Source organism: Apium graveolens, chromosome 10 (genome assembly GCF_009905375.1).
Source record: "Apium graveolens cultivar Ventura chromosome 10, ASM990537v1, whole genome shotgun sequence".
NCBI classification, from domain to species: Eukaryota; Viridiplantae; Streptophyta; class Magnoliopsida; order Apiales; family Apiaceae; genus Apium; species Apium graveolens.
Genome location: NC_133656.1, coordinates 17,282,276 through 17,570,633, shown reverse-complemented (window position 1 = coordinate 17,570,633; position 288,358 = coordinate 17,282,276). Strand labels below are relative to the sequence as shown.

Sequence of the window (288,358 nt, the reverse complement as noted above, 5' to 3'; positions counted from 1 at the left end):
ACATATAGATCATCCATATTTATAATTTAACATAATTTAAATTTCAATTATAAACACACAATTATAGGGTTTAGAAATACCGTTTGTAACATGGAGGGACCTTAGGTAAGTGAGATAAGCACCACTGTCTCTACTATTCCAACCTCCCAAATTTCTTTGCCTTTGAGTATGGCTATGGCATCTGTGTCAATGACCCAACAGATGTCAACCCAAGCCACCAAAACAAAAATTTCAAAATCCAAATCAAAAAAAACCCCTCAGGTTTCTCTCAAAAGAAACCAGTTGTAAAATCAACCAAAACTAAAGAGGGGAGTGTGAATGGTGGTAAGGTAGGTGAGGGACAGGATGAACACCAAAGAAACCCCAAGGATAAGGATGGAGAGGTAAGTGTACCCAAGCCTAGTAACACCACAGTTTCCCAACAAACTGTGGTGATTAATAAGGAAATCAACTCACTTCTAGTTTCATCCTCCCAAAAGGATGTTACTATTGAAACAAACTCTCAACCAGGAGCACATGCCAAGAGGGTAAGGGACACAAGCTCACCCCAAACTTATTCCAGAAAGAAGAGATCCAAACCCATTGGGGATGCACAGGGAACACACACAGTGCAAACTGAAGCTAAAGACTCAGTCACTGCACCAACTCAAATTCAGATTGATGTAGCTCCAATAAATGTGGAGTCACAACCAAAATCTTTAATCATAGAAGCACCACAAACAACAAACTCTCCCATAAATTCTCTGGATGTGGATATGATCAACACATCAATTCCTGATTCCCCTTCTTTAACTCTGTTGGATATGATCAACACATCAATTCCTAGTGCAAGTAAGCATAATCTTTTGGATGATTTGTTGGCTCACTTTCCAATTCTTTTAGGAACTATTGAGACATCTGTTCCCAAATTATCATCAATCTGCACAGAGTCTACAATAGTCTCTACTCTAAACTCATTTATTTCTTCTATTCCGGTGGATATTGTTCATCCGTCGGTTAGTGATTGTATCCCGACGGATATGCCTTACATAGTCATCCTTCGGCTATCTTAACTACTACCCCGATGGATGTTCTTCATCTATCGGTACTCACTACACACACTGAAATTTTAACAATTGTTACAAGTGTAGATGAGTTAGAAGTTGTACAATCACTCTTATGACTGAGGGAAGGGAGTGAATTGAGTGAGAGGCTGAGTTTCTCTCAGGCAAAAGGAGAGGAAAGGAGTGAACAAATGCAGGCTATTTCTTCCAGCCTGGGAAAAGAGAGTGAGAGGAGCTCCACCTTAGTAGGTGAAGGTGAGGGTATGAGGGTGGTGAGCCAAGGGGAGCCCTTGATGCAAGAAAAGAGAGAAAATGAGAGAAAAGCAGGTACAACTGAATGGGAAGAGCCCATTGTAAGTGAGTTTATGGATGTCAATGAGGCTGAAAAGAGAAAGCTAATTCAGCAAGAATATCAAGCTGTTTTGGACTCTGTTTCTTTTGGAGATGAGGCATTTACTCACCATTTGGCAGCTTATCAAGTTCTAGATGAACATGACAATGTGGCTGCAGAAAAGATGCTTAACTTGGTGCATACAACTGCTTCAGTACAAAGAGCAAAGGATGTCATCACAGCCATACCACCTAAAGCTGGTGATGATGTTGACTATGGAACTGGTGAGTATAAAGAGTTCTTTGGAGATGAAGATGATGATGAAAAAGAGTTCATGGACATAGGGGAGAAGCATGTCCTAGCTCTAGATCAAACATTCCACCTTGGGTGTTTTCTAAAGAGTGTGATGAGCAACATTTCAAGACAACTTTCACATTATTCAACAGACACACACTGCTCTTTAAGTCACTACTAATGCTAGCACCAAGAAGCTTCTACAAGCACACCTCAACTCTCTACAACTACATCAAATACAAGCTCTTCAACACAATCAAGATGTCACTTTAATCAAAACAGAGATTGACCAAGTCAAGAAGGATGTCTCCGAAAGATTGGATACCAAATTTCCAAATACAACAGTGCTTGACATCAACAGACAGTTGAGGAAGAATTATATTCTTTATACTAAAGTGGATTCCTTGGACACAAGACTGAAAGCAATAGAAGCCTCTCTCAAAACTATTCATCTACAGCAAGCATAGCAAACTCAGTTGCTTCAAAAGCTGGTGGCTGCACAAACTTCCACCTCCACTCTACTTGATGATAACAAAAAGGGGGGGAAAGATTCAAACATCCCAGTTAGTCAAGGAGGACAAACCAGTGAGGGGGAGAATGTGATAAATGTTCAAATAAGTCAAGTAATAGTTCCAGAAATTACTTTTCCAAAGCCACCAGTATTGGACAACATTGATCTGATCCAAATAGCAGCTGCTAAACTGAATTCAAACTCAGATCTCAAGATGCTTGATGTTGCAGCTGCTGAGTAGGAATTGGATGACAAGTGGAGAAAGATAGATGAATAAATTCAGAAGAAATTTGGTCAGATACAGAAACCAGACAAGAGTTTTCATCACCACTCTCAAGTCAAGAAAATCTCAGTGAATGAAATGAGTCTAGGTAGCTTGGAAAAAGGCCAAACTTCATGCATCAAATCTCCAAAAGCCAATCTGATTTTGAATCCTAAAAAGAACTATCCAAAGTCATCAGACAAGAATCCCTTGTAAATCATGTTTGAAACTCCAAAACCAGATGAAAAGAAGCTGTTGGCAAGGTCCATAGCATTTTACAAGGATCCATCTGATTCAGTACAAAAGAAGAGAATTGCCAAAATTTACAAGAATGGAAAAGAGATCTGTGTGGTAGCTAGACACCCTCAGTTTACAGTAGCAAAAAGGGAAGAAAAGGAAAGAATTAAGCTGGAAAAGAGGCAAGCTGCTCTAGATGCTTAGAAGATCAAACAGAAGAAAGAGCAAGCTGCTAGAGTAGCCAAGCTTTAAGATGTGAAAGCTGCAACTGAAATCTCTGAAAAACCGCCTGTGATTACTGAAGCTCAAGATCAGCAAATTCAAAATAAACCTCAACAGAAAAGAAAATTCAGATACAAGCTCCATTCCAAAAGAAAATTGGACTTCAGTGATGAGGAGATAGAAGACTACATTCCCAAATAGTCTACAACTTCAACTCAAACATCCAAGCCCTCAGTGGTACATGAGGAATTCAAGGTGGATCCAACAAAGAATTTTCATAGTGAGCCTATAATTCCCAAGGATGAGCCAATAGACTGGGAAAATTTTCCAATTCCTGAACTCAATTTACTTGTCTTCAATAAGCCAAAGAAAACAAAGGCAAAAGCAACCAAGAAGGTCAAGCCTGTGACTCTCAGAACCAAGACCCTAACCAAAACTCAACCAACTGTCAACAAGGGAGATCTACTCTACAACTGTGACATCAAGGAATTTTCTAATATAAATCTTTACTTGAATAAATTGGAAGAGGTAAGAGGAATTGATGCTCATAGACATGTTCCTGAAAGACTAGTGTTTAAGTACAAGGGAGGGTAAGAGATCACATGGCCTCTTCACAGGATTCTTCAAGAAAGCCAATCTGTACTGATAAAGGTCTTCTCATCCGTCAAGAAAAACTTTGGTTTTAATGTAACTGCAAGGAAATTGGTCCTAAAGAAGATATAAGATCTAAGGAGTAATAAAGCCAAGAATGCACTTCCAAAAACTCTAACAATTCCCTTCACAGGAAGTAGAGTGCATTTGAGGCCTTATTGGCTGATGGAATTCATGTATGACAAGGGTGTTAGAATATTCTTCAGACTGGATGATCAATTGAGTATCTCTAGTAATGAGACTCTATTGGAAATGCACGAAAAGCTGGATCTATCTGAAGATGGTGAACTTGAATTCCACAGACAACTCCTGAATCAAATAGAAGAAAATAACAGGAAGCTTGGGAAGAAATCCAGACAATCAAGGAAATAGAATCATCTAAATCAGTCTAGAGGAGCACCTTGATAATAATTGTAAGAACTCTTTGAAAAACTTGTTTTGTTCAATTTCTAATAAATATTGAAGCACATATCAGTTTTATCTACTATATTTTAATCTGTATATTTAGGGTGTTTTGTTATCATCAAGTCTCTCTTAATTTATGGCTTCAATTCCAGTAGACATAAATTGGGGGAAATTATTATGAATATGTTGTGAACTTGATGATAAGTAGACATAAATTGGGGGAAATTATAGTCCCGATGGATGAACTTTATAGTCCCGACGGATGATAATTTGACATCCATCGAGAGTTTAGCTTATGTTACAAATAAGTACTGTAGCACATTTCTACAAACAACATGTTTTAGTCTATTAGATTCTGTAGGATTCTCTAAGTCATGTTGACTACTAGATTGATATGCAAAATAGGTTGGCTAATTGTAAATATGAGATGTCTTGTAATTCTGTATAAGTGAAATAGAGTCAAGTGACAGATAGACTCCCGACAGATGATCTTCAAGGCTCCCGACGGATGTTCAACATATTCTCGACTGATGTTCAATATAATCCCGACGAATGATCATATTCAAAATGGTTGTTGATAGTGATAACACAGTCACATGCGTCGGGTGTTTGCAAAAGGAATGTCGCCGCCTGTTAAGCAGGATTTTGAGAACAAATAAGCATTACCATTTCCATGCAAATGTGAAGTTATTTTCAAAGATGTTGGATAGAGTTATGTTACAGCGTGATATTAGACTAGAGTTTATTTTGTTTTATTATCTTGTCTTACTGTCATGTAACTTGGTGATATATAAACCAAGTGTAGTAACTGAGAACAATTAACTAAGCAAACTTATTTTCAGAGAAACATATCAAGCTGTATTTTGTAAGAATTTCTCTGTACTTTTGTTTGTTCAACTTGTAAAGCAGCTGTGAGCTATTCAAAGCTTCACAGAGTTCTCAATCTGATATATATATATATATATGGTGGATACTTTCAAATCCACCAGAAAGTTTTAAAGCTTGTGTTTTATTACTTAGTGTTTTGATTTCTATTAATCTTTCATTCCGCACTATTGTAAATCAAACATTGTTATATATATTAAGTTAGAACAATTTTAAAATCTAAAAAAGTAGCCAGAATTACATTCAACCCCCCTTCTGTATTTCTTGTTGTATTGTTTAGGGAGTAACAATTGGTATCAGAGCAAGCTTTTAATGTACAAAGAGTGTAAAGATCACAACAATCAACAAGATGAACAAAAAGGATGTTGGAGTTAAAATTCCATTTCTGGATAAAGAGAACTAGAAGGTGAAGATGCACCTACATCTTCTTTCTCAAGATGAAGCTTATGTGGATTGCATTGAAAGAGGTCCTCATGTCCCTATGAGAGCTGCTACAGGGAATGAACCATCAATTCCAAAACCTAGGCATGAATGATCAGATCCAGACATTGAACAAGTTAGGAATGATAAGAAGGCCATGAACATACTGTTTAATGGTGTTGATGGTGATATGTTTGATAACATCATTAATTGTAAAACAGTCAAAGAGTTTTGGGACACAATACAGATTATTTGTGATGGTACTGAGCAAGTAAGGGAGAATAAGATGCAACTCTTGATTATACAATATGAGCATTTTCACTGTGAAGAAAGTGAGTCACTTACTGATATTTTTAGTAGGTTTCAGAAACTACTGAATGATCTAAAATGGCATGGAATAGTCTATCAGACAAAAGACTCTAACCTCAAGTTCCTTAGATCTCTCCCGAAGGAGTGGAAGCCATTGACAGTCTCATTGAGAAATTTACAAGATTACAAGGAGTTCACCTTGGAGAGACTGTATGGCATCTTTAAAACCTATGAGTTTGAAAGAGAGCAGGATGAAAAGATGGAGAAAGGAAGGAAGAAGGGAGGATTCATTACAGTTATTACTGAGTTAGAATATGAGAAAGAGATGAAGGTGGAAGCTGTTGAGTCTACATCAAAGGTCTGTGAAAGAAAGGGTAAAGTGCTGGTAACTGAAAATGAAGAAGAGTTGAGCCAAGATGACATGGATGATATTGATAAGAATCTAGCATTCTTATCCAGGAGATTTGCCAAGCTCAAATTCAAAAAGAATTTTGGAGCAGCCAAGCCAAACAGAAACATGGTTGATAAGTCAAAATTCAAGTGTTTCAAATGTGGCTTGGCAGGCCATTTTGCTAGTGAGTGTAGAAAGTCTGATTCCAGCAAAAAAAAGTTTGAGCCTGTTGATTATAAGCAGAAATACTTTGAGTTGCTCAAGCAAAAGGAAAGGGCTTTCATAACTCATGAGAATGACTGGGCTGCAGATGGATTGGATGAAGATGAAGAAATCAACTATGTCAATCTAGCCCTAATGGCCAAGTTAGATGAAACAAAAACAAGTTCATCAAGCAATCAGGTAGTCACAACCAATCTAGCTCATTTGTCTAAAGCTGAGTGTAATGATGCAATAAATGACATGTCCGCTGAATTATATCACCTGCGTGTTACACTTAAGTCCCTCACCAAGGAAAATGCTAAATTTAAAGAAAACAACTGGTTTTTAAGTGAGAGGAATAATGTGCTAGAGTCTCAATTTATTGAGTTTGAAAAATTGAAACTAGAATGCAAGGTTGCTAAGGATGAACTTACTGAATCCTTAAAGAAAGAGGAGATTTTAAGAAAGCAACTTGAACGAGAACAGGAAGTAATTAAAGCATGAAAATCATCTATAGATGTTCATGCTCAAATTACTAAAGTTCAAGGTATAGAATCCTTTTGTGATGTAGCCTGGAAAAAGAGCAAAGAGAAGCTTGATTCCAATCTGGTTGAAGGACTCTTTACAGATATGGACTCGACGGATGATTTCATCCGTCAGAAAATCAAAAAGATTATCCGTCGAGAGACAAGGAGCCACATCTGTCGGTTGTGAGTAAACCAGTTAGCAAAGCTAAGTTAGTTAAATTGAATGAGAAATATGGATAAGTTTCTAAAACTTTGTTCCAGGAGAATAAAGTCAAGTTAGAAAAGAGAAGAAAGCTGATGTTGGTCATATGTCTATCAAGCAATTGAATGACAGAATGGAAAAGATTGAGGTTAAAACAGAAGCTAAAAGGAAAAACAATAGAAATGGGAAGGTAGGGATTAACAAACATAACAACTACACACCTGATAAATATGCACCAAGAAAAATATGTTTTAAGTGTGATAGTGTTAATCATTTGTCTGTTAATAGCAAGATTTCTATGCCTACTCCCATGTTTGCACCTTCTTCTTTTTCCAACATGACTGCCATGTCTACAATGCCTATGAATGCAATGCCTACTCAGAATATGAATGCACAATTTGATAATATGCCATTTGCACCTAAACCCTATTATGCTGTATTTAGTATGCATCAAATGTCATTTAGCTTACCTTACTACAATAACATGTTTGCAAATAGCATGCCTTTTCATGTAAACCAAAATATGCATGATAATTTTGTTTCAATGACTGGTTTCAAAGGTCCAACTCAGATGACTAAGGATGAATCTGAGATACCTAAATCAAATGAGGTCAAACCTGAGAAACCAAAGAAAAAGGCTAACAAGGCATGACCCAAGGAAACTTGGGTACCAAAATCAACTTGATTTGGTTTTGATGTGTGCGGGGAAACAGAAAGAATCTTTGGTATCTAGACAGTGGTTGCTCAAAGCACATGACTGGAGATTCTACCCTGCTCACTGAGTTTAAGGAAAGAGCTGGCCCAAGTATCACTTTTGGAGATGACAATAAGGTTTATACTATGGTATATGGCTTGATTTTGAAGGATAATGTCATCATTGAAGAGGTTTCCCTAGTAGATGGACTCAAACATAGTTTGTTGAGTATCAGCCAGCTTTGTGATACGGGCAACTCAGTTATTTTCAATTTAGAATCCTGTGTTGTGACCAATAAAAAGAGCAACAAAGTGGTTCTCACTGTAGTGAGAAAAGGAAATGTGTACTTAGATGATTTCAACTCATCAAATACAGACTCTGTAACTTGTCTTCTCAATAAAGCAAGTCAAGATGAAAGTTAGTTATGGCATAAGAAGCTGTCCCATCTAAACTTCAAGACCATGAATGAGCTAGTCAAGAAAGAGTTGGTCAGAGGTATTCCTAAAGTGGAGTTTACTAAGGATGGATTATGTGATTCCTGTCAGAAAGAAAAGAAGATTAAAGCATCATTCAGAAAGAAGCTTGATTCAACAATTGAAGAACCTTTGCAACTGTTGCACATGGATTTGTTTGGACCAGTCAATGTGTTCTCCATCTTAAGGAAAAGATATTGCCTAGTAATTGTAGATGATTTCTCAAAGTTCTCTTGGACATATTTTCTAAAGTCCAAAGATGAAGCTAGTGAAATTATCATCAATCACATAAGGCAAGTCAACAATCATCATGACTTCAAAGTATGAAGAATCATGAGTGACAATGGAACTGAGTTCAAGAATTCTGTGATGAGATCATTTTGTGAAGAGAATGGGATTATGCGAGTTCTCTGCAGCTAGAACTCCACAACAAAATGGAGTGGTGGAAAGGAAAAATAGATCTCTTATTGAAGCTGCAAGAACAATGCTAGAAGAATCAAAGTTACCAACATATTTTTGGGCTGAAACTGTGAATACTGCATGCTACACTCAGAATATTTCTTTGGTTAATCAAGCAAAATGCATGACACCCTACCAATTATTCAAGAATAGGAAGCCAACTCTAAATTTCTTACATGTCTTTGGCTGAAAATGCTATATCTTAAGGAGTCAAACTGATCAACATGGAAAGTTCGATGCCAAAGCAGATGAAGGAATTTTTGTTAGATATGTTGTGGGAAAAGTATATAGTGTCTACAATCTAAGAACCAACATTGTTATGGAATCTGTATATGTTGTGTTTGATGATAAGAAGATTGAAGGACTGCAAGATGGAGATTTCCATGAGAGCCTCAAATTCGATAATGTTGAGATGGTTAGTGATGACAGTGATGATGAAAGTGATCAAGAAATAGTGGCTAAGGACAATGCAGAAAAATCTACACCAAATGAAGCACATAACTCAACATCCGTCGAGTTATATAATGCTTCATCTGTCGGTAGATAATCAGCTACATCCATCGAGATACGTCGAAACAATAAGAGAAGCTGAGAGTCAAAACAGATCACCTATTGAAAGAATCCCATCTTTAAGTCAAAGATCCACAAACTCAGGGGAAGTTTCTTATAATCAAAACTCAGTCACACATCAAGACAATAATGAGGCCTCTTCATCTAGAGCTAGTCTACCACAACAGAGAAAATGGACTAGAGATCAACCTTTTGAGCTCATTATTGGTGATGCATCGTCTAAAGTTCAAATAAGGAAAACAACTTAAGAAGAATGTCTGTATAGCAGCTTTCTTTCTAAGGAAGAACAAAAGAAGGTAGAAGAAGCTCTGTTGGATCCTGATTGGGTTTTAGCTATGCAGGAAAAGCTAAACCAATTTGAAAGGTATAAGGTATGGAAGCTGGTGCACAAGCCAAAAGAAAAAAATCCAATTGACACCAAGTGGGTATTTCAGAAACAAGATGGATGAAAATGGCATAGTTGTCAGGAACAAAGCTAGATTGGTTGCTAAGGGCTACTTTCAACAAGAAGGAATAGATTTTAATGAAACTTTTGCTCTTGTTACAAGACTTGAAGCCATCAGAATTTTCTTAGCCTATGTAGCCCATGCCAATTTTAAAGTCTATCAAATGGATGTTAAAAGTACCTTTATGAATGGAGATTTGGAGGAGGAAGTCTATGTTAGTCAGCCTCCTGGTTTTGAAGATCTAAATTTTCCAGAATATGTCTACTATCTTTTGAAAGCACTTTATGGATTGAAACAAGCACCTAGAGCCTGGTATGATACTTTGTCAAAGTTTCTCTTAGAAAATCACTTCACAAGAGATGAAAAACTTTGCAAAATGTTTCACAAATTGATGCAAAGTAAGTATGAAATGAGCATGACGGGAGAACTAACTTACTTTCTTAGCTTACAAGTTAAGCAAGTTAGTGATGGAATATTCATTAGTCAAACTAAATATATTTATGATCTCTTAAAGAAGTTTGATTTAATGGATTGTACATCTGCAAAAACTCTCATGACCACTACAACTAAGCTTGAATTAAACACTACTGAAAAGTCTGTGGATATTTCAAGCTATAGAGGCATGGTTGGTTCACTACTGTACTTAACAGCTAGTAGGCCATATATAATGTTTGCTACTTGTCTTTGTGCTAGATTTCAAGCTGATCCTAGAGAATCTCACTTAGTAGCTATTAAGAGAATATTCAGATATCTCAAGCGAACACCAAAACTTGGCATTTGGTACCCTAGAAATTCTGGTTTTGATCTAACTGGTTATTCGGATACAGATTATGCAGGTTGTAAAATAGATAGAAAAAGTACAACAGGAACCTGTCAATTTTTAGGAAACAAGCTTGTATCCTGGTTCAGTAAAAAGCAAAATTCAGTTTCTACTTCTATAGGTGAAGCTGAATATATTGATGCTGGTAGTTACTGTGCACAGATTTTATGGATGAAAAACCAATTGTTGGACTATGGTCTAAAAGTGGACAGAATTCCTATTTTCTGTGATAACACAAGTGCAATTGCCATCACTGAAAATCCAGTACAACATTCAAGAACAAAGCACATAGACATCAAGTACCACTTCATTAGGGAACATGTGATGAATGGTACTGTGGAACTTCATTTTGTTCCAAGTGAGAAGCAGCTTGCATATATTTTTACCAAGCCACTTGATGAATCCACCTTTTCTAGGTTGGTAAGTGAGTTAGGTATGCTTAATTATTCTTAAATTATTTCTGATAATTTTGCAAGTTAGGATGCAGCCAGAAACTTAATTAATTTTTCTGTTTTAGATGAAATTTTGGCTGTCAAAATTTACATCTCGACGGATGCTCAATATCCATCGAGTTTGATCATCCATCAAATAGAATTTCTTAATAAAAATTAATTACTTTTCTGGATTATTTTAAACCCGATGGATAACTGCTTTATCCACCTCCATCGAATTGTCTACATTCTAGCCATTAAAAGTAATGAACATTATCCATCGGATATACTTATAGTCTGTAAGTACATCACGACGGATAACTGACAGAATTTTGACAATTTATTTTATTTTAAACGGCTATTTTAGGCTATTTTGATTAGTTACTTTATTTTACTTTATTACTTTTTACAGTTTATTTCTGAGATGGTATATAAGCTAAATTCATTTTCATTCTTTTCTTTTATCATTCTCAAAGCAATTTCTCTAACTCTCTTCTTTTCCAAAGAAAATACTCTCTCCCTCTCTCTGTAAATTTCCTCACTATAACAATGGTACCAGTAGTGAAAATCATGTCTCAGTCTGGATTCATCTATGAGAAAAACAATTTCTTAGCTCTTGTGAACAAGGAGATTCCGGCTTCTGAAGATTTTCACAAAATGATGGATTTTGTGAAGGGATGCAAACTTAGTTATGCTATGTTGGAATCACCCACAATCTACTGTGAAGTTGTGGAGGAGATATGGACAACTGATGTGTACCAGTCTACTGATAAAACCATAACTTTTACTCTCAAAGGTAAACAATACTGCATTAATAGTGATGTAATTCAAGCATCCTTTAGGATTCCTTAGAACACTACTACTGAACCACACACAGATGCTAATTTAGTTACCATACTTAATTCTATTGGCTATGCTCTTCCTACCACTAAGTTAAGTGATATTAGAAGGCTAGGTCTTAGGAAAGAGTGGAGTTATTTGTGTGATGTAGTTACCAAAGGGTTTTCTGGTAAGATATGTAACTTTGATTTTGTCAACACTGTCATGCTTAACATGCTTTATATGCTAGTTACTGATAAGTACCATAATTTCAGTGACATGATAATGTTTGAGTTAGGTTACAAGTTAGGGGAAATTAAACAGAGAACTAAAAATATCTATTATGCTGGATTCTTTATGATTCTTGCTAACCATTGTGTTGAGGATATTGTTGTTGAGAACCCAACCAACAAACTGGATTGTTGGGTTCAAGAAAGGAGAGTGCTTGTAGATCTTAACATAGCAAGTCATCACAATGAGGTGCCCATTTTATATTTTCTAATCATGGAGGGCCCTCAGGTAAGTGAGGTAAGCACCACTGTCTCTACTATTCCAACCTCCCAAATTTCTTTGCCTTTGAGTATGGTTATGGCATATGTGTCAATGACCCAACAAATGTCTACCCAAGCCACCAAAATAAAAATTTCAAAATCCAAATAAAAAAACCCTATGGTTTCTCTCAAAAGAAACCGGTTGCAAAATCAACCAAAACTAAATAGGGGAGTGTGAAGGGTGGTAAGGTAGGTGAGGGACAGGGTGAACACCAAAAAAACCCCAAGGATACGGATGGAGAGGTAAGTGTACCCAAGCCTAGAAACACCACAGTTTCCCAACAAACTGTGGTGATTAATAAGGAAATCGGCTCACTTCTAGTTTCATCCTCCCAAAAGGATGTTACTATTGAAACAAGCTCCCAGCCAGGAGCACAGGCCAAGAGGGTAAGGGACACAAGCTCACCCCAAACTTATGCCAGAAAGAAGAGATCCAAACACATTGGGGATGCACAGGGAACACACACAGTGCAAACTAAAGCTAAAGACTCAGTCAATGTACCATCTCAAATTCAGATTGATGTAGCTCCAATAAATGTGTAGTCACAGCCAAAAATTTTAATCATAGAAGCACCACAAACACCAAACTCTCACACAAATTCTCTGAATGTGGATATGATCAACAAATCAATTCCTGATTCCCCTTCTTTAACTCTGTCGGGGAAGCAAAAATCTAGTGCAAGTGAACATCATCTTTTGGATGATTTGTTGGCTCACTTTCCAATTCATTCAGGAACTATTGAGACATCTGTGCCCAAATTATCATCAATCTGCACAGAGTCTACGATAGTCTCTACTCCAAACTCATTCATTTCTTCTATTTCAGTGGATATTATTCATTTGTCGGTTAGTGCTTGTATCCCGACTGATGTGCCTAACAGCAGTCATCCGTCGGCTATCCTAACTACTACCCCGATGGATGTTCCTCATCCGCCGGTACTCACTACACACACTGAAATTTCAACAATTGTTACAAGTGTAGATGAGTTAGTAGTTATACAATCACTCTTAGGACTGAGGGAAGGGAGTGAATTGAGTGAGAGGCTGAGTTGCTCTCAGGAAAAAGGAGAGGAAAGGAGTGAACAAATGCAGGCTATTTCTTCCAGCCTGGCAAAAGAGAGTGAGACGAGTTCCACCTTAGTAGGTGAAGGTGAGGTGTGAGGGTAGTGAGCCAAGGGGAGCCCTTGATGTAAGAAAAGAGAGAAAATGAGAGAAAAGAAGGTACAACTGAATGGGAAGAGACCATTGTATGTGAGTTAATGGATGTCAATGAGGCTGACAAGAGACAGCTAATTCAGCAAGAATATCAAGCTGTTTTGGACAATATTTCTTTTGAAACTGCGGCATTTACTCACCCTGTGGTAGCTTATCAAGTTCAAGCTGAATAGGAAAATATGGCTGTAGAAAAGATTCTTAACTTGGTTCATACAACTGCTTTAATGCAAAGAGTAAAGAATGTCATCACAGCAATGCCACCTAAAGCTGGTGATGATGTTGACTATGGAACTGGTGAGTCTAAAGAGTTTTTTGGAGATGAAGACGATGATGATGAAGAGTTCATGGACATAGGGGGAGAAGCAGGCCCTAGCTCTAGATTGAATATTTCACCTTGGGTGTTTTCTAAGGAGTGTGATGAGCAACATTTCAAGATAACTCTTTTTCACATCATTCAACAGACACACACTGCTCTTCAAGCCACTACTAATGCTAGCACCAAAACTCTTCTACAAGCACACCTCAACTCTCTACAACTACATCAAATACAAGCTCTTCAACACAATCAAGATGTCACTTCAATCAAAACAGAGATTGACCAAGTCAAGAAGGATGCCTCTGAAAGATTGGATGCCAAATTTCCAGATACAACAGTGCTTAACATCAACAGACAGTTGAGGAAAAATTCTAATCTTGCTGCTAAAGTGGATTCCTTGGACACAAGACTGAAACCAGTAGAAGTCTCTCTCATAGCTATCCATTTACATCAAGCACAGCAAACTCAGTTGCTTCAAAAGCTGGTGGTTGCACAAACTTCCACCTCCACTCTACTTGATAATAAAAAAAAAAGAGGGAGAAAGATTCAATCATCCCAGTTAGTCAAGGAGGATAAACTAGTGAGGGGGAGCATGTGATAAATGTTCAAATAAGTCAAGTAATAGTTCCAGAAATTACTTTTCCAAAGCCACCAGTATTGGACAACATTGATCTAATCCAAATAGCAGCTGATAAACTGAATTCAAACTCAAATCTCAAGATGCTTGATGTTGCAACTGTTGAGAATGAATTGGATGAAAAATGGAGGAAGATAGATGAAGAAATTCAGAAGAAATTTCGTCAGATATAGAAACCAGACAAGACTTTTCATCACCACTCTCAAGTCAAGCAAATCTCAGTGAATGAAATGAGTCTAGGTAGCTTGGAAAAAGGCCAAACTTCATGCATCAAATCTCCAAAAGCCAATCTGATTTTGAAGCCTAAAAAGAACTATCCAAAGTCATCATACAAGAATCGCTTGGATCTCATGTTTGAAACTCCAAAACCAGATGAAAAGAAGCTGTTGGCAAGGTCCATAGCATTTTACAAAGATCCATCTGATTCGGTACAAAAAAAGAGAATTGCCAAAATTTACAATGATGGAAAAGAGATATGTGTGGTGGTTGGACACCCTCAGTTTGCAGCAGCAAAAAGGGAAGAAAAAGAAAGAATTAAAAAAGAAAAGAGGCAAGCTGCTCTAGATGCTAAGAAGCTCAAACAGAAGAAAGAGCAAGATGATATAGTAGCCAAGCTTCAAGCTGTGAAAGCTGCGACTGAAATCTCTAAAAACCACCTATGATTACTGGAACTCAAGATCAACAAATATAAAATGAACCTCAACAGAAAAGGAAATTCAGATACAAGCTCTATTCCAAAAGAAAATTGGACTTCAGTGATGAGGAGATGGAAGACTACGTTCCCAAATAGTCAACAAATTTAACTCAAACATCCAAGCCCTCAGTGGTACATGAGTAATTCAAGGTGGAAATAAGAAAGAATTTTCATGGTGAGCCTATAATTCCCAAGGATGAGCCAATAGACTGGGAAAGTTTGCCAATTCTGAACTAAATTTACCTATCTTCAATAAGTCAAAGAAAACAAAGACAAGAGCAACCAAGAAGGTCAAGCCTGTGACTCTTAGAACCAAGACTCTAACCAAAACTCAACCAACTGTCAACAAGGGAGATCTACTCTACATATGTGACATTAATGAATTTTCTGATATAAATCTCTACTTGGATGAATTGGAAGAGGTAAGAGGAATTGATGCTCACAGACATCTTCCTAAAAGACTAGTGTTTAAGTACAAGGGAGGGAAAGAGATCACATGGCCTCTTCACCAAATTCTTCAAGAAAGCCAATCTGTATTGATAAAGGTCTTCTCATCCTTCAAGAAAAACTTTGGTTTTAATGTAACTGCAAGGAAATTGGTCCTAAAGAAGATAGAAGATCTAAGGAGTAATAAAGTCAAGAATGCACTTCCAAGAACTCTAACAATTCCCTTCACAGGAAGTAGAGTGCATTTGAGGCCACTATTGGATGATGGAATTCATGGATGATAAGGGTGTTAAAAGATTTTTCAGACTATATGATCAATTGAGTATCTCTAGAATTGAGACTCTATTGGAAATGCAATAAAAGTTGGATCTATCTGAAGCTGATGAAATTGAATTTCATAGACAACTCCAGAATCAAATAGAAGAAAATAACATGAAGCTTGGGAAGAAATCCAGACAATCAAGGAAATAGAATCATATGCTCAGTCTAGAGGAGCACCTTAATAATAATAATGAGAACTCTTTGAAAAACCTTGCTTTGTTCAATTTTCAATAAATATTGTAGCACTTATCAGTTTTATCTACTATATTTTAATCTGTACATTTAGGGTATTTGGTTATCATCAAGTCTCTCTTAATTTATGGCTACAATTCCAGTAGACATAAATTTGGGGAGATTGTTAGGAATATATTGTGGACTTGATGGTAAGTTAAACAAAATACCTTAGTAAATTTAACTTAGTGAATATTATAGCTTCCGACGGATGTTCTTATATAGTTCAAACGGATGAACTTTATAGTTTCGACGGATGACAATTTGACATCCATCGAGAGTGTAGCTTATGTAACAAATAAGTACTGTAGCACATTTCTACAAACAACTTATTTTAGTCTAGTAGATTCTGTAGGATTCTCTAAGTCATGTTGACTACTAGATTGATATGCAGAATAGGTTGGCTAATTGTAAATATGAGATGTCTGGTAATTCTATATAAGTGAAATAGATTCAACTGACAGATAGACTCTCAACGGATTATCTTCAAGGCTCCCGACAGATGTTCAACATATTCGCGACGGATGTTCAACATAATCCCGACGGATGATCATATTCAAAATAGCTGTTGATAGTGACAACACAGTCACATGCGTCGGGTGTTTATAAAAGGAATGTGGTAGCCTGTTAAGCAGGATTTTGAGAACAAAGAAGCATTACCATTTCCATGCAAATGTGAAGATATTCAAAGATGCTGGACAGAGTAATGTTGCAGCATGATATTAGACTAGAGTTTATTTTGTTTTATTATCTTGTCTTATTATCATGTAACTTGGTGATATATAGACCAAGTATAGCAAGTGAGAACAATTAACTAAGCAAGCTTATTTTCAGAGAAACGTATCAAACTTTATTTTGTAAGATATCTCTGTTGTTTTGTTTGTTCAACTTGTAAAGCAGCTGTGAGATATTCAAAACTTCACAGAGTTCTCAATTTGATATATATATATATATGGTGGATACTTTCAAATCCACCAGAAAGTTTTAAAGCTTGTGTTTTATTACTTACTGTTTTGATTTCTATTAATCTTCCATTCTGTACTATTGCAAATCAAACACTGTTATATATATTAAGTGTTATATATATTAAGTTAGAACAATTTTAAAATCTCAAAAAGTAGCCAGAATTTCATTTAACCGCCCCTTCTGTAATTCTTGTTGTATTGTTTAGGGAGTAACAGATTGAAAATATTTTTAGGTACGAAAACCCGGAGATTAGAAGACTTGAAGATACAGAGGACTACATCCCGATGATTTATTTTAATTTATGGCTGATTTTTTATTAAATGAATCAATGGAAATCCATTTATTTATTTATTTATTTTAACATCAACATTTGATTTTAGAAAAATAATTAATGTTTGATTTTTAATTAAATAAATAAATGAAATTTGATTTATTTATTTAATAACAAATGGTTTTTTTATCCTGAGATTGCGAGATTGCCAGCCAGAAATTTAGTCATTCAGTTGTGTAATTAGTAAAAGAAAACAGATGCATGTACCTGTTTTTGTCCGAAATTAAAACAAAGAAAAAGAAAGAGACAAATGAACACAGGCTGTTAATAAGTCAATATGGCAGCATGTTTAATTTTGTTTTTTGGTTACTTGCAAGCTCGGGGGACCCAGGTGGAAATCAAAGCAAAAGAAGACACAAACAAGTTTGCAAAAAAAGTAAACAAATGGCATGTTTTTGTTTCCGTTTCATCCAACAGCGCATACAGACAGGCACGTGGAGTCCAAAAACCACGGTTCTGAGTTCTATTTTTCGGCGTGTGTTTGCATCAACTTTCCTGGTCTGCTTGTTTGTTTGTTCGATGTTGAATAAAAAAGAAACACAAAATAAAAAGGACTGTAATTCAGAAAATGGCTGGGCTATTTGTTTTTTTATTTGATAAACAAAAGAACCACAAGGAACCTGTTCACTCTACTACTAATTCAAGTCACAGGTTGTGACTTAAATAAATTGCATGGCTTTGTTCTACTACTACCGTATGGATGTATTCGGAGGTTGGCAAACAAAAGAAAGAAAATCCAAGTCTTTGTACATCTCCAGGGTCGCAGGTTATAATCAAAGAAAAAATTGCTAAGTCCTTTGTACTCCCCCACCTCCAGTCGCAGGTTGGAGTTGTACTTAATCAAATTTGCAAGCCTACTACTACTAAAAACAAGGTCGCAACTTAGATGTCAAGAGAAGTAGTAAGGTCGCAGGATAGCAAAAAAAATGATAAGGCAATTGCTTATGTCTCCTATAGTGGTAGGTAACAAGTCCCACAGATGCAAGTGGTGTGTTTTGTAAGCTGTATCAATTTGAATATATGGATATGAATCAGCCACGTGTCTTTCTTTTCCCAACAGCCTATCAATTTTTATAATCAACAACAACATATTGAATCTATATCTCTCCATTTTTACAAATTGCAAAACTCTTGAAATTTTATCTCAACACTCTTTAAAAGCTTGATTTGACAAGTAGAGATCATGTCCAATTTGTTCCACACCATTTAAATCCTGACAAACTTGTAACACTCATTATTTAAAACTCCCTTGATTGTATTTAATACCTTTTGATATGAGTTTTTAATTTTTAGAGTGATAAGAAAAACCCTAGATTTATAGCTTATTGCGTTGGTTCTTTTTATATTTGTTGCTTCGGGTCTTTGTATTTGAAGTCGTAAGCAACTTCCGGGTATTTATAATTTCGATTAAAAAGAATATTTACCCAGAATCTCTTTGTGTGTTTATTTCATTTTATTTTTGATATTCTGCTACAATTAATTTAGAAAATGAAGAACATACATTCACCCCCCCTTTATATGTACCTTTTGGACCTAACTTGATATGTTATACAGAGCATGCTAGTTGTTGATATGCAGTTTATACATGTTTTACTTGTTTTTGTAAACTAGTTATGATTTCTGCTCCTATAACAGTTTATCATAAACTGTTCTACTTGTTATTCATATAATGGTACTGCTGAGCAATTGATTACTCGCCATTGCAGCTTGTTTTGTATATATATAAATATATATATATATATATATATATATATATATATATATATATATATTGAAGATGCCTAGGAGACCCATCTGCCACAGTCAGGGCATAGTTCCAGTCCCTTCTGTATCTGGCTCTTCAGAGGTAGTTGTGTCAGACCCGATGTGGTCTGATGAGTTGTTGTAATAAGTTAGTGTGACAGACTTGTTGAATAAGTTGGTTGTATAGTTTTGTAACCTAAGTCATACTTAAACTTTGCAAAGGTTTTGGGAATAAGGGGGTAATGTTTATGTATTTATATTGATTCAGTTTGTATTATGTTTGATATTATTGTTGTTCGTGACGTCAACTCTTGACCCTGGGGTTGAGGCCGTCACAACCTCTCTCCAGTTCCTCAAGCTCATTTCACTTATTGGAATTTGTCTCATTTTTGTGAAGTGTTTCACAGATTTGTCTTGATTTTCAACTGGACCAAAAACCTTTTCAATTCGCTCATCAATTTTCTTCAAGTTCTTTTATCTTGAGTTCAGCTGCTATAATATTGATTAAGTCAATATTGTCCAGCACTGGTGGCTTTGAGAAAGTAATGGCTGGAACAATTACTTTGCTAACTTGAATGTGCACATCCTTCTCCCCTTACTAACTTGGACTTTGCATTTTTCTCCCCCTTTTTGTTATCATCAAGTTGAACAGGGTTGGAAGTTTGAGCAGCCACTAGTTGCTGTAGCAAGTAAGTTTGAGTTTCTTGATTAGAAAGAATTTGAGCAATTGAATTCTCCACTTTTGTCAGCCTTGAACCCAAGTCCTCAACTTTCCAATTCAAGTCATAATCTTTCCTGAGATTATGATTTAAGTAGGTCATGGTAGAATAAGGCAGTTTTGCATCCAACCTCTTATTGATATCATCCCTGACTTGTGCAATATCATGTTTCAGTACATCTACAGTTTGATTATGTTGGAGAGCTTGAATTTTGTGCAGCTGTTGTAACACCCCCAAATCCGGGGTCGAGATTTGGTGTTACTAAACAATCTTTACATAATATAGAAATGACCCCATTCAATCCAGATCGCTTACAGGTTATTGTATGAAACAAGAATCTAACCTTCTACAATTTACAACAACTAAAATACAAGTTTAAATACCTTTGTACTAATTCCCTGGTTTTATTTTTTAACGTCTTCGTCTTCTTGCAGCGGAGATCTTTCTAGTTCCTGCTGTCTATCAATAGCTACTTACTTTTATCCTCATCTGTTTCTGAAAGAAATAAGAATTTACAAAGCAAGAGTGAGCCAAAAATGTCCAGCAAATATATAGTTTGAATTTCAAGCATTAATATCAAAAAAAGTTTCCGGACAAAAGCTTTAAACAATTTTAAAGGATTCTATTTATTTGAGAGAGTTGAGCGAATAAACGTTGGTTGTTACCAGCCTTTAATCATAAATCCAAAGGTGATAAGCGATTCCCAGATTCATTTCCAGAATCAAGGTTTTGTCCGGTCTTGAAATCATAAACCTTTTCGAGAGAGAATGTCGTTAATGGCGATCAACAATAAATTAGACTGGATACTAGAAACCAACATATGCACTATACCCTGCTGATCAGTCAAGATACAGTGCGGATCTATACCCAACTGCATAGACCCACAAACATATAGGTACCCAGGCACTATGGCCCAAGGGTCCGGTCCATCCCCGACCCATAGGATCCAGCTCATCACTAGTCCTTATAATAACCGTCCAGCCCGTAGAGTATTTTGATGTCAAATCATTTTGATCTCAAAACTTCCCAAATCAGGGTTCGCAAATAACCCGAAAGAATGGGTATTTGCTCAAGAGAGCAATCGATAACATAAGAACAGTAATGAAAGGAACTGGCATAATTAAGAGTAATTGCAGCGAAATATAAAACAGTTAACTATTCTGAACTTAGAATAGGAATGAAGAAATAATTGCAGTATTTTAGGAGAAAGGTTAGGAATACTTGCCTCAATTGATAACCCTCTGATCTTTAACTATCTGCCATATCATTTAGTCCTGACGTATCTGTATTTCCATTGACAGGCCACTTGTTATCAATCACCATTTCAGGTTTATCTCTATTATGAATCCACTCGTTTCATTGCTACACGTAATCAGGCTTTACTTTTATAATCTTTATCTGGCCTTGAATGCCTCGAACTATGTGTATATATCATAAATGATACCATTCAATGAACTGATAATATATAATTGTCTAGTCTATATGTTTATCCTTATCGTCTACCCGCCCGATAATAACATATAAGGATTATCTTTAATCTGATAACGTTTTAAAAGATAAGTTGACTGATTATACACATAGCATGTATACATATGGCATGTAATCATATTATTCATATAACACATAATAACATAATTCATGTAGCACATAAGTTGAATAGTCAAAAGATAGGTCTCGATATGTTTAGGATTGAAACCGGGTCAAAAAGAGATCAGTAGTTGACTCAGAATGATTTGCAAAACAAACGTCCTTTTTTAAACAAAAGAATTCAGGTTTCGAAAGTATTTTTATTGGAAGCGGAATATTTGTCTGAGTCTAGAGGCGTTCGTTTCTTATTAAACAGACGAACGGTCTATTTATTACGAATAAAATAAGAATAATTCAATTGATAATAATATTAATTAAATTTTTAAATACCTTTATAAAATTTTAAAATATCAAAATGATTTTTAAATCATTATTTAATTTAATTACCAATAATTACATTTTATTTAATCATTTACAGATAAAATTAATTAATTAATTATTTCATTTACAGATAAAATCTCGATTTTGACCTGATTTTTTGAAAAAACGCCTAAATCACCGCCTAGGTCTGAGTCGAGGCGTTTTACCACCGCATAGCGCCTAGATGCCGCCTAGGTGCCACCTAGGCGGCCTCCTAGACCGATTTTTAGAACACCGATCCCAACACAAGTCTAACCCTAGACTCACCTCTATATAAAGGGTTCTACCCCTCAACCTAGAACTACATTTTTGGCTTGATTCTCTACTACACAGAGATACGTAGGCATCTTGTAAAGACCGATAGTTCCGAAAGCAAGAGCAGCCATTATAGCTTGAAGCTTACAAACCCTAGCATTAAATACTGACGTACTCTAGTTTTTATTCCACAACATTTGGCGCCATATCTGGGAAGACTACAACAAACATGGTGAACACATGGAGCAGAAACAATAGTGGGACAGACACTCCTATTCCATCACGAATAAACGCATCAGTGGTGGAAGTACCACCACACTCAACTTATGCCTCCACCCAAGTAGGAACCCTGGCAGGGGAAACTGAGTCTCAGCCACAAGGGATGAATCCCCCGGCTCCTCAAGGGACGAATCCCCAATTTCAGCAGCTACATGCACTTGTAAACTCTCAACCTATTGGTTTTGAGTACTCAATAATCGTGACCACTAACCCCCCTTACGGGATGCCTCTATACCCCAAAACTGGAGGAAGTGGACACTCTAATAGGAGTGAAGCACAAGGGCGGACGCCCAATACATACGTGGCTTGGCTCCTATTTGAGAGGATCATGAATTCTTTGGACCTTATACTGATAGAGACTCTGAATCATCGGATGATGATGTTACTCCGAGAAGGAGGCGTGCTGGAAAAAGAGCCGATGTCTAGTACTGACCAGCGCCCCAGGAGCACTCAAGGGACAAATCTCCAAGATGTTCAGGAGAGGATCAGGGCTCATGAATCTGAGATCCAAAGGATGAAGCACGATCTAGAGACACATCTGACTCCAAGAACCCCACTTGTTCCAAGGCGGAGAGATCCTCTACCCATCATAGACCTGTATGGTCCAATACTAAGAAGGGTTGTTGCCCCAAGGGCTGATCCAAGTGATCTTATGCCCCTAGGAGATCCTAATGATCCAAACCCACCACTCACTGACGGGATAATGAATGCCCACATCTCAAGAAAGTTTAAGATGCCCACCATCAAAGCATACGATGGTACTGGAGACCCTTCTAATCATGTTAGGACGTTCTCTAATGCCCTGTTGCTACATCCCATGAACGACGCTATTAAGTGTCGAGCCTTTCCTCAAACCCTATCGGGTATGGCTCAAATGTGGTATAGCCGTCTACCCCCAAACTATATTGGATCCTTTAAGGACTTGACCCAAGCTTTTATCAAGCAGTTCATAAGTGGCAGAGTACAAGAGAAGAGTTCAACCTCTCTTATGGGAACAGTCCAAGGAGCAGAGGAGTTCCCGAGAGAGTATCTGAATCAATTTACGAAGGAGGCTTTGAAGGTCCATGATCTTAATGATAAGGTAGCTATGATAGCCCTACAACAAGGGACTAGAGACAAGTTCTTTAAGATGTCCCTGGCTAAGAGCCCTCCCGAAAATATGTTGCTGCTCCAGTTTAGAGCCGAAAAATATATCAAGGTGGAAGAGAGTATGAAGAAGACGGCTGTGAATAATGAACCTACTGGAAACAAGAAGCAAAAGACAGATCAGGAGTACGATGCCAAGTACGAGTATCCAGAAATTGGCAAAAACTCTAACTCCTCCTATTCTAAGAAGAATCAGCAACCAAGGTTCACTGGATATGTAAGGTTGAATGCTTCAAGGAGCCAAATCCTTATGGAAATTGAGAAGGACAAAGAGTTCAAATGGCCGAAGCCACTAAGGAAAGACCCCGAGAAAAGAGACAAGAATCGATATTGCAGATTTCACAAAGATGTTGGTCATGATACTGACGATTGTAGGAAACTCAAGTATGAGATTATGTATTTGACCTGAAGGGAAAAATTTAGACATTTCACCAAGGGTGAAGAGGCTGGGGCCAAAAAAGAGACAATGTTTGAAGATATAACGATCCAGATCGCAACCTACAGCCCCGAGGGCCAGTAATCAATATAATCTCAAGAGGTCCTACAACAGCTGGTACTACAAGGAACTCCCAAAAAGCTTATGCGAGAGAAGTAATGAACATAGTTGGAGAGCCATCTAAGCGTTCTAAATAAGAGATGACACTTGAATTTGGTGACCCAGACCTTGAAGGTTTGAAATTTCCTCAGGATAATCCTCCGGTTATCACTTCGATAATTGGAAATTGTCCTATTATGAGGGTCCTATTGGAAAATGGAGCTTCCGTGGACATTTTTTTCCATGATATATTCATAAGGATGGGCTACAATGATTCTCAACTAACTTCATCCGATGCACCCATCTACGGGTTTAACTATGTGGAATGTAAGGTCGAAGGAGCAATACAACTTCCCATAACTATTGGGGAAGAGCCCGGGGAGGCCACGCAAATGTTAAACTTTCAGGTTGTCAAGGCAGCCTCTACTTACAATGCTATCATGGGTAGAACATGGATCCATGCTTTTAAGGCTGTGCCCTCAACCTACCACATCGTACTGAAGTTTTGAACTAGGAATGGTGTTGGAGAAGCGAAAGGAGATCAGAATATGGCCCATAGTTGCTATGTTGCAGCAATTAGGCCCGATGAAACTAGGGGCAGGTCATCCCCATAGAAGACATGGATGTCCGAGAGAATGACGAACTACGAGGGAAGCCAGCCGAGGACTTGGTCCCAATTCCCTTAGACCCCTTAGACCCGGAGAAGGTCACGCATATTGGGGCATCTCTGGACAAGCCCTTGAAGGGCCAAATGATAACTTTCCTACAATGGAGTAGTGATATATTTGCTTGGACAGCAGCTGATATGCCTGGGCTTGACCCGAACCTTATAACTCATAGGTTGAATGTGACCCGACCCGAAAGGTTGTGAAGCAGAAGAAGAGAACTTATGCCCTTGATAGGCTGGAAGCCATTAAGCAGGAGGCCGAGAAGCTTTTAGAATTTGGCTTCATTGAAGAAGTGCAATTCCCTAAATGGTTAGCCAACCCCGTAATGGTTAAGAAGGCCAATGGGAAGTGGATGATGTGCATTGACTTTACTAAATTGAATGATGCTTGTCCTAAGGACTGCTACCCCCTAGAGAGGATTGATACCCTGATCGATGCCACTACTGGACACGAGATGCTAAGCTTTATCGATGGCTTCAGTGGTTATAATCAGATTAGAATTAATAAGGATGACACCCCTAAGGTATCTTTTATAACTAACTTTGATGTATTTTGTTATCTTGTTATGGCTTTTGGACTTAAGAATGCATGAGCTACTTACCAAAGATTGATAAATAACATATTTGCCCATCTAATTGGGAAGACCATGGAGGTTTATGTTTATTACATGTTAGTCAAAAGCCTAAGCAAGGCCGATCATATTAGTCACCTCAAAGAGGCATTTGACGTGCTGAGGCACCACAAGATGATGTTAAAACCATCCAAGTTTGCTTTTGGCGTTCGGTCTGAAAATTTTTTGGGTCACATGGTCTGTAAGAGGGGAATAGAGGACAACCCCGACAAGATCAAATCCATCCTCGACATGGAGCCACCACACTCCATCAAGGATGTTCAGAAGCTGACAGGATGAATCGAGAAGCTGACAGGATGAATCGCAGCTCTAGGGAGGTTCATTTCCAAGTTTGGAGATAAATGTCTGCCCTTTTTCAAAACCCTTAAGAAGGTGAAGAATTTTGAATAGACAGCTAAGAGCCAAGAGGCCTTTGAACAGCTAAATAAGTACATGACTAAAGCCCCTTTGTTGGCCAAACTAAGTCCGGAGGACACCCTTTATTTGTACCTCGCGGTATCTGAACAAGCCGTGAGTGTAGTCCTCGTGAAGGAAGAACAGAAGCTCCAGAAGCCTGTATACTATGTAAGCAAGGTGCTCCATGGAGCATAGTTGAATTACTCCACCACGGAGAAGTTCGTGCTTGCTCTCATCACAGCCACGAGGAAGTTGAGACCATACTTCCAGGATTATAAGATCGAAGTCCTGACAGACCAACCCTTGATGAACATTCTTCATAGCCCGAAGGCCAGTGGAAGGCTCATTAAGTGGGAAATTGAGTTAGGAGAATTTGATATCAAGTAAAACCTCGAACGGCCATCAAGGCTCAGGCCTTAGCAGACTTCGTGGTTGAATGCACCACTAACGACCAAGAAGTTGGGGGCAAGAGATAATAACCCCAGAAGGAGGAGAGACGGAGAAGGATAAAGAAAGAACCCTGAAAGAGTATTGGGTTCTCCATTTTGACGGAGTGTCCAAAATAAAATCTAGTGGTGCAGGCCTAGTCTTACAAAGCTTTGATGGGTTTATGATTGAGTATGCTTTGAAGTTGGAATTCCCAAATAGGAACAACAAAGCAGAATATGAAGCATTGATAGTAGGCTTAGGCATGGCTAGAGCCGTGAGGGCGAAAAACCCGAATGTCTGTGAACACTCGAGATTTGTAGTTGCTCAAGTTAATGGAGAGTTTAAGGCCAAAAATGATACTATGGCCATGTACCTGAGAGTTGTAAAGGGAATATTGACTCAGTTCAATGAATGGTACACAGAACATGTTCCGAGAGAGGAGAACACTACGGCAGGTGCTTTGTCTCAGCTCGCCTCTTCTGAAATCGAGAACTATCTGAGAAGTATCTACTTCCAGGTCTTGAATAACACCGGTTGGTATGATAAGCTGTTGGATACACTACAAGAATCTGGTCAATAGACATTGGTTTCTGGCCGATGTCTATGTTATTTCTTAACTGATGTTGATGTCGGTGATGTCTATTCTAGACATCGGTCATACACCGATGTCTTTTATCCCATTAAACATCGATTTCATTATGAAAAACTGATGTCTATTTGGCCAATTAAACATCACTTTGGCCTAATGTCTACATAGGTCGTAAACATCAGTGTACACTTATAAAACTGATTTGTATTTTATTGATAGACATCACTTTTTACACAATAAAAGTGATGTATATTTAATTATTACACTACTTACACAATAAAAAAATTACCTTTGGACCAAAATAACAACCAAAAATGAATTCAATATTAACAAAAAATATTCCAATATTATCATTCTCACATTAAAGAGTAAAAAAAATATTACTTGCATATTCCTATTCTATTAAAATTAAACTTTTAATACATTAATCTGTAAAAATGTTTCCAGCTTGAATTATAGTTTTTAGTTGAACATGCTCCAGGAGGGAGAGGTGCCTGAGATCCACTCGTTTCATTGTATACATCTTTGACTATATATTCCTGATAGAGCAAACAGCATAGCTTAGGAACAAATATTATGAAACAGTATATAATCCTATGGTATTAAAATAACAGATGAAATAGACATGCAAAAAAATTGGTAGTTGCATATAGGAGGGATGGTTCAATTAAGTATGAAAGATTTCGCACCCACACTGCAAATCAAAGATATCTACCTATCTATTTATATAGAGTGATCTACAGAATACATTTAAGTAGTTAAAGTAATTTTTAAGTTTCATACATTGCTGATAGGTGAAGCGAGATAAAAAAATTTTGGCATTCAAAAATTTAATGACAAGTAAGAATATATAAGAGTCAGAGAGATAAGTAATAATATTACAAATAAACTTCAAACACAAGCAATAACCTTCGGTAATTTTATTCCCATTCATCACCAAACAAACAAAAAAAACTCATGTATAATCAATCTAAAGAATAAATGACAAAATATTGCAGGTTAAGATATTCTGATCAAAACCAATTAATACACGCTATTTAAGCCTTATTTGCCTAAAAAAGTTATAGCTTAAAATTAAAGTCTTGTACATCCTTTGGCTCAGAGAGAAGTTACTTTTGACTTCTACAATTAAAAATAAAGAAGGTATGAAATCAAATTAAAATTTTAAAATTATTTCCTCTATGGTTGTCAATCCTTGTAAGAAGTGTATTGGTTTAGCATTTTGCATCTATCTAGCTTCCAAAAGATAGATACAGTTTCATTTATTTAACTATATAGAATGTTTAGTATCATATGGTACCTTCTAAAATCACTAAAGGATGCAAGCATAGTAAACGTTTATATTAAGTCTTTGGGACATGACCTTCCTCGGCTTTCTAAATTGACATGACATATTTTAAAACACTGCATTCCTAGGAGTTTTTTTTCTATGCTCAAAGTATTCTTTACTTGATATGTTACAATTGACTTTTACTGTTAACTGATAATATATAATCCTGGTCATCCCTTCCACAAACACCCTTTCATAGTGGAGAAAGTTTGCTTACCAGTGTTGGGTTCAATAACAAAACAACAGCAAGAGTCGTCCTTCTCCGGTTCATCTGGTTCACGTCTTCGTGTAAGATATCTACAGAAACTGCAGTTAAATGACTCACATTATTTGCCAGTGCACCAGTACAAGACATCTCCTTATACAATAGAGACTTCACAGGTTCAGGATTATAAAGACAACCACAAGTCATAGAAACATTTTGCATACATGTTAATAAGAGCAATATGCACGATGAGAGGTGAACAAAAATGGATGTTTAAATCTGCTCTAATGATCACTGAAATTTGCTTCAAAACTTGGCTGAAAAACCAGAAAATAAACAACATGAATTGTTAGCTAAAAACTGAAGAAAGACATATAACAGAGGTATAGTTATATGCGTATCTTTTTGGCACAGTCTTGTTAGCTATATATGCATACTAGGAAGAATAACTAAACATCATTACATTTCAATTCCAGAAATCGAGCTCACTTTTTGCGCTCTTCTTCAGCCTGCATCTCCATAGCTCTCTTCATACCAGGTGGAGTAATATCCCCTCGAGAAAAAAGGGGCGGATAATGAGCTTTGTGACAAGTCGCATTGTTCCTTGTCAAGAAGTATAAATGTAATAGTCCACAAATCAACAACTAAAATACTTATTTATCTCATATCCAAGGCATTTCAGGCCCCAATGTCGATAAATTTTTGGTACCTCATTAATAAATTAAAAGCACTATTTGACTTGTCACTTCATATAGAATCCACATCTGAAGCAAAAACTAGTTCTCCTTTATGTTCTTTAAGAATTGTAACTTAAATAGTTTCACCTAAATCATTGAAGTAAGAATTATACCTTAACATAAAGAACTCCATTAATAAAGATGCTAGCATTATCCTTGGTGACAACATTCTGATTTAAATAGAAATTAAAAAAAAGTACCTAAAATAACAGCCACAACCACAACCAACTGACAAGGATCCTGTAAATTAAATTCAAAATAATTAGGGTATAACAAATAAATCCAAGTAAATTAAAATAACAAATTTAAGAAATTAGGGTTTCTTTTTAAAAAAACCCCAATTTAAGAAATTAGGGTTTTGATTTTTAAAAAACTCCCAAATTAAAGCTTACCAATTTCATCAAAGAATACTTTAGAAATATCATAGGGACCCTATTCATACTTAAAACTTACCAGTTTGGACACGAGCAAAGGAGATACGAGAGAAGTGGTAATGGTGAGTCCGGCAGCGCGGAGGTGAGTAGAGAATAGATGGGTGATTTGTGGTGGAGGGAGAGAGAGAGATAATTGAGATGAAAGTTTTGATAGTAATTGGTAGGAAAGGGAGGGGAAATTTTGACAATATTTCACAAGGGGGAAATAAATTAAAGTGGCCCGCACTGATTTTTTTAGGCAATTTTAGACATCAGTTTCTAAATAATCGATGTATTCAACTATCAAAGACATCATAAAAACACGGGATGATGTTATTATCTCTTTTAACATCAGTGACATTAGCAACTGATGTCTAATGTGTGATGTATATTCAACTTTTTCTTGCAGTGATATACCCGATCAAGACCCACTTAGAGACTGGGTGGCTCCCCGACGATGCCCAGGAGGCACGCAAGTTGCCGGTCAGGGCGTTGATATATTCATTTATTGAAGGACTTCTCTATAAAAGGTCTTTTTTTATTCCGTACCTGAAGTGCTTGAGACCTCTTGAAGTAGAGGAGGCACTTAAAGAAGCCCATTAAAAGATTTGTGGACAACACTTGGGGGCAGGGCCCTCGCTCACAAGATAACTCGGTTGGGATTTTACTAGCCAACTATGCTAGCCGATGCAAAGGCTTATGTGAAGAAATGTGACAAATGCCAGGGGCATGCTCCAATAGTACGACAACCCCCGGAGAGGCTTACATCTATTAGCACACCCATCTCTTTTGTAATGTGGGGCATGAACATACTTGGACCATTACTTGTAGCATCGGGATATATGAAGTTCATTGTGGTAGCCATAAATTACTTTACAAAGTGGATTGAGGCTAAAGCACTTGACAAGATAACCACCAAGCAAATTTCCAAATTATTCTAGGAGAATACGATATGACGATTTGGAATCCCACGCATCCTTGTCACGGATAATGGGAAAAAAATTAATAATACAGAGTTTAGAGAGTACTGCGATGACAACAGCATAGAGCTTCCCTTCACCTCGGTTTGTCACCCACAAGCAAACGGGCAGGCGGAAGTTGCCAACAAAATAATCCTCGATGAACTTAAGAAAAGGGTTGAACTCTCAAGAAACACTTGGGTGGATGAGTTTCTGCCTATACTATGGGCATATCATACCACCTGTAAAGTGACAATTGAAGCTTCCACATTCATGCTGGCTTACGGAGCCGAGGTCGTGGTGCCCCTTGAGATCACCCATGGATTCCCTAGGATCGAAGCTTATGAACCAGAAACTAATGAAAAAGGCATGAGGCTCACTCTCGATCTTATTGATGAGGTCAGAGTTTAGGCCAACGCCCGTAATGCTGAGCATCAGCGAAGAGCCTCCCTCTATTAGAGTAGAAGGCATAAAGAAAGGTTCTTTCTGCAAGGAGACTTGGTTCTAAGGAAGATTGAGGCATCAGGAGTCAGGGAGAAGGGAAAGCTAGCCCCTAAATGGGAAGGACCTTATAAGATCAGGAAGACATTGGGACGAGGATCCTATAAGTTAGAACCCCTGAATGGTGATGAAGTGCCCCGTACTTGGCATGCTTCAAACCTGAAGGTTTATTATGTTTAGGACATTTACTACATGTTCCTAGTACTTAGAATTAAGTTTATAAATAGGGTCGATGAAACCATCTATTGTAAGGGTTGAACCCATTTCTCAGAGATATTATCTATTTATGCAAGTTTATTTCTATCATCTTGTCTACCAATTTATTTAAGTACGAGCATCTGAACAACGCAAGTCTCCAAGGACCAAATGCCAAAAATAAAAGACAAGTATGAAATAAAACTAAACGAATTGCATAGATAGGGATCCCGAAGGATAATGAGTTGAAGTCCCGAAGGACCAATAGTTTACAATCATTAAGGTTCGAGTATATAAGTTCTGAAAACATAGCCACAAGAGGAAACTAAAGCCATGCAAGGCCAAACATATCACTCATCAGAAGAACCTTCCCCCATATCTGACCCTGAGCTGCTGCTTCCTGAAATTGGCTCCTTAATCTTCCCGCAAAGGGCTGCTCTAGAGTTAGGGCTACCCGAGGGGGCCTTACCCTTAGAACCGGAACTGGAACACCCGTGACTAGAACTCGATTGAGACCTCACACGACGAGTCGAGGGAACAGATCTGAAAGCTTGTCTGGATGGATCCATAATGGGTAGATTCCAGGGGCAAGATAGAAGACCCGAGTCACGATATCCAACCACACACCTTGAGCATCGTTAACTCCCCTCTTCCAACCCAGAGCAAGGTTGACAGGGCGCATCTGATCATCATGCTCGTCCATCATCTTAGTGAATGACGATGATCTGTGTGTTAGGTCCAAAAGGTACATACAGAGGGAGGGGTAAATGTATGTTTTTCGTTTTCTTAAACCATCACAACTTGTTAAGAGAAAGATTGTACTTTCTGAATCAGAATCAGATGATGAGGATAATGTTACCTTATCTTCAAAATTCAAGAAGTTAAATCCTGGTTCTACTCAGAGTCCAGTTGTACTATCAACTAATGAAGGCAGTGATGTTATTCAATCTGATTCAAGCTAGAGACTAAGGACCAAGAAGAAGAAATTGGTCAAAACCTACATTGTTTAAAGTCTAATGCAAATCAAGAAAGAAATTGCTTAGGAGATACAAGATACAACTACTGGTACTGATCAGTGGACTAGCCAAGTTACCGATGCACCTTTGATCATTTCTGATTCTTCAGCAAAGAAGAAAAGAGTGAGGAAGATGACTCATGAGCTAGTTGAGACATTAGTTAAGAGGCTACAATAATAGAAATTATTTCCTGGATCAAGCACACAAGAACCTGTATTTCAAAGAAATACATTAGCTACTTCAAATCCTGATCCTGTTACATGAGAACTTGTATTTTAAAGTCATACAACGGACTTTATACAAGTAGAGCCTCTTGCTAAAAAGTCTTTTCAAGAATGGCATGATGCAGCAACTGTAAATGTAACAGTTGAAGCTGTCAGAGTTAAAGACATAATAGCAGCTCAGGAGTTCGAAACTGAGGAGACGAGTACAAAAGACTGAATGTCAAAATCATCCAACAACTTCTAAATCTCCACCCCCACAAGAACCACTACATCAAAGTGGTAGTGACTTAACTCTTGACCAAGTTGTCTTAGCAGTTGATCCTGAAGGAAGGGTACATCTAACACCAACATCGACTGAGCTTCTCTAAGTTCAACCCTTGGATGTATACACATAAGCTAATCCTTCATAATCACAAGGTATAAATACCGATTCATCTTTATCAGCGTTTACTTTAAATACTAATTCTGAATTATCAGCATGTACAATAAATCATGATGACATGATGTGATTAGACCTTTACAAAGGAATACCTCTAGTTATATGATCACATACAACTCTTCTCAGCCACCTCTTATTTCTGTAGGAAAAACTTATCTGAGTCTTTCATGTGAGAATGAGAGAAAAGATTTAGAGAAAAATAGAATTACAGAGAGGCGGGATCGTTACCTGGGAAAAGGAGAGGTAGTTGAGTGTCAAGATTTAGTTAATCCTTGTGAGGAAACTCTGACTATTAAAAGTCATTAGATGAGTGGTGTGAAAAGTAGTGAGATTACTTTAAAATAATATAGAGATTTAAGTGTTTTTATTGAAAATTTTGCAGGTGCACGGAGTATTAAAGATACAGTTGTTGAATAACAGTCCGTAGACCCTCGAATAAACTCCGATGTGCCTAATGCTGATACTTTCCCTGCAGGTCTAAGTACCGATACTTTCCTGTAGCCCACTCACATATCTATGTCATCTACTATAATAATCCTTGTTCTTGTTGAAGAATAGTCCATTCAATCTACTATTCCACCATCTGTTGTTATCTCTGTTCTCTCTGAAGGACAGTCCACTCATTCTATAGTTCCATCATCTCTTATTTTCCCTGTCACTGCTGTTGATGTAAATGCAAGACAGTCCGTCATGGTAGAATCTCCACAACATTCCACCAGTAATGAGATTCTGGAGATAAATACTGAAGCTCCGCCTTATGGACACTATACTTGAAGATATTGAGTTCAATGCTGAGTCTCATAATGGAGAGAATGTTAATGTAGCTTTAGATCCTGATAAGGATCTTGATGAACTTTTATTTCCTAAAGACATTCCTAAATATGAAAAGCAAAGGAGATTAGCTGAGCTTGATGCAAAGAACAATAGGAAGTTTTCTGATGCTGAACAGAATTCACCAGAAGGATGCTTCTTATCCTATCTCTATTGCTAATACTTCTCAACATCTGGAGAAAGCAGAGCAGAGTATAGCAAATTCTGATGTTCTGACACATCTCAAGGCTTCTACATTACTGGTTAAATCAGTTCTGCACACTCAATCTAAGGCTAATGCTTAAATTGATAAAGTTAGAGAAATCTTTCTTGAAACAAAGCTGACCACAACCAAGGAAATCCAGAAGCAATTAACACCCATTCTTGCTAGACAAGACAAACTGGATGCCAACCAAGTTAAGTTGGAAGCTACTCAAGCGAAGATGTCTAGTCAATTAGATGACGTACAACATCATATGGAGCTTATTGTTTCCCTCCTACTTGGGGATGATGCCAAAATAGGGGGAACTGTTGAAATCTAAATGCATGCAGCTCCAGGTGAAAGATGCTGATGGCAAGGATGGTTCTGATGGTCCTGGTGGTGATAATAAAAAGAAGGAGCTGGTTTTGAAGAAACAAGGTAGAGATATAATTGGTTCTAATGGAACATCTAAGACCACTAATCAATCTAGACAAGGTGGATAAATGAGGAGATCTGGAAGGCAAGTCACAAAGACTGTGCAAAGTCAAGAACTGACAGTGGCTAAATATCAAACTTTGAAAGTCACAATTGCTAATGAAGACCAAGGCATTATGGAGATAGAAGCTGGTGCTGAAGTAAGTCAGTATCTACCACCTCTAAAAGTAAAAGGAAAGAGAACAACTCTATTCTACAAGGACCCAAAAATTTAAGCATTTGATTCTGAGGTAAGTAGAAGAATTTTTAAAAGAGAAAATCCTGAAGTTGACATAGAACAACTTAGGTTTTTGGAAGAAGAATACAAATCTTTGAAGTCAGCAAATACTGATGTTGTCTTACCTTATGAATATATTCCTGGTAGCAGACCTAAAAAGGGTGTGGTAATCAAGGAAGTCTGTCAAACTGATGTTGAAGAGCCTTTAAGGTCTCAAGCAATTTTAAAAGTCAAAGTCAAATCCTAATTCTAAGTCCAAGAAGAAATCAGCATCAAAGAGTTTAAAATCACAAACACTAAAAAATCCAATATATTCAATAGTTGCAGCTTATGATGATGCTGATGATCAGAAGATACAAAAAGAAGAAGCTAATCAGTCTTACAAAAAAAGAAAGAAAATACCTGGAGTTGATTGGGCTGAAAAATTGAAGTTAACAACAACCTATGACAATGCTCAAGTTGAAGAAGAAAAAAATTCTGAAGCTCAACCAGTCACAACCTCGGATATTACTCAAGTTGTTGAAACTTCAAGTAAGGTACAAGCTGAAGTCATAAATCCTGATTCAGAGGAATTAAACTCTGATATGCCAGAATTAACTTTAGAAGAAAAGAAGAAGTTATTATAGGGAGGCAAGACACCTGCACCAGTAAGGGATTCTTCTGAGACTATAAAAAAGATCTACAGTGGAAATTCTTAGTCTAGAAGAACTGGTAGAACAAGTGGCTTGGGATATTTAATTGATGATTCTTTTATTTCTGAAGCTTTGATTCTAAGGAAGCATGAAAATCTGACAGAGATTTGTGATAACACAAAGCTTGAGGATTTTAAGAAAATTAAATCAGTTCAGATTATAGATGATCTAATTGGTGAAAAGATGATCTATTTTCTTGAATCTGGAAGAAGGTTGAGGCTCACTCAAGAGCATTTTAAAAATAAACCATGGCAGGAGTTGGAATTCATCACTACTTTACTTAAGGTAACCAACTCTACTACTGCTAGATGGTCTGAATTTGTGAAGAACTTAGTACAAATGAAGCAGAGGGCAATGGCATACAAGTCCAATTATATTCCAAAATATATTCATGAATATGGATATATTGTTGATATGCATACTGGAGGAGCCAAAGTGGTTAAGCCTCTCGGAAGAGAAGTTCTTACTTTTAATCCTGATCGGAAGAAGATTGGATTTCTGGAACTGGATAATTTGGCATTTGGAGAATCAAATCTACATAACCTCAGAACAGGTGTTTATCATATGGATGAATCTACAAAAGAGCTCAAGGATATCAAACAGCAAATGTAAATTTATGTAAATGTTCTTGAAGGCCAACTACTCAAGAAATTCCTTGATGAATCTACAGACTGTACTGTAGTTCAAGACTGAAGATAAAGTTTAGAAGCACTAACTGTAAGAAAGATTATCTATTGGAATTTCTGCATTTAGATAGTTTTTGACATCATCAATTTAAAACTTGTTTATATTTCATACTGCACAAGTTGGGGGAGATTGTTAGAAGAAATTGATGATATGAGGATATAAGGATTATTATCAGCATTTGATATCAGACTTTAGCAACAAGTGACGTCATCAACATTTGTTATCAGCATTTGCTGATCAGGAACTGATATAAGTGTTTGGTCACTACAGCTAAAGATCAGGAGATATTGAAGATGGAAACAGTTTGCAGAATTCAAGTTGGTGAAGGACTTTACTTCTAGTAGCAATCAAATTAAGGATATGTTTTATGATTCCTTATTGTAATAGAATAGGATTCCGTATTTGATTGTGTAGCTGTGTAGTATATAAGCACATATTAGGTTAACACTTTATGTGTCATGTATTGATATATCTTTTATGTAACCTAGCAGATTTCAAGGATATATGTTCATCCTTTGAGAGATTAATTTGTAATCAGATTTTATTAATCATAGAAAACTGTTTATACTGTTGAGTGCTTAATTTGATTTATCTGTATAAACTTTATTCACCCCCTTCTATAGTTTTATTAAGGACCTAACATAAATCTCCAACCCCTTAGTGTTAAATGGATTAGTTTGTTTTGTTATGATATTTAGATGATGGGTCTAGTATAGTAGCGGTATAAACATGTTTAGATCTTGGATTGTTAAGTGATTTGTTGATTTTTGGAGTTAGGAGTAACATTAGTTGTTCTTGATCATTTTTGGTATAATTTGGGCTTAGTTAATGGTTTAATGTTGTATGGAGAGTGATACTGTCATATGGTTGTATTGGGATTGATTGGTCGTGGTTTGGTGTTGAATTGATTTGGTAAATTTTGTAAATCATGTAAACATAGTCATCATAATAACAGTTTACATATAGACTGTTTGTGCTTAGCATTCAGAGCAGAAAACTCACTATTATAACTGTACCTTTTCCATTTTTATCTAGATCTTGTCATAATCTTCAATTTGGTATGTGGTTTGCTTAGATCCGATTTACAGTTTCGGAGAAATGATCGTTTAAAATTACGGCATTTCGCGAACGAACACTTACCCCTCGCATAACTTTGAGACCTTGTTTATGGCCCCTAAAAGAATAATTGGAATACGAAACATTTGTGTAAGGTTTATTAGTCAGTTGATAGAGTACTCGCGAAAGAGTCGCCTTAAAACGTTTAACGGTTGATTTTATAAAAATTGTGGAGCCGAGGGTACTCGAGCGACTAATGTAAATCATTAAGCGTAAAAGGGAACGTTAGGGTCTAAATGGATAAAGTCTAGTTTCTTAAGCATCCGTGGATTAGTTCCGGCTTATATGTTGTTTATAGGTTACCAGACTGACACCAGACCTATTACCACCCCCCATCGCTCAGGCAAGTTTTCTACTCGTATATTGTTATTGTGATGATTATATATATATATGCATTATCTTGAGATAAGTGCATGATTGTTATTTTATTTTTATTTTTTATTGTAGGTAACCCGCAGCCGCTCCCCTACGGGTGCGCACTGGGTAAACCCTACGGCCTCACGTAATAGCCTGCAAACCACGTGAACCACGGTAAACCGCATTTAAGCGACAGGCTCTGACTCGGGAGGCATAATCATAAATTCTCCTCCAGTGGGATTCGAACCTGTGACCAAGAGGATAGTTATCCCATCTTTAACCAACTGAGCCAACCCTTAGGGGCTGCATGATTATTATTAGCAAATCATGCAATATATTGAAGAGTGTTGATATGATATATATATATATATATATATATATATATATATATATGCATGCCTTCTTTAAAATCTTGATATTTCGTTGTCAATTAAATTGTTTATAACTGCATAATACCTATGCTAGAGATAACTATACTTTGCGTATACCCTAAGTCTAGGGCTTACGAGTTGAACATTTTATTTTCAAACCGGGAGACGATGTTCCCAAGTATATTATATAGTTTTCAAAATTATAAATCGAATGATAATTATTCGATAGTTTCAAAATAATAAATGAATATTATTTTGAATATTTAAGATCTCATTTTTGATCAAATATTATTAATAAATATTACTTTGATTATTCAATTAAAGTTCTGACTTACAAATATTTTATTATTTATTAAATGAATATTATTTTTGATTATTCATTTAAGGATTTATTTTAATTATTTTATTTAATTATATCCTTTAATCAATGATTATTTGAGGAATATTATTTAAATATTCTTTCTATATTTTTAAATGAGTTTGATAAATGATTTAACTTATTTAAATCATTCCCTTCCTAAAACTGTTTTCGAAAAATGTTTTCAAACTGTACCAAATGATTTCAAAAGTATAGAGCGGATCTCAAACCCGTTTTCAAATTTAAATCTTTCCTTTCGAGGTGGATTTAAATATTCGCTCAAAATATAAGAGATTCGGCTCAGTGTTGTATTTTATTTTCGCAACAAGGTTGCTGAATTGATAAAGAAAGTTTTGATACTTGCCCACATTCAGGAAGTAGTTGATTATATAATAGTGTACCTATTAACGAGCTATTATACGCTCGGGGAATGTTGATTAATTTCGGATTCCAATTATAAGGATATGATTCTTCAAGCAACTGGAATGGTCTGGCACCTTGTGTGCCAGAGTGATTGTAAGAGGTTGCAAGGCAGTCCATCAAAGCGTAGGAGGCTGTGGAATATGTCCAGCATATCGCCCTCATGTGTCCAGGGTGATGACTTAACGGAATTCGTCCTTCTACTTGTAGAGAATTATAGAGGGTGGTACATTGCCTGATCAACAAAGGTATCACGTTATTCAAGTGGTTTCCTTCTTCTAAATGTATTGAACAAAACCTTGTGTCTACTTTCACAAAGGGGTTCGAAAGAGTTTCTTTTCGAACAAATGAGTTTTATACAAGTCTTTCCTTGTATCTTCATCGATATATGATGAAATGTTTAACTGATATTCTTGAGCAACTGTGGTTTTCAAGTGAGTTTTATGAGATAAAAATATATAAGTATTTTGGAGTATCTTGTAATTTCATCTTTTAAACTTATGTATAATATATGATCATCTTGTGCATGATAGATCTTCAAAAACTTATCTATTCAGATACTTTGCTTTATCAAATACTATATATTATCTTGCGAGCTGTAATGCTCAATCTTGCTTTATTTCTTCATCACACAACAACAGTTAGGAAGGATGGTCAGACTCAAGCAGACCTGGCGCAAGAGCGTAGGAAGCGTCCCACATCTACCCGCTGATATCTTAGCCATCATTGCTGCAGAGGTAGATCTATCTGTAGTTTAGGCCTTCCGTTTTTGAGTAATTATTTTATAGCTTATTATTATGTATAATTATAACTTGTGTTGGATAATGGCAAAGAACTGTAAACTTATTAAGTAATTATTTTGGGTTTGTAATAATATTTAACTTATGGATTTTAACGACTTGTACTTATTTCAATTTCATCTCTGAGATGATAACGTATTGTGATGTGTATGTTATTGTGTTGTCACATCATACAGTTATTTATTTTAATTTAAGTTAAGTGATACTAATGGAAAGAAAGATCCTGATGACCGGGATCCCCGACCCCGGATCTGGGGGTGTTAGAATCTGCATCTTCTTCCATACAACACTTTATAAGGTGGCATACCAATGCTTGCGTGATAACTGTTATTGTACGAGAAATCTGTTAGGAATATATTGTAGGCTTGATGATATTTTTACCAAAACACCTTACTAGATTTAATTAAACGTACTTGTAGTTTTTAACGGATAATCTCACTCTATCATCCGTTGAAAGAGTAGCTTATGTTAAAATAAGTTTTTGTAGCGCATTCCCGTGTACTGTAATGTCTTATAGAATTAGAAGTTGTAAGATATTCTAAGTCATGTTGACTACAAGAATGATATTCAAAATAGGTCAGCTAATTGTATATATTCGATGCTTTGTAATTTTTCATATATGAAATTGAGTCAACTGCTATGGAAATACTTTCAACGGATGTTTCTACAAGGCTTCAACGGATGACCCAAGTCTCATTCGATGGATGATCCAATAGAGTCTCGATGGATGATCCAATAGAGTTTCGACGGATGATCCAACAGAGACTCAATGAATGACAAATTCAAATAGGAGTTGATAGTGACTTGACAGTCACATGTGTTGATTGTATACAAACGGAATGTGGCAGCCTATTAGCAGGATTTTGAGACAAAAAAGCATTTCCATTTCCATGCTAACTTGAAGAAATACAAAGATACTGGATGGAGAAATAAAGAAGCATGTGATTAGACTTAGATAGTTTTGTTTTATTAGTATGTCTTTTTCACATGTAACTTGGTGATATATAAACCAAAAGTAGCAAGTAGAAAAAGATCGATTGAAAAGAACCAAGAAATAGATAAGGCATAATCTCTTAAGAATTTTCTTAGTTCTCTCCTTGTAAATTTACTTGTAAGCAGCTGTGTGCATTCTTGCATCACAAAGTTCTCAAACAATATATATCTCTGGTGGAAATTTCAATCCACCAGAAAGTTTTAAATCTTTGTGTTTAGTAACTTTGTATTTTGAATACATTCATATTTCATTCTACACTCTTGTTTATTCCAATACTGATATATTTTGATAAAGTAGTTTCTTAAATTTGGAAAAGAAACCTAGAATTACATTCTACCTCCTTTCTGTAATTCTCAAGATTACAAGGAATTTACTTTAGAGAGACTATATGACATTCTAAAAACTTATTAGCTTGAGTTGGAACAAGATGAGCCGATAGAGAAAGGAAGGAAGAATGGAGGATCTATAGCTTTGGTGGCTGAATAAGAGAGAGTGAAAGAGATGAAAAATTGAAGATGTGGAATATGCACCAAACTCATGGGTTTGTGAAGGCAAAGGAAAAGGGCTAGTGGCTGAGCATGAAGATTATAACGACCCGTATATATTATTTATTATTTAAATGTATAATTATGGAATAAATAATTAAATAAAATGATTGTGTGGGTTCAGTCAGTGGGTTATTACTCTGTCACTATGTGTATGTGATTACTAGTGTATGGAATTGAATTGTGTGGTTAATTAATGAATTGTATGATTTTGTATCATTGTTAAAAATGGTGTTATTGCAGTTTTATTTCCATAAATACTTGGATTGTCTCTAAAATTGTTTTTATGACTTTATAATTTCAATAATTATTTTTAGGAATTTATAAAATTGAGAAATCAATATTTCATTAATTATTTATTTATAAATGATTTTCTGAGTGTGTTTAATGGTAAAATCCATATTTAATTATAGAAATCTTCAAAAATTATGAAACTTATATTTTATTAAGTTCGTGTTATTCTGAGAATTTTAAAATTATTTTAGGAATTTTCCGAGTTAGTTTCACCCGCGCGTCGATTCGTTTAATTGATAAAAGCGGGTATAAATTGTATTTCAGAAATTATTTTAAAATTTTAAAATTTATGTTTTTATAAACTTTTGGATATTTGTAACATTTTAAGACTATTCTCGTGATTTTCTGAATTTGTTTTGAGTGCAGCTCAATTCCTTAATTGTAAATTGCGGATACGAGTTACATTTCAAATATATTTTGAAAAAAAATTGAAAAACTTATTTTTAATAACTTTGAACTATTCGTGACATTTTAAAAACTTATTTAGAAATTTTCGGGATTATTTTATTCGCACGATGGTTCGTTAAATTGCAAAAATCAGGATAAAATGAGGTTATCTAATAAAGGAGAACACGTATCAGGATATTAGCTAATTGGTGGAAACGTGGCAGCGGGTTATTGTTGGTTTTGTGTAGCTGAAAAAAGAGAAAACAGAAAACATCGCCTCTCTTCTCCCTTTACATCGATCTCTCCTCCATATCTATCATCTCCCTCCTCCTCTCGATCTCGATATCCCCTCCCCCACTCTTAGTCTCTCTCTCACGATTGCCCATATCTCTCTCATCTCTCTTTCATTATCCTCTCTTTTCTTTCTCCTCTCCGCTCTTCCCTGCTTCTTCATGTGTTCTCACCGCCGCCTGTAATTCCGGTGATTAACCACCGCCTGTTCCTTATTTTTCGGTTTGTATGTATATGCGCGTGTATATATACGCGCGTGTATATGCAGTCGGGTGTGTTTGTAATGTTTAATGATGTTGTTGTGGTTGCCCTTGTATTTCTTCTGATTCTGCTTTGTTTCTTTTCCGGCTACCTGAGTCTATGCGGTTTCTGGTTATGCGATTATTAATCAAACTTTTTTTTTATTTTCTGCTGAGAATTTATTTGAGTAATTTCGTTATATAAATAAATTTCGTGCAGGGATTTTTAATTATCGGTGAAATTCGTGTCGGAAACCCGAATTAATCAGGCACCCGTGAATTTTACCGCCGTCGATGATGAGCCTCGGCGAGTCGACGGTGGATGGTGATGATGTTTATCTGAGTCCTAATATTTTAAAATAAATAATTTAGTTCGTATATTAATATTCGAATTGAAACATATTTAATTATCTTGGAAATTTTATTAGCGTTCGAGTTATGAATTTGGTTCGGATTGTAAGTTGTATTTGTAGATTGTGAAACTGTAATGATTGGATTGTTGGTTTATTGATTGTTGAGACGTCGAGTTGTTCGACGGGTAGGGCGATAAACAGAGGAGGTGCTGCCCAAATTTTTGGAAATTAAATTCGAAAATGCGGGACGTACCCTGTAATTATCTGAACGTCGAACAAGTATAAATAAGTATATACATATATCTTGTGCGAAACCTGATTGTATGTTGTGGTGAATATTTTGTCAAAATCCAGTAACCCTATGGTAATGAATTTCTGCGATTAGATGGTCCTCATTATGGAAAGTAAGTAAGAGCGACTGTTGAGAAGAACGAGAGTCTTATATCAGGATATCATTTAAGAATAATGGTAACCGTGAGAGTTCAGGACCTAATGATGGAATTATAGCTTTAGGAAAAGTAAATCAATGGTTGATGGGCTACTTTCGGGTGACAAGAAATCATCCTTAGAAGAAGGATTGGTTGAAACATAGACGATGACGCTTAGTAAAGTCAGTGTCCCTTAAGCTTGACTCGATTTATTGTCTTGTTCTACATAGTGTGTGATTAATATATTCAGCCGACTTTTGTGGTATGTTGGAGAAATTTAGATGTTGTACTTGAGTAGTGATGGGAAGTTGGTTAGTTGCTGTTATATTGAGGAACCGTGCTACGGTATTTAGTTTCTTTGTATTTTAGCTTTCTTGAACTGTTGTTGATTCTGTTACTGCTATTGTTGCTAATGCTGCTAATCTAAATTTCTTTTGTAAATGGACCCCGATTTTAAAGACATGGGTACTGTGATTGGGCATCATTTTCCTGATACAGGTGCACCTTTTAAACAGTGATACCTTTTGTCAAATATTTTTGTTATTAAATAAACTCATTTATATATTTCAGGAAGATGCCACCCAAGAGAGCTACCCAGTCTAAAGGAAACGGTAATAGTTTTACGGAGGGTCCAGCTATAAATGAAATTCTACACTTATTGCGCCAGCAACAGCAACAACAGTTACAGTTAATCCAACAGGTTCAGTAGCAGCAACTACTGTTGTAGCAGCAATAGCAAGGAGTGAACCAAAGTGCTAGTTTCAAATCCTTTCAGAATGTTAACCCTCCTGAGTTTAAAGGTGAACCTAATCCAATAGCTGTTGGAGCATGGTTAAAAGAGATGGAGAAAGCTTTTAATCTTGTTCAAGTAAGTGAAAATCATAAGACTGATTATGCGAGCTATTTCTTGAAAAATGAAGCAAATTACTGGTGGGAGTCAACCAAAGCGTTAGAAGGAGAAAGCCCTGTTCTATGGTCTAGGTTTACTGAGTTATTTTTGGAAAAGTATTTTCCTGACTGTGTGAGGAACCAAATAGAAATTGAGTTTCTAGAACTGAAGCAAGGTGACAGAAGTGTAGCTGAGTATGAGGCTAATTTCACAGAGTTGGCTAGATTTGTACCAGATTATGTGTGCTCTGAAGCTCAGAAGGCAAGGAGGTTTCAACAAGGATTGAAGCCTGAAATTAGTAGTGGAGTGGTGGCATTGCAACTCAAGACGTATCCTTCCATAGTTCAGGCCGCCTTAGTAATTGAATTTGATCAGAAGCAAGCCGCTAGAGAACGAGAAGATAAGAAGCGAAAGATTGATGATATGGAAGAAGCATCAGGTCAAGAAGGATCCAGTCAGAAGTCTCATAAAAAGGTCGGAAAGAGTAAGAAAAAAGAATTTAAGGAGAAGGGTATTTCTTTAAATAGAATTAGTAACACCTCAGCCAGCCCTAATCAGGCCAATTCGGTTAAATCGTCTATATCGGAGTGTAAGCAATGTGGTAAGAGACATGGTGGAAGGTGTAAAGCAAATACTGAATGTTTTAGGTGTAGTCAGAAGGGACATTATGTGTCAGAATGTAAGGTGGAAAATCCAGGAGTCATCTGTTATAACTGTGGCAAGGTAGGACATGTTGCCAAGAATTGTAGAAGTACTTCCCGAGATAGCATGGGAGATAGTGCATCAAAAGGTTTGACGTCCAGTACAGCCAAGGCTAAGACTTGTAATGTGATTAAAAGTTTAGCTGCTCAAGACCCTGATAAGGAACCAGGGCAATAATTGATTACCGGAAGAAACAAACGATAATATCTACGGAAGCTAATATTGGAATAAGTATTCAAGGACATAAGCAAGAAGATAGGGCGTAACTAGTGCATATAAGGGATATTAAGAAGGAAGACCTAAGATCAGACTACTGTCAGCTAAAGGTAAGCCTGAGGACATACTAAAGATTGCAATTAGAATGAGTTATGAATGTTGTATGTTTTGGTGATAATAGGCGGGGTAACGAGTGTATCAGTTGTCTATAAGGAATTAAGGAATATGGTGTATCAGGAGTACTTGCATGTTATAATCGTATTTATTGATAACATCCTCGCCCATCTAAGGGCTAAGGAAGGCCAAGGTGAAAACCTAAATAAATGCCGCGAAGGGTTGAACGATAGCTATTGTATATCAAATCTTAAGAGTATGAAGTCCTGGTCAGGAGCCCGACTGTTTGAGTAACTACCAACCAAGCAAGGTCCATTTAGGGACCGATGTCTTGAATAGAAGAGAAGAAATGAACATGAATATATAGAATGATGATCGTGGTATAGGCAAAAGTTTTATCATGGAAGAGATTGGTTAAGTTTGAATGGAAGGGGCAAGTAAAGTCTTAATTATATTGAACCATTCGAGGTATAAAGAATATAGGTAAAGTTGTCTATAAGTTAGTATCACCGCCGCAGTCACAGTATATATAAATAATATGTTATGTGTGTCAATGATAAGGCGATATGTACCTAATTTGAACTGAGTCGCTGATTGAGAGTCAAGGGGCTCACATCTGAATTTATTTTGCGTGGAACAAACGATTCAAATTTTAGTTCGTTAAAAAGGGAATCCCTATGAATGAATTTATGTCTTTGGTGAGTATGCCTTGAATAAATCCTTGAGTCGAAGAGTATACCTCGAAGTTAAAGTCGAAATTGCTTGACAAATATCCTCACTTATTTGGTTAAGTCAGATTCTGAGGACATAATCTTTTTAAGGGGGGAAGGATATAACGACCCGTATATTTTATTTATTATTTAAATGTATAATTATGGAATAAATAATTAAATAAAATGATTGTGTGGGTTCAGTTAGTGGGTTATTACTCTGTCACTATGTGTATGTGATTACTAGTGTATGGAATTGAATTGTGTGGTTAATTAATGAATTGTATGATTTTGTATCATTGTTAAAAATAGTGTTATTGCAGTTTTATTTCCATAAATACTTGGATTGTCTCTAAAATTGTTTTTATGACTTTATAATTTTAATAATTATTTTTAGGACTTTATAAAATTGAGAAATCAATATTTCATTAATTATTTATTTATAAATGATTTTTTGAGTGTGTTTAATGGTAAAATCCATATTTAATTATGGAAATCTTCAAAAATTATGAAACTTATATTTTATTAAGTTCGTATTATTCTGAGAATTTTAAAATTATTTTGGGAATTTTCGGTGTTAGTTTCACCCGCGCGTCGATTCGTTTAATTGATAAAAGCGGGTATAAATTGCATTTCAGAAATTATTTTAAAATTTTAAAATTTATGTTTTTATAAACTTCGGGATATTTGTAACATTTTAAGACTATTCTCGTGATTTTCTGAATTTGTTTTGAGTGCAGCTCGGTTCCTTAATTGTAAAATACATATACGAGTTACGTTTCAAATATATTTTGAAAAAAAATTGAAAAACTTATTTTTAATAACTTTGAATTATTCGTGACATTTTAAAAACTTATTTAGAATTTTTCGGGATTATTTTATTCGCACGATGGTTTGTTAAATTGCAAAAATTAGGATAAAATGAGGCTATCTAATAAAGGAGAACACGTGTCAGGATATTAGCTAATTAGCGGAAACGTGGCAGCGGGTTATTGTTGGTTTTGTGCAGTTGAAAAAAAAAGAGAAAACAGAAAACATCGCCTATCTTCTCCCTCTACATCGATCTCTCCTCCCTCTCTATCATCTCCCTCTTCCTCTCGATCTCGATATTCCCTCCCCCACTCTTAGTCTCTCTCTCACGATTGCCCATATCTCTCATCTCTCTTTTATTATCCTCTCTTTTCTTTCTCCTCTCCGCTCTTCCCTGCTTCTTCATGTGTTCTCACCGCCGCCTGTAATTGCGGTGATTAACCGCCGCCTGTTCCTTGTTTTTCCGGTTTGTGTGTATATACGCGTTTATATACACGCGCGTGTATGTGCAGTCGGGTGTGTTTGTAATGTTTAATGATATCGTTGTGGTTGCCCTTGTATTTCTTCTGATTCTGCTTTGTTTCTTTTCCGGCTACCTGATTTTATGCGGTTTCTGGTTATGCGATTATTAATCAAACTTTTTTTTTATTTTCTGCTGAGAATTTATTTGAGTAATTTCATTATATAAATAAATTTCATGCAGGGATTTTTAATTATCGGTGAAATTCGTGTTGGAAACTCGAATTAATCAGGCACTCGTGAAATTTACCGCTATCGATGATGAGCCTCGGCGAGTCGATGGTGGACGGTGATGATGTTTATATGAGTCCTAATATTTTAAAATAAATAATTTAGTTCATATATTAATATTCGAATTAAAACATATTTAATTATCTTGGAAATTTTATTAGCGTTCGAGTTATGAATTGGGTTCGGATTGTGAGTTGTATTTGTAGATTGTGAAACTGTAATGACTGGATTGTTGGTTTATTGATTGTTGAGATGTCGAGTTGTTCGACGGGTAGGCCGATAAACAGAGGAGGTGCTGCCCAAATTTTTTGAAATTAAATTCGAAAATGCGGGACGTACCCTGTAATTATCGGAACGTCGAACAAGTATAAATAAGTATATACATATATCTTGTGCAAAACCTGATTGTATGTTGTGGTGAATGTTTTGTCAAAATCCAGTAACCCTAATTTCGTAAAATGACGAGTATACGTATTTTCTAAAAATGAAGACCAAACCGATTTCTCGAGAACGTGAACCCTGACTGTTGGATGTGTTATTGTATTATAATAATGTATATAATTACGAGTCGGGTTTGATTATCGTTGGGTAGAATTGGTGTCGAGGATATGTCAAGCATACCTAGACGTCAAACGTAGGGTATTTCGGCTCTGTAGGTTCTAGTTGAAGGACTCAAGAATTGAAGTCGAACTAAAGATAACCTAGTGATCAGTCGATAAGCGCAGCGAGGTTCCTAAGCGAAGGACCTGAGCGTTGAGGTCGGATTCAGGATAGTCAAATAGTAAAGAGATAAAGCTTGAGCGTCTGAGTCGGCTCAGAGTCAATTAGTATCAGTTGTAAAGCTCTGCAAGGCAAGTACCCCTGACCATTCTTTTATGGTTCAGTACGTATGAATAGCTAAATGTTTTATTCTCGTAATGGAATAGAAATGTTTTAAGTTACGTATCCCCTGTATTTGAAAATGTTGTTTAAAATTATGTTTTGGGGAAAAGTAACTTCTGAAAACACCTATCTCTAAATTTGACTAAAATAAAAGGAAGTTTTGAATAGTGTGTTGTGACAAAATGGTTTTAAAAAGAGATAGGTGACAGTGATTTTGGAAACTGGATAAAGAGACTGTTTTAATCCACCTATGTCGTGGAAGATTTTGATCCACCTATGTCTTAGAATTTTGGAAAAAGGTAAAAAGGGAATTCAGTTGATCTATTGGAGTTGCGTATGAGGCCTGTTATTCGGTAACGGCCCAACATGTGGTTGCGTAAGTGGCTAATTGGATTGGGCATTCTGTTTAACCGATTAGTCCAGCGTGGGGGAAAGACCTAGCTAGTCTTTTCCCAAGTTCCGGAACACATTCTATATCTTGATGGCCGGTAGTCGCTGTCCGGTGAGGGTAGACTGATCAGCTATCTTCACCCGTTAAACGTCCAATAGATTTGATTGATACAGTTTTGAAATTGTTTAACAAATCAACGTGTTTGAGATAGATAATGTTGTTGTTCTAGTAATGGAACACGTGATTTTGAGGTTCCAGGAGATGAACAAGTTTTATAGGTCCTGTGATGGGACAAGTTTTATGGTTCCCGTAACGGAACAAATGATTTGGGTCCCCGTAACGGGACAGATGGTTTTATGGTTCCTGTAATAGAACGGAAGGTTTGAAAATGGAAATAGCATGCTAAAATTGAACTATGGTTTTTATGCACAGCACACGACTGTTGATCTTGTTTTACAGAGCATGCTAGTTTTAATATCCAGTTTATATCTATTTTACATGTTTCTGGCAAGTTATGAATTCTGTTTCTATAACTGTTTTACTTTAAACTATTTTACTTGTTATTCATATAGTGGTGCTGCTGAGCAAGCAATTGCTCACCCTTGCAGAATATTTCATATGTATTGCAGATGCCTAGGAGATTCTTGCGCGGTAGTCAGGGCAAAGTTCCAGCTCCTTTCGTGTAAGGCTCCTCTGAGGTAGTTGTGTTCAGACCAGATGAGGTATGTTGAGTTGCTGCATTGAATTAGTGGTCAGGATTGTGTAAGGTAATTTGGGTTGTGTTAGTTGAGTAACCTGAGTCATACTTAAACCTGTAAAATCTTGGCAAAGGGGTCGTAGTTATATCATGTTATTGAATTGTTTATCTTATGGTTGTGGTTGATGACGTCAACTCCTGACCCCGGGGTTGAGGCCGTCACAAAGATTATCTCAGTCACGATGAAATGGAGGACATAGATGAACATCTACCTTTTCTATCAAGAAGGTTTACCAAGCTCAAATTCAAAAAGAACTTTGAAGAAGCCAAGCCAAATAGAAACATGGTGGATAAATCCAAATTCAAATGTTTCAAATATGGCTTGAGTGGTCATTTTGCAAGTGAATGCAGGTAGCCTGATTCTGAAAGAAAGAAGTTTGAGCCCGTGGATTATAAAAAGAAGTACTTTGAATTGCTCAAACAAAAGGAAAGGGCTTTCTTGACTCAAGAAAATGACTGGGCAGCTGATGTGGTAGATGAATATGAAGAAACAAGCTATGTCAATCTAGCTCTAATGGCCAAATCAGATGAAATAAAAGTTAGTTCTACAAGCAATCAGGTAATCACTACTAATCTAGCACACCTTTCTAAAGATGAGGGTAATGATGCTATAAATGACATGTCAACAGAATTATATCACTTGTGTGTTACACGTAAATCTCTCACTAAAGAAAACACAAAAATTATGGAAAATAATTTGTTTTTAAGTGAAAGAAATGTTGTGTTAAAAACTCAATATTTTTAGTTTGAGAAACTGAAAATAGAGTGTATAATTTCTAAGGAGGAACTGACTGCATCTTTGAAGAAAGACGAGATTTGGAGAAAGCAGCTTGAACGAGAGTAAGAGGTAATCAAGGCCTGGAAGTCATCAAGAGATGTCCATGCCCAAATTGCTAAAGTTCAAGGTGTAGAATCATTTTGTGAAGAAGCCTGGAAAAAGAGCAAGGAGAAACTGGATCGTACTTTGGCAGAAGAATTTTCAACAGATAATGAAGATTATCCGTCGAGAGATAAAAAGGAACCACATCCGTCGAGTGAAAGAAAACCAATTAGCAAAGCCAAGCTTTCTAAACTCAATGAGTAATATGGATCAGTTTCCAAGAACTTTGTTATAGGAGAATCAAGTCAAGTAAGGAGAACAAAAGAGTTAATGGGGGTCATTTGTCAATGAAGCAACTGAATGACATATTGGAAAAAATTGAGGTTAAGGCAGAATCCAAAAAGAAAAATAACAGGAATGGAAAAGTAGGAATTAACAAACATAATAACTACACACCAGATAAATATGCACCTAGAAAAATCTGTGTTAAATGTGGTAGTGTTAATCACTTTACTGTTAATTACAAATCTACTATGCCTGCACATATGTCTATACCTCCCTCATTTCCCAACATGCCCACAATACCTATGAATGTTATGCCTACACAAAATTTTAATGCACAATTTTCTAATATGCCATTTGCACAAAATTCTTACTATGCTGCATTTAGTATGCCTCAAATTCCATTTAGCATGCCATACTGGAATAACATGTTTGCACCTAATATGCCATTTCATGTTAACCAACATGTACATGATAATTCTGCAATAATGATTGGTTTTCAAAGCCCTACTCTATTGACCAAGGTTGAATCTCAATCACCTAAGTCAAATGAGGACAAGCATAAGAAACCTAAAAAGAAGGCTAACAAGGCAAGACCCAAGGAAAGTTGGGTACCAAAATCAACTTGATTTAATTTTGATGTGTACAGGGAAACAGAAAGAATCTGTGATATCTGGATAGTGGATGCTTAAGGAACGTGACTGGAGATTCTACCCTGATCATTGAGTTTAAGGAAAGAGCTAGCCCAAGTATTACTTTTGGAGATGACAGCAAAGGGCATATAGTGGGATATGGCTTGATTTCTAAAGATATGGTCATCATTGAAGAAGTTGCTCTAGTGGATGGACTCAAACACAATCTTTTGATTGTCAGCCAGCTATGTGACAAGGGCAACTCAGTAACAATAAATTTTGAAACCTGTGTTGTTATAGACAAAAAGAACAACAAAGTGGTTCACACTGGAGTGAGAAAAGGAAATGTGTATCTAGCTAACTTCAACTCATCAAGTGCAAATTCTATTACTTGTCTTTTTTATCAAAGCAAGTCAAGATGAAAGTTGGTTATGGCACAAAAAACTTTCCCATCTGAACTTCAAGACTATGAATGAACTAGTCAGGAAAGATCTTATAAGAGGCATTCCTCAAGTTGAGTTCTGAAAGAATGGACGACGTGATGCCTATGAGGCCCTCCAAACTCGGGTCAGAAGTTTGGGGTTCACAACACACACACACCCAATATATAAACCTCTCTATGAAAGTAATATATGCAATGACCCTACTTACCATAACCACGGATCACAACAAGTTAAAGTATTAAAACAAGCCACCATTTTAACTTTTATTACATCGTACCAAATACCAACTAAATCAACTTACAACTGATAGTGAAAGCATTCTTACAAGTTTACCTAATGCAGAACTAAACATAAAGCTCTTGCTAGCTCAATCCAACTCACCCTGGAATCCTAGCTCGCACACTGGATTGGAAACTTTGTTACCAACCATTTCCTTTTTAACTTTAGAATAACATAAAAGATTCGCAAGAGTGATCTAACTAGCTTAGCAAGTCATTATAGCAATAACTGAGGTTAAAAAAATCAATTGAAATGATTCAGAAGAATCAAGTTTCTTGATAAACAATGATTAGAATTGGATATTTCACTTTTCATTTTAAAAACCAAGGTTAGGCTGCTGATCAGTCACACAATAACCCCGAGCAAGGCATACAACTCTGCTCTCTATACCGGATCCAAGGCATACATTGGCCTAATGTGACCACGAATCTGGTCTGACCACGAATCTGGTCCACATTTATAAAACCATATAATTATAAAATGAGTCAATATGATAAACATTGTAATTCAATAAAATAGAATCATAATTAATATTGATAAATCATTTATCTCTGAGCATAAGACATTTCATAAGTATCACCAGGGTATATCAAAGTATATATATGAGGAACGGCTTCAGGCCTGCTAAAGAATCAGGTATATGATGAACAAGGGTTCAATGATAATACGGGTATAGATATTTGATATTGTAGGGTATTATAGGGTATATAAGTTTCTGTATGCTCAAGTAATTCCATTTCAGTATTTGGTATATGGTGTATATATATTTGTGAAGTAGTATTGTATTTGTATGGTTTAATATCTGAAAAATCACTAGTCGGTGGTTTACAAAGAATGAGGCTCATAGACCAAGTTCAATGATGTCATCAGGGTTCAAGGTTGAATAATTTACAACACTTATAATGTATAACAGGTTTATTTTGAATACTAGCAACATGTTATGAAAAGTTCATAAATATTTGCAATATATCTCAAATTAGTAGGGATTAATCTTCTTGCTTCCAGAAACATATCTTGTAATAACCCCAAAATTTTTGAACTTTTTGTAACCCTTATGAATAGTGTTTTTGCTGATTATGCTGAATAAGAAAACTTTTCATGCCACACTATGTAGGGGTTCTTTTATTGATATTCTGAGATCTTAATAGTACTCTATGTGGTATATGAGTGTATGTGAAGATCGTCAGAATCCAAATTCGAACACTTCGATTTTTCCTGAAAATCCACTAGATACCGAAAGAATTGAGTATAAGGTAACAGGAGTAAAAGGATTTAAATTCAAGGATTATAAGAGAGGATCATAAAAGGAATATAAAATATTGAGAAAGGTTTAGGGGAACCCAAGTAATAAGATCCCGGGTCTGATCCCTCAAACGATAAACGAGAACGGAAGTTAAGCGAACCGTATAACAGATCAGCGGTCATTAACCAAGTAATTAGGAGTTAATCAAAGAGATTAGTGATGATGATGTCATCACACTACAAGGAGAAGACATATGGCAATTGGATGACATAAGAATGATGACCTAAGCATAACAAAAAGGAAGTGTGTTGTTGGTTGATTCTTGGCCATGCAAAAGTTACCATGGTAAATCCAAAACAATTAGCCAAGCCATAAATAAAGAAACAAAACAAAAATCATCACACAAATACCTAGGCAACCAAGCAAGAAGCATTTCTTCTCCCCATTTTCATCTTTGCTCTCGGCTTTCAAGGAAAAAGCAAGGAAGAAAAATCCAAAGTCCAAGCTCCACTCAAGCATAAATTCCATGGTTTGTTTTAATGGATTCTACATTTCATAACTTAGCTTGGGTATGATTTTAAGCTCTTGAGTCAAATAGATTCATATCTAATTAATTCACCAAAGATTAGGGTGAATAGTGTTTTCAAATTATAACTTTGTGTTTCTTGATTTCATTTGCAAGATCAAGGTTATATAAGGATAGATCAAGGTTCTTTGAGGCTCCCTAGTAACTTTCCACCCTCCAAGAAAGGTATAAATCTTCACACCCTTTAGTAATAAGTTTGAATGTTGAAGTTTGGAGATGGTTTGGATGGATGAGTAGTAATTTGAATGATAAGCATGATTCGAGCTTAATTGTTAAGTAGTTTAGTTGAATTTGGAGATGTTATAATATTTGATTGGATTGAGATCCTTGAGCTTATTATGACTGAAATCAGTAGCATTAATGTGTATCTTGAGTTGTTGTTGATTGGTAGTTGGATTGATATGATTTGGAATGGTAAAATTTGGGAAATCGCGTAAACATAGCCGTCGTAATGTCCGATTTACCTTAGACTGCTTTTGTTCTTAACATCAGGACCCGTGAACTCACTGCTTGGTTTTGACCATTGCCATGTTTAGATAGTTCATGTTACGAGCTTCGTTTTGATATGTGGTTCGCTTGAATCCGATGTACGGTTTAGGAGAAACGACCGTTTTAAGTAACGGCATTTCGCAAACGAACCTTTACCCCTCGCCTTACTTTGAAACCTTGGTTAAGGACCTTAAATGACTAATTGGGGTATTAAACAATTATTTAAAGTGGATTAGGCAGTTGGTAGGGTACTCGCGAAAGAATCGCCTTAAAACTCTTAATGGTTAATTTATTAAAAATGGTGGAGCTGAGGGTACTCGAGCGACTTAAATGAATCGTTAAGCGCAAAAGCGAGCGTTAGAGTCCAGTTGGTTAAAGTATAGATTCTTAAGCGACTTTGTTTAATTCCAACTTATATGTTGCTTATAGGTTACCAGGCTCGTCCCAGGCCTTTTACCACCCCCAATCGCTCAGGCAAGTTTTCTACCCGTTATACTGTTGTTGTGATGTATATATGTATATGCATTATCTTGTGATAGATGCATGCATGCGATGTCTTTGCATGCGATGAGAAAGGTAGGTGCATTACATATCGCTTATTAGCCGATGTCTATACACAGTTTAGACATCGTTTTTCTTAACAATGTGATGTATTTTTCTTCAATGTATACCTTCACTATGGTTTCAGTTATTCATTCATATGTCATGTATATCATTTTGAACTTATCACATATAAAGCAATATGATACATTAACATCGAAAAACTTGTTAAACTGATGTGTAACTTAACATATTATATCAGTCTTTTATCAGAAGCGATGTCGTACCTTTCTTTTTTTAATGGAACCGATGTCTTTGTGTGTGTTTAACATCAGTTCTTTCAAAATGTGATATCTATTATATTGTTTTACATCAGTCATTTCTTGTGAGCTGATATATGTGCCTGCTTATGACATCAGTTTATTGAATGAAATGTCTTATTTGACTACATTTTACATCTGTTATTTTGTTCATGAAGTGATGTTTGTTTATTTTTTTTATTCATGAATCCTCTGTTTCAATCAAATGCCCAACACCCAAACAAGAGTCATCCAAAAACATACCAACTGCCATTTTACCATTCCAGAACTAACCAAACCAAAACAAACGTAAAAACAAACATAGATTCATTGATTTACCATAGATTATACCAATTACGTATATATATCCACCACCAACCAAACTTCATAATCCAAACAAACTACATAACTGCAATAGCAAGTACTAGACATCCACCATCGATCATATACATAGTTCATCCCAAACAGAAATTTACCAACTAAAGTTCCCCCATTATATTTATCAACAAAAACCACTAGTAGCTCTTACAAATTCTTGCAAATTCAGTCTACATAAAGGAGCTGCAGATTAGGCCTTTTTATAAGAAGGACTCGATATGGCTAAGAGTCTCACATCGAACCTCGTCCAGCTCAGCCTTGGCAACAGTCACCTTTCGATTCTTTTTCGACCACTGAAAAGTGTAACACACAGGAATTAGTAACAATGAATTCTACCACAAATTATATGTACACCAGTTATATCAAGAATGAATTAAGCATAAAAATATACCTTTTTGAAAAATGTCATTTCATTATCCATGGCAATTTCTTTCATATACCACATAACAACATAGCCGCATTCAGTTCCACCGGGCTGTTTGGGGCATCCCTATTTAATCCAAAAAACTCAGACCAATTAATAAGTTAATTAATGCCCCTATCTAACCGAAAAAACTCTTACTAATAAGTAAATTAATGCCCCTGGTTCTTACGGTAACATATCTGATAGTCGGTGCTTTATTTCCCCTTCCGTCCTGAATATTGAACGCAATCACAGCCCTGTCATCTTAGCAGTATCAATAACACAAATTGATTGATATCTCAATAATGAAAATAATCACTCGAAATTAAATGCAAATACCATGATATTGCTTTTTCCAACTCGGGATAGGTAGTTGAACGAGGCAGAGGATTGAGTATGAAAACCTCGCCCGCCCAAATCACAACCAATATCCAATGGCAGCTATTTTTTATAAATATTTATAATAAATAGAATTAATATCAGAATCATATCATTTTGAATTTCATGCTTATAAATAAATAAAGCGATTTATAATAAATCTGGAGACATTTTTTATGTACTTACTTGCTATTATGTGGCATAAAAAAGAGACGATCAGGATTACCCTCTTTAAATCGACTAACCAAATTATCTTCAAAATTGTTGTTCAAGGTAAACGAGACTCCAGGATCACAAAAAGCAAATTGCTCCAAATTTTCATTTTCATAAACCATGCAATGCAAGTATCTGCATTGCAAATAAAATGAAATTATAAAAAAAACAAGAATATAAATGCAGAAATTATCAACAAGAAGACAAGACAATAATTAAAAAATTTATACTACTCACGCCATGTATGCAGAAATTGCTGCTTGGCCAATCATTTTAAACTCAAGCAAAGCAATTATGTTTTCATGCAAAATGAAAATTCTTTTCTCAACACCAAACACCTCTGCATCGCACGGGATTTGAATGGAGTTTCCAGTGGACTTCATGAATGTCGTTGCATGTTTATACAACAACCGAAAGCGCTTCGGAACATTTTTATTGATTTCCATATTCTCAAATAAGGACTGAACCTTATGCAAATCAGTTAAAGGATCCTTCCCTTTCCTTTTACTTTTCTGAAAATATTATCAAATTTATTAAAACAAATATAGAGTTAATATAATAGTGCGAGATCCAATAAAACATAGATGTAAAAATATATACTGCGGTAGCAGGGGCATCTGGGAATATGATTAAGTCGCGGGGCCATGAGACGTAGGAGCCAACAGCCTGCTCTACTGTTTCAATCTCACCGACTACCGGAACATGAATCTTGTCTTGTCCTTGGATTGGCCCATCCACTGAGACACGAGCACAACCAGGCTGCATTGGCAATCCTTAAATAGATTTGTTCATGTCATCATCGTCAAACAACAAGCCAAATGCCACCTTATTTTCTATTATGCCCACAGCCAACTCACATTTTTGTGGACCAGCCTACACACATATATATATTTAACGAGTAACTATGACGAATGCTTGAATAATGTCGAGCTAAATTAAATAAATGTGCTTGTTATTTTACCTTGTTCTCTGGTGGAAAAGGATCCGTTTGATCATCAACTATTTGAGCATCACAACTTGCTTTTTCCGAAACCAGAGGAGATGAAATATTTGCTTTACTGAGTAAGCCCTTCAGTTCAGCCAACTCCTGCCTTGTCTTCTCCATTTCCTTCACCATCTCTTGCTTGGCCTTCTCCAACTCTGCATCCCTCTCACAATCCCGGGCCAACAGCTCAGCTTTGGTTATTCTACTTCTTTTTCCATTTGGTAAATTAAAGAAAATTGATGGGCTAACAAAGCCTCAAACTCCTCGAACCCTCCCCGAATGTTCGGGAGTTTGCAAGGCCGTAGTTAACACATCTTGACTCCCAGAAGGAATGAATTCCCCCTTACTTTGCAGCTCCAGTAAATTCTCCTGTCATGAGAATGTTAACATATAAATCAGAACTGAATGAACCTCCTCATAAAAATATTAAAATTAGAACTGAATTGAATTGCATTAAAAAAATTAATGTTGCTTGTTAAATACTCACAATTCTTTTCCCTATTTCAGCTAGCTCTGGATCAACCTCCTCATCATCAAGTTTTCCCTTACGAGCCTTGTGCCACATAAGAGCCCGATCAGGTTCTTCATCGAGAGCCAAGGTTCCTTTCTTTTGCTGATTAAAATCAAAAAATATTAAAACAACAATATATGTAGAATGCAACTATTTAAGTTCAATGCTTAAACAGATGTTACCTCTTCTTCCAACAATCCAACATAACCCTTTCTAGATGTGCGGTGAAGATATTTTCGATTGCTCACCCGCTCCATTTGTTTTTCACTAAGTGACTACAACAAACATTTTAAATAATATTAACATGCTATTTTTCCTAAAATATTTGTAATACATAAAAATATCAGTTCACAACATAAATAAAACACATATATAAACACACGATCGATCTCTTTCGCGTATACCTTCCATGTCGAGGTAGTCCTTTCAGCAACAAAATTTTTCCAAGCATACTTCACTGGAGGCTTTTGTAGTTTCTTCTTCTGTCCAAGATACGGCTTAACATAATCCCTTGTTAAATTTGCTTTAAAATTTCTCCACTTTGCTCCTGCAGACCTGATCAGCCCCTTCTAAAGTTGCTTGGGGACTTTAAATGTCTCCTGAAACTAATGTTATGCTTTACATGAGTACAAGAAAATGCAAAATTTACAAAGTGCATAAGAAATTGCTTATTTATATACCTTCACATCGATCCATATTTTCTCCTTTAGTTTATCGGGTACCTTTGACCAGTTAGGATAATCAATCGGAATCATCATCCTAGCCAACATTCCGGTGTAGGACTGTAGACTGTGCCTTGCATTCCCGACTGGAACTCCATGTGCATTGCACGATACCTTTGATTTCTTGCCCTGCGCCTTCCTCACCACCACTTTGTGCATAGCGGAAACCCCTCGGGCAGATCCATACCTTTTCTTTGTAGTTTCGGAAGTAGTGACTGTTGCCTTCGTGTCTTCCATAAAATCCACATTTTTATCTTGAGGTTTTGTTTCCGGCTCCAAGCTTTTATCCACCTCCTCATCTGACTTGTCTTTTACTTTAGATATTTGTTTTTTATTTGCCATTTATCATTTTCAATCTGAAAATGAAACATATATTTCATTAGTCACAAGCATATATAAATAGTTATAAACAGTCATAACTAAACTAGTGAAGTATGCATACATAAACAGTTATAAACAGCCAGACACGATGACTATATGCATTCATAAACAGTCATAAACATACGAAAATTCAAATAATATCATTAGGCATAAACAATGCTAAACAGTTACAAAAAAGGAGATACATGACTGCAAATAATATTGTCACTTCTTAACCCAAGTGCCCTTAATATTTTCTCTAATATTTTTTTCAACATCTTCACCGACATCATATATAGGAATTTGGCAGCAGAATGGGGGATTTTCCATGGTTGTGTCTCCTAAATCATCGTTGTTATACACATCTTGGTAGTCTCGAGTTGTAGAGGTTAATACAACGGACCACTTGGCATCCACCGGATCTTCAATATAATAAACTTGCTTTACTTGATCCATAGACACATATTTATCTCTCTTGTGGCCTTGTCGACTTAGATCGACAAGTGTGAACCCAAGATTATCCACCTTAATTCCCTTGTCATTATCTGCCCAATTACATAAAAATAACGGGGCTTTGAATGCATGATAATCTAGCTCCCATATTTCTAAGATAACACCGTAAAATGACAAGTCACTTTCTATAGGGTTCAAATCTTTAGCGCTAGACACTTGCACAGTTTTAGCAACTAAAGACACTCCACTGTTTTGAACAACCCTCACACCGTCTCGCTCTTTTGTAAAGTATCGGACCCCGTCTACTAGATAAGCTTCGTAAGTTAAAACTGAAAATGATGGTTTTCCGGCTATCCATGTTATTGTCTCTGAAACTCCTCCAGGATTCTCCTCCATTTCACTACTAACCTACACATTTTCAGAAACAAAATACTTCTAAATTCCATATTACTACAGAGCAAATAAATTAGGCACAAATGAAACTATAAAAATACTAACTTTTTCTAGAAACCAATCGGCAAAAAGGCGATTGTGCTCTCTCAAGAGACAATGAACACTTTTCTTTTTTCCTTGATGGATTCCCTCTAGATACTCCTTATGCATTCTAACAGAAATTATATAATCATTAAATAGCCAGTAAATATATAATTTATATATTAATTGAACAGCCACAAAATTAATAAATTCTTACAAAATATATGGCTGTACTTCAATGTTGTTTAGAAGAACATGTAAATGAGCTTCATCCCGCTCTTTTTCATCGATTGATTTCATTGTCACAACAGATAATGGACCACTTAACTTGCCTTCATCTTTACGAAGACCAGCAGTGGTGCAAGCTTGCTTGACAAACTCTTGGCAGAATTCTACTGATTCTTCTCCCAGATAGCATTCAGCTATACAGCCTTCGGGGTAATAACGGTTGCGTACGTAACTCTTCAACACCTTATTAAACCTCTCAAATGCATACATCCATCTATAAAATACCGGCCCACATAACCGTAATTCCCGAACCAAGTGCACTATGAGATGTATCATTATATCAAAAAATGATGCAGGAATTTTTTTTTCCAACTCACACAAAGTTACTATTACATCTGATTGCAATTTATCTAGTTTCGATACGTCTACAATTTTACTGCACAAAGCATTAAAAAAGAAACACAACCTAATTATGGTGACCCTGACTTTTTTTGGAAGTACCGCACGAATTGTAATAGGAAGCAGTTGTTGGAGTAAGATGTTGCAGTCGTGGGACTTCATCCCAAACATCTTTAATTCTTCCATGGAAACACAGTTTTTAATGTTCGACGCGTGTCCATAAGGAAGTTTCATGTGCATTAACGATGACAACATTTTCTTTTTTTCTGCCTTGGACAAATTAAAAATCGAAGGGGGTAAGTAGGTTTTTTTTCTCCTTTTTGTGGAGCTAGATCAGCCCTAACCCCCATGTCAATCATGTAAAGACGAGAAGCTTCACTATCTTTAGACTTAGATTTCATATTTAGTAGTGTGCCGATCAAGCTATCACACATGTTCTTCTCGACGTGCATGACATCTAAACAATGACGGACATGGTGAAACTTCCAATATTCTAATTCGAAAAAAACCGACTTTTTCTTCCATGGACAATCAACCATCTTTGACTTCCTTACTTCCTTCCCAAATTGAAATTTAATTTTATCTTGCTACAATAAAACCTCTTCTCCAGAAAGAGGTTGAAGTGCCTGCCCTAATTCTTGTTGTCCATTAAAAGCGGCCTTTTGCTTCCTATATGAATGATTCCTAGCCATGTAACGCCGATGGCCTTGGTAACACATCTTCCTGCTATGGCTTAAATACTTGGCAACTGTATCATCAGCGCATACTGGACAACACATATAACCTTTATTAATGCATCCGGATAGATTTCCATATGCAGGAAAGTCATTTATTGTCCACAATAAAATTGCTTTTAAAGTGAAATATGACTTGGTGTATGCATCATAAACATTTGGTTCACCTTCTTCCCACAACTTCTTTAAATCATCGATTAAAGGCTGTAAATATACGTCAATGTCATTGCCAGGCTCATGTGGACCGAAAACTAAAATTGTTAGCATCATAAATTTCCTCTTCATACATAACCTCGGAGGAAGATTATAAGTCACTAATACTATTGGCCAACAAGAGTATCTATTGGTTAGACCATTAGTATGTGGGTTTATACCATCTGCAGACAACGCCAAACGAATATTTCGTGCATCACTACCGAAGGCAGGCCACCTATAGTCGATATTTCTCCAAGAAGGAGAGTCGGCTGGATGCCGCATCTTTCCGTCTACTATTCTCTGCTTTGAGTGCCAGGTCATTAGTTCAGATGTAGAAGGAGATTTAAACATCCGTTTGAATCTCGGTATAATTGGAAAATACCACATTACTTTAGCAGGAACATTAATCCTTATTTTACCATCCTTTCCTAACTTCCAGCGAGATAAACGACACTTAGGACACTCGGAAGCATCAACATTTACCCCCGATACAGTATGCAATTGTTTGGACAAGAGTGATATTTTATGTATTCTAGGCCCAAGTCGGATAAGGTTTTCTTGGCTTCATATGCATTAGGTGGCATCACATTGTCCTTAGGAATGAGAGAGCAAACGGTAGACAACAAATCGTTAAAGGCACTATCACTAATTCCGAACCTAGCTTTCCAATTGTGCAATTTTAGCATCGACTCCAACTTGGTACATTCACTACCCTCATACAAAGGCTGTTCAGCATCAGCCACAAATCTCCTAAACTGATACGACTCATTATTGTACTCACTCGAATTATATGCAGCATCACAAACATTGACTGTTTCTGATGCAAGCCCAGGGGAAGGTATCGGTGTGCGGGCAGATGTAGGTGCAGGGGCAGGCGTAGATGCAGGGGTCGGAGCATTTCTATTAACAGATGACCTACTTGCAGACCCTTGTGTATGCCAAATCCAATCAAGGTACCCCAGACTAAAACCATTTTCATATAAATGTCCCCTGATAATCTTAACTGCAAATTTTTTGAAGTTAGCACATCTTTTACAGGGGCAGGGGATTCTTTTAGGATCACTAGCATTTTCCTCGGCAAATATCAAAAACTGTTCAACCCCGATTTCATAGTCAAGTGTCCCTATCTTTGAAAATCCAAGATTTGTCCATGCTATTTTCAAACTACCTGATTGTCAAATAACATATTAATTTACTATATACTATAGTACATTTACTACCTAGTATAATCAATATAAAATTCCTATATTCACTCATAAACCATGCTATTTACAACGACAAGCCCCAAACACAAATATATTTACAAACAACACAAACACAAATATATACAAGCACTTGTTATTACATGTAAATCCGTATTTTAACTACACATACAACTACACATGCAACAACTACACATTTCAATTTCACATGCATACATACAACTACACAAATATATACATGCAGCCCAAACATATATAAATAGATATGTAAAGAAGAATTTACCTAACAAAGCAAGCTCCAAAATCCCAAAAAATACAGCAACAAACTCCAAGACCAAAATCCAACTTAATTAGCTCCGAGATTTAAGCTTTAATAAACCCTTAGCTACAAGATTTAGCTCCAAGAAACTCTACTCCTCACCTTAAACTTCAATGAACACACTTAACTCCTTAATCTTCGAATCTGTCACAAAAATTGAAACAAATGAGTTCTAGGTTTAGAAAGTTGAAGAAATTGAGAGGTTTAATTGGAGATTCAAGGTCTAATCGGAAAGGGGGAAAGACAGTAAGCATACATTTGAAAGTTCTAGGTTTAGCAGTTGAGAGAGAAAGGGGGGATGAGTGAATGAGTTTTTGTTTTTGTGGAGATTGTAATTTTTTGTTTTTGTTTTGATTTTGATTTATTTTTAATTTTATGTTATAATGTTATTAAAGTGAATGAGTGAATAGGCGGGATGGGGAAATATACTGGGGGGGGGAAATTTGGCTAAGGGCGGGGAGCAAAAGGGAGAAGCAGCGGGCTCTAATTTTTTAAAATTGAGCTTAGATATCGGTTATTATGTCAACCGATGTTAAAAAGAAATTGGACATCGGTTTATATGTTAACTGATGTGACGTAGTTTTTAAAAGAACAACTTAGACATCACTTTACTCAAAAGCTGATGTAAACATACCAAAAAGACATCACTTTTTTTTATGTGATGTAAAAAAGGCTTTTAACATCAGTGACTTTTCTGAATGATGTCTAATGTGCGATGTCTAATGCTGATTTTCTAGTAGTGGCATGATGGTTAATTAGCAAATCTTACGATATATTGGAGCATGCTGAAATGGGATATATGCATGTCTGTTTCGTAATCTTGATATCTATCTGTTGATTCAAATGCTTATAGTTGCATAATACCTATGCTACAGATAAGCAGTAGTTGCGTATACCCTTAGTATATGGGACCTAAAGGTGGATAATTTCTAAAACTGGGAGTCGATTTTCCCGAGTATATTATATATATTTATATATATATATATAGTTTTCAAAACTATTAATCGAATAAGGTTTATTCGATAACTTTATTTTATTTAATGAATATTACTTTGAATATTCATTCGAGGACTTATGACTCCGTTTATTTTATTTAATGAATATTACTTTGAATATTCATTCGAGGACTTATGACTCCGTTTATTTTATTTAAATGAATATTATTTTGAATATTCATTCGAGGACTTACGACTCTGTTTATTCTATTTAATGAATATTATTTTGAATATTCATTCGAGGACTTATGACTCCGCTTATTTACTCAATAATATTCTTTATTTTATTAAAGAATAATGTTTCGATAATCAAACTTATTTTCGATTATTCAAATAAAGATAGTACTTTCGTATAAGTATATCTTTGGTTATTTAATATTCATTTCAAGTATGAGTTTTAAAACTTCTACTTCAAATTATTTATATAGAGATTATCCTTATGGGAATATTATTTAAATAATAATATTCAGATATTTTCTAATATATTGGAACTGATTTATTTTATTAAATCAGCATTACTCCAAACATTCTTAAAAATGTTTTTGAGTCTTCAAAATGATTTTTAAAAGTTAGGGCGGATCCCAAAACTCATTTTTATATTTAAGATCCTCCTTTCAAAGGGGATTTTAATACTCGCTCAAAACCTGAGGGATCCGGCTCTGTGGTGTATTTTATATTCACAACGAGGTTGTTGTTTTGACAAATGAATTGATTACTTACCCAACGTTCGGGAAGTAAGCCCGTCTAATTGAGTCGGCATAAGCGACAGGCCGGGGTACGGTCTATCAAAGTGTAAGTGGCTGGGTGGCAGTCCATCAACGCGTAAGAGGCCGGGTGGCGGTCCAGCACAAGGTCCTAATGAGGCCAGGGTGATGACCGGTGGGGGATTCATCCATCTACTAGTAGAAAATGTTACTTATTGGTATCTTTGCCTGATCAGCAAGATATCGGGTTTATGCCAAAAATTCTTTTCTTTCCAAATTCATTGGATATTGCAACTCTGTTCATACTTTACATGACAGAGGTTTTCAGGAAATGTATGAGAGATATATATGAATATATATATATATATATATATATATATATATATCGGGACTTAATGAAGTATCTCGTAACTTCATTTCATTCAATGATATTTCAAAGATTGAATCTATTCAAGTCTTATCTTGTAGTCTCATCAGTGTGATGAACTTTTGAAACTAATTATAACTTGAATGGTGGTAGTTCAAGTAGTATTCAGAAAAGATATAAGTATATTGGAGTATCTTGTAACTTCATCTTTTAAACTTATATCTAGTAAATGATTATCTTATGCATGTCAAAGATTTTCAAAAAAATGTTGAGACAAGGGTAGATATATGAGATCACCTTGCAATGATATTTTTATACAGTTATAAAATGGAACTATGTGTGTATTATGCATGGCAGAGTATTTCAAAGATTTTGAAAAGTATATATGTATATACTGAATATTTTGCGACTTGGTCGCGTTAAGATAACAAACTTGGTTCATTCCTTCTTGACAAAGACTTTCATGAGTACTATGAGAATGCTCATATATTGTTAATTATTATATATATTATTTCAGTGGGCTTGTTGTTCACCCTTGCTTTCTTCTTTCATCACACAACAACAGATAGAAAAGATGAACAGGACCAAGCTCCCAATTCGCAAGCGGTTAAGAAATGTTCCGCAGTTTTTCGGAGGCGTTGATGCCGCAGTAGCTGAGGTAGGAATTACCAATATGCTAGGCTTTCAACTTTTGGTGTTCCAGACTTATGTATATTTATGAATTGTAATAATGGCAAAGAAAATGTAAATTTATTCAGAAACCCTTTTGAGGTGTAATGGCTTATAATTTTTGAATAAAATGACTTGTGTTATTTTTGGATGTTCATCTCTGAGACTATAACTTGTGGTGTGTGTGTTTATTGTGGGGTCACAGTACGCAATAGTTGGTTGTTTATTAAGATTGGGTGTTATTAAGGGAAATGGAACTTGTAACAACCCGGATCCCCGACCCCGGATTTGGGGGTATTACGGAAATGGTATCAGAGCCAAACATTATAAACCTCAGAGATGATGTGACGTTAAAATAATAAGTTTACTAAGATAATAAGGACTCTTGCCAAGTTCATAGTCGGACTACCTAACGTAGTACTGACAGTTAAAACCCTTATGGGAACCCTTATAAATATCGTGTTAGAAGCGTAGTTCGTTATCGTATATGGTAGTGGGACTCCGAACCCTGAGGTTGAGGAGCAACAGCGTGATGATGTTTTATTACTAATTGGAGATCGGATTGTGGATCCGATAGAGCGTCCTAACGCAGGACCGGATGATGTTCATATTGAGGATGTAGAGGTTGAGGATGTTGTCCTAGAAGGGATTATTGCTGAGGAGGATCCCATGGAGGATCATGACAAGAATGAATAAAGGACCACTGAGGAATTGATGACCATGGTTAGGGAAACTACCAGAGGTAGGATTGGCCGGTCAGTACCGGAGGTTCGTTCAAGTTTGTAAAGATAGTAGCCCCTTTAACGCGGCTTACTCGTAAGACTGAGAAGTTTGAATGGACAGAGAAATGCGAGAAAAGATTATATTGTGCCAAGAAAAAGTGATAAATGAAGGCAGAGAGTCAATGACTGGAGAAGAGATTAATACCAAGAAAGATGATAAGGGAATAATGAGGTATTCCTACAGAATTTGGGTTCCAAACATTTAAGAGCTTAAGGACTGGATCTTAGATGAAATCCATAGTTCGAGGAATAAGATTTAGGGCAAACCCCGAATGTGATAGTCAGGGAGGTTGCCATTAAGAAAGAAGGAGCCCATAATATAATGAAGTGGAAAATAAGGATTTTAACGTATAAGATAACCCTGATTGTGGGAGAATGATGAAACATTTCATACTAAGAAAACAGAAGTCGAGCAAGATAGGGAGAACTAAGATGGTACTCCTGTGGGGCAATTCATGGACCTGCCTAAACAACAATTATACTTTTATTCCCAACCACCACCCTGAGGAAACAATGCGGTGGGAAATTCTTTCAGGAACTTTAAGTCGCTAAGCTCTCAAAGTTCCAAGGAACAACCTGACCTAGCCGAGAAAAGAGCCTGGCTAAAGGAAATAGAGGAATGATTTTATATTCTAAATGATTTATGAAGCGCAAAAGACTGTTTTTGTCACTTACCTTCCTAAGAGAGAGGCCACCCGCTGGTGAAAGGCGAAGAAAGACATGGGGCCAGAGGTTATAATAAAATGATTAAAGTTTAGTCAATTGTTTTTGGGAAAGTACTTCCCAAGGTTATAGAGATAGTGTAAAAGCTTTAGAGCCAGAATAAAAGCGGACGAGTATGATGAATTATGAATCTAAGTTTTAAAAGTTGTCAAGATTCGTTCCGAGGACACGAATCTAGAATGATGGGATGTTTAAAATTAATGCTTATGTTGTGTTGGTTCATGTAATGGTTGTAATGGAAACGAAAATAAAAAACTGAAAAGGGAAGGAGTATAAAGGGATATAAAGGAAATAGAGTTGAGAAGTGATAAGGGAGTTAGGTATGGGAAACCCTAAGAAACCCTTGCAATAAATATAGAGAAGTGTGTCATCATCAGCGCGATGGTGACTGATCATGAGATAAATTCAAGGTTTGAAGGCGTAAGCGATACGTAAAGTTAATTCCCTTGAAGTTGACAGTATTCGATGAAAATTTGAGATAGATCGATTGATTAATAAGGAAACACGGATGGACTGAGGAGGTAAGAAAGTATGAAATTTGGAAAATTGGATGAAGGAAGTGACCTTCAAGAATGTGAAGTGTAAGACCGGGGGCATGATACCCAGAAAGGGAGACGCCAGGTATGAAAGATATCCCAACATTAAGATGACTGTTGAGATAAATAAAAGAGGTAAATGAGTAGTTAGATCTAAAGGTTCACGTTAAACACGACCAACATCTTCTAGAACATCCCTGTTATCATTACTGAATCAGGCAAGAAAAGTAGATAACCGCTGTTATCTTTTGGAGGCCATATTGATTGACCACATTTTGAATACAGATGTTATTGTGAAATTGGTATAGACTATCGAGGTGGGAATGATTGAATAAGATAATCTATCAAGGATATATAACTTGATTTATCCATGGAAGGATGCAAGTACCTTTTTAAAGGTGGAATTAAGGATATAACTTCGATAACTTGAGATGAACCCTAGGGGAATGCATAAAGGTTGGCATTTCGCCCTTAATAGGGACAATATGAGTTTTGAAAGTATGAATTGGAAAGGATTAAGGTAACAACAACCTTTAAGGATCAGTGGAGAAATTTTTCAGAAGTATATAGACAATGATTCTGGTATTAGTAAATGGTATCTTGATATGCCCTGTGCCTAGGGTGTACCTGATGAAGGATTTAAGGATAACCTTAGAGGTTTTACAAGGAGAAAGGTAATATTCAAAGTTCTCAAGAATAGAAATTTTGATGAAGGAAATATGACGTAATTATAATAATGCCAGGTGGAGCACGTGTTGAACCATAAGAAAGTATAGATCGATCCAATGAGGGTCGAGATTGGTGAAAACAAGAAGGACCCAAGATAAGAGACGTCCTAAGTATGATCGAGAGTCAGTCGTGACAATGTTCACATCTAAAGACTAAGGCAATGACTTATGGAAAAATGGTGATTTTTTTCACCAGGACTTAAGAGAAGCATTTTCACATAAGCAGTGATTGAAATGAGGTAGAAAATTTAGTTGAAGATCATTTAAAAGACATTGATTGTAAGGAAATTTTACTATCAGGAAAGGCGAAAGAGGTGACCGACACTTTAAAGGTAAGAGGATAATTATAGGCGCTCGTGCCAGAGGAATACAGTGATGATGGTTAAAGCTGTGAAGGTTGTATTATGGTTTGAAAGATTGACATTCCTTCTGATGACTGTGCAATACTCAACCGTAATAGTAGTTGGGTAAAGGTTTAATTCATGTAATCGCCATGAGCGGGCTATCTATCTCAGAAGGTACTATCTTGAGATAAGCCAGGACCATGTTTCAAAAAGGACTAAACGAACCTTTGAGTTAAGTCTTCTATTTAAGGCATATGATTAAGAATGGTATTAACCTGCTATCGTTGATTTGATTGAAACTCTTCTGCAATTTTATCTGCTTCATGTCATGAATGTACGTCAGGATCTGGAGTGTTCTTCATGAATCATAAATGGTGATTATGTTAACTCCTTAGAAGAATTTGATACGACAGGTATGGACTCCGTATGGTTAGATATTAAGATTCCAAGGAAAACGAATGACGACAGTAGGTCAGTGGTGGACCATAGTAATGCAGCAACGATTCTTTGAATAATGAGCCGATTACAACCGTGAGAGTTGTAGTGTAATGGATGTTGAGATTGGGTACCACTAATCGGGTTGTGGTGATGTATAAGTTATCATTGATAGACTAATTAAGTAGATTATCTACCTATTGAATACTTATTCCTTCTTATCAATAGAGAGTCGTATTATTATACGAGGAAGGTTGCGGTGCAAGCATAGAATTCTAGTAACGATGATGTCTAGAATGAAATCCCAGATTTGATTTTCGTTGTCGAGGAAGTTTCCACGGTGATTGTTTATAAGCTCGTGCAAGAGCATGGGTCCATAGAATGATGGACGGAATAGAAAAAATATTTAGGCATGTGAAATGCGATGCTATAATACTTGATGTTGATATATATACATATATGTTTTATTCTCCTATGACAAACCTCTATAGTTCAGAGGTAGATTCCAAGCCAGATATTTTGTGGCAGTATATTTTATATATATACAATTCTCTTCAATTCATTCTTTTCTCTCCTTTTCATTTTGTATAAGCTGAGAAGAACAACCCTTTCAGAAGGGGAGGTATTGCCGAATGACTATCTATCTGTGTGATAGAAGCCTAGTAGGATACCACATATTGTTTAATTGCTTGTCAAGTACTAAAGGCTGGCCACCTTCTGTACTAACTATCCAATAGAACAAGTGTTCATGATCATAGTGATCTCTCAACAAATTCCTTTACTTCTATATGATTGATCAAACTTTGGAAAATAGAAACAACTGAAAAAGGAATAGTAAAGTTATGATGGTATTCGGAATGGAAACACGTTCGTGATACTAAGGTTGACGTGGTTATTAAAAGGTTATAGAACGCTAACGAACAAAAGTGTAACCAGTATAGTATTATGTACGAAAGATAGTAACGACTACGAACTGGAAAAGAATGGGTATTGAGAAGCAAAAGCTATAATGCTAGAAGCTATGATGAGAGTCTGTGCAATAGACTTGAAAGAATTTGGAATGATCACTTAGCACGTATCGAGTTTTCTTACAACGATAGATGGTATGTCAATATCGAGATGTCGCCTTAAGAGATCCTTGAGGGAAGACAATGTCGATCTTCCTTATATTAGGATGAAGATTGTACAGCGCAAGATGCTCAGACCCGTAGTAGTCCAAAGGACCAAGGATATAATAGATCTAATCAGAGGACGGCTGGTAGTAGCCCAAGATGGACATAAGAAGTATGATGATTTGACATGAAAGGACAAAGAATAGGAAGTAGGGGACCTATTGTTGTTATAGGTATTCCCTGGGAAAGGATGGATGAGGTTCCAAAAGAAAGGAAAGCTAAGCCTACAAATTGTTGGACCCTTTGAAGTATTTGGAAGTTAGCATATGAGCTATCCCTACCCCCGAACATGTAGCAAGTTCATAACGTGTTCCACGTATCAATGTTAAGGTAGTATAATTCGGATGCCTGACAAATAGGGGCATATGAGCTGTTGAATTTTTAATCGCAGCGGGACATGGCAAAACACTTTTACACATATAAAATCCAAATAAAAGCATATAAATCGTGGTAAAAACATAGGGATCGAATCTAACCTTTAAAATAATTTGGAGACAACGATCAGAGATCCTTAGCAGTTGCTCCTCAAGTGTGAAGCACTCCACCGGTATCCACCAAGAAAATGATGTTAAGGAGGAGGAAGGAGGTGGAGAGAATTGGGTTTTCCAAACTTTTTGGGTTTTGGGGTTCGAATAAAATTAGGGTCTATAATAGTATATTTATAGGCAAAATTTTCAGCTAAAATTTTCCCATAAATATTATTATTATTATCCCATTTATTATTCTCATTAATAATTAAAACACCTTTTAATTATTAATCCTTTTTCTAAACACTTTAGAAATAATTCTCTCTCTTGATTTAATTTCCAAAAATTAAATCCTTAATTAATAATATTAAGAATTTTTCTTAATTAATTTATAATCAATTTAATCTCATTTAATCAATTATTAAATTTGCCAATTAATTATTTATTTCACAAATAAATAATTATTAGCCATTATTAATTAATTCCTCCACCAATAAATCATTCTCTTTTTATGGTGTGACCCTGTAGGTTCAATATTAAGCCGGTAGTAGAAATAAATAATAATAAAACTATTTTATCATCATTTATATAAATTCTCTAATTTATTAAATATGATTAATTAATTAATCAAATTTATTCTACATCGTGAGGGATACTTCTCAGCATATCGCGACTATCCGGATAATATAAATTCACTGCTTAGAATACCAAGAACCTATTCAGTGAATAGTTACCGTACAATAAACTCCTTCTACCCTTCAATGTCCCGATTAAATACAAGGCATGGATCTCGTGTCAAGCCTATCTAATTCAATCACTTGCTTACCATTTACTATGCGTAGTTCTATGCAAATTAGAAACTCCTTTCTAATTTCATTCACTCTGGCCAGAGATTCCTGAACTAGCATAAGTGGATCAGTCTTGAATATTCGCTTCCTTCACTGGAAGGGGTAGATCCTTTATTGATCATACACTATCTTCGTGTACAAATTCCTATACCCAGTAGAGCCCTAATAATTGTCCCTGGAGACTAAGAACTAAACTAAAGCATAGTTCAGTGTACACAAGATGACTATGATGACCTCAAGTCTAAGGATACTTGTACAACTATCACTATGTGAACAACTGCTGACACGTGAGTGAACTCCATCAGTTGTTCAGCTGGGCGAGTCATGTTCAGTGAACTTATTCTATAATAAGCACCTACATACTAGCTATAGTGTCACCATACAAATGTCTATGAGAACAGACATCCTTCATAATGAAGCAAGCATAGTATGTACCGATCTTTGCGGATTATTAATTACCAGTTAGTAATCCTACGACCAGGAACTATTTAAGTTTAGAGTTATCATCTTTTAGGTCTCACTATTATGATCTCATCATAATCCATAAAAAGCTTTACTCTAAACTATGGTATATCTTATTTAAACACTTAAATAGATAGAGCCCGTAATAAAACAAAACAAGTCTTTTATTAATATCAATGAAATCAAAACAGATTACATAGGAAGTTATTCCTAAATCCTAATTCATGATTGGACTTAGGACATATTCCTTTCAATCTCCCACTTGTACTAAAGCCAATCACTCTGGTATCTAATACCCATCTTGTCTTTACGACAATCAAAGTGACTTTCATAAAGTAGCTTTGTGACTGGGTCTGCTATGTTGTTATTTGTGTCAACTCTAATTCAATACAATATAAGAAATGTTACCGCGCTCCCACTAACCCTTTTGTAAATGCATGGTTCATCTATATTTTTGATAAAATCAAACTCTTTGATTGTCTCATCAAAACGGATATTCCATTTACGAGAAGCTTGCTTTAAACCACATATGGTTCGCAGTAGCTTACACACTAGGTTTTCATTTCCCTCGGAAAGAAAACCATCTGGCTATATGCCAGATCTCATAGTCGTAGTAAGAAGCAATCGCAAGCAAAATCCGAACTGATTTTAACAGGGCTACAGGTAAAAGGTTTCATCAAAGTCAATCCATTGCCTTTATTTGAATCCTTTTGCCACAAGCCTGGCCTTATAGGTCTCCACCTGGCCATATGCTCCAATCATTCTTTCGTATACCGTATACATAGATTCCTTTTCGGATTTCATGGCACTTTGCCATATCTCTGAGTCAACACTACTCATAGCCTCATTATAGGTTACAGGGTCGTCATCATCAATGATCGACAACTCATTGTTATTCTCAATGACAAGGCCATATTACCTCTCAGGTTGGCGAGACACTCTCCCTGATCTATGAATGGGCTGTTCCACAAAAGGTTGTTCAGTTAGAACAGGTGTTTCCACTCGATCTGTAGTAGTTTGTGCTTCTTGAACTTCATCAAGTTCAATTTTGCTCCCACTGTTTCCTGCAAGGATAAACTCCTTTTCCAAGAAGGTAGCATGTCTGGAGACAAACACTCGATGATCGGTGTAAAAGTAATACCCTAAAGTCTATTTAGGATATCCCACAAAACTATATTTTACGGATCGATATTCCAGCTTATCTGGGTCAACTTACTTGACATAAGCTGGACATCCCCAAATCTTAACGTGTTTAAGACTCAGTTTCCTTTCTTTCCATATCTCATACGAAGTTTGAGGAACAGATTTTGGAAGGCACCATATTCAGTAAATATGCTGAGGTTTCCAATGCATAACCCCATAGGAATACTGGAAGATTTGCATAGCTCATCATGGACCGAACTATGTCTAACAAAGTTCAATTTCTCCTTTCAGATACCAATCTGGAGGAGTCCACTGGGAGACTATACCATTTACTTTGAGATAATCCAGAAACTCTCCATTCAAGTATTCACCACCTCGATCTAATCGAAGAATTATAATACTATGTTTGGTTTGTTTCTCCACTTCATACTTATACTCTTTGAACTTTTCAAAGGCTTCAGACTTGTGTTTCATCAAACACATATCCGAATCTAGATCTATCATCTATGAAAGTAATGAAATATGAAAATCCACCCATGGCTTGCTTAGACATTGATCCACATACATCTGTGTGTACCATTCCAAGCAAATTTGCAGTCCTCTCTCCATGTCTACTAAATGGAGACTGCAGTGCCACAATAAAGTGAGATTTTCATCATCCCTTTTCTTTTATTAGTTTGTTCAATCTGAAGTAAATCATGTCACATTTATACAGACCATTATTTAAAGTACCACGTCCATAAAGAATATTATCTCTAAGAATAGAACATTCATTATTCTCAATAATAAATGAAAATCCAGCCAAGTCTAACATGGGAATAATATTCCTCACATTCGAGGGAACAAAATAACAATTATTTAAAACAATAGTCTTGCCCGTAGGCATATGTAAATGAAATGATTCTACAACTTTAGCAGCAACTCTTGCTCCATTTCCCATCAGTAGAATCACCTCCTCTTCCTCAAGAGTCCTACTTCTCCTTGGTCCCTGCAATAAATTGCAGATATGAGAACCACAGGCGGTATCTAATACCCAAGTAGAAATTTGATTTAATGACATATTCACTTCTATCATGAACATACCTGAATCAGAAGCAGTAGTCTCACTACCCTTCTTCTTCTTCAATTCTGCAAGGTAAACCTTGCAGTTCCTCTTCCAGTGCCCCACCTTGTTGCAGTGAAAGCAAACAACTTTGCTCTTGGGGTCTTCAGCTTTTGGTGGAATCGGCTTTTCTTCACCTACTTTCTTCTTCTTGGAAGAGTTCCTCTTCCTTTTCTTAGGATTGGAACCTTCACCAATTAGAAGAACAGAACTCTTCTTAGGGGAAAAATTCGATTCCGCAGTCTTCAATATGTTGTGGAGTTCAGGCAGGCTGACATCCAACTTATTCATGTGAAAGTTCACAACAAACTGCGAGAACGAACTCGGAAGTGATTGCAAGACCAAGTCTTGGCTTAGCTCCCCATCCATGGCAAAACCAAGTTGTCCAAGACGTTCAATCAAATTGATCATCTTAAGTACATGGTCATTCACAGATGATCCCTCAGACATCCTACAACCGAATAGCTCCTTCGATATCTCATATCGAGCTGTCCTCCCTGCCACATCATACAACTTTTATAGATGCATTAGGATAATGTGAGCATCCATATGCTCATGTTGCTTCTGTAGCTCAATGTTCATGGAAGCTAGCATGATGCATTGAGCAACATTTGCATCATCTATCCACTTATGATACACAACATGTTCATCATTATGTGCATCACTAGCAGGTTCAGTAGGCTTAGGTGAGTCAATCACGTATTTCAGCTTCTCAATCCTGAGAAAAATTCTCAAGTTTTGAAGCCAGTCAGCATAATTAGGACCAGTCAATTTGTGAGCATCCAGTATGCTTATGAGTGATAGTGCAGAAGACATAACATACAAAGTAAATCTGTAAATGATAAACACATAACAACACTTAGCAAATAATCAATTTCATTTTAAAACACTATATGAATCGGGTCTTTATTCATAAGTGGCTCCCACTAGTTTATCTAATTTATTCAACCCCTTACGTGAAAAATTAAGCATTCATAATGCTAGTGGGAATAGGGATCCTATATTCTAATACACAACCCCGGCTGTAGCACGGACCGTCATGTAATGTTCAATAGGCAGACAACTCTTGTCAATTACATCTAATGTTATTCCCTAATTAAACTTTAGCCTCTTGAATAATTGAGTCTCGGCTGTGGCACGACAAACTCAATATTCTAAGTCAAGTCTAACCCAACATTCTGTACAGTTGAATCAGTCCCCAAAGGCCCATGGCTGTAGCACGTACCGACCTTTAGATTCTTATTCAATGTACACATCTCTATGTAATAGACAAGTATTTCTTATTTCGAAATCAAAGCCCTCGGCTGTAGCACGAACCGACAATGATTCAAAAATAAGAACTACTTTCTATCATGTTGGAAGGCTATGACCGACACAAGCCCGTTGTATCATTGGCCAATTACTACTTGATATTATTTAATTTTAGAGGGATTATATTACGTTACAATCATAATCATATTATAAAGATATTCTTCCTTTTAAATTAAATATTTCAAATCAATAATCAATAATCAGATGATTCCCAGATCGGGTGGAGCATTGTCAAGAGGCGTCACTTAATAACCCTTTCTTACAGATAGAAATCTGTTGTTGACAGAATCATCCTTTCTCTCATATCAAAAATTCATATTCAATTACGTGTTTCACAAACACAAGAATCTCATGATTGTATTCATAATATTATTCTTAAGGTTATGAAACAATTTCACTATACTAGGTTGTCTAACAAACACCTTATGTTCATTTAAGTTCACCTAAATCTATCATCGCATGATAAACTAAGCATATATCACATATATCAACATGAATAAACATCAAGGTAGGCATGTTATATCATCTAGCACAATTAGTCAAAGCATTATACATCTCTATGTATCACATGAAGCATTTAAAAGAAGTTAAAACAGTTAAAAACAGCTTTAAAACACTTCATGGAAATATAAATAGTTCAAAACTTTTATATAAACTAAAATTGATCACTCCATTAGATCCGTCTTGAAAAAACGAATCCAACGGTATATTGCACGCCCAAAACGGAGTTACGAAACTCCCAGAAAATCAATTTTAATGTAAACAGTCGGGATGTAACACATTACAGGAACGCGTTACAAGCCCTGTAACGCATTCCGGTGATGCGTTACAACCCTTTTAACCAATTAAAAGGTGTAACGCATTCCGTGAATGCGCCACAGGGTGTAACGCATTCCCGGAATGCGCGACACCCTTTTTTTTCTTTTTCAGCAGCCGCCAGACAGATTCTCTCGAACGCCGTGCATGTCAGTCCTGTACCTTGCTTTGCTTTTTCTCCGTGCAGCAGCAGATAAATAGCAGCAGACGCAGATGTACATATATATATACATACTTACAATACATATATATATACTTATTTAATTACGAATTTAATTACAAGAATTTCAAAAATTCATAATAAAAAATCTATACATCCTAAAATTATGAAAAAAAATACCCAGACGATCTACAACACTTGTAGAACCCAGATCAACATTCAAAATTATTATGAGAAACGATTTCTCATCAGACAAAATTAATCCATAATATAACTTGTAAAAATCATAATTAATTCATACAAGCATATAAAATTCTGAAATTTTTACCACAGATCTATATGCATACAACCTATGCTCTGATACCATTGTTGGATTTTTAATCGCAGCGGGGCATGGCAGAACATTTTTACACATATAAAATCCAAATAAAAGCATATAAATTGTGGTAAAAACATAGGGATCGAATCTAATAATTGGAAGGGGTAGATCCTTTATTGATCATACACTATCTTCGTGTACAAATTCCTATACCTAGTAGAGCCCTAATAATTGTCCCTGGAGACTAAGAACTAAACCAAAGCATAGTTCAGTGTACACAAGATGACTATGATGACCTCAAGTCTAAGGATACTTGTACAACTATCACTATGTGAACAACTGCTGACACGTGAGTGAACTCCATCAGTTGTTCAGCTGGGCGAGTCATGTTCAGTGAACTTATTCTATAATAAGCACCTACATACTAGCTATAGTGTCACCACACAAATGTCTATGAGAACAGACATCCTTCATAATGAAGCAAGCATAGCATGTACCGATCTTTGCGGATTATTAATTACCAGTTAGTAATTCTACGACCAGAAACTATTTAAGTTTAGAGTTATCATCTTTTAGGTCTCACTATTATGATCTCATCATAATCCATAAAAAGCTTTACTCTAAACTATGGTATATCTTATTTAAACACTTAAATAGATAGAGCCCGTAAAAAAACAAAACAAGTCTTTTATTAATATCAATGAAATCAAAACAGATTACACAGGAAGTTATTCCTAAATCCTAATTCATGATTGGACTTAGGACATATTCCTTTCATGAGCGCATAGGCATGCAACCAGACGTAACCTATATGGAGCAACCAGAAAGGGTTATAGATCGAAAAGGAACAAGTGCTTAGGAGAAAGGTTATCGTGCTAGTCAGGGTTTTGTGGCAGAATCACAATGTGGGAAAATTGACTTGAGAGTTAGAAGGCACAATGCTAGAAAAGTACCCCCATTTGTTTTCTATCTGATTCCGGGACGGAATCCTTTTAAGGAGGGAAGACTGTAATAACCCCAAAAATTTTGAACTTTTTGTAACCCTTATGAATAGTGTTTTTGCTGATTATGCTGAATAAGAAAACTTTTCATGCCACACTATGTAGGGGTTCTTTTATTGATATTCTGAGATCTTATTAGTACTCTATGTGGTATATAAGTGTATATAAAGATCGTCAGAATCCAAATTCGAACACTTTGATTTTTCCTGAAAATCCACCAGATACCGAAGGAATTGAGTATAAGGTAACAGGATTAAAAGGATTTAAATTCAAGGATTATAAGAGAGGATCATAAAATGAATATAAAATATTGAGAAAGGTTTAGGGGAGCCCAAGTAATAAGATCCCGGGTCTGATCCCTCAAATGATAAACGAGAACGAAAGTTAAGCGAACCGTATAATAGATCAGCGGTCATTAGCCAAGTAATTAGGAGTTAATCAAAGAGGTTAGTGATGATGATGTCATCACACTACAAGGAGAAAACATGTGGAAATTGGATGACATAAGAATGATGACCTAAGCATGACAAAAAGGAAGTGTGTTGTTGGTTGATTCTTGGCCATGCAAAGGTTACCATGGTAAATCCAAAATAATTAGCCAAGCCATAAACAAAGAAACAAAACAAAAATCATCACACAAATACCTAGGCAACCAAGCAAGAAGCATTTCTTCTCCCTATTTTCATCTTTGCTCTCGGCTTTTAAGGAAAAAGCAAGGAAGAAAAATCCAAAGTCCAAGCTCCACTCAAGCATAAATTCCATGGTTTGTTTTCATGGATTCTAAATTTCATAACTTAGCTTGGGTATGATTATAAGCTCTTGATTCAAATGGATTCATAGCTAATTAATTCTCCAGAGATTAGGGTTAATAGTGTTTTCAAATTATAACTTTGTGTTTCTTGATTTCATTTGCAAGATCAAGGTTATATAAGGATAGATCAAGGTTCTTTGAGTCTCCCTAGTAACTTTCCACCCTCCAAGAAAGGTATAAATCTTCACACCTGTAAAATCCGTAATTTTATATTTAATTTATTTATTAGATATTATGATATTAATTCGTTTAGATAAATATTTTAAATTAGAATATCCCGAAAACTTTTTGTGTAAGTTATTGAGTTGGGAAAAGATTTGTTATTTGTGGAAATTAGTGTAAGAATAATTTAGAAAATCAAAATCTATTTAGTTTATGTAATTGTGTGTGTCAAATATTTTATTTTAGGAATTTATTTGGAGAGATTATATTATATCCTAATTAGAATTAGGGTTTTGTGTATTTATATAAAGACCCCTTTAGACAATAATATGACTCGTACAGGGGCTCGTCGCGTTGCAGGGAGGTACGATTTAGTCCGCTGTTTGATAGCTTTTTTGTGCATGCTTTTTCATGTTAGTTTTAATATGTATGTGCCATGCCCATGAATATGAGTAATATTGTTTATATCCATATGCGTGCACATCCAATTTGTTTTGTTTAGATTGTGTGCCTGCCAACCAATCTGATTATGCATGTATAAATAAATGATTATTAACCTCTTTAGCTAGCCTTGCATGTGAAATCTTAAAAGGGGGATTGTGATTAATTGTGGGTTATAAGAATGAACTTGTTCCTGTCATGATCTTTGTTGCAAGGAATAATGTGTGCGTCCTGGTAAGTCATATTTATATTAATAAATTAGTAAAATCAAGTTATTATTTTTTTTGTGTTACATTTGTTAATTATTTATAAAAAAAGAACTTTTTTTAGAAACAAGATCGTGGTATAATAGATTATGTTTTGGTCGGAGGTTAAATTTAGTTGATTTTTTTTGTTTAAGTTATATAAATGCGTACATGCTTCATATTAGTTGATTAATTATTTATTAGAAATCGATAGATAAAGTAAATATATGACATGTTAGTATTTTGTATAATTGATTTAATTAATATGCATGCTGTAATTGAAAGCAGAGGTAATCACATGGAGAGTGTACTTGAATTCAGACCAGTTTGCATGAGATGGGCTTTTAAGGCCCATTTATCTTTGTTTTTAATATTTATTTGTGCAGAGTCGTGACTGGTTAATTAAATTTAATATTATTAAATTATCTTTGTTGGATATATGATGCATGTAATTTGATTTTAATTTTGAGATATGTTTAGTCTTTCTGTGATCAGCATGGATGGTTACTTGGGTTGTATAGAGTTTATTTTATATAGAATAAACAATTAATTATTTTCTGCTTATTAAATTTTAGGATTTATTCGTGTTATTACTTTCAGACTTTAGGTGTCGACTTCGAGGTAAGTGACTTTTCGTTGCTCACTTAAATTATTAAATTGTTCTATTTTTGAAATATTTTGATTATATGATTTCTGAACATCGTGATATCGAAAATAGAATTTAGAAAAGATTATTTTTATAGAATTCCCCCAGTTTTAGATTGCGCATCGAATTATAGAACCTGGTCACTGGTTAGTGTGATACATAGAATATAGAACTAGTTTTGCCCACATTCCGGAACACATAGATGCCTTGTTGAGTTTGTCTTAACGAGGGCGTAAACTAGCCTCCATCGAATTATAGAGCCGTGTCGCTGGCATAGTGTGACCGTAATTTAGAACTGTGGGAATAAAATATTTTTGTTCTGTAAAAGATTATTTGATTGATTTAGAAATTCAGAATTTTTGAACTTATTGAAAAAGATATTTTGGAGCCGTTAAACGATGGTTACTTGCTGGGCTTTGCAGCTCATTGTTTTAATATATTTCAGGTTTGGGCTTTGGAAGCTAAAGTTGTGAACTACGTGGATTTTGATGCTATTTGATTTAGATGCAATTTATTGGAAAAGACTTCTCGTATTTATCGAATAAATTTGAGTTATCTGTTAGACAATTATTTATCAGATTTGTGGAGCTGCGTCTCCGATTTTATGATTTTGATTTAATAAGTTTGACCGCTGCTTGACTTTAGTGGATATTTTATCAAATACAATTGTATTTTATTAAGTTTTTAATTAGAATTAATAGTCCGAGAAGGCGGGCTGTTACAACACCCTTTAGTAATAAGTTTGAATGTTGAAGTTTGGAGATGGTTTGGATGGATGAGTAGTAATTTGAATGATAAGCATGATTCGAGCTTAATTGTTAAGTAGTTTAGTTGAATTTGGAGATGTTATAATATTTGATTGGATTGAGATCCTTAAGCTTATTATGACTGAAATCAGTATCATTGATGTGTATCTTGAGTTGTTGTTGATTGGTAGTTGGATTTATATGATTTGGAATGGTAAAATTTGGGAAATCGCGTAAACATAGCCGTCGTAATGTCCGATTTACCTTAGACTGCTTTTGTTCTTAATATCAGGACCCGTGAACTCACTGCTAGGTTTTGACCATTGCCATGTTTAGATAGTTCATGTTACGAGCTTCGTTTTGATATGTGGTTCGCTTGAATCCGATGTACGGTTTAGGAGAAACGACCGTTTTAAGTAGCGGCGTTTCGCAAACGAACCTTTACCCCTCGCCTTACTTTGAAACCTTTGTTAAGGACCTTAAATGACTAATTGGGGTACTAAACAATTATGTAAAGTGGATTAGACAGTTGGTAGGGTACTCACGAAAGAATCACTTTAAAACTCTTAGTGGTTAATTTATTAAAAATGGTGGAGCCGAGGGTACTCGAGCGACTTAAGTGAATCGTTAAGCGCAAAAGCGAGCATTAAAGTCTAGTTGGTTAAAGTATAGATTCTTAAGCGACTTTGGTTTAATTCCAACTTATATGTTGTTTATAGGTTACCAGGCTCATCCCAGGCCTTTTACCACCCCCAGTCGCTTAGGCAAGTTTTCTACCTGTTATACTGTTGTTGTGATGTATATATGTATATGCATTATCTTGTGATAGATGCATGATGGTTAATTAGCAAATCTTACGATATACTGGAGCATGCTGATATGGGATATATGCATGTCTGTTTCGTAATCTTGATATCTATATGTTGATTCCAATGCTTATAGTTGCATAATACCTATGTTAGAGATAAGCAGTAGTTGCGTATACCCTTAGTATAGGGGACCCAAAGGTGGATATTTTCTAAACACGGGAGTCGATGTTCCCGAGTATATTATATATATTTATATATATATAGATATAGTTTTCAAAACTATTAATCGAATAAGGTTTATTCGATAACTTTATTTTATTTAATGAATATTACTTTGAATATTCATTGGAGGACTTATGACTCCATTTATTTTATTTAATGAATATTACTTTGAATATTCATTCGAGGACTTATGACTCCGTTTATTTTATTTAAATGAATATTATTTTGAATATTCATTCGAGGACTTACGACTCTGTTTATTCTATTTAATGAATATTATTTTGAATATTCATTCGAGGACTTATGACTCCGCTTATTTACTAAATAATATTTGTTACAACCGGCATTTTCGTGTAATATTAATTGTAAATTTGGTGTAATTATAAAGCTGAATGCCAATATATGCAACTATTGTATGCTTGTGTGAATGAGAATTCTGCGTCTTAAATTTTCGTTATGTGGTATATGAATTTTCAAAGCAAAAATCTATTTATTTCTTTCATTTTTTGATTTATAAGGAATATTTGTAAACCTTGAATAAATATCTTTTTAAAAGTTATTTGTTCACAAAATTCAAAAGTAGTTTTATAAAATTTCTAAAAATCCAAGTTATTTTATGGTATAAATTTTATAAATTTTGAACTTGTATTTTATTTTATAAAAATAAATCTTTATAAATGTTAATTGTCATAATTAGCAAATTACATAGTTGTCCTTGTATGCAAATCCTTTCTATTCAATCCAAAAGGGCTAAAGAGACAATTACCACCCCACTAACTATTATATTTCTAGCCAAATTGCTTCTTTACCCTTGCATGCAAAATGATCCAAGTATAAGTGGAAGGATAGTCATGTCAATTCCTATTCCCACTCACATTTGTCAAAATAAAAACCATAAAAAAAAGCAAATGCCATGATCATTTCACACTCCACTCACCACCACACTTTTTCTTCCCTCCCTCCTCTCTCTCACTCTCGGCCTCCTCCCCCCCTCACTCTCGGGTTTTGCCGAGATCAACCCCCCTCCACATTTTCTTTCTTTCTCAATCAAGTTTCCACCTTTTACACAAGTAAATGTTACTTCCCATACCATGATCACTTATATTTCAAAGAGTTTTGAGTAGAAAGTTTAAGTTTTATGGTTGCATGTTAAGGTTTTAGTTGAAACTCAAAGTACAACCTTGATTCTTGTGAGTTTAAGGTTGTTTTTTTAGAGGACTACAAGGAATGGTGAAGTGCCAAGTCTTGTGAAGGAAACTCTTGATGTTAAATGGCCATTCCCTTCCATTTCATTCGGCCATGACCATAGGAGAGCCGAATGAATGGTCCTTGAGACCATTCTTGTTGCTTTGTTCAATTTTTGCATGTTTATGTGATATTGGCTTGAATTTTGTAGTAAAAATTTGATGAAACTCCTTGCATGCTAGGTGATCATCTAGATATAGCTCATGCTAGGCTTGCATGTAAATTTCTTGGTAAAACATATTTAGAAAACATGTTGTTTAGCTTGCAAAACTTGAAGACATGCATGTATGTGGATTTCTCTTCAAATGTTATAAGATTTTGATCATTTGGAAAGATTTTTATTAGTAAGATTTAATTTCAGTAGGAATAATGTATTAATATTGATTAATGCTTCTTGATTCTTGGTAATAATTTGTGTATATCTTTTATAAAAATGCATAACTTGTTACTTCAAAAACTTGATGATTTGTGATTTGTGAAATGTGGTTTCTTTTGTTTTGCCATAATTGCACCTTAGGTAAGGATGATATTAACCAAAATTATTTTGAGTATAAGGGAGTTAGTTCAGTAGATCACCATGTTTAAGTCTTGGTTTGGGTATTGGGTTGTTGGTGGTTGAGTTTGTCAAGTCAAAACCTTGGAGAAAGGAGAGTTATAATTTCTGCAGATAATCAGTTTATTACCCTGAGGTTTAGAGTGAGTTTTGACCATGTCATTGATGTGCACTTTGAGGCCCAAGCCACCAGAAGTTAGTATTGGGAGTATATAAAAGGTTTTAGGTGTTGGTTGGATATTTGCATGTCATTTGGTTAGGTGCACAAGTAGAATAACAAAATTTATCCAGCAGGGAACAATTTTGTTGCAACTTAGAAATAGGGAGATTTGACCATGTCATGGGTAGGCCATCATTAGGCCCCGTTGGGCCTTAGTTAGAGGGAGTGTCATAGAAGGTTTTCAATCGTAATTCATAGGATATGAGTTAGAACCATGTATCACAAGTTAATTCAAGTCAGGGCGTTTTCTGCCCAGAAAAACAGGGGAACCATGGACTTTTAGCTTAGGCCCAAGAAGGCCCAAGCCAGGCCCTTGAGCCACATCAAGTTTGGGAGATGCCCTTAGGTCAGGAGAGTCTTGTGTAAAAGTTTTGAAGGAAAAATTGTAGTTTAAGAGTGTCTAATGCACTCAAGAAACCATAGTTGTCATTCTGAAATTTGCACCAGTGAGCACTTTCACTTATCACATAGTTTTAGAACACTTAGGAGTGAGATTTAGGTTGACCACCTTAGTTTTAAGATAGTATAAGGTAAGTATAGCAAAAGGCACAAGTGAGGGTCAATAGGTTTTGGATAGTTTAGTAAAGGCACATCGAGTTAGGAAGCCAAAATTAGAAGACTTTGTCTAATTTAGCGACCAAGTGACTTAAGTTGTGAGTCGAGATCATTCAAGCCTAGTGTTGCATTATGGTGTATATGGTGTTATTTGGTATTAATATATGATATGTGATTATGTGGCTATGTGTGTGCAATTATAAATTAAAGATGAATATAAATTAAGTACATATAGGCCTAAGTGTCATCCGTGTTTAAATTCGGGTTATAAATAGGTTAAGTTGGTGAGAATATATTATAATGAGGATTATTATTATTTATGTAGGATCTCGAGACGAGGGAAAACTTGCCATAAAGGTTGAGTGAAGCTCCAGTTGCTCCTACCAGTCAGACCAGACCAGCCTTTCTCAAGGCAAGTGATTCAACTTGTCCTTCATATCTACTGCTAATAGTTCATACATTCCTGCAACTATCCTGTATCATTGATATATTAAATCAAACGTATATAATGTTTATCTTTGAACTATATAGTGATGCCATGATAAAAGAACGGGTAGTTATAACTCTTGGTTGATTCTCTTGATTCACATGCTGATGATTCCTAAGTATTGATATCTCATCCTGATACTTGAACTCCTATAGAACCTTACCTTGAACCCTGATAGTCAGATACTTATCAAAGTGATTCCTCATTGATTGATACCCCTCTTTCTTATCCTGAAGCTTGAAATTCTGATATATCCTGAGTTAAAGATCATTTCTGCATACCTTAACACCCTTAGTATTCATGAAGCTTATCTTCTTGATGATCCAGCACCTGAACCTTGATGAGAAACCATTGCTTAAAGCCCAATTTGGAATTACCCTTTTATAATATCCAATAGCCTCACTAAATCCCCTTGTTTAATCTTTGATATATGAAAACCATTCAGTTACTTTAATAGAGTATAGTTTTGTGAATCATGGCCCTGAGATTTAGTACCATATAATCCCTTGATAAAAAAAAATGTTTACTGTAAAAGAGATTTTGTTATAAATCGGCATCAGTTTTTGAAATAAATAAAATGTGGGTTTTCAGTCCCAAAGGGGGGTAAATGTTTTCTTTGAATAGTGGATCTGGACTGAGACGCGAGTCCTTTCCACACTTATATTAGGCTTAAAAGTTGCCTAGGGATTCCCATTAATGTTTTAGAACCCAGCGAGGTTCGGGATTACTTCACGGCTGATCACCGGCTGTAATCCGTAGCGTCATAAAATGATTTTGATTAAGATATGATTTTGAAATTATTTTGATACAAACGGAATGATGCCATCACCCAAAGTTTTATCTCTCGTTATCACTGGTTATGTCTTCCCATTGACATTCTTTAATATATATCTCGATTTATGTTTTGTATCGTATTGTTTAGCACTTGTTGAGCATTTGGCTCACTCCTTGCTTTACCCTGATATTACAGCTAGCAGCTATGGTTAGATTCAAGCAGACTGCCCGTAAGACCTGTGATGCTGATGCTTATGTTCTAGCTCAGGTAGAATAAGTGATAGTAGTTTGTGTGAGGACTCGGTATTTAAAATCAGTTGTGATAGATGGTAGTGTTGGGCTGTTCCAAACCCTAAACTGTAAGATCTTGGTTTTGGGTATGTTTATTTAATTATTAAATGTTGTAATAGCTATATTTAATCTGCTGTTTAAGTTGGGGTGTGACAGGTTTTGGTATCAGAGCTACGGTTTAGAGTCCCTGGACAGCCCAAATAAGTTAAAGGGTATATGTGTAGGTTATAGATAATATGCGAGAGAGTAGGTTAAGTAAGTTTATTATTAATACTCCTCTTATTGGTTGTCAGCAAAGGGTGCATTCCTCATCATCCTCTGGGTCGGACGACACTATTGCTTTCACGGTGTATGCTGAGTTGAGGCGCGAGTTCGACATGCTTCAGGATAAGTACGATCGACGGATAGACCGACTGAAGAACGTGTACCCGGACAGCCGAAACTACGAAGGGAAGCCCAAGGAGCAGATGATTGCGAGACTTGAGACCTTGGTTCAGTACATCAACACTAAGCTTGAGGAGATGCCAGCGCACCAGGACCGTACCAGCCAGTATGTCATTCATATGGTGGCGGATGAGCTCCAGAGCATTGTGAAGACGCTTCGAGAGGAAAAGACTACCAAGCCCCGTTCAGATGGAGTGGAGCCTTAGTTCTTCCCATTTACCTTTCATGTTGTTGTACTATCAGACTCCGTAGAATTTCCCAGTTGTTTCTGTTATTTCCTTTAAATAAGCCTGTTGTTCCTAGAATCAGACTTTGTTCTAATCCTATGTATGGTGACCTTTAAATTTTAATAATCATGCCCTATTGTTCCATTTGCTCTAAATTGTTATTATACGTTTTTATATGCATCATCATATCTGCTTAATTTGAAACCTGACCTCACATGTAAATAAGAATGCCATGCGATACCCTCGAATTGTTTTATTATTCATATCTGTTTTGACATAACTCTTATTTCAGGATCATGCCTCCCAAAAAAAGAACCCAACCACCACATTCACCACAGACCCAAATGTTCTTCGACTACTGGAAACTTTGCAACAACAAACCAATGTTATAGCCCAACAACAACTAACTCTTCAACACCGAATTGAAAACCAAGATAACCTTGAACCACACAAACCACCTGAACCACCAGTACCACCTAGACAAATTGTCACTTTCAAGGCTTTTCAGAATGTGAATCCACCTGTATTTCATGATACCACTGATCCAGTAATAGCTAACACATGGATCAAGGAAATGGAAAGGGCTTTTGAGTTGGTACAGTTAGGAGACGATCAGAACACGTCGTATGCTACTTACTTCTTGAAGGGCGAAGTCATCTATTGGTGGGAATCAGTAAAAGCTATGGAAGTCACTCAACAGGTTTCTTGGGAGAGATTTAAGAAGTTATTTTTGGACAAGTATTACCCTAAGTACATGCAGAATCAGATGGAGCTTAAATTTTTGGAGCTGAAGCAAGGGAACATGACTGTATTGGAGTATGAGAAGAAGTTCACTGAGTTGTCAGGGTTTTTGACAAAGTATACCAACACCGAGGAGGAAAAAGCAAAGAAATTTCAGCAAGGATTGGAGCCTTGGATCAGAGATAGAGTGGCTATGTTTGAGCTTGAAACTTATGCGGGAGTAGTTCAGAAAGCTGCTCTGATTGAGAATAATAGGATGCAGTCAAGGAATGAGAGGGATAATAAGAAGAGGAAGGTTCCATTTTATGGAAAAAAGTCTAAAGCGGGAAGTTCACAAGATCGGAATGTAAAGAGGATCGGATTCCAGAAGGGCGAAAATTTTCAAAAGAAGGAAAATTTGGGTAAAAGGCAAGAATCAAAGGGGAGCAGCCAGGCAAGCCAAGGACAAGTTGGAGAAAACAGATTCCAGAGACCCGAATACAAGCACTGTGGAAGAAGGCACCCCAGAGTGTGTAATAAGTTGAGCATGACATGCTATAGATGCAATCAGAAGGGACATTTGGCGAATGAGTGCAAGATGCCGAAGCCAGGAGTTACGTGCTACAAGTGTGGGAAAACTGGACACATAGCAAGGGAGTGCAAGGAAACCGGACCAGTCAAAGCTCTGATGAATGTGGCAAGTACCAGTGCGAGCGTGCCAGTTGAGGTATTGGCATTACCTCCACCACCTACACCAACCCCGCAAGCAAAAGCAAGGACATTTGATCTAAAGATGAAGGATGCTGTTCAGAATTCAGAGGTGATAGCAGGTACACTTTTACTCAATAATGTCAAAGCTAAAGTATTGATTGATTCAGGAGCAACCAAAACTTTCATATCAGAATCTTTTGTTGATAAGCTTCAATGTGATAAAATAATTATGAGCGAGGTAGTAAATGTGGTAATTACGAACCAAGAGAAGATTCCTGTGAATCAATTCTGTCCGAAGTGTGAGATTGATATTTCGGGGTATAAGTTCTCAGCCGACTTGATACTCTTCAAGTTGGGAGAGTTTGATATAATTTTAGGCATGGATTGGTTAGGAGAAAATAACGCTCAGATTAATTGTAGGACCAAGAAAGTGTATTTAAATGCGAAGAGTGGAGAGAAGGTAGTATTTAAGGGGCAGAGGCAAGAGCAACTATTTCTTACAATTGTTCAGGCTAAGAAGCTACTTAGAAAAAGTTGTGAGTCGTTCCTAGCTTATGTAGTGGATTCAGAAAAGGGCAACCCCAACATAGAAGATATCCCTGTAGTTAACGAGTTTCCAGATGTGTTTCCCGACGAACTACCAGGCTTACCACCAGATCGACAAATCGAGTTCGAGATCAACCTTGCTCCAGGCACGGACCCAGTTTCAAAGGCCCCATATAGGATGGCACCAGCAGAAATGAAAGAGTTGGCGAGCCAGCTACAAGAATTGTTAGATAAAAGAGTGATACGGCCAAGTACGTCGCCATGGGGAGCACCGGTTCTGTTTATCAAGAAGAAAGATGGGAGTATGCGACTATGCATAGATTATCGGGAGTTAAATAAGGTAACGATCAAGAACCGCTACCCGCTACCAAGAATAGATGACCTTTTTGATCAGCTGAAAGGAGCAAAGTGCTTTTCAAAGATTGACTTGAGATCGGGATACCATTAATTAAAGATCAAAGAAGAAGATATTCCCAAGACAACATTTAGGACCAGATATGGGCATTATAAATTCCTAGTAATGTCGTTTGGATTGACCAATGCCCCGGCCGTATTTATGGATTTGATGAATTGAGTATTTAAGAAGTATTTGGACAAGTTTGTCGTGGTGTTCATTGATGACATCCTTATTTATTCTAAGTCGGAAGAAGAACATAAACAACACCTCTGGATAGCATTGGAAATACTTCATCAAGAGAAGTTGTATGCCAAGTTTACCAAATGTGAGTTTTGGTTAAAGGAAGTTCAATTTTTGGGGCATGTCATTGGAAATGAAGGAGTTAAAGTGGATCCGGAAAAGATTGAGGCAGTTATGAGTTGGGAGAGGCCAAAGACTCCTACGGAAGTGCGAAGTTTTCTAGGGTTGGCAGGATACTATAGAAGGTTCGTCAAGGATTTTTCGAAAATCGCCACGCCATTGACCAAGTTAACCAGAAAGAATCAAAAGTTTGAATGGAGTGCAGAATGTGAGGATAACTTTCAAGAGTTGAAACAGAGATTGCTAACAGCTCCGGTGTTAGTACTTTCAGATGATCAAGGAAACTTTGTAATATTCAGCGATGCTTCACATAAGGGTTTGGGCTGTGTATTAATGCAACACAGTAAGGTGATCGCATATGCGTCAAGACAGTTGAAACCGCATGAGTTGAAGTACCCGACGCATGACTTGGAACTAGCCGCCATAGTGTTCGCACTTAAGATCTGGAGACATTACCTTTACGGAGAAAAATGTGAAATTTACACGGATCACAAGAGTTTAAAGTACATTTTCACTCAAAAGGAGCTCAATATGAGGCAGAGGAGATGGGTGGAATTGATCAAGGACTATGACTGTTCGATAAATTACCATCCTGGAAAGGCGAATGTTGTGGCCGATGCTCTAAGTAGGAAGGAGAGACTGAATATGATGACAACCTCAAAGGAATTATATGAAGAAATCAAGAGATTTGAACTGGAACTTTGTGATTGTGGAAAAGTTGAAGAAGTTTGTCGCGTAATGACTTTTCAGCCAACACTAGTGGAAAAGATAAAGAAATGTCAAGAAGAAGTAATGGAGAAAGAGAAGAATCAGTTATCTGGAGAGGAGATTAATACTCAAAGTGATGAGCAAGGGATACTAAGGTTTTCTTCTAGAATATGGATTCTTCATGTACCTGAAATAAAGAATGAGATCCTACACGAAGCCCACAATTCGAAATTTTCAATCCACCCGAGAAGTACCAAGATGTATCGGGACTTAAAGAAAAACTTTTGGTGGCCAGATATGAAGCGAGACGTAGCGGAATGGGTTGCGAAGTGTTACACTTGTCAGAAAGTGAAGGCAGAACATCAACAACCAAGCGGATTAATTCAGCCCCTAAAGATTCCAGAATGGAAATGGGAAAATATCGCTATGGACTTTATAGTAGGACTACCGCGAACGAAATCCGGGCATGACGCTATATGGGTTATAATTGACCGTCTTACAAAGTCAGCGCATTTCCTTCCAATTAACGAGAAGTCGTCATTAGACAAATTGGTTCATCTGTATGTGCGCGAAATCGTACTAAGGCATGGAGTACCTGTATCAATAGTTTCAGACAGAGATCCCCGATTTAACTCAATATTTTGGAAGCAATTTCAGGAATGTCTTGGCACGAAGTTGAATATGAGCACGGCGTACCACCCGCAGACTGATGGACAAAGCGAAAGGACAATTCAAATAATCGAAGACATGTTGCGCAGTTATGGAATCGATTTTGCAGGAAGTTGGGACGACCACTTGCCGTTGATTGAATTCTCTTACAATAATAGCTATCATTCCAGTATCGGCATGCCACCATATGAAGCTTTGTACGGGCAAAAATGTAGATCACCAACAAGTTGGGATGAAGTAGGAGAAGGAAGGATTCTCGGCTCAGAATTGGTACAACAATTGCATGACTCAGTCAAGTTAATTCAGAAAAGGCTACTTGCTGCTCAAGATAGACAGAGGAAGTTTGCGGATCCGGCACGTAAGGATGTTCAATTCCAAATTGGCGAAGCTGTTTTGTTGAAGGTGTCACCTAGAAAAGGGTTGTCTAGATTTGGCAAGAAAGGGAAGTTAGCACCTAGATACATAGGTCCTTTTGAAATTTTGAGTCAAGTAGGGAAGATGGCCTACGAGTTGGCCTTACCACCTCAGTATCAGCACGCGCATAATGTGTTCCATGTGTCATTGCTTAAGAAGTATAATCCTGACGCTATCCATGTAATGGAATATGAACCAGTAGAAATTCAGGCAGACTTGTCATTTGTGGAGCAACCGGTCAAAATACTCGACTGGCAAGAGAAGAGTCTTAGAAATAAGTCAGTAAAGTTAGTAAAAGTACTTTGGAGGAACCCTAAGGTCGAAGAATTGACTTGGGAGTTAGAGTCTGATATGCGTTCCCGGTATCCTCATTTGTTCTCTTAGATTCTGGGGACAGAATCCCTTAAGAGGGAGAGGATGTTACAACCGGCATTTTCGTGTAATATTAATTTTAAATTTGGTGTAATTATAAAGCCGAATGCCAATATATGCAACTATTGTATGCTTGTGTGAATGAGAATTCTGCGTCTTAAATTTTCGTTATGTGGTATATGAATTTTCAAAGCAAAAGTTTATTTATTTCTTTCATTTTTTGATTTATAAGGAATATTTTTAAACCTTGAATAAATATCTTTTTAAAAAGTTATTTGTTCACAAAATTCAAAAGTAGTTTTATAAAATTTCTAAAAATCCAAGTTATTTTATGGTATAAATTTTATAAATTTTGAACTTGTATTTTATTTTATAAAAATAAATCTTTATAAATGTTAATTGTCATAATTAGCAAATTACATAGTTATCCTTGCATGCAAATCCTTTCTATTCAATCCAAAAGGGCTAAAGAGACAATTACCACCCCACTAACTCTTATATTTCTAGCCAAATTCCTTCTTTACCCTTGTATGCAAAATGATCCAAGTATAAGTGGAAGGATAGTCATGTCAATTCCTATTTCCACTCACATTCGTCAAAACAAAAACCATAAAAACAAGCAAAAGCCATGACCATTTCACACTCCACTCACCACCACACTCTTTCTTCCCTCCCTCCTTTCTCTCACTCTCGGCCTCCTCCCCCCCTCACTCTCGGATTTTGCCGAGATCAACCCCCCTCCCCATTTTCTTTCTTTCTCAATCAAGTTTCCACCTTTTACACAAGTAAATTCCCATACCATGATCACTTATATTTCAAAGAGTTTTGAGTAGAAAGTTTAAGTTTTATGGTTGCATGTTAAGGTTTTAGTTGAAACTCAAAGTACAACCTTGATTCTTGTGAGTTTAAGGTTGTTTTTTTGAGAGGACTACAAGGAATGGTGAAGTGCCAAGTCTTGAGAAGGAAACTCTTGATGTTAAATGGCCATTCCCTTCCATTTCATTCGGCCATGACCATAGGGGAGCCGAATGAATGGTCCTTGAGACCATTCTTGTTGCTTTGTTCAATTTTTGCATGTTTATGTGATAATGACTTGAATTTTGTAGTAAAAATTTGATGAAACTCCTTGCATGCTAGGTGATCATCTAGATATAGCTCATGCTAGGCTTGCATGTAAATTTCTTGGTAAAACATATTTAGAAAACATGTTGTTTGGCTTGCAAAACTCGAAGACATGCATGCATGTGGATTTCTCTTAGAATGTTATAAGATTTTGATCATTTGGAAAGATTTTTATTAGTAAGATTTAATTTCAGTAGGAATAATGTGTTAATATGTATTAATGCTTCTTGATGCATGGTAATAATTTGTGTATATCTTTTATAAAAATGCATAATTTGTTGTTTCAAAAACTTGATGATTTGTGAGTTGTGAAATGTGGTTTCTTTTGTTTTGCCATAATTGCACCTTAGGTAAGGATGATCTCCACCAAAATTATTTTGAGTATAAGGGAGTTATTTCAGTAGATCACCATGTTTAAGTCTTGGTTTGGGTATTGGGTTGTTGGTGGTTGAGTTTGTCAAGTCAAAACCTTGGAGAAAGGAGAGTTATAATTTTTGTAGAAAATCAATTTAGTACCCTGAGGTTTAGAGTGAGTTTTGACCATGTCATTGATGTGAACTTTGAGGCCCAAGCCACCAGAAGTTAGTATTGGGAGTATATAAAAGGTTTTAGGTGTTGGTTGGAGGTTTGCATGTCATTTGGTTAGGTGCACAAGTAGAATAACAAAATCTGTCCAGCAGGGGACAGTTTTGTTGCAACTTAGAAATAGGGAGATTTGACCATGTCATGGGTAGGCCCTCATTAGTCCCTATTGGGCCTTAGTTAGAGGGAGTGTCAGAGAAGTTTTTCCAACCATAGTTCATAGGATATGAGTTAGAACCATGTGTCACAAGTTAATTCAAATCAGGGCGTTTTCTGCCCAGAAAAACAGGGAAACCTTGGACTTTTAGCTTAGGCCCAAGAAGGCCCAAGCCAGGCCCTTGAGCCACATCAAGTTTGGGAGATTCCCTTACGTCAGGAGAGTCTTGTGTAAAAGTTTTGAAGGAAAACTTGTAGTTTAAGAGTGTCTAATGCACTCAAGAAACCATAGTTGTCATTCTGAAATTTGTACCGGTGAGCACTTTCACTTATCACATAGTTTTAGAACACTTAGGAGTGAGATTTAGGTTGACTACCATAGTTGTAAGATAGTATAAGGTCAGTAGAGCAAAAGTCACAAGTGAGGGTCAATAGGTTTTGGATAGTTTAGTAAAGGCACATCGAGTTAGGAAGCCAAAATTAGAAGACTTTGTCTAGTTTAGCGACCAAGTGACTTAAGTTGTGAGTCGAGATCATCCAAGCCTAGTGTTGCATTATGGTGTATATGGTGTTATTTGGTATTAATATATGATATGTGATTATGTGGCTATGTGTGTGCAATTATAAATTAAAGGTGAATATAAATTAAGTGCATATAGGCCTAAGTGCCATCCGTGTTTAAATTCGGGTTGTAAATAGGTTAAGTTGGTGAGAATATATTATAATTAGGATTATTATTATTTATGTAGGATCTCGAGACGAGGGAAAACTTTCCATAAAGGTCGAGTGAAGCTCCAGTTACTCCTACCAGTCAGACCAGACCAGCCTTTCTCAAGGCAAGTGATTCAACTAGTCCTTCATATTTACTGCTAATAGTTCATACATTGCTGCAACTATCCTATATCATTGATATATTAAATCAAGCGTATATAATGTTTATCTTTGAATTATATAGGGATGCCATGATAAAAAAAGGGTAGTTATAACTCTTGGTTGATTCTCTTGATTAACATGCTGATGATTCCTAAGTATTGATATCTCATCCTGATACTTGAACCCCTATAGAACCTTACCTTGAACCCTGATAGTCAGATACTTATCAAAGTGATTCCTCATTGATTGATACCCCTCTTTCTTATCCTGAAGCTTGACAATTCTGATATATCCTGAGTTAAAGTTCATTTCTGCATACCTTAACACCCTTAGTATTCATGAAGCTTATCTTCTTGATGATCCAGCACCTGAAACTTGATGAGAAAGCATTGCTTAAAGCCCAATTTGGCATTACCCTTTTATAATATCCAATAGCCTCACTAAATTCCCTTATCTAATCTTTGATATATGAAAACCATTCAGTTACTTTAATAGAGTATAGTTTTGTGAATCATGGCCCTGAGATTTAGTACCATATAATCCCTTGATAAAAAAAAATGTTTACTGTAAAAGAGATTTTGTTATAAATCGGCATCAGTTTTTGAAATAAATAAAATGTGGGTTTTCAGTCCCAAAGGGGGATAAATGTTTTCTTTGAATAGTGGATCTGGACTGAGACGCGAGTCATTTCCACACTTATATTAGGCTTAAAAGTTGCCTAGGGATTCCCATTAATGTTTTAGAACCCAGCGAGGTTCAGGATTACTTCGCGGCTGATCACCGGCTGTAATCCGTAGCGTCATAAAATGATTTTGATTAAGATATGATTTTGAAATTATTTTGATACAAACGGAATGATGCCATCACCCAAAGTTTTATCTCTCGTTATCACTGGTTATGTCTTCCCATTGACATTCTTTAATATATATCTCGATTTATGTTTTGTATCATATTATTTAGCACTTGTTGAGCATTTGGCTCACTCCTTGCTTTACCCTGATATTACAGCTAGCAGCTATGGTTAGATTCAAGCAGACTGCCCGTAAGACCTGTGATGCTGATACTTATATTCGAGCTCAGGTAGAATAAGTGATAGTAGTTTGTGTGAGGACTCGGTATTTAAAATCAGTTGTGATAGATGGTAGTGTTGGGCTGTTCCAAACCCTAAACTGTAAGATCTTGGTTTTGGGTATGTTTATTTAATTATTAAATGTTGTAATAGCTATATTTAATCTGCTGTTTAAGTTGGGGTGTGACAATATTCTTTATTTTATTAAAGAATAATGTCTCGATAATCAAACTTATTTTCGATTATTCAAATAAAGATAGTACTTTCGTATAAGTATATCTTTGGTTATTTAATATTCATTTCAAGTATGAGTTTTAAAACTTCTACTTCAAATTATTTATATAGAGATTATCCTTATGGGAATATTATTTAAATAATAATATTCAAATATTTTCTAATATATTGGGACTGATTTATTTTATTAAATCAGCATTACTCCAAACATTCTTAAAAATGTTTTTGAGTCTTCAAAATGATTTTTAAAAGTTAGGGCGGATCCTAAAACTCATTTTTATATTTAAGATCCTCCTTTCAAGGGGATTTAAATGCTCGCTCAAAATCTGAGGGATCCGGCTCTGTGGTGTATTTTATATTCACAACGAGGTTGTTGTTTTGACAAATGAATTGATTACTTACCCAACGTTCAGGAAGTAAGCCCATCTAATTGAGTCGGCATAAGCGACAGGCCGGGGTACGACCTATCGAAGTGTAAGTGGCTGGGTGGCAGTCCATCAATGCGTAAGAGGCCAGGTGGCGGTCCAGCACAAGGTCCTACTGAGGCCAGGGTGATGACCGATGGGGGATTCATCCATCTACTAGTAGAAAATGTTACTTATTGGTATCTTTGCCTGATCAGCAAGATATCGAGTTTATGCCAAAATTCTTTTCTTTCCAAATTCATTGGATATTGCAACTCTGTTCATACTTTACATGACAGAGGTTTTCAGGAAATGTATGGGAGATATATATATGAATATATATATATATATCGGGACTTAATGAAGTATCTCGTAACTTCATTTCATTCAATGATATTTCAAAGATTGAATCTATTCAAGTCTTATCTTGTAGTCTCATCAGTGTGATGAACTTTTGAAACTAATTATAACTTGAACGGTGGTAGTTCAAGTAGTATTCGGAAAAGATATAAGTATATTGGAGTATCTTGTAACTTCATCTTTTAAACTTATATCTAGTAAATGATTATCTTATGCATGTCAAAGATTTTCAGAAAAACGTTGAGACAAGGGTAGATATATGAGATCACATTGCAATGATATTTTTATACATTTATAAACTGGAACTATGTGTGTATTATGCATGGCAGAGTATTTCAAAGATTTTGAAAAGTATATATGTATATACTAAATATTTTGCGACTTGGTCGCGTTAAGATAACAAACTTGATTCATTCCTTCTTGACCAAGACTTTCATGAGTACTATGAGAATGCTCATATATTGTTAATTATTATACATATTATTTCGGTGGGCTTGTTGCTCACCCTTGATTTCTTCTTTCATCACACAAAAACAGATAGAAAAGATGAACATGACCAAGCCCCCAATTCGCAAGCGGTTAGGAAACGTTCCGCAGTTTCCAGGAGGCGTTGATGTCGCAGTAGCTGAGGTATGAATTACCTATAGGCTAGGCTTTCAACTTTTGGTGTTCCAGACTTATGTATATTTATGAATTGTAATAATGGAAAAGAAAATATAAATTTATTCAGAAACCCTTTTGAGGTGTAATGGCTTATAATTTTGGAATGAAATGACTTGTGTTATTTTTGGATGTTCATCTCTGAGACTATAACTTGTGGTGTGTGTGTTTATTGTGGGGTCACCGTATGTAGTAGTTGGTTGTTTATTAAGATTGGGTGTTATTAAGGGAAATGAAACTCGTGACAACTCGGATCCCTGACCCGGATTTGGGGGTATTACATATCTGCAAAATCAAATCACCCAAATAACCGACGAAACGACGGGAAAATTCATCTGAAAATTTTGTCGTCGCTGGGTTCGTGTTTCCGGCAAGGTCCTTTCCGTTATTGTTTGTTCATCACATATACACCATTCGATTTGTTTTTCAACGATCTACACACTGGTGTAATTAATTTCAACTAAAAACCCTTGAATCAAAAACGCCTAAATTTCAATTAGAACATTCAAAGCTATAAACCCTTATTTTACTATTTCGAGAATTAAACCGAATTTTCTACATGTTATTGAACTCCAAATTCATCATATAATATGCCAAAATGATCAGGAAAAAATTATCTACAAGATTCAATCATCAAATCATACAAATAACATCAAAATCAAAATTTCAAATTTCATTCATTAATTAATTCGAATTAAAATAAATAAATAGGAACATGACCTTGATTTCTGCACTGAAATTGGTGATTGATTCTGAAAGATCTTTTCGAGAGCTTTGATTTGGTATATAGCACGCTTGATTTCGAGTTCGGTAAAGCCTTCGTTTTCGGGTTTGATTTTAAAGATTGCGACGAATTTTCGGGTTTTTCTCTGTAATTTATCTGTTTTAATTGTTTGTTTATGATTATACGAATAAATTAAAATAAAAAAGGCTATTTATACTTATAGAATATTAATACCCGTTGGATCGTATTGGATCCGAAAATAGATTACTTAGCCACTAAGTAACTACCAAAACGATCCAATTTGATATCAGTTTCGGATAATTATCAAAATCGGGCTTCTTATAAAACACTATATACGAAGATAATGAAATAATATACCGTCTCTCAAGAATTTGGGTTTTATTGATCTACCAAAATGACTATCGTATCGAAAATTTTGTGTCGGGACTCGTACGGGTCAAACCGTACTTCGGATTGAAAAAGTCCGAACTCGGAAAATGTTCAGAATAATCATATTAGGTTATGAAGGAGTTTTCCGAAGAATTTCGGGTTGTAAAAACGCAAAAACGGTTGAAGTGGGATGATTCTCGATTATATAAAATAGTTTTATAATTATACTGAAAATAATTATTAAATCCATAAATCATTAAAAAATCATATAACAACCTAAAAATTACCAGAAAAATACCAAAATTATCTATACTTTATTCTGGACATAGTAAAAGTAACAACTCCCATTTTCTCACATATAAACATCTAAATATCAATATCAATCATCAGATAATTCACCAAAATTTACATAATAATCATATAATAATTATTTATTGATAAAAATAATTATACGGTATATCCCGGATATTACATCCTTCCCCCTTAAAAGGATTCTGTCCTTAGAATCTCCTAAGTAAACAAATGAGGGTACTTTTCTCGCAAATCACTTTCTAGCTCCCAGGTTGACTCTTCAACCTTTGGGTTTCTCCACAGTACTCTTACTAAGTTTACAACTTTATTCCTTAATACCTTATCTTTCCTTTCTAGAATCTCTAATGGATTTTCTACATAAGATAAATCTGCCTGGAGTTCTACTGGCTCATACTCGATTACATGCCTAGTGTCTAGATTGTACTTCTTAAACATTTCCACATATAAAACATTATGAATATGTTTCATATGCGGTGGTAATGCCAATTCGTATGCTACCTTACCAACATGTTTCAAAATTTCAAAAGGTCCAACGTATATAGGACTCAGCTTTCCTTTCTCTCCGATCCTGGATGATCCCTTTCACGGTGACACTTTTAACAAGTCTAAATCTCCTTCTTCAAACTCAATGTTCTTTCTAGCCTGATCTGCATATTCCTTTTTACAATCATGTGCTACACTTAACCTTTTCTAACTAATCTCGATAACTTCCTTCATCTATTATACTAACTTTAGTCCAAGTATCTCACGTTTTCCAACTTCATCTCAATTTCTTCAAAAACCATTAGCACAAATACATAACCTATCTTCAATTGTCTGGATCGTTCTTTCGCTTTGGCCGTCAGTCTGTGGATGATAAGATGTACTTATATTCAACTTAGCTCCTCAAACATTCTTTAAAACTTTTCTAAAACCTTGAATTAAATCTTAAATCTTGGTCAAATACAATATGCACGAGAACTCCATGACGAACTACTATCTCCTTCAATTACATATGAACCAACTTGTCCAATGAAATTCTTTCATTAATAGGTAGAAGATGAGCTGACTTAATTAGTTTGTCCACTCTAACTCAAATGGCATCGTGATTCGCTTTCGTCCTTTGTAATCCGACTATAAAATCCAAAGCAATATGTTCCCATTTTCATTCTGCATTTCTAGCGGTTGGAATAATCCACAATGTTTCTAATACTTCACTTTAATTCTTTGATACGCCTAACACCTATTAAAACATTCTAAAATTTTCCTTTTCATATATGGCCACCAATATTCTTTTTTAAATTTCTGTATATCTTGACACTTTATGGATAGATTGAATACTTAGAATTATGAGTTTCCTGTAGGATCTCATCCTTTAATTCCATTACTTGTAGCATTCAAATTTTGGAAGAAGATCTGAGAATACCGTGATCATTCTTCTGAGTACATAACTTTCTTCCTACTAAACTATTAACATCTTGATCCATTATCTCCTCTTGACATCTCTTTATTTTCACTAACAACTCTGGCTGAAAGGTCATACTACACATTCTTGCTTCTTTTGGATTTTTAATTCTGACTTTCAAACCCCAACTTTTGAAATTTTATAGGTAACTCTTCTGGTGCAGTCAACACATTCACTTTCTCTCTTATTGCTTATCGCGTTGCCACTACATTTGCTTTTCCCCATGAATACATACTTCAAATCTTATGGTCTGTATAAATCTCACACCTTTCTCCATACAGATAATGTTTCCAAATCTTCAGGGTGAATACTATTGCTGCTAATTCCATGTCATGAGTATGATACTTCTGCTCATGAGGTATCGGTTATCTAAATGCATATGCAATAACTTTATTGTGCTGCATCAAGAAACAACCTAAACCCTTATGAGAAGCATCAATATAGATTACAAACTCTCTCCTTGATCATTTGGAAGTAATAAGATAGGTTCTGTGATCAACCTCTTTTTCCATTCCTCAAAACTTTCTTCGCACTTCTCAATTCCATATAAACTTCTCACTTTTGTTGATGCTTTTGGTCCTTCCCTATTCATAGTAGCTTTAATCCTTGCTGGATCCACTTGGGTTCCTTCATCACTGACTATTTATCTTAAGAATTATACTTCATGCAACAAAAACTCAAACTTTGAAAACTTTGCATACAACTTCTTCCTTCTCAAAATTCTCAAAACTATCCTTGAATACTTCACATGGTCTTTCGTTGATTTTGAGTAAATCAAGATACTATCAATATGATGCGGTCCCATGAAGATCTCTACATACTTGTCCCAAAAAATACCTGGAAACAATGAAAAAAAAGATATCTCGGTAACGAAAACTATAGGGGGCTGTATTGGCGAGATCCAACGGTGAACAGCTGCCCAAGAGATTCTCAGGAGCCGTCGTGGCTTGGTAGTCTTATGGACTTAAAAACTTATCCAGATACTCTTTAAATATTCTATCCATCAAGTCCATAAATATTGTTGGTGTATTGGTCAATCTAAAATATATTACTAGAATTTCATAATAACCGTACTTAGTTCTCAAAGCTGTCTTCGATACATCCTCAGGTTCGATCCTCAATTGATGATACCCAAATCTTAAATCAATCTTAGAAAATACTTTACTTCTTTCAACTGATCAAACAAATCATTAATTCGAGATAACAAATATTTATTCTTTATAGTAAACTTATTGAACTTCCGCTAGTCGATACATAATCACATGCTTCCACCTTTTTTCTTGACAAATAATATCGGTGCACCCCATGGGGATATATTGGGTCTAATCACTCCTTTTTCTATCAACTCTTGCAATTGCTTTATGAGTTCCTTCATTTCAACTGGCGTCATTCGGTACGGGGCCTTGGACACTAGTTCTATTCCAGGTGCTAACTCAATCGTATACTCAATTTTTTCTATTTAGAGGAAATCCTGACAACTCGTCTGGAAACACGTCTACAAATTCATTGATTGTTAGAATATATTCAAATTTTTACCAAATTCTGGCTTTTATTTGTCACATAAGCAATATAATACTCCCATCTTTGCCACAATTACCTTTTATCTTAAATTATCTTTAAAACTTCTTTACTCGCCTTCGATTTCTAAACGTCATCACCTTTTCGTCCGACATCTATAGACTTACCTTCTATTACAATAGTCTATCTGAACATTACATTTAAATAGTCAAACCATTCCTCGAATAACGTCAAATTTTCCTCTTTTAAATGGTATTGAATCAGCACAACTTATTTTCATAAATCTCCATCTCACAATTGATACACACTTGCTTAACATATACACATTCCTAATTGACTAGGTATATAATTATGATCTCATTCGATAATATAATTGGGAAATTTAACTTATTAGCAAAACTTGGAGAAATAATGATCGAGTTACTCCCGAATCTATTAATCCTTTAGCACATAAAGAATTCACAGTAAGCATACCCGCCATCACATTTGTATTATGAATAGCTTCTTTCACGAACATATCATAAACTCCCAATCTTAGAGGGTTATTCATTATTGAAGTAGATCCTACGATTCTTAGCGTATCGCTGACTAGGGTTGGTGATTTATAATCCTTGCCATATGCCCTGGTTCCCATGCTTAAAACATATAAATCCAATAGCTGGAACTTTACCCGCTTGGTTCTTGGTAGATTGATTTTGTTTGGAAGACTTTCGCAAAGAACAACAATACAACAAAATAATTAAAAGGATTTATGATTCAATAAACTTATAGTTGAAAAGAAAGGAGTAATTATTTGAATATTAATGAGACAACCACATTGGTACTTAAGATGGCCAGTCTTTTATACCATATGGCATATAGCACATGATTAGGTGGCGTCCCACCAGAGTCTTCGTTATTCTGACAAAGAGTCACACCATAACACTGTTTGTCTCAATCAGAAAACAAGACTTGAGGGGAAAAATGATTTTGAAAGGAATACAACAATTTTCTTATCACCTCATAGAGCTTATCATGAAAGAAGTTCATACTTTATTTAAGATTCATAAGAATATATAGTATTGTAGAAAAGAATGATATCATTGGTCTCCATCCACATTTCACCTATTTACAGCTTCAACGCTTGTTCGATCAATAGATCCCATTCCGAGTCATATGTTAACTTCAGAAAGTTCTCTGAAATGCCTTCATAAATTGATCATTATAATAGATTCATATTTATTAAGTCTTGTATCTTTAGCATTGTGCCTTCACGTTCAATATTTTAATAATTCAACCATAGGTACGTCCTAACGGGATTTATATTCATAACTTCAAATTTCTTCTATGCGACTTAAAATAACCACTGATCATTCAACATATCGACTCTTTTGTTAATTAGGTACTTCCTTTAGAAAAGTCTGGGAATTTGCTCAACCTCTTTCGATCATGCTCAGGCTTCTTTTAAATCAACGTATTCTTTAAACTCTAATAGTCTCAGAGATTGGATGAATAGTTTCTCAACACGTTGGTTCTGTCGTTAAACTTATCAAACAAGATTTTCACTCTTCTGTTAGGAACAATCAAATCTTCTCCATAATAGCGGGTCTATTTGGCATTCTAAATGAACCATACTAACTTCTAGAACAGTATTCTTCAAGGTAACCTGAATCTTATAACAATCGAGAAACTCAAGTAGTAATTTGACAACCAATTTTTAAAACTTATGCTTTTAAAGGACTTTTAGAAAAAAAAATTGTTAAGAAAATCTCTTTTGAAAACTAGTTTAAAATTTTGAAAATCATACACCTGGTCATCATTACTATATAAGTTAGTTGTTGTCCTTCTCAACCACTACAAGGTATCAAATTAGGGAAACAATAAGATAAGAGCCCATTCATTTCCAAATATCCTCTACCCCTTATTGGGTCCATTTTGCCTTCATTAGTTGATGAAAACTTCAGTTACTGTTTCATATTATCTCATTCGTAACTTCACTTCAAGGCTTCTATCCTGGTAATACTCCCATCATATTTTTTTTCTATTGCTAAGTACACCAGGCCTATCAAATACTCAACAAATCTATTCTATAAAACAAAGTCTGCTGATATCACATCGCATCGCTACTATACATGTCACGTTTGTTATAACATCATCATCTAATTCTAAGAAAACTCCGGGTCTCCAATCTTCTCAAACTCCTTTAAAACCCATCTATCTCACTCCACAAGATAATTATGGGTGGCCTACTTACCAGTGGCTCCATATAACCTAATAGCAGTTATCCTCCGAAATAAATGAATCCTCTCTCTAGGTTTCTTCTCACCCTTCTTAATATCTCGTGTGCTTAGCATATGTTGTAGCTCTCGAATCCATCCTCATAGGTGCTTTTGCTCCATAAGACATGCCTCAAATGGATGGTATGGGATAAGGTGTAGGATAAATTGAAAAGATGCACTTATGGGTGAATGTCACGTAAAACCAGAATCAGCAGGTGGGGATCCTCGAATAGGTGGTCTCACATCATGGGATGGAATAATAGCTTGAAAAGGTGAAACCGTCGTAACATGAGGTAATATGGCTAAAACTGGTGGAAGATCAGGGCGTGAATCAGATGATGGTCCTCCGACTGAAGGCTCCAAATGATCAGATGATATCGGGATAAAAGAATCTGCCATCGCTGCTATCTGAAAATAACGTTGCTAGTTAAGAATCTCGAATCTTATCACGAATCATACCAAAACCTATTATACAGTCGCACTCAACCTCTCGATGCCCTATCTTCCTATTTCTTAATCCTAATCCTAAACCTCTATCTATTCCCAACAATCTAGGCTTGTTTCGGTGACTTATAACCTGTAGCTCTAATACTAAACCTGTGACGCCCTCCAAACCCGGGTAAGAAGTTTGGGGTTCACAACACACTCACCCAATATATAAACCTGTTTATGAAAGTAATATATGCAATGACCCTACTTACCATAACCACGGATCACAACAGGTTAAAGTATGAAAACACACCACCATCTTAACTTTTATTACATCGTACCAAATCCCAACTAGTTCAACTTACAACTGATAGTGAAAGCATTCTTACAAGCTTACCTAATTCAGAACTGAACATAAAGCTCTTACTAGCTCAATCCAACTCATCCTGGAATCTTAGCTCGCACACTGGATTGGAAACTTTGATACCAACTATTTCCTTTTTAACTGTAGAATAACATAAAAGATTCGCAACAGTGAGCTAACTAGCTCAGTAAGTCATAATAGCAATACCTGAGGTTAAACAATGATCAATTAAAATGATTCTGAAAGAATAAAGTTTCTTGATAAGCAATGAATAGAATTGGATATTCACTTTTCATTTTAAAAACCGAGGTTAGGTTGTTGATCACTCACGCACTAACCCCGAACAAGGCACACAGCTCTGCTCTCTACACTGGATCCAAGGCACACATTTGCCTAATATGACCATGAATCTGGTCTGACCACGAATCTGGTCCATATTAATAAAACCATCCAATTCTAAAATGATTCAATAAGATAATCATTATAATTCAATAAAAGAGAATCATAATTAATATTGATAAAGCATTTATCTCCGAGGATAAGACATTTCATAAGTATCACCAAGGTATATCAGGGTATATATATTAGGAACGGCTTCAGGCTTGTTGAAGAATCAGGTATCTGATGAACAAGGGTTCAATGATAATATAGTATATAGATCTTTGATATCGTAGGGTATTATAGGGTATTCAAGTTTCTGTATGCTCAAGTAATTCTGTTTCAGTATTTTTAATATGGTGTATATGTATTTGTGAAGTAGTATTGTATTTGTATGGATTAATATCTGAAAAATCAATAGTCGGTGGTTTACAAAGAATGAGGCTTACAACCCAAGTTCAGTGAAGTGATCAGGGTTCAAGGTAGAATAATTTACATCACTTACAATGTATAACAGGGCTATTTTGAATACTAGAAACATGAGAAAGTTCATAAATATTTGCAATCTATCTCGAGGTAGGTTTAGAAGTACTTGCCTTATCACAACAGATTTCTAACTTCACTTGTACTCGTTTAATGGTTCTACTCAACAATCACTTGCTTCTTTTTCTATGCCTTGCTTCTATTCACAGATCACTTACTTTTTTTTCTACGCTTCAGTTCTATTTACTGATCATTGGCTTTCTTTTTCTATGCCTCGTTTACTCTTCTAGGCATCACGGGTATCTATCAATATTCAATCTCAAATTATCTAATCGTCACAAACACGTCATAGACTTTTATCTACCCTTCGCTTTACCCAAATCCGATATACGGATTGAAAGTTATGACCAAAAAAGTTAAACAATAACCACATAGGCATATAACACATCAATCAGATAGCACGTAGCATATAGCATGCAAGATATTCGATCAAACTAATTTTTCAAAGAAGATTCAGGGTTAAAATGATCTTCTAGGTATTTAATACGAAATTTTTGAACATTTTTTGGAATTAAAACGGCTCGTCGAATTATTTTATAATTAAATAATAAGGTCTGAACACCCGAATCTAATTTTAAAATCATTTAATAATAATTATCGAGCCTTGAAAAAAATTTAAAATAATATTTTAAAGCTCGAAACTATTTTTCAAAATTTTTAAATCAAAAGAAATAATTAAATCTAATTAAATAATCAATTAAAATTAACTAATAACTAATTAAATTAATTAATTATTTAATATATGAACTAATTGACTAATTAAATAATTAATTATCAATTAAAATTAATTAATTAAATAATTTAGTTTTATTTTAGAATTAAAAATAATTTTTAGAATAATACATAATGAATTTTGGAATTTAAAATAATTAAAAAAAATTCTTAAAATAAAATAAACAGAAAATGCAATTTTTGAAAATTTTTAAAACAGAAATCCCATTTCTGAAATTTCTGAAAGTTCTGGGGACTGAATTGTAACGTTTTGCAAACTCAGGGGGCTAAACAGCAAATTGTCGTCTTCCCCGATTTACTTCGTCGGCGGTCGTCATTAACGGCGACCCCGAGCTTTTCTGGCCAACTGATAGACTGCCCAGAATTGTCTCAAATTAGCAGTGATTAATCTTCTTGCTTCCGGAAACATATCTGCAAAATCAAATCATCCAAACAACCGACGAAACGATCGGAAAATTCGTCTGAAAATTCCGCCGCTAGGTCCTTCTCGCTATTGTTTGTTCATCACATATACACCATTCGATTCGTTTTTCAACGATCTTGACATTGGTGTAATCAATTTCAACTAATAACCATTGAATCAAAAACGCCTAAATTTCAATTAAGAACATTCAAAGCTATAAACTCTAATTTTATTATTTCGAGAATTAAACCCAATTTTCTACATGTTATTAAACTCCAAATTCATCATATGATATGTCAAAATGATCAGGATAAAATTATCTACAAGATTCAATCATCAAATCATACAAATAACATCAAAATCAAAATTTCATATTTTATTCATTAATTAATTCGAATTAAAATAAATAAATAGGAACATGACCTTGATTTCTGCACTGAAATTGATGATCGATTCTAATAGATCTTTTCGAGAGCTTCGATTCGGTATATGTCATACTTGATTTCGAGTTCGATAACGCCTTCATTTTTGGGTTCGATTATCAAGAACGTGACAAATTTTTGGGTTTTTCTCTGTAATTTATCAGTTTTAACTGTTTATTTATGATTATGCGAATAAATTAAAATAAGAAAAAGGCTATTTATACTTATGGAATACTAATACCCGTTGGATCGTATTGGATCCATAAATAGGTTACTTAGCCGCTAAGTAACAGCAAAAATGATCCAATTTAATATCAGTTTTGGATAATTATCAAAATCGGGCTTCTATAAAACACTTTATACGAAGATAATGTAATAATATACTGTCTCTCGAGAATTCAGGTTTTATTGATCTACCGAAACGACTATCGTATCGAAAATTTTACGTCGGGACTCGTACGGGGCAAACCGTACTCCGGATTGAAAAAGTCAAAACATGGAAAATGATCAGAATAATCAGATTAAGTTAGGAAGGAATTTTCCGAAGAGTTTCGGGTTGTAAAAACACAAAAACGGTTGACGTTGGACGATTCCCGGTTTTATAAAATAGTTTTATAATTATACAAAAAATAATTATTAAATTCATAAATCAGTATAAAATCATATAACAACCTAAAAATTACCAGAAAAATACCAAAATTATCTATATTTTATTCTAGACATAGTAAAATTAACATACTCCCATTTTCCCACAATAAACATCTAAATATCAATATCAATGATCAGATTATTCACCAAAATTCACATAATAATCACGTAATAATTATTTATTGTTAAAATAATTATACGCTATATCCCGAATATTACAATGCATGTCAGAAAAGGAAAACAAATCAAGGCATCATTCAAAAAAAAGCTTGAATCTACAATTGAAGAACCACTACAACTATTACACATGGACTTATTTGGACCAGTCAATGTGTTGTCAATCGCAAAGAAAAGATATTGCCTAGTGATTGTGGATGATTTCTCAAAGTTCACTTGGACATATTTCCTAAAATCTAAAAATGAAGTTAGTTAAATCATTATCAATTATATAAGGCGAGTCAACAATCATCCTGATCTCAAAGTTAGAAGAATCAGGAGTGATAATGGAACTGAATTCAAGAATTTTGTAATGAGGTTGTTTTGTGAAGAAAATGGGATCATGCATGAGTTTTCTACAATAAGGACTCCACAAGAAAATGGAGTGGTACAAAGAAAGAACAGGTCTCTTATTGAAGCTGCAAGGAAAATGCTAGAAGAATCAAAGTTACCAACTTACTTTTGGGCAGAAGCTGTAAATACTACATGCTACACTCAGAATATTTCTTTGGTCAATCAAGAAAAATGCATGACTCCCTATCAATTATTGAAGAACAGGAAGCCAACACTAAACATTCTACATGTCTTTGGCTACAAATTCTATATTCTAAGGAATCAAAATAAGCAGAATAGAAAGTTTGATGCCAAAGCAGATGAAGGTATTTTTGTTAGTATGCAGTTGGAAAAGTATACAGAGTCTTAAATCTCAGAACCAACATTATTATGGAATCCGTACATGTTGTGTTTGATGATAAGAAGATTGAAGGACTGCAAGATGAAGGTTTTCATGAAAGTCTCAAATTTGACAATGTTAAGATGAACTGTGATAATAGTGATGATGAAAGTGATCAAGAAATAATCTCTAAGGATAACGCAGAAAAGTCAGCAACAAATGAAGCACACAATTTCACATCCGTCGAGAGACAACTTACATCATCCGTTGAGAGACAATCTGCATCATCCGTCGAAAGGCAAAGATCAACATCAGTTGAGCCATCAATAGGAGTTGAAGTCAATACATATCACATACAGAAAGGACCCCAACTTCAAGTCAAAGATCCAGAAACTCAGGGGGATTTTCTTCTAATCAATACTAAGTCACTCATCAAGACAACTTTGAGGCCTCTTCATCTACAGTTAATCTACCACAACAAAGGAAATGGACTAGAGATCACCCATTTAAATTAATTATTGGTGATTCATCTTCAAGAGTACAAACAAGAAAAGCAACTCAAGTAGAATGTCTATATAGCAGCTTCCTGTCACAGGAAGAGCCAAAGAAGGTAGAAGAAGTTTTGTTGGATCCTGATTTGATATTAGCTATACTGGAAGAGCTAAACCAATTTGAAAGAAACAAGGTATAGAAGCTGGTACCCAAACCTAAAGGCAAGAATCATATAGACACCAAATGGGTATTCAGAAACAAGATGGATGAAAATGACATAGTAGTCAGGAAAAAAGCTAGATTGGTTGCTAAGGGCTATTTTCAACAAGAAGGAATAGATTTTGATGAGACATTTGCTCCTGTTGCAAGACTTAAAGCCACCAGAATCTTTCTAGCCTATGCAGCCAATGCCAATTTCAAGGTCTATCAAATGGAATTTAAAAGTGCATTTTTGAATGGAGACTTAGAGGAAGAAGTCTATGTTAGTTAGCCTCCTAGTTTTGAAGACCCCAACTTTTCTGATTATGTATACTATCTTTTGAAAGCACTGTATGGTTTGAAGCAAACACCTAGAGCCTGGTATGACACCTTGTCAAAGTTTCTTTTAGAAAATCATTTCACAAAAGGTATTGTTGATAAAACTCTTTTCTTTAGAAATGTTAATGGCTCTAGCACACTTGTTCAGATTTATGTAGATGATATTATATTTCGCTCTACAGATGAGAAACTTTGTAAAAAGTTTGCCAAATTGATGCAAAGTAAATATGAAAGGAGCATGATGGAAGAACTAACTTACTTTCTTGGTTTACAAGTTAAGCAAGTTAGTGATGGAATATTTATTAGTCAAACCAAATATATCAATGATCTTTTAAAGAAGTTTAACTTAATGGATTGAACATCTGCAAAAACTCTTATGGCCACTGCCACTAAGCTAGAATTGAACACTACTGAAAAGTCTATGGACATTTTAAGTTATAGAGGCATAAGTGGCTCTCTTTTATATTTAACAGCTAGTAGGCCAGATATAATGTTTTCTACTTGTCTTTGTGTTAGATTTCAAGCCGATCCTAGAGAATCTCATTTAGTAGCCATTAAGAGATTTTTCAGATATCTCAAAGGAACACCAAAACTTGGCATGTGGTATCCTAGAGATTCTGGTTTAGATCTAATTGGTTATTCAGATGCAGATTATGCATGTTGTAAAATTTATAGAAAAAGTACAACAGGAACCTGTCAATTTCTAGAAAATGAGATAGTATCCTTGTTTAGTAAGAAATAAAATTTAGTCTCTATTTCTACAGATAAGGCTGATTTAATTTAGTCAAAATTTACATTTGGACTGATGTTCATTATCTGTTAAAATGAATATCCGTTGAATTTTATTATCTGTTGAAAATCAAATATTTTCCTAGGTACTTTTTATCTCGATGGATACTTGTTTAATCTCTAATATTTCTACAGTTTATTTCCTTTTTCAACGGCTATTTTGGGCAATTTTCATTAGGTACTTTATTGTACCTTTCAATTTTTACTTGTTTATTTCTAGGAAAGTATAAAAGCCCTCTTTTATTTTTCATTTTACTTCTATCTTTCTCAAAGCAATTTTACTCTCTTCATCTCCAAAACAAAACCCCTTTTCTCTGTAACCGCTCTCAATCACAAATGGCACATGTAGTCAAAATCATGTCCCAGTCTGGATTTGTTTATGAAAAGAACAACTTCGTAGCACTGGTGAACAAAGATAATGCTGCTTCTGAGGACTATTACAAGATGATGGACTTCATTCGAAGTTACAAACTAAGCTATGCGATGCTTGGATCTCCAGTTATTTACTGTGAAGTTGTGGAGGAGATTTGGACTACTGCAGTTTACAATTCTAAAGATAAGACTATTACCTTTTCTCTCAAAGGTAATTACTATTGTATTAACTGTAATGAAGTTAAAGCATGCTTTCATTTACCTGAAAATAATACACTTGTTCCACACACAAACACAGATGTGAGTACCATGCTTGTGTCTATGGATTATTCTCTCAATCATGCCAAATTAGGTGAGGTTAGGAGAATGGGCCTTAAAAAAGAATGGAGCTTTCTCTGTGACTCTTTTATTAAAGCATTTTCAGGAAAGATTAGCAATTTTGATGCAGTTAGTTACTCTATGGTTAACATGCTTTATACGCTTTTAAGTGATAAGTACTTAAATTTTAGTAATTCCGTCATGTATGAACTAAGGTCTAAGTTATGAGACATTAAAAAGATGTCTAAGAACATATATGCTAGGTTTATTATGATTTTAGAATATCATGTGTCTAAGGACCTCTTGATTGAGAACCTAATAAATAAGCTTGATTGTTGGGTCCAAGAAAAGAGGGTTCTTGCTGATCTTAATGGGAACAATCTCCATAATGAAGTGCCTCTCAACTACTTGACAATCATGGAGGCACCTCGGTAAGTGAGGTAAATATTCTTATCTCTACTAGTTCCCAACCTCAAGTTTCTTTGCAAACCTCTGTGGCTATGGCATCTGTGAAAGTGACCAAACAGATGTCTACCCAAGCCACGAAATCCAAAATTTCAAAATCAAAGTCAAAGAAACCCCACTCCAGTTCCTCTCAAAAGAAACTAGTTTTAAACCTACCAAAGCACAAGAGGGCAGTGTGAAGGGTGGTAAGGAAGGTGAGGGACAGGGTGAAAATCAAAGAAACTCTAAGGATAAGGAGAGTGAGGTTTGTGTGACTCAAACCAGTCATATTGTAGCCTCCCAACAGACTATGGTGCTCAATAAGGAAATAAGCTCATTACTAGTTGCATCCTCCAAAAAGTATGTGACTATTGAAACAAGCTCTCAACCAAGAGCACAGGCCAAAAGGGGAAGAGACATAGACCAACCTCAAACTTACATAAAAAAGAAGAAATCTAAACTTATGGGGGAGTCACAGGGTGCACACACAGTGCCAACTGCAGTCCAAGACTCAATTATTGCACCATCACAAAGTCAGGTTGATGCGGCTCCAATAAATATGGATTCACAGCCAAAATCACTCATAATCGCGACACCTCACACACACACTTCTCCCACAAGCTCACTGGATCTGGACATGATAAACACATCAATTCCTGATTCTCCGTCTTTGAAACTTATGGAGGAGCCAAAATCCAAAGCAAGTGAGCATCATCTTATAGATGATTTGTTGGCTCACTTGCCATTTCTTTCTAATACTACTGAGAACTCTGTGCATAATCTCAAATCAATCGCTATAGATTCTACAGTAGCTTCAACTCCTAACTCTATCATTTCTACTCTCTCAACGGATATTCCTCATCCGTCGAGAAGTGATTGTCTCTCGACGGATTAGCTTCACGGCAATTATCCGTCGACATTCACAACTACTATTTCGACGGATGTTTCTCATCCATTGGAAGTCTCTACACAACTTGAAATTTTCAAACATGTTATTAGTGTAGATGACTTAATGGTTGTTCAATCACTACTAGGATTGTGGGAAGGGAGTGACTTGAGTAAGAGGCTGAGTTGCTCTCAGGAAAAAAGGAGAGGAAAAGAGTGAACAAATGCATGCTAATTCTTCGAGCATAGAAAAAGTGAGTGAGAGGAGTCCCACCTTAGATGGTGAAGGTGAGGGTATGATGGTTGGAAGCCAAGGGGAGCCCTTGATGCAAGAAAAGCGAGATAATGAGAGAAAAGCAGGTATAGAAGAATGGGAAGAGCCCTCTACTAGTGAGTTAAAGGATGTCAGTGATGCAGAAAAGAAGCAGCTATTTCAGCAAGAATATCAAGCTGTTTTAGATTATGTTTTTTTGATGCTGAGACATTTACTCATCCTGTTCCAGCAAATCAAATTCCCACTGGATAGGGAAATGAGGCTGCTGAGAGGACTTTAAACTTGGTGTACACTACAGCTTCTATGCTAAAAGCCAAGGATGCAATCAACTCTCTTCCACCTACAGCTGGTGATGATCTTAGGTTAGATTCCAGTGGCTCTCTTGGAGATGCTTCTAATGAGGAAGATGATGGCATGAACATAGGGGGAGATGCAGGACCTAGATCAACCACAAGCGCTCCAGCCTGGATGTTTAACAAGGACTACACTGATCATCATTTTAAATCTACTCTATTCAAGCTTATGCAATAAACTGAATCAGCTCTTCAAGACACCACAGATGCAAATACCAAATGTCTTCTTTAAGCCCATCTTGAATTTCTACAACTATACAAGATTCAATCTCTCAAATAGAGTCAAGATATGGATGACATCAAGACCAACATTGAGCAAGTAAAAAAGGATATCAATGACCGAATGAAGTATAAACTTCCTGAATCAACAATGAAAGACATTCATCAGAAAATCCGGAAGAACTAATACTTGAGTAGCAAAATTGATTCTTTGGACTCAAGGCTGACAGAAGTGGAGAATTCTATTACTAAGGTTCTTGTCAACCAAGTCCATCAGACACTTCTTCTTCAAAAGTTGGTGGCTGCTCAAACTCCAACCCCAGCATTACTTGATGATAAAAAAAGGGGAGAATGATGCAATTGTCCAAGTTAGTGAGGGGAGAAGGATGTGCACATTCAAGTCAGTAAAGTAATTGTTTCGGCCATTACTTTCTCAAAGCCACCAGTATTAGACAGTATTGACTTGATCAACATTGCAACAGCTGAACTCAAGCTGAAAGAAAAAATGAAGAAAATTGATGAGAAAATTGTACAGGTATTTGGTCCAATTGAAATCAAGAAAAATATGTGAAGCACTTCACACAATTGAGACAGATTCCAATAAGTAAAATGAGCTTGGGGAATGTAAAAAGAGGTCAAACCTCAGCTAGAAGACATCAAAAGCTCGTTGTGATCTTGAAGCCCAAGAATCATTCATCAAAACATTCTAGCAAGAATCATTTGGACCTAGTCTATGCAACTCTTCAACCTGATGAAAAGAAGCTGCTTGGTCACTCAATTGCCAATCATAAAGATCCAAGAGACTCAGTCTTGAAGAAAAGAATAGCTAAAACTTACAAGCATGGAAAACTAATTTGTGTGATGGCTGGACATCCTCAATTTGGAGAAGCCAAGAAAGAAGGAAAATTGAGGCTCAAGCATCAGAAAAGGTAGGCTGCTTTAGAAGCTAAGAAACAAGCTGAAAAGTTTTCCACCAAGTCAGAAGTTGAAATTCCCACCACCACAACTGAAACTGAGAAGCTGTAGGAACCAAAGAAAATTCCAGATAGGGGTATAGGAAGGAAAGAGCAAAAAAGAAGATGGTATTTGAAGAAGAAGAAGAAGAAGAGGAAGAACCAAAGCCAACTCAATCGACTACTAATCAACCAACCTTGCCTATAATGGAGCAAGCTGAAATCAAGGTAAATCCTGATGTGAATTTTTATAGTGAACCAATCATTCTTAAGGAAACCTTATCCAGATCTGAACTTTCCAATCCCAACCACTTCAAAGAGAATATAGAATAAACCAAGAAAGTTAGTCAAATCTGTCCCATCTTAATCCAAAACCTTATCTAAACCCAAGCCAACAGTCAACAAAGAAGATCAGCTCTTTATTTGTAATATAAAGGAGTTTTCAGGCATAAATCTTTACTTGGATGAGATGGATGAAGTGAGAGCTATTGATGCTCACAACAGACTCCCAGAAAGATTAGTGTTCAGATACAAGGGTGGAAAGGAGTTCACTTGGCCTCTTCACAGAATTCTCAATGAAGGCTACTCTATCTTAGTAAAAGTATTCTTTGCTATCAAGAAAAACTTTGGATTCACCATGGTGGCTAAAAAGGAGATACTCAGCAAAATTGAACAAACAAGACAAAGCTGGAGAGACCCAAGTGCACTACCAAGAGTCTTAATCATTCCTTATACTGGGAATAGAGCGCACTTGAGGCCATATTGGTTAATGAAGTTCAAGGATAAAAAGAGCACCAAAAGATTTTACAGATTAGAAGACCAGCTAAAGACTTCAAGAAATGAAACTCTCAAGGAAATGTAGGAGATGTTGGATCAATCTAATGAAGATGAATCTGAGTTCTACTAGAAACTCCAACACCAGATAGAAGAGAATAATGAAAAACTAGGAAAGAAGACTAGAAACTCAAGGAGAAAAGATTAATTTGCTCAGACTATAGGAGCACCTTAAACAAAGCTTGTAACACTTGTGTGAAATTTCTTTTATCATCTTTCAATAAATTTGCAGCACTTGTCATTTTATCTGCTATTGAATGATCTTTTTTATAGGGTGCTTTGTTATCATAAAGTCCTACTAAATTTATGCCTATAATTCTAGTAGACATAAATTGGGGGAGATCGTTAGGAATATGTTGTAGGCTTGATGATATTTTACCAAAATATCTTAGTAGATTTAATAAAGTGTATTTGTAGCTTTCAACGGATAATCTCACTTTTCATCTATTGAAAGAGTAGCTTATGTTTAAATAAGTTTTTATAGCACATTCCTGTGTACTGTAATGTCTTAGAGAATTAGAAGTTCTAGGATATTCTAAGTCATGTTGACTACAAGAATGAATGCAAAATAAGTTGGCTAATTTTATATATTAGATGCTTTATAATTTTGCATAAGTGAAATTGAGTCAACTGCAATGGAAATACTTTTAACGGATGTTTCTACAAGGCTTCGATGGATGACCAAAGTCTCATTCGACGGATGATCCAATAGAGTCTCGAAGGATGATCCAATAGAGTTTTGACGGATGATCCAATAGAGTCTCGGTGGATGAAAAATTCAAATAAGAGTTGATAGTGACTTGACAGTCACATGGGTTGATTGTATACAGAAGGAATGTGGCATCCTATTAGCAGGATTTTCAGAACAAAGAAGAATTTCCATTTTCATGCTAACTTGAAGAAATACAAAGATTCTGGATGGAGATGTTGGGACTTGAAGTATTGTAGAAGGGGGGATTGAATACGATACTCACTAAATTAAAAATTCTTTCAAAATTTTTACGGATATAAAATTTAGTGTTCGGTTAGTGGTTTCGTGTTCTTGAAGTAAATAATATTTGGAATAGTAAAACAAGGAACACAAGATATTCGGGGAAGTATATATGCATATATAAATCCTCGAGGGGTGTTGCTACACTCCGGTAGATAAATTAACCGGCTACAATCCAAGAACAACAATGTTCTTGCTTTTACAAAGATATACAAATTAAATCCTATACAATGATCTAGCTTTTGTTTGTCTAAGTATTTAATTACCGAATACCAAATAATGCCCCTAAGAATATACAAGAGTTAAACCGGGCATTATAATGTTTCTCTAGTGAGAAGTTAAATGGATATTCAAGGTGATTGAGCTTCTCTGTAAATCTTTGCTTCTTGTTTTATCAGCTCTCTTTGTTGGAGAAGAAGATAAACCAGAACAACTGAAATTTTCTGAGCTAATCTGGTGCTTGAGTGTTGTAATATCCGGGATATCGCGTGTAATTATTTTATCAATAAGAGATTACTTTATGATTATTTGTGTCTGTTGATTGATATTGATATTTAGATGTTTATATGCGATTAAAAGGTGAATAAGTTAATTTTAATATGTCCAAAATAAAATGTAGATAATTGTGATATTTTTCTGGTCATTTTTGGATCGTTATATGATTTTATAATGATTTATAGATTTATTAATTATTTTATGAATAATTACAAAACTATTTTATAAAACCAAGAATCGTCCAACCTCAATCGTTTTTACGTTTTTATAACCCGAAACTCTTCGGAAAACTCCTTCCTAACCCAATCTGATAATTCCGGACATTTTCCGTGTTTTGACTTTTTCAATCCACATTACGGTTTGACCCGTACGCGTCCCGGCGTACAATTTTTGATACGATATTCATTTCGATAAAGCAACAAAACCCGTATTCTCGCCAAACGGGATATTATTACATTATTTTTGTATAAAGTGTTTTATAAGAAGCCCGGTTTGGATAATTATCCAATACGGGTATCGAATCAGATCATTTTTGCAGTTACTTAGCGGCTCAGTAACTAATTTATCGATCCAACACGATCCAATAATCTATAAATATAAATAGCCCTTTTCATATGTCATTTTTTCTTATAATCATAAACAACCGGTTAAAACTATTAATTTATAGAGAAAAACCCTAAAAATGTTGCGTTCTTCATAATCAAACCCACGAACGAAGGCGTTATCGAACTCCGATTCGGGCGTGCCATATATCAAATCGAAGCTCTCAAAAAGACCTTCCTGAATAAATCAACACTTTTGGTGCAGAAATCAAGGTTATTTTCTTATTTAATTATTTTATTTCGAATTATTGATTAAATTATGAAATTTTTTCTTGATGTTGTTTGTGTGATTTGATGGCATAATCATGTAGATAATTTTCTCTCGATTAATTTGGTTATTATATGTCAATAAATGAGGTCAATAACATGATGAAAATGGGGTTTGATTCTGTGAAATTTCGAATTAGGGTTTATGTTCTTGAATATTGTTAATTGATTTTGGGGGTTTAAATTATGTTAAAACTGGGATGAAATTGAAACCATCATCTTGTAGATTGTTCCCTGTACAGTCGATTCATGTAATTAGTTCGTATGTTAGCCTTCGATTTTGAGTCACCGGAAACTGGTATTGGCGGTGTTGTTCTTCGTTTCCGATCAATATTTCGGCTGACACGTTGTTTGTTTGCAAAGTTTGATTACACAGAATGATTCGTGGCATGGTCAGGAACGGATCTGCAGCTTTGGGTGTGATTCTGGGCTATTTGCAGTCACCGCCGGCGAGCTCGATAGCGGCAGCCATGGCTGCCGGTGGCGGAGGGTGAATGTGGTGGTGAAATTTTAGTTTCATCACCCACCTTTCACCTAAATTGCATTTCAGTCCCCTCTTTTTAAAAATATTTCAAAAATAATATTCTGTTATTTTAAAAATCAGAATATTTTTTATTTAATTACTTTAAATTCAGAAAATTCTTTTTAATTATTTATTTACTTTATTTTATTAATTAATTTTAATTAGTTTTTAATTATTTTAATTAATCGATTAATTTAATATTTAATGATTAATTAATTTAATTAATTATTGTTTAATTTTAATTGATTTAATAATTAGATTTAATTATTTATTTTTGATTTAAAAATCCTGAAAAATAGTTTCGAGCTTTCAAATATTATTTAAACTTATTTTCAAAACTCGATAATTTGTATTAAATCATTTTAAAGTCAGATTCGGGTGTTCGAACCCTATTTATTAATGATAAAATGATTCGGAGACCCGTTTTAATTCTGAAAAATGTTCAAAATTCGTACTAAATACCTGGAAAATCATTTTAACTCAGAATCTTCTTCAAATAATTATTTTAATTGAATATCTTACATGCTACGTGTTATATGTGATCTTATTGATATATAATATGAATGTACGTGCATGGTTTGGCCGTTTAATTCATAACTTTCAGTCTGTATGTCGGATTTGGGTGAAACGAAGGGTAGTTAGAAGCTTGTAATGAATAGAACAAGATGAGATTAAGTATTGATAAATACATGTGATGTTTATCAGTGAAAGCGGGATGTAAAAAGGGAAAGCAAATAGTCAGTGAGTGGGAACCAGTTGACGAGTAAAGTAAAAGCGAATTGATAAGGCAAGTAATTATGATCTCTCTTGTTATATATCAAGTGTTTCTATTCTTTCTCGTAATATATTACAAATATCTTCGAACTCTTTTCGTATATGCTACAAGTACTTCAGCTCATCCATGTTATATTGCAAGTACTTTGAAGTATTTAACCCTAAACCCTGATTCTTATTGATCTTGAGCCATAAGCCTTATTCTTTGAAAACCACTGATTGTTGAATTCTCATATACGAACTACACATATACGATACTACTCCACAAATACATATCTACCACATACTGATTCTTAATATGGAATTGTTAAACATACGAACATTTGTGCTTTGTATAATAGAAGACCAATCCTTGTAACCCTTGAACCTTTGGTCTTCTACTTTCTGATTCTTTCCTCGATTGAAAGTCAATCTTTTTGAATTCCTTATTATCCCTTCATGGAATAATGAATTACCCTATGCTTCGAGATAAATGTTGTTTATGATTCATCTAATCGATTTACATTGTTTATCATATTGTTAATCTAGAATTGGATTGTTTTTAAATATGGACCAGATTCGTGGTCATAATAGGCCAATGTGTGCCTTTGATCCAGTAAATAGAGCAAAGATGGGAGCCTTGCTCAGGGTTAGTGCGTGACTGATCAGTAGTCTAACCTTGTTTTTTTAAAAAAATGAAAGTGAATATCCAATTCTAATCATTGATTATCAGGAAACTTGATTCCTTATATTATTTCAATTGATCATTGTTTAATCTCAGTGTTGTCATTGTGACTTGCTGAGCTAGTTAGCTCACTCTTGCGAATCTGTTTATATTCTTTTCGAGTGAAAAAGGAAACCGGTGGTAGCAAGGATCCCCAGACAAGTGTGCGAGCAAGGTTTCTAGGTTGAGATGGAATGAGCTAGCAGATGATGTTTAGCTTAGTGTGTGTTGATAGTTTGTAATAAAGTTTACTTTCGTTGTAAGATAAATAAACTCGGATTTGGAATGATTTGAATATAAATAAGGTTGTGTCTTGTAGGTATACTTTAAACTGCTTCGATTCGTGGATAATGGTAGGTAGGGTCATTGCATATATATTATTATATTCATAAACAGGTTTAAATATGGTGTGTGTGTGTGTTGTGGATCCCAAACTTCTGACCCGGGTTTGGAGGGCGCCACAAGTGTAAACTTATATCAATTCAAAATATGTGGCTAAAAATGAACCAAAAAATGAATTGATTGTAAAATTAAATTGTGGTTGAGGAGTTAGTTACGACCAGGGAACTTTTTCCTTTACTTGCGACTACAGGGAGGCTTCTAAACTTAGCTATTATTTCAACAAAACTTACTTGCGACTAGGAGGTAGGGGAAACTTTTTGCCTTAGTTTATTTTGACCCAATAAGTTACTTGCAACCAGGAGGGGGAGATTTTTACTTGCGACCATCCTTTACAAGTACAAGTACTTGTACTTAGTCATTCAGCAAGTTAACTACTTATTTGCGAATGTATTACTCCTGCTTTCCTTTTTATTTTCTTTTCCTTTTCTTTTTGTTTTTGTTTTTCTTGTTTTCTTTTTCTTTTTATTTTCTTTTTATGTTTTTGTTTTGTTTTGTTTTACTTTTCTTTTCCTTTTCTTTTTATTTAAGTTTAAATTGTAAACTAATTATTTTATAAAATAAACTTAAATATAACTTGTATAAATAAACTAATTTAGATTTATAAAATAAAATTATTTAAAGTTTATAAAATAAATCATTTTAAGTTTATTCAAATAAATTATATTAAATTCAATTAAATAAATTTATTTAAGTTAACAGTTAAACTTTGAACTTGGCCAATTCCTCGAGCTGTTTAGCTGTATACCCTGCGCACCTCTTCTCGTACTTTAACAGACAAACATTCAATCCAAGTATGTTCCTCAACTTAACAATTCTTTTATAAATAATACCCAGATTCTTTTCACGAGTTGTTGATGCCTAGTACAACTGGTCTGGTTTACAGACGACTAACTTCGATTCAGGTCTTCATATTATAGTTTTGATTACATTGTTAAGCTTGCAACAACTTTATCTCTTCGAACACTGATTGTCAATAAACAAGTGTACTTTCACCGGAATCCTTTCTGGTACTTTAGACAATGTCTTCATTGCTACTATAATCTTAAGTACTTCATTCACTGTTCTTCACTGATGTTTGAACATATAAGTGAACTCCTGTTAGAGAGTATAACTTCAAGACTACAGCTGTCTTTTTTAAACTCTGTCTTTTACCATGTCTTTAATTATTTAGGTTCTTATGCTTCGAACACTGTTTATATTCAATTAATGCTAATACACTAAAATCTTCCGGTGGCACTTGTACATATAATCTTCAACATGTCTGAAACCCTGAAAGTCTTTGACCTTTATTCTTCACTGAGGCATGAACATATTAATGAACTTCTTTCAGTGACTTGTAAACAGAGCTCAAACTTTCTTCTAATCTTTTGATTCTTTGTATTTTCCTTATCTTCATTTCTTCTTGATTTCTTTTATAGGCGTAGTATTATTTACCTGTCTGATTCTAATGTTATTCTCGTGTTGAGTTATCACGTAATTATTCATACAGCTACGCAGTCTCGCCAACAATCTCCCCCTATTTGATTGTTAAACCTAAAAAACAAATTAAATAGAGAGGATAACTCAACTAACAACTAGAAAAAGTAAAGTACCATGACTTGCAAATAATGCTACTGGTTTTCTGGATCAAATTCTGCATTTCCAAATTTCTTGAGTAACTGAAATGAAAGATGTTTCTTCCTTTAGTACTGAACTGATATTCAAGTAGTTTCATCCTCATTTCTTTGGTTCTTCAAATCTCTGCCAGATAATACTTCTCAGTCTTGAAGTAATCATCAGCAGCTTCTTTTATACAACCACATTTCCTGTTGAGAAGCACATATCTCTCTTGCTTCTCACCCTATGAGAGTCAACTGATTAAAGGAGATCACCTTCATTTACCACCTCTCCCGTACAATAGGATCCGCAAATAAAAACTCATGGTACTCTCTTTTTGGAAAATAGCTACTCCCCCTTCGAAGAAAAGTAATGAACCAATCCACTTCTTCTGATAGCTAGGAAATCAGCTTGTGGTGTATATATGATTTACCTTTTTCCTCCTGCTTGTTATTTCTCCCCTTAGTTGAGGAATCCTCCAAATTATTATGTAAGCTTTTATCTCCCCCTTTAAGAAGAAATGTATGTTATTAATTTGAAGGAGTTATCAGATTTTACTTGGTTGGAAAAGAAATAACAAGGCATAGTCTGATCAACCATATCCCTTTAAATGCCGCAAGAATGACTTCATCGTTGATCATCCTATTAACCAGTCTTCCCAACTCCTTATACTCCCAACTGTAAGATCATAATTATTAGGACCCAACTATTTGATTCCAATCTGTAAACTTTAGATCCCTAAGAGTTAGGTTCTAATCATAAACAGATTCGAGGCTCAAAGTATCAAGAACCATGTTTAGGAATAGGGAATGGGTTATGGTGTTTCTCTTTCTTCCTCAATGTAAGTGTGTGATTCTGTTCTGTGTACCTCACAAGTGTTTCACTCTTCTCTCCACTCGTGTTTACACTCATTCTCACAAGTATATCACTCCTCTCATAGCTCCAAAATCTAGTTGTACCTGTAAAGAAATCACCCTAGCCATCCTTAAGGAGGTCACATATGGTGTAATAGGAGTTTTCAAATCCCCATCCTCGTTAGACTCGTCAGATGAATCTGAGTCATAATCTACAAGTTGCTATTTTCCCTTTTAAGGTTCCAGATTTGAACTCTGGGAAGGTAAACAATGATCCAAAGAATTTAGCATAAAAATCAAAATTTCCTTCTAATGTCTTTAAAGACATTTCCTTGCGACTCATCAGGTAAATCTGAATCATTTTCAACAAGTTGCCAATCTGTACCTATGTCAGATCCACTATCCGCAGATGCATCCCGGGGATTTAAGCCTGGGGAGGTAGACACTGACCACTGACATATGGCTATTGGATCAGTATCCTCTGTTAACACATGTAAAGCAATTGGTCCAGTAAAGAACCTTGAACAATCGAATCTGACCGTAAAATGGTCAAAACTCTTGTTTCCGTCAACTCTTCCTTTGGGTGTGTAACCTATCCTTGTGCATCAAGAATTATTTATGTTTGAGGTAGTGATACAATATCGGATGCCCTGGATGACATGAGAATTTCAATAGACGCACCCTGTTGAGAGGATGAATCTAGTAACTATTTTTGTGCCTTTTCAGCCATTACATCTTTTTGAGAAGATGTATGGGGGCTAGCAATTTCCTCAGTTTGAAATCTACTACTCAACTTTGTAGGAGACAGAGCTGTTGGGTTGACTTCAAAATCTTCCTTATGTGGTGCACTAAGGCACTTTCTCCCTCACGCTCATTTATACTTCATTTTAGTGGTAAGAGAGTGTTGGTTGGTTCTTTTTTATGTGTTTGTCTTTACAGTCTGGGATAGAAGTTGTGGGTTTTTAACCTCATGACTATCAATGAAAGAAGGTCATTGGAGGTTGAACCTGCATCACAAAACATATGGAAATATAGAGATAAAATGCACTTAAGATCTATAACGAATGAAAATTATGCATTTAATCTTTTGAGAGAAATTATGTACAATAGTGATTTCAAAAAGATTTTAATGAAATAAGCAATCACCACTATAAAAAGAAGTTTGATTTTTCTCTTAAAACTGTTTGAGTGCACAAGTCTGTTTTTATGCATAAAAAGATAAATAATCATGTCTTTTAATATGAAAAAGACAAAAACTCATGACCTAGCAGTATTAAGAAGAGAAAGAAAGATTTTGTCTTTCAATATTAATGAGTTTTGGTAAAAGCGTTGATCACTTAGGATAAAGTCTAAGCAATTCTCATTCATGTCAAAAGCTCCATAATCTATCTTTATAAAATTTTAATCAACAACATGGGTTATAGATAAATAATCTTAATAAGAATGACTATGCTGCTGATTTCAAATTATAGTGAATTTGTTAGATATAGCAAAGCATATAAATTCACTAGAACTTAAAATCTCACAATTATCTGCAACAAAATATTAATAATATATCATTGACTAATACTTGTCAATTACTTTAGATACCAATAATTATGTCGCATCCTATTTTAAATATTAAAATAAGATATCGATGAATTAAATACCAATTATCTATCAAATAGACATTAGCATTCAATTTCATATATCATACAATTGTTAACTCCAAACAACTGTAACATCTCAACCAATATTGGTTTAATAAATAAAGCAACATTAACCAACATTGTCTTATTTGTAATCTTAGAAAGATATTCTAAGTTCCATATACTTTGATCCATTGAGTATAGCATCTATATCAAAGTATTTAGGAATTTGCAAGTAAGTATGAAAATAATTCTAAGTGGACAACATATGGTTACTTTTAATAAAGTATTATCCACATTGACCATGATTGTACTTAAAAACGATTTTTACACTTTTTGTATTAGTATAAGTGACTGAGGATAAGCATTGATTACTTAGAGGAGTTCTAAGTAATGCCACAAAACTAATACTTCACAATTAGTTCGTACTTAAAATCTTAACTAAATATCATTAGCTGATATAAGTCAAAAATTAGTACACAACTAATCATGCTACAATCATAATTTCAGTGAATTCCGAAGATATATAACCGCTGTTAAATTCACTAAAAACTTAGTTTCATAATTAACCTATAACCATTTAGTTATAATCAATATACTAGATATCAATCGTTAACAGATTTAGTTATGATCAATCATGCTGCTTATTTATGTTAAGTTAGTTTGAATTATGGAGCAAATAAAATTATTGAATTGCTTCAATTTCCATAATCCAAACTACCCAAAATAAATACTAAATAATCAAATACTTGATATGGGCCTAAAACTAGCCTAGAAATATAATTAATGTTGAATTGATTAGACTAGATATTGTCCAATAACGAAGCCCAATTAATGAGGCCCAAAGCCCTGATTTTTTATTAATTTCGTAATTAATAAATAGGGAGGATTACTAGCTCATCAAATGAGTCATATCATTGATATAATTCTATAAAAGATAGACTCAAGGGCACCTACACCAACAAGGAGTCTTATTCCTTTATTCTAGGACTTCAAAGTCTATCCAAAGTCTGAGAACTTGTTCAACAAGTCTCCAAACCCTAGTCCAACTCAAGGACATCTAATATCTATATAAAGGGTCTTACCCCATCAATTAGAACTACATTTTTTTGGCTTGATTCTCTAATTCACAGAGATACGTAGGCATCTCATAAAGGCAGAGTTAACCTACGAAACACGAGAGCAGCCATTAAAGGCCTTGAGCTCCCGGACCTTAGTAATAAATACAGTAGTTAATATACCCTAAGTTTTTATTAATAATATTTGGCGCTATCTGTAAGAAAGCATAACAATAACCATGGCGAGAACATGAAGTGGAAACAGTGCCCCTGAAGGAATACTAGCTGGGACAACTCAAACAATTTTGTCAACGGTGAAGATACCCCCACACTCGTCCAATGCCTCTACCCAAGGAGGAACCTCGATAGGGAAACCGTGCCTCAACTACAAAGGACGAATCCCCCAGCTCTACAAGGGACGAATCCCCCGGCTTCTCAAGGGGCGAATTCCCAATTTCAGCAGCTACATGCTCCTGTGAATCCTCGACCCGTTTGGTATGAATATTCCACTGTTGTGACCACTAACCGCCCTTATGGGATTCCCCTATACTCCGAGGTTGGAGGAAGTGGACATGCAAATTGGAGCGAAGCACAAGGGTGGACGCCCCCATATATACGTTGTTTGGCTCCTATTCTGGAAGATCAAGAATTCTCTAGACTTTATACTGAGAGAGACTATGAATCTTCGGTTGATGATGTGGCTCCAAGGAGTAGGCATGCTGGTAAAGAGCCAATGCCTGATGGTAATTGATACATGACCAATTTATAGATATTTTATGCCATGTTATACTTCTTTTAACCTTGTTTTGTGATGCTTTAGTCCTAAATAATAAGTACTGGTTGTTATTTAACTTGGATGAATGCTAAGTCTTAATTTTCTATGTTTATAGGAAATTATGGAAGAACAAGGTGCAAAAGAGAAGAGTATATGATAAAAGATGAATTTAGAGGAGTTTAGGACATGAGCTGGGAGGCTCAGGGCCTGAAGGAATCACTGGAGAAAATGCATTTACCTCAAGGCTTGAGCTTGTGAGTTCGGGGCCTGAGAGAAGCAGATTTGAAGAATAAGGAGTTTAGGGCCTGGGCTCTTCTGAAGAGGCCCTGAGGACATCATTCAGGACCTGAGGTTAAGGTTTAGGGCCTGAACCTGACGAAAATTATAATCAAATAGCTTTCCCAACTTGTTTTGAATTCTCTTTTATTTACCTTATATAACTTTTAAAAGCCCATCAAAGTATATATAAACGTATGTATTAGGGTTTTAATAAGTGTAGAAGATAGATTACCATTCTGGTGAGAAGGGAGAGAAACATCTTGAGAGGGAGATTGGAAGAAGGAGTGAAGGAATTCATCCAGATTCCAAAGGAACTTTAAAGTTGTATTCTTTGTGCATCAATTCTTAAACTCATGGTTTGCGTTCTTAATATATTTTTTATTTATCTTATCATGAGTAGCTAATTCCTTTATCCAAGAGTTGGGTAGTATTCAATTGGCTTAATATGTTTGTTTGATTATATTGTGATTTTCTTATTATTGTTAATCTGTCATTGAGCACTTTATACAGTTAGAGGAGTAGCTAACTTCTAATTGAATTTTTAGGAGTTATAACGAATCGGGAAAGGATTTGTAATTCTAATACATGATATGATAGACACAATTTAAGTATTAGATCGGAAGATTAATATGCGAATTGTGAGACTAAAAATCATTGGTTCTTAACAGTTTATAATTGTACTTTATATGACCATGAGAGTGGCGTTCAATGGACACTTGTAGGCACTATAATCTACCTTGAGAGAGGATTTTATAAACATTAGAAGGATTGCTTTTAACAAAACAAGAACACAAATTAGACATTCATGATAGCCATTGAAGAACCCTGATTCTTGGATTGTTTTCTCTCATAGTTATTATATAGTATTATCTATTTATTAGATTAATTAGTTGACAATTACACACACCCACAAATTATTCTCCACACTTCTGCATTGTGAGAAATAGGAGACTTGAGATTGGTATTGATATTAGTCCTTCCATGCGAACGATACTCTAAAAATACCCACCAACAAATTGGTGCCGCTACCGGGAAAGGCAGCAATATTAATTTTGAGTTAATTATTTCTTGTAGTTTGGATTTTATATCTGTATATAGTTTTTTTCCTTCTTTTTGTTTTTCTTTTATGTGTCTATAGGTTTCTTTGAGGTAGACAACGTAAATATTTGAGTTGAGGAGACGGCATGGTTAACAATTTTGGCTGGGATAACGCTCAAAATTTCATCAGCAATCAAGAACGATATCAAAATTCTAATTCTTTTCGGGATTTTAATGTGTATCAGGTGAACTTGTTCGATTGTTACAACTCATATTATGCTCCATATCCTCATAGCACATATTTTTCATATTCTTTTGATAATCAATATCATGATGATTCATATGTATGCAATGGTGTTGATGAGAGTTTGAGTCATTATAATCCTTCTTTACTTTCTTTGGGACTTCTTAAACACTTTGATGACTCAAATTTTGAGATTATTAATTGTTAGGTCACACAACACTATATAAGGGGGTTGATTATAGTGTTTATACAATCAAATCGATTTAGAACATAAAGTATGTAACAGTAATCAAGTTTATTCAATATAATAAGCTCTGTTACAAAGTACGTTAAACTACTCTCTCAGTGATGAACAATATCACTAAGAGCTGCTAGGGTTACAAAGAATAATCTTCTCGTGAATGATAACACTTATAGTGTAAACCCTAAGCTGAGTTTATATAGTACACAGTTACAAGATATCTTCTAATTGATATGAAATATATCTCTTCCTAAAATATATCAATCAGATATTATCTTCTACAAGTCTTCTAGTCGTCCAACTCCTACAGCATATCTTCTTTTGTTTTAGTCCAGATCCTCTCCTAGAAATCAGCCGCACTTTACTCCTGAAGCATATTCTTCCTTAAGTTCTAATATCACAAGTTCTTATGTTCTGATATCTTCATATCTTCAGTAAATCCTGATTTCCAGTAAGTCCTGTTAAGTCCTGATATTAAATTCTGAAACTAAATAAATCATATTAGACATGACATCAAAAATATATCTAACAATCTCCCCCAATTTGTAAATTATGAAAAATATACAAGTTAATAGATTTGATGATGTCAAAAACATTTAAGTACGAATGCAATGAGAGTTTATTTAGACAACTAACTACAACTTACAGTCCTTGCAGCTTTTACCAATCTTACTGAATCAATCTGAATCCAAAGTGATTCTTGACAACTTTTGATATCAGCTTATCTTCTGCATTTCTCATGACTTGAGCTAATGTAGTCTTGACTTGCTTCATTTCTTCATCTTGACTTCCAATCTAGTAGATGGCAGTCCTAAGTGCTGAAATGTGATTTCTTTCTGTTAGGTCACACAACACAATAGAAGGGGGTTGAATACAGTGTTATTACAATCAAATCGATCTTGAACACAAGTAACAGTAAACAGATATATTCAATATAATAAACTCTGTTACAATGGAACTGTTCTCTCTCAGTGATGAACAAATATCAATAAGAGCTTCTAGGTTATAATGTATAATCTTCTCGATAATGATAACACATATAGTGTAAACCCGAAGTCTGTGTTTATATAGTACACAATTACAAGATAACTTCTAATTGATATAGAATATAATTCTGTCTCCTAAAATATATCAATCAGATATCTTCTATAAGTCTTCCAGTCTTCTAACTCTTTCCATGCATATCTTTTTTTGTTTTAGTATCGATCTTCTACTGTAAATCAGCTTCCTTCCTTAACTGTAAGTCCTCCCGCACTTAAGTTCTGATATGACCTTAGGTTCTGATATGAAGTTCTGACTTCCAGTAAATCATGATTCCAGTAAATCCTAATTTGTCCTGTTGTTGAGTTCTGAAAACTAAACACAAATCATATTATACATGACATCTCAAATATATCTAACAATCTCCCCCAACTTGTAAATTATGCAAAATATACAAGTTAATAGATTTGATGATGTCAAAAACATTTAAGTACAAATGCAATAAGAGTTTAACTAGATAACTATCTATAACATACATTCCTTGTAGCTTTTACCAATCTCACTGAGTCAATCTGAATCCATAATGATTCTTGACAAAGTGTGATATCAGCTTTTGTTCTTTAATCCTCAGGACTTGAGAGAGTGTAGTCTTGACTTGCTTCATCTCTTCATTCTGACTTTCAATCTGGTAGATTGCAGTCCTTAAAGCAGAGATATGGTTTCTTTCTAAACCATCATTCAGTCTTATTACCCTAGGATGAGAAGAATCTTCTTTGTAGAACAACCATTTCTCTTTCAGTATCTCTTCAAGCTTAGCAGAATTCTTCTTCATTGGAATTTCACTTCCATCATCTTTAACAATATTAGGAACGAATTCTGTAACTCTTGAACTAGAAATTCTTACTTTATCTCTGATGGTCTTCAATATGAACTTTGACCATCTCCTGGTAATATCAGACTTTACCTCTAAAAGGTAATGAAAGAATTGAAGTTCTTTCAGTGATTTGTTTAACACATCTGATTATGTCCTTTGATATGTCCTTCCATCTTCAAGAAATAGAATCAGATTTTCCTTAACATTGTGCTTGTTATGAACATCCACTACCACTTGAACAGATATAACTTTATCAAGATGTTTATGTGTAACATCTTCAAGAGGTCTGTCAGTCAATAGAAATGGATCTCTAGTAGCAACTTCAATTCTTGTTTTAATCTTTGCTTCATCAGAACCTAGTCCAGCCCTGTCTCTTGGTTCTCTAGCATTTAACCCGATAGTCATGAAAGTAGACAGCAGTTGGCTTTGCTTTGGATCTAATGGCTTAACATTTTTTCACAGAAGTTTCTTTTTATCAGCAACTTCCATTTTGTCTAAATCAACTTGAGCACTGTTAGAGGTTGACTTGATGACTTTATCAGAACTTGTTGTTTCAGTTATAGCTTGTTGTTCTTAACTCTGAACAACTTGAGCCTTGTCAGAGGTTGTCTTTGATTCTTCAGAAATCTTCTTTCTTTTCAGAGTTTGAACATCTTCATCTTCAGCAAGATTATCATCAGTTACTTGAACAATTTTGCACACTAGCTTTATCAGAATATGAGGAATTTTCATCTCTAGTGGCTTGCTTGGTTCATCAACTTTTCCTTTGCCTTTGTCTTTGGGATCAATCTCAGATTGTGATCTAGTCTTGGCTTTAGATGCCTTAGTTTGTGACTTCTCCTTGATCACAATGCCTTTTTCCTTAGGCCTTGAAGGTTTCTTTGCAACAGAAGCTTTTGGCTTTAGATTTGTCTTTTCAGCTTTGAATCTAGCTTCTTCCTCCTTGAGACTTTCTAAATCCAATCCTGGATTATGCTTTAGAAATAATCTTCTAGCAATTTCCTCATCAAGTGTCTGAATCTTGGGATCCTTGTAGTAGACAATAGTCTGCTTTCCCTTGAGCTTCAGAGTTTGCATGAACTTTTGAGAATCTTGACTTCCACCTTGTATTAGAACATCAGGTGTTGTCAGACTTTGCTCATCAGAAATTGATATCAGATTTTGAGTTTCAGTACTTGCTATTAGATTTTGAATTTGAGCAGCTTCAGAACTTGTCTTCTTTTGAGTCGAAGATTTTCTTGCATCAGTACTTAGTTTCCTTGAAGAAACCTTACTGCTCTGCCCTTTGCTTTGAACTTGACCTCCACCCTTGCTAGGGTTTCCCTGGTCATCAGCTTCATCATCTTTCTTCTTCAGAAATTGATCATTTGAGCATTTGGACGTAACTATCTTCTCCCCCTTTTTGGCATCATCTGATAGTAGGAGTGAGAGAAGAAGTTCTACTGAAGATTGAATATCATTCAATTGAGCCTGTTGAGAAGCTTGATTTGCCAGAACCTCGGAAATTTGGGCCTATTGCTTCTCTTGAGTTTTCTCAATTGCTTCTACCTTTTCATAAATAGGTGTGATAAACCTCTTTTTGTCAAGCTTGGTCTCCATTTCTAGCTTATCAGCTTTTTTAGAAACTTATCAACCTTTTCTTGAGTTTCACAGTGTAGACCTTGAAGATTCTTAGTAGATAGAGCAGTGATCTTGAGTTGTGTCTTGACATCAGAATTTATCACAAGCTCATCAGCTTTAGCAATGTGCTATGTCAGAACTTTAGAGCTTGGAATGAAATCAGGTTCATTCCACTTCTTGGTCCACTCTACACCTTTGTGAGTATCCTCCCAAGGAACAGGTGTATCTTGCTCAACAAACTTCTTAACCAATGCTTCCTTCCCCAGGATGGGAGCTGGAGTATCAACAGAAATACTGTCTTCAGAACTTGAAGAAGATTCAATATGTTCTGACAGCACTACAGTATGTGAAGCAACTGGAGATTCAGCAACAACTTCATCTAAATTCTGAGCATCAGAATTTATCTCCAGATTTGTTGTAGATGATGTAGATGGTATCTCAGCATCAGCATTTAAGATAGGAGAATGAGTTGGAGATTGCTGAGTTTCTATTGGTGGAGCTTCCAGATAAAGAACATTGGGTATATTCATATTGTGAATATCTATTTCAGAATTTGTAGCTTGTTCTTCAGCATCATCTGTAGCTTCAATTGGAGAGACAGGAGGTGTTACCACTGTATCAGGAACGGTGTCTTGGTCTTTAGCTGTAGGTGGCAGAGATTCAATGATAATTGGCTCTTTTGAGATCAGAGATTCCTGATCTCCTTCCTCAGTTTCAGTTGTATCCTCAGATGTAGGATTAGCATTATACCTCATTGCCCTCATTTTCTTTAATCTCCTTGCCAATAAAGGAGTTGTTTTAGCAGCAGAATTTACTGATCTATTTCTCTTCAAAGTATCAGAACTTTGAGCTGCAGTTTCTTTCTGAGAAGTAACATTCTCAGCTTCAATAGTCACAGGTTTTGATGCATGAACCTGTGCTTCCTCTACAAATATAACTTAGGATATGTCGATTCAAATTCAACATTTGTTTGTCAAATCAGCACAAATTATTAGTAACCACAATTTTAATCAAAACATTCATCAAGAAATACAGTTCAAGTGGATGAAGTAAAGATTAATAGGTTTCAATGAGAACATTCACATTCACATAATACGAGATAAACAAAGACTAAATCTTGCAATCAAAAGAAATTTCATTAAAATAGCCAAATAGTACATTTCATGAAATTTATAGATTTCATGCAAAAGATTACAAGATAATCCTAGTCTAAGATAGTGAACATTAATAGCCTAGGTCTCAGAAGGAAAGCTATCAATTAGTTCATCCTGCTGCTGACAAAAAGCACTGCAAGATGGATGATCCGTTCTTGCTGAAGAAGAGCCTCTCTCCGTTCTTCTTCCAAGCGATTAAGATGGAGTTGATAGTCCATCTGAAAGAACAAGAGATTTATCTGAACCTCTTATGGAACCATGTTCCATATCTCAGCAGTAATGGCAGTGATGTGCCATTCCTGTTCCCAATCACCACAAGTGAACACGACGTTATAGGTTTCATAGTTCATAAACATGTTTACAAGAACCATTTTTATGAAGGAAGAAAATGGTGAGAATTTAAAAGAGAGAGAATGATTTTGTGTGAGAATAGAAGATGATTTGTCTGAGATGAAATATTGGTTAAATAACCAATGGAATATCAAGGGACTAGAGGATTGATTAATGACTAAGTGTAGAGTTAACTTAATGAGCGTCTTCCTAGACCGATGTGTAATAATTTATGCAATATGTAAAAAGTCAATAGTTAAAGAAGGAGTTAATGGGCACGGGTAATAAGTAATAATTACTGTGCGTATGCAATTTTTCAAGACAAACACATTTACCACTAACCCAAATGATTATGACTGTTTTTAACTTACCTAATTATATTCTGATTAAATATGACCGTTTCAGTATTTACCACAAATAAGTCAAGTAAAGAATAATGCCACGTAAGCATCAGAGTTTCCATCAGGATTTAATATTAGAACTTGACTATTATCAAATTTTAACAGTCATTAGAACATGGCTTCTCAACTCAAAAAGTGAATATCATTTTCTGTGATTCTTCATACAAATACTGACTTGATTCTTCAGAGTTTAATCATCAAAACTTCTATCAGAACTTGTCCTCAGAATTTATGCATATAACACTTAACTTTTTGTCAAAAACAACTTAATCACCAAAGTAATTTTCATCATTCATATGGAGTGATAGTGTGTGCATTTAGCAAAATATCAGATAAAGATTAAAGTATGATATACTTCAGTACATCTTAGAAATAAGGCATAACTAAGAAAAGTGCATAAAATCTGTTATTAATAATGAAGTCTATTATAGGATAAATTTGTACATGAGTCCACCTCAATTGTTTGTGCTCATTTTATGCATCTTTTGAAATTCCTTTTTACAGTGGCTTCTCAGTGTAAGTGAGTCACAATTACTTATCAGAATTTATGCTATTATCAGAGTATTTCTCCAATAATCAGAGAATGTGAAAAGTCACCAAGAAAAATTTATTTGCTTTTCTAATGCATATTACTTAATACCAGCAATGCACTTGGGTCTTCCCTTCCATATAGTTACTCTAGATCTCAAAGGAGTGCCTGACTTTATTTTTCTTTTTTTTTCTTCAGATAAGTGAGGCTTAACAGCATTTAGTTTATCTTTAGATTTACTGACATCAGAATTTGACAGATAAGAAGCAAGAATCTAGTTTGTGACTTAGTAATAAGATACACAAAGACTAAGCTCAAAATTAGAATTTGCTTGTGTTAATGAATTTCCACATAAACAACTAATTTAGACATGGGATTTCTAGTATGTTAAAGACTACTAGGTCAGCATCTAGCACAGTATCCTGATTGGATTGAATAGTCACAGAACATTTAAATCACTATCAGAGTATAAAGATCCATATCAGATAACAATCAGTATTTAATATATTTCAATTTAAGTATAGATTACATGAAGAAAAGACGATCTGTAAACATTGATCATAAAGTCTGATGCATGAAAACAAAAACTAAGCAGATTTAGAGAAAAACCTGAAACCATTCCAAGTTCATTTACCAGTCTTGTAAAAGTAGCTTCACATAGTGGTTTTGTGAAGATATCTGCTAGTTGTTGATCTGTTGGAACAAAATGCAATTCCATTGTACCTTCCATCACATGTTCCCTTATGAAATGGTACCTAATGTTGATGTGCTGTGTCATTGAGTGTTGAACTGGATTACCTGTCATACCAATAGCACTTTGATTATCACAGTAAATAGGTATTTTAGAAAAATTCTAACCCATAATCCAGTAAGTGATTCTTCATCCAAAGAACCTGTGCACAACAGCTTCCTGCAGCAATATATTCTGCTTCTACAGTTGATGTGGAAATTGATTTATGTTTCTTGCTAAACCAGGAAACTAATCTGCCTCCACGAAATTGGTAGCTTCCACTAGTGCTTTTCCTGTCTATTTTGCATCCTCCAAAATCTGCATCTGAGTAACCTATTAGCTTAAAATCTGATTCTCTAGGATACCACAATCCTAGATCAGCTGTACCCTTGAGGTACTTGAAAATTCTTTTCACGGCTATTAGATGAGGTTCCCTTGGATCAGCCTGAAATCTTGCACAAAGACAGGTAGCATACATGATATCAGGTCTACTTGCTGTTAAATAGAGTAAAGATCCAATTATACCTCTGTAGTTAGTAATATCTACTGATGAATCAGAATCTTTATCTAACTTGGTTGCAGTGGCCATGGGAGTGGATGCAGTTGAACAGTATTGCATTTTAAATTTCTAGAGTAAATTTCTGGGGTACTTGGATTGACAGATAAAAGTACCTTCTTCATTTTGTTTGACTTGAAGTCTCAGAAAATAACTAAGTTCTCCTATTATACTCATTTTATATCTTGAGTGCATTAGCTTTGCAAACCATTCACAGAATTTGGCATTTGTAGAACCAAATATGATATCATCAACATATATCTGTACCAAAAGTAAGTCCTTTCCATGGTTGAGGTAGAACACTGTGTTGGGTCCCAATGTGTTTGTAGAAGGGGGGGTTGAATACAAACAGTACCGAATAATCGAATTAAATGCGGAATAAAAAATGTGAAACAAAATTCAAGTTAAATAAAAATATTATTAAACTTGAAAGGTGTTACAACAACTGTATCGATTACAAGGAATTAATCTCAAATTAATTATCACAAATTTAGAATAAATTCGACATGAACTTTTTCTATTTTTGCAATAATTAGAATCAAATGCTAAACGCGATTTGAGATTAAGTTCTAGGGATTTTGATCCGCTAGATTGTTACACAAGAACAAGATAAAGATTTCTAGTTGATTGGATTTAACTTTACAATCTAGAAATTGATCTTGAAGTTTGCAGAGAAGAATGTAATATTTGCTCTGCTTCTTTTTCTTTTGTTCTCGGGTTCTGTATATTGGATGGATAAAAAATGAACTGCTGCTTGTCTGCTTCTTTTTAATCAATAGAATAGAATTGAACTGGCAAGACAATCCTGAGCTCAGCAAGACAATCGGTAGGACAATGGATTGAACTAGCAAGACAATCTGAATGAACTAGCATGACAATCAGAATGAACTAGCATGACAATCAGAATGAACTAGCAAGACAATCCTCCTCCTAGTGTAACTTTCGGTGAGACTATTGAAAATGGCCTAGCATGACAATCGGTATGACAATCCTGATTGTCATGCTAGTTCATTTTCAATTGTCTTGCTGATTTAATGCAGATTTTAATCCAATTTAAATTCTGAAAATTCCTAAAATTAATTCAGAATTAATTAATCAATTAATTCAATTAATAAATAAATTATTCTTCGCAGATATAATTTATTTTCTTAATTAAATTAGATGACTTAATTAATTAATAGAGAATTAATTCTAGTCTTTAACAGCACCCATCATTCTGCAAATCTTCTGAAAATCACTGAAAATTATGAATCAATTCCACCACTTCAATGTTGACACTCGATGTACTGTCTGGTTCATGAGTGACTAACTTCCGTGACATTTCTTCATGTCTTGACTTTGACACTTCGATTTTCTTCAGATTAAATCCTTGTAATTAATGATACTCTGACGAGATCTCTGTCACTTGATTAAATCCACGATCTTGATTTATATCACTGAGGCATGATCAACTTCTTGAACTTCTTCCAGTGAATTAACTCCTCAAGTCTGTAGATGAACCTTGTTTCTGAATCCTTTGACAGATATTACTTTGCGAGATCTCTCTGACGGTCGATCCACTATTTACTTATTACATTCTTATTTGAGTTGAGTTGAATCCTCGAATATACAAATAGGCTATGACATATGACTTACAATCTCCCCCTATTTGTTTGTTAGACAATAACACACAAATACCTAGAGGATAACTCAACTAACAAATAAGAAAAAGATATAAACATACATGCAAAGTAAATAGTAGAAAAGTTCTGGACTAGATTTAACATTTTCCAGATTCCAAGTAGATGTTCCTCTAGACTGAACATATCTTCAAGTAGTTCCATCTTCATTTGTACAACCACATTTCCTGTTGAGAAGCCCATATCTCTCTTGCTTCTCCCCCTATAAGAATCAACTTATTAAAGAAGATCACCTTCGTTTACCACCTCTCCCGTACAATAGGATCCGCAGATAAAACCAATGGTACTCCCTTAACAGCTTCTTCCCTTATCAGAAAATCACATTGTGTTTACCACCTCTCCCGTACAATAGGATCCGCAGTTACAAACAACAATGGTGTGGTATAGTGTACATTTTTAGGATCTTTTTCTTCCTCCCTGCTATTTCTCCCCCTTAGTTGAGGAATTCTCCAAACTATTACTTAAGCTTTTATCTCCCCCTTAAAGAAGGAATGTATGCCGTCGTCTGAAGGAGTTCTCATATTTCACTTGGTTGGAAAAGAAATAACAAGTAGTTTCTCTTTCTTCCTCACTGTGAGTGTGTGATTGTGTTTAGTGTACCTCACATGAGTTTCACTTTTCTCTCCACTCGTGTTTACACTCATTCTCACAAGTGTATCACTCTTCTCTCATAGCTCCATAATCCAGCTGTACCTGCAAGGAAAATCACCTTAGCCATCCTTAAGGAGGTCACAGGTGGTGCAATGGGAGTTCGCAAATCCCCATCCTTGTTAAACTCGTCAGATGAATCTGAGTCATAATCTACAAGTTGCTAGTTTCCCTTTTAGGGTTCCAGATTTGAATTCTGGGAAGGTAAACAATTATCCAAAGAATTTAGCATAAAGATCAAAGTTCCCTTCTAATGTCTGTGAAGACATTTCCTTGTGTCTTATCAGGTAATATCTGAATCATTGTCAACAAGTTGCCGATCTGCACCTATGTCAGATCCACTATCCGCAGATGCATCCAGGGGATTTAAGCCTGGGGAGGTAGACACTGACCACTGACATATGGCTTTTGGATCAGTATCCTCTCCTAACACCTGTAAAGGCAATTGGTCCACTAACGAACCTTGAACAATCGAATCTGACCTTAAAATGGTCGAAACTCTTGTTTCCGTCAACTCATCCTTTGTGTGTGTAAGCTCTCCTTGTGCATCAAGAATTGTTTATGTTTGAAGTGGTGACACTACATCGGATACCTTGGCCGACAGGCAAAATTCAATAGACTCACCCTGTTGAGAGAATGAATCTAGTAACTGTTTTTGTGCCTTTTCAGCCATTACATCTTTTTGAGAAGATGTATGGGGGCTAGCAGTTGTCTCGGTTTAAATACTACTCATCTATGTAGGAGACAGAGCTACTGGGTTGACTACAGAACCTTCCTTATGTGGTGCACTAGGCACTATCTCCCTCACGCTCATTCATACTACTTTTAGTGGTAAAAGAGTGTTGGTTGGTTCTGTTTTTGTGTTTGTCTTTACAGTCTGGGATAGACGTTGTGGGTTTTCAACCTCATGACTGTCAATGAAAGAAAGTCATTGGAGACTGAACCTGTAACACATAATATATGGTAATAGAGAGAAAATGATTTACAATAGTGATTTCAAAAGATTTTACATGAAATAAGAAATCACTAATGTAGAAAGAAGTTTAATTTTTATTTTTCACTATGAATGAGTTTTTGATAAAACATTGATCACTTAGGGTAAAGTCTAAGTAATTCTCATTCATGTCAAAAGCTTACAAATATCTGCAACATAATGTTAACAACATATCATTGACCGATACTTGTCAAGTACTTTAGATACTAATTGTTATGTTGCATAAACAATATACCACTGCACATATAAAACAATATGATTGTGCTTAGTGATAAGATAGTTATTAATATGACGACTCTACTTATTCATATAAAATTATAACTTCTGTTAGAGTGCCATACCATGTCCTTGACGATTGCTTGAGCAGTATACTAGTTCATACCAACCTGAAGTGAGATTGTGAAGAAGAAATTGCATAGTCCAATAGATCTGCAGCTGCAAAGTCCATGAACTGTGGTGCATTGACTTCCTCTTTTGACTTACCAACCAGGAGTACACTTGTACACATCTTACTAGAGTACAATTCCAAGTGTAATGTGCAGCAGGTGTCTGATATGTCGTAATATTCTCAAGTCTCGTCACTGGTGCTATATGTTAGATACTGCTTTCTGATAATAACCTAGCACAATATACAAAATTACAATGATAACATTCCCAGCTTGCAAACAGCCATATCCCTCAGATAAACCTTTGCTGTTATCTCCAAAGGTAACCAGGGGGCCAGCTTTCACAATCCACATTTGATAGCAGGGCTCTATCTCCGGTCATATGTCTTGATGATCCACTGTCAAGAATCCACACTACCGGTTACACCTGTTTAATGCCCTGCACTACAAATGGATTAGACCTTCTTCGGAACCCAAACTTGGTTGGGCCCGGCATACTTGTAGAATTGTCCTTTGTCAGGCAAAACAACATTTTTAATTTTAACGATCTCAACATCCTCAATGACTGAACATTTGACCTTGTAAACAGCCTTAACAAATTTCTGTTTAAGCTTAGGCACAAATGTCTCCTTTCTAGCCTTAGAAGGACTAGCAGTCTTAGACCTATCATGCTTCTTGTTATTCACATGCTGACGAGTAGTACTCTTATCATTAGACACATACTTACCATTAAAATAAGCATACATCATATTAAAAGCACAAGACATACAATTAGCAACACTACATGCTTTATGAGAGTGATTAACAACAGGTAATTTATGCATGGTAGACATGGAATTATTGTTATCCAACTCATGTGTGTCTGAGTTAGTCTCAGTTGCTTTCACAACTTTGACTGGAACTTTCGACTCACTTGACTTGGAAACAATCTTCTCATTAGCATGATCTTCAGCACGTATTTCTTCATGAATAACAGAAGAGGTCGCATCAAATGGTTCAGCAATTGATGCTTTATAGAGGGGTTCATCAACACCCTTAAGCACATGTGGTACTTCCCTCCCTTTAGCACAGACATGAGGAGGGGAGTTTATGCCTAATTCTCCAATAGCAGCATTGTAATCATAACCTATTCCAGATGTTTGATTAACAGCTTGCTTACTGTAGAACTCTTTAGCCTTCGAACAAGAATTGAAGTAGGCTCTAACCTTAGTCTCAAGACCGGTGATCTTGTCTTTGAGAATAGTTTCGAGTTTTCTATAACAGTCAACTCTATTCTCTAAAAAAGATACCTGTTCTTTTAATTTGTCTTGATTAATGTGCACAAGTCTTAATTCATTGACCTCTTTCTCAAGGTCTGTGATCTGTAAACTTAACAGTTCATTATCACGACGTGCACAATCTAAGTTACCTCTTAGATGATAAACCATTTCAGCATCAGAAAGTTTTACCTCTATTCTTGACGATGAAGCTTTTCCATCAATAGCCATAAGAGCAAGATTTCCTTCATCTTCATCTTCACTGTCAGTATCATCCCAGCTTCTTCCCTTTGCCAGATAAGCCCTTTCAGAGTTCTTTCTTACTTGCTTTGGCTTCCTACATTCTGTGGCAAAGTGTCCCAACTCATTGCAGTTATAGCATCTAATGGTGCTTCGATCAACCATCCCTGTTTTGTACCCACCACTGCTGGTGTTAGAGGATGAAGATCCACCTTTCTGGAATTTGTTGTAGTTGGACTTGTACTTAAGCTTGGGATTCCTCCTGAATCTGACATGGGAGAATCTCTTGACAATTTGGGCCATTGATTCATCTTCCAATTGCTCCAGCTCTTCCAAGGAATAAAAATCATCACTTGATTGATTTGAAGTAGGAGGATCATATTCTACTACTAACTCATTTTCCTCACCCTTGGAAAACTGTACCATTCTTTCTAACTGTTGAGATTGTTGTTGTTGTTGTTGTTGACCTTCAGCTACAAGTGCAGTAGATGTGCTGACCATTCTATCCTTCCCGTAGACTTCCTTCTGTTGAATCTGCTCCAACTCATAGGTTTTTAACACTCCATAGAGCCTTTCCAAAGAAATCTCACTCAGATCTCTAGCTTCTCTAATGGCAGTGATTCTATGTTCAAGATGAGCTGGCAGTGTTAAAAGGAACTTTTTGTTGACCTCCCTGATTGAATAATACTTTCCATTAATGTTCAGGTTGTTGATCAACGCATTGTACCTCTCAAACACTTCAGTAATTCCTTCTCCTGGATTTGATTTGAAATGTTCATATTCAGAGGTTAGGATTTCCAACTTGTTCTCCCTAACTTCCTCTGTGCCTTCATTAATCACCTCAATAGTTTCCCACATGTGTTTGGAATTTTTACAGTTCATCACATGTCTGTTCATCAAGGGATCAAGGGAATCAATTAATATTAATTGAAGGCTGGCATCCAAGGAGGCTTCTTCCTTCTCAGCAGGAGTAAAATCTTCAGGCTCTTTTGGATAGGTTCTAGCTTCAATAGTCACCACACCATCTATTATTACCTCCGGTTCAATAACCATCGGAGTTTTTATACCCTTCTTTAACAAGTTTGAATATTTGGGATTCGCAACTTGTAAAAATAATAGCATCTTCTTCTTCCACATGATATAATTCTCTTTATCAAATTGTGGAATTTTAACGGTTCCAACTTTATGTGAAGTCATTATGAATTTTTGAATAAATAAAAATTCAAGGAGTTGAAAAATCACAAAAGTCTAGGATCTTGATTTGTTCGTTAATCAGAAGGCTCTGATACCAATTGTTGGGTCCCAATGTGTTTGTAGAAGGGGGGTTGAATACAAACAGTACCGAATAATCGAATTAAATGCGGAATAAAAAATGTGAAACAAAATTCAAGTTAAATAAAAATATTATTAAACTTGAAAGGTGTTACAACAACTGTATCGATTACAAGGAATTAATCTCAAATTAATTATCACAAATTTAGAATAAATTCGACATGAACTTTTTCTATTTTTGCAATAATTAGAATCAAATGCTAAACGCGATTTGAGATTAAGTTCTAGGGATTTTGATCCGCTAGATTGTTACACAAGAACAAGATAAAGATTTCTAGTTGATTGGATTTAACTTTACAATCTAGAAATTGATCTTGAAGTTTGCAGAGAAGAATGTAATATTTGCTCTGCTTCTTTTTCTTTTGTTCTCGGGTTCTGTATATTGGATGGATAAAAAATGAACTGCTGCTTGTCTGCTTCTTTTTAATCAACAGAATAGAATTGAACTGGCAAGACAATCCTGAGCTCAGTAAGACAATCGGTAGGACAATGGATTGAACTAGCAAGACAATCTGAATGAACTAGCATGACAATCAGAATGAACTAGCATGACAATCAGAATGAACTAGCAAGACAATCCTCCTCCTAGTGTAACTTTCGGTGAGACTATTGAAAATGGCCTAGCATGACAATCGGTATGACAATCCTGATTGTCATGCTAGTTCATTTTCAATTGTCTTGCTGATTTAATGCAGATTTTAATCCAATTTAAATTCTGAAAATTCCTAAAATTAATTCAGAATTAATTAATCAATTAATTCAATTAATAAATAAATTATTCTTCGCAGATATAATTTATTTTCTTAATTAAATTAGATGACTTAATTAATTAATAGAGAATTAATTTTAGTCTTTAACAGCACCCATCATTCTGCAAATCTTCTGAAAATCACTGAAAATTATGAATCAATTCCACCACTTCAATGTTGACACTCGATGTACTGTCTGGTTCATGAGTGACTAACTTCCGTGACGTTTCTTCATGTCTTGACTTTGACACTTCGATTTTCTTCAGATTAAATCCTTGTAATTAATGATACTCTAACGAGATCTCTGTCACTTGATTAAATCCACGATCTTGATTTATATCACTGAGGCATGATCAACTTCTTGAACTTCTTCCAGTGAATTAACTCCTCAAGTCTGTAGATGAACCTTGTTTCTGAATCCTTTGACAGATATTACTTTGCGAGATCTCTCTGACGGTCGATCCACTATTTACTTATTACATTCTTATTTGAGTTGAGTTGAATCCTCGAATATACAAATAGGCTATGACATATGACTTACACACTGTTTTATCAATTGTGCCTCTGTGAAATCCACTTTCCAGAAGGAATTGAGCTAAAGTCTCATACCATGATCTTGGAGCTTGCTTAAGGCCATAAAGTGCTTTGTCAAGCCTGTAGACATGATTTGGAAGATTTGAATCTACAAAGCCTGGAGGTTGTTCAACATAAACCTCTTCTTCCAATTCTCCATTGAGAAAAGCACTTTTTACATCCATTTGAAAAACTTTAAACTTTTTGTGAGCAGCATAAGCCAAAAAGATTCTTATGGCTTCCAATCTAGCAACTGGTGCAAATGTTTCATCATAATCAATACCCTCCTGTTGAGAGTAACCCTTAGCAACCAGCCTTGCTTTGTTCCTTGTAATAATGCCATCACTGTCAGTTTTGTTTCTGAACACCCATTTTGTGCCAACAATTGATCTGTTCTTTGGTCTTGGCACTAGGGTCCAGACTTTATTTCTTTCAAATTCATTTAACTCTTCCTGTATTGCTTGCACCCAGTCAGCATCTTGAAGAGCTTCTTCCACTTTCTTTGGTTCAGTCTGAGATAGAAAAGAATGATATAGACATTTATTTGATGTTGTAGTTCTAGTTCTGACAACTGTTTCAGGATCTCCAATAATTAAGTTAGGTGTATGTGATTTGGTCCACTTCCTTGCAGATGGAAGTTGATTTCTAGAACTGGATCCTCCCCCATGATCCATGCTATCTCTATCAGCATTTTCTGATGCTCCCCTATAGTTATGCACTCTGAAATTTCAGAATTTGAGTTGATTCCTTCAGGATTTGAAGAATCAGAGTTTCCAGAATTATCAGAATTTGGCTCATCAGAGCTTGATGAATTAAAACTTGAAGAGCCAGTGATAGGTTCTGATGCTTCTTGAGATTCTTGTATTGTGGTAGGATCTTCAGCTTGCTCCCCCTGGACAGGCGCATTTTCCTTTGGAGTTGTTACCACAGTATCAATGACATCAGCACTTAACCCGTCAGATCTTACAGGATCAGGATTTAAGTCATCAGAATTTACATAATCAGAATTTAAATCTTCATTTTCAAATCTCAACTGATCATGATCATTGAAATCTTCAAGTCCGGTAATCTTCTTATCTTCAAAAAATACATTGATAGATTCCATGACAATCCTTGTTCTTAAATTATAGACTCTGAAGGCTTTTATGGAAAGTGGATATCCAACAAAAATTCCTTCATCAACTTTTAGATCAAATTTTGACAGCTGTTCAGGATGAGTCTTAAGAACAAAACACTTACATCCAAATACATGAAAGTATTTCAGATTTTTCTTCTTTTTCTTCACCATCTCATATGGTGTTTTTCCATGCTTGTTTATGAGTGTAGCATTCTGTGTAAAACAAGCAGTCTGCACAGCTTCAGCCCAAAAATAGGTTGGTAGCTTTGCTTCATCAAGCATATTTCGCAGCTTCAATGGGAGTCATGTTCTTTTTTTCAACAACTCCATTTTGCTGTGGAGTTCCAGGTGCAGAAAATTCCTGTTTGATTCCTTGCTCTTTGTAGAACTCTTCCATAGTTGAATTCTTGAACTCAGTGCCATTATCACTTCTTATAATTTTAACAGAATCTTTGACCAACTTATCCAGCTGTCTGATATGATCAGTTATAGTAGATGCAGTTTCATTCTTTTTGTGCAAGAAATACACCCAAGTGTACCTTGTGAACTCATCCACTATAACCATAGCATATTTCTTCTTTGCAATAGACATGACATTGACTGGACCAAATAGATCAACATGCAGTAGGTGATAAGGCTCAAGAATTGAGGATTCAGTTTTGCTCTTGAAAGAAGATTTTCTTTGTTTTGCCTTTTGACATGAATCACAAAGGCCATCAGGAGCAAATACTGATTTTGGAAATCCTCTCACAAGATCTTTCTTTACAAGCTTATTTATGTTATTGAAATTTAAATGAAAGAGTCTTTTATGCCAATTCCAGCTTTCTTCAATTGATGCTCTACTCAGCAGACAAATTGCAGAACCATCAATACTTGTTGAAAGTCTGGCTTCATAAATATTACCATGCCTGTAACCTTTCAGAACCACTTTGCCTGTTGAACTGCTTACTACTTCACAGTATTCTTCAAAGAAATCCATTTGATAACCTCTGTCACAAATTTGACTCACACTTAGCAGATTGTGTTTAAGTCCTGAGACAAGAGCTATTGTTTCAATGATGACATTCCCAAGATTGATATTGCCATATCCCAGAGTTTTTCCCATGTTGCCATCTCCATAAGAAACTCCTGGGCCAGCTTTCTCAACAAAGTCTGATAGCAGGGCTTTATTTCCAGTCATATGTCCAGAACATCCACTGTCTAGCACTAGGATATTTTTCCTGTTGCCCTGCAATCACAAAGACCACTAATGGTTAGTTTTAAGGACCCAGACTTGCTTGGATCATTTGTCCTTTTTAAGTTTGTTAGCATTTGCAGAGGATTCAGTTTCAGAGTTTATGCTAACATGTTGTTTATCAGAACTTATATCAGATTTTGCATCAGACTTTACACTAGAAGGAATTAAAGTAACTTTCTTTAAAGAAGGTTCTATTTGAAAATAATAATAGTACAAACTATGATATACCTTACAAGTATAAATGGAATGCCATAAACTACCATAATGAAAACAAGGATTTTGTGTCTTAAGCCTAACAGACTGACTCTTAACTCCTGAACTAGGAGGTAAAGAGTTTATACTTTTATTTTTCCTGCAAAAAGAAGCAAGATGGTTAGAGTTTCCACAGTTATAACATTTCTTTCTAGGAGCATTAGAAACAGGCATATAATTATTTCTTTTGTTCACACCTTCCTTTACATTCCTATTTTTCCTAGCTTCCTTTACCTTGTTGACATTCCTAATCTCTTTCAGCTTATGTTTAAGTTGCTTTTTTGTCATTAAGCCTATGTTGGCTTCAGCTGGTTTATCATGTTTTAATTTGTCAGAAGTTGACTTATCCTTAACTTCTGTCACAGACTCTTTCATATTTTCAGAATTAGACTTTACAGTTTTAGCTACAAACTTAACAGGATTTACCTTTGACTTACCAGTCTGTTTAACAACAATTGGCTCAATTTGTTTAGTTCCTTTTTCACTTTTATCATCTTCATAACCTAAGCCCTCTTTCCAGTTTCCACTACTGAACAAAATCTGAGTTGTTCTTCCAGAGTTAGTCCAAGTTCTGATAATCTCTCTTTCCTTTTCTAACTCAGTTTTTAGAGATTTATTCAATTTTAGCAATTCATCTCTAACAAAAAAAGCATCATCTCTTTCTTTCTGAGTTTGATGGGACATAATTAACTCTTTTTCTAAATAATCATTCCTTTTCTTAAAAGTAAGATTTTTAGAAGTTAATCTTTCACATGTTAAAGTTTAATCTCTATAACTAATAAACATGGTTTTAAGATATAATCTCAACTCAGTAATATCATCAGTATGAAAGGCATAAGTTGTTTGAGGTACCTTCAATTCAGCAGTTTCAGGACTGCCATCAGAATTTGCCATCAGGGCATAGTTCACCTCATGTTCAGAATCTGAAGTGTCTGTCCATCTTTTCTTCTTTGTGACCAGTGTCTTGCCTTTCTCACTTTTTCCTTTCTTGCAGTTAGGAGATATGTGGCCTCTTTCACCACAGTTGTAGCATTTGACATTTGAGTTGTCTCCTCTGCCAGACTTTCCTCCCTTGCCTTCAGACTTTCTGAACCCTTTATTATCAGAACTTCCACTTTTCCTGGAGAACTTCTTGCCTTTTCTGAATTTCCTGTAGGCTATCTTTGTGATACCCTTCACCATAAGAGCACACAATTTCATCATCTCTTCATCAGCATCCATTTCAGGTAAACTTTCAGTTTCTGAATCATCATCATCAGAATATGATGACTCTGAATCAGACTTTATGATGAGAGCCTTTCCTTTGCCCCTTTTTGAGGCAACCATATTAGGAGATTCCTCCTCAGCCTTAAGAGCATCTGTCTTTGACTTTCTTCCATACCTCTTGCTCCTTTGATCCATCTCAAGTTCATAAGTCTTGAGCATACCATAAATTTCATCAAGAGTAGTTTTAGTAAGATCATAGTTGTCTCTTATGGTAGTAGACTTCAAATCCCAATTTTCAGGAAGAGCTAAAAGGAATTTTAAATTTGAATCTTCAAGATCATATTCCTTGTCCACCAGTGACAGATCATTCAAGAGTTTGACAAACCTGTCATAAAAGTCAGCTAAAGACTCATCAGCATTTGAGTCAAAGTGCTCATACTCTTGAGTGAGTATAGTCCTCCTGTTCTTCTTGATTGCATCAGTTCCTTGGCATCTTGTCTTCAAAGCATCCCACATCCCCTATACAGTTTTGCAATTAATTACCCTGTTTGACATGACATTATCAATGGCACTATGCAGCAAATGCATTACCCTTACATCCTTGGCAATAGATGAGATGTCTTCAGCTGTGTAATCACCTTTCTCCTTTGGTATGGTCATTGTTGGTTGATCAGCAACTACAACAGAGAGATTGGTAGGCTTATGTTGTCCTTCATTAATTCTGTCAAGGTATTATGGATCTATAGCTTCCAGAAACATAGCCATCTTCACTTTCCATATGGGATACTCAGAAGGTCTCACTATGGGAACCCTAATAGTCTCATATCGACTGTCAGTTTTGAAGGAATTTACGGATGAGCGGAAGCGTGAAATAACAATTATTCCGTAAAAACCATATACCGCACATATAGAAATACGTATAAAAGGGAAAAACTGAGGAATCAAAACCATACCTCGTGAATTGAAGCTTTATAAAAATAGAGTGCTAGCAGTTGCTCCTCAATATGTGAAGCACTCTACCGGTATCCACCAGGAACAATCCTCTTCGATGAACCTTTTGTAAAACCGAGCTTTTATAAAATGGAGTTTTGAGAGAGAGAGAGAAGAAGAAGATGGAGGCTAGGGTTTTCACAAAACCAAAGTTGTGTATCTTGTCGAAATGAGTCATCCATCTCATTCTATTTATAGGACTCTCCTAGGGTTTTATAATATATCTTTATATATTTTAACCCCCACATTTTATCTTCATAAAATGCTTTAATAATAATTAAAACTATTTTAATCATTATTTCTTTTTCTTAACTATTTAGAAAAATAATTCTCTCTCTCATTATTTCATCAAAGAAAATATTCTTTTATGGTGTGACCCTGTAGGTTCAATATTATGCCGGTAGTAGAAATAAATAATAATAAACTTTTATTAATTATTTATATGAATATTAAAATTCACTAAATATAATTAAATGATTAATTATATTTATTCTACATCGTGAGTGATGCTTCTCAACATATCGTGACTATCCGGATAATATGAATTCACTGCTTAGAATATCAAGAACCTGTCAGTGACTAGTTACCGTACAATGAATTCCTTCTACCCTTATAATATCCTGATTAAATACAAGGCATGGATCTTGTGTCAAGCCTATCAAATTTAATCATATGATTTCTTATTCATAATGCAAAGTTCATATTCATGCAAATTAGAAACTCCTTTATAATTTCATACACTCTGGCCAGAGATTCCAGAACTCGCATACTAAGAATAACATAAGATATTCTCTTCCTATACTGGAAGGGGTAGATCCCCTATTGACGTTAACTATCTCTATACACAAATCCCTATGCCCAGAATAGACCTAATGGATGTCCTTGAGACTAAGGACTAAACTAAAGCACAGTTCATTATATATAAGATACCTTTAACGATCTCAAGTCTAAGGATACTTGTACAACTATCACTTAGTGAATAACTATTGACACGTGAGTAATCTCCATTATTTGTTCAACTTATCAAGTCATGTTCAATGAACTTATTCCCTAATAAGCACCTACATACCAGCTATAGTGTCACCATACAAATGCCTATGAGAATAGACATCTTCCTGAATTGAGCAAGCATAGTACGTACCAATCTTTGCGGATCCACTAACATCCGATTAGTTATCCTATGATCAGGAACTGTTTAAGTCCAGAGTTGTCATCTTCTAGATCCCATTATTATAATCTCATTATAATTCTAGAAGCTTTACTCTAAACTATGGAACATCTTATTTAATACACTTTAAATAGATAAAGCCCATAAAAATATAACAAGTCTTTTATTAATTCAAAATAAAATCAAATAGGAATACAAAAAAGTTCTTCCTAACTCATCATACATGATTGTATTTAGGACAAACACTTTCAATCTCCCACTTGAACTAAAGCCAATCACCCTAGTATCTAATACCCATCTTTTCTTTATGACGATCAAAATGAATCTGAGACAATGACTTTGTGAGTGGGTCTGCTACGTTGTTATGTGTGTCAACTCTCTCAATCTTGACATCTCCTCTTTCAATGATTTCCCTAATCAAATGAAAGCGTCGCAAAACATGTTTGGAATTTTTATGAGACCTAGGTTCCTTGGCTTGTGCTATTGCTGCGTTGTTATCACAATACAACACAATAGGCTCCTCAATGCTAGGAACAACTCCCAACTCAGAAACAAATTTCCTCATCCAAACGGCTTCTTTTGCAGCCTCACTTGCAGCTATATATTCTGCTTCTGCTGTGGAGTCAGCCGTTGTAGACTGTTTGGAACTCTTCCAACTAATCGCACCACCGTTCAGAGTAAACACGTACCCTGACATGGATTTGTTATCATCACTTTCTGATTGAAAACTAGAGTCAGTATAACCCTCTATTTTCAACTCAGATCCGTCACCAAAAACAAGAAAAATATCCTTAGTCCTTCGCAAGTACTTAAGGATGTTCTTCACTGCTTTTCAGTGGTCTTCACCTGGATTGGACTGATATCTGCTCGTCACACTGATTGAATATGCTACATCAGGCCTAGTACATAATATCGCGTACATGATAGATCCTATTGCTGAAGCATAAGGAATCTTACTCATACGCTCTCTTTCCTCAGGTGTCTTAGGAGACATCTTTTCGGAAAGGGACACTCCATGGCTCATCGGTATGAGACCTCTTTTGGAGTTTTCCATGCTAAACCTTTTAAGCACTTTCTGGATGTATGTACCCTGGGTAAGACCTATCATTCTTCTAGATCTATCTCTATAGATCTTCATACCGAGAATGTAGGATGCTTCTCCCAAGTCCTTCATAGTGAAGTTCTTCGATAGCCACACTTTGACTGATTGCAGCATCGGTATATCATTTCCTATAAGAAGTATGTCATCCACATACAATACAAGAAATGTTATCGCGCTCCCACTAACCTTCTTGTAGACACATGGTTCATCTATGTTTTTGATAAAACCAAAGTCTTTGATTGTCTCATCAAAACGGATGTTCCATCTACGAGAAGCTTGCTTTAAACCATATATGGTTCGCAGCAGCTTACACACTAGGTGTTCATTTCCCTTAGAAAGAAAACCCTCTGGCTGTGTCATATACACTTCCTCTTCAAGTTTCCCATTGAGGAAGGCCGTTTTCACGTCCATTTACCAGATCTCATAGTCGTAGTAAGCAGCAATCGCAAGCAAAATCCGAATTGATTTTAACAGGGCTACAGGTGAAAAAGTTTCATCAAAGTCAATCCCTTGTCTTTGTTTGAATCCTTTTGCCACGAGGCTGGCCTTATAGGTCTCTACCTGGCCATCTGCTCCAATCTTTCTTTTGTATACCCATTTACACTCAATAGGCTTCACACCCTCAGGTGCTTCAACCAAAGTCCATACTTGGTTGGTATACATAGATTCCATTTCGAATTTCATGGCACTTTGCCATTTCTCTGAGTCAACACTACTCATAGCCTCATTATAGGTCATAGGGTCATCATCATCAATGATTGACAACTCATTGTCATTCTCAATGACAAGGGCATAATAGCTCTCAGGTTGGTGAGACACTCTCCCTGACCTATGAATGGGCTGTTCCACAGAAGGTTGTTCAGTCTGAACAGGTGTTTCCACTTGATTCGTAGTAGTTTGTGCTTCTTGAACTTCATCAAGTTCAATTTTGCTCCCACTGTTTCCTTCAAGGATAAACTGCTTTTCCAAGAAGGTAGTATGTCTGGAGACAAACACCTTATGATCGGTGTAAAAGTAATACCCTAAAGTCTCTTTAGGATATCCTACAAAACTATATTTTATGGATCGAGATTCCAGCTTATCTGGGTCAACTTTCTTGACATAAGCTGGACATCCCCAAATCTTAACATGTTTAAGACTCAGTTTTCTTTCTTTCCATATCTCATATGGAGTTTTAGGGACAGATTTGGAAGGCACCTTATTCAGTAAATATGCTGAGGTTTCCAATGCATAACCCCACAAGAATACTGGAAGAATCGCATAGCTCATCATGGACCGAACCATGTCTAACAAAGTTCGATTTCTCCTTTCAGATACCCCATTCAACTGTGGAGTATATGGAGGAGTCCACTGGGAGACTATACCATTTTCTTTGAGATAATCTAGAAACTCTCCATTCAAGTATTCATCACCTCGATCTGATCGAAGAGTTATAATACTATGTTTGGTTTGTTTCTCCACTTCATGCTTATATTCTTTGAACTTTTCAAAGGCTTCAGACTTGTGTTTCATCAAATACACATATCTGAATCTAGATCGATCATCTATGAAAGTAATGAAGTATGAAAATCCACCCATGGCTTGCGTAGACATTGGTCCACATACATCTGTGTGTACCAATCCTAGCAAATCTGCAGCCCTCTCTCCATGTCCACTAAATGGAGATTTGGTCATTTTACCCAATAGACAAAACTCGTATGTAGGATATGATTCAAAATCAAAAGGGTCAAGTAACCCTTCCTTATGCAATGTCCGTAGTCTATTTTCACTAATATGACCAAGTCTACAGTGCCACAAAAAAGTGATATTTTCATCATCCCTTTTTCTTTTATTAGTATGTTCAATTTGTAGTAAATCATGCTCTACATCACATACATACAAACCATTATTTAAAATACCACTTCCATAAAGAACATTATCTCTAAGAATTGAACATTTATTACTCTGAATAACAAACGAAAATCCATCCAAGTCTAACATGGGAATAGAAATAATATTCCTCAAAATCGAAGGAACAAAATAACAATTATTTAAAACAATAGTCTTGCCCGTAGGCATATGTAAATGAAATGATCCTACAGCTTCAGCAGCAACTCTTGCTCCATTTCCCATCCATAGAATCACCTCATCTTCCTCAAGAGTCCTACTTCTCCTTAGTCCCTACAACGAATTGCAATTATAAGAACCACAGGCGGTATCTAATACCCAAGTAGAAATTTGATTTAATGACATATTCACTTCAATCATGAACATACCTGAAGCAGAAGTGGTAGTCTCACTACCCTTCTTCTTCTTCAATTCTGCAAGGTAAACCTTGCAGTTCCTCTTCCAGTGCCCCACCTTGTTACAGTGGAAGCAAACAGCTTTGCTCTTGGGGTCTTCAGCTTTTGGTGGAACAGGCTTTTTCTCACCTACTTTCTTCTTCTTGGAAGGGTTCTTCTTCCTTTTCTTAGGATTGGAACCTTCACCAATTAGAAGAACAGAGCTCTTCTTAGGGGGGAAATTCGATTCCGCAGTCTTCAACATGTTGTGGAGTTCAGCCAGGCTGACATCCAACTTATTCATGTGAAAGTTCACAACAAACTGCGATAACAAACTCGGAAGTGATTACAAGACCAAGTCTTGGCTCAGCTCCCCATCCATGGAAAAACCAAGTTGTCCAAGACGTTCAATCAAATTGATCATCTTAAGTACATGGTCATTCACGGATGATCCCTCAGACATCCTACAACCAAACAGCTCCTTCGATATCTCATATCGAGCTGTCCTTCCTGCCACATCATACAACTCTTGTAGATGCATAAGGATAGTGTGAGCATCCATATGCTCATGCTGCTTCTATAGCTCAATGTTCATGGAAGCTAGCATGATGCATTGAGCAACATTTGCATCATCTATCCACTTACGATACACAACATGTTCATCATTATGTGCATCGTTAGCAGGTTCAGTAGGCTTAGGTGAGTCAAGCACATATTCCAGCTTCTCCACCCTGAGAACAATTCTCAAGTTTTGAAGCCAGTCAGCAAAATTAGGACCAGTCAACTTGTGAGTATCTAGTATACTCCGGAGTGATAGTGCAGAAGACATAACGAATATAGTAAATCTGTAAATGATAAACACATAACAACACTTAGAAAATATTCAATTTTATTTCAAAAATACTATATGAATTGGGTCTTTATTTATAAGTGGCTCCCACTAGTTTATCTAATTTATACACCCCCTAAGTGAAAATTAGGCATTCATAATGCTAGTGGGAATAGGGATCCTATATTCCATTACACAACCTCGGCTGTAGCACGAAACGTCATGTGATGTTCAATAGGCAGACAACTCTTGTCAATTACATCTTATGTTATTCCCTAATATAATTTTAGCCTCTTGAATAATTGAGTCACGGCTGTGGCACGACAAACTCAATATTCTAAGTCAAGTCTAACCCAACATTCCGTACAATTGAATCAGTCTCCAACGGCCCACGACTGTGGCACGTAACGACCTTTAGATTCTAATTCAATGTACACATCTCTATGTAATAGACAAGTATTTCTTATTTCGAAATCAAAGCCCTCGGCTGTAGCACGAAATGACAATGATTTAAAAATAAGAACCACTTTCTATCATGTTGGAAGGCTATGACCGACACAAGCCCGTTGTGTCATTGGCCAATTACTACTTGATATTATTTAATTTTAGAGGGATTATATTACGTTACAATCATAATCATATTATAAAAAGATTCTTCCTTTTAAATTAAATATTTCTAATCAATAATCGATAATCAGATGATTCCCAGATCGGGTGGAGCATTGTCAAGAGGCGTCACTTAATAACCCTTTCTTATAGATAGAAATCTGTTGTTGACAGAATCATCCTTTCTCTCAAAATTGAAAATTCATATTTAATTACGTGTTTCATAAACACAATAATCTCATGATTGTATTCATAATATTATTGTCAAGGCAAGAAACGATTCCTATTCTAGATTTTCTAGAGCACGCCTTATATTGATTTAAGTTCACCTAAATCTATCATCGCATGGTAAACACAAGCATATATCTCATATATAAAAATAAATAAACAAGTAAGCATGCAATTAATATCATGTCACACATTGATATAATGATGTATAGATTTATTATAGCATTTAAAAGCAATTAAAACAATTAAAACATGCTTTAAAACACTTTCGGGAATATGAAAAGTTCAAAACTTTTATATAAAAAATATTTGACCACTCCATTAGATCCGTCTCGGAAAAAACGAATCCAACGATATATTACACGCCCAAAACGGAGTTACGAAACTCCCAAAAATTTAAATTTAATGAGGACATACGGGCTGTAACGCATGTACGTAATGCGTTACAACACTGTTGAGCCATTTACGCGTGTAACGCTTTTCGTAAATGTGCAACAGTGTGTAACGCATTCACGGAATGCGCAACACGCCCCTTCCCCTCATGTAGCGCACGCACCTGCACAGCCGTAGCAGGTTTTTGCCTTTATTTTTACTACCTGTCGTGCCTGTTTGCTTGCCTGCTGTTACAAAAAAAAAATTGAAGTAACTCCCCTTTTCCTTTACTCCCTTATTAATAACTCTTTATTAATATGTTATTATTTTAATTTTATTATTAATAAATTAATTAACATTTAATTAATATATTAATAAAAATCAAAATAATATGATTTCTTAAATCAGGGAGTAGCAGAAAAATACCAAATCAGCCATGGGTCCTTGTGCAAATTTTAATCATAATTATTCACATGCATAATTATTTTATGAATTTTAATTAAAACACTTTTTAAAAATTCATAACAAATAATCTACACATCATAAAATTATGAAAAAAATACCTAGATGATCTACAACACTTGTAGAACCCAGATCAGTAGTCAAAATCTCATGCAAAAATTATTTCGAATTAATTCATAATTAAATCCAAATAAACTTGCAAAAATCATAATAAATCCATACATGCATTAAAAAATCTGAAATTTTTTATATAAATCTCTATATGCATAACCAAGCTCTGATGCCAATGAAGGAATTTACGGATGAGCGGAAGCGTGAAATAATAATTATTCCGTAAAAACCATATACCGCACATATAGAAATACGTATAAAATGGAAAAACCGAGGAATCAAAACCATACCTCGTGAATCGAAGCTTTATAAAAATAGAGTGCTAGCAGTTGCTCCTCAATGTGTGAAGCACTCTACCGGAATCCACCAAGAACAATCATCTTCGATGAACCTTTTGTAAAACCGAGCTTTTATAAAATGGAGTTTTGAGAGAGAGAGAGAAGAAGAAGATGGAGGCTAGGGTTTTCACAAAACCAAAGTTGTGTATCTTGTCGAAATGAGTCATCCATCTCATTCTATTTATAGGACTCTCCTAGGGTTTTATAATATATCTTTATATATTTTAACCCCCACATTTTATCTTCATAAAATGCTTTAATAATAATTAAAACTATTTTAATCATTATTTCTTTTTCTTAACTATTTAGAAAAATAATTTTCTCTCTCATTATTTCATCAAAGAAAATATTCTTTATGGTGTGACCCTATAGGTTCAATATTATGCCGGTAGTAGAAATAAATAATAATAAACTTTTATTAATTATTTATATGAATATTAAAATTCACTAAATATAATTAACTGATTAATTATATTTATTCTACATCATGAGTGATGCTTCTTAACATATCGTGACTATCCGGATAATATGAATTCACTGCTTAGAATATCAAGAACCTGTCAGTGACTAGTTACCGTACAATGAATTCCTTCTACCCTTATAATATCACGATTAAATACAAGGCATGGATCTTGTGTCAAGCCTATCAAATTTAATCATATGATTTCTTATTCATAATGCAAAGTTCATATTCATGCAAATTAGAAACTCCTTTCTAATTTCAAACACTTGGGCCAAAGATTCCAGAACTCGCATACTAAGAATAACATAGGATATTCTCTTCCTATACTGGAAGGGGTAGATCCTCTATTGACGTTAACTATCTCTATACACAAATCCCTATGCCCAGAATAGACCTAATGGATGTCCTTGAGACTAAGGACTAAACTAAAGCACAGTTCATTATATATAAGATACCTTTAACGATCTCAAGTCTAAGGACACTTGTACAACTATCACTCAGTGAATAACTATTGACACGTGAGTAATCTCCATTAGTTGTTCAACTTATCAAGTCATGTTCAGTGAACTTATTCCCTAATAAGCACCTACATACCAGCTATAGTGTCACCACACAAATGCCTATGAGAACAGACATCCTCCTGAAGGGAGCAAGCATAGTATGTACCAATCTTTGCGGATCCACTAACATCCGATTAGTTATCCTATGATCAGGAACTATTTAAGTCCAGAGTTGTCATCTTCTAGATCCCATTATTATAATCTCATTATAATTCTAGAAGCTTTACTCTAAACTATGGAACATCTTATTTAATACACTTTAAATAGATAAAGCCCATAAAAATATAACAAGTCTTTTATTAATTCAAAATGAAATCAAATAGGAATACAAGAAAGTTCTTCCTAACTCATCATACATGATTGGATTTAGGATAAACACTTTCAGGTTTGAGTGTTTTGAGTTTCTTGAGTTTTGGTGGGCTTGGTTGGAGTTTGTGCTTCTTCAGACATGATTGTTTGGATCTTACTGTATGTGTGTTAACAGATAAGCTCTGATATCACTTGTTAGGTCACACAACACTGTAGAAGGGGGTTGAATACAGTGTTATTACAATCAAATCGATCTTGAACACAAGTAACAGTAAACATAAATATTCAATATAATAAACTCTGTTACAATGGAACTGTTCTCTCTCAGTGATGAACAAATATCACTAAGAGCTTCTAGGTTACAATGTATAATCTTCTCGATAATGATAACACATATAGTGTAAACCCGAAGTCTGTGTTTATATAGTACACAGTTACAAGATAACTTCTAATTGATATGGAATATAATTCTATCTCCTATAATATATCAATCAGATATCTTCTACAAGTCTTCCAGTCTTCTAACTCTTTCCATGCATATCTTTTTTTGATTTAGTATCGACCTTCTATTATAAATCAGTTTTTTTCCTTAACTGTAAGTCCTCCCGCACTTAAGTTCTGATATGACCTTAAGTTCTGATATGAAGTTTTGACTTCCAGTATATCCTGATTCCAGTAAATCCTGATTTGTCCTGTTGTTAAGTTCTGAAAACTAAACACAAATCATATTAGACATGACATCTCAAATATATCTAACACTTTCCAAACCATCACCAAGTCTGATTACTCTTGGATGAGAAGAGTCTTCCGTGTAGCACAGACATTTCTCTTTCAGAATAACTTCTATCTTAACAGAATTCTTCTTCATTGGAATTTCACTTCCATCATCTTCAACTATCTTTGGAATAAATTCTACAACCCTTGATCCAGAGATTTTGGCTTTATCCCTTATGGTCTTCATTATGAAATTTGACCATCTTCTGATAATCTCAGACTTTATCTCCAAAAGATAATAAAAGAATTGAAGTTCTTTCAGAGTTTTATTCAGCACATCTGATTCTGACATTCTGTATGTTCTTCCATCTTTAAGAAATAGAATCAGCTTTTCTTTGACATTACTCTTATCATGAGCATCCAGTACCACTTGAACAGATATAACCTTGTCAAGGTGTTTATGTGTAACTTCCTCAAGTGGTTTGTCAATTAATAAGAATAGATCTTTGGTAGTTACTTCAACTCCTGTTTTCAGCTTGGCTTCGCTTGATCCTAACCCTGATATGTCTCTTGCTTCTCTGGCATTCAATCCAATAGTCAAGAAATCAGATAGCAGTTGACTTTTCTTAGGATCTGATGGTTTAACATTTTTCTATAGGAGTTTCTTCTTATCAGTAACTATCATCTTGCCCAAATCAACTTGAGCTCTGTCAGAGGTTGATGTCTTGATGATGTGTTCAGGATTTACAGATTCTTCTGTAGCTTGCTGTTGTGAACTTTCTTCACTCTAAACAACTTGAGCTATGTCAGAGGTTGTCTTAAATTCTTCTGTCACCTTTCTTCTTTTCAAAGTTTCAACAGTTTCATCTTCAGGAGCAGCATCATCAAAAACCTGAACCATCTTGTACACAAAATCCATCAGTATTTGAGGAATCTTCATCTTCTATTTGTTGACTGTCTCCCCAACTTTTCCTTTTCCCTTGTCTTTGGGATCAGTAGTGGTTTGAGATCTAGTGCTTGATCTTGGAATCTCTGTGGCAGATCTTTCTTTTATCATAATGCCTTTTTCCTTAGGCCTTGGATGTTTCTTTGCATTAGAAGCTTTAGACTTATGATTTGTCTTTTCAGCTGCAAATCTAGTCTTCCTCCTTTAGAGTCTCTAAATCCATTCCAGGATTATCCTTGAGAAACAATCTTTTAGCAAATTCTTCATCAAGAGTCTGAATCTTGGGATCCTTATAGTAGACAGTATGTTAGGTCCCAATATGTTTGTAGAAGGGGGGTTGAATACAAACTTTACCGTTTAATCGAATAAAATGCGGAATAAGAATTGAAACAAAATTCCAGTTAAATAAAACTTTTATTAAACTTGAAACAAGTTACAACAACGGTATCTGTTACAAGGAATTAATCTCAAATTAATTATCACAAATTTAGAATAAATTCGACATGAACTTTTTCTATTTTTGCAATAATTAGAATCAAATGCTAAAAGCGATTTGAGATTAAGTTCTAGGGATTTTGATCCGCTAGATAGTTACACAAGAACAACAAAAGAATTTCTAGTGGATTGGATTTAATAATAACTGCTAGAAATAAATGCTCTGAGGATTTTATAATAATTTCTCTGCTTCTGTTTGTTTTGTGTTCTTCAAATGGTTGGCTGTGTATTCAAGTGTGTTTAATGAATGTCTTCTGCTTCTTTTATCATAACAGCCGAAATGGAAATGAACTGCAATGACAATCGGTAGGACTATTCTTTTGAACTAACAAGACTTTCGGTAGGACAATCAACTGTACTGGCATGACTTTCGGTATGACTATTGATTGTCATACCGATTGTCATATTAGTACAATCAAATTGTCTTGCTGAAATTAATAACAGATTTTTAATCTAATAAAAATTCTAACAAGACAATTAAATAAATTATCATGACTTTCGGTATGACTATTGATTGTCATACCGATTGTCATACTAATACAATTAGTTTGTCTTGTTTGAATTTAAATAGATTTTAAACCAATTAGAATCCTGAAAATCCTTAATATTAATTCTGAATTAATTAATCAATTAATTCAATTAATCAATAAATTAATCTTTGCAGATATAATTTATTTTCTTAATTAAATTATATGACTTAATTAATTAATAGAGAATTAATACTAATCTTGAGTAGCATCCATTCTTCTGAAAATCTTCTGAAAATCACTGAAATTATGAATCAATTCCACCACTTCAATGTTGACACTCGATGTACTGTCTGGTTCATGAGTGACTAACTTCCGTGACGTTTCTTCATGTCTTGACTTTGATACTCTGATTTTCTTCAGACTAAATCCTTGTAACTAATTGATACCCTGACGAGATCTCTATCACTTGATTAAATCCACAATCTTGATTTATATCACTGAGGCTTGATCAATTTCTTGAGCTTCTTCCAGTGAATTAAGTCTTCAAGTCTGTAGATGAATAATGTTCCTTAACCCTTTGACATATGTTACTTTGTGAGATCTCTCTGACGACAGATCCACTAGTTACTTATTACATTCTTATTTGAGTTGAGTTAAATCCTCGAATAAACAAATAGGCTATGACATATGCCTTTCAATCTCCCCCTATTTGCTTGTTAGACAATAACAACAAATACCTAGAGGATAACTCAACTAACAAATAAGAAAAAGATATAAACAGTAATGCAAAGTAAATAGCAGAAAAGTTCTGGATTATATTTGACATTTTCCAGATTCCAAAAGAAATTTACAAGTGAATACAAGATAGATGTTCCTCTAGCTTGAACATATAACTACATTAGTCTATCTTGATTCATAAAGCTCTAATCATATTACATTGAGTTTTGAGTTAATTGACTTCAGTTGTCTTCTCTTCTGACTGCACCTTCATCTAAATCTTGAAGCAACTCTTTGTCAAACACACGATCCTTTTCTGAAGTGAAGCTTGCTGGTCTGACTGGTTGAACTCCAACTGACTTCAGCTTATTCTTGATCTGATTGTACCTTTTAATATTCTTTTCACAATAAGCTTGAATCAAATCAGCAGCTTGAGTCTTCAACATGGATGAGTATCCAGCAGTTCTTAAATGATGTTCCATCCATACCAGATGCTTAGCTGAGTAGTCTTTAAGAGATTGTACATCTAGCTGACAGATTTGAAGACAATCAGACTTAAAGAATCTCACCTGATGAGGATTGTTGACCACTTGAGGACTAGCCCTGCTGGCAAACTCTTTAAGCCTTTCTCGAAGAACTTCATTCAATTCTGAGCTTCTTTTTACCTTGTTGAGAAGAACCCAAGTCTCTGACAACGAACGATTCTCAAACAGATGAAGTGACACCTTGAAAGATCCTTCACTCTGACAATATACAAAAATGCTCATCTCATTTAGGGATCTGTCAAAAGCAGCTGTGATCCTTGAGACTTCAGTCTTGATAGCATTCATGTACATGTCATTGTTAGGATTTGAGATTTCCAGCTTGTCCAGAAGATGTAGGAACTGCCTATCATTGTTAGTGCTCAGCTGAGGCATATCAAGTACTCTCCTAGCTTCATCCCATTTTTCACCAATCTTCAGTCTCACATCTCTTCTCCTTTCTTGAGCCTTAATGTCATGAAGACGTTGCTTTTGAAGAGTTTCTGTTCTTTGTATGTCTTTCCTCATGTCAATGATCTGGGAGACCTTTTTGAGTTCAACTTCTTTTCTTTTCATCTCTGACTGCTGCTGTTGAAACTCTTTCTCAAAGATAGGATCCACTGAAGCTTCCTCTTCCCATTCTCCAAAATCACTTTCCTCTTCAGCTTCAAATAAACCATCTTTATCTTCCAAGACTGGTTCAGTGTGAATGTCAAAAATATCAAAGTCATCCTGTTCTCCACTGTAGTAGACATCATCAGCCTTTCCTTTGTCTCCAGCAGAGGTATCTTTTTCTTTCCCCTTTCCACTACTCTCTTTCTTCTCCCCCTTAGTTGAGGGATCCTCTACGGACTTTCCCTTAGATCCTCCATGATCTCCATCACCTCCCGAGCCTGAGCCTCCACCAGACGGCCCTTCAAAGTAAGTCATTTGTTCTTCATTGGGATAGTGAGAATTTTTGATCATGTAGTACAGGTGCTTCATCCCTTCATTCAGATGTTCCATACCTGTCTCTATCTTCAGAAATCTGGAGGAATCCAGTGAATGATTCATTTCAACCAAATCTTCAAGAGAAGTCATCCTTGTATGTAGAGAGCAGAAGTTAGAAATGTCATCAGCTGATAAAGTTGGAGTTTCCTGAATCGAATTGAGCTTTGGTGTGACAGTGTTCTTGAGATCTGAGATATCATTCCTTATGAGTGCCAGCTGATTGTTGACAGAGGTGGAAGAAGAAGACCGTTCAACCACTTGTGCTTTGAATGATTGAGTCTCAGCTTGGCTTTTAGCAAGTTCTTCTCTTAGAGCAGCAATTTGAGCTAACAGGTTTTCAGTATCTGTGTCTGTGTGTGCTCTCACCTGAATTTCACTCGTGTTAGGTTCACTCACCTCACGTGCTTGTGTTTCTCTCAATATAATTGCTCATGAGGAGTCTTCCTGTTGCTGTTCTTCTGTACCTGCAGTTAAAATCACCCTAGCCTCTTCAAGAGAGGTCAGTGGTGGTGCAATGGGAATTCGCGAGTCCCGATCCTCAGTCAAACCTATCATTTCATGTGAAATAGATGTCTGAATTGCTTCAGGGATAGATTGACCGAGTTGCCCTCCACTTTCTCCAGATAAATCTGTGAGTGGAGAATCCCGTGAGGGAGCCAGAGGTGTTTTATCTGGGAGGGAAGAAAATGACTCTATTAAGGGTGGCTGAGAGGCATATTTTCCCTCAGAAGCATGTGACTGCTCTTCTGCCGTAACTATGGCAGGCACTGTAACAGACTCTATATGCACTCCTTGCTCTGTGTCCTGAGTATCATCTGTGGGTATGTATGGTTCCATTGTAAGTAATGGAATTATGCTTGACTCAGTACAAGATGCCATGGCCCTATGGCGAATTTCAATAGATTCATCCTGTTGAGAGAATGTCTCTAGTAACTGTTCATTGGCCATTTCAAAGTCCATGTCCTGTTGGGAGGACAAGGATGGGCTTTCAGATACCTCAGTATAAGTTCTTCTTTTCTTTGGAGGAGGCAGAGCTGAGGGTTCACTCACATTTAACAATGCACTACTTCCTATTAATCTTCTGGGTAACATTTTAGACAGTGGGGGAGAGGTTGAGATAGGTTGTGACTCTGTGTTTGGCTCTATGACCTGGGATTGAAGCTGTGGTTCTACAACTTCATGGTCAGTCCTATCGACCACTGGGGGTCTTTCAACAGAAGTAGGAATGGAGTGAGAGTGAGGAATTACTACCTGTAATGGAAGAGCATCTGATGTTGGAGGAGCCTGGGTGGCTTGAACCACTGGAGGTTGAGGTTGCTGTTCATGACCGGGATGATTGAAAATAGGTAAGGGAATATAAGTGGCCATGAAAGCAGATACAAGTACTGGAACTTGCATGAATTTGAAGGTTGTGTCTTGGCGGGTGTAAATCTTTTTGCTTACTGGAGGGGGTTCGGTTACTGCAGAGTTAGAAAAAAGGGCTTTGTGCTCAGGTGTGAGAAGATGATCTGCAATAAGCATGAGAAAACGAGCATAGTAACATGATACCCTACGATTTGTAGAATCATCACGTAAAGCAGTAGTGAGACGTCTCAAGAGAATGGGAAAAAGTAGTTTGCCAAAATTAATCCTTTGATTGAAAACAACCGCAAGACCAATATACTGCAGAGTGGAAGTGATGTTGTGAAAGTTGGATTTAGTGCAGTTGGCAAACACTTTAGAAAGTGTATCGAAGAAAATATCCCATTCAGACACCAAATTGGATTTTGAAAGTTTGGTTAAATTGATCACCCCCTGATAGTGAATAGCATGGAAAAAGTTTGTGATATCATTTTCAGAGGGCAAATTACAGAAATTGTCCAATGGAAAATTTAACGCTTGATTGACGACTGTTTCATCAACTATATACTGTGTGTTTGCCACGGTGAATGAAAAAGATTTTGAATCATCGGCCACAGTAGAGGTTGTGTAAATCAGTCTAAGCAGATCGACATTTAAAATCACATTTGATTTAATAGCAGAGCTAACAATCGAATGGTCATTTAAAAATCTAATCCATGGCTTAAATTTTTCCACATCACATTTTTCTGGATTAAAATAACCAACCTGATTATGCGCGACAATTTGGAAATCGAGAGCCATTTAAAATAATAATAAGACACACACTTTCAGAATTTTAAGAATAATATTAAGAAAATTTGAATTAATTAAATTAATTTAATAATTCGAATTAAATTAATTATAATCGAAAAATTTAGACAAAAATATACCTCGTTAAAATTCTTAACTCGCAAACGCAGATTTGAAAAGCCTAAAGACACAAAACAGAAATTAAAATTAAAATCAAAAATACCCAAAATCAACAAACACAATGATTCGAAAAAAAAGTTTTGAAAAAATTATGGCAGCACTCCTGTATGTATATATATGTATGTATATATAACATGAGTAAATTGTTGAGTAAGAACTCGAGCACAAGAGTAACAATGGAGATCTGTTGGTTCGAAGAGAGAGAGAGAGAGACAAGACTGTTCGGTTTGAAAATGATGAGAGAAAACTGTTGTACGAAATGATAAAACAAAACAACAAAACTGATTAAGTAGTATAACTGGTATGACAATCCGGGATTGTCATACCGATTGTCATACCAGGTAAAAGAAGGAAAACAAATAAAAGAAGTAAAAAATAAAAAAAATAATAAACACTAAATTTATAACTGGTATGACAATCTGATAGTCATACCGATTGTCATACCCGTATAAAATAAAAGAAATATATATATAAAAGTTTATAACTGGCAAGACAATTGATAGTCATACCGATTGTCTTGCCAGTATAAAGCTATACTGAATCATAATAATCAAAATTTAAACTGAAATGACTTTCAGCAAGACAATTTCAATTGTCTTGCCGATTGTCATATCAGCTTTAAAAAAAAAATAAACACAGAAACACACATATATATAAATATGTACTGAAATAAAGACTTATATAACTTAGTAAAAATTCAGAAAATATTTACAAAATTAAAATAATTAAAATATTTCAGAGATAATAATATTTTCAGTCCAAAAATAGATTTCTTTTGAATTTTAATAAATTAAATTCATAGAAAAATATTTTTAGAGAAAATAAAATATTCTGAGACATTAAAATTAACAAGTTGAGTAAATAAATAAGATAAGATAATAGAAATTACATAGAAATAAGCAAGAAATATGATACAATGATAAAATAAATTTGCAAATGAATTTTTCATTTATGAAAAATTCATTTGTAAATTCATTCAAGAACATATCTCAGATATTAACTAAATTAATCACTAAAACTATTTAACATGCCCAATTTACCAACTAATCTGGTAAATGTGGATTCATCAAGTGGTTTAGTGAAAATACATGCTATTTGTTCTTCTGTTGGAACAAAAAATAGTTCAACAGTACCATTCATGACGTGCTCTCTAATAAAATGATACCTGATGTCAATGTGCTTTTTCCTCGAGTGCTGCACAGGGTTGTTGGTGATGGCTATTGCACTTGTACTGTCACATAAAATAGGAATTTTGTTCAATACAGAGCCATAGTCTCGTAGCTGGTTCCTAATCCACAAGATCTGAGCACAGCAGCTTCCGGCAGCAATATATTCAGCCTCGGCCGTTGAGTTGGAAACTGTTTGCTGTTTCTTGCTGTACCATGAGACTAGTCTGCTACCTAGGAATTGACAACTCCCTGAGGTGCTTTTCCTATCAACAACACTTCCTGCATAATCTGAATCTGTATATCCAACAAGGTTAAAACCAGATTCTTTAGGGTACCAAATACCTAGATTTGGTGTTCCCTTAAGATATTTTAAGATTCGTTTAACAGCAACGAGATGAATATCTCTAGGATCCGCTTGGAACCTTGCACATAAGCATGTAGCATACATAATATCTGGTCTACTTGCAGTAAGATAGCTTAACGAGCCAATCATACCTCTGTAGCTTGTGACATCTACCTTAATGGAGTTTTCACATGGTCCAAGCTTGACAGTTGTAGTTGATGGAGTCCTTGCTGATGCAGAATCCTCTAGATTGTACTTTTTGAGGAGTTCCTTGAGATACTTGGATTGACAAATAAATATTCCATCTAACCTTTGATTTACTTGTAATCCAAGAAAGAACTTCAGCTCTCCCATCATGCTCATTTCAAACTTGCTGTGCATTAACTTAGCAAATCTCTTATAGAGATTATCATTAGTAGACCCAAATATTATATCATCCACATAGACTTGGACTAATATAGTATCATTCTTATGTTTTTTAGAAAAGAGAGTTTTGTCTATGACACCTCTAATAAAGCTATTTTCAATAAGAAATTCAGAGAGAGTGTCAAACCATTTTCTTGGAGACTGTTTGAGCCCATAGATAGCCTTGAAAAGAAAGAAGACAAAATCCAAATGATCTGGATCTTCAAAACTAGGAGATTGCTCTATATATACCTCTTCATCCAGCTTTCCATTCAGAAAGGCGCTCTTGACATCCATTTGATAAACTTTAAAGTTTGAGAATGCTGCGAATGCCAGAAATATCCTGATGGCCTCAAGTCTAGCCACTGGAGCATAGGTTTCATCATAATCAATGCCTTCAGCTTGAGAATACCCTTTTGCTACCAGTCTTGCCTTGTTTCTTGTAACCACACCATCTTCATCTAGTTTATTCCTGAATACCCACCTAGTACCAACAGCTTTCTTGTGTGTAGGTCTAGGTACCAGTTTCCAGACTTGTTGACTTTCAAACTGATTGAGTTCATCTTGCATAGCAATCACCCAATCTGGATCAGTTAGTGCTTCTTCTTAGGTTCCATCTCAGAAAGAAATCCTGAGAACAGACACTCATTTTGAGTAGCACGTCCAGTTCTGACTCTAACATCTGGATCACCAATAATCAACTCAAAAGGATGAGCTTTATTCCAGACAGTCTGTCTTGGAAGATTTGATCTTGATGATTCGCCTTGAAATTCATTGGGATGTTGTGTCCTACTTGATGATCCTTCAGCATCTCCCCCTGAGTTGTTGCCATATTGACTTGAAGATTCTCCGTCAGTAGCAGTGGTATCTCCATTGTTGCCAAAGTTTCCATCACTATTACCTTGAGTATCATCATGATTAACAGGTTCTTCACCAGCAACAACCTCAGTTTCTTGACCATGTTCTGATTCTGAATCTGACATATCATCAAACTTCAGTTTCTCAGAAGGATCTTCAGTTTGGATACTAGGGAGTTTAGTGTCATCAAATGTAACATTGACACTTTCAGTTACTTTGTGTTGATCAATGATATACACTCTGTATGATCTTCTTCCATATCCAACAAAAATACCCTCATATGCCTTTGCCTCGAATTTACCACGACGATCATCTCCATCCTTGAGCACGAAGCATCTGGCACCAAATACATGAAAGTATTTGATAGAAGGTTTCTGTTCATTCAAAATCTCATAAGGAGTTTTCATGAAGTCTTTGTTGATTAGAGTTCGATTCTGAGTATAACATGTAGTATTGACAACTTCAGCCCAAAAGTACATTGGAAGAGCTAATTCAATTAACATCATTCTTGCAGCTTCAATCAATGTATGATTCTTCCTTTCTACCACTCCATTTTGCTGAGGGGTTCTAGGAGCTGAAAATTGTCTGGTAATCCCTTTGTCTGTACAGAATCCATTGAGAAGTGAATTCTTGAATTCTGTTCCATTATCTGACCTTATTGCTCTAACAGGGACATTAGAATCTAACTCAATCATCTTGATATGATCAATCACAACTTGTGGTGTTTCATCCTTAGAGTGAAGAAATAAAACCCACGTATACTTGGAATAGTCATCAACTATCACAAGACAGTAACACTTTTTTGACATCGAAAGGACATTAACTGGTCCAAATAAATCCATGTGCAATAATTGCAGAACACCGGTTATGGAAGATGTGTCAGTGCCTCTGTGACTTACTTTCTTTGACTTTCCTTTCTGGCAGGCCTCACATAGTCCTTCTGGAGAGAATTCCAGCTGAGGCAGACCTCTTACCAATTCTCTTTTTACAAGAGAATTCATTGTTTTGAAATTGAGATGAGAAAGTCTCTTGTGCCATAGCCAACTCTCATCTGACGATGCCTTTGCATAGAAACAATTGACTTCAGGATTGCTTCCAGAGTTCATGTCAGCTACGAACAGATTTCCTTTCCGGATTCCCATTAAGGAGGGTTTTTCACTTTTCTTGTGCAGAATCTGACACTTCAGTTTGTCGAATAAAACATTGTAGCCGTTGTCACAGAACTGACTAATGCTAAGCAGATTGTGTTCAAGTCCTTGCACAACATACACATTTTCAATGATAACATTTCCAGCTAGCAAACAACTATATCCCTCTGTTAAACCTTTGCTGTTATCTCCAAAGGTAACTACTGGGCCAGCTTTCTCAACCACATTTGATAGCAGGGCTCTATCTCCGGTCATATGTCTTGACGATCCGCTGTCAAGAATCCACACTACCGGTTGTACCTGTTTAATGCCCTGCAATACAAATGGATTAGACCTTCTTCGGAACCCAAGCTTGGCTGGGTCCGGCATACTTATAAAATTGGCCTTTATCAGGCAAAACAACATTCTTAATTTTAATATTCTCAACGTTCTCAATGATTGAACATTTGACCTTGTGAACTGCCTTGACAAATTTCTGTTTAGGCTTAGGCACAAATGTCTCCTTTCTAGCTTTAGGAGGACTAGCAGTCTTAGACCTATCATGCTTTCTATTATTCACATGCTGACGAGGAGTAGTCTTATCATTAGAAACATGCTTACCATTAAAATAAGCATACATCAGATTAAAAGCACAAGACATACAATCAGGAACACCACATGCTTTATGAGAGGGATTAACAATAGGCAACTTATGCATGGTAGACATGGCATTTGTGCTATCCAACTCATGTGTGTCTGAGTTAGTCTCAGTTGCTTTCACAACCTTGACTGGAACTTTTGACACTCTTGACTTGGAGACAGCTTTCTCATTAGCATTATCTTCAGCACGGATTTCTTCTTGAATAATAAATGAGGTCTCATCAAATGGTTCAGCAATTAATTCTTTATAGAGGGGTTCATCAACACCCTTAAGCACATGTGGTACTTCCCTTCCTTTAGCACAGACATGAGGAGGGGAGTTTATGCCTAATTTTCCAATAGCAGCATTATAATCATAACCTATTCCAGATGTTTGATTAACAACTTGCTTATTGTAAAACTCTTTGGACTTCGAACAAGAATTAAAGTAAGCTTTAACCTTAGCCTCAAGACCGGTGATCTTGTCTTTGAGAATAGTTTCAAGTTGTCTATAACAGTCAACTCTATTCTCTAGAAAAGATACTTGTTCTTTTAATTTATCTTGATTAATGTGCACAAGTCTTAATTCATTGACCTCTTTCTCAAGGTCTTTGATTTAATAATTCATTATCACGACGAGCACAATCTAAGGAACCTCCTAGATGATAAACTAATTCAGCATCAGTAAATTTTACCTCTTTTCTTGACGATGAGGTGTTTGCATCACTAGCCATGAGAGCAAGATTCCCAACTTCTTCATCTTCACTGTCAGTATCATCCCAGCTTCTTCCTTTTGCCAGGTAAGCCCTTTCAGATTTACTCTTCTGATTAGAATCGTAAGAGTTCTTCCTAACTTGTTTTGGCTTCCTGCATTCTGTGGCAAAGTGTCCCAACTCATTACAGTTGAAGCATCGAATGGTGCTTCGATCAACCATCCCTGTTTTATACCCACCACTGCTGGTGTTAGAGGATGAAGATCCACCTTTCTGGAATCTGTTGTAGTTGGACTTGTACTTGAACTTGGGATTCCTTTTGAATCTGACATTTGAGAATCTCTTGACAATAAGGGCCATTGACTCATCCTCCAATTGCTCCAATTCTTCCAAGGAATAATAATCATCTCCTGATTGATTTGTAGTAGGAGGATCAAATTCTGTTACTATCATATTTTCTTCAACCTTGGAAGACTGTACCATTCTTTCTGACTGTTGAGATTGTTGTTGATGTTCATCAGCTACTAGAGCAGTAGACGTGCTGACCACTCTTCCTTTCCCGTAAACTTCCTTCTGCTGAATCTGCTCCAACTCATAAGTCTTTAACACACCATAGAGCCTTTCCAAAGAAATCTCACTCAGATCTCTTGCTTCTCTTATGGCAGTGATTCTATGTTCGAGATGAGTTGGCAGTGTTAAAAGGAACTTTTTGTTGACCTCCCTGATGGAATAGTATTTACCATTAATGTTCAGGTTGTTGATCAATGCATTGTACCTCTCAAACACTTCAGTGATTCCTTCTCCTGGATTGGATTTAAAGTATTCATACTCAGAGGTTAGGATTTCTAACTTGTTCTCCCTAACTTCCTCTATGCCTTCATTAATAACCTCAATAGTTTCCCAGATATGTTTGGAATATTTACAATTCATCACATGTCTATTCATCAAGGGATTAAGGGAATCTACTAAAATTAATTGAAGGCTAGCATCCAGGGAGGCTTCTTCTATTTCAGCAGGAGAGAAATCCTCAGGATCTTTCACATAAGTTCTTGCTTTGGTGATCACCACATCATTTTCTATTACCTCTGGTTCAATAACCATAGGAATTTTTGGACCCTTATTTAACACTTGCAGATATTTGGGATTAGCAACTTGTAAAAACAATAGCATCTTCTTCTTCCACATAACATAATTTTCTTTATCGAAAAGTGGAATTTTAACGGTTCCAACTTTTTGTGTAGTCATTATGAATTTTTTGAGTGAATAAAAAATTCAAGGAGTGAAAGAAACACAAAAGTCTAGGATCTAGATTTGTACGTTAATCAGAAGGCTCTGATACCAATTGTTAGGTCCCAATATGTTTGTAAAAGGGGGGTTGAATACAAACTTTACCGTTTAATCGAATAAAATGCGGAATAAGAATTGAAACAAAATTCAAGTTAAATAAAACTTTTATTAAACTTGAAATGAGTTACAACAACGGTATCTGTTACAAGGAATTAATCTCAAATTAATTATCACAAATTTAGAATAAATTCGACATGAACTGCTTCTATTTTTGCAATAATTAGAATCAAATGCTAAAAGCGATTTGAGATTAAGTTCTAGGGATTTTGATCCGCTAGATAGTTACACAAAAACAACAAAAGAATTTCTAGTGGATTGGATTTAACAGTAACTGCTAGAAATAAATGCTTTGAGGATTTTACAATAATTTCTCTGCTTCTGTTTATTTTGTGTTCTTCAAATGGTTGGCTGTGTATTCAAGTGTGTTTAATGAATGTCTTCTGCTTCTTTTATCATAACAGTCGAAATGGAAATGAACTGCAATGACAATCGGTAGGCCTATTCTTTTGAACTAACAAGACTTTCGGTAGGACAATCAACTGTATTGGCATGACTTTCGGTATGACTATTGATTTTCATACCGATTGTCATATTAGTACAATCAAATTGTCTTGCTGAAATTAATAACAGATTTTTAATCTAATAAAAATTCTAACAAGACAATTAAATAAATTATCATGACTTTCGGTATGACTATTGATTGTCATACCGATTGTCATACTAATACAATTAGTTTGTCTTGTTTGAATTTAAATAGATTTTAAACCAATTAGAATCCTGAAAATCCTTAATATTAATTCTGAATTAATTAATCAATTAATTCAATTAATCAATAAATTAATCTTTGCAGATATAATTTATTTTCTTAATTAAATTATATGACTTAATTAATTAATAGAGAATTAATACTAATCTTGAGCATCATCCATTCTTCTGAATATCTTCTGAAAATCACTGAAATTATGAATCAATTCCACCACTTCAATGTTGACACTCGATGTACTGTCTGGTTCATGAGTGACTAACTTCCGTGACGTTTCTTCATGTCTTGACTTTGATACTCTGATTTTCTTCAGACTAAATCCTTGTAACTAATTGATACCCTGACGAGATCTCTGTCACTTGATTAAATCCACAATCTTGATTTATATCACTGAGGCTTGATCAATTTCTTGAGCTTCTTCCAGTGAATTAAGTCTTCAATTCTGTAGATGAATAATGTTCCTTAACCCTTTGACAGATGTTACTTTGTGAGATCTCTCTGACGACAGATCCACTATTTAGTTATTACATTCTTATTTGAGTTGAGTTAAATCCTCGAATAAACAAATAGGCTATGACATATGCCTTTCACAGTAGTCTCCCTACCCTTAAGCTTCATAATTTGTAAAAACTTCTAAGATTCTTGACTTCCGGACTGAATCAGAACATCAGACTTTGTCATCAGAATTTGATTATCAGAACTTGCTATCAGAGTTTGAGCATTCACAGCTTCAGAACTTGAATTCTTCTGTGTAGAAGATTTGCTAGAATCAGAAATTAGTTTCTGTGAAGAAACTTTGCTGCTTTGCTTGCATTGACCTTGACTTTGATCTTAGCCATTGCTAGGGTTTCCCTAGTCATCTTCAGAATCATCCTTCTTCTTCAGTGTTTTGCTAATTGAGCATTTGGACTTAACTACCTTCTCCCCCTTTTTGGCATCATCTGACAGGAGTAGAGAAAGAAGGAGTTCCACAGAAGATTGGATTTCATTGAGCTGTGTTTGTTGAGAAGCTTAATTCTACAAGACCTCATCCAGTTGGGCCTGCTGCTTGGTTTGAACTTGCTCAATAGCTTCCACTTTTTCATGAATTGGTTTGATAAACCTATTCTTGTCTAGCTTGAGCATCAAGTCTAGCTTATCAGATGCTTCCAAAAGTTTATCAACCTTTTCATGAGTCTTGGAGTGTAGACCTTGAAGTGCTTTAATACTGAGAGTAGTGACTTTAAGTAGGTGCTTGAAATCAGAATTTGTCAGCAACTCATCAGCTTTTAAAATATGTTCTGACAGAATATGTGAGCTAGGAATGAAGTCAGGTTCATTCCACTTCTTTGTCCACTCAACTCCTCTAAAAGTTTCCTCTCATGGAACAAGAGCATCATTTTCAACAAACTTAAGTAGTGCCTCCTTTCCAAGAATTGGAGCACTGACTGGAGCACTATCTCCAGAATCTGATAAAAGCTCATCATTTTCTGACAACACAAGAGTGTGTGTAAGTGAAGAAGATTCTAGAACTACTTCATCTATTTCAGGTTCCAAATTCAGAATTGGAGTATTAGGAATTTTATCATTTAATGGAGAAACAGGTGGAGTGAACTCTTTTACTTGTGGTGCTTCCAGATACAAAACAAATGGTATATGTAACCTGTGAATATCAATTTCAGGACCTAATCTTGAATCTTCAAATGTGTCAGTTTCTTTGACTGGAGAGATAGGAGGTGTGATCACTGTGTCTTGAACAGTGTCTTCAGCAGTTGTCAAACCTTCAATCACTATAGGTTCTGATGAGATCAGAGATTCTTGATCTCCATCCAACGCTTCTTCAGCATCCTCATATTGAGCTTATGTAATTTTCACACCTGCTCTCTTCTTCTTTGATCTGGACTTTGGTTGTGAAGGTGTTGCTTGAGCAGCATCAGAACTTGAAAGTCTTTTTCTTTTCAAAATCCCAGAACTCTCAGCTTCATTCTGTTTCTGAGGAGTTACCTCTTCAGCTTCTACCTCCTTCTGAAAAATTACCTTTTCTGCTTCTACTGTCACAAGTTCTGATGCAGGAAGCTGGATTGTTCATCCTCATCTGATTCGTCTCTCAGAATCAGCCTTCTCTTTCTCCTTGGTGGAGATTGAGGAACAGATTTGGTCCTTTTGGTTTTGGGCCTTGAGGATGTGTCAGATTTTACAACTGGCACCTTTTGAGAAGTACCAGAGGTTGGTTTTGTTTTGGATTTGAGAGGTGAGGTTCCGATAGTAGGTACTGATGGTTATGGTTGAGAGGATTGTGCTGGTTGATAGTAGGTTCTGATGGTAGGTTGTGGTTGAGTATTGGAAGGCTGGGTTGGTGGAGGTTGAGAAGTAGAAGGCTGTGTAGGTGCAACATCAGGATACATGGTTGTGTATGTGTGAGGATCAAAATTTACTAAACTACTTTACAGATTGAGGAATTTGGAAGGGTCTTAGTACATTCTTCTTATTATCAGCAGATAATAAGTCTGTGAAATCCCTTTTGTGAAGTTTAAAGGGTTCAGTTGTCTCACTAAAGTTTTGAGGTACATCGGAACAACAGAAATTATATATAAGCTGACAGAATTTAGCAAAATAAACTGTGTTTCTATCTTCTTTCATCCTATCACCTATAAAACCCGAAATTGCAGTAGCATAATCAAAATGAGTTTGATTAAGAAGGGCATACCCAGTTTGCTGACTCATTATTGGGATAGCATCAAAGTTGGAGCATTTGTTGGCAAAGGCTTTTGTAATGCAGTCGAAAAAGAAGCTCCACTCCCTCCTGATGTAGGGCCTCTTCAGTTGTCCCAGCCTGGAAAAAGATTTTTCATACCCAAGATTTTCCATCATATTTTGAAAAGCTGACTCCCCAACTTGTGAACTGTAAGTACAGTTTTCTGGCAGATGCAAAGCTTGTCGAATAGTAGACAGGGTGACCAAGTGCTCATCTTCCCCTGCTGTAAAAATAATGCTTGGGGACCCATTTTCACCACATCATCATATACCCCAGACCTCTATAACTCCAGAATTTATTTGCCTGTGAGAAGCTGTGGTTGGGTCAGAGCATACCCAATTTCACTTCGAGCGAGAAAATCTTGAATGAAGTGAAGTTCTGAAAGAGCCTCGTCCTTGTTGAGAATAGCCATATAATTATTGGGGAGAAACTTGGCTCCATCATAAATAAGATCTTTAGGTGCCATTTTAGTGAGAAATCAAGTGAAAATCGTGTGTTTGCAAGGTGTTTGATAAAATTCCTGTAAGAAAGTTCGTCAGAAAATAGAGAGAAAGAGAGAGGGAGAGAGAGAGAGAGGGGGGGAGTAAAAGTAATAAGAGATAAGATAAAAGAGAAGTTAAAAGATTTGTATAATCTTTTATCTCAAATATTTATACTCTTTCCAGTCAACGGCTCGTTTTGAAAGTAAAACCAACATTTTACACCTAGCAGCATGTAAACAGTCAAAACATTATTAGTGGGCACGATAAACGTGCAGTAATTATTGCTCACATGCGGTTACCAAAACAAACACGCAACCCATTAACCAAATGATTATCACTATTTTTATCTTCAATTAATTACTTTCCTGTGAAATATAACCGTTACAGTAAATACTAAAAATAGTCAAGTAATTAAAATGTGACACGTAAGCATCAGAGTTTGCATCAGAACTTGACTCTTATCAGAATTTAACGATCATCAGAACATGGCTTCTGTACTCAAAAACTGAATGACTATTTTTGTGATTCTTCACACAAATACTGACCGGTATCTTCATAGTTTAATCATCAGAACATAATCAGAACCTATCCTCAGAATTTATGCAAATAATACTTAACTGTTTATCAGAAACAACTTAATCACCACAGTAATTTTCATCATTCATATGGAGTGATAGTGTGTGTATGTGCAAATGATCAGATAAGGATTAAAGTCTGATAAACTTCAGTATATCTTAGAAATAAGGCATAACTGAGAAAAATGCTTAAAATATGTCTTGAATTGTGAAGTCTACTGTAGAATAAAGTTATGCAATAATCCACATCAAATGTTTGTGCTTATTTTATGCATCTTTTGAAATTCTTTAGACAGTGGCTTCTCAGTGTAAATGAGTTACAACTGCCATTAGAATTTATGCTGTTATCAGAATATTTCTCCAGTAATCAGAGAATGTGAAAAGTCACCAAGAAAAATCAATTTGCTTTTCTAATGCATATAACTTAATACAAGCAATGCACTTGGATCTTCCCTCTCACATAAATTACTCTAGATCTCAAAGGAGTAATGATGTCAATTTTTCTTCTCTTCTGTTTTCTTCAGATAAGTGAGGCTTATCAAGCATGTAGTTCATCCTTAAGATTTACTGACATCATAATTTGATAGATAAGAAGCAATAATCTAGTTTGTGACTTAGTAATAAGATACACAAAGTAAATTTGACTAAGATCAAAATCAGAATTTGCTTGTGTTATTGATTTCCACATATACAACTAATTCAAACATGGGATACATAGTTCGTTAAAGACTACTGAGTCAGCATCTAACAAGATAATCCTCATTGGATTGAATAGCCACAGAACATTTAAAACACTTTCAGAGTTTATAGAATCACATCAGATAGCAAGCATTGTTTAATATGTTACAATTTAAGCACAGATTACATGGAGATAAGAAAATTTGTAAACACTGATCATAAAGTCTGATGCATGAGAACAAAAACTAAACAGATTTTGAGAAAGAACCTGAAACCATTCCAAGTTCATTTACCAGTCTTGTAAAGGTAGCTTCATATAGTGGTTTTGTGAAGATATCTGCTAGTTGTTGATCTGTTGGAACAAAATGCAATTCCATTGTACCTTCCATCACATGTTCCCTTATGAAATGGTACCTAATGCTAATGTGCTTTGTCATTGAGTGTTGAACTGGATTTCCTGTCATAGCAATAGCGCTTTGATTATCACAGTAAATAGGTATTTTAGAAAATTCTAACCCATAGTCCAGTAACTGTTTCTTCATCCAAAGAATCTGTACACAACAGCTTCCTGCAGTAATATATTCTGCTTATGCAGTTGATGTGGAAATTGATTTTTGTTTCTTGCTAAACCAAGAAACCAATCTGCCTCCAAAAAATTGGCAGCTTCCACTAGTGCTTTTTCTGCCTATTTTGCATCCTGTAAAATCTGCATATGAGTAACCTATTAGCTTAAAATCTGATTCCCTAGGATACCAAAATCCTGGATCAGCTACTTGAAAATTCTTTTCACAGCTATTAGATGAGGTTCTCTTGGATCAGCCTGAAATCTTGCACAAAACAGGTAGCATACATGATATCAGGTCTACTTGCAGTTAAATAGAGTAAAGAGCCAATCATACCTCTATAGTTAGTAATATCTACTGATGCTCCAGTATCTTTATCTAACTTGGTTGCAGTGACCATGGGAGTTGATGCAGTAGAACTGTCTTGCATTCCAAATTTCTTGAGTAAATTTCTGGTGTACTTGGATTGATTTATGAAAGTACCTTCTTCAGTTTGCTTGACTTGAAGTCCCAGAAAATAACTCAACTCTCCCATCATACTCATGTGATATCTTGACTGCATTAACTTGGAAAATCTTTCACAAAGTTTTGTACTTGTAGAGCCAAAGATGATATCATCAACATATATCTTTACCAAAAGTAAGTTTTTTCCATGGTTGAGGTAGAACAGTGTTTTATCAATTGTGCCTCTGGTAGATCCACTTTCCAGAAGGAATTGAGCTAGAGTCTTATATCATGATCTAGGAGCTTGCTTAAGACCATAAAGTGCTTTGTCAAGCCTGTAGACATGATTTAGAAATTTTGGATCTACAAATCCTGGAGGTTGTTCAATATATACCTTTTCCTCTAAATCTCCATTAAGAAAAGCACTTTTCACATCTATTTGAAAGACTTTGAACTTCTTATGAGAAGCATAAGCCAAAAAGATTCTTATGGCTTCCAATCTAGCAACTGGAGCAAATGTTCCATCATAGTCAATACCCTTCTATTGAGAGTAACCTTTAGCAACCACCCTTGCTTTGTTTCTTGTAAATATGCCATCACTGTCAGTTTCATTTCTGAACACACATTTTGTACCAACAATGGATCTGTCCTTTGGTCTTGGCACTAGGGTCCAAACTTTATTTCTTTCAAATTCATTTAACTCTCCCGCTATTGCTTGCACCCAATCAACATCTTGAAGAGCTTCTTCCACTTTCTTTGGTTCAATTTGAGATAAGAAGGAATGATAGAGACATTCATTTGTTGTTGTTGTTCTAGTTCTGAAACCTGCTTCGGGATCTCCAATTATTAAGTCGGGTGTATGTGATTTAGTCCACTTCCTTGTAGATGGAAGTTGATCTCTAGAACTGGATCCTCCCCCATGATCCATGTTATCTCCATCAGCATTTTCTGATGCTCCCCCTGAAGTTATGCTCTCTGAGATTCCAAAATTTGAGTTGGATCCCTCAGGAATTGAAGAGTCAGAGTTTCCAAAATTGTCAGAATTTGGCTCATCAGCACTTGATGAATCAGAACTTGAAGAGTCAGTGACTAGTTCTGATGCTTCTTGAGAGTCTTGAGATGTGGTATAATCATCAGCTTGCTCCCCCTGAACATGTGCATTTTCCTTTGGAGTAATTACCATAGTTTCAATGACATCAAAATTTAACCCGTCAGAACTTACAGGATCAGGATTTAGGTCATCAAAATTTACGAAATCAGAATTTACATCTTCATTTTCAAATCTCAGCTGATCATGATCATTGAAATCTTCAAGTCCAGTAATCTTTTTATCATCAAAAGATACATTGATAGATTCCATAACAACCCTTGTTCTTAAATTGTAGACTCTGAAGGCTTTTGTGGAAAGTGGATATCCAACAAAAATTCCTTCATCAGCTTTTAGATCAAATTTTGACAGCTGTTCAGGATGAGTCTTTAGAACAAAACACTTGCATCCAAATACATGAAAGTATTTTAGATTTGGCTTCTTTTTCTTCACCATCTCATATGGTATTTTCCATGCTTGTTTATGAGTGTAGCATTCTGTGTAAAACAAGCAGTCTACACAGCTTCAGCCCAAAAATAGGTTGGTAGCTTTGCTTCATCAAGCATAGTTCGTGCAGCTTCAATAAGAGTCTGTTCTTTCTTTTTATAACTCCATTCTGTTGTGGAGTTCCAGGTGTAGAAAATTCCTGCTTTATTCCATGCTCTTTGCAGAACTCTTCCATGATTGAATTCTTGAACTCATTGCCATTATCACTTCTTATTATTTTAACAGAATCTTTGACTAACTTATCCAACTGTCTGACATGATCATTTAGAGTAGATGCAGTTTCATTCTTCTTGTGCAAGAAATACACCCAAGTATAACTTGTGAACTCATCCACTATAACCATAGCATATTTCTTCTTTACGATGGACATGACATTGACTGGACCAAATAGATCAACATGCAATAAGTGATAAGGCTCAAGAATTGAGGATTCAGTTTTGCTCTTAAATGAAGATTTTCTTTGTTTTGCCTTTTAACATGAGTCAGAAAGACCATCAGGAGCAAATACTGATTTTGGCAGTCCTCTCACAAGATCTTTCTTTACTAGCTCATTTATGTTGTTGAAATTTAAATGAGAAAGTCTTTTGTGCCAATTCCAGCTTTCTTCAATTGATGTTCTTCTTAACAGACAGATTGCAGAACCATCAGAATTTGTTGAAAGTCTGGCTTAATATATGTTACTATGTCTATAACCTTTAAGAACCATTTTGCCTATAGAATTACTTACAACTTCACAGTGTTCTTCAAAGAAATCCACATGACAACCGCTGTCACAGATTTGACTCACACTTAGCAGATTGTGTTTAAGTCTTGAGACAAGAGCTACTAATTCAATTATGATATTCCCAAGATTGATACTGCCATATCCCAAAGTCTTTCCCAAGTTGTCATCTCCATAAAAAACTCCTGGGCCAGCTTTCTCCACAAAGTCTGATAGCAGGGCTTTATTTCCAGTCATATATCCTGAACATCCACTGTCCAGAACTAGGATGTTTTTCTTGTTGCCCTGCAATCACAAAGACCACTATTGGTTAGTTTTAAGGACCCAGACTTTCTTGGATCCTCTGACCTTATTAAGTTTGTTAGCATTTGCACCGGATTTAGTTTCAGAGTTTATGCTAACATGCTTTTTATTAGATTTTATATAAGACTTTGCATCATAATTTACACTAGAATGAATTACACTAACTTTCTTTAAAGAAGGTTTTATTTGATAATAATCATAGTACAAACTATGATATTCCTTACAAGTATATATAAAATGCCATAAACTACCATAATGAAAACAAGGATTTTGTGGTTTAAACCTAACAGACTGACTCTTAACTCCTAATCTAGGAGGTAAAGAGTTTATATCTTTTTTTTCTTGTAAAAAGAAGCAAGATGGTTAGAGTTTCAACAATTATAGCATTTCTTTCTAGGAGCATTAGGAACAGGCATATAATTATTGTTTTTATTCACACCTTCCTTTCCATTCCTATTTTTCCTAGCTTCCTTTACCTTGTTCACATTCTTAATCTCTTTCAGCTTATACTTAAGCTGCTTCTTTGTCATTAAGCCAACATTTACCACAGTTGGTTTATCCTGTTTTGATTTGTCAGAAGTTGACTTTTCTTTGACTTTTGTTTTAGAGTCTTTCATCTTTTCAGATTTTGACTTGTCAGAATTTGACACAAACTTGACAGGATTAACTTTAGACTTTTCAGCTTTCTTGGTAAAGTTTGGTTTAGATGACACAGTTTCCTTTTCTTCTTTATCATCTAGGTAACCTAGACCTTCTTTCCAATTTCCATTTTCTAAGATTTTCTGGGTTGTTCTTCCAGAGTTAGTCCAAGTTTTGATTATCTCCTTTTCCATTTCTAGTTCAGATTTAAGAGATTTATTCAGTTTTAGCAGTTCATCTTTAACATACAAAGCCTCATCTCTTTCTTTCTTAGTTTGATGAAATATAACTAACTCTTTTTCTAAGTAGTCATTTCTGTTTATAAGAGCAAGACTTTCAGATTTTAATCTTTCATTTTCTAAAGTATGATCTCAAAAACTAATGAACATGGTTTTAAGATATAATCTTAGCTCATAAATATCATCAGTATGAAAAGCAAGAGTTGAATGAGGTACCTTCAATTTAGCAGTTCCAGAACTGCTATCAGTATTTGCCATCAAAGCATAGTTTACCTCTTCTTCAGAATCTGAAGTGTTTGCCTAGTTTTTCTTCTTTGTGATAAGTTCCTGGCCATTATCACCTTTTCCTTTCTTGCAGTCAGGAGAGATGTGGCCTCTTTCACCACAATTGTAGCATTTGACATTTGAGTTGTCTCCTCTGTCAGACTTTCCTCCTTCGCATTCAGTCTTTCTGAACCCTTTCTTTTCAGAACTTCCACCTTTCCTGGAAAACTTTTTACCCTTTCTGAATTTCTTGTAGGCTATCTTTGTGATACCCTTCACCATAAGAGCACACAGTTGAATCATCTCTGCATCAACATCCACTTCAGATAAATTTTCAAATTCTGAATCATCATCATCAAAATATGATGACTCTGAATCAGACTGTATGATGGGAGCCTTTCCTTTGCCCCTCTTTGAGACAACCACTTTAGGAGATTCCTCCTCAGCTTTAAGTTCAACTATCTTTGACTTTCTTCCATGCCTTTTGCTCCTTTGATCCATCTCAAGTTCATGAGTCTTGAGCATATCATAAATTTCATCAAGAGTAGTTTCGGCAATGTCATAGTTTTCTTTTATGGTAGTAGACTTCAAATCCCAATTTTAAGAAGAGCTAAAAGGAATTTTAGATTTGAATCTTCAAGATCATATTCCTTGTCCATCAGTGACAGATCATTCAAGAGTTTGGCAAATCTGTCATATAAATCAGTTAATGACTCATCTGATTTTGAGTCAAAGTGCTCATACTCCTGTGTGAGTATTGTCTTCCTATTCTTTTTTATGGCTTCAGTTCCCTGGAATCTTGTCTTCAAAGCATCCCATATTTCCTCTGCAGTCTTGCATCCAATTACCCTGTTTGACACGACATTGTCAATTGCACTATGAAGTAAATGCCTTACCCTTGCATCCTTGGCAATAGATGAGATGTCTTCAGGTGTGTAATCACCTTTCTCCTTTGGTATGGTCTAAACTGGTTGATCAGCAACTGCAACAGAAAGCTTGGTTGGCTTATATGGTCCATCATTAATTCTATCAAGGTATTCTGGATCTATGGCTTCCAGAAACATAGCCATCTTTACCTTTCATATAGGATACTCAGATGCTCTCGGTATGGGGGCCCTAATACTCTCATATCGACTATGGGTTTGATTGTTTTGAGTATCTTGAGTTTTGGTGGGCTTAGGTGGAGTTTGTGTTTCGTCAGACATGATTGTAAACTGGATCTCACTGTTTGTATATCAATAGAGAGGCTCTGATACCACTTGTTAGGTCACACAACACTATAGAAGGGGGTTGAATATAGTGTTTATACAATCAAATTGATTTAAAACAAAAAGTATGTAACAATAATCAAGTTTATTCAATATAATAAGCTCTGTTACAAAGTAGGTTAAACTACTCTCTCAGTGATGAACAATATCACTAAGAGCTGCTAGGGTTACAAAGAATAATCTTCTCGTGAATGATAACACTTATCGTGTGAACCCTAAGTTGTGTTTATATAGTACACAATTACAAGATATCTTCTAATTGATATGATATATATCTCTTCCTAAAATATATCAATCAGATATTATTTTCTACAAGTCTTCTAGTCGTCCAACTCCTACAACATATCTCCTTTTTTTTAGTCCAGATCCTCTCCTAGAAATCAGTCGCACTTTACTCCTGAAGCATATCCTTCCTTAAGTTCTGATATCACAAGTTCTAATAACTTAAATTCTAATATCTTCATGTCTTCAGTAAATCCTGATTTCCAGTAAGTCCTGATAAGTCCTGATATAAAAGTCTGAAATTAAAAAAATCAGATTAGACATGACATCACAAATATATCTAACATAAATAAAGGTGATATTCCATGTGAAGTAGAATCAATAGGTTGGTACGAGGAGAATGCTAAAAGGAATATTTTTATTAAGGAAGTTCAACTTGTGATGCATGATGGTTGTCTTCAAGTTCCTCCTTGTGCCAATTTTCCAATGATCCATGATTCTTGTTTAGCAATTGATGATAACTTTATGTCTGATGAGTCTACTTATTTAGTTATGATAGTCCCATGTGTGATAACGATGATTTGGATGAAATTGAAAGTCGTGCTTATGAATATAAAGATCCAATTTAGGAGGAGTTTATGAGTCATACTTATGATGATTATTCTGACATCTTTTCTAGCTACTTTGATTTTTTTAAGTCTCTTGAGAAAATGTGGATCATAAAAAGTTTCTTATATTTATATGGATCTAAGATATATTTGCACATCATAATTCTAATACTGATTCGTAGATATGTGCATATATTTGCTTTTTTACCACACTGATAATGTTGGTTGTATGTACAAGTCAAGCTAATGACATTAAAGAAGCGTTGCTTAGGAGGCAACCCAATTTTATAATATTAGTTTTTTTAATCCCACATGTTGCATTGATGTGTTTGTTTGAAATGATTCAGGTGTTAAGAATGATTTTGAATAAGAATAAAGGGTTTAGCATGATCATGCAGTGGATTGACATGCTTGTAATTCACATGCTCATTCAGCATAACTACATCAACAAAACAAGCGCTACGATAGCATTGGCTCAATCAAGCTTGTTATGGATCACGACACTTCAAGCATATGCATAGGGGAGTGCTTCTTTCATTCTTTTATATTATAGAATTATTAGTTTATTGTGTCATAAAGACATTGACTCATTTAAGTACGAGAATGTGTTTTTAGTAAATGTGTTAAACATGTTAAAAAAAGTCATATAGATTGCATTGTATCATATAGTTACATATATGTTAGTCGCATTGTATTGCATATCATATCATGATCTCAAGTTATTAGTAGTCCAAGTTGGTGACCTATGATGATACTATGTGTACCTTGTTGTTGACTAAGTCTTGCTATGATCACATACTAAAGATGTTACATGTGTAGTGTCAATTGTGCAGAGCTTATTTCTTAACACACTCTTATTATGCTCTTGAATTGAAACTTAGATATGCTTGTTTCTTGAGGGGTAGCCGCTTATTGATGATTAGAATCTTGACTATTCCCTTTTGAGCATAGTACGTAAATGCTTAAGTTTGGGGGAAACTATGGGGTGCACTTGTCTTTGAAAAAAAATAGATGTATGATAGTAGTAATAAATTACACGAAAAATGTGGTATACTTAACTAGGTTGGGCTCATTAATACTCGAGTAATTAAGTCTGAGGGGACTTTGTTCCTAGTAACCTAAAGCCTTTTATGGTTTAGGATTGCTGACCTAACACTCGCTACATGGGTATTGGTGCATAAATATTTAGGGATCTCGACCATTACACAGTTGAATAAACCACTTAATTAATATACGTGTAAATATGGTTTGTGAAGTCTTATGGCGGTCGTAACTCACTTACACTGAGGATCCACCTAACCTTAGACCGAGCTTGTGAAGTGTTATGGCGATCGTAACTCACTTACACTGAAGAGCCACCTAACCTTAGATCGAGCATATACAAAAACATATATCATAATATAGTAGTATTATATCGATAAAGGAAGATATGGAAATCCTTTGTTAATCCCGAATGATGGCTAGTGCTAAGTAATGAAGTGTTTAAGATCTATTCTAGTACTCAACTTGGGAGCTATTACCTCGCATGACTTGTCATGTTGAAATTTGTGTGTCTTTGTTCTTGGTTCATTACAGAGAATTTTGTTAAGCTAAGCACACACGCACACTCTGTACTTGTGTGTACTATGTTGTGATATTGTGTGTGAGCTTGATATGTCTAAACTTGGTGCATGAGCTGAGAGTTCTATCTGACTTGGCATGAACTGTTATATTTGAGATCTTTTGTATTGTCAATCATTTAGTTGCATTCATATAGTTGCATATTACATGGGTTAGATGGATTTTGTGGGTACATTCACTATAGGCCCTCACGAGACCTTACTCGTCCACTAGGGTTACCTTGGGGTTTAAAGGGCTTGTTGCATATGCCAAATGCAACCGTGATCACCTTACGAAAGTGGTATTAGTAGTAGTATATAATTATAATTTTACTCGAGGACGAGCAAAGGTTAAATTTGGGGGTATTTGATACATGACCAATTTATAGATATTTTATGCCATGTTATACTTCATTTAACCTTGTTTTGTGATGCTTTAGTCCTAAATAATAAGTACTAGTTGTTATTTAACTTGGATGAATGCTATAGTCTTACTTTTCTATGTCTATAAGAAATTATGGAAGAACAAGGTGCAAAGAGAAGAGTATATGATAAAAGAAGAATTTAGAGGAGTTTAGGACCTAAGCTGGGAGGCTCAGGGCCTGAAGGAATCAGTGGAGAAAATGCACTTATCTCAGGGCCTGAGCATGTGAGTTCAGGGCCTGAGGAAGGCAAATTTGAAGAATAAGGAGTTTAGGGTCTGGGCTCTTCTGAAGAGGCCTTGAGGACATCATTCAGGACCTGAGGTTAAGGTTCAGGGCCTGAACCTAACGAAAATTATAATTAAATAGCTTTCCCAACTTGTTTTGAATTCTCTTTTATTTACCTTATATGACTTTTAAAAGCCCATCCAAGTATATATAAATGTATGCATTAGGGTTTTAATAAGGGTAGAAGATAGATAACCATTCTGGAGAGAAGGGAGAGAAACATCTTGAGAGGGAGATTGGAAGAAGGAGTTAAGGGATTCATCCAGATTCCAAAGGAACTTTAAAGTTGTATTCTTTGTGCATCAATTCAAACTCATGGTTTGCGTTCTTAATATATATTTTATTTATCTTATCAAGAGTAGCTAATTCCTTTATGCAAGAGTTGGGTAGTATTCAATTGGCTTAATATGTTTGTTTGATTATATTATGATTTTCTTATTATTGTTAATCTGTCATTGAGCACTTTATACAGTTATAGGAGTAGCTAACTTCTAATTGAATTTTTAGGAGTTACAACGAATCGGGAAAGGAGTTGTAATTCTAGTACATGATATGATAGGCACAATTTAAGTATTAGATCGTGAGATTAATATGTGAATTGTGAGACTAAAAATCATTGGTTCTTAACAGTTTATAGTTATACTTTGTATGACCATGGGAGGGGCGTTCAATGGATACTTGTAAGCACTATAATCTACCTTGGGAGAGGATTTTATAAATATTAGAAGGATGTTTTTTAACAAAACAAGAACACAAATTAGATATTCATGATAACCATTGAAGAACCCTGATTCTTGGATTGTTTTCTCTCATAGTTATTATATAGTATTATCTATTTAATAGATTAATTAGTTGACAATTACACACACCCACAAATTATTCTCCACACTTCTGAATTGTGAGAAATAGGAGACTTGAGATTGGTATTGATATTAGTCCTTCCCTGCAAACGATACTCTAAAAATACCCTTCAACAGTAATCAGCATCCTAGAAGCACCCGAGGGACAAATCCCCAAGAAGTGCAGGAAAGAATCAGGGCTCATGAGGCTGAGATCCAAAGGCTGAACCGTAACTTGGAGGCGCACTTGACCCCAAGACCCCCACTACCTCCAACGAGGAGAAATCCTCTTATCATAGACCTGAATGGTCCATTGCAAAGAAGGACTATCATCCCAAGGGCTGATCCAAGTGATCTTCTTCCCCTAGGAGATCCAGATGATCCCACTCCACCATTCACTGAAGAGATAATGAATACCCATATCTCAAGGCAGTTTAAGATGCCCACCATCGAAGCTTATGATGGCACTGGAGATCCCACTAATCATGTCAGGACATTCTCTAATGCATTGTTGCTGCAGCTCATGAACGACGCTATTAAGTGTCGGGCCTTTCCTCAAACCCTGTAGGGAATGGCTTAAAGATAGTATTGTCGTTTGCATCCGAATTCTATCGGGTCCTTCAGAGAGCTAAGTCAAGCTTTTATTAAGCAATTTATCAGTGGGAGAGTGCATGAGAAAAGCTCAGCATCCCTCATGACCATTGTGCAAGGAGCAAAAGAGTCCTTGAGAGACTATCTGAACCGTTTCACTAAAAAGGCTTTGAAAGTCCTAGACCTTGATGACAAGGTAGCTATGATAGCACTGCAGCAGGGAACTAGGGATAAGTTCTTCAAGATGTCATTAGCCAAGCGCCCCCCTGAAAGCATGTTACAGCTCCAAGACAGGGCTGGGAAGTACATCAGAGTGGAGGAAAGCATGAGGAAGACGGTAGTGAATAACGAGCCTGCTGGTGGCAAGAAGCGAAAGACTGATATGGACAATATTGCTAAGGATAAGTATCATAGAACAGAGCAAAGCGATGATTCAACCACGAAGAAGGGAGGACTTGGACAAAAGTTCACTGAATATGCTAAGTTAAACGCTCCTAGAAGTCAGATCTTGATGGAAATTGAGAAAGATAGAGATGTTCGTTGGCCAAAGCCTGATAAGTGGCATTTTATACCACTTAGAACGTCTTAAAATGGCTTAAATTGGTGTCTTGAAATCAAGTATTTTGTGTATTTGATGCGTTTTTCTAGTGTTTATGCATTTCAGGGTATTAGTTGCATTTCGGAGGAGGAATCATCAAGAATAAGCCTTGGCATGTTTTCACCATTGCGAGAGGAAAAGAACGGGCAGATTACGACGAAGAAACGGAGCAAACATGGAATTTTTCCAGAAGGGTCCTGCGCGCCCGCGCAGCAATGCTGAGCGGCCGCGCAGCAGCCTTGCGCGCCCACGTAGAAATGCTGAGCGGCCGCGCAGGGTCGGGGAAAAAGATATATTATTTTAGACTTCTACTTCTGTTTGGCTTCCAACTTCTATGTAATCTGAGTTTTATGGGACTATTATATAGGTATTTTTGAGACGTTTTCATAGAGTATTAAGAGGAGATTATGTTTTAGTTTGTGTTTTGCGCAAGAAGTGAAGGAGATAAAGAAGAAGACCGATTTAGCACACAGCAACGAAGAGGAAGCATATATTCATGTGATTCTTGTTTCGTTGTAACGTTGGATACTAGTTTTCTTGCTTTAACTTATTTACTCTTGTGACGTACTCTGTTTTAATATAATCAGTTTAGTTATTATTTTCTTGTGTTTGTTTATCATGATTTCATATGAACCCATGATGGTGATAAGTTCTATTATGGGCTAATCGTGATCATGGGGTTGCAACGGATTTATTATGGAATTCTTTAGTTAATTGTTTAATACTTTAGTATGTGATGATTGCATGATATCTAGTATTGGTTGTGCGTATTCGTCTTATGTGCGTCGCGAACATATAAGATAGGGTGTTAATCTCTTGTGAAGCGATGGTGGATCTTGAGATTTAGAACTTGCCATGCTAGCATAGGTTCATGTATGTTGTGCATGATTAGTGGGTAACTCTAACAGTTTTATTTGCCCTATGTAATCAAAAAGGAATAACTTGTGCTTAAATCGTTGTGTTGTCAATTTCTGTAGACATATAGGAACTCAACATAATTGATGACTATTCAACTTCTATCTTAATTGTGGATGTTTGGTAGAATGGTATTAGTACAATGAAAGTTGGCTTTTATCAGTTTCATGTTATTCGATTAATATCATCACTGTCACATGCTAAAGGTAATAACTATGGCTACAGAAGGAAGTAATAATGAAGTTGTGATCTCATGAGTGTTTTATTATTGATAAATTGAAGTGTTAGTTAAGTGGTTAATTAAGTAGTTAATTATAGTTAATATTTAATCAACAATTTTAAGTGTTATTATCTTAACATTGAGAAGTAGTCATACATTGGTGAGTGAGTTAAATTAGACAATAAATTAGTCTGAGTCTCTGAGGGAACGAACTAGAAAGTATTCTATATTACTTGCGAACGCGTATACTTGCGTGAATATTAGTGCGTGATTTCGCCCTAACAAGTTTTTGGCGCCGCTGCCGGGGACTCGGCGTATTTGTTTAGTTTATGTACTTACCATCATTGGTCATTAGGACTCTGTGATTAGGACGTAGTAGTTAATTACTCTTTTCGGTTGTGTTTCAGGTACTTTAGCAAGCGTTTATGCAAACTCGTTCTCGTGCTCGCAAGAGGACCTTAGATACAGCTGAGGAGAAAGACGAAGTTCTTGATACTCCGGAGAAGTTAGATTTTGAGGATTCGGATTCAGGAACTGAGCAGAAAGAACCAGTAAACATGGGAGATCGTATTGTTCAAGCTGATCCAGCTCTTATGGATTTTTCTCGGCCTAAAATTGATGACATTCAGTCAAGCATCCTTCATCCGGCTATTCAAGCTAACACCTTTGAAATCAAGCCGGGCACTATTCAGATGGTGCAGAATTCTGTTTCTTTTGGAGGAGCGGCAACTGAAGACCCCAACATGCACATAAGGAATTTTGTCGAGATCTGCAGCACTTTTAAGTATAATGGCGTGACTGATGAGGCTATCAGGTTGAGGCTTTTCCCATTCTCACTGAGGGATAAAGCTAAAGACTGGTTACATTCTGAACCAGCTGGGTCAATCACTACGTGGAAAGATCTTGCGCAAAAGTTTCTGGTGAAGTTTTATCCAATGGCAAAGACTGCTGCTATGAGGAGTGCTCTTACTCAATTTGCGCAGCAACCTACAGAATCTATGTGTGAGGCTTAGGAACGCTACAAGGAAATGTTGAGAAAATGTCCACATCATGGAATGCCAGATTGGATGGTAATCACTGGTTTTTATAATGGTTTGGGGGCCCAATCTCGGCCCATGCTCGATGTAGCAGCTGAAGGCGCCTTATGGGCTAAAAGCTATACTGAGGCGTACAATCTTATTGAGACGATGGCTGCAAATGAGCATCAGAACCCAACTCAGAGGATGACATCAGGCAAGGTAGCAGGTATTCTGGAAGTTGATGCAGCCACCGCTATTGCAGCCCAGCTCCAAGCGCTATCAATGAAGGTTGATTCTTTGGCTACGTATGGAGTTAATCAAATAGCTATGGTTTGTGAGCTTTGTGCAGGTTCTCATGCTACGGATCAGTGTTCTCTTGTTAACGAATCTGTTCAGTATGTGAATAATTATCAGCGATAACAGCAGCCTGTGCCAGCGACCTATCATCCTAACAACAGAAATTATCTAAATTTCAGCTGGGGGAATAATCAGAATGCTATTCAGCCACCATATCAGCAAGGAGTGAGTAAACAGTTTAACCCACCTGGATTCCAGCAACCACAGCAGTATGCTACAAGGCAATCATATCCTCAACAGGGAAGTACAGCTGCACCTATAGTGCTGATTTTGAGGAACTTAAGCTGTTGTGCAAGAGTCAGGCGGTTTCTATCAAGACCTTGGAAAATCAAATCGGTCAATTAGCCAATACAGTGCTCAATCGTCAACCTGGCACTCTTCCCAGTGACACAGAAGTACCAGACAGGAAGGAAGCTAAAGAGCAAGTCAAGGCTATTACCTTAAGGTCTGGAAAAGTAGCTGATGCTGAAAAGGCAAAAGAAGTCGAAGCTGAAGTTAGAGATGAAGAATCTAAGCAAAAGGAGAAAGCGGCGGAACCAAGGAAGACTACTGTTGAACACACTCTGCCTGAGGCTAATACAGGGGAGAAACAGCTCTATCCTCCACCAATTTTTCTAAGAGATTGCAGTAACAAAAGCTGGATAGACAATTCGGGAAGTTTCTGGAGGTGTTCAAGAAACTTCACATCAATATACCTTTCGCTGAGGCTCTGGAACAAATGCCTAGTTATGCGAAGTTTATGAAGACTATTCTTTCAAGGAAGGTGAAACTGGATGACCTTGAAACCGTTGCTCTCACGAAAGAATGCAGCGCTGTTCTGCAGCAAAAGTTACCACCAAAACTGAAAGATCCAGGAAGCTTCACCATTCCTTGCACCATCGGCAATCTAACTTTTGACAAGTGCCTTTGTGATTTGGGAGCAAGCATTAATCTGATGCCCTTGTCGATCTTTAAAAAGCTGGATCTGCCTGATCCAAAACCCACATACATGTCGCTACAATTGGCTGACCGTTCCATTACTTACCCAAGGGGCATAGTTGAGGATGTGCTTGTCAAGGTGGATAAGCTCTTCTTTCCTGCAGATTTTGTTATTCTGGATTTTGAGGAAGATAAGAAGATTCCCATAATCTTGGGGAGGCCTTTCTTGGCTACTGGTCGTACCTTGATAGATGTGCAAAAAGGGGAACTTACTATGCGGGTCCAAGATCAGGATGTGACCTTCAACGTATTCAAGGCAATGAAATTCCCTACAGAAGATGAGGAGTGCTTAAAAGTGGATGTGATTGATTTTGCGGTTACTTCGGAACTCGATCATATGCTAATGTCTGATGCATTGGAAAAGGCCTTAGTGGGGGAATTTGACAGCGATGATGAAGATAGCAATGAGCAATTACAATATCTGAACGCTTCTCCATGGAAGCGAAAGCTCGACATACCATTTGAATCTCTTGGTACTTCTGACCTTAAGAATGCTGAAGGGAAGCTCAAACCATCAATAGAGGAAGCACCTACCTTGGAGCTTAAACCATTACCTGAACACTTGAGGTATGCTTTTTTAGGTGATTCATCTACGTTACCTGTTATTATTTCAGCTGACCTTTCAGGTAGTGAGGAAGATAAGCTCTTAAGGATTTTGAGAGAATTCAAATCGGCTATAGGATGGACCATAACAGACATCAAGGGGATAAGTCCTTCATATTGTATGCATAAAATTCTGCTAGAGGAAGGAAGTAAGCCAACTGTGGAACAGCAACGAAGACTGAATCCCATCATGAAGGAGGTGGTGAAGAAAGAAATTCTGAAATGGCTAGATGCAGGCATCATTTATCCTATTTCTGACAGCTCCTGGGTGAGCCCTGTACAATGTGTTCCTAAGAAAGGAGGTATCACTGTGGTCGCAAATGAAAAGAATGAGCTCATCCCTACTCGAACAGTTACAGGATGGAGAGTATGCATGGATTATAGGAAATTGAACAAAGCCACAAGAAAGGATCACTTCCCTCTCCCATTCATTGATCAAATGCTTGACAGATTGGCGGGACATGAGTATTTTTGTCTTCTGGATGGTTATTCCGGGTATAATCAGATTTGTATTGCACTAGAGGATCAGGAAAAGACTACCTTCACTTGTCCATTTGGCACATTTGCTTTTCGTAGAGTTTCGTTCGGGTTATGTGGCGCCCCAGCCACCTTTCAGAGATGTATGATGGCTATATTCTCTGACATGATTGGAAATAACGTCGAAGTGTTCATGGATGACTTCTCCGTCTTTGGACACTCATATGATGAATGTTTAAATAATCTGCGCGCCGTACTCAAAAGATGCGTGGAAACTAATTTGGTGCTTAATTGGGAGAAATGTCATTTTATGGTGCGTGAAGGCATTATCCTTGGGCATAAGGTCTCTAGCAAAGGTCTGGAGGTGGACAAGGCCAAGGTGGGAGTCATTGAAAATCTTCCCCCACCTAATTCGGTGAAAGGAATCCGTAGTTTTCTCGATCATGCGGGTTTTTATCGGCGATTCATCAAGGACTTTTCAAAGATATCTAAGCCGTTGTGCAATTTACTTGAGAAAGATGTGCCTTTTAAATTTGATGATGAATGTTTGGCAGCATTCGAGACTCTCAAGGAGAGTTTGATCACGGCACCAGTTATTACAGCACCAGATTGGATAGAACCGTTTGAGATGATGTGTGATGCGAGTGATTATGCGGTAGGTGCAGTTCTGGGATAGCGCAAGAAAAATCTCTTCCATGTGGTCTACTATGCGAGTAAGACTTTAAATGGGGCCCAATTGAACTACACCACTACTGAGAAGGAGCTTTTGGCTATAGTCTTTGGCTTTCAGAAATTTCGATCTTATCTGCTTGGTACGAAAGTGACAGTATTCACTGATCATGCAGCTATTCGCTATTTGGTTTCTAAGAAGGATTCGAAGCCGAGACTCATTCGTTGGGTGCTTTTACTTCAAGAATTTGAGTTAGAGATCAAAGATAGAAAAGGTACTGAGAATCAAGTAGCTGACCATCTCTCTAGGTTGGAGAATCCCGATTCTACTTCACAAGATAGGACGTTAATCAATGAATCTTTTCCGGATGAGCAGTTGTTTGCAATTCAGGAGGAAGAACCATGGTTTGCAGATATTGCAAACTATCTTGTCAGCAATATAATGCCTCCTAATTTGACATCCGCTCAAAAGAAGAAGTTTCTGCATGAGGTGAAGTGGTATATGTGGGATGAACCATATTTGTTTAGACAGGGAGCTGACCAGATCATCAGGAGATGTATCCCGTTCTGTGAGACGGAGGGGATATTACGAGACTGCCATTCCACGGTTTATGGTGGACACTATGGAGGTGAGAAGACGGCAGCTCGTATTCTGCAAGTAGGTTTTTTCTGGCCTACTTTGTTCAAGGATGCTCATCAGTTTATTTTAAGGTGTGATCGTTGCCAAAGAGTGGGAAATTTGTCAAGGAAGGATGAGATGCCATTAAATGTGATGCTTGAAGTCGAGGTCTTTGATGTATGGGGAATCGATTTCATGGGGCCTTTTATCTCATCTTGCAATAATCAGTACATCTTGCTGGCAGTCGATTATGTCTCAAAATGGGTCGAAGTTAAAGCTTTACCGACAAAGGATGCAAAGGCAGTGCTAAATTTTCTTCATAAGCAAATTTTCACAAGGTTTGGAACACATCGGGTAATCATAAGTGATGAAGGATCGCATTTTTGCAACCGTAAGTTCACTTCTATGATGCAGCGTTATAATGTGAATCATCGAGTAGCTACTGCCTATCATCCGCAAACAAATGGTCAAGCGGAAGTGTCTAACAGAGAGATAAAGCGCATTCTAGAGAAGGTTGTTTGTCCGTCAAGGAAGGATTGGTCTTTAAAGCTCGATGAAGCTGTTTGGGCTTACAGAACAGCATACAAAACTCCACTTGGGATGTCACCGTTTCAGTTGGTGTACGGTAAGGGATGTCATCTACCGGCGGAGCTTGAGCATAAGGCCTACTGGGCATTGAAGAAATTGAACCTGGATTTAGATGCAGCTGGTAAGAAAAGAATGCTTCAGCTTAATGAACTTGATGAATTTTGACTTCAAGCGTACGAGAATAACAAAATGTATAAGGAAAAGGTGAAGAGGTGGCACGATAGGAAGCTACATCCTAAGTTATTTGTGCCAGGGCAACAAGTTCTGTTATTCAACTCTCGGCTCCGACTTTTTCCTGGGAAGTTGAAATCAAGGTGGTCTGGACCTTTTATTGTCAAAACTGTGTTTCCACATGGAGCGGTGGAAATTTTTGAGAATGATTCGGACCAAGCATTCAAGGTTAATGGTCAGCGGTTGAAACACTACTATGGGGACATGGCAAACCGAGAGGTGGTTAGTGCCATGTTGTTGACTACGTGAGAAAGGTACGGAACGTCAAGCTAATGACGAAAAAGAAGCGCTGCGTGGGAGGTAACCCATGAATTGTTGTTACAGGAACCCTTAGAAGTTAATAACCTATCCAAAAACACAAAAAAATCAGAAAACAGGGGCTGAAAAAAAAATTTCCAGAGACCCTCTGCGCGCCCGCGCAGCTATGCTGAGCGGCCGCGCAGCTTGCTGCGCGCCCGCGCAGAAATGCTGAGCGGCCGCGCAGGGGTCGAGTTCCAGAAAATTTTTTACAGTTCAGAAAAAAAAAAAAAACACAAAAACCCATCACAGCCCATAAACCCACGAATTCTTTTCCCATTACCCCATGATTTTATCCCTCAACCCCACTCCTAATCTAATTTAACCTACTCCACACCCTATATATACATACACCTATCCCACATATCTCCCACAAACTTCCTACACTTAAACCCTCTCATAAACATCAAAAATCAGTTCTTACACACTTTTATTCACAAATCAATGGCACCCAAGAGAGCACGCACTATTGACAGCAGCATCACAGTTCCTACTGCTGATTCATCAAGGGGTACTGCTGCAAGGCCTCGGTTAACTGACAGAGCCGCGGAGGAGGAGTACACTAGGATGTTGGGGAAGCCGATTATGAAGGAGAGGGGGTTTTTACCATCAGGGAGGGATGGTGAGTTGTTGCCCATGATTGCGGAGAAGGGGTGGATAGCTTTTTGTGAGTCACCCGAAGCAGTACTGATGAGTGTTGTTCGCGAGTTCTACGCGAACGCGAAGGCTGAAAAGAATGGGTTTTCTGTAGTTCGTGGGCTGACGGTTGATTATCATCCTGCGGCGATTCGCAGTGTGATTGGACAGCGAGAGAGGAATCCCGAGGAGGAGAACTGGAATGAAAAGACTGCTGAGGACTTTGACTTGGATTTGATTTGTGCGACTCTCTGGCGACCGGGCACAGTTTGGAACCGCAGTCCAGCCAATAATGAGTATCGTCACTTTCCGGCGATCGCCATGAACAGGTATGCCCGTGCATGGAATGCATTTATATGTGCTAATATTTTGCCTTCTTCACATGCACACGAGGTCACAGTTGAGAGAGCACAATTGTTGTGGGGAATTCTGAATGAGGAATACTATGTGGACCTTGGTGAGTTTATCTACCAAGGAATTCTGAAGTTTTTGAGGGGAGCAAAGCATATGAACATCCCTTATGCATCCACGGTTACAAAGCTATGTCGAGCAGTAGGAGTGAACTGGCCGGCTCATGAGCAGTTGCAGTTGCCAGCAGCTCCGATAGATTCTGGCACTCTGAATGGGATGCAGGAGTGGACCGGTGGTGAGCCTGAGGAGCATGGGCTGGGTTATCGTCTTCCAGGAGGGTGTCCAGCACGAGGTGCTACTATGGCCAGGCCAGGGCGTGGTGAGGCTAGTTCTTCGAGAGCTCAGGAGGGTGCTGGGATGGGTGATGCCCAGTATAGGAGGCTTTCACGGCGGATGGATGCCATGTATGAGACGCAGAGCAGGTTTGCTCAGGAGCTCACTCTTGCGTTAGGGACTGCTTTTCGAGGCCTTGGAGCTGATATCCAGTGGCCAGTTTTTGGTGAGGACTCTGCATACCCGCCGCCTGATACTCACCCACTGAGGGTGATGATGATGATGACTCCGAGGAGGTATACCCTGTGTCCTTTCTACTACCTTCACTGGGGACAGTGAAGATTTTATGTTTGGGGGTGGTAGTTAAGGAATATTTTGTGTGTGTCATATAGCTGCATATTCATGATAGTTAGTTCATATAGTTGCATAATTTTTGCCATATAGTTTCTTTTATATAGCTTTATTTGTTTGTCATATCTTATAGCTCATGCATATACCATGATCCCTTTTGCAATGATTTATCAACTGAATTGTGATATTGATGCGAGTGTAGTGATAGCACTAAAGTGATATTAAGTTGTGTAGGTTGATATGCATGCTAGAAGCACTTGTACTGTCACTAAGTCTTAGAGAATGCTTAAGGACTAGATTGTTGTTATGATCTGATTATTTTCGAGGATAATCTATTTATTATGCTTAGAATTTGATAATAGGTTCTTAGTGGTAAAGGCATGAAAAAGAAAAAAAAATGGAGTAAAAATGGAATTTGTTGCTAGTTGTGGCTAGGCGTCAAATGGCTAGTAGCCGGCTCGCATGTTATGCGAGTAGTCTAGGGTTGAGCAAGATGGAGCGAAACGCACTTGCTCAGAGAAAAAAAAAATTGCATAATTGATCAAGAGTGGGCTCTTTGGTATTCGAGTTATTAAGTTCTTAGGGGACTTTGTGCCTAGTGACCTAAGGCTTTTAGAGTCTGGGATCCGCTAACCTAACGCTCGTTACATGGATACCATTGTATAAGTCTTTTGTGGACCTCACTCATTGCACGGTCAAATAAGCATTTGAGTTGTAAATAAAAAGCACGATTCCGTAGTAAGCTCCAGAGTTCTTGTAGTGTTGTATATCACTTTGTGCCTAGAATTTTTATTCTTTGTATAATCGTAGGATTGCCTTGAGGATAGTCTAGTCATAGTAATTGGTCTAGTTCCAAAGCATATCTGTTAAGCATTTGCACACACCACGTTTCTGGCGGTATGTCCGTTTGCATGAGTTTATTGATCTTTAGTGTCTAACTGCATTCGTTGAGACGTGGCAATTTGGTTGGTTAATTGTAGTAAGGGGGATCGTTGTATTTTCATATAGATTGCATTCATGCATATTTTTATTTGTTTTTGAGTCTGTGACGCTTGAGGACAAGCATCGATTTAAGTTTGGGGTGTGATAAGTGGCATTTTATACCACTTAGAACGTCTTAAAATGGCTTAAATTGGTGTCTTGAAATCAAGTATTTTGTGTATTTGATGCGTTTTTCTAGTGTTTATGCATTTCAGGGTATTAGTTGCATTTCGGAGGAGGAATCATCAAGAATAAGCCTTGGCATGTGTTCACCATTGCGAGAGGAAAAGAACGGGCAGATTACGACGAAGAAACGGAGCAAACATGGAATTTTTCCAGAAGGGTCATGCGCGCCCGCGCAGCAATGCTGAGCGGCCGCGCAGCAGCCTTACGCGCCCGCGCAGAAATGCTGAGCGGCCGCGCAGGGTCGGGGAAAAAGATATATTATTTTAGACTTCTACTTCTATTTGGCTTCCAACTTCTATGTAATCTGAGTTTTATGGGACTATTATATAGGTATTTTTGAGACGTTTTCATAGAGTATTAAGAGGAGATTATGTTTTAGTTTATGTTTTGCGCAAGAAGCGAAGGAGATAAGGAAGAAGACCGATTTAGCACACAGCAACGAAGAGGAAGCATATATTCTTGTGATTCTTGTTTCGTTGTAACGTTGGATGCTAGTTTTCTTGCTTTGACTTATTTACTCTTGTGACGTACTCTGTTTTAATATAATCAGTTTAGTTATTATTTTCTTGTGTTTGTTTATCATGATTTCATATGAACCTATGATGGCGATAAGTTCTATTATGGGCTAATCGTGATCATGGGGTTGCAACGGATTTATTATGGAATTCTTTAGTTAATTGTTTAATACTTTAGTATGTGATGATTGCATGATATCTAGTATTGGTTGTGCGTATTCGTCTTATGTGCGTCGCGAACATATAAGATAGGGTGTTAATCTCTTGTGAAGCGACGGTGGATCTTGAGATTTAGAACTTGCCATGCTAGCATAGGTTCATGTACGTTGTGCATGATTAGTGGGTAACTCTAACAGTTTTATTTGCCCTATGTAATCAAAAAGGAATAACTTGTGCTTAAATCGTTGTGTTGTCAATTTCTGTAGACATATAGGAACTCAACATAATTGATGACTATTCAACTTCTATCTTAATTGTGGATGTTTGGTAGAATGGTATTAGTACAATGAAAGTTGGCTTTTATCAGTTTCGTGTTATTCGATTAATATCATCACTGTCACATGCTAAAGGTAATAACTATGGCTACAGAAGGAAGTAATAATGAAGTTGTGATCTCATGAGTGTTTTATTATTGATGAATTGAAATGTTAGTTAAGTGGTTAATTAAGTAGTTAATTATAGTTAATATTTAATCAACAATTTTAAGTGTTATTATCTTAACATTGAGAAGTAGTCATACATTGGTGAGTGAGTTAAATTAGACAATAAATTAGTCTGAGTCTCTGAGGGAACGAACTAGAAAGTATTTTATATTACTTGCGAACGCGTATACTTGCGTGAATATTAGTGCGTGATTTCGCCCTAACAAAGCCCCTGAAGGCTGATCCAACCAAGTTGGATAAAAGCAAATATTGCAGGTTTCACAAGGATGCTGGTCATGACACCGATGAGTGTAGGCAATTGAAAGATGAAATAGAGTTCCTTATTCGAAAAGGAAGGCTGAGCAAGTATACTTGAGATGGAGGAGATAGGAATAACAATGGAAGAAAGAATTTCGATGATCATAGGAGGGATCAAGACAATCAGGGGCGAAATCCCCAGCCCAGGGGACCGGTGATAAATGCAATCTTTGGAGGACCACGACCCCGAGGGCCGGTGATTAATACGATTTTTGGAGGACCAACTGCTGTGGGCTGATCCAGAAACTCGATAAAATCCTATACTAGAGAAGTTATGCATATTGTCGGGGAAGCCCCAAAGAGGGCTAGGATAAGAGTCACAATGATGTTCGATGATTCTGATTTGGAAGGTGTTAAATTTCCACATGACGATCCTCTGATCATAACACCAATAATAGGGAACAGCCCAGTGAAGAGGGTCCTTGTAGACAATGGTGCCTCAGTGGACATTTTGCTTCATGATACCTTCAAGGTAGTCCCTTCTTCTTACCATTCAGTGATGAGGTTTCCCACCCGGAATGGGATTGGAGAAGAGAGAGGAGATCAAAAGATGGCAAGGAGTTATTATGTGGTCTCTCTTAGGGCAAATGGAGTTGGGGGGCAGGTTCTGCCTATCAAAGATCTGGATATTCGTGAAAATGATGAGAAAAGAGGGAAGCCATCAGAAGATTTGGTTCTGATTCCTTTGGCTCCCGAGGATCCTGAGAAAGTAACTTTCATTGGAGCATTACTAGAGGAGCCCTTTAGAGGGAAGTTGGTGAAGTTTTTACAAGAGATTAGTGATGTATTTGCATGGTCAGCAGCTGATATGCCTGGCATGGATCCGGAACTGATCACTCACAAGCTAAACGTAGAACCAAATCGGAAAACTGTGAAACAAAAGAAAAGAAGTTTTGCTCCAGAGAGGCAGGAAGCTATTAAGCAAGAAGTAGAGAAGCTCTTAGAGGCCTGTTTCATTGAGGAGATACTGTTTCCGGAATGGTTAGCAAACCCTGTGATGGTAAAGAAGGCTAATGGAAAATGGAGAATGTGCGTGGATTTCACTGATCTGAATGACGCATGCCCAAAGGACTGTTTCCCGTTGCCAAGGATAGACACATTGATAGATGCCACTGCTAGTCATGAGATGCTGAGCTTCATGGATGGATTCAGTGGATATAATCAGATCAAGATGCAGAAGGATGACATCCCAAATGTATCATTCATTACTGACTTTGGTGTTTTTTGTTATCTTGTTATGGCGTTTGGTCTCAAGAATGCAGGAGCCACCTAGCAAAGGTTGGTAAATAAGATTTTCAAGAATCTTATTGGCAAGACCATGGAAGTTTATGTCGATGACATGTTGGTCAAGAGTCTAGTGAAGACTGACCACATAACCCATTTGAGGGAAGCTTTTGAGGTCCCGAGAAATCACAAAATGATGTTAAATCCTGCAAAGTGTGCTTTCGGAGTGGGGTCTGGAAAGTTTTTGGGATTGATGGTCTCCAAGAGAGGAATCGAGGCCAATCCTGATAAAATAAAGGCTATCCTGGATATAGAACCACCGCGTTCCATAAAGGACGTACAGAAACTCACTGGAAGAGTTGTAGCTATAAGACGATTCATCTCCAAATCCGGAGACAAGTGCTTGTCATTCTTTAAATCCTTGAAGAAGGTTAAAGACTTCGTATGGACTGAGGAAAGCCAGGAAGCGTTTGAGGAATTAAAGAAGTATATGGCTCAAGCCCCGTTGTTGGCCAAGCCAGCTCTGAATGAGGTTTTGTACCTATATTTGGTTGTCTCAGAGAATGCCTTGAGCGTTGTATTGGTTAAGGACGAACTTAAAGTCTAGAAACCCATATATTATGTCAGTAAAATCTTGCACGGAGCTGAGTTGAATAATTCGACTATTGAAAAATTTGCTTTAGCCCTAGTGATGGCCTCAAGGAAGTTGTGTCCTTACTTCCAAGCTCACAAAATTGAAGTGCTAACCAATCATCCATTGAGAAATATCATTCACAATCCCAAAGCTAGTGGGATATTGATTAAATGGGCAATATAGCTGGGAGAATTTGACATCAAATACAAGCCACGAACGGCAATAAAAGCCCAGGCGTTAGCTGACTTCTTGGTGGAGTGTACCATACCCAACCAAGAAGTTGGGAGGCAGAAAGATACTATACCCCAAGACACGGAAGGTAATAAAGGAGACAAAGAAGAGGGTGTTAAAGAGAAGGAATACTGGGTTCTCTATTTTAATGGAGCATCAAAAAAAAATTCAAGTGGAGCAGGGCTTGTTTTACAAACTCAGATGGATTCTTGATTGAATATGCCATGATGTTAAACTTCCCAATCACAAATAATGAAGCTGAGTATAAAGCTCTGATAGCTGGCCTTGGCCTAGCAGGAACATTGAGGGTCAAGAATTTGAAAGTTTGTGGGGATTCCAAGCTTATCGTATCCAAGGTCAAGGGAGAGTTTGAAGCAAGAGATGAAACAATGGTTAAGTATGTTCGCCTAGTAAGGGCTGTGATGACTCAATTTGATGAATGCCATATTAAGAATATTCCAAGAGAGGAAAATGCTAAGGCAGATGCATTGTCTAAGTTTGCTTCGTTAGAAGTAGAGAAAAGTTTGAGGAGTGTGTACTTCCGCGTTTTGAAAACACGAAGCATCGATGTTAAGCTTGTAGCCCCTATAGGGTCGGGGACATCATGGATAGATCCTATTAAGGGCCATATTCAAACTGGTTGGCTGCCAAATGATGTGACTGAAGCACGGAAATTGATTGTTCGAGCAATGAGATATTCCTTGATCGATGGGATTCTGTACAAAAGATCTTAGATAGTTCCTTACTTAAGATGTCTCAGGCCTGATGCGGCACACTTGACCCTCGAAGAAGTACATAAAGGTATTTGTGGGCAACACTTGGAGGGCAGAGCACTGGCTCATAAGATAACCTGTTTAGGCTTTTATTGGCCAGAGATGATCGCTGATGCCAAAGAATATGTGAAAAACTGTGATCATTGTCAGAAATATGCATTGGTTGTTCAACAACCCCCCGAGATGCTAACTTCCATCAACTCTCCCATCCCCTTTGCCATGTGGGGAATGGATATACTTGGGCCTTTACCCCATGGCCACGGCATAAAGGAAGTTCTTAATTGTAGCTATTGATTATTTTACTAAGTGGATTGAAGATAAACCTTTAGCCAAGATCACGACTAAGCAGGTTGCACAATTCCTGTGGGAAAACATCATGTGCAGATATGGAATCCCGCACATCCTGGTCACCGATAATGGAACAAATTCAATAACGAAGAGTTCAGGAAGTACGGCGAGGAGAATGAGATTGAGTTACGGTTCACCTCCGTAGCTCATCCACAAGCCAATGGGCAAGTGGAAGTGGCAAATCGTATAATTTTAGATGGGTTGAAGAAAAGGATTGAAAAATCCAGGAATAATTGGGTGGATGAAATACTTCCAATACTTTGGACTTACAGGACTACTTGTAGAGTCACTATCGGAGCAACTCCCTTCATGTTAGAATATGGGGCAGAAGCAGTTGTTCCTGTAGAAATATCGCACTCATTTCCCCGAGTCCAAGCTTTCAATGCAGAGGAAAATGAGGAGGGGCAAAGATTAGCCCTGGATTTAATAGATGAAGTACGAGATGCGGCGCACGCAAAGATAGTGGAATGTCAGAAGAAAGCCTCTTTTTATTACAACCTAAGGGTAAAAGAGAGATTCTTCAACCAAGGAGATTTGGTCTTAAGGAAGGTGGAAGCCTCTGGTGTATGGCAGAAAGGAAAGCTTTCCACAAATTGGGAAGGACCATAAAAGATTAAGAGCATTCAGGAAAGGGGATCTTACAAGCTGGAAACCATGGATAGAGAAGAAATACCTCGGACTTGGCACGCTCAAAACTTGAAATTGTGGCCTCAGCAGAAGTAGTTAGAGAAGGGGAAAGAGGAATATCCTCAAGAAAAGGTCCTAGCACGAGAACAGAAGGCACTGGATAGGCTGCAAGGGTCACCTCCGGGATCTTCTTTCCAATCTCCTACATTATCTTCTCCCAGCAACTAGAAAAGGTCTCGTGAAAGTTAGCATCATACTCGGCATTCAGGACTTTTTGAAAGTCCTGAGATGCTTTGTAATCAGCAATAACCTCAGCTCGAGCCCTCTGAGCATTTAGTTCCAGCTAAGCGAGTGAAGTTAGCCTCTGAGGCCTTAAGATACATATCCCTATCCCTTTCAGCAATGGTCAGGCTAGTCCTCACATCCTTCAGGTTGTGAAAGGCTGCCTGAAGATAGGTATTCATCTGCGCAAACATGTTCAAACACAATAAGTAGTGTGTAAAGAACGGAGAAAAGATCGTAAAAACTGAAAAAGAATAAGATAAGGAAGAGGCTTACTGAAGCTATGGCCTGAGCACCCAGACGCTCGATATGTAGGTCGTCAGAAGACTCTACTATCTCGACCCTATCACGAGGCATAACCACGCTCTCGGACCAAATAGCAGCAGTCTCAGAGCTCCCCACTACCGTGTCCCTCCTTTGAAGGACCCAAGTCACAATGAAAGGAGAAGTATCCTCATCGAGGCTAAGGGGCCTCTCGGATATGATGGTAGGGAAGGACTTCTTAACCACTGAAGGGCCGTCTCCAATCCTTACCTGCTTGTCGTGGTGAGTCTCAACAGCGGAGCCCTTAGTAGCACGGGCCTCCCTTTTTAAGATAGAGTCCAGAGCTGCCTTAGCTGCAGGGAAATATACAAACATTAGAAAAATAACGAAGATATTGAGATGAAAAATGAAATAAAAAGGGGAAAGAAGTACCCTCGGGACCCCGGTCGCTAAGACCTAAAATTTCCAAGTTGCCCTCTGACAGAATGAGAGCACAATGATGCAAATTATCAGCAGTAATGGCCCTGATGGCCGCATCTTCATCTACTCCCAGTTTTAAATCTCTTAAAGAGCCGTCTATACTTTTTAAGAAGTTGGGCCAGAAAAAATGGTCCCAACTCTCCTCGGCATCTAGATATACATAAAACCACTCATTTTTCCAAGTTGGATACGAGTCAGGATTGGTACCAGAAATATAGCAATAACGGGCCAAGGATATGTGAACTATTTTGACCCATCCTTGGTCCTCAGGAGAATTTATAAATTTAAATAAATAGCAAAAAATGCATACATTGGGCTCAAAGCCATGTTTACGGGATTGGGCCATATAGGAGTGAATAAAATGCCATGAGTTAGGGGTAAGTTGGGTTGGACAGACTGGGGCTTCAGCTAAAAGGCAGAAAATAAAAGGGTGTGGAGGAAGACGAAAACCAGCATAAAAAGGTTTCCTTATAGACCCGAATGGCCCCAGACAGGCCCTATCATTTGGGCCTGGAGCCACGGCCCTATAAGGGTGTGAAATACCAAATAAACGGCCTATAGTCCCTACTTTATCATAATCAAATCTAGAAGGGTAATTATATGCATCTACGTGTAACATATTAGAGAAGGCTTGCCCAAATTCGGTTAAAAGATCCCTAAGAGAAATAACTGAAGAATGGACTAGAGATTTTTACCTCGGCTGGCCCTAGAAGGATGGGGAGCAGCTTGGGGAATCTGGGAGTGGGATGAGCCAGAATCCGCCATGGATGATAAAAACTCGAAACCCAGAAAGCTCTTGAAGATGAGGAAGGAGATGAAGATTCAAACAGAATCTTCAAGAAAAAACCTAGAAAACGGCGAGAACTACGACGAAAAGAAAGGCGGGGAATCGCCTTGTGGAAAAAAGGGAGAGAAAATATTGTAGAAGGAGAGAATTTTTGAGAAATTTGAGTAGAGTATGAGAAATGAACTCACACTCCACTCGTTTTATAGCCGAGTAGAGGGAACTCAACCGAAAAATAGGCCTAAAAGAAATGGGCCTGTCAAGTCACCAAGGGCGGGAAGCCCAGGCGTTTTGAATTTAAAAATTCAAATTCTAGAACATTCTTTACTAAAGAATCAAAAACATAATTCTACTTACCCTAGATTTATGAAAAAATCATAGGGTATGAATTGAGGTACCAAACCATGTCTAGAAGACATGATCCCTAGGCGTGGTTCATAAGGTGTCTCATAGGTGGGGGTGACCCACGCCTAGGATATATTGAGGCTTGAAAGCCAAACCACGTCTAGGAGACATGATTCCTAGGCGTGGTACAATGTATGCTTCCTAGGCGGGGTAACCCACGCCTAGGATAATAGAAGGGTTGAAACTCAACCACGCCTAGGAGACATGATTCCCAGGCGTGGTACAATGGATGATTCCTAGGCGGGGGTAACCCACGCCTAGGATCTTGACAGGGATGGAACCCAAACATGCCTAGGAGACATAGTTCCTAGGCGTGGTACAGAACTTGTCTCCTAGGCGGGGGTGACCCACGCCTAGGAAGTATGGAAGGAATGGAACCTAACCATGCTTAGGGGACACAATTCTTAGGCGTGGTACAGAACTTGTCTCCTAGGCGGGGGTGACCCACGCCTAGGAAGTATGGGGGGATCCAACAGCGCTTAGGATACAACATTCTTGGGCGTTGTTGGTAACATGTCTCCTAGGCGGGGGTGACCCATGCCTAGGATGCATGGCACCTTAGAAGCCCATTTTCTGAATTATTTAATTAATCAGAAAATGGGCTAAAATCAGGAAAATTGCTAAAAATTCCCTAAAAATAGGGAAAAATAAGCAAAAAATCCCAAAAATTCAGGAAAATACAAAAATAATGTTCAAAAATTTTTTTTAATAAAATATTCTTGAAAAATTAAAGGAAAATAACTATGAATGTCAGCATATTCCTAAAAACTAAGGAAAAATCATTAAAAATACCAGAAGGTACACAGAAAATCCCAGAAAATTAGGGAAGCCCATAGGGATGGACCCCAAAGGGAAAATCATTGTAAATGTGTAGGTCGCTCCACACTTTACAGTAGAAACGATAATCAGGAAGGTATAAACTTCAACTTCTGCAAAACCTTTGCAAGGTTTCGCAAAAGTTGGGGGGAAAATGATATGGGCCTAAAATTAGCCTAGAAATATAATTAATGTTAAATTGATTAGACCTGATATGGTTCAATAATGAAGCCCAATTAATGAGGCCCAAAGCCCTGATTATATATTAATTTCATAATTAATAAATAGGGAGGATTACTAGTTCATCAAATGAGTCATATCATTGATATAATTATATAAAAGATATCCCCAAGGGCACCTACACCAACAAGGAGTCTGATTCCTTTATTTTAGGACTTCAAAGTTTATCCAAAGTTTGAGAACTTGTTAAACAAGTCTCCTAACCCTAGTCCAACTCAAGGACATCTAACATTTATATAAAGGGTCCTACCCCATCAATTAGAACTATGTTTTTTTGATTGATTCTCTAATTCACAGAGATACGTAGGCATATCGAAAAGGCAGAGTTAAGCTACGAAACACGAGAGCAACCATTAAAGGCCTTGAGCTCCAGAACCTTAGTAATAAATACAACAGTTAATATACCCTAAGTTTTTATCCATAACAATACTAAATATCTATGAGTGAGATACTAGCACTTAAATATTTATAATTATCCTTGAATAATCACCAATAGGATATATGACTTATATACATGGCAATCACTCTTTTGATAATTAGTAATTTTAGAAATACTTTCTAAGCATATATAATATTAAGAGTTTTATGCACATAACTTAGAAAATATTTCAACATTCAATATTAATAATTTTAGAAATAAGCATTGATTGCTTAGACAAAAAATTCTAAATAATGTCACTAATACTAAAAGTATCACAAATTTTCGTACAAGAGACAAATAATTATGCTGCATATTTTAAATTATGAGACTGATATGGAATGGAATTGTCTACCATCATAATTTAAATCAATTAAAATAATATTCAAACTTAATGATATAATACTTAATTACCATAAATGTACATGACATTGTAATTATGATAATCAAGATAGTAGCATTAAGTACGAGGTACTGGATTACTAATAAATTCACAAGTCCTTTATATATTAAAGATTTAATACTTGTGAACTTATATAAAGAATTCCTTACAAATGGGATTTTCAACTAATATGAAATGAATGATATCCCATACTTACAAACCAGCCTAGAAAATTTAACTTTATCAAGTGATTTAGTAAATGTTTCTGCAAGTAACTCTTTGACTAAAAGACATCCTCTCGAGATAAGTGATACCTGGTGTCAAGGTGCCTTGTCATAGAGTGTTCCACAGAGTTGTTGGATTTGAAGTTATTTCTCATCATAATAGAAAATCAATCTTCTTCCATGAAGTTGATAGCTTCCCGAGATGCTTCTCCTGTCACTTAGGTTGACAGCTTCAGAGATGCTTCTCCTGTCTTTCTTACAACCTGCATAATCTATATCTATATAGCCAAACATATTAAGCACAATATCTTTAGGGTACTTTACTCCAATAGTTGATAGTCCCTTAAGTATATAATAATGTTGTTAATAGCTATGAGATTGGATTCTCTAGGATCCACTTGGAACCTTGCACTTTGGCATCTTCAGAACATTACATATTGTCTATTTACATTTGAGTAAAAGAGTGAGCTTTTTATACCTCTATAGCTTATCATTATACCTGAGTTGCATTGATCAAGCTTTAGTGGTTTCTTCATTCTTTTGGTTTGCTTGTAGTAATTCCAAATAGAATTGAAACCTTTCCAACATGCTCCTCCATACCTACTCTACAATTACTTAGAAAATAATCTTGCACAAGTTTTTGTTAGTAGACCAGTATATAACATTATCATTATATCACTACATATATATAACATTATGTTTGCGCGTAGTGATAAGAGATTTATTAATATGATGACTATACTAGTTCATATTTAACTGTAACTTCGGTTAGAGTGTCATACCATGTCCTTGACGATTTTTTGAGTAGCATACTAGCTCATACCAACCTGAAGTGAGCTTGTGAAGAAGAGATATACATAGCCCAATAGATCTGCAACTGGAAAATTCATGAACTGTTATGAATTGACTTCATCTTTTAACTCACCAACCAGGAGTGCACTTGTACAAATCTAATATTCTCAAGTTTGAATATGCATCAGGTGCCTGATATGTCGTAATATTCTCAAGTCTCGTTGATGAGTTGATTTTGTATCTACTTGAAACACTTCATTACAAGCTTAAGTTGGTGTTTTGGACTCAAGTTGTTGGTATTTTTGATATGTTTTTGTGTTACTGCATTTCAGGTATTGGTTAAATGAAGAAAGGAGCTTTTCAAGGAAATATTCTGAAAAGAGTTAATAATTGGAAGCCTAGGACATTCTCAAGTTGTATAGAATCTCGTTAGCTTCGCTTGGGCAGTTGAATCGCCTAATTCTGGTGAGCAGAACTCAAGATACGGCCAAAAGAAGAATCAACAGAAAAATCCAGAAGTCAGGTGCAGCCGCCCCCAAAACCAGCGCGCCCGCGCTGACTTTCTGCCAAAACAGCACAGCCGCCCCACCCCGATTTTTGCCCCAGAATTCTGATTTTAGTAGAAATTGAAGATTTTGAGAATCCTGATCATCCTTGAGCCTATATATATCAATAAAAAGACGTTTTTAACAACAAGGAGACCAAGGGAGAGCAATACGAAGACCTAGAGAGCAGAAGATGGCACAGAGAAGAAGACTTTCATATTCTTCAATATAGTTGATACTTTGGATGCTTGTTTTCAATTTGTCTTGAACCCTAGTCCTCTTATATTGTTTATTATCATGCTTTCATCGGAACCCATGGTGACGACGAGTTCAGTTATTAACTAATCGTTATCGTGGGGTTCTAACGGATTTACTTATGGATTTCTATAGTTAATTTGTTTCAATATCTTGGTGTGTGGTCATTGCTTGATATCCTAGTATTGGTTGTGCTTATTCATCTTATGTGTGTAGCTAACATATAAGATAGCGTGTTAATCTCTATTGAAGTGAAAGTGAATATAGAGATTTAGAATTTGCCATGCTAGCATAGTTTCGTGTATTTGTTATGCATGATTCGTAGGTAATTTTAACCATCTTACTTGCCCTATATAATCACGATAGATAACTTGCGCATTAAACCTTTATGTTTTCAAATTCTATAGACATATAGGGTCTCAACATATTTGGTGTCTATCCAGCTTCTATCTCTTTTGGGGATGTCTGGTAGTAGGGTATTCGTACAATGAAAGTTGGCATTTACTAGTTTCGTGTTATCTGATTAGTTGTCATCACCATTGCATGCTAAGATTAAGAACAATGACATTGAATAAAGTAGTAATGAAGTTAGAATCCCATGTTTGTCTCATATAATAACTCATTCACTTTTAATCTCTTAGTTAATTGCATGTTAGTTTAATCTTAGTTATAAATATCTCAACTTGTTATCGTCTTACCATTGTTGCATAGGTACATAATCTTAATTTAACCAAAAAGAGTCTCTCTGGGAACGAATCTGATTTATATCTTATACTACTTGTGAACGCGTATACTTGCGTGTAATTTTAGTGCGTGTTTTCGCCCTAACAAGTTTTTGGCGCCGCTACCGGGGACTCGGTGTAATATCCCATATTTTCAGATATTATTTTTATAATTATTTGGAATTGTTTATGTGATTTTATGTGAATTTTGGTGAATTATCTGATAAGTGGAATTGATGTTTGGATGTTTATATGTGATATTATTTGAGTATTTGAATTTTTATATGTCCAGAATAAAATATAGATAATTGTGATATTTTTCTGGTAATTTTTGGACTGTTAGATGATTTTATATTGATTTATGTATTATTAATTATTTTCTGAATAATTACCAAAATTATTTTATAAAGCCGGGAATCGTCCGACTTCAACCGTTTTTGCGTTTTTACAACCCGAAACTTTTCCGAAAACTCCTTCCTAACCTAATCTGGTAATTCCGGACATTTTCCGTGTTTTAACTTTTTCGATCCGGATTACGGTTTGAACCGTGCGTGGCCCGGCGCAATATTTTCGATACGATAATCATTTCGGTAATCGACAAAAACCCGTATTCTCGAGAGACGGGATATTTTTACGTTATTTTCGTATATAGTGTTTTATAAAAAGCTCGGTTTTGATAATTATCCAATTCTAGTATTGAATTGTATCGTTTTTAAAGTTACTTAGTGGCTAAGTAACTAATTTAACGATCCAAAACGATCCAGAACGATCCAATATTCCATAAATATAAATAGCCTATTTCTTATTTCGTTTATTTCGTTTATTCATTTACAACCAGTTAAAACACTGTAAATACAGAGAAAACCCCGAGAAACCGATACGTTCCCGAGAATCAAACACACGAACGAAGGCGTTATCGAACTCCGATTCGGGCGTGCAGCATATCAAAACGAAGCTATCGAAATCTTCTTTCTGAATCAATCATCAGTTTCTTTCCAGAAATCATGGTAATTTTCTTATTTAATTATTTATATTTGAATTATTTGATAATTAAATTATGAAAATTTGTTCTTGATGTTGTTGATGTGATTTGATGCTTCCATGTTGTAGAGCATGTTTTTCTGGTCGATTTGGTATATTATACTTCAAAAATAGAGTTCAATATCATATAGAAATTAAGGTTTGATTTTCTGAAAATTTCTTGAATATGTGTTCTTGGTGTTCTTGGAGAATTCTGAAAATCAAAGTTAATTTTGAAGGTGTTATTGAACACCAAATCACAAGTATGAATAACCAAAATGAATCACAGACCATTCTCTATCATTTTATATCATCAAATCGTTCCAACAGTTGTTAAATTTTAAAATCGATTTTTAGGGTAATATTCGAATTTTTGGGGGTTTATGATTTAGTGGTTTTTGATTATTTGTGATAATATGGATCAATTGTAGATGTTCAGGGGTTTAATTTGAGATATAAATCATCGATTTTGATATAGTATTGAATGAAATCAGACTTGGCCGAAAAAGCTCGGTTTATCGCCGGCTTTAATGGCTATTTTGGCCGGAGTTTGGGTTCTGCAGCCTCGTTCTTGATGTTGATGATGTTACTGTGTTGTTGGGTTGTTGCTAAACGTAGTTGTGCGAAGAACGAAATCCAACGGCGTTGATTAGAGCCCCGTCGGTGGTTCGACGAAACCTGACCGGAAAATCTGCCGCCGCCGGAATCTGCAGATTTTTCCGGCGGTTCTTGGTGTTCTTATTCGACCCGACTCTCGACCCGTTTCAGTTTATAAAAGACCCGACTTTGATCCTCTTTTCCCTAACTCAAATTTCAGAAATCTGTTTCTGATATTTTCTTTTTATTTTTAATTCAAAATTCTTTTCTTATTTACAAAATTCATTTTTTTATTTTGAAATTCATTATTTTAATTCTGAAAATTTATGTTAATTCAAAAATAAATCCAAATTATTTAATTAATTAATTTTAGTTGATAATTAATTATTTAATTGGTCAATTAATTTAAATTTTAATTGATTAATTAATTTAATTAGTTATTAATTAATTTTAATCGATTATTTAATTAGATTTAATTAATTATTCTTGATTTAAAAATTCTGAAAAATAGTTTCGAACTTTAAAATATTATTTTAAATTATTTTCCAGGCTCGATAATTTTTATAAAATTATTTTCGGGTGTTCGAGCCCTATTATTTAGTTATAAAATGATTCGGAGACCCGTTTTAATTCCGAAAAATGTTCAAAAATTCATATTAAATAAACCGTTCGTCCGTTTAATACGAAACGAACGCGTACAGACTCAGAAAAATATTCCGCTTTCAATAAAAATACTTTCGAGACCCGAATTCTTTTGTTTCGAAAGGTCGCTTATTTTACGAATCATTCTGAGTCGATTATTGATAGATAAATCATATTTTTGACCCGATTTCAGTTTTAAACTTATCGAGTCGAACCTTTTGACGAACCGAGTCATATGTGATATGAATTATGTGATACGTGAGTTATGTGTTTACATGCTACGTGAATTATGTGCATATGTGGGTCAATGGTCTTGTGTTTGACTGTCTTCTTTATATGCGGGTTGTCGTATGGGTAGACAATAGGGTTTGACGCGCAGTTCGTCGAGTAATTGTCGTTTAGACGATTAAAGTTCTATATTTTAATTATAGATGCGGATCTCTCAAGTTGATCAGGACAAGATGTTGGATAAAGAATGAGATGGAATGGTATTGGGTAGCTGGCTTCTAGCAATCACAGGAGCAGCATATCGATGAAGTGTTGAAAAGAAAGATGGTGATATTTTAAGACAGAATGTCAGGATAGATGCGTCTTTGCGAGTGTGACTAACTGCTAAAAACCCAAAGGCAAGTACCCCTGACTTCACTTATTGTTCAAGTGACGTTTATTTCGAATCATATTATGCAAGTATCCCTATCATCACTTATATTTTTTCAATTGATATTTATTTTAAATCTTATCATGCAAGTATTGCTTTCACTATTCAGTTCAGAATAGTTAAATGTTTTACATATCGCTGAATTAAATAATTCTGTTTATGCAAGTACTCTTCTGCTATTCTATGTTCAGAATAGATTTACAAATATTTTGGGTTTTGAGAAAAATGATTTTATTGCAATTATTCCTGCCCAAGTGAATGAGGGAATAAAATTATTTCGGGTGTCGAGTATTATGACCCCTTTTCAATAAAAGGTTTTGAGATTGAATGGTTACTGATTGCGTAAGAGGCCGAAGTACCGGTCCAGCGTGAGCTATTATACAGAAGTGTAATATGGAAGTGTAATATCTTACAAGGCTTGTTATGCCTTTTCTGGCGCCCTATAGGTACCGTATGTCTTCGGGATACGGGTAGTACCTATATTAACGGTATGGCTGCGGGATACCGGTGTTGTTTCATGACTGATCATCAGGAACAGCATAGTGCATAATTTGGTTCCAATCGATATTATTATATTGCTTTTGATAATCTTATAAGGAATGATTTATCAACTGTTTTTGTTTTGGAATAATGGTAAAGTGCGGTTTTGATTCAGATTCTGATTTATGCTGATACTTACGTTGTTGTTAAATATCAAAGGTGGTATTAATATAGATGAATGATGTTGACTTCAGTATGGAATGTTGTGAGCATCAAAGTTCGTATTGATATCTAATTTGATATGACAACAAAATAAATATTAATCTCAAGAGTTCGGTTTTGAGTAAAGTTTATGATTCAATCCATAATCATTGTTTCATGTTATTGTGGTTTACGATATTTCCGTAAACACTGTTTTACGAGTTTTATTCTCGTTATGATTCAAAGTATTGCTGAAGCACATCCCTGGAAAATATAAAAAGGGTTTTTGAATACAATTAAGGAATCAATTCTGGGGTTCCACTACTATAATTTTATGATTCAGCAATTATGATTTTTAAATGTTCTGCGCTGATGCAGATGTCGGTTTTATATCAAAACGACCCTATATATGTTATAATTAACTTGCTGAGCATTTCTTTCGCTCATACTTGCCTGTTTTCAAATTTAACCTCCAGTGAGGATTAGCTTGCTGTTTAGCCGCGTAATTCGAGGAAGCAAGAAGAAGCTCTTGGAAGGTGGTTGGTCCAGGGTTTGCGGACTAGTGTAAGTTTTATTGTGTAAAGTTATTTATATTAGATTATATAGTTGTATATTTTATTTGGGCCTAGTATACTTCATTTCGAAGTTATACTAGTGGGTTTAGTTTTGAGTTGGAATTTATTGAAAAGAGTTTTAAAAGAAAGTGAAAAATTTATTTGTGGAATTTGGAATTCTTGTTTCTAGAACTGTAACCTTAAAAGATCTTGGAGTAGTTTGGGGTCATTTATGATAATTATCTTTCGCTGGCATTTATTTATTGATTAAACAGGTTGATTTAGATTGAGGTTTCATCGTGACGACCAAATCCTCTGACCCCGGATTTGGGGGCGTTACACTCGGTATTAATTTTTAGTTTATTTGCTTGTCATCAGTGGTCATATATATATATAAAACACGGAAAAGCCATGTCCTAACTTGTATTATTAATCAAAATATTTATCAATAATACATCAATACATAACACCTCAATGGTGTTCTAAACTAATTCTTGAGTCAACCAATGCTCTTAAGAATCTACCAAATGATACCTAAGACGACTACATTTTGTAATTATACCTATCAAACATAATATGACAATGTATATGTAGCCATCATAAAACTTAGTCAACAAGACATACCTAATCTGATTACAATAATAATTGTCTATCCATACAATTCTTATCCAATCCCATTATGATAATAATTGTCTACAAAATAATTTTTACCCAATCCAGTTATGTCTTGTATTATAAACTCCAACCAATCACATTTGGTTGAAACTCAATAGTCTTCCCCTTCAACCCAATACTCCATATCAGATTGAACGGTAACCATAAAAACATCAATGTCCATTCACCGATGCATCCCCCTCAAACAAGAGTCCATTCATCTCATTCTCCCAACTGTTGAGAATCACTAAAATCCGTATGGTGACCTTCATACTACCGTTCTTCATCATAACGGCATATCCATCCACAAAAACACGTGCATCAACAAGCACAAGTGCTCGTTTCATCCTTGAGTAGCCTAATTTTTACTTTCACTGTAACGACCGAGAAAATTACGCTTGTTATATATTATAATAAAGATAAATTATATGTATTATTATGTAATTAAATGTGTTAAGTCATAAAACCCTAATTGCTATGTGCTACGTGTTGTCTGTTTTGGTCCGAATGTGATTTGGATATTTATTGAGTGTTTTATCGTAAGTTATATATTTTATATCAAATCCCGTACAGCTCAAACAGTGTTTTAAAATCCCGTATTTCAAACTAAAATATTGGTCCTATTTTACCAAAAATGACATATACCATATCGTTATTCTAAAACCCTAGACGTTTTACAAAATTACTTTTTTTGCGAAAAATGACTTTTTCGGACCCCTTCGGGTCCCAAAAGCCCCACAAAAATCACATTTTTATTTTTATGAGATCATGAAATTATTATACATCATTTTTCTTTGCATTTTTGTAATATTCATAATTTTTTGGAATTTTTAGCATTTATTTTGTATTTATTGGATATTTAAAATAACATAATTAATACCCAAACATTATAAAAATTGGGGCCAAATATTTTTATAAGGAGTGTAATTAGCCCCTTAATTTTATTTGGGGGTATTATTTTTCATAAATATAAATAGCTGATTATAAGTAATTAATTAGTTAATTAATCATAAGAAAATCAGTATAATCAAGAAAATCCCCAATTCTCTGAAATTAGGGTTTGGAGTTCTTGGAATCAAATCAGATTTTGAAGATGATTCTGTTAACCAAATCAAACATGTAAGTAGTCATTTTGAAGCTTGTGAATTGTAGTTTATGATTATGTAACTGTTTTTGCTGTTTGTTGAATCGATTTTGATTTCATATTTTCGGGTTTTTACTTCGAATTCGGGTTTTATGTTTGAGTAATTGTGTGATGAAATCGTTGATGGGGAAGTGTAGATCGTTAAGTTTAAAGTCGATTGGCGTCGGTTTTGTAGGATTTGGCTTCGTTTTTGGCGTCGCCAGAGAACCGCCGCGGCGGCGGCGTTCTTGAAGCTTCCCGACGTCGGGGACGACGTGGAAGGAGGTGGATGGCGGGGGAGACTGCTGTGGACTACTGTGGAACGAGAAAACAGAAGAAATCAGTCTGGTATCGAGCTGTTCATGGATGTATAGTTGCTGGAGTGCCGCCGGGAACCGCAACAGTCACCGGAATCTGGTGATGGCGGTGGTTGTTCTTCCCGACCCGATTGGGTTGGGGGACGACCCGTTGACCCGCTGTTGTGACCCGGTTTCAATCCCCTAAACCTAAAAATCCATTTCCTGTTATTATTTCTGATTTAATTATTATTTAGTTATGTTTTGTAAAATTAAAAATCAGTTTTAAAATTTTTAAAAATTAAATAAAAATTAGTTTTAAATTCTGAATATTATTATTAATAATTTCTAAATTATTTTATTAATTTATAAATTTGAAATTAGTTATTTATTTAAATATTTAATTATTTATCTAATTATTTATTTATTTATTATTTAATAATTAAGTAATTAATTAATAAATAGGATTAAAAATAATCAAAAAATATGATAATAATTCGTTAATTAGTCGAATAATGTGAGTAACTCGTAGTGATACGAGTAGTCGATCGATGTGTTGAATTATTTATGTAATAACCCCAATTTTTGGAAATTTTGAAACCCTTATGAATAGTGTTTTGCTGATTATGCTGAATAAGAAAACTTTTCATGCCACACTATGTAGGGGTTCTTTTATTGATCTTCTGGGATATTATTAGTACTCTATGTGGTATATAAGTGTATGTAAAGATCGTCATAATCCAAATCCGAACACTTTGATTTTTTCCGGAAATCAACCAGATACAGAAAGAATTGAGTATAAGGTAACAGAATAAAAAGGATTTAAATTCAAGGATTATAAGAGAGGATCATAAAAGGAATATAATGTATTGAGAAAGGTTAAGGAAACCTAAGTAATAAGATCCCGGGTATGATCCCTCAAACGATAAACGAAAACGAAAGTTAAGCTAACCGCACAACAGATCAGCGGTCATTAGGCAAGCAATTAAGAGTTAATCAAGGAGGTTAGGGATGATGATGTCATCAAACCAACAAGAGGAGGACAAGTGGGGGAGTGTGACATAACAAGGTGACATAAGCATGACAAAGAAAGGTGTGTTGTTGGTTGATTAAGAACCACACAAAATTTACCATGGTAAAAGGTAATAAATCAAAACAAAACAAATCAACCAAGCCAACCAACAATTCATTTCACCAAAAACACAAAGTTATTTCCCTTTCTTCATCAAAAGCTCTCGGCTTTCTTCTTCTTCAAAGAAAGAAAAAGTCAAAATCCTAGCTCCAAGCTTTGTTAATTAGCAAGGTAATTATCTAAGACTCCTTATGCATAGATATAGCTATCCTATAAGTTTGAGCTTCTAATTCATTCACAATCTCTTCCTAAAAATCATGGAAGAAGAGGGTGAATAGTGTTTTTCAAGAACTAAAATTTTTGTTCTTGAGTTTTTGTTTAGATTAAGCTTGGATAAGGACTTTTAAGGGTGATTCCAAGCTAATTACTTGATTCTCCACTCTCCAAGGAAGGTATAACCCCTCCAAACCCTAAATTTACTTTGAGTATTAGGTTTAGTTTTGTTGTTATAGTTCATGAGAGGCTTGATGGTTGTGTATGTAGAGGTTAGCTGGTTTTGTGATGTTTTTGGAGTTATAATTCTTGGATTATTGATTAATGAACTTAAGTATAGTTTAAATTCATGTTTGAGAATAGTATAAATTGATAATATTGAGTTGTTGGGGCTGTTATGGTGAATTATGGATGGATTTTGGTTGGGATGTTGATTGTCGGTTGATTGTGGGTTGATTTAGAGTGGTATAACTCGTAATGCCCGATTTACTTTAGACTGTTTTTGTTCTTAACATTAGGACCCGTGAACTCACTGCTAGGTTTTGACCATTGCCATTATTAGATAGTTCATGTTACGAGCTTCGTTTTGATATGTGGTTCGTTTGAATCCGATCTACGGTTTAGGAGAAACGACCGTTTTAAGTAACAACATTTCGTGAACGAACCATTACCCCTCGCCTTACTTTGAAACATAGGTGTTAGGTCACACACACGCACTGTAGAGGGGGTGAATACAGTGAATAGTACACTCAAATCGAACTTTAAGAACTTAAGTAACAGAAAACAAACTTTATTGAAACAATAAACTCTGTTACAGTATGGAACTGTTACCTCTCAGTGATGAACAAATATCACGAGAGTTGCTAGGGTTACAATGAATAATCTTTTCTAATAATGATAACACTTATAGTGTAAACCCTATGTCTGTGTTTATATACTACACAGTTACAAGATAATCGCTAATTGATATGGAATATAATTCTGCTTCCTAAAATATATCAATCAGATATCTTTTCTTTCAAGTATTCCATTCTTCACGGAATTCCTTCTTCATGCATATCTCTTCTTATGTTTATCTCAATCTTCTTTCCTTTAATCAGCTACTGTCCTTATCTGATTGTCCTTCAGCACTTAAGTTCTGATATCTATCTTCTGATGATTATCTCCTGATAATATAAGTACTGATATCCTTAAGTCCTGACTTCCAGTATAAGTACTGATCACCAGTTAAGTACTGATTTATCCTGTTCACATAAGATCTGAAAGCTAAACATAAAACATATTAGCCATGACATTATCAAATATATCTAACAATAGGTTAAAGACCTAAAAGGACTAATTGGAATATGAAACATTTATGTAAAGTGTATTAGGCAATTGGTAAGGCACTCGCGAAAGAATCGCCTTAAAACGCTTAATGGTTAATTTATTAAAAATGGTGGAGCCAAGGGTACTCGAGCGACTTAAGAGAATCATTAAGCGCAAAGCGAGCGTTAGAGTCTAAATTGGTTAAAGTATAGATTTATAAGTGACTTTGGTTTAATTCCAACTTATATGTTGTTTATAGGTTACCAGACTCGTCCCAAGCCATTTATAACCCCCAGTCGCTCAGACAAGTTTTCTACCCGTTATACTGTTGTTGTGATGTATACATATGTATATGCATTATCTTGTGATAGATGCATGGTGGTTAATTAGAAAATCTTGCGATATATTGGAGCATGTGATATGGTATATATGCATGTCTGTTTCGTAATCTTGATATATATTGTTGATTCAATTGCTTATAAGTTGCTTAATATCTATGCTAGAGATAAGCAGTAGTTGCGTATACCCTTAGTATAGGGGACCCAAAGGTGAACATTTTTCTAAAACCGGGAGTCGATGTTCCCTAGTATATTATATATATTTATATATATAGATATAGTTTTCAAAACTATGAATCGAATAAGGTTTATTCGATAACTTTATTTTATTAATGAATATTATTTTAAATATTCATTCGAGGGCTTATGACTCCGTTTATTTTATTAATGAATATTATTTTGAATATTCATTCGAGGGCTTATGACTCCATTTATTTTATTTAATGAATATTATTTTGAATATTCCTTCGAGGACTTATGACTCCGATTATTTACTAATTAATATTCTTTACTTTATTAAAGAATAATGTGTCGATAATCAAACTCACTTTTGATTATTCAAATAAAGATATTACTTTCGTATAAGTATATCTTTGGTTATTTAATATTCATTTCAAGTATAAGTTTTACAACTTCTACTTCAATTATTTTTATAAAGATTATTCTTTATGGGAATATTATTTAAATAATAATATTCAGATATTTTCTAATATATTGGGACTGATTTATTTTATTAAATCAGCATCACTCCAAACATTCTTAAAAATATTTTCGAGTCTTCAAAATGATTTTAAAGGTTAGGGCGGATCCCAAAACTCATTTTTATATTTAAGATCCTCCTTTCGAAGGGGATTTAAATACTCACTCAAAACCTGAGGGATCCGGCTATTTGGTGTATTTTATATTAGCAACAAGGTTGCTATTCTGATAAAAGAGTTTTTGATTACTTACCCAACACTCGGGAAGTAAAATTCCTGGAATAAGTTAATCCATTAACAGGCATCGCCTGGGAAATATCGGTGAGTTTTCCTTTCCAACTAGATACGACTTCTTGGTGGAGCCGTATCAACAAGTTTCTACTTGAGGAAAGGGGGGACGAGCTTTACGTTTCAGAGTCATTGATTTCATCTGAACTAGGAGTGGCGTAAGTGGTCGAGTGGTGCCGGCCCAGCCTTATTATATTGGCCCAAATGGCCTGGAAGTTCCGCTAAGACGGTTCATTCCTTAAGAGTCCAGGGTTCGGTTGACAAGTAAATCTGACTGTTCTCCTCTACATATAGAAAATGGTGGGGTTGCACTACTACGACTGATCATCGTAAGTGGTCTTCCTGGCGCGGCAAACTCCCGTAATGAGTTAATCATCCAATTGGATATATTTGCAACACTACCCAGAGCACTTCGATAGAAAGGCTAAGGTTGGGCTATTGTTGAGTGTTGCCAGGGTCGAGTTTTCAAATTGATGTTTGCATCAAATAAAATATCTCATAACTTCATTTTATTTTGATGATATTTTAAAGATTGATTCTATACAAGTTTTTTCTTGTAGCATAATCTATGGGATGAACTATTTATACATTGAACGGTGGTAGTTCAAGTAGTATTCGGAAAAGATATAAGTATATTGGAGTATCTTGTAACTTCATCTTTTAAACTTATATCTAGTAAATGATTATCTTGTGCATGACAAAGATTTTCAGAAAAACGTTGAGACAAGGTTAGATATATGAGATCACCTTGCAACGATATTTTTATACAGTTATAAACTGAAACTCTGCGTATATTATACATGTCAGAGGATTTCAAAGATTGTAAAAAGTATATATGTATATATACTGAATATTTTGCGACTTGGTCGCGTTAAGATATGAGCTTGGTTCATTTTTTCTTGACCAAGACTTTCATGAGTACTATGAGAATGCTCATATATTGTTAATTATTATACATAGTATTTCGGTGGGCTCGTTGCTCACCCTTGCTTTCTTCTTTCATCACACAACAACAGATAGAAAAGATGAACAGGACCAAGCTTCTAATTCGCAAGCGGTTAGGAAACGTTCTGCAGTTTTCTGGAAGCGTTGATGCCGCTGTAGCTGAGGTAGAAATTACCCATAGGCTAGACTTTCAACTTCTGATGTACCAGACTTATGTATCTATATGAATGGTAATAATGGCAAAGAAATGTAAATTTATTCAGAAACCCTTTTAAGGTGTAACAGTTTATAATTGTGGAATAAAATGACTTGTGTTATTTTTGGTATTCATCTCTGAGACTATAACTTGTGGTGCCAGTAGTTGGTTGACTGTTAAGATTAAGTATTGATAAGGGAAATGGAACTCGTGACAACCCGAATCCCCGACCCCGGATTTGGGGGTGTTACAGAAATGGTATCAGAGCCAAGCGTTATAAACCTCAGAGATGATGTGACGTTAAGATAATAAGTTCACTAAGATAATAAGAACTCTTGCCAAGTTCATAGTCGGGCTACCTAACGTAGTACTGACAGTTAAAACCCTTACGGGAACCCTTATAAATATTATGATAGTAACATAGTTCGTTCTCGTATAGGGCAGCGGGGCACCGAACCCTGAGGTTCAGGAGCATCAGCATGAGGATGTTTTATTACATGTTGGAGATCAAATTGTGAATCCGATAGAGTACCCTAACGAGGGACCGGATGAGATTCATATGGAGAATGTTGCGGTTGAGGATGTTATCCCAGAAGGGATTGTTGTTGAGGCGGATCTCGTGGAGGATCCTGACGAGAATGAAGAGAGGACCGCTGAGGAATTGATGACCGTAGTCAGGGCGACTACCAGAGCAAGAATAGCCGCGAGGGTGCCACTAGAGGATGAAGAGTTACCAAGGGCACAAAGGTTAATGAGGGTAGAAGGAGTGGGGCCTTCCACGGCACCAATTATACCAGTATCAGACCCTCTTCCCGAGGTTCCTGAAGACATCCATGAGGTTCCACCAATTCCTATTCCCTCCCTTGTACAGAGCCCAGCACCTACTGAGGAAATGCCACATTTATCTCCTGTACCATTGTCACCTGATACCGTGCTAGGTTATCCATTTGGATCTCCTGGGTCTGCACCACCTGCACCCCATGGACTGCTAGATGCAACCACGCAGGCTTCTCTTATCGCCGATTATTATATGACTTTGGGTGCCCTGTCTGAGGCCTGTAATGTTAGGAGTGATCTGTTGGGTCGACTTACTGCACCGAGGATTGAGGGCGGTGTACTTCCGGCAGGATTAGCGTATAGCATGGAAAGGATTGAGGCTACCACCCGTGTTACAGCTAGAGGCCATCTTGAGGGTCAGATTGATCCAGCTCTACTTGCCACTATCTTAGACCTCATCACCTCTGTGATGGAGCAGGTTAGGGATGTCGTGCGTGCCCGTATTTCTTGATCCATGGTAGTGTGCAGAGCCAGAGCGATCAGACAAGGGTTTCATGTAGCACCGCTTTTGGAGGATTAGCCTAAGTTATGAATGATTAGTTTTAATGACGAGATGATTATCTATGGTAGTACTTTTGGGATAGAAGCGATTAGATCAAATGATGTAATTCTCTTTAATGTGTTCAGTAGTTGTACCCTCGAACAAATGGTTATGTATATATTCGTTAATTTCAGTTCAGATCAGTTTGTTTGTGATAAGTTCATATTGTTAATTGCACTATTAACACTTAAGAGAGTGTTATGAAGTTTATAGAACTTGAGAATTCATAATTTGCAATCATGCAAGGACAGAACGAGGGAAAGACTTAAGAAAAGTAAGTAAGACAAATATCCAGAGATTCTCAAAAAATTTCCAAGCATTATGCTCCCATGAGGAATAAGATTAGGGGCAAACCTTGAATGTGATAATCAGGGAGGTCGTAATTAAGATATAAGGAACCCAGAATATAATGAAGTGGAAAATGAAGATTTTAAATTAAAAGATGACCCCAATTATGGGGAGTAGGAAGAAATATTTAGACTGAGAAAACAGAAGTCAAGCAAGATAGGAAGAACCAGGATGGTACTCCTATTGGGCAATCCATGGACCTGCCTAAAACAAAACTTATACTTTTACCCTAACCACCACCTTGAGGAAACAATGTGGTGTGAAATTCTTTCAGGACCTTTAAGTCGCTAAGCTCTCAGAGTTCCAAGGAAATAGCTGACCCAGTCGAGGAAAGAGCCTGGCTGAAGGAAATACAGGAATCATTTGAGATTCTAAATGATTGACGAATCATAAAAGACTGTTTTTGTCACTTACCCTCCTAAGAGAGAGACCACCCACTGGTGAAAGACCAAGAAAGGCACGGAGCAAGAGGTTATGATAAACTGATTAAAGTTCAGTCAATTGTTTTCGAGAAAGTAAATCCCAAGGTTAGGGAGATAGTGTAAAAGCTTTAAGAGCCAGAACAAAGGCGAACGAATATGATGAATTATGAATCTAAGATTGTAAAAGTTGTAAAGATTCGTTCGGAGGACAAGAATCCTAGAATAACGTGATGTTTGAAGTAAATAATTAGTGGGTTTATGAAATGATTGTAAGAGAAAGGAAAATAAAAAGAAACTGAAGTGGAAAGGAATATAAAGGCAATAGAGTTTGAGGAATGATAAGGGAGTTGGGTACGAGGAAACCCTAAAGAATCATAGTAATAGAAATAGAAAAGTATGTGATCGTCAGGATAAGGATGATTCACTATGAGTTAAAGTTGATGGTTAAAGGCATAAGAGATGTACATATTGTACCCCCTTTAAGTTGGGAGAATTCGAGGAAACCTTGAGATAGTTCGAAGGATAAATAATGAGACGCGGATAGACTGAGGAGACAAGAAAGTAGGAAATTAGGAAAATTGGATGAAGGAAGTGACCTTCAAGAATGTGAAGTGTAAGACCGGTGGCATGATACCCAGAAAGGGAGACGCCAGGTATGAAAGACATCCCAACATTGAGATGACTGTTGAGATAAACAATAAAAGAAAATGAGGATTTATTAAGAAGATGTTCACGTTGAACATGACCAATATCTTCCAGAACATCCATGTTATCATTACCAAATTAGGAAAGAAAAGCAGGTAACCATTGTTATCTTTTGAAGGCCATATGTGTTGACCTCAGTTTGAATAAGGATGCTATTGTGAAATTGGTATAGACTATCTGGGTGGGAATGATTGAATAAGATAATCTATCAAGGATATATGACTTGATTTATCCATAGAAGGATGCAAGTATTTTTTTTAAAAGGTGGAATTAAGGATATAACTTCGATAACTTGAGATGAATCCTAGGGGAATGCATAAAGGTTGGCATTCCACCCTTAATAGGGACAGTGTAAGTTTTGACAGTATGAATTGGAAAGGATCAAGGTAGCAACAACCTTTAAAGATCAGTAGAGAAAATTTTTAGAAGTACATAGAAAATGGTTGTAGTATTAGTAAATGGTATTTTGATATGCCCTGTATCTAGGGAATACAGGAGGAACGATTCAAGGATAATCTTAGAAGTTTTACAAGGAGAATGGTAATATTCAAAGTTCTCAAGAATAGAAATTTTGATAAAGGAATTGTGACGTAATTATAATAATGCCAAGTGGGGCACATGTTAAACCATGAGAAAGTATAGATTGAACCAACGGAGGTCAGAACTGTCAAAGTAAGAAGGACCCAAGTTAAAAGACGTCCTAAGTATGATCGAGAGTCAGTCGTAGCAATGTTCACATCTAAAGACTAAGGCAATGACTTATGGAAAAATGGTGATTTTTTTCTCACCAGGACTTAAGAGAAGCATTTTCACATAAGCAGTGATTGAAGTGAGGTAGAAAATTTAGTTGGAGGTGGTTAAAAAGACATTGATTGTAAGGAAATTTTACTATCGGGAAAGGCCAAAGAGGTGGCCGACACTTTAAATGTAAGAGGATAATTATAAGCGCTCGTGCCAGAGGAATACAGTGATGATGGTTGAAGCCGTGAAGGTTGTATTATGGTTTGGAAGATTGACATTCCTTCTGATGACTGTGCAATACCCAACCATAATAGTAGTTTGGTAAAGGTTTAATTCGTATAATTGCCATGAGCGGGCTATCTATCTTAGAAGGAACTATCCTGAGGATAATCCAGGACCATGTTTCAAAAAGGACTAAACGAACCTTCGAATTAAGTCTTCTATTGAAGGTATATGATTAAGAATGGTATTAACCTGCTATCGTTGCTTTGATTGAAACTCTTCTGCAATTTTATATGCGTCATGTCATGTATATACATCAGGATCTAGAGTGTTCTTCATGAATCATGAATGGTAATTATGTTACCTCCTTAGGAGAATTCTATACGACATGTATGGACTCCGTATGGTTAGATATTAAGATTTCATGGAAAGTGAATTGCGACAGTAGGTCAGTGGTGGACCATAGTAATGCAGCAATGATTCGGCGAGTAATGAGCTGATTACAAGCATGAGAGTTGTATTGGAATGGATGTTGAGATTGAGTACCACTAATCGGGTCGTGTGGATGTATAAGTTATCTTTGATAGAAAAACTAGGTCGATTATTCACCTATTAAATACTTATTCCTTATTAATAGAGATTCATATTACTATACGAAGAAGGTTGCGGTATAGAAATGGATTCTAACAACGATGAGGTCTAGAATGAAATCTCAGATTCGATTTTCATTATCGAGGGAGTTTCAAAGGTGATTGTGTATAAGCTCGAGGAAGAGTATGGGTCCATAGAATGATGGACGGAATAGCAAAAAAAAATATTTAGGCATGTGATATACGATGCTATAATACTTGATGTTGATATATATACGCATATGTTTTGTTCTCCTATAACAAACCTCTATAGTTCAGAGGTAGATTCCAAGCCAAATATTTTATGGCAATAGTTTTACGTATATACAATTCTCTTCAGTTCGTTCTTTTCTCTTCTTTTCATTTCATGTAAGCTGAGAAGAACAACCCTTCCAGAAGGGGAGGTATTGTCGAATGACTATCTGTCTGTGTGATAGGAGCCTAGTAAGATACCACATGTTGTTTAATTGCTTGTCAAGTACTAAAGGTTGGCCACCTTCTGTACTAACTATGCGATATAACAAGTGTTCATGATCATAGTGATCTCTCAATAAATTCTTTTACTTCTATACGATGGATCAAGCTTTCAAAGATAGAAGCAGCTAGGAAGGAGTAGTATCAGTGCGGTGGTATTCCAAATCTAACGCGTTCGTGATACTAAGGTTGACGCAATTATTAAAAGGTTATAAAATGCTAACGAGCAAAAGTGTAACCAGTATAGTATTATGTACGGAAGATAGTAAGGACTACGAACTAGAAAAGAATGGGTATTGAGAAGCAAAAGCTATAATGCTAGAAGCTATGATGAGAGTCTGTGCAATAGACTTGAGAGAAATTGGAATGATCACTTAACACGGATTGAGTTTTCTTCGATAATAGATCATATGTCAGTATTGAGATATCACCTTATGAGATCCTTGAGGGAAGACAATGTCGATCTCCCTTATGATAGGATGATGTTGCAGAGTGCAAGATGCTCAGACCAGTAGTGGTCCAAAGGACCAAGGATATAATAGATCTAATCAGAGGACGGCTGGTAGTAGCCCATATACGATGGATCAAGCTTTCAAAGATAGAAGCAGCTAGGAAGGAGTAGTATCAGTGCGGTGGTATTCCAAATCTAACGCGTTCGTGATACTAAGGTTGACGCAATTATTAAAAGGTTATAAAATGCTAACGAGCAAAAGTGTAACCAATATAGTATTATGTACGGAAGATAGTAAGGACTACGAACTAGAAAAGAATGGGTATTGAGAAGCAAAAGCTATAATGCTAGAAGCTATGATGAGAGTCTGTGCAATAGACTTGAGAGAAATTGGAATGATCATTTAATACGGATTGAGTTTTCTTCGATAATAGATCATATGTCAGTATTGAGATATTGCCTTATGAGATCCTTGAGGGAAGACAATGTCGATCTCCCTTATGATAGGATGATGTTGCAGAGTGCAAGATGCTCAGACCAGTAGTGGTCCAAAGGACCAAGGATATAATAGATCTAATCAGAGGACGGCTGGTAGTAGCCCAAGATGGACATAAAAAGTATGTTGATTTGACACGAAAGGACAAAGAATAGGAAATAGGGGACCTAGTAATGTTAAAGGTATCCCTTGGAAAGGATTGATGAGGTTCAAAAAGAAAGGAAAGCTAAGCCTACGAATTGTTAGACCCTTTGAGGTATTAAGACGTATTGGGAAGTTAGCATATGAGCTAGCCCTACCCCCGAACATGTAGCAAGTTCATAACGTGTTCCACGTATCAATGTTAAGGAAGTGTAATTCGGATGCCAGACAAATATGGGCATATGAGCGCATAGACATGCAATCAAACGTAACCTACATGGAGCAACCAGGAAGGGTTATAGATCAAAAATGGACAAATGCTTAGGAGAAGAGTTATCAAACTAGTCATAGTTTGATGGTAGAACCACAATGTGGGAAAATTACGTAAGAGTTAGAAAGTGCAATGCTAAGAAAGTATCCCTACTCATTTTCTATCTGATTCCGGGACGGAACCCTTTTAAGGAGGGGAGACTGTAATAACCCCAATTTTTGGAATTTTTGAAACCCTTATGAATGGTGTTTTGCTGATTATGCTGAATAATAAAACTTTTCATGCCACACTATGTAGGGGTTCTTTTATTGATCCTCTGGGATATTATTAGTACTCTATGTGGTATATAAGTGTATGTAAAAATCGTCAGAATCCAAATCCGAACACTTTGATTTTTCTCGGAAATCTACCAGATACAGAAAGAATTGAGTATAAGGTAATTGAATAAAAAGGATTTAAATTCAAGGATTATAAGAGAGGATCATAAAAGGAATATAATGTATTGAGAAAGGTTAAGGAAACCTAAGTAATAAGATCCCGGGTATGATCCCTCAAACGATAAACGAAAATGAAAGTTAAGCTAACCGCACAACAGATCAGCGGTCATTAGGCAAGCAATTAAGAGTTAATCAAGGAGGTTAGGGATGATGTTGTCATCAAACCAATAAGAGGAGGACACGTGGGGGAGGGTGACATAACAAGGTGACATAAGCATGACAAAGAAAGGTGTGTTGTTGGTTGATTAAGAACCACATAAAAGTTACCATGGTATAATGTAATAAATCAAAACAAAACAAATCAACCAAGCCAACCAACAATTCATTTCACCAAAAACACAAAGTTATTTCCCTTTCTTCATCAAAAGCTCTCGGCTTTCTTCTTCTTCAAAGAAAGAAAAAGTCAAAATCCTAGCTCCAAGCTTTGTTAATTAGCAAGGTAATTATCTAAGACTCCTTATGCATAAATATAGCTATCCTATAAGTTTGAGCTTCTAATTCATTCACAATCTCTTCCTAAAAATCATGGAAGAAGAGGGTGAATAGTGTTTTTCAAGAACTAAAATTTTTGTTCTTGAGTTTTTGTTTAGATTAAGCTTGGATAAGGACTTTTAAGGGTGATTCCAAGCTAATTACTTGATTCTCCACTCTCCAAGGAAGGTATAACCCCTCCAAACCCTAAATTTACTTTGAGTATTAGGTTTAGTTTTGTTGTTATAGTTCATGAGAGGCTTGATTGTTGTGTATGTAGAGGTTAGCTGGTTTTGTGATGTTTTTGGAGTTGTAATTCTTGGATTATTGATTAATGAACTTAAGTATAGTTTAAATTCATGTTTGAGAATAGTATAAATTGATAATATTGAGTTTTTGGGGCTGTTATGGTGAATTATGGATGGATTTTGGTTGGGATGTTGATTGTCGGTTGATTGTGGGTTGATTTAGAGTGGTATAAATTTGGGTAATCGCGTAAACATAGCCGTTGTAATGCCCGATTTACTTTAGACTATTTTTGTTCTTAACATTAGGACCCGTGAATTCACTGCTAGGTTTTGACCATTGCCATTATTAGATAGTTCATGTTACGAGCTTCGTTTTGATATGTGGTTCGTTTGAATCCGATGTACGTTTAGGAGAAACGACCGTTTTAAGTAACAGCGTTTCGTGAACGAACCATTACCCCTCGCCTTACTTTGAAACATAGGTTAAAGACCTAAAAGGACTAATTGGAATATGAAACATATATGTAAAGTGTATTAGGCAGTTGGTAAGGCACTCGCGAAAGAATCGCCTTAAAACGCTTAATGGTTAATTTATTAAAAATGGTGGAGCCAAGGGTACTCGAGCGACTTAAGAGAATCATTAAGCGCAAAGCGAGCGTTAGAGTCTAAATTGGTTAAAGTATAGATTTATAAGTGACTTTGGTTTAATTCCAACTTATATGTTGTTTATAGGTTACCAGACTCGTCCCAAACCATTTATAACCCCCAGTCGCTCAGACAAATTTTCTACCCGTTATACTGTTGTTGTGATGTATACATATGTATATGCATTATCTTGTGATAGATGCATGGTGGTTAATTAGAAAATCTTGCGATATATTGGAGCATGTGATATGGTATATATGCATGTCTGGTTCGTAATCTTGATATATATTGTTGATTCAATTGCTTATAAGTTGCTTAATACCTATGCTAGAGATAAGCAGTAGTTGCGTATACCCTTAGTATAGGGGACCCAAAGGTGAACATTTTTCTAAAACCGGGAGTCGATGTTCCCGAGTATATTATATATATTTATATATATATAGATATAGTTTTCAAAACTATGAATCGAATAAGGTTTATTCGATAACTTTATTTTATTAATGAATATTATTTTGAATATTCATTCGAGGGCTTATGACTCCGTTTATTTTATTAATGAATATTATTTTGAATATTCATTCAAGGGCTTATGACTCCGTTTATTTTATTAATGAATATTATTTTGAATATTCATTCGAGAACTTATGACTCCGATTATTTACTAATTAATATTCTTTACTTTATTAAAGAATAATGTGTCGATAATCAAACTCACTTTTGATTATTCAAATAAAGATATTACTTTTGTATAAGTATATCTTTGGTTATTTAATATTCATTTCAAGTATAAGTTTTACAACTTCTACTTCAATTATTTTTATAAAGATTATTCTTTATGGGAATATTATTTAAATAATAATATCCAGATATTTTCTAATATATTGGGACTGATTTATTTTATTAAATCAGCATCACTCCAAACATTCTTAAAAATATTTTCGAGTCTTCAAAATGATTTTAAAGGTTAGGGCGGATCCCAAAACTCATTTTTATATTTGAAATCCTCCTTTCGAAGGGGATTTATATACTTGCTCAAAACCTGAGGGATCCGACTCTGTGGTGTATTTTATATTCACAACAAGGTTGCTATTCTGATAAAAGAGTTTTTGATTACTTACCCAACACTCGGGAAGTAAAATTCTTGGAACAAGTTAATCCATTAACAGGCATCGCCTGGGAAATATTGGTGAGTTTTCCTTTCCAACTAGATATGACTTCTTGGTGGAGCCGTATCAACAAGTTTCTACTTGGGGAAAGGGGGGACGAGCTTTACGTTTCAGAGTCATGGATTTCATCTAAACTAGGAGTGGCGTAAGTGGTCGAGTGGCGCCGGCCCAGCCTTATTATATTGGCCCAAATGGCCTGGAAGTTCCGCTAAGACGGTCCATTCCTTAAGAGTCCAGGGTTCGGTTGACAAGTAAATCCGACTGTTCTCCTCTACATGTAGAAAATGGTGGGGTTGCACTACTACGACTGATCATCGTAAGTGGTCTTCCTGGCGCGGCAAACTCCCCTAATGAGTTCATCATCCAATTGGATATTTCTGCAACACTACCCAGAGCACTTTGATAGAAAGGCTACGGTTGGGCTATTGTTGAGTGTTGGCAGGGTCGAGTTTTCAAATTGATGTTTGCATCAAATGAAGTATCTCGTAACTTCACTTTATTTTGATGATATTTCAAAGATTGATTCTATACAAGTTTTGTCTTGTAGCTTAATCTATGGGATGAACTATTTATACATTGAACGGTGGTAGTTCAAGTAGTATTCAGAAAAGATATAAGTATATTGGAGTAACGTGTAATTTCATCTTTTAAACTTATATCTAGTAAATGATTATCTTGTGCATGACAAAGATTTTCAGAAAAACGTTGAGACAAGGTTAGATATATGAGATCTCCTTGCAACGATATTTTTATACAGTTATAAACCGGAACTCTGTGTATATTATACATGTCAGAGGATTTCAAAGATTGTAAAAAGTATATATGTATATATATACTGAATATTTTGCGACTTGGTCGCGTTAAGATATGAGCTTGGTTCATTTCTTCTTGACCAAGACTTTCATGAGTACTATGAGAATGCTCATATATTGTTAATTATTATACATAGTATTTCGGTGGGCTCGTTGCTCACCCTTGCTTTCTTCTTTCATCACACAACAACAGATAGAAAAGATGAACAGGACCAAGCTTCTAATTCGCAAGCGGTTAGGAAATGTTCCGCAGTTTTCTGGAAGCATTGATGCCGCTTTAGCTGAGGTAGAAATTACCAATAGGCTAGACTTTCAACTTCTGATGTACCAGACTTATGTATCTATATGAATGGTAATAATGGAAAAGAAATGTAAATTTATTCAGAAACCCTTTTAAGATATAATGATTTATAATTGTGGAATAAAATAACTTGTGTTATTTTTTGGTATTCATCTCTGAGACTATAACTTGTGGTGTGTGTGTATATTGTGGGGTCACAGTACTTGTGGCGCCCTCCACACCCGGGTCAGAAGTTTGGGGTCCATATACACACTTTATTTATCACCTCCTTATAACAATAATAAAGATAACAATAATAGGCAGTGACCCTATTTACCAACTACCACGGTTCGTAACAGGTTAAAGTATGCACACAAGCCACACATCTACTTATATTACATACCGTTCAAATCCCAACTATTCCAAACTCAAAACTGAGTATTAAACATTATTACAAACTTTTACAGACTTAAATTATTCCAAAAGAAGCCTACTAGCTCAGCTCAATCAACCTGAACCCCTAGCTCTCGCGCTAGACTGGGGATTCGCGGTACCAACTGGTTCCTTCTTAACTGGAAAAGAACAGAAACAATATCGCACAAATGAGCTAACTAGCTCAGCAAGTCACAATGACAAAACTGAGAATAATGATCAACAAGTGAACATGATTATGATATCAAGTGAACAATGGATTATGATTTAGAATTGGATATTATATTTTCATGTTAAAAACCAAGGTTAGGCTGCTGATCAGTCACGCACTAACCCCGAGCAACTAAGTAACTAAGTAAATTGCATGCTTCTTTACAGAATATATAAACAGTTATGGAAAACAGGGTACATGGTATCACAGGGGTAGAACTGGTGCAATAAATAAGGTAAGGTAACACAGGTGCAATAAAGTAAATGACAGTAATGGAAAGGAAAAGGTGCTGATATATATAGATCAAAAGTTTTAGGTAATACAAGCGTAAAGACGCTTCGGAAGTAAAAGCAAAAGGGTACAACAACCTACTCACTAATCAGCATAGCTAGTCTATAAAGACAACTCAAAAGTCTACTGATACACACTACACACTACTGTACATACTATATAAATATAACAACACTGCTCAGCATCTCCATCTCTAAATCTCTGGCTCATGGCAAATCTGGACCTCCAATCTCCTCAAGCTCCTCTAGAACCCACTTAGCCCACTCCACTAAGAAATCAGGAGTGATGTCCTCATGTGTAGCCTCAGCAATCCTCACTGCAGGTGTCCTACGAAATGCCTAAAGCCTCTCTCTGAGTCGCCTCTCACCACTCCCAACCTCTCTGGTACGCATGATATGTAGTAACTCCTGAATCTGACCCTGAAGGAATCGCTGCTCCATAAGTCAAGCCTCAAACTGATGATATGGGATAGGATAGGAAGAGAACTGAAAAGGTACTCCTGTAACTGAATGACCAATAAAGCCTGAATCAGCAGGTGGGGGTCCTCTGACAGGTGGCCTCATGCCTGGAGGTGGAATAGCCTGCAATGGTACAGGCTGCAACACAGGTGGAGGTAATATAGCCAACACTGGTGGAACAACAGGACGTGGATCCGAAGACGGCACTCCCACTGAAGGTTCTGAGTGATCAGCTGATACGGGAATAAAATAGTCGGCCATCGCTACTATCTGAAATCATATCGCAATATAAGAATCTCGAACCATAACACGAATTACACTAATACCTGATATACCGAAGCACTCACCCTCTCGACGTTCTATCTTTCTATTCCTTACTTCTAATCCTAACACTCTACCCATTCCCGTCAACCTAGGCTTGTGTCAGTGACTTATAACCTGTAGCTCTGATACCAAACCTGTGGCGCCCTCCAAACCCGGGTCAGAAGTTTGGGGTCCACATACACATTTTATTTATCACCTGCTTATAACAATAATAAAGATAACAATAATAGGCAGTGACCCTATTTACCAACTACCACGGATCGTAACAGGTTAAAGTATGCACACAAGCCACACATCTACTTATATTACATACCGGTCAAATCCCAACTATTCCAAACTCAAAACTGAGTATTAAACATTATTACAAACTTTTATAGACTTAAATTATCCCAAAAGAAGCCTACTAGCTCAGCTCAATCAACCTGAACCCCTAGCTCTCGCACTGGACTGGGGATTCGCGGTACCAACTGGTTCCTTCTTAACTGGAAAAGAACAGAAACAATATCGTACAAATGAGCTAACTAGCTCAGCAACTCACAATGACAAAACTGAGAATAATGATCATCAAGTGAACATGATTATGATATCAAGTAAACAATGGATTACGATTTAGAATTGGATATTATATTTTCATGTTAAAAACCAAGGTTAGGCTGCTGATCAGTCACGCACTAACCCCGAGCAAAGCACACAACACTGCTCTAACTACTGGATCCAAGGCACACATTGGCCTAACTTGACCATTATATGGTCTGACCACGAATCTGGTCCACAATTTTATAAAAACAATCCAATTCTAACATAATAACATAATAAGCAATAATAATCAATAACCAGAATCATTAACAACAATGAGTGTTTAACAATAAAAGAGTTTCAATCCTTGTAAGGATCAATAAGGTAATTTCAAAGCTTGGATGCTGGGTAATGAAAGAATTGGATAACAAAGGAATTAATGTTTCAGGGTTTCAAGGATTTGGTCTTTCAAAGCATAAAATACAAAGATTTAATTATGTAAGCAATCTGGTTCAGTGTTTAATATATAGTTTGTATATATTTGTGGAGTAGGATCGTATACTTGAGGTTCGTGTTTGGGTATACAACAATCAATGGTATAGAAAGAATCAGGTTACGGCTTAAGATCAATAACTGGAATCAAGGTTTAGGGTACAGTGCTTCAAAGCACTCGCAATATCAACAAGACTATCAAGTACTACAATATCTCGAGAAAGTTCAGAACACTTGACTGGTATTAGCTTACTACACTGCACTCGCTTCCAATCACAATCGTCTTACTCCTCAACTACCTGTTTCCCTTTCCTACGCCTTGCCTCTTCTGCTCACATATCATAAGCATCTATCAATAATCGACTCATAGAGTTCTATTCAACACATACTTCTATCTACCCTTCGTTTTACCCAAATCCAATTAACGGATTGAAAGTTATGCAATAATCAAGTAAACACTGAATATATAAACTGATGGTCAATCAACAAGTCACATATAGCACATAATACATCACGTAATCAATGATATATTATTTATAAAGAAGTCTTGGGTCATAAATAGGCTTTCTGATATTTAAAAAGATTTTTAAACCATTTTTCGGAATTAAAACGGGTCGTTGGATCAATTTCGGGTTAATAAACAGGGTTAAGTAGGCCAATTCTGGCTCCGAAACAATTTTATACTAATTATCGAGCTTTGGAAAGAATTTAGAATAACATTTTAAAGCTCGAAACTATTTTTCGGAATTTTTAAATCATTTTTAAATAATTAAATCTAATTAAATAATTGATTAAAATCAATTAATAATTAATTAAATCAATTAATCAATTAATTTTCGAATTAATTGACCAACTAATTAATTAAAAATTAACTGAAATTAATTAACTAATTAATTTAGATTTATTTTTGAATTAAAAATAATTTTCGGACTTAAAATAATAATTTTCAGAATTTTCAGAAATTAAAAATGAATTTTTATAATAAAAATAAATGGAAAATATGATTTTTAAACATTTTATAAACAGGAATACTATTTTTGAAAACATTGCAAACTACAGGGACTAAACTTCACCATCTTTAAAAATACAGGGACTAAACTGCAATTTTGCAGTTCCAATCGCCGGAAAATCGGGGGGGGCCGGAGAACTCACCTCCGGCATCCTCCCACCACCATCACCTCCAGAATTAAACTACACATCACCAAGAACCTATATCTGCAATCAAAATTCATCAATAACCCCAGACTTGGCCGGAATTTGATCAAGAAACTCGCCGGTTTCCGGCGGGTTCGACGTAAACTTCAAAAGACAACTCCCTTCTCTACAGACCTCGTTGATTCATGAAACTTGTACGACTAGATTGCAAATTTCATAGAGAATACAATACACTATACCACAACATCAATCTATTTCAGAATAAGAAACCCCTAAATTTCAATTAAGAACATTCATACGGGTTATAAACCCTAATTTTAAAATTCGAAAATCAAACTCAAATTTGAACATGTTATTGAACTCCAAATCAGACGTATAATATATCGAAATCATCAGGAAAACAAGCTCTACAACATGCAATCATCAAATCATACAAACAATCATCCGAACAAAAATTCATATTTTTAATAAATTTAATTCGAAAATAAATAAATTTCCAGAAAATAAACCTTTGATTCTGCAGTGAAACAAAGCTCAGAATCTGATAGAACACTTCAAATCCTTCGTTTTGGTTACTAAACCTTTGAAAACAGAGATCGGTAACGCCTTCGTTTTGCTGTTTGATTCTTAGAACAGTTTATGTAATTAGGGTTTTTCTCTGAAAATTATAGAATTAACTATCTGCAAATGATTTTGATACGAAATAAAATACGAAAAAAGGCTATTTATATTTACGAAATATTAGTATCCCGTTGGATCATTCCGGATATAAAACGGTATGTTTATTTGTAAAAACTGATCCAAACGGTATCGGTTTTCGGGATAATTATCCAAATCAGTACAATTTGTATTGCGGTCTTGGTCTCAGCGCCTGGTTACACGTATTACGAAGTGATAATTGGGATAGTTTAATAAAAAGCTCCCGTTTATCGAAAATACGGGTTTTATTAATTTACTGAAACGAATATTATATCGAAAATGTTGCGCCGGGACCCGCGCAGAACAAACCGTACGACAGATCGAAAAAGTCGAAACATGGAATATGCTCAGAATATTACAATTAGGTTAGGAAGGAGTTCTTGGAAGAGTTTCGGGTTCCAAAAACGTAACAACGGATGACGTCGATTGGTTCCCGTTTTTATAAAATAGATTTTAAATACTCGGAAAAAGATTTTATAAATTTCATATGATCCTTATAAATCCATAAATCAACATAAAAATAATTAGGAAGATATGACAATTATCTATGTTTTATTTTGGACATATAAAATTAAAATACTCAATTAATATTATTTTTGAATATCCAAGTACAGATAACATTTAACAATTAACTCATAGAATAGATACTGAACACACATAATAATTATTTAATAGCAAAAATAATCACACGATATATCTCGGATATTACATCCTTCCCCCCTTAAAAGGATTCTGTCCCCAGAATCTCCTAAGAAAACAAATGAGGGTACTTTTCTCTCATATCATTTTCTAACTCCCAGGTTGACTCTTCAACCTTTGGGTTTCTCCACAATACTCTTACTAACTTTATCACTTTATTTCTCAATACTCTCTCTCTCTCCTCTAGAATCTCTATCGGACTTTCTACATATGATAAATCTGCCTGAAGCTCTATTGGCTCATATTCTATTACATGTCTGGAGTCTGGATTATATTTCTTAATCATTGATACGTGAAAGACATTGTGAATATGCTCCATGTGCGGTGGTAACGCTAACTCGTAAGCTACTTTGCCAACGCGCTTTAGGATCTCAAAAGGTCCGACATATCTTGGACTCAGCTTTCCTTTCTTTCCAAACCTCATTAGTCCTTTCCACAGTGATATTTTCAGTAATACCAAGCTTCCTTCTTCAAATTCCATGTCTTTCCTTGACTGATCTGCATATTTCCTCTGACGATCTTGTGCGGCTATCAATCTCTTCTGGATAATTTCAACAATTTCCTTTGTCTGCTGTACCAGTTCAGGTCCAAGTATCTTGTGTTCTCCTACTTCGTCCCAATATATTGGAGATCTACATTTGCATCCATAAAGGGCTTCATAGGGTGGCATCCCAATGCTAGCATGATAACTGTTGTTGTAAGCAAACTCTACCAGAGGTAAATGTTCGTCCCAACTTCCTTTGAAATTAATAGCACAAACACGTAACATGTCCTCAATTGTCTGGATCGTTCTTTCACTTTGGCCATCCGTCTGGGGGTGATAGGTCGTACTCATATTCAGTCTTATTCCCAAACATTCTTGAAAACTCTTCCAAAATTTTGAATAAAACCTTGGGTCTCGATCAGATACAATAGACACGGGAACTCCATGATGAACTACAATTTCTTTCAAGTACATATGGACCAGCTTGTCGAGCGAAAATCTTTCATTTATAGGCAGAAAATGAGCTGACTTGGTAAGTCTATCCACTATAACCCAAATGGCATCATGATTAGCCCTTGTCCTTGGTAATCCAACTATGAAATCCATGGCAATATGTTCCCATTTCCACTCTGGAATCTCCAATGGCTGTAATAATCCACTTGGTCTTTAATGCTCTGCTTTAACTTTCTGACAGGTATAACATTTGCTAATCCATTCCGCAATTTCCCTCTTCATGTCTGGCCACCAATAATTCTTCTTTAAATCTCTGTACATTTTAGTACTCCCTGGATGGATGGAATACCTTGAATTATGTGCCTCCTGTAGAATTTCATTTTTCAGCTCCGTTACTGGTGGAATCCAAATTCTAGATGAAAACCTCAGAATACCTTGGTCATCTTTCTGCGTGCATAACTCTTCCCCTACCAAGCGATTTATATCTTGATCCATTACATCTTCCTGACATTTCTTTATTTTCTAAAATAATTCCGGTTGGAAAGTCATACTGTATACTTTCGCTTCCTCAGGCTTGCAAACTTTAATCTCCAATTCCAATTTCTAAAATTCTTTATATATATCTTCAGGTACTGATAACACATTCAACCTTTCCTTCCGACTCAATGCGTCTGCTACCACGTTCGCTTTACCGGGATGATAATTAATCGAGCAATCATAATCTTTGATCAACTCTAACCATCTCCTTTGTCTCATATTAAGTTCCTTCTGTGTGAATATGTACTTTAGGCTTTTGTGATCCGTGAAAATCTCGCACATTTCTCCATACAAATAATGTCTCCAAATCTTCAAAGCGAAAACTATGGCTGCTAGCTCCAAATCATGAGTAGGATACTTCTGTTCGTGTGGTTTCAATTGCCTTGACGCATACGCAATCACCTTTTCGTGCTGCATTAGAACACATCCTAATCCTTTGTGAGAAGCATAACTATAAATTACGAAATTCCCTTGATCATCTGGAAGTGACAAAACAGGTGCCGTGATTAATCGTCGCTTCAACTCCTGAAAACTTTCCTCGCATTTATCGTTCCATATAAACTTCTCATTCTTTCGTGTAAGCTTTGTTAATGGTGTAGCAATCCTCGAGAAATTTTGAACAAATCGACGATAATATCCCGCCAATCCTAAAAAACTTCTTACCTCGGTGGGTGTTTTCGGTCTTTCCCAATTTGTAATTGCCTCAATCTTTGCTGGGTCCACTTTGATCCCTTCGTTACTGACTATGTGTCCTAAGAACTGAACTTCCTGTAGCCAAAACTCACACTTCGAGAATTTAGCATATAACTTCTTTTTCCTTAAAATCTCCAAAGTTGTCCTCAAATATTCTGCATGATGCTCTTCCGTTTTTGAATAAATTAAAATATCGTCTATAAACACAATAACAAACTTATCCAAATACTCCTTAAAAATTCTGTTCATCAGGTCCATAAACACTGTCAGGGCATTGGTCAACCCAAAAGACATCACTAAAAACTCTTAATGTCCATACCTTGTTCTGAAAGATGTCTTTGGTATATCTTCTGACTTGATCTTTAGTTGATGATATCCTGATCTTAAATCAATTTTGGAGAAATACTTGGCTCCCTTCAACTGGTTGAACAGATCATCAATTCTAGGTAACGGATATTTGTTCTTAATTGTCAGCTTGTTGAGCTCCCTATAGTCGATACACAGTCTCATGCTTCCATCTTTCTTCTTGACGAATAATACTGGGGCTCCCCACGGGGATACACTGGGTCTGATTACTCCTTTCTCTAACAACTCCTGTAATTGCTTCGCTAGCTCTTTCATCTCGACGGGCGCCATTCTATACGGGGCCTTGGATACTGGTTCTGTTCCAGGTGCTAAGTCGATCGCAAATTCAATTTCTCTATCTGGAGGAAGTCCTGGTAACTCGTCGGGAAATACGTCTGGAAACTCATTCACAACTGAAATATCTTCAAGTTTTGTTGGTTCTTGACTTCTGTCAATCACATATGCCATGAAATGCTCACACCCTTGACGTAGTAACTTCTTGGCTTGAATCATCGTTAAGAACTTCTTGACTTGTTTTTGACCCGTTGAATATTACTATCCTTTCGTCTGGCGTTTTCACCATTACCTTCTTATTTCGACAATCTATCTGGGCATCGTGGCTAGATAACCAATCCATCCCTAATATAACGTCAAATTCTCCTAACTTAAATGGTATCAAATCTACACAAAACTTACTACCAGAAATCTCAATCTCGCAATTCCCACAAATTTGATTAATAGATACACGTTCTTGATTTGCTAATTCCACAGTCATTATTTCATTTAAACACTCAACTGGACAATTTAACTTACTAACAAAATCTTGTGAAACAAACGATCGAGTTGCTCCCGAATCTATTAATACTTTGGCACATAAAGAATTCATATTAAGCGTACCTGCCACGGCATCCGTATCTTGGATCGCATCCTTCACCGACATGTTAAAAACTCTAGCTCTTGGAGTCTCATTTACTGCTGGGGTATATCCCATGGTCCTCAATGTATTACTGACTGGGGCTGGTGTCTTGCAATCCCTGGCCATATGTCCAGGCTTCCCACATTTAAAGCATGTAAATCCAATGGCTGGAACCTTCACTGCTGGATTCCGGATAGGCTGATCCTTATTTGCTTGCTCTCTTGCTGGCTGATTTCGGAACTCCCTCGAATAGTGCCCTTTCTAATTGCATTTGAAAGATACCACATTCAACTTGTTACAAACTCCTCCATGCTTCTTTCCACATACTTGACAATCTGGAAAAGTTAATCTCAATTGATTCGGCTGATTCGCATTAACTGGACGGTTGCTCTGGCCTTCGTCTCCTGCATTCTGTTTCCTGAAATTAAAATTTCTCCCTGGCTGAAACTTGCCTTTCTTAAAATTTGAAAACTTCCCTGGTTGTGACTGGCCCTCATTCCCTTCAAATTTCCTTTTCTTGCTTTCCTTTTCCTTCTGGAACATCTCACGCTTTGTTTCTGCGATCATAGCCTTCTGTACTACTCCTGCATAGGTATCCAATTCAAAAATGGCTACCTTCCCTCTGATCCATGGTTTCAAACCTTGCTGGAATCTCTTAGCCTTCTTCCTGTCAGTATCCACATACGACGGTACATACCTTGACAATTCCTCAAACTTACCCTCATAATCTGTTACTGACATGTTCCCTTGTTTTAATTCTAAAAACTTCAACTCCATTTGATCCTGAACAAACTGAGGAAAATACTTTTCTAAAATCAATTCCTTAAACCTTTCCCAAGTAATAACATCTGTACCTTCCAATGTCTTCACCATTTTCTACCAATAGGTGGCCTCATTCTTCAGATAGTAACTTGCAAACTCAACCTTCTGTTCTTCCTTTACTTTCACTAAGGCAAATGCCTTCCCTATTTCCTTTAGCCAAACATTTGCTTCAATTGGCTCTAAAGAACCCTTGAATTCTGGTGGTTTACTGCCTGAAAAGTTTTAAAAGTTACCTGGGGATTGGTCTGTCTTTGTTGTTGTTGTGCCAGGTGAACTGTTTGTTGGGCCAAGATTTGAAGAATCTGGGCTATGGCTGGGTCCATGGGTCCTGGGTTCACATTGGGATTTGTATCATCTTGGTTGTTATTGTTGTTGTTGTTGTTAGTTTCTTCATTCTGGGTGTTGGTGCGGGTATTTCTTCTAGGAGGCATTTTCTATAAAGAATCAATCAACTTATTTAGCTTTTGAATCAATCTTTTGCATAAAAGAACAGTTTTGCAAAACAGAAATATCTCTTTTATGAAAACAGTTGTAACTAAGTAAATTGCATGCTTCTTTATAGAATATATAAACAGTTATGGAAAACAGGGTACATGGTATCACAGGGGTTTAACTGGTGCAATAAATAAGGTAAGGTAACACAGGTGCAATAAAGTAAATGACAGTAATGGAAAGGAAAAGGTGCTGATATATATAGGTCAAAAGTTTTAGGTAATACAAGCGTAAAGACGCTTCGGAAGTAAAAGCAAAAGTGTACAACAACCTATTCACTATTCAGTGTAGCTAGTCTATAAAGACAACTCAAAAGTCTACTGATACACAATACACACTATTGTACATACTACATAAACATAACAACACTGCTCAGCATCTCCATCTCTAAATTTCTGGCTCATGGCAAATCTGGACCTCCAATCTCCTCAAGCTCCTCTAGAACCCACTTAGCCCACTCCACTAAGAAATCAGGAGTGATGTCCTCATGTGTAGCCTCAGCAATCCTCACTGCAGATGTCCTACGAAATGCCTGTAGCCTCTCTCTGAGTCACCTCACACCACTCCCAACCTCTCTGGTACGCATGATATGTAGTAACTCCTAAATATGACCCTGAAGGAATCGCTGCTCCATAAGGCAAGCCTCAAACTGATGATATGGGACAGGATAGGAAGAGAACTAAAAAGGTACTCCTGTAACTGAATGACCAATAAAGCCTGAATCAGCAGGTGGGGGTCCTCTGACGGGTGGCCTCATGCCTGGAGGTTGAATAGCCTGCAATGGTACGGGCTGCAATACAGGTGGAGATAATATAGCCAACACTGGTGGAACAACAGGACGTGGATCCGAAGATGGCACTCCCACTGAAGGTTCTGAGTGATCAGCTGATACGGGAATAAAAGAGACGGCCATCGCTGCTATCTGAAATCATATCGCAATATAAGAATCTCGAACCATAACACGAATTAGACTAATACCTGATATACCGAAGCACTCACCCTCTCGACGTTCTATCTTTCTATTCCTTACTTCTAATCCTAACCCTCGACCCATTTCCGTCAACCTAGGCTTGTGTCAGTGACTTATAACCTGTAGCTCTGATACCAAACCTGTGGCGCCTTCCAAACCTGGGTCAGAAGTTTGGGGTCCACATACACACTTTATTTATCACCTACTTATAACAATAATAAAGATAACAATAATAGGCAGTGACCCTATTTAGCAACTACCACGGATCGCAACAGGTTAAAGTATGCATACAAGCCACACATCTACTTATATTACATACCGTTCAAATCCCAACTATTCCAAACTCAAAACTGAGTATTAAACATTATTACAAACTTTTACAGACTTAAATTATCCCAAAAGAAGCCTACTAGCTCAACTCAATCAACCTGAACCCCTAGCTCTCGCGCTGGACTAGGGATTCGCGGTACCAACTGGTTCTTTCTTAACTGGAAAAGAACAGAAACAATATCGTATAAATGAGCTAACTAGCTCAGTAAGTCACAATGACAAAACTGAGAATAATGATCATCAAGTGAACATGATTATGATATCAAGTGAACAATGGATTATGATTTAGAATTGGATATTATATTTTCATGTTAAAAACCAAGGTTAGGCTGCTGATCAGTCACGCACTAACCCCGAGCAAAGCACACAGCACTGCTCTAACTACTGGATCCAAGGCACACATTGGCCTAAATTGACCATTATATGGTCTGACCACGAATCTGGTCCACAATTTTATAAAAACAATCCAATTCTAACATAATAACAGAATAAGCAATAATAATCAATAACCAGAATCATTAACAACAATGAGTGTTTAACAATGAAAGAGTTTCAATCCTTGTAAGGATCAATAAGGTAATTTCAAAGCTTGGATGCTGGGTAATGAAAGAATTGGATAACAAAGGAATTAATGTTTCAGGGTTTCAAGGATTTGGTCTTTCAAAGCATAAAATACAAAGATTTAATTGTGTAAGCAATCTGGTTCAGTGTTTAATTTTTAGTTTGTATGTATTTGTGGAGTAGGATCATATACTTGAGGTTCGTGTTTAGGTATACAACAATCAATGGTATAGAAAGAATCAGGTTACGGCTTAAGATCAATAACTGGAATCAAGGTTTAGGGTACAGTGCTTCAAAGCACTCGCAATATCAACAAGACTATCAAGTACTACAATATCTCGAGAAAGTTCAGAACACTTGCCTGGTATTAGCTTACTACACTGCAATCGCTTCCAATCACAATCGTCTTACTCCTCAACTACTTGTTTCCCTTTCCTACGCCTTGCCTCTTCTGCTCACATATCATAAGAATCTATCAATAATCGACTCATAGAGTTATATTGAACACATACTTCTATCTACCTTTCGTTTTACCCAAATCCAATTAACGGATTGAAAGTTATGCAATAATCAAGTAAACACCGAATATATAAACTGATGGTCAATCAACAAGTCACATATAGCACATAATACATCACATAATCAATGATATATTATTTATAAAGAAGTCTTGGGTCATAAATAGGCTTTCTGATATTTAAAAAGATTTTTAAAACATTTTTCGGAATTAAAACGGGTCGTTGGATCAATTTCGGGTTAATAAACAGGGTTCAGTAGGCCAATTCTGGCTCCGAAACAATTTTATACTAATTATCGAGCTTTGGAAATAATTTAGAATAATATTTTAAGGCTCAAAACTATTTTTCGGAATTTTTAAATCATTTTTAAATAATTAAATCTAATTAAATAATTGATTAAAATCAATTAATAATTAATTAAATCAATTAATAATTAATTAAATCAATTAATCAATTAATTTTCGAATTAATTGACCAACTAATTAATTAAAAATTAACTGAAATTAATTAACTAATTAATTTAGATTTATTTTTGAATTAAAAATAATTTTCGGAATTAAAATAATAATTTTCATAATTTTCAGAAATTAAAAATGAATTTTTATAATAAAAATAAATAGGAAATATGATTTTTAAACATTTTATAAACAGGAATCCTATTTTTGAAAACTTTGGAAACTATATGGACTAAACTTCACCATCTTCACAAATACAGGGACTAAACTGCAATTTTGCAGTTCCAGTCGCCGGAAAATCGGGGGTGGCCGGAGAACTCACCTCCGGCATCCTCCCACCACCATCACCTCCAGAATTAAACTACACAACACCAGGAACCTATATCTGCAATCAAAATTCATCAATAACCCCAGACTTGGCCGGAATTTGATCAAGAAACTCGCCGGTTTCCGGCGGGTTCGACGTAAACTTCAAAACACAACTCCCTTCTCTACAGACCTCGTTGATTCATGAAACTTGTACGACTAGATTGCAAATTACACAGAGAATACAATACACTATACCACAACATCAATCTATTTCAGAATAAGAAACCCCTAAATTTCAATTAAGAACATTCATACGGGTTATAAACCCTAATTTTAAAATTCGAAAATCAAACTCAAATTTGAACATGTTATTGAACTCCAAATCAGACGTATAATATATCAAAATCATCAGGAAAACAAGCTCTACAACATGCAATCATCAAATCATACAAACAATCATCCGAACAAAAATTCATATTTTTAATAAATTTAATTCAAAAATAAATAAATTTCCAGAAAATAAACCTTTGATTCTGCAGTGAAACAAAGCTCAGAATCTGATAGAACACTTCAAATCCTTCGTTTTGGTTACTCAAGCTTTGAAAACAGAGATCGGTAACGCCTTCGTTTTGATGTTTGATTCTTAGAACAGTTTATGTAATTAGGGTTTTTCTTTGAAAATTATAGAATTAACTATCTGCAAATGATTTTGATACGAAATAAAATACGGAAAAAGGCTATTTATATTTACGGAATATTAGTATCCCGTTGGATCATTCCGGATATAAAACGGTACGTTTATTTGTAAAAACTGATCCAAACGGTATCGGTTTTCGGGATAATTATCCAAATCAGTACAATTTGTACTGCGGTCTTGGTCTCAGCGCCTGTTTACACGTATTACGAAGTGATAATTGGGATAGTTTAATAAAAAGCTCCCGTTTATCGAAAATACGGGTTTTATTGATTTACCGAAACGAATATTGTATCGAAAATGTTGCACCGGGACCCGCGCAGAATAAACCGTACGCCGGATCGAAAAAGTCGAAACATGGAATATGCTCAGAATATTACAATTAGGTTAGGAATGAGTTCTTGGAAGAGTTTCGGGTTCCAAAAACGTAACAACGGATGACGTCGATTGGTTCCCGTTTTTATAAATTAGATTTTAAATACTCGGAAAAAAAATTTATAAATTTCATATGATCCTTATAAATCCATAAATCAACATAAAAATAATTAGGAAGATATGACAATTATCTATGTTTTATTTTGGACATATAAAATTAAAATACTCAATTAATATTATTTTTGAATATCCAAGTACAGATAACATTTAACAATTAACTCACAGAATAGATACTGAACACACATAATAATTATTTAATAGCAAAACTAATCACACGATATATCCCGGATATTACAGTACTCAGTAGTTGGGTGACTGTTAAGATTAAGTATTGATAAGGGAAATGGAACTCGTGACAACCCGAATCCCCGACCCCGGATTTGGGGGTGTTACAATTTATTTGAGTAATAATTTATTTATTCGAAGAGTGTCGTAATAATTATTCGTATCGATTATTTATTTATAAATAGTTGATCAAATCGGATAATTGATAATAATTTGTAAATAATTGTAATAAATTGTAATTAATCCTAATAATTAAGGATTATTTATTTTAAAATGCAATAATTATTAAATAATTATTTAAAAATATAATTAAGGATTATTAATTATAATTAATTATTTATAATTGATTATGAATTAATTAAATCTTGTTTAATTCGTAGTAATTAAATCGTTAGTCCGATTTGAGTGAAACGACGACCCCTAGACTCAGAAAAATGAAACGAATCCATTAAAAATATTTAAAAATTATAACTTCTTCAGAAAGAGAGTCGTCTTGTGATAGTTAATTGTTTATAGGCCTAATATAGGTAGAATCGAGTCAAATAAATCACAAAAAATTATAAATAAAATCAAATAGGGTTAGTTAATACAGGTATGAGTCTAGTATCGATTCTAAAAATAATTATGAGGTCGAAATCAATTATGTGCCTTATGTGCTATATATTTTACCTGATTATATGAACCTTATGTGTTATATAATTATATGTTTATATATACGAGTCTAATAGAATCGTATGGGTAGACGATTAGGGCTACGTTATATCAATTCGAGGTACGCGTATGAAGTAAAGTATCTAAACGATTATCTTTCTATGATAGATTCAGTATCGACAAGGCAAGTCAAGCAGAAGATATAAGGCGGTGAGTTGAACCAGGTTAAGTATGCGCAAGACAAGTTTTTCCCCTATTCTAAATTCAGAATAGTGAAATATACCCCACTTTCCATTACAATTACACTTTGATAATTCTTGTTCACATATACTGATACACAATTATTGATTCTTATTTCTATTTCATTTCGATTCTTGATTTCTCCCATTTATTGAATCCTCTATTCATATTCCAATAATTGTATCCTTGTTATATATACTATGATATATCCTGATATTGGGATACATCAAAAGCATTCTGATTATTCTGGATGCTAAGCTTTGGACTGGATGGTTACGATACGGGTTGGGCATTACCCAGACCTTTGATTATTAGGCCATAATTGCTGGAGTACTCCTTATGTTGGTTGGGTCTATGCAGTTGGGTATAAATCCGCACTGTATCCTAGCTGATCAGCGGGTTATAGTGCATATGTTGGTTCTTGTTTCAAGTCTCGTTCATTTGGCACTCTCCACTAATGGTAATTTATTATTCTGTGCAATTTTAGTTGGTTGTTCAAACCAGCGGGTTACCGGTTCACTTATTCTTTTCCTTTATACTATACATATATTGTTGCAGGCTTGTTGAGCAATTTTGGCTCACCCTCTTTTATTGTTATTCCTATTGTTTTTCAGTTAAGGTAGAGAATGAAACCCATCAGAACCCGCATAGTGAAGAAGCGAGTCAAGCGGCGGGACCCTCTTATATCAAGAGTGTTCATCCCTATCCCAGAAGAGAGTTTTGAGCTACCAGATCAGGTGTAACAGGATAAGTAATAGTGATGAGTTGAATAAAAGTTGTTTAGTATAAGATGTAAATAGAATAAAGTTTTGTAACAAAAAGAGTTCTTGAGACAGATCGTTTTAAACTGGTTTGTAATAAAGTTAGTGTCGTTCTTCTTTTCAAATCGTAAACTTAAAAGATCCTGAGTAGTAGTAGTTCGGGGTAATTATTTTATTTATATTCCGCTTGTGTGAGATTAGTGAGTAGTAAATATTAGTAATGCCCCAAATCTATACCCCGGATTTGGAGGGTGTTACAGTTGGCATCAGAGCTTAGGTTTTGACCCTTGAAAACAAGAACATTAGAGTTAAGATAAGATAGGAAGATCATATAAGATAGAAGTAAGAATGTTAGGGTTATTTATGTGATTAGAAGTTATGACTTCTAGGATTGTGATTTGATTGTTCTTGTATTATGATTATATTAGATGGCTTCTTCGACGTCATCTGTGGAGCGGACCGAGTCAGACCCAGTAGCAGCACCAGGACTAGTATCGATACAGGTATTTCCTCCATTACCACCACCTCCACTATTGCCATATGGACCCGCACCAGAGCAGTGGCCGGTACCCCCTGCACTAGAGGTACCTGACTTTGTTGATTACTTTCCGTATTTTGAGCCGGAGATACCTGATTTTCCACCTTTAGAGTTTCCGATGTTCGATGTTCCTGACATGGTTGACATTCCACAGTGGGAGGACTTCGAGCCACAGGTTCCTGTGCCACAACCTGAGATTCCAGAGATTCCCCAGATGGATCCAGAGTTAGAGCCACATGTATATGCACCCCAGGAGCATCATGTTTTGTTTCCTGCACCGTTAGCTATCTATGCCCCTGTGCCCGGGGTATACTAGTTCCCGCAGCCAGAGTATATGGATGAGGTTGTTGATCAGCCATTACCATTGCCTTCTCGAGGTTCCCGCACAGATCTTCGCGAGCCCCACATGGTATCATATCAGTAGTACCAGTCGGAGAGAGGGGAGAGAGTCAGATGGCAGGATCAGTGTAGGGAGATCCTTGGGTTATTTGAGACACAGAAGGACAGACCAGTTCGAGCACTACGACCAGACTACATCTTGAGAGAGAGACTACGCCAGATCCATAGGCCTGGTTCTCAGGAGCTTACTGACTTGAGGCAGCAGGACATAAGGATCGAGGTAGCACATCATAGGGCGATGAGACTTACAGAGGCAGTATTAGAGGCATTGCAGCAGGAGCTAAGCCGTGTACCACCTGGATTCTGATCTCAGCAGACAGTGGAGTGTTGTATCTTGTATATTATGTGTAGATAGATGCACTGTAATATTGTATGACTAGTTTGTATGCGTGTAGCCACTAGTTTTAACTAATAGCAGTAGCAGGACGACTGACATATTATAGACTTTTTGTATCAAGCATTGACACATGCAGGTGGTGTCCTATATATATATATATATATATAAGATGAACCTTTTCACGTTTTCTTTATTTTATTTTTCCAGTCATTTAAGCATTTACATTTATTTTATCATTTTACCGTCGCATATTTTAAAAATGTTGTTTTTATTTACAACCATGTTATACCCTTTATATTTCAAAATTTTTTAATTATTTCAAAATGATTTATTTAAACATCACACTGTTTTTACTCACTTATTTTAGATATTTGATAAATTGTTTTTTTCTATATCAACTGTTTTAATGTTGTTTTAATATTATAAAGACGGTTTATATTCCATATCACCTGTTTAGTAAATTGTTATTAAAAGAACCAATTGTTTTATTATCAGAAATATGACACCTAAAAGAAAAACAAGACCTGACTCATCTAACAGAAATAACGAGGGTCAGAACGATAATAATCATATGGATCAGATGTTTCATCTCATGCAACAGTAGATGCTGATGATGCAGCAATAGATGCAGCAGCAACAACAGCAGTTTCAACAACAAATGCTACAGCAAGCCGCTCATCCAGAACATCAAGCACCACCAGTAGCACCTGTAGTTACTTTCAAGCAATTCCAGTCGGTGAAGCCTCCGAAATTTTCCGGTTTCGCAGATCATACAAAGGCGAGAGCTTGGTTGAAGGAGATAGAAAAGGATTTTGCGTTGGTTAAGGTTGAGGAAGAACAGAAGACGGATTTTGCTAGCTACTTTCTGAAGGGCGAAGCTAATTACTGGTGGGAATCAAAGAAAGCTTTGGAAGGAGAAGGTGTAGTGACTTGGGATAGATTTACTGAACTTTTCCTGGAGAAGTATTTTCCTCGCTTCATGAATAATCAGATGGAGATCAACTTCCTGGAATTGAAGCAAGACAATTTATCGGTCGTGGATTATGAAGTCAAGTTCACGGAATTGGCTAGGTTTGTACCTGAGCAGGTGGATACGGATGAAAAGCGAGCCAAGAGGTTTCAGCAGGGATTGAAGCCATGGATTTGTAATAGGGTAGCAGTGTTCGAGCTGATGACTTATACGGCTATTGTTCAGAAGGCCATGATCATTGAAGGTGAGAGTGAAGCAGCTCAGAAAGAGAAGGGACCAGGAAATTCCCAGAACCGTTTCAACAGAAGGTCGGGATTTCAAGCCAAAGGAAAAGTAAACTTCAGGAGACCAGAACAGGGCAACCAGAGGACGGGGAATCGACTTCCGTCCCCGAATCAGCAAAGACTTATCTGACCGCCTATACCTGATTGCAGAACATGTGGTAAAAAGCATACTGGGATTTGCAACAAGCCAAATGTCACATGTTTCAAGTGCAAGCAGAGGGGACACTACTCGGGAGAATGTCCGATGGGAAAGGCAGAAGTCACTTGTTTCCAGTGCGGAAGAAAAGGACATATTGCCAAGGACTGCAGAGGAGTCGCAATGGCCGCCAACATTCCAAGGGTTTTAGCATTACTTCCGCCACCACTACCACCACAAAATCAGCCCAGGACAAGGACTTTCAACATGTCAATGAAGGAAGCTAGGCAGAGTCCGAATGTGGTTATAGGTACGTTCCCTATAAATTCTATAAATGCTCAAGTATTGATTGATTCAGGAGCTACGAGATCTTTTATTTCTGAAGGTTTTATTACTAAGATAGATTGTGAGGTTCAGTGGTTAGATTAAGTGCTAGTCATAAAATTAGAAAATGATGACCAGGTTACGGTAGATCAAGTATGCCCAGGTTGTGATATTGAAATAGGGAGATGTCATTTCTCAGTTGACTAGATACCTTTCAGGTTAGGAGAATTTGATGTTATTCTAGGAATGGATTGGCTAGCTAGTAATAATGCTCAGATTGATTGCGCAAATAAGAAGGTGAAATTGCAGACTGAAGAAAATACAACGGTAATATTCAAAGGTGAAAAACAAAAGCAAAGATTCTTAACAATGATGCAGACGAAACGATTGTTACGTCAAGGATGTCAAGCCTATTTAGCCTACGTGTTGGACACCGAAAAAGAAAGCCCGAAGATTGAAAATATTCCTGTAGTTTGTGAGTTTCCCGATGTCTTCTTCAGATAAACTTCCAGGACTACCTCCGGATCGAGAAATTGAGTTCACTATTGATTTGGCATCAGGGACTGAACCAATTTCAAAAGCTCCATATCGAATGGCACCTGTTGAAATGAAAGAATTAGCAAAGCAATTGTAGGATCTTCTCGACAAAGGAATTATAAGGCCGAGTGTATCCCCATGGGGCGCACGAGTATTGTTCTTGAAAAAAAAGGGTAACATGCGACTATGTATTGATTATCGTGAGCTGAACAAGTTAACTATCAAGAATAAATATCCTTGCCTCGCATCGATGAATTATATGATCAACTAAAAGGAGTGGCGTGGTTTTCAAAAATCGACTTACGATCAGGCTAACATCAGTTAAAGATCAAGGCAGAAGACATTCCAAAGACTGCGTTCAGAACGAGATATGGACACTATGAATTTTTTGTGATGGCATTTGGACTGACTAATGCACCTGCAGTATTTATAGATTTGATGAATCGAGTATTCAAGAAGTATCTGGATAAGTTTATCATTGTATTTATTGATGACATCTTGATTTATTCGAAGACAGAAGAAGAACATGCAACGCTTTTAAGAACGACATTGGAGACGTTACGAAAGGAACAACTTTATGCGAAATTTTTGAAATATGAATTTTGGTTGAAGAAAGTGCAATTTCTAGGACACATCATTAGTATTGAAGGAATTCAAGTGGATCCAGCAAAGATTGAAGCTATTTTAAATTGGGAAAGACCAAAGACTCCAACGGAAGTCAGAAGTTTCTTAGGATTAGCATGTTATTATAGAAGATTCGTTAAAGATTTTACAAAGATAGCCACACCATTGACGAAGTTGACACGAAAGAATGAAAAGTTCGAATGGAACGAGAAATGCGAAGCAAGTTTTCAAGAATTGAAGAACCGATTGGTAACCGCACATGTGCTTGTTTTACCTGATGATCAAGGAGACTTTGTTATATACAGTGACGCTTCTTATCGAGGACTTGGATGTGTTCTGATGTAACATGGCAGCGTGATCGCATACGCTTCTAGACAGCTAAAGCCGCATGAACAGAAATATCCGATGCGCGATCTCGAACTAGCAGCAATTGTGTTCGCACTAAAACTCTGGAGACACTATCTATACGGCGAAAGATGTGAGATTTATATGGACCATAAAAGCTTGAAGTATATTTTCACACAGAAGGAACTCAACATGCGACAGCGACGCTGGCTAGAGTTAATCAAGGATTACGATGTTTCAATCAATTATCATCCAGGTAAAGCTAATGTAGTAGCAGATGCGCTGAGTCGAAAAGAATGATTGAACCTGTTAACATCTTCAAAAGACTTGATCAAGGAATTCGATAAACTGGAGATGGAAGTTCGTGTTTCAAAAAGCTCTACTGAAATGATTTACGCCATGACCTTTCAGCCAGAATTATTAGAAAAGATAAGAAGGTGTCAAGAAGAAGTAATGGATCAGGAAATTGACAATTTGACAGGAGAAGAGATTACTAGTCAGAAGGATGCTAAAGGAATATTTAGAGTTGCTTCGAGAATCTGGATACCTAATGTACCGGAATTGAAAGCGGAAATTTTACAAAACGCTCATAGCTCAAGATATTCAATTCATCCCGGAAGCACAAAGATGTACAGAGACTTGAAGAAAAACTTTTGGTGGCCAGACATGAAGAAAGAAATAGCGGAATGGGTTAGTAAGTGTTATATGTGCCATAGAGTTAAAGCTGAACATCAATGCCCGAGCGGATTACTACAACCCCTAGATATTCCAGAATGGAAATGGGAACACTTAGCTATGGATTTTATAGTGGGACTTCCAAGGACGAAAGCAAATCATGATGCAATTTGGGTTATCATTGATCGATTAACGAAATCAGTACATTTCCTTCCGATCAATGAAAGGTTTTCACTAGACAAGTTAGTACACTTATATCTCAAGGAAATCGTGATGCGTCATGGATTACCTGTATCTATTGTATCGGATTGAGATCCCCGTTTTAATTCAAGATTTTGGAGACAATTCAAGAATGTCTAGGAACCAAGTTGAATGTGAGCACCGCTTACCATCCACAAACGGACGGGCAAAGTGAAAGGACTATTCAGACAATTGAAGATATGCTACGTGTGTGTGCAATGGACTTTGAAGGAAGTTGGGACGAGCACTTACCGCTAGTGGAATTTTCTTACAATAACAGCTATCAAGCAAGTATCGGGATGCCACCTTATGAAGCTTTATATGGAAGAAAATGCAGATCACCTACATGTTGGGATGAAATAGGAGAGCGCAAGATTCTAGGTCCAGAACTGATTCAGCAGACCAGGGAAAAAGTAGAACTTATCCGAGAGCGACTCGAAGCAGCGCAGTATCGACAACGTAAATATGCAGATCCAGCCAGAAAGGATATGGACTATCAAGAAGGAGAGTATATATTTTTAAAAGTCTCGCCATGGAAAGGATTGACAAGCTTTGGCAATAAAGGCAAGCTAAAGCCTCGTTACGTTGGTCCATTTGAAATTTTGAAGAGAGTTGGAAAAGTTGCGTACGAATTAGCTTTACCACCCCATATGCAGCATATTCACAATGTATTTCACGTGTCCATGCTTAAGAAGTATAACCCTGATATAAGGCATGTAATAGAATATGAGCCAATAGAACTTCAAGCATATTTGTCGCATGTAGAGCAGCCGATAAGAATTCTAAATTGGCAAGAGAAGGTATTGAGGAATAAATATTTACCGTTAGTAAGAGTTTTGTGGAGAAACCCAGTGGCTGGGGAATCAACCTGGGAGCTCAAGAGTGATATGTTAGAAAAGTATCCTCAGTTATTCTCATAGCGTGATTCTGAGGACAGAATCCTGTTAGGGGGGAGAATGTAACGACCGAGAAAATTACGCTTGTATTATATTATAATAAAGATAAATTATGTTTATTATTATGTAATTAAATGTGTTGAGTCGTAAAACCCTAATTGATATGTGCTATGTGTTGTCTATTTTGATCCGAATGTGATTTGGATATTTATTGAGTGTTTTATCGTAAGTTATATATTTTATATCAAAGCCCGTACAGCTCAAACAGTGTTTTAAAAGCCCGTATTTCAAACTAAAATATTGGTCCTATTTTACCAAAAACGACCTATACCGTATCGTTATTCTGAACCCTTAGACGTTTTACAAATTTACTTTTTTTGCGAAAAATGACTTTTCCGGACCCCTTCGGGTGCCAAAAGCCCCACAAAAATCACATTTTTATTTTTATATGATCATGAAATTATCATACATCATTTTTCTTTGCATTTTTGTAATATTCATAATTTTAAAAAATTTTAGCATTTATTTTGTATTTATTGGATATTTAAAAATTCATAATTAATACCCAAAAATTATAAAAATTGGGGCCAAATATTTTTATTCGGAGTGTAATTATCCCATTAATTTAATTTGGGGGTATAATTTTTCATAAATATAAATAGCTGATTATTAGTAATTAATTAGTTAATTAATCATAAAAAAATCAGAAAAATCAAGAAAATCCCCAATTCTCTGAAATTAGGGTTTGGAGTTCTTGGAATCAAATCAGATTTTGAAGGTGATTCTGTTAACCAAATCAAACATGTAAGTAGTCGTTTTGAAGCTTGTGAATTGTAGTTTATGATTATGTAACTATTTTTGCTGTTTGTTGAATCGATTTTGATTTCGTATTTTCGGGTTTTAACTTCGAATTCAGGTTTTATGTTTGAGTAATTGTTTGATGAAATCGTTGATGGGGAAGTGTAGATCGTTAAGTTTAGATTCGATTGGTCTCGGTTTCATAGGATTTGGCTTCGTTTTTGGAGTCGCAGGAGAACCACCGCGACGGTGGCGTTCTTGAAGCTTCCCGACGTCGGGGACAACGAGGAAGGAGGTGGATGGCGGGGGAGACTGCTGTGGACTACTGTGGAACGAGAAAACAGAAGAAATCAGTCTGGAATCGAGCTGTTCATGGCTGTATAGTCACCGGAGTGCCGCCGGGAACCGCCACCGTCATCGGAATCTGGTGATGGCGGTGGTTGTTCTTCCGGACCCGATTGGGTTGGGGAACGACCCGTTGACCCGATGTTGTGACCCGGTTTCAATCCCCTAAACCTAGAAATCCATTTCCTGTTTTTGTTTCTGATTTAATAATTATTTAGTTATGTTTTGTAAAATTAAAAATCAGTTTTAAAAATTCTAAAAATTAAATAAAAATTAGTTTTAAATTCTGAAAATTATTATTAATAATTATTCGTCTCGATTATTTATTTATAAATAGTCGATTTAATCGGATGATTGATAATAATTTGTAAATAATTGTAATAAATTTTAATTAATCCTAATAATTAAGGATTAATTATTTTAAAATACAATAATTATTAAATAATTATTTAAAAATATAATTAAGGATTATTAATTATAATTAATTATTTATAATTGATTATTAATTAATTAAATCTTGTTTAATTCGTAGTAATTAAACCGTTAGTCCGATTTAAGTGAAACGACGACCTCTAGACTCAGAAAAATGAAACGAATTCATTAAAAATATTTGAAAATTATAATTTCTTCCGAAAGAGAGTCGTCTTTTGATAGTTAATTCTTTATAGGCCTTATATAGGTAGAATCGAGTTAAATAAATCCCGAAAAATTATAAATAAAATCAAATAGGGTTAGTTAATACAGGTATGAGTCTAGTATCGATTCTAAAAATAATTATGAGGTCGAAATCAATTATATGCCTTATGTGCTATATGTTTTACCTTATGTGAACCTTATGTGTTATATAATTATATATTTATATATACGAGTCTGATAGAATCGTATAGGTAGACGATTAGGGCTACGTGATATCAATTCGAGGTACGCGTATGAAGTAAAGTATCTAAACGATTATCTTTCTATGATAGATTCAGTATCGACAAGGCAAGTCAAGCAGGAGACAGAAGGCGCTGAGTTTAACCAGGTTAAGTACGTGCAAGGCAAGTTTTTTCCCCTATTCTAAATTCAGAATAGTGAAATATACCCCATTTTCCATATCAATTACACTTTAATAATTCTTGTTCACATAAACTGATACACAATTATTGATTCTTGTTTCTATTTCATTTTGATTCTTAATTTCCCCCAATTATTGAATCCTCTATTCATATTCCAATAATTTTATCCTTGTTATATATACTATGATATATCCTGATGTTGGGAAAAATCGAAAGCATTCCGATTGTTCTGGATGCTAAGCTTTGGACGGGATGGTTACGATACGGGCTGGGCTTTACCCAGACCTTTGATCATTAGGCCATAGTTTCCTGAGTACTCCTTATGTTGGTTGGGTCTATGCAGTTGGGTATAGATCCGCACTGTATCCTGACTGATCAGCGGGTTATAGTGCATATGTTGGTTCTTGTTTCTAGTCTCGTTCATTTGGCACTCGCCAGTAATGGCAATTTATTATTCTGTGTAATTTCAGTTGGTTGTTCAAACCAGCGGGTTACCAGTTCACTTATTCTTTTCCTTTATACTTGTTAGGTCATATACACTGTAGAAGGGGGTTGAATACAGTGTTTATCACAATCAAATTGAATTAAAGAACTCAAGTAACAGAAAACAGACTTTATTCAATATAATAAACTCTGTTACAATATGGAACTGTCCTCTCTCAGTGATGAACAAATATCACGAGAGCTGCTAGGGTTACAATGAATATTATTCTCGATAATGATAACACTTATAGTGTAAACCTTATGTATGTGTTTATATACTACACAGTTATAAGATAATTGTTAATTGATATGGAATATAATTCTGCTTCCTAAAATATATCAATCAGATATCTTTTCTTCCAAGTATTCTATTCTTCATAGAATTCCTTCTTCATGCATATCTCTTCTTGCGTTTGTCTTGATCTTCTTTCCTTTCAATCAGTCGTCTTCCTTATCTGAAAGTCTCCTTTAAGTCCTGATATTATCTTCTGATAAATATCTCCTGTTAACTTAAGCTCTGACCACTTAAATTCTGACTTCAGTATAAGTACTGATTTCCAGTTAAGTATTGATTTGTCCTGTTTAGGTAAGATCTGAAAACTAAACACAAATCACATTAGACATGATATTATCAAATATATCTAACAATATCCCCCAACTTGTAAATTAGCATAATATACAAGTTTAACAGATATTTAATTGTAATAACCCCAAAATTTTGAACTTTTTGTAAACCTTAAGAATAATGTTTTTGGTGATTATGTTGAATAAGAAAACTTTTCATGCCATACCTTGTAGAGGTTCTTTTATTGTTATTCTGAGATCTTATTAGTACTCTATATGGTATATAAGTGTATGTAAAGATCGTCAGAATCCAAATTCGAACACTTTGATTTTTCCCGAAAATCCACCAGATACCGAAAGAATTGAGTATAAGGTAACAGGATAAAAAGGATTTAAATTCAAGGATTATAAGAGAGGATCATAGAAGGAATATAATGTATTGAGAGAGGTTAAGGAAACCCAAGTAATAAGATCCCGAGTATGATATCTCAAACGATAAACGAGAACAAAAGTTAAGCGAACCGTATAACAGATTAGCGGTCATTAGCCAAGTAATTAGGAGTTAATCAAAGAGGTTAATGATGATGATGTCATCACACCAACAAGAAGATGACAAGCGTGGGAAGATGACATAGGAGGATGACATAAGCATGACCAAAAGGGAAGGAAGTGTTGGTTGATTATAAACCACACAAAAATTACCATGGTTAAAAGGTTAATTAATAAAAACAAACACAAAACAACCAAGCAAAGGCAAAACAAATCACAAAATACAAATTGACTTCACCTTTTCAAGAAGAAGCTCTCGGCTTCATATCTTTTTCAAAGAAAGAAAAACTCAAATTCAAGTTCCAAGCCTTATTAATTAGTGAGGTAATTATCTAAGGTTCCTTGTACATAGATATAGATATCCTATAAGTCTAAGCTTCAAATTCCTTCATAATCTCTTCCTATAATTCATGGAAGAAGAGAGTGAATAGTGTTTTTCAAGAACTTGAAATTTTGATCTTGTGTTTTTGTTTAGATAAAGCTTTAGTAAGGATTTTCCAAGGTTGTTTCAAGCTCATTAGTTACTCCTACTCACAAGGAAGGTATAATCTCTTAACCTAGCATTATTATTGAATGTTAAGAGCTTATTATGAGTAGTATAGTTCATTAGAGGCATGATTATTAAATATTTAGAGATTTGTTAGATTTGTAATGTTTTTGCAGTTGTAAATCTTGATGATTAGTTAATGAACTTAAGTAAGCTCTTAGTTTATGATTGAGAAGTAGTATAAATTGGAATTATTGAGTTGTTGGGGCTGTTGTAGTAAAGAATGGATGAAGTTTGGTTGTAGTGGTGATTGTGGGTTGAATTGTGAATTGATTGGAATGGTTTAAATTTGGTAATCGCGTAAACATAGCCGTCGTAATGCCCGATTTACTTTAGACTGTTTTTGTTCTTAACATCAGAACCCGAGAACTCACTGTTAGGTTTTGACCATTGCCATGATTAGATTGTTCATGTTACGAGCTTCTTTTTGATATGTGGTTCGCTTGAATCCGATGTACGGTTTAGGAGAAACGACCGTTTTAAGTAACGGCGTTTTGTGAACGAACCATTACCCCTCGCCTTACTTTGAAACATTGGTTAAGACCCTTAAATGACTAATTGGGATATGAAACAATTATGTAAAGTGGATTAGGCAGTTGGTAGGGTACTCGCGAAAAAATCGCCTTATAATTCCTAATGGTTAATTTATTAAAAATGGTGGAACCGATGGTACTCGAGCAACTTAAGTGAATCGTTAAGCGCAAAAGCGAACGTTAGGGTCTAATTGGTTAAAGTATAGATTCATAAGCGACTTTGGTTTAATTCCAACTTATATGATGTTTATAGGTTACCAGACTCGTCCCAGGCCTTTTATCACCCCCAGTCGCTCAGGCAAGTTTTCTACCCGTTATACTGTTTGAAAGGCATATGTCATAGCCTATTCGTTTATTCGAGGATTTAACTCAACTCAAATAAGAATGTAATAAGTAAATAGTGGATCTATCATCAGAGAGATCTCACAAAGTAACATCTGTCAAAGGATAAAGAAACCTGCAGACTTGAAAATTCACTGGAAGAAGTTCAAGAATTTGATCATGCCTCAGTGATATAAATCAAGATCGTGGATTTAATCAAGTGACAGAGATCTCGTCAGGGTATCATTTATTACAAGGATTTAATCAGAGTATCAAAGTCAAGACATGAAGAAACGTCACGGAAGTTAGTCACTCATGAACCAGACAGTACATCGAGTGTCAGCATTGAAGTGGCGGAATTGATTCATAAGTCTCAGTGATTTTCAGAAGATTGTCAGAAGAATGGATGCTGCTCAGGGTTAGTATTAATTCTCTATTAATTAATTAAGTCATATAATTTAATTAAGAAAATAAATTATATCTGCAAAGATTAATTTATTGATTAATTGAATTAAATTGATTAATTAATTTAGAATTAATATTGAGGATTTACAAGATTTTAATTGGTTTAAAATCTGCTTAAATTCAAAACAAGACAATTCATTTGAACTAGGATGACAATCGGTATGACAATTGATAGTCATACCGAAAGTCATGCCAATACATTTAATTGTCTTATTAGAATTTCTGTTTAGATTAAAACCTGTTATTAATTCAGCAAGACAATTTATTTGAACTAATATGACAATCGGTATGACAATAAATAGTCATACCGAAAGTCTTGCTAGTTCATTTTGATTGTCTTGCTAGTTGTAAATATTGTCATACCGAAAGTCTTGCTAGCCAAAGAGATTGTCATGCTAGTACATTTTTCAGTTCGGTGTTTGATAAAAGCAGCAGAAGACTTTTGTTGATCAAAACAACAGAATCCAATCAAACAGAACACACAAGAGAAAAAGGAGCAGAAAACAAAAGCATAACATTTTATTTTTCATCTGCTTTTCTTCAAGATTAAATTTTTAGATTGTAAAGTTAAATCCAATCAACTAGAAATATTTATCTTGTTCTTGTGTATCAATCTAGCTGATTAAAATCCCTAGAACTTAATCTCAAATCGCATTTAGCATTTGATCTTTTAATTACAAAAATAGAAAAAGTTCATGTCGAATTTATTCTAGATTTGTAATAATTGATTTGAGATTAATCCCTTGTAACCGATACCGTAGTTGTAACACCTTTCAAGTTTAATAAAAGTTTTATTTAACTTGAATTTTGTTTCACAATTTTATTCCGCATTTTATTCGATTAAACGGTATTGTTTGCATTCAACCCCCTTCTACAAACAAATTGGGACCTAACAATTGGTATCAGAGCCTTCTGATTAACGTACAAATCTAGATCCTAGACTTTTGTGTTTCTTTCACTTCTTGAATTTTTTATTCACTCAAAAAATTCATAATGACTACACAAAAAGTTGGAACCGTTAAAATTCCACTTTTCGATAAAGAAAATTATGTTATGTGGAAGAAGAAGATGCTACTATTTTTACAGGTTGCTAATCCCAAATATTTGCAAGTGTTGAAGAAGGGTCCAAAAATTCCTATGGTTATTGAACCAGAGATAATAGAAAATGATGTGGTGATCACCAAAGCGAGAACTTATGTGAAGGATCCTGAGGACTTCTCTCCTGCTGAAATAGAAGAAGCTTCCCTGGATGCTAGCCTTCAATTAATCTTAGTAGATTCCCTTAATCCCCTGATGAATAGACATGTGATGAATTGTAAAGATTCCAAACATATCTGGGAAACTATTGAGATTATTAATGAAGGCACAGAGGAAGTTAGGGAGAACAAACTAGAAATCCTAACCTCTGAGTATGAATACTTTAAATCCAATCCAGGGGAAGGAATCACTGAAGTGTTTGAGAGGTACAATGCATTGATCAACAACCTGAACATTAATGGTAAATACTATTCCATCAGGGAGGTCAACAAAAAGTTCCTTTTAACACTGCCAACTCATCTCGAACATAGAATCACTGCCATAAGAGAAGCAAGAGATCTGAGTGAGATTTCTTTGGAAAGGCTCTATGGTGTGTTAAAGACTTATGAGTTGGAGCAGATTCAGCAGAAGGAAGTTTACGGGAAAGGAAGAGTGGTCAGCACGTCTACTGCTCTAGTAGCTGATGAACAACAACAACAACCACAATATCAACAACAATCTCAACAGTCAGAAAGAATGGTACAGTCTTCCAAGGTTGAAGATAATGTGATAGTAGCAGAATTTGATTCTCCTACTACAAATCAATCAGGAGATGATTATTATTCCTTGGAAGAACTGGAGCAATTGGAGGATGAGTCAATGGCCCTGATTGTCAAGAGATTCTCAAATGTCAGATTCAAAAGGAATCCCAAGTTCAAGTACAAGTCCAACTACAACAGATTCCAGAAAGGTGGATCTTCATCCTCTAACACCAGCAGTGGTGGGTATAAAACAGGGATGGTTGATCGAAGCACCATTCGATGCTTCAACTGTAATGAGTTGGGACACTTTGCCACAGAATGCAGGAAGCCAAAACAAGCTAGGAAGAACTCTTACGATTCTAATCAGAAGAGTAAATCTGAAAGGGCTTACCTGGCAAAGGGAAGAAGCTGGGATGATACTGACAGTGAAGATGAAGAAGTTGGGAATCTTGCTCTCATGGCTAGTGATGCAAGCACCTCATCGTCAAGAAAAGAGGTAAAATTTACTGATGCTGAATTAGTTTATCATCTAGGAGGTTCCTTAGATTGTGCTCGTCGTGATAATGAATTGTTAAATCAACAAATCAAAGACCTTGAGAAAGAGGTCAATGAATTAAGACTTGTACACATTAATCAAGATAAATTAAAAGATCAAGTGTCTTTTCTAGAGAATAGAGTTGACTGTTATAGAAAACTTGAAACTATTCTTAAAGACAAGATCACTGGTCTTGAGGCTAAGGTTAAAGCTTACTTTAATTCTTGTTCGAAGTCCAAAGAGTTTTACAATAAGCAAGCTGTTAATCAAACATCTGGTATAGGTTATGATTACAATGTTGCTATTGGAAAATTAGGCATAAACTCCCCTCCTCATGTCTGTGCTAAAGGCAGGGAAGTACCACATGTGCTTAAGGGTGTTGATGAACCCCTCTATAAAGAATCAATTACTGAACCATTTGATGAGACCTCTTTTATTATTCAAGAAGAAATCCGTGCTGAAGATAATGCTAATGGGAAAGCTGTCTCCAAGTCAAGTGTGTCAAAAGTTCCAGTCAAGGTTGTGAAAGCAACTGAGACTAACTCAGACACACATGAGTTGGATAACACAAATGCCATGTCTACCATGCATAAGTTGCCTATTGTTAATCCTTCTCATAAAGCATGTGGTGTTCCTGATTGTATGTCTTGTGCTTTTAATCTGATGTTTGCTTATTTTAATGGTAAGCATGTTTCTAATGATAAGACTACTCCTTGTCAGCATGTGAATAATAGAAAGCATGATAGGTCTAAGACTGCTAGTCCTCCTAAAGCTAGAAAGGAGACATTTGTGCCTAAGCCTAAACAGAAATTTGTCAAGGCTGTTCACAAGGTCAAATGTTCAGTCATTGAGAACGTTGAGAATATTAAAATTAAGAATGTTGTTTTGCCTGATAAAGGCCAATTTTACAAGTATGCCGGACCCAGCCAAGCTTGGGTTCCGAAGAAGGTCTAATCCATTTGTATTGCAGGGCATTAAACAGGTACAACCGGTAGTATGGATTCTTGACAGCGGATCGTCAAGACATATGACCGGAGATAGAGCCCTGCTATCAAATGTGGTTGAGAAAGCTGGCCCAGTGGTTACCTTTGGAGATAACAGCAAAGGTTTAACGGAGGGATATGGCTGTTTGCTAGCTGGAAATGTTATCATTGAAAATGTATATGTTGTGCAAGGACTTGAACACAATCTGCTTAGCATTAGTCAGTTCTGTGACAACGGCTACAATGTTTTATTCGACAAGCTGAAGTGTCAGATTCTGCACAAGAAAAGTGAAAAACCCTCCTTAATGGGAATCCGGAAAGGAAATCTGTTCGTAGCTGACATGAACTCTGGAAGCAATCTTGAAATCAATTGTTTCTATGCAAAGGCATCGTCAGATGAGAGTTGGCTATGGAACAAGAGAGTTTCTCATCTCAATTTCAAAACAATGAATTCTCTTGTCAAAAGAGAATTGGTAAGAGGTCTGCCTCAGCTGGAATTCTCTCCAGAAGGACTATGTGAGGCTTGCCAGAAAGGAAAGTCAAAGAAAGCAAGTCACAAAGGCACTGACACATCTTCCATAACTGGTGTTCTGCAATTATTGCACATGGATTTATTTGGTCCAGTTAATATCCTTTCAATGTCAAAGAAGTGTTACTGTCTTGTGATAGTTGATGACTATTCCAAGTATACGTGGGTTTTATTTCTTCACTCTAAGGATGAAACACCACAAGTTGTGATTGATCATATCAAGATGATTGAGTTAGATTCTAACGTCCCTGTTAGAGCAATAAGGTCAGATAATGGGACAGAATTCAAGAATGCACTTCTCAATGGATTTTGTACAGACAAAGGGATTACCAGACAATTTTCAGCTCCTAGAACCCCTCAGCAAAATGGAGTGGTAGAAAGGAAGAATCGTACATTGATTGAAGCTGCAAGAACGATGTTAAGTGAATCAGGTCTTCCAATGTACTTTTGGGCTGAAGCTGTCAATACTACATGTTATACTCAGAATCGAACTCTAATCAACAAAGACTTCATGAAAACTCCTTATGAGATTTTGAATGAACAGAAACCTTCTATCAAATACTTTCATGTATTTGGTGCCAGATGCTTCGTGCTCAAGGATGGAGATGATCGTCGTAGTAAGTTCGAGGCAAAGGCATATGAGGGTATTTTTGTTGGATATGGAAGAAGATCATATAGAGTGTATATCATTGATCAACACAAAGTAACTGAAAGTGTCAATGTTACATTTGATGACACTAAACTCCCTAGTATCCAAACTGAAGATCCTTCTGAGAAACTGAAGTTTGATGATACGTCAGATTCAGAATCAGAACATGGTCAAGAACCTGAGGTTGTTGCTGGTGAAGAACCTGTTAATCATGATGATACTCAAGGTAATAGTGATGGAAACTTTGGCAACAATGGAGATACCACTGCTACTGACGGAGAATCTTCAAGTCAACATGGCAACAACTCAGGGGGAGATGCTGAAGGATCATCTAGTAGGACACAACATCACAATGAATTTCAAGGCGAATCATCAAGATCAAATCTTCCAAGACAGACTGTCTGGAATAAAGCTCACCCTTTTGAGTTGATTATTGGTGATCCAGATGTTGGAGTCAGAACTAGACGTGCTACTCAAAATGAGTGTCTGTTCTCAGGATTTCTTTCTGAGATGGAACCTAAGAAAATTGAAGAAGCACTGACTGATCCAGATTGGGTGATTGCTATGCAAGATGAACTCAATCAGTTTGAAAGTCAACAAGTCTGGAAACTGGTACCTAGGCCTGTACACAAGAAAGCTGTTGGTACTAGGTGGGTATTCAGGAATAAACTAGATGAAGATGGTGTGGTTATAAGAAACAAGGCAAGACTGGTAGCTAAAGGGTATTCTCAAGCTGAAGGCATTGATTATGATGAAATCTATGCTCCAATGGCTAGACTTGAGGCCATCAGGATATTTCTGGCATTCGCAGCATTTTCAAACTTTAAAGTTTATCAAATGGATGTCAAGAGTGCCTTTCTGAATGGGAAGCTGGATGAAGAGGTGTATGTAGAGCAACCTCCTGGCTTTGAAGATCCAGATCATTTGCATTTTGTCTACTTTCTTTTCAAGGCAATCTATGGTCTCAAACAGTCTCCAAGAAAATGGTATGACACTCTCTCTGAATTTCTTATTGAAAATAGCTTTGTTAGAGGTGTCATAGACAAAACTCTCTTTTCTAAAAAACATAAGAATGATACTATATTAGTCCAAGTCTATGTGGATGATATAATATTTGGGTCTACTAATGATAATCTCTGTAAGAGATTTGCTAAGTTAATGCACAGCAAGTTTGAAATGAGCATGATGGGAGAGCTGAAGTTCTTCCTTGGATTACAAGTAAATCAAAGGTTAGATGGAACATTTATTTGTCAATCCAAGTATCTCAAGGAACTCCTCAAAAAGTACAATCTAGAGGATTCTGCATCAGCAAGGACTCCATCAACTACAGCTGTCAAGCTTGGACCATGTGAAAACTCCATTAAGGTAGATGTCACAAGCTACAGAGGTATGATTGGCTCGTTACTCTATCTTACTACAAGTAGACCAGATATTATGTATGGTACATGTTTATGTGCAAGGTTCCAAGCGGATCCTAGAGATATTCATCTCGTTGCTGTTAAACGAATCTTAAGATATCTTAAGGGAACACCAAATCTAGGTATTTGGTACCCTAAAGAATCTGGTTTTAACCTTGTTGGATATACAGATTCAGATTATGCAGGAAGTGTTGTTGATAGGAAAAGCACCTCAGGAAGTTGTCAATTCCTAGGAAGCAGGCTAGTCTCATGGTACAGCAAGAAACAACAAACAGTTTCCAACTCAACGGCCGAGGCTGAATATATTGCTGCTGGAAGCTGCTGTGCTCAGATCTTGTGGATTAGGAACCAACTACGAGACTATGGCTCTGTATTGAACAAAATTCCTATTTTATGTGACAATACAAGTGCAATAGCCATCACCAACAACCCTGTGCAGCACTCGAGGACAAAGCACATTGACATCAGGTATCATTTTATTAGAGAGCACGTCATGAATGGTACTGTTGAACTATTCTTTATTCCAACAGAAGAACAAATAGCAGATATTTTCACTAAACCACTTGATGAATCCACATTTACCAGATTAGTTGGTAAATTGGGCATGTTGAATAGTTTTAGTGATTAATTTAGTTAATATCTGGGATCTGTTCTTGAATGAATTTACAAATGAATTTTTCATAAATGAAAAATTCATTTGCAAATTTATTTTATCATCTTATCATATTTCTTGCTTATTTCTATGTAATTTCTATTATCTTATCTTATTTATTTACTCAACGTGTTAATTTTAATGTCTCAGAATATTTTATTTTCTCTAAAAATATTTTTCTATGAATTTAATTTGTTAAAATTCAAAAGAAATCTATTTTTGGACTGAAAATATTATTATCTCTGAAATATTTTAATTATTTTAATTCTGTAAATATTATAAGTCTGTATTTCAGTTTTACTAATTTGTTATATAATTTCAGTACATAGATATATATATTTATATAAGTCTGTACATATTTGATTGTATTTCTACTAAAATGCCAATCGACAAGACAATTGAAATTGTCTTGCTGAAAGTCATTTCAGTACTTATATATATATACTTATTTTCATAAAATCGGTTTATTTCCAGAATGACAATCGGCAAGACAATTGAAATTGTCTTGCTGAAAGTCATTTCGATATATATAATTGTCATATTAGTGTTTTTCAGTATAGTTTATACTGGCAAGACAATCGGTATGACTATCAATTGTCTTTCCAGTTATAAACAATATATATATATATATATATATATATATATATTCTTTTATTTTATACTGGTATGACAATCGGTATGACTATCAGATTGTCATACCAGTTATATATTATCACTTGTTTTATTCTTATTATTTTCGGTTATTTTCTTTCTTTTGCCTGGTATGACAATCGGTATGACAATCCCGGATTGTCATACCAGCTGTAATATAAAGGCGTGTGTTTGTTTTTTTTTAAAACCATTTCAACAGTTCATTTATTTTCATAAGTCGAACAGTTTTCTCTCTTCTCTCTCTTCGAACTAAAACAAACCAACTGCTTCTTTCCTTGCTCGAGTTTTTACTCAGCAAACTGAATCTTCACTCCTGTGATATATACTTACATATATATACATACAGGAGTGCTGTCAAAATTTTCAAAATCTGTTTTTTTTTTTAATCAGTTTGCCCCTTCAAATTCAATTTGTGTTTGTTGATTTTGAACATTTTTATTTTTATTTTAATTTCTGATTTGTGTCTTGTGGCTTGTTTAATCTGGGTTTGTGAGTTAAGGATTTTAACGAGATACATTCTTGTCTAAATTTTTCGATTATAATTAATTTAATTCGAATTATTGAATTAATTTAATTAATTCGAATTTTCTTAATATTATTCTTAAAATTCTGAAAGTGTGTGTCTTATTATTATTTTAAATGGCTCTCAATTTCCAAATTGTCGCGCATAATCAGGTTGGTTATTTTAATCCGGAAAAATGTGATGTTGAAAAATTTAAGCCTTGGATTAGATTTTTAAATGACCATTCGATTGTTAGCTCTGCTATAAAATCAAATGTGATTTTAAATGTCGATCTTCTTAGACTGATTTGCACAACCTCTACTGTGGCCGATGATTCAAAATCTTTTTCATTCACCGTCGCAAACACACAGTATGTAGTTGATGAAACAGTCGTCAATCGTGCGTTAAATTTTCTACTAGACAATTTCTGTAATTTACCCTCTGAAAATGATATCACAAATTTTTTCCATGCTATTCACTATCAGGGGGTGATCAATTTAACCAAACTTTCTAAATCCAATTTGGTGTCTGAATGGGATATTTTCTTCGATACACTTTCCAAAGTGTTTGCCAACTGCACAAAATCCAATTTTCATAACATCACTTCCACTCTGCAGTATATTGGTATTGCGGTTATTTTCAATCAAAGGATCAATTTTGGCAAACTACTTTTTCCCATTCTCTTGAGACGTCTAACTTCTGCTTTACGTGATCATTCTACAAATCGTAGGGTATCATGTTACTATGCTCATTTTCTCATGCTTATAGCAGATCATCTTCTCACACCTGAACACAAAGCCCTTTTTGCTAACTCTGCAGTAACCGAACCCCCTCCAGTTAGCAAAAAGATTTACACTCGCCAAGACACAACCTTCAAATTCATGCAAGTTCCAGTACTTGTATCTGCTTTCATGGCCACTTATATTCCTTTACCTATTTTCAATCTTCCCGATCATGAACAGCAACCTCAACCTCCAGTGGTTCAAGCCACCCAGGCTCCTCCAACATCAGATGCTCTTCCATTACAGGTAGTAATTCCTCACTCTCACTCCCTTCCTACTTCTGTTGAAAGACCCCCAGTGGTTGATAGGGCTGACCATGAAGTTGTAGAACCACAGCTTCAATCCCAGGTCATAGAGCCAAACACAGAGTCACATTCTATCTCAACCTCTCCCCCACTGTCTAAAATGTTACCCAGAAGATTACTAGGAAGTAGTACATTGTTAAATTTGAGTGAACCCTCAGCTCTGCCTCCTCCTAAGAAAAGAAGAACATATTCTGAGGCATCTGAAAGCCCATCCTTGTCCTCCCAACAGGACATGGACTTTGAAATGGCCAATGAACAGTTACTAGAGGCATTCTCTCAACAGGATGCATCTATTGAAATTCGCCATAGGGCCATGGCATCTTGTACTGAGTCAAGCACAATTCCATTACTCACAATGGAACCATACACTTCCCCATATCATACTCAGGACACAGAGCGAGGAGTGCACGTAAAGTCGGGTACAGTGCCTGCCATAGTTACGGCAGAAGAGCAGTCACATGCTTCAGAGGGAAAATCTGACTCTCCGCCATCCTTAATAGAGTCATTTTCTCCCCTCCCAGATCAAACACCTCTGGCTCCCTCACGGGATTCTCCACTCGCAGATTTATCTGGAGAAAGTGGAGGGCAACTCGGTCAATCTATCCCTGAAGCAATTCAGACATCTATTTCACATGAAATGATAGGTTTGACTGAGGATCGGGACTCGCGAATTCCCATTGCACCACCACTGACCTCTCTTGAAGAGGCTAGGGTGATTTTTACTGCAGGTACAGAAGAACAGCAACAGGAAGACTCCTCACGAGCAATTATATTGAGAGAAACACAAGCACGTGAGGTGAGTGAACCAAACACGAGTGAAATTCAGGTGAGAGCACACACAGACACAGATACTCAAAACCTGTTAGCTCAAATTGCTGCTCTAAAAGAAGAACTTGCTAAAAGCCAAGCTGAAGCTCAAGCATTCAAAGCACAAGTGGTTGAACGGTCTTCTTCTTCCACCTCTGTCAACAATCAGCTGGCAATCATAAGGAATGACATCTCAGATCTCAAGACCACTGTAATACCAAAGCTCAATTCCATTCAGGACACTCCAACTTTATCAGCTGATGACATATCCAACTTCTGCTCTCTACATACAAGAATGACTTCTCTTGAAGACCTCGTTGAGATGAATCATTCACTGGACTCCTCAAGATTTCTAAAGATAGAGACGGGCATGGAACATCTCAATGAAGGGATGAAGCACCTATATTTCATGATCAAGAATTCTCATTGCCCTAATGAAGAACAAAGAACTTATTTTGAAGGACCGTCTGGTGGAGGATCAGGCTCTGGAGGTGATGGAGGTTTCAAAGGAAGGTCAGAAGAGGATCCCTCAACTAAGGGGGAGAAGAAAGGGAGTAGTGCCAAAGGGAAGGAAAAAGATACCTCTGCTGGAGATAAAGGAAAGGCTGATGATGTCTACTACAGTGGAGAACAGGATGACTTTGATATTTTTGACATTCCCACTGAACCAGTTCAGGAAGATAAAGATGGGTTATTTGAAGCTGAAGAAGAAAGTGATTTTGGAGAATGGGAAGAAGAAGCTCAAGTGGATCCTCTGTTTGAGAAAGAATTTCAGAAGGAGCAGTCAGAGATGAAAAGAAAAGAAGCTGAACTCAAGAAGGTCTCTCAGATCATTGACATGAGGAAAGACATTCAAAGAACAGAAACTCTTCAAAAGCAACGTCTTCATGACATTAAGGCTCAAGAAAGGAGAAGAGATGTCAGACTGAAGATTGGTGAAAAATGGGATGAAGCTAGGAGAGTACTTGATATGCCTCAGCTGAGCACTAACAATGATAGGCAGTTCTTACATCTTCTTGACAAGCTGGAAATCTCAAATCCTAACAATGACATGTACATGAATGCTATCAACACTGAAGTCTCAAGGATCACAGCTGCTTTTGATAGATCCCTAAATGAGATGAGCATTTTTGTATATTGTCAGAGTGAAGGATCTTTCAAGGTGTCACTTCATCTATTTGAGAATCGTTTTTTGTCAGAGATTTGGGTTCTTTTAAACAAAGTCAAAAGAAGCTCAGAATTGAATGAAGTTCTTCGAGAAAGGCTTAAAGAGTTTGCCAGCAGGGCTAGTCCTCAAGTGGTCAACAATCCTCATCAGGTGAGATTCTTTAAGTCTGATTTTCTTCAAATCTGTCAGCTAGATGTACAATCTCTTAAAGACTACTCAGCTAAGCATCTGGTCTGGATGGAACATCATTTAAGAACTGCTGGATACTCATCCATGTTGAAGACTCAAGCTGCTGATTTGATTCAAGCTTATTGTGAAAAGAATATTAAAAGGTACAATCAGATCAAGAATAAGCTGAAGTCAATTGGAGTTCAACCAGTCCGACCAGCAAGCTTCACTTCAGAAAAGGATCGTGTCTTTGACAAGGAATTGCTTCAAGATTTAGAAGAAGGTGAAGTCAGAAGAGAAGACAACTGAAGTCAATTAGCTCAAAACTCAATGTAATATGATTAGAGCTTTATGAATCAAGATAGTCTAATGTAGTTATATGTTCAGGCTAGAGGAACATCTATCTTGTATTCACTTGTAAATTTCATTTGGAATCTGGAAAATGTTAAATATAATCCAGAACTTTTCTGCTATTTACTTTACATTACTGTTTATATCTTTTTCTTATTTGTTAGTTGAGTTATCCTCTAGGTATTTGTTGTTATTGACTAACAAGCAAATAGGGGGAGATTGAAAGGCATATGTCATAGCCTATTCGTTTATTCGAGGATTTAACTCAACTCAAATAAGAATGTAATAAGTAAATAGTGGATCTATCATCAGAGAGATCTCACAAAGTAACATCTGTCAAAGGATAAAGAAACCTGCAGACTTGAAAATTCACTGGAAGAAGTTCAAGAATTTGATCATGCCTCAGTGATATAAATCAAGATCGTGGATTTAATCAAGTGACAGAGATCTCATCAGGGTATCATTTATTACAAGGATTTAATCAGAGTATCAAAGTCAAGACATGAAGAAACGTCACGGAAGTTAGTCACTCATGAACCAGACAGTACATCGAGTGTCAGCATTGAAGTGGCGGAATTGATTCATAAGTCTCAGTGATTTTCAGAAGATTGTCAGAAGATTGGATGCTGCTCAGGGTTAGTATTAATTCTCTATTAATTAATTAAGTCATATAATTTAATTAAGAAAATAAATTATATCTGCAAAGATTAATTTATTGATTAATTGAATTAAATTGATTAATTAATTTAGAATTAATATTGAGGATTTACAAGATTTTAATTGGTTTAAAATCTGCTTAAATTCAAAACAAGACAATTCATTTGAACTAGGATGACAATCGGTATGACAATTGATAGTCATACCGAAAGTCATGCCAATACATTTAATTGTCTTATTAGAATTTCTGTTTAGATTAAAACCTGTTATTAATTCAGCAAGACAATTTATTTGAACTAATATGACAATTGGTATGACAATCAATAGTCATACCGAAAGTCTTGCTAGTTCATTTTGATTGTCTTGCTAGTTGTAAATATTGTCATATCGAAAGTCTTGCTGGCCAAAGAGATTGTCATGCCAGTACATTTTTCAGTTCGGTGTTTGATAAAAGCAGCAGAAGACTTTTGTTGATCAAAACAACAGAATCCAATCAAACAGAACACACAAGAGAAAAAGGAGCAGAAAACAAAAGCATAACATTTTATTTTTCATCTGCTTTTCTTCAAGATTAAATTTCTAGATTGTAAAGTTAAATCCAATCAACTAGAAATATTTATCTTGTTCTTGTGTATCAATCTAGCGGATTAAAATCCCTAGAACTTAATCTCAAATCGCATTTAGCATTTGATCTTTTAATTACAAAAATAGAAAAAGTTCATGTCGAATTTATTCTAGATTTGTAATAATTGATTTGAGATTAATCCCTTGTAACCGATACCGTAGTTGTAACACCTTTCAAGTTTAATAAAAGTTTTATTTAACTTGAATTTTGTTTCACAATTTTATTCCGCATTTTATTCGATTAAACGGTATTGTTTGCATTCAACCCCCCTTCTACAAACAAATTGGGACCTAACAATTGGTATCAGAGCCTTCTGATTAACGTACAAATCTAGATCCTAGACTTTTGTGTTTCTTTCACTTCTTGAATTTTTTATTCACTCAAAAAATTCATAATGACTACACAAAAAGTTGGAACCGTTAAAATTCCACTTTTCGATAAAGAAAATTATGTTATGTGGAAGAAGAAGATGCTACTATTTTTACAGGTTGCTAATCCCAAATATTTGCAAGTGTTGAAGAAGGGTCCAAAAATTCCTATGGTTATTGAACCAGAGATAATAGAAAATGATGTGGTGATCACCAAAGCGAGAACTTATGTGAAGGATCCTGAGGACTTCTCTCCTGCTGAAATAGAAGAAGCTTCCCTGGATGCTAGCCTTCAATTAATCTTAGTAGATTCCCTTAATCCCCTGATGAATAGACATGTGATGAATTGTAAAGATTCCAAACATATCTGGGAAACTATTGAGATTATTAATGAAGGCACAGAGGAAGTTAGGGAGAACAAACTAGAAATCCTAACCTCTGAGTATGAATACTTTAAATCCAATCCAGGGGAAGGAATCACTGAAGTGTTTGAGAGGTACAATGCATTGATCAACAACCTGAACATTAATGGTAAATACTATTCCATCAGGGAGGTCAACAAAAAGTTCCTTTTAACACTGCCAACTCATCTCGAACATAGAATCACTGCCATAAGAGAAGCAAGAGATCTGAGTGAGATTTCTTTGGAAAGGCTCTATGGTGTGTTAAAGACTTATGAGTTGGAGCAGATTCAGCAGAAGGAAGTTTACGGGAAAGGAAGAGTGGTCAGCACGTCTACTGCTCTAGTAGCTGATGAACAACAACAACAACCACAATATCAACAACAATCTCAATAGTCAGAAAGAATGGTACAGTCTTCCAAGGTTGAAGATAATGTGATAGTAGCAGAATTTGATTCTCCTACTACAAATCAATCAGGAGATGATTATTATTCCTTGGAAGAACTGGAGCAATTGGAGGATGAGTCAATGGCCCTGATTGTCAAGAGATTCTCAAATGTCAGATTCAAAAGGAATCCCAAGTTCAAGTACAAGTCCAACTACAACAGATTCCAGAAAGGTGGATCTTCATCCTCTAACACCAGCAGTGGTGGGTATAAAACAGGGATGGTTGATCGAAGCACCATTCGATGCTTCAACTGTAATGAGTTGGGACACTTTGCCACAGAATGCAGGAAGCCAAAACAAGCTAGGAAGAACTCTTACGATTCTAATCAGAAGAGTAAATCTGAAAGGGCTTACCTGGCAAAGGGAAGAAGCTGGGATGATACTGACAGTGAAGATGAAGAAGTTGGGAATCTTGCTCTCATGGCTAGTGATGCAAGCACCTCATCGTCAAGAAAAGAGGTAAAATTTACTGATGCTGAATTAGTTTATCATCTAGGAGGTTCCTTAGATTGTGCTCATCGTGATAATGAATTGTTAAATCAACAAATCAAAGACCTTGAGAAAGAGGTCAATGAATTAAGACTTGTACACATTAATCAAGATAAATTAAAAGATCAAGTGTCTTTTCTAGAGAATAGAGTTGACTGTTATAGAAAACTTGAAACTATTCTTAAAGACAAGATCACTGGTCTTGAGGCTAAGGTTAAAGCTTACTTTAATTCTTGTTCGAAGTCCAAAGAGTTTTACAATAAGCAAGCTGTTAATCAAACATCTGGTATAGGTTATGATTACAATGCTGCTATTGGAAAATTAGGCATAAACTCCCCTCCTCATGTCTGTGCTAAAGGCAGGGAAGTACCACATGTGCTTAAGGGTGTTGATGAACCCCTCTATAAAGAATCAATTGCTGAACCATTTGATGAGACCTCTTTTATTATTCAAGAAGAAATCCGTGCTGAAGATAATGCTAATGGGAAAGCTGTCTCCAAGTCAAGTGTGTCAAAAGTTCCAGTCAAGGTTGTGAAAGCAACTGAGTGTAATTATCCCATTAATTTAATTTGGGGGTATAATTTTTCATAAATATAAATAGCTGATTATTAGTAATTAATTAGTTAATTAATCATAAAAAAATCAGAAAAATCAAGAAAATCCCCAATTCTCTGAAATTAGGGTTTGGAGTTGTTGGAATCAAATCAGATTTTGAAGGTGATTCTGTTAACCAAATCAAACATGTAAGTAGTCGTTTTGAAGCTTGTGAATTGTAGTTTATGATTATGTAACTATTTTTGCTGTTTGTTGAATCGATTTTGATTTCGTATTTTCGGGTTTTAACTTCGAATTCAGGTTTTATGTTTGAGTAATTGTTTGATGAAATCGTTGATGGGGAAGTGTAGATCGTTAAGTTTAAATTCGATTGGTCTCGGTTTCATAGGATTTGGCTTCATTTTTGGAGTCGCAGGAGAACCACCGCGACGGTGGCGTTCTTGAAGCTTCCCGACGTCGGGGACAACGAGGAAGGAGGTGGATGGCGGGGGAGACTGCTGTGGACTACTGTGGAACGAGAAAACAGAAGAAATCAGTCTGGAATCGAGCTGTTCATGGCTGTATAGTCACCGGAGTGCCGCCGGGAACCGCCACCGTCACCGGAATCTGGTGATGGCGGTGGTTGTTCTTCCGGACCCGATTGGGTTGGGGAACGACCCGTTGACCCGATGTTGTGACCCGGTTTCAATCCCCTAAACCTAGAAATCCATTTCCTGTTTTTGTTTCTGATTTAATAATTATTTAGTTATGTTTTGTAAAATTAAAAATTAGTTTTAAAAATTCTAAAAATTAAATAAAAATTAGTTTATTCTGAAAATTATTATTAATAATTATTCGTATCGATTATTTATTTATAAATAGTCGATCTAATCGGATGATTAATAATAATTTGTAAATAATTGTAATAAATTTTAATTAATCCTAATAATTAAGGATTAATTATTTTAAAATACAATAATTATTAAATAATTATTTAAAAATATAATTAAGGATTATTAATTATAATTAATTATTTATAATTGATTATTAATTAATTAAATCTTGTTTAATTCGTAGTAATTAAACCGTTAGTCCGATTTAAGTGAAACGACGACCTCTAGACTCAGAAAAATGAAACGAATTCATTAAAAATATTTGAAAATTATAATTTCTTCCGAAAGAGAGTCGTCTTGTGATAGTTAATTCTTTATAGGCCTTATATAGGTAGAATCGAGTTAAATAAATCCCGAAAAAATATAAATAAAATCAAATAGGGTTAGTTAATACAGGTATGAGTCTAGTATCGATTCTAAAAATAATTATGAGGTCGAAATCAATTATATGCCTTATGTGCTATATGTTTTACCTTATGTGAACCTTATGTGTTATATAATTATATATTTATATATACGAGTCTGATAGAATCGTATAGGTAGACGATTAGGGCTACGTGATATCAATTCGAGGTACGCGTATGAAGTAAAGTATCTAAACGATTATCTTTCTATGATAGATTCAGTATCGACAAGGCAAGTCAAGCAGGAGACAGAAGGCGCTGAGTTGAACCAGGTTAAGTACGTGCAAGGCAAGTTTTTTCCCCTATTCTAAATTCAGACTAGTGAAATATACCCCATTTTCCATATCAATTACACTTTAATAATTCTTGTTCACATATACTGATACACAATTATTGATTCTTGTTTCTATTTCATTTTGATTCTTAATTTCCCCCAATTATTGAATCCTCTATTCATATTCCAATAATTTTATCCTTGTTATATATACTATGATATATCCTGATGTTGGGAAAAATCGAAAGCATTCCGATTGTTCTGGATGCTAAGCTTTGGACGGGATGGTTACGATACGGGCTGGGCTTTACCCAGACCTTTGATCATTAGGCCATAGTTTCCTGAGTACTCCTTATGTTGGTTGGGTCTATGCAGTTGGGTATAGATCCGCACTGTATCCTGACTGATCAGCGGGTTATAGTGCATATGTTGGTTCTTGTTTCTAGTCTCGTTCATTTGGCACTCGCCAGTAATGGCAATTTATTATTCTGTGTAATTTCAGTTGGTTGTTCAAACCAGCGGGTTACCAGTTCACTTATTCTTTTCCTTTATACTTGTTAGGTCATATACACTGTAGAAGGGGGTTGAATACAGTGTTTATCACAATCAAATCGAATTAAAGAACTCAAGTAACAGAAAACAGACTTTATTCAATATAATAAACTCTGTTACAATATGGAACTGTCCTCTCTCAGTGATGAACAAATATCACGAGAGCTGCTAGGTTACAATGAATATTATTCTCGATAATGATAACACTTATAGTGTAAACCTTATGTATGTGTTTATATACTACACAGTTATAAGATAATTGTTAATTGATATGGAATATAATTCTGCTTCCTAAAATATATCAATCAGATATCTTTTCTTCCAAGTATTCTATTCTTCATAGAATTCCTTCTTCATGCATATCTCTTCTTGCGTTTGTCTTGATCTTCTTTCCTTTCAATCAGTCGTCTTCCTTATCTGAAAGTCTCCTTTAAGTCCTGATATTATCTTCTGATAAATATCTCCTGTTAACTTAAGCTCTGACCACTTAAGTTCTGACTTCAGTATAAGTACTGATTTCCAGTTAAGTATTGATTTGTCCTGTTTAGGTAAGATCTGAAAACTAAACACAAATCACATTAGACATGATATTATCAAATATATCTAACAATCTCCCCCAACTTGTAAATTAGCATAATATACAAGTTTAACAGATATTTAATTGTAATAACCCCAAAATTTTGAACTTTTTGTAAACCTTAAGAATAATGTTTTTGGTGATTATGTTGAATAAGAAAACTTTTCATGCCATACCTTGTAGAGGTTCTTTTATTGTTATTCTGAGATCTTATTAGTACTCTATATGGTATATAAGTGTATGTAAAGATCGTCAGAATCCAAATTCGAACACTTTGATTTTTCCCGAAAATCCACCAGATACCGAAAGAATTGAGTATAAGGTAACAGGATAAAAAGGATTTAAATTCAAGGATTATAAGAGAGGATCATAGAAGGAATATAATGTATTGAGAGAGGTTAAGGAAACCCAAGTAATAAGATCCCGAGTATGATATCTCAAACGATAAACGAGAACAAAAGTTAAGTGAACCGTATAACAGATTAGCGGTCATTAGCCAAGTAATTAGGAGTTAATCAAAGAGGTTAATGATGATGATGTCATCACACCAACAAGAAGATGACAAGCGTGGGAAGATGACATAGGAGGATGACATAAGCATGACCAAAAGGGAAGGAAGTGTTGGTTGATTATAAACCACACAAAAATTACCATGGTTAAAAGGTTAATTAATAAAAACAAACACAAAACAACCAAGCAAAGGCAAAACAAATCACAAAATACAAATTGACTTCACCTTTTCAAGAAGAAGCTCTCGGCTTCATATCTTTTTCAAAGAAAGAAAAACTCAAATTCAAGTTCCAAGCCTTATTAATTAGTGAAGTAATTATCTAAGGTTCCTTGTACATAGATATAGATATCCTATAAGTCTAAGCTTCAAATTCCTTCATAATCTCTTCCTATAATTCATGGAAGAAGAGAGTGAATAGTGTTTTTCAAGAACTTGAAATTTTGATCTTGTGTTTTTGTTTAGATAAAGCTTTAGTAAGGATTTTCCAAGGTTGTTTCAAGCTCATTAGTTACTCCTACTCACAAGGAAGGTATAATCTCTTAACCTAGCATTATTATTGAATGTTAAGAGCTTATTATGAGTAGTATAGTTCATTAGAGGCATGATTATTAAATATTTAGAGATTGGTTAGATTTGTAATGTTTTTGCAGTTGTAAATCTTGATGATTAGTTAATGAACTTAAGTAAGCTCTTAGTTTATGATTGAGAAGTAGTATAAATTGGAATTATTGAGTTGTTGGGGCTGTTGTAGTAAAGAATGGATGAAGTTTGGTTGTAGTGGTGATTGTGGGTTGAATTGTGAATTGATTGGAATGGTTTAAATTTGGTAATCGCGTAAACATAGCCGTCGTAATGCCCGATTTACTTTAGACTGTTTTTGTTCTTAACATCAGAACCCGAGAACTCACTGTTAGGTTTTGACCATTGCCATGATTAGATTGTTCATGTTACAAGCTTCTTTTTGATATGTGGTTCGCTTGAATCCGATGTACGGTTTAGGAGAAACGACCGTTTTAAGTAACGGCGTTTTGTGAACGAACCATTACCCCTCGCCTTACTTTGAAACATTGGTTAAGACCCTTAAATGACTAATTGGGATATGAAACAATTATGTAAAGTGGATTAGGCAGTTGGTAGGGTACTCGCGAAAAAATCGCCTTAAAATTCCTAATGGTTGATTTATTAAAAATGGTGGAGCCGATGGTACTCGAGCAACTTAAGTGAATCGTTAAGCGCAAAAGAGAACGTTAGGGTCTAATTGGTTAAAGTATAGATTCATAAGCGACTTTGGTTTAATTCCAACTTATATGATGTTTATAGGTTACCAGACTCGTCCCAGGCCTTTTATCACCCCCAGTCGCTCAGGCAAGTTTTCTACCCGTTATACTGTTTGAAAGGCATATGTCATAGCCTATTCGTTTATTCGAGGATTTAACTCAACTCAAATAAGAATGTAATAAGTAAATAGTGGATCTATCATCAGAGAGATCTCACAAAGTAACATCTGTCAAAGGATAAAGAAACCTGCAGACTTGAAAATTCACTGGAAGAAGTTCAAGAATTTGATCATGCCTCAGTGATATAAATCAAGATCGTGGATTTAATCAAGTGACAGAGATCTCGTCAGGGTATCATTTATTACAAGGATTTAATCAGAGTATCAAAGTCAAGACATGAAGAAACGTCACGGAAGTTAGTCACTCATGAACCAGACAGTACATCGAGTGTCAGCATTGAAGTGGCGGAATTGATTCATAAGTCTCAGTGATTTTCAGAAGATTGTCAGAAGAATGGATGCTGCTCAGGGTTAGTATTAATTCTCTATTAATTAATTAAGTCATATAATTTAATTAAGAAAATAAATTATATCTGCAAAGATTAATTTATTGATTAATTGAATTAAATTGATTAATTAATTTAGAATTAATATTGAGGATTTACAAGATTTTAATTGGTTTAAAATCTGCTTAAATTCAAAACAAGACAATTCATTTGAACTAGGATGACAATCGGTATGACAATTGATAGTCATACCGAAAGTCATGCCAATACATTTAATTGTCTTATTAGAATTTTTGTTTAGATTAAAACCTGTTATTAATTCAGCAAGACAATTTATTTGAACTAATATGACAATCGGTATGACAATCAATAGTCATACCGAAAGTCTTGCTAGTTCATTTTGATTGTCTTGCTAGTTGTAAATATTGTCATACCGAAAGTCTTGCTGGCCAAAGAGATTGTCATGCCAGTACATTTTTCAGTTCGGTGTTTGATAAAAGCAGCAGAAGACTTTTGTTGATCAAAACAACAGAATCCAATCAAACAGAACACACAAGAGAAAAAGGAGCAGAAAACAAAAGCATAACATTTTATTTTTCATCTGCTTTTCTTCAAGATTAAATTTCTAGATTGTAAAGTTAAATCCAATCAACTAGAAATATTTATCTTGTTCTTGTGTATCAATCTAGCGGATTAAAATCCCTAGAACTTAATCTCAAATCGCATTTAGCATTTGATCTTTTAATTACAAAAATAGAAAAAGTTCATGTCGAATTTATTCTAGATTTGTAATAATTGATTTGAGATTAATCCCTTGTAACCGATACCGTAGTTGTAACACCTTTCAAGTTTAATAAAAGTTTTATTTAACTTGAATTTTGTTTCACAATTTTATTCCGCATTTTATTCGATTAAACGGTATTGTTTGCATTCAACCCCCCTTCTACAAACAAATTGGGACCTAACACTGTTGTTGTGATGTAAATATATGTATATGCATTATCTTGTGATAGATGCATGATGGTTAATTAGCAAATCTTGCGATATATTGGAGCATGTTGATATGGGATATATGGATGTCTGTTTCGTAATCTTGATATCAATTTGTTGATTCCAATGCTTATAGTTGCATAATACCTATAACGACTCATGTATTTTTGAATTATTTAAATATGTAATTGTGGAGGTATTAATTAAATAAAATATGTGTCTTGGTTTTGGCAGCAGTGTGTTGATATATACTATTTGTCTGTGATTGATTGGCGTAAAGGATTGGAATGTGTAGTTAAAAATTGAGTTATATTGTTTTATTTTTAAAGGTGATTTTATTACAGTTTTAAATCCATAAATATTTGGATTGTCTCTAAAATTAGTTTTATTATTTTATAATTCCAATAGTTATTTTTGGGATTTTATAAAATTTAGAAATCAATATTTTATCAATTATTTAACCCTGTGTGATTTTCTGATTATATTTACTTGTAAAATCTGTATTTAATTCCATAATTCTTCAAAAATTATGAAACTCATATTTATTTAAGTTTGAAATATTTCGAGAATTTTAAAATTATTTTCGAAATTTTTGGGATTAATTTCACCGTCATGTCGATTCGTTTAATTGCAAAAATTGGGTATAAATTGTATTTCAGAAATTATTTTAAAATTATGAAATTTATGTTTTTATAAACTTCGGATATTTGTAATATTTGAAGACTATTTTCGTAATTTTTTGGATTTGTTTTAAGAGCAGCTCGAAGCGTTAATTGTTAAATGCGGGCACGAGTTACGTCTCAAATATACTTTGAAAATTATGAAAAAATTATTTTTATAATTATGAGTTATTTGTGATATTTTAAAAAAAAATTAATTTGGTAATTTTAGGATAATTTTATCCGTAGAGTTGTTCAGTATTTTACAAAACACGAATAGAATCTGGGGTTACAGCGAATTATGGGACACGTGTAGCTTATATAATTTGTTACATCGCTGCCTTGATACGTGGCAGTAACTGAGTCAACTGATAAATACATAATAAACTACACACACAAACATAATACTCCTCCCCTGTGACTCCTTTTCCCTTCTCGATCTTTCTCGGTGGAATCAAGTCCTCGAGGGCTTGCTTCTTCTCTTTTATGTTTTCTGATTTCCCTGTTCTCCCTGTGCTGGTTTCTCTGCCCCTGGTAATCTGCATCTCTTATTCTTCCTTATCCCATCGCCGCCCCTCCCCGTTTTCCGGCAAGGACGGTGGCGTATGGGGGATTTGTCCGCGTAAGGTTGATGTATGTATGGTTGTGTTTATATGTATGTATATGCACACAGTCTAATTGGTGATGGTTGATTTGCTATTAACTGTTCTGCCGATTGTTGCCTGATCTTTCCCTTTTCCGGCCACGCGCGTGTGCGTGTGCTGGGGGTTAGTACAAATTTCAGATTTCCGAACTGATATTTCTGTTGAAACTGATTCGATGATTATCATAGTATTATTCGAATAAATATTGTGATGGATATTTGAATTATTAAGTTATAATTAATGAACTTTTATTTATCGGCGAAACCTGTGATTGGAATCCGAACCGGGTACCTCCGGGTTTTACCGCCGTCGGCGATGAGCCTCGGCGAGCCGACGGTGGACGGTGATGAATTTATTCTAAGTCCTAATTTCCATAAAATAAACCAATTGATTTATGAAATTATATTTTTTTGAAACGAGAATTTAATTTTACATTAAGTCGGATACGTAATTGTGATTGGATTGATTGTTGGATTGAACTGATAATTGGGATTGTGGTTGTTGCGAATTGGATTGTCGTTATTAAATTGACGTCGATGGATGTTTCGACGGGTAGTCCGATAAATAAAGGGGACGCTGTCCGATTTCCGGAAATTCGAACTACGGAAATACGGGAAGCGTATCCGAGGATTATCGGGACGTCGAGCGAGTATAAGTAAATACATATACGTATGTTTATACAGAACCTGATTGTACGTTGTGTTGTATATTTTGGCCAAAACACAGTAATCCTAATTTCGTAAAATGACGAGTATACGTATTTTCTGAAAATGAACACTGGATCGATTTCGAGAATATGAACCCTAATTGTGTTCTGTGTTATTCTAATATGAATAATTACGAGTTGGGTTTGAATATCGTTGGGTAAGAATTAGTATCGAGGATATGTCAAGCATACCTAGACGTCTAACGTAGGGTATTTCGACCCTGTAGGTTATGATCGAGAACCTAAAAGTGGACGATGGACTAAAGATAACCTAGTAGTCAATTGACGAGTTCAGTAGAGTTTCAACAGGAAGACCTGAGTGTCAAGGTCAAATCCAGAGTGACATAGTGGTTGGACGTAAAAGCCTAAGCGGCAGAGTTGGTCCAGAATTGATCAGTAATAGTTATAAAGCCTTGTAAGGCAAGTATTTCTGAACTTTGCTTCAAGATATATATTACCAATGTTTTCGAACTGTTTCATAATATGTCGCTATTATTTAAAATAACTCTTGTTTACATTGCAAGTGTATTAACTATTTACCCTTGAATCCCTGATTTTCTTGATCTTGAGCCGTAAGCCTTGTTCTTTGTAAACCATCCTTTGTTGATCCTCAGACACCAAACCACACAAATATGATACTATTTCCCAAATGTTTAACTACCAAACACCAAACACCAGAAGAAAATGGTTTGAAAACACAGAAACTTTTATACCCCAATCATTCTTAGTAACATCAAAGAACCATATACTGAAAAATCATTACTGGTTTGATACCTGACCCTTGTACAAACTGAAAACCGTTTCTTATACATACCCTGATATACCCTTGAGATATCTATGAGTTTTCTTATGTTTTATGCAAAGTTTTAACCATCATCGATTATGATCTTATTTTATTGAATCATATTGTTATCATATTGAACTGCTTTAGGATTGGATAGTTTTTATATATGTGGACCAGATTCATAGTTAGACCATACCAATGGTCAAGTTAGGCCAATATGTGCCTTGAATCCAGTAATTAGAGCAGTGTTGTATGCTTGCTCGGGGTTAGTGCGTGACTGATCAGCAGCCTAACCTTGGTTTTTAAAACTTAAAAATGAATATCCAATTCTAATGATGAGTTAAAAAGCAACTTGATTCCTTTGAATCATTTCAATTGATCATTGTTTAACCTCAGTTATCACTATTATGACTTGTTGAGCTAGTTAGCTCACCCTTGCGAATCTTTTATATATTTTACAGTTGAAAAGAATGTGGATGATAGTGAAGTTCCTCAGTCCAAAGTGCGGGCTAAGGTTCCAGGGAGTTGAATCAAGCTAGCAGAAGCTTCATGCGATATAGAGATAGTCAGATTATAAGAATGATTTTATTATCAATTGTAAGTTAAATTAGTTGGGATTTGGTACGTTGTAATAAAAGTTAAGGTTATGGCTTGTTTTCATACTTTAACCTGTTGCGATCCATGGTTTTGTGAAGCAGGGTCATTATAAATAATATTTCTTATACAGGTTTATATACTGTTTTGTGTTGTGGACCCCAAACTTCTGACCCGGGTTTGGAGGGCGCCACAGGTTGGTATCAGAGCTACAGGTTATAAGTCACTGAAACAAGCCTAGATTGTAGGGATTGGGTTGAGGGTTTGGATTAAGAATAGGAAGTAGAAAGATAAGACGTTGCGAGATTGAGTGCGATGGTATAGTAGGTCTCCGACATAGTTCGTATTACGATTCGGGATTCTTAGCTTGCGACATGATTTCTAGACAACGACAATGGCAGATCCTGATTTCCATGCATCATCTGATTGTTTGGAGCTTTCCTTTCGAGGATCGTCATTTTCTATCAGATTTGATTTGCACCTTATTTCTCCACTAGCATTAATGGTACCACCTTTTGTTATAACGGTTGCACTTCTTCAAGCTATTCTACGCTAATTTTCCCCCACTTGATATGAGATTACCTATTCAAGAACCTCCATCTGTTTATTCTTATTTCACTGGACATTCGGTTGTGAGTGTATCTCTTCAGTTTACCCTACACCCTGTTCTATACCCCCAGTTTAAAACTTGTCCTATGAAGCAATTGGACCTACGAGGGCGGATTCGGGTGTTATAGTAAATGGTGAGTATTTGAGATATAAAGAAAGGTGAGAAGAAGTTTAAAAGAAGATTTAAGTGTTCCGGAGGATAACTGTTACTAGATTAAACGAGGCCACTAGTGAATAGACCACCCGTGATTAGTTTGTGGGATGGACTAGAGGAATTTTGAAAGAGTTAGAGAGAAAAGTATAGATCTAGAATTTTCGTAGAATTAAATGATGATGCTATGATAAATGCGATATGTAAAGTAATGATGTGATATGATATGAGCAAATTTTGGTTCTATAAAATAGACTTGTTGACTATTGGATAGTCTGTTCCCCTTAACGATTGCAAAGTTGATGATGGAAGTATTACCAGTATGGGAGCTTTGATGTGAAGCTACAAATAAGGTAACATGCAACGACAACTGAAGTTTTCGTTGATTAAGGAAGGTAAGTGGACACGATGAAGGAGAAAAGGTAGATTGGAGTGAACGAACTTTTATGTGATTGTTTCTTTAATATGGTACCTCGTTATAGGTCGGAAGGATAACAACCAACTCATATAGTAAGGACAACCAGGTTTGTGATTTTTCAAACTTTTTAGACAAATTTTTCGAAAAAGATTTTCCTTTAAAAATTTCTAAAAGCCTTTTTAAATAAAATGATTTTTAAACATTGATTGTCGAGTTACTACTTGAGTTTCTTGTTTGTTAGAAAGCCTGGATTACCTGGAAAGATGTTGTTTCAGACCTAGTATTGCTAATTCCAAGAACGAAGTAACCTGCGATTATGAAGAAGTTGATTATTCCTAACAGTAAGGTGCAAGTATTGTTGATAAAATTTACAGCATAATCAGCGTACGGAGTAACTATACATTCAATTACTAGGACTATCAGAGTTCGAAGAATTCATTGATTCAACAGAAGCCGAAGCGTGATCGAAAAGATTGGAAAGATTTCCAAACCTCTCTAAAAGAAGAATATTGTTAACAAAAGGATTGTTATATCGTATGGTTCGTGGTTATTCTAAATTAAAAGAGGAAGCCCGAAGTTATCAGATAAGAACACTATTATGATCAAATTATTAAAGTATTATACGTGTAGGTGCGATATTACAGACGCGAGACTTGACAAGTAAGAATCTACCATAATGCTTAGTTGCGAAGGCATTTTAGCATACTTCTAAAGTTGTTATATGATATAATTGGGAAATGATCGAGCAAGCTTGAAAGATGAATACAAGTGAAATGTGGATGGTCACCAACGGTATCATTCTCGTCCTCAACATTACAGCGTATATTCCTTTTTAATTCCTAAAAATGTATGAATTTCTTTTCTTAATTCTTTATGATGATATCAAAAAGAAAGATATTCCATTCCTTTCAAATTTATTGTCTTCCCTCAAATTTTGCTTTCTGATTGGGACAAACAGTGTTATGGTGAGACACTTTGTCAGAATGACGAAGAGTCGAGTGGGACGCCACCTAATCATGTGCCGTATGCCATACGGTATGAAAGACTGGTCATCTTAAGTACCAATGTGGTTGTCTCATTCATATTCAAATCCTTGTTTCTTCTTTATTTTCAACTCTATTTTTGTTGACTTTTAAATCTTTCTAGTCATTTCGTTATACTGTCGTTCTTTGCAAGAGGTTCTCAAGTAGAAATCAACGTATCCTTAATCAAGCGAACGAAGTTCCATCTACCTCTTATGCATGGAAAGGAAACACGGGCACATGATGAGGATTACAAATCACTAGCCCCAGTGAAGAATCCACTAAGAGTCAAGGAAATCTACGCCAATAAGGAATGCAATTTCAAGAGCAATAATATGCAATTTTCTTGTGAAATATGTTATTCAAAATACGTACATGATGACATGGATGATTAGGGTGAATACCTTATGTGTTAAAATATTAAAGGATGTGAGAGAAACTTAATTGTTTATCTCTCAAAGTTTTGTTGATAAGATTAGGATCAAAGGACTAACAAGTTAAGAATGTGAAAGTGTTGAACAAGTGAGTACCAACGGTAAAATTGATATCCTGGAAGATAAGAGGATTTGATATTAATCTAAGGAATGGATTGACTACTAAAGCGTGATGTCCAGGCAGACCGTCTTGATGAAAAGATAAATTCTGAGGATGTCAAATGAGAAGGTGATGAGGTTCAGAAGATAAAAGAAGGTAAAGAATTTGTTGATGATGATTACGGTAATCAAGATGTGAGCATTACGGTAAATATGAGATAAATAAAAGTCAGGAGTAAACAGAATTTGAAGATTTTATAGTTTCAAGATATATTTCCAGATGAATTACCAAAATTTTCTTCCCGATAAAGAAAAGAAGCTCGCGATTTACTTAGCGCTTGAGATGAAACTAATGACTACGACCTTATCTAAAATGGCACCAGTTAGAACGAGGAAGTTAGCAAAGCGGATGCAAGAAATGCTAGGAGAAGAAGCAATTAAACCCAGTGTATCCCATGAAGTGTACCTGTACTATTTGTTAATAAGAAAATGGAAGTATGAGATTATGCGTCAACTAAAGCCAGCTCAACAAATTTACTATCAAAAGCAAAGTACTTTTATGAGATTGATTTAAGACTTGGTATTTCACCAACTGAAGATTAAACCTATGGATTTATCAAAGACAATTTTCAGAACTAAGTACTGTTCTCGTATTGTCATTTGGATCAACCAATATACCCGTAATAATTGAACTTGATGGACAGAATCTTTAAGGAATATCTGGATGGGTTGTATTTGTGTTACTTAAAGTCAATGGCGGACCATGCGAAGTATTTAATGACAATGGAGGAGTCGGAGAAGAAAAAAACTGTATGTAAAGTTGCAAGGTGAAAGTTTTGATGATAGAAAGCGTAAATAATCAGTGAGGAGGAGATCAAAGGAGATCCAGTTGAAATTAAAGTCACCATGAATAAAGAAAGGCCAAAAGCACCAACAAAAGTAAGAAGTTTTACCATGGACCGACTATACTGAAAATTTGTACAAGATTTATTGAAAGTTGCAATACCTTTGACGAAGCTAACTAGGAAAAGTAATAAGTGAGTATGAAATGGAGAAGGGTGAAGAAATTTTTGTAGAGTTAAATGAAGGAATGGTTATAGTACCTGCTTTATCACTTTGAAGGTATCAAGGAGATTTGGTAGTTTATAGTGATGCTTCTCATAAGGGAGTAGGATGTTTGTTGATGCGGTATAATAAAGTTATTGTATATGCACCCGGACAACCGAAACCTTATGAGCAGAAGTATCCTACTCACAATCAGGACTAGCAGTAATCATATTCGCTTTGAATGATTGAGAAACATGATATGTTTGGAGAAAGGTACAAGATTTATACGGACCATAAGAGTTTGAAGTATGTATTCACGAGGAAAAGCAAATGTATTGGCAAGCGATAAGCAAAAAGGAGAGAACAAAAATAGAAACTGCACCAGAAGAATTACCTATGGAATTTTAGAAATTGGAATTAGAAGTCGGAATTCACAATCCCCAAGGATGGATCGTATGACTTTTCAGTCGAAGCTATTAAGGGAAAGATAAGGAGATGTCAAGAAAAGATAATAAATCACGATGTTAGCGATTAGTAATAGGAAATTTTAGCGATCATGATATCCCCAGGTTTTCTTTCAGCACTTGGATGTTACAAGTAAAAGAATTAAGAAATGAGATCCTATAGGGAATTCACAATATTAAGTATTTAAGTTATTGAAGAGATACCAAGATATACGAGAATTTAAAGAAAAATAGTGATAACCAGGTAAAAGAAGGAAATTTCAAAATGGATTAGAAAGTGTTGGATATGTCAAATAATTAAGGCAAAGTATCGGAGGCCTAGTGGGCAAGGAAGACCAAAGAATGGTTTTACAAGAAGCAAATCGTAAAATGTACTAGTAACGTTGATGGAGAAAAGGAATGAAATTATGAGAGTATGTACTGATTATTGGGAGTGGGACAAGACAATAAATAAGAATAAGTGACTCCTATAAAGAACTAATCACTTACGAGACCTAATTCAAGAAGTATATTATGTTTCGAGGAGTAATTTAAGATCCTACCTGAGAGCATATTAGAGATTACGATTAAAGTTAGTTATGAACATTGCAAGCTCCAGTAATATTATGTTAAATAACAAGTATATCAGTTGTCTATAAGAAATTAATGAACATGTTGTATAAGGAGTTTTCAGATAAGTAAATTGTATTTATTGATAACATCTTCAGCTATTCAGGGAACTATACGTTGAGTCTTCAAGAGTGAAATTTTGACTAAGGTTAACAAAAGATTCTGAATTAATCCGTTAACAACTACCTAAGCAAAGCTGTATGGTAACAGATGTCTTAGGCCGACAGAAAGGATTGGATGTAATTAAGACCACCGAGGAGTTAATAAACGAATTGGAAATAGTGGAATATGAAACTCAAATACTTAAAGGTGATAATACGTGAATATCTGAGATTACTTTTCAGCCTTAATTGATGGAAAAGAGTAAGAGATGTTTAAATGTTTGGAAACCAAGTTGAAAATGAGCACCGCCTATCATCCTTAAATGGAGAGTCAAAGTACGGAAGCGATTGAGAAAATATAAGTTATGTTGAGAGGTTGAGTTTTAAAGAAACACTGGAATGATCATTTACCAGCGATGTCAGCTTTGGAATACCGCTTTACCAAGCTTTATGTGAACGCAAGTGTAGGTCCCCATTCTTATTGAGATAAAGTGGGAGAAAGAAAGTTGTCAAATTCTAAGTTAATTTAGCACACCAAGACCGTAGTAATATTGATTAAAGCAGCTCGAAGTAGACAAAGAAAGAAGGCGAAATTATATCAAGAGTGAATATGAGTATAGAAATAGAACCAGTAGCGTTAGTACAAGTTGCATCCTGAAAGAGACTGGATAATTTTGAGTAGAAGGGACAGGTTAAGTCCAAAAAAATTAGTGAACCATTCGGGGTATTGATAAATATAGACAAAGTTATTCATGAGTTGATGTTACTATAACAACAGTGTGTACATATAATGTGTTTGGCCTGTTAATGTTAAATCAATAAGTATCTGATTTGAATTAAGTGATTGATTAGAAGCCAATAGGCTCTTGTCCAAGTTTGTTCTGCATATAGTGATCGATCCAAATTCTTGACCGTGAAAGGCAAGTTCTTGGAAATGAGAGTATATCCATACTAAGTACGTTTGAAACCCTAAAGTAGAAGAGTCTACTTGAGAACTAGAGTCAGATATGCTTGATAAATATCCTCACTTGTTTAGTTAGACCAGATTCTGAGGACAGAATCTTTTTAAGGGGGGAAGGATATAACGACTCGTGTATTTTTGAATTATTTAAATATGTAATTGTGGAGGTATTAATTAAATAAAATATGTGTCTTGGTTTTGGCAGCAGTGTGTGGATATATACTATTTGTCTGTGATTGATTGGCGTAAAGGATTGGAATGTGTAGTTAAAAATTGAGTTATATTGTTTTATTTTTAAAGGTGATTTTATTACAGTTTTAAATCCATAAATATTTGGATTGTCTCTAAAATTAGTTTTATTATTTTATAATTCCAATAGTTATTTTTGGGATTTTATAAAATTTAGAAATCAATATTTTATCAATTATTTAACCCTGTGTGATTTTCTGATTATATTTAATTGTAAAATCTGTATTTAATTCCAGAATTCTTCAAAAATTATGAAACTCATATTTATTTAAGTTTGAAATATTTCGAGAATT

The 288,358-nt window shown here is 35.8% G+C and overlaps 1 protein-coding gene and 1 non-coding gene across 2 annotated transcripts; both read right to left on the bottom strand.

The window, feature by feature from the left end:
- Positions 1-54,760: 54,760 nt before the first annotated feature.
- Positions 54,761-56,695, bottom strand: LOC141690427 (uncharacterized). The gene is made up of 8 exons (XM_074495232.1): positions 56,531-56,695; positions 56,168-56,442; positions 55,904-56,065; positions 55,679-55,780; positions 55,530-55,596; positions 55,328-55,426; positions 55,179-55,229; positions 54,761-54,847 (listed from the first exon to the last, which is right to left on the bottom strand). The coding sequence occupies exons 1-8, from the start codon at positions 56,693-56,695 to the stop codon at positions 54,761-54,763; spliced, it is 1,008 nt and encodes a 335-aa protein (XP_074351333.1).
- A 131,455-nt stretch (positions 56,696-188,150) lies between these two features.
- Positions 188,151-188,257, bottom strand: LOC141694037 (small nucleolar RNA R71). The gene has a single exon (XR_012563370.1). It is a non-coding gene; the product is annotated as a small nucleolar RNA R71 (small nucleolar RNA).
- Between the last annotated feature and the right edge of the window lie 100,101 nt (positions 188,258-288,358).

What these genes read in the sequence shown, in the direction of transcription:
- LOC141690427 (XM_074495232.1), bottom strand. Translation starts at nt 56,695, where the DNA reads ATGCAGCCTGGTTGTGCTCGTGTCTCAGTGGATGGGCCAATCCAAGGA. An exon ending in AAATGACATTTTTCAAAAAG is followed by an intron (nt 55,230 to 55,327) that starts GTATATTTTTAT and finishes TACACTTTTCAG; the next exon opens with TGGTCGAAAAAGAATCGAAA. An exon ending in CCAAGGCTGAGCTGGACGAG is followed by an intron (nt 54,848 to 55,178) that starts GTTCGATGTGAG and finishes TGGTTTGGTTAG; the next exon opens with TTCTGGAATGGTAAAATGGC.